The 278364-nt window shown below is 40.0% G+C and overlaps 2 protein-coding genes across 2 annotated transcripts in view; both read left to right on the top strand.

Moving 5' to 3' along the window:
* The window catches only part of LOC133540742 (glypican-5-like), a 130846-nt gene extending 37945 nt beyond the window's left edge, over positions 1–92901 (top strand). Inside the window, exons 3-11 of the mRNA XM_061883632.1 lie at positions 575–1125; positions 1623–1805; positions 13222–13400; positions 16717–16776; positions 16842–16964; positions 40491–40611; positions 59384–59525; positions 87211–87317; positions 90074–92901. Coding sequence (XP_061739616.1) covers positions 575–1125; positions 1623–1805; positions 13222–13400; positions 16717–16776; positions 16842–16964; positions 40491–40611; positions 59384–59525; positions 87211–87317; positions 90074–90172 — 1565 coding nt within the window. The 3' untranslated portion in view covers positions 90173–92901. The remainder of the gene's footprint in view (positions 1–574; positions 1126–1622; positions 1806–13221; positions 13401–16716; positions 16777–16841; positions 16965–40490; positions 40612–59383; positions 59526–87210; positions 87318–90073) is intronic.
* A 32639-nt stretch (positions 92902–125540) lies between these two features.
* On the top strand, positions 125541–225414 carry gpc1a (glypican 1a). Its single transcript, XM_061883633.1, has 10 exons — positions 125541–126043; positions 194590–194748; positions 196998–197215; positions 198300–198473; positions 211562–211727; positions 211781–211911; positions 213379–213519; positions 216775–216905; positions 218492–218667; positions 222640–225414. Exons 1-10 carry the CDS (start codon positions 125902–125904, stop codon positions 222819–222821), a joined length of 1620 nt encoding a protein of 539 aa, XP_061739617.1. The 5' UTR covers positions 125541–125901; the 3' UTR covers positions 222822–225414.
* The last annotated feature ends 52950 nt before the right edge of the window (positions 225415–278364 follow it).

Consider the following 278364-nt stretch of genomic DNA (forward strand, 5'->3'; position numbering starts at 1 on the left):
CAGACAAATTTTAGCCGCGAGTGGTGCAGCTGCTAATATTTCCTGACAGTCAGTGACGTCACGCGTACGCGTCATCATTCCACGATGTTTTCAACAAGAAACTCGCGGGAAATTTAAAATTGCAAATTCGTAAACTAAAAAGGCCGTATTGGCATGTGTTGCAATGTTAATATTCTATCATTGATATATAAACTATCAGACTGGGTGGTCGGTTGTAGTGGGTTTCAGTAGGCCTTTAACCAGTTACAAAATTTTTTTCTTTCGGAAATGTATAAGTGCCCCCATTATTAATATTTTCCCATGTGCTATGTCTAGGAATTTAACACCAGCAAATATAGGGGCTCTACTCTTCAGACTCGCATTTGTGACAAGGCCAATTATGTATTACATAGCCAATAATGCAATCCAAAATAAAATAAAAACGCATTTCATTTGTAACATTTTGCAGAACCTCAGGTCATCCTAATACAGTGATATACAATGAGTTATTCAGCTGAGTGTTAGAACAACTTGATAATGTATGCATGTTAACAGCATGTTTTTACCTTTTTTTCTGTCCTCTTTTTTTCTCTAGACACCTTTGATTCGCTTGTGTCCTTCACATCTAATTTGACCAACACCCTGTTTGACAGCGCCTACGCCAGCCTGGCATCAGACTGTCGTCCCCTTGTTCTTCAGCTTTTCAATGACATTAAACAGCATCTTTCAGGAGACGCTGATACCTCATTGGAACACGGAGTGCGGCGTTTCTATGATGACCTCTTCCCATTGGTCTACCGCCGACTTCTTAACCCTGGTATTGGCCATCTGTCAGCCCACTCTTTTCCCTCTTCCTCCTCACCCAATAATGAAGACTGCCTCAGGATGACGCAACAGGATGTCAGTCCATTTGGGCCCCATCCTCGACTTCTGGTCTCCAGCCTTTCCCGTGCGCTGGGAGTAGGTCGAGCACTGAGCCGATTGCTAAGACTGGCGCGGGACGTTGTGGATGCAACCGAAAAGGCAACGTTATCTAGAGAGTGTGGGCGGAGCTTAGTAAGGATGCAGTATTGCTCCCATTGCAGAGGTCTGACGCTGATCAGGCCCTGTACTGGACTTTGTGTTAACGTTATGAGAGGATGCCTGGTAAGTCTTTATATATTTACACATTTATCTTCATTACTTTGTTATGTTTCTGCATGTATTGCTGTGTATTGGGTTCCCTTCAGGCTTTGAAAAGTTGACACTCTCGCTCACTGTTGCGTACAAAACAAATCGTACGAAAACAGAAATATTAACACAAAATACATTATATACAGAATTATTGTAGTTTTAAGTGCAGAAAACAAGGCAAAAATAAAAATACATGACGCATGAAATGGATAAATCTTCAATAGAACTTTTACCTTTTCTAAAGACATGTTGGTAAAGACAGTGATGAGCGGAAAGGGGAGTGGAGAGCCACACAGACCTTCATACAGTGGAACCTCGATTTACCAACTTAATTGATCCTTGAATATGAAATACAAACATATGAACAATGTGGTTTTAATACCAGAAGCTCAACTTGTGTTGCGTGAGTAAGTGAGGTCTTCCAATCAGATGTATCCCAATTATGTCACTGTTGTCGTCCTTTATTTTAGGTGGGGATATCGGAGCTTGCTGCCCCTTGGAGGAATTTGGTGGTATTGCTCCAACAGTTAGCGGCGACATTAGGGACCAGCAGCAACCACAACAGCATGGAGCTAGCACTGTTGGCTACCAGGAACCACGTGAATGATGCCATCCTGCACGCACAACTGCATGGGCCAAGAATCACAGCAATTGTAAGGAGACCAAACACACTGCTAATGAGGACAAGGAGATCCAACCTCTGCGTCGGCTAAAACAGCTGTAAAATCATATTGGTACCTAAAATGTTTACTGAAAACTTTGATATGGCATATCAGCACAAAAAAATACGAGGCGATTCACAGAAATATATAAATGACCTTATTTTCCAGACAATAGAGCGCACTGTTATATAAACTGCACCTACCAAATTAAAAATATATATTTTTCCATATATTAGCTGCACCGAACTACGTTTTTATAAGCCACAGATATATACATGATGAAATTAGTTATTTACACAGAAAGATTCTGTAAATGTTGTAAATGTTAATGGTGTCTGTAACACAGCAGTAAAACAAAACAAGTCATCTTCATGGATCCACTAACTGCGGAAGCATTACAGAAGAGCAGCCAATCAGTGAGCAGGTTCCGCCACTAAACAGACTTAGTAACTCCACTGTGACCTTTTGGTGAATTTACAGAGGAATTTGTGAAACTGAAACGATACAAAAAAGAATGACATTCTAAATTAATAATAGTAACACAGACACTGACGCTAACGACTCAAGCTTCATTACGCTACGATAGCATGTACAAGTACGCATCAATCAATCAATCAATCAATAAATCAATCAATCAGAGTTTATTTATATTGCTCTAAATCACAAGTGTCTCAAAGGGTTGCACAAGCCACAACGACATCCTCGGCTCAGATACCACATCAGGGCAAGAAAAAACTCAACCCAACGGGATAACAAGGAAAAACCTTAGAGGGGGACGCGGAAGTAATTGTGATCTGGTAGTGCAAAGAGAAAGTAAAAACAATGACAGCAAACCAAACCAAATAACAGCCTAGTTCAGCACAGATCGATTTCCCCCGTCATTGGCCAAGTGGTTACTTCTGAAAGCTGACCCGCTATGAGTCCTATGCACATGCAAGATGCTTTCAGATTAGTATCATGTATGTACTGTTCTCTGCCGCACTGCTCAGGTGTGTTTCAAAGGCACAGGGGCCAGCTTCCCTTGTTGCCGACAACCCCATGCTAGGAATCTAATAAGAAAGCCTCGAAACGGACAGACCACCCACCGCCAACAGACTTTGACTCCGACTTAGGGAAAATAAACTGAACATCCTTGAAGTGAACAGCCGAGCATTCCGTACCAATATTGTGGACCTCTCCAACCTCTGCTCAGAGAAGAAGCCATCAATTCTCATATTGGTAGAGACTTTACTGTACTCCAACATTTTAGACCAGGCAGATGACATCCAGAGTCTTGGCTACTCACTCAGCCGTCACAGAGATTGCACTGAGATGGCCGGAGGCGGTATAGCAGTCTACTGTGTATCCATCTACCACAATCCTTACAAAGACCCTAAAGACTTCGAGCTTATGTGGTTCACTGTTGCTCTGAAGACCAGGTTACCGGTTTACCGGTTTGCCGCCCCCCTAAGTGCCTCCAATGAAGTCTTTAAGACTACCTCGACAGTAAAACCTTCTCTGTGATGGACGTGTTCGGAACCCAGTCTGTGATGCTCATTGGCGACGTCAATGTATACCACAAAGAGTGGCTGCGGGGCAATGTCGCGGATGCTGCTGGACGACGAACCCTGCAACTTGCCAACTGCCTGGGACTGGAGCAGATTGTTATTGAACCAACTACACACAGCAACATCCTGGATTTTGTTTTATCAGAAATTCCAGCAAATACAAAGACCCAGAGAAATGTTGGCTTCTTAGACCATAACCCTGTACATATACAGCTAAAACTCCCAGTTTTCAGAAATAAGGCATACAAGTGCAGAATCCGGAGATATGACAAAGCTCAGTTCTGGGAAATGACAGGATACCTAACTTCCTTCAAGAAAAAAGATCCTGAAACATTCTGTACCACTCTCACTAACTTATTGCAAGACGCCATGGCTGCATTCATACCCAGCAAGATCATAACCAGAAAGCCTAGCGATAAGGCTTGGTTTGACGAATATTGCAGAAGAGCAGCCAAGAAAAAGCTATGAATCTACTGCAAGATGCGGACATCCAACAACCTGATATAAAAGCAAAGGTTTCTGGAAGCAAGTGTTTAATCAAACTGAGAAACAAGCAAACAGACAATACAAAAACAAACTGAAAAAAGAACTATCGGACAAAGCACTTAACTGGAATAAATGGTGGGGCAATGTGAATTCACTCTCTGGGAGAAATGGCTCTACGGACATACCCGTCATTGAACATCAAGGTATCCCCCATCAGCAAGTAAAAAGGCCAACATTTTCTGTCAAACGTTTATGGACAAATGCACATTACCTGGAGCATCAGCACAACCTCAGCTCAAGAGTCCACCACCATCTTCTCACTTTGACCCTGTCCACTTCAAACCCAAATAGGTGAAGAACGTCCTGCGCAACATAAACCCAGGTAGGGCCTCAGTGCCGGATTAAATCCCTACGAGAGTCCTCAAAGAGTGCAACGCAGAACTGGCCAGTCCCTTCCGCCGTCTCTTTCAACTCCTTTTCTCTCGTGGCTTGTTCCCTACCAATGGAAAACTACAAGAGTGATCCGAATTCACAAAAGGGATTCTAAAGCAGATTCATCCAAGTACCGTCCCATATCCCTGCTCAGCATCATCAGTAATGTGATGGAATACTCTGTCCACAAACAGCTACAGAGATATCTCCTCTGCCATGACCTTCTCTCCAATAAATAACACAGCCGACCTCTCCACAGTTTTGTCACAGACATACAACAGCATCCTCGACAAAGGTGGCGAAGTGAATGCTGTTACACTGGACATTAAGGGTGCATTCGATCATGTTTGGCAGAATGACTTTTGTGCTAAGCTCACCTTAAAAGGCGTAACTGGAAGACTCTATGTCTGGCTACAGAACTACCTTCAAGGAAGAACCATCAAGGTTGTGTTCTCTGGTCAATCTTAATTTCCACTTCCCATCAACGTATCAGTACCCCAGGGATCAATTATTGGCCCATTACTAGTCTCCATCTTCATAGGAACAGTGTGAGAACACCATATTCATGTGTGCGGACGACTCCTATCTTCGCACCTACAACAACATTAAATGGACCAGAGGTAGCTGCATCGCTAAACGAAGACCTGGAAAGCATCCGAAAGTGGGCTGACACCTGGAAGGTCCCTTTCGAGGCCAACAAGCGCAAGGCTATAATCCTGTCCAGGAAGAAGAATCCATCCCGCCCAGATCTCTTCTTCGGGGCCACTAAAATTGGGCTCTATGAGCAAATAGAGATTCTGGGCCTTTGTATCGACTCCAAACGAAACGTTGACCAGCCACCTGTCGAATATCTGCAACGTGCTGGTCAACGTCTCCGAGCGCTACGTAAGCTGGCCAACAAGCTTGACGCTAAAAGCAGAGCCAACATCAGCAAGAGGAGTTTTTTTCAAACATACGTGAGAGAGACACTGTTGAGAACATCGTAAAATGTCAGTTAATAAATCAGGGTGCTTTATGTGAAGTTTGATAACAATCCTAATCGTCTTGTCAAACTTGCCTGTTACCAATAAATCTATAATGGGTGATTTCACAAGAACCTAATACAGTCCCCTACATTTAATTTATTGTTAATTTTGTTATTTAAAATTGACATTTTTTTAGATACATTTATATATATACCTGAATGCCTCCCAAAGGAGGTGTTTCGGGCACATCCGACCGGTAGGAGGCCATGGGGAAGACCCAGGACACGTTGAGAAGACTATGTCTCCTGGCTGGCCTGGGAACTCCTCGGGATTCCCGGGGAAGACCTGGACGAAGTGTCTGGGGAGAAGAAAGTCTGGGCTTCCCTGCTTAGGCTGCTGCTCCTGTGACCCGACCTCGGATAAGCGGAAGAAGATGGATGGATGGATGGATGGATGGATGGATGGATATATATATATATATATATATATATATATATATATATATATATGGATGGATGGATATATATATATATATATATATATATATATATATATATATATATATATATATATATCCATCAATTTTCTGCCGCTTATTCCCTTTGGGGTCGCTGGGGGCGCTGGGGCCTATCTCAGCTACAATCGGGCGTATATATATATATATATATATATATATATATATATATATGGATGGATGGATGGCATATATATATATATATATATATATATATATATATATATATATATATATATATATATATATATATATAATGTGTGTGTGTATACTTATATACATTTATTTATTTCATAAAATTATGTAAATGATAAAATAAAGTGTTCAACAATGTGTCACTACTCAGAACATGCATCTAAATATATATAGTAGTAAAATGGTTTTACACAAATTTAAGAATTGGTATCTTATGTACACTTGCTGGGATTGACAATCTTAATGCACATCCATCCATCCATTTTCTTTAAAAAGAAATACTACTACTACTGCTACTACTACTACTAATAATAATAATATTAATAATATGCTCAAATTTTAATCAGTGGTGCTATGTTTTAAGTATTTATTGATAGCTGCTGTTGGTAATGACGTTTATGTCCAAGTCCATTAATATGATAATACAAATATAATGGTTTTCTGGATCAAAAATGGAAAACTTGCTGTTTTATGTCCTGAAAAACCCTTCTTCTTTTTGTGGTGTAGATTACCTACATTATGTTAATATTAGGGATTAGGTTAAGGCAACATTGGCAACGCATTTCAGGCAGTTTGCCCAAGTATGACTGCTGCACATTTGCAAATGTGCAGTTGATCAACTAGTGACAGGCTGCAGAAGCAAAACAAGTCAGTATTGAAGGCACTAAACAGCACTTTAGCCCTCTCCATGGGAAATTTGTGTACAAAAAAATGACCAACTTAAAGTATTTTGCACACAAATAACATAAAAGATCAATGTTTTTTAGATAAACTTTTCAGCTAAATGTTAAAGGTGTTTGATAAACATGTTTATGTGCTTATATTTCTATCACTGTGTATCTTTGCTATTACAAAGAAAAATGATTTATAACACAACATCATTGTGATACATTTAAATTATTCCGCAGCAATGTGATCAATCTAATAAAATGTTTGGATATATATATATATATATATATATATATATATATATATATATATATATATATATATATATATATGAAATCCTTCGAAGAATACATGACCATTATGAAAAAAAATCCACAAAACGTACTCGGACAAAAAAAAACACATTTCCTTGACTGAGGTTAAAATAATTAATTGGAATTCATAACACTCTAGTGAATTGACGATCGTATTAAAAAGATCTTTGCATGGTCAAAGGTGTTTGATTGCGAATGGAAATTAACAAGATATTGCTTAATCACACTAACTTCCATGTATAAACCAGTCATTAGAATTTAGGACACAGTCACGAAGGCTGTGGGTTTCTTTCAGCTTGTCAGTGGACCTCCTCACAAAAGCCTCACACCTAGATGGGCTAAAAACAGATTCACTCTTTAGAGGATCTGGGCTTTCCCTCAGTCTTTTTGTCAATGTGCGTGTGAATACAAATCCAATGCCAGACAAAGGCTGTGGTTGGCAGGACAACCCCATACCCAGAATGCAGCTTGGTTCTGAGTGATGAGAATGTTTCTGTGGCTAATCTCTGGACAAACAGACGACACACAAACAGCACGCACACACTGTTGGAGAAAGAACTATCGTGGGCGGCCAGTTTTCTAGAGAACACTTTGGACTTAGTGGAGTAGATTCCTGGGAAGTAAACAAACACACACAAACCCAATTATGCTAATTAGACAATATCACTTAATTATATCTATCATTCAAAACACATCAAGCCAAAACTGACATTAAATCACTTAGCATCTAGTACGTTATAGTCGGTCTACTAAGATCCCAAATAATAAGTGCTAATTTTGTTCAAATAAAAAAAAAAAAACTGCACACACTGTTAGTATGTTGCAGGTGATCTACTAAGACTGCCCTCACAATTGATAACAACTGCAAAAGTGGCGTGGACTGCCCTCTTCAAAAAGCTGTATTATGATTTTAAAACACTTGTGGGCTACATACTGTAACATGCAATGGTGGTTCTTTGGCCAAAATTGTGCAACTATTATGTTTTACAGACCATCTTCAAATTGCCGATTTATGGGCGGTCTTATTTATGTGCCTCCACTTCGACCCTGTCATTCCTTTGTCAGCCATGTTGTAGTTTTCAGAGCTTCCATGTTCAGTTTACTGACAGACATATGTTAGAACTATGTGTTACTTTGTATTAAAAATGGCAACAACACAGGAAGCCTGTACATGTACGAGCCAGTCTGCCCCACAACGAATCCAACATTTTTGCACTACAATGGCAGACTCGAGCAAAGCTTTTTGACTAAATATCTACCTTGAATGGAGACATCCGATTACATCACCAATTGGAAAAAAACATCACAAGTTGGGAAAATTACAAACTGCCTATTTGGAGAAAGTATGAGAGAAGGCAAGACTGTTTCGTAAATATACCTGCCATGCTTTCATGATTATATTTACATTTTTGGGGACTTATGCAGATCCCAAATACTATATACAAAAACAGGTACCAATGAGTAAAAAAAGTTGGTTTTGCATAAAAGAGCCCCTTATATGAGGATTTCAGGGTTTCCCCTAGATTGCTAAAATAGCTGTGGTGGTGGGGGCGTGGTTAGGGGCATGGTTGGAGGCGTGGTTATTTTGATGTCATTACAATGTTTGCCTTGATGCATATATTTTCTTTAAAAAGGCAAAAAACATGTATAAATACATTTAAAATAAATGTGTTGTTAGCATATATTTTTATCTTAAATATCATTTTGCTCTATTTTTGAGAATAATAATTTTTTTCTTGAGCTTTCTCCAATTCTTTTTGTCACTCTTTATTATAACTGGCATCTATTTCTGGTGGTATTGCACACAGTGCTCATGTTTAGAGAGTTTTAATTTCTGTTGCTCGATGTCTGCAACAAAAAGCTAGCTGCAGCGAGCCTGATGTCACACTTGTTTCGCGCTCCTTAAAAGCTGCCAGTGTCCTCTTAAGTTTTTTAAATCGCTGTATGTGGGTATATCTAGGATTCATTAAAGTACATCAACATGCTGCCTTCAATCCAGACAACCCCGTGCGTATGGCTTACATCATCACAACATTCTGTTTGGACAGCGCTGTTCCGTTGATCAAAGTACATATTTTTTCGGCGAAATTTCCATTGCGCCGCTAGTCAATTGTGCTGGTGTTAATGTGTGTGTTATGATGTTCATTTTCCCATGGTCTGTGAACACACTTTGGAAGAATAGAATGAGAGAATGTTGTTCTGCGTCTTGGAGAACCATATAGATCCAGGTACAATTGGCATTGGTAGAATAATTGTTTTTATTGTACAGATGAACAACATAATTAAGTTAAAGTTAAAGTAGCAATGATTGTCACACACACACTAGGTGTGGTGAAATTTGTCCTCTGCATTTGACCTATCCCCTTGTTCACTCCCTGGGGGGTGAGGGGAGCAGTGGGCAGCAGCGGTGCCGCGCCTGGGTATCATTTTTCATGATTTAACCCCCAATTCCAACCATTGATGCTGAGTGCCAAGCAGGGAGGTAATGGGTCCCATTTTTATAGTCTTTGGTAAGACTCAGACGGGGTTTGAACTCACAGCCTACAGATCTCAGAGTGGACATGCTAACCACTAGGCCACTAAGTAGGTAACAGTAACAATAAATTTGACAACAATCTGTCAATCATTAATTTTAACATTAGAAGCAATTCAACGAACCCTTCAAAGTGAATCGATGCTAAAAAAAATGTATTTTGATTTTAAAGGGTAATCAATAGAACCAACGAGACCTGAGGAGGAGTAACTGTGTAACTGTGTACATGATGAAAAACCACAACAATAACAAAGTACACTTCATTCATTACCTGTGTTACAAAGAGGTCAGTCAGGACAGTGTTTCTTAATCATACGGGGCCAATTGTTGGGCCGCGAGAGTACCCTCGAAAGGGTCCAAAAATACATGTTTCTTAGCTGTGGTCTGTGTGGTTGCAATGGTACTTAGTTGTAATACACTTTCCCAACACTTGGGTCAGTAATGACAATATCAAACAAACAGAAGAAGTCCAAAGCTTAAGTCAAGTGGTTTAAGCACAAACGTCATTACAAAAGTGGTTAAGCTGTACTTTCATTTGGACATTAAATTTATTGACAGTTAATTTAAGAAACATATTTATTATTAATTTAGTTAGATTTCTAATTGTATTTATTATGTAAATAACATTTTCAGCTTTTATGAGCCCCTTCTTTCATAGTATATTTGATTGGCTTCACCATGGACTGGACTCACATCATGAACCATGTCCACTCGGCACTCCCCATATCCGCGGTCCCTTCCAGGGTTTCACATTGTTCCCATTGGGTTGAGTTTTTTTCTTGCCCTGATGTGGAATCTAAGCCAAAGATGTGGTTGTTGCTTGTGCAGCCCTTTGAGACATTTGTGCTAAAGGGCTATATAATCAAACTTAGATTAATGATTAGAATTTATTTTTGTAATCAGTCTGACCAAGGCCTAAGGTTTATGTGTTATAATTATACAAACCCCGTTTCCATATGAGTTGGGAAATTGTGTTAGATGTAAATATAAACGGAATACAATGTTTTGCAAATCCTTTTCAACCCATATTCAGTTGAATGCACTACAAAGACAAGATATGTGATGTTCAAACTCATAAACTTTGTTTTTTTTTTTGCAAATAATAATTAACTTAGAATTTCATGGCTGTGACACGTGCCAAAGTAGTTGGGAAAGGGCATGTTCACCACTGTGTTACATCACTTTTTCTTTTAACAACAATCAATAAAGGTTTGAGAACTGAAGAAAATAATTGTTGAAGCTGAAACTGGAATTCTTTCCCATTCTTGCTTTATGTAGAGCTTCAGTCGTTCAAGAGTCCGGGGTCTCCGCTGTCGTATTTTACGCTTTATAATGCACCACACATTTTCGATGGGAGACAGGTCTGGACTGCAGGCGGGCCATGAAAGTACCCGCACTCTTTTTTTACGAAGCCACGCTGTTGTAACACTAGTCTTGCTAAAATAAGCAGTGGCGTCCAGGATAACGTTGCTTGGATGACAACATATGTTGCTCCAAAACCTGCCTTGGGCACTAATGCACCCCCATACCATCACAGATGCTGACTTTTGAACTTTGCGCCTGTAACAATCCGAATGGTTATTTTCTTCTTTGTTCCGGAGGACACCACGTCCTCTGTTTCAAAATATAATTTGAAATGTGGACTCGTCAGACCACAGAACAACACCTTACACTTTGCATCAGTCAATCTTAGGTGAACTCGGCCCCAGCCAAGGCGGCGGCGTTTCAGGATATTGTTGATAAATGGCTTTGGCTTTGCATAGTAGAGTTTTAACTTGCACTTACAGATGTAGCGACCAACTGTAGTTACTGACAGTGGTTTTATGAAGTGTTCCTGAGCCCATGTGGTGATGATATCCTTTACACAATGATGTCATTTTTTTGATGCAGTACCGCCGAGGGGTCAAAAGTCTGTAATATCATCACTTACGTGTCTCCAGATTCTCTGAACTTTTTGATGATTTTACGGACCGTAGATGGTAAAATCCCTAAATTCCTTGCAATAGCTCGTTGAGAAATGTTGTTCTTAAACTGTTCGACAATTTGCTTACAAAGTGGTGACCCTCACCCCGTCCTTGTTTGTGAATTACTTAGCATATCATGGAAGCTGCTTTTATACCCAATCATGGCACCCAACTTTTCCCAATTAGCCTGCACACCTGTGGGATGTTCATATAAGTGTTTGATGAGCATTCCTCAACTTTATCAGTATTTATTTCCACCTTTCCCAACTTCTTTGTCACGTGTTGTTGGCATCAAATTTTAAAGTTAATGATTATTTGCAAAAAAAAATGTTTATCAGTTTGAACATCAAATATGTTGTCTTTGTAGCATATTCAACTGAATATGGGTTGAAAATGATTTGCAAATCATTGTATTCCGTTTATATTTACATCTAACACCATTTCCCAACTCATATGGAAACGGGGTTTGTAATAACGTTGATTAACACATGGTTTCATGTAATTTGACAAAGTTGCAAACTGCAAGTAAGTTAGATATAATTATTGAGTATGCTTATAATCAAGAGTAAGTTTACTAAATCAATACAGTGAAAAAGTACGGCCTGAGGTCAAAAGGTTTAGGAATCCCTGAGTTAGAATAACATGTGATGTTGGATGTACAAAACATTCAAACTCTTAATTTATTGAATGAAACGTTTTGAAAGTCATTGATTTGAAATTATGTACAAAGCAAACTAAAACCTGCTACCCAAGGATATACAACAATTCTCCTCAACAAAAGAAGAGAAATAAAACCTTTGAGAATAATCTATTTTAAAACATTTGCATGCATGCACACCCAACACTTAGACCTTAGCACCTCAGTATGTAAAATTAATGATTGCACAAAAAAGTCAATGTACTAATATGTTGCAGTTTAAAAAGTGTTAACAAAGAAAAAGAACCGTGATAAACATCTTGAACCTTATTAAAATGTGAGATAATCTTGCTCATCTCATTATGTGAACCAAATATTACTTAACTGTTTATTCATGAGAAATGTAGTTATTGTTTATTTAATACTTATTTACTTACCAATTTGTTTATGTATTTATTCACTGTTGTGTTACAAATTGAATAATAAACAAATGTGTTAGAAATGGCTATGATATGAAAAGGGGGTAGGACTAAAAATCTCTGATTCTTTTTCCTCCTTTTTGGACACGCTTTACTGAGAAACTGTAAATATGTGATGTATAATATTGTAATTGTAGCATGTTCAAAATGAATATAGCCCCATAACTGTAACCTTAACCAAGATGTGGATCAGGATAATAAAAGTTTACACCAGTAATACTCTTTTGTTGCGGTAATTCTTCTGAAATATTGACAATATTTTTTATGTTCCTGTATGTTCCTAGTAAACATTCAAATAGGAGGTGCCATGTCCCCTTACTTTGTATCACAAGAGCAATTTGAAGAAACAAAAAAGCCCACACACAAATAAGTAACAATACAGTATATAGATTTAAATAACAAGTATAAACACATCTATGATAAATGTCAGACACTGTATCTGTGTGTGCATAAAAATTTAACAATGACATTCAAAAGAGTGGATTTGTTTGTGAATGTCACATGCATGAAGACATGAATTGCGCCCGATATTTTGCTCATTTAAGACAAAAATATTAGATTAGCTTTGCGTGTGCTATCAACTTTGCACATGTTTTAGTATATCAGATCATGTGTGTTGTTAAAACTATAGTGTTAACCACTGGATTACTTTTTAAATATTGCTCTTCACAGGTCGAGAAGGTGTGTGGATCCCTGGAGGGTGGTCCTATGACGATAAGTGGACATTCTAACGTCTCACATGTTACAACATCCGCTGCGTCTATGGTGCAAACAACCTCAAAGAGGGCGTCAATGATGTCAACCTCAATGGGATCTGGTGGTCATCCAAATATGCTTCTTCAATCACAAAGGTGAGTTATATACAGTGCAGGTGCATGTTGGACTTGGAAATAAACTGTTGAGAGTTCAAATGACACTGCAATATTAAAAGGGAACTCAATAAAAAAAATGAAAATGCAAATCAACCTAATAAGCAGGGCCGTACCAAACTTTGGGCCCCTGTACACAAGACTCCTGGGGGCTCCCATCCCACCCTAAACCCAACGTCGTGCTCTAAAAAAATAATCGTTGTGTGGATTTGGTTCAAACCAGCTTTTAAAAACACATGTAAAAAGCTTAATTAGGTTTTCGACTTTTTAATGACCTGTCCAGAACACATCTCGATAACCCCCCTAAATAATTTAATGTTGTTTAAAAAAAAACACTTCCTTTTTTTCATTTGTATTATTGATTTATTTATTTTACAAAAATGGTACAACAAATTAAAGTGGCCAGAATATGATTTTAAGTACCGTATTTTTCGGATCATAAATTGTTTGGGAGTATACGTCACACCGGCCGAAAATGCATAATAAAGAAGGAAAAAAACATATATAAGTCGCATTTTTGGGGGAAATTTATTTGATAAAATCCAACACCAAGAAGAGACATTTGAAAGGCAATTTAAAAGAAATAAAGAATAGTGGGGTTTCACGGTGGCAGAGGGGTTAGTGCGTCTGCCTCACAATACGAAGGCTTGGTATCTTTCTGTGTGGAGTTTGCATGTTCTCCCCGTGACTGCGTGGGTTCCCTCCGGGTACTCCGGCTTTCTCCCACTTCCAAAGACATGCACCTGGGGATAGGTTGATTGGCAACACTAAATTGGCCCTAGTGTCTGAATGTGAGTGTGAATGTTGTCTATCTATCTGTGTTGGCCCTGCGATGAGGTAGCGACTTGTCCAGGGTGTACCTCGCCTTCCGCCCGATTGTAGCTGAGATAGGCGCCAGCGCCCCTCCGCGACCCCAAAAGGGAATAAGCGGTAAAAAATGGATGGATGGATAAAGAATAGTGAGCAACAGGCTGAATAAGTGTACGTTATATGACGCATAAATAACCAACAGAGAACGTGCCTGGTATGTTAACGTAACATATTATGGTAAGAGTCATTCAAATAACTACAACATATAGAACATGCTATACGTTTACCAAACAATCTGTCACTCCTAATCGATAAATCCGATTAAAATTTCATCCTCGATGTCGCTTCTAAACAACTCTGCCAACTGCAAAAGGTATGCGCCGCTTCCTCTTGTCGTTTTCTGCTGCATATTTCACTATGTCCAGCTTGTAATCTGCAGTACATGATTTCCTTTTTGGTCCAATTTTTGTTCAGGCCTTCTCAGTTTTTATAAGTTACCGCCAACGATGAAATGATCCATTTTAATAGCTATGGCAGTAGCATATAGCATATAGCAGTTAGCATTCCATGACCCACAATGCACTTCTGCCATGACCCTCCTCCGCCGAATTCTTTTTGGTTGACGTGTGTGTAACGATTGCTGACGTGTGTGTGACGATTGCTGACGTGTGTGTGACAATTGCTGACATTTTCTTTGTCTCTTCCGCGAATGAGATAAATAATATTATTTGATATTTTACGGTAATGTGTTAATAATTTCGCACATAAGTTCCTTTGGTGTATATGTTGCACCCCCGGCCAAACTATGAAAAAAAATGCGACTTATAGTCTGAAAAATACAGAAATCCGACAATATCTCATTATTCATATGATAAATAAATGTCAAGTTTCAATTCACTTCAGTGTGCAGATTAGTTGATACACAAAGGACTTTCATCAGTTAATAAAAAGAATCATACTACATCATTGTTAGTTGATTATATCATTATTAGTGCATCTCATTAGTGTGTTTTATGAGCCATTATGTGCACACGTAAAATTGTATCCTCTTTACTAAACTTGTTAATTCCTTATTTTTTGACAGAAAAAAAATGCATGTACTGCATACAATTGCATGTATTTTAAACTTTAAAAAAAACTCTTACTAACAAATATTCCAGAAAATATTTTTTCAAAAAAGAATGCTTGAATATCTGCTTGTCACACAGACCTATGATTTCAAAAGCAAGTTACCCATATGTGGTCCTCTCCAAGGTTCTCATAGTCATCATTGTCACCAACGTCCCACTCGGTGCGAGTTTTCCTTGTTGTGGTTTGTGCAGCCCTCTGAGACACTTGTGATTTAGGGCTATATAAATAAACATTGATTGATTGATTGATATACACACATATATATATATATATATATATATATATATATATATATATATATATATATATATATATATATATATATATATATATATATATATGTAGGTGTGGGAAAAATCCCAAGACTACTTCATCTCTACAGAACTGTTTCATGAGGGGTTCCCTCAATCATCAGAAATCTCCGGATGATTGAGCGAACCCCTCATGAAACAGTTCTGTAGAGATGAAGTAGTCTTGTGATTATTCCCACACCTACATATTGCGCTCCACCACGGTATCGAGCACTATTCTCTGGATAATCCAATCAAGATATATATATATATATATATATATATATATATATATATATATATATATATATATAATGTGTGTGTGAATGTGAGTGTGAATGTTGTCTGTCTATCTGTGTTGGCCCTGCGATGAGGTTGCGACTTGTCCAGGGTGTACACCGCCTTCCGCCCGATTGTAGCTGAGATAGTCGCCAGTGCCCCCAGTGACCCAAAATAGTGGAATAAGCGGTAGAAAATGGATGGATGGATATATAAATATATATATATATATATATATATATATATATATATATATATATATATATATATATATATATATATATATATATATATGTCTTGATTGGATTATCCGGAGAATAGTGCTCGATACCGTGGTAGAGCGCAATATGTAGGGGGTTCCCTCAATCATCAGGAGATTTCTCCTGATGATCGAGGGAACCCCTCATGAAACAGATCTGTAGAGATGAAGTAGTCTTGTGATTTTTTCCCACACCTATATATATATATATATATATATATATATATATATATATATATATATATATATATATATATATATATATATATATATATACACATATATATGTCTTACTACATTTTCCAAGTAGCTTGCCCGTCACCGGTGAGTAATTAGACGTTCTTTCAGGGCTATATTTATTTAATTTAACCATTTTGATGTTGTTTCTATAACTTATATATTTTAATACTATATTTTTTGTTTCAAACATTACAAAAGCCCAACCCCAGCTGTGTTTGGGGTCATGGTACAACAACCCCACTTACCCATCCAGTTGTACATAAATCTTGTGTCTTATGATTCTCTTCAGGTCCTTCCCTCTTAAAGGATCCAGGGGTGACAAGAGCCGCAGTTTGAAAAAACTATCAAGGTAAATTTATGAAATAATGAAAGAAGAAAATTGACATGAAATGAAGCAACCTGTTTCTGTTTCAGGGAGTTTGAAGGTTCTATTCAGCGGTACCAGTGGTTTTTCTCTGAGCTACCTGAGATGCTTTGCGAAAGTGAGATGGAGGTTGAGCAGCACACATGCTGGAGTGGTCAAGATGTTGTGGAGAGGTGAGCATTTTTTCTTAGTTGGGGTTCATTTAATTTCCAACATGCATCAAACAAAATGATTCCACTTTTCAAAAATCAACATATCAGAAAAGGAGTAGTCTAAATCAAAGCTTTAATTTTAAATAGAACTCCACTTGATGAGCTTCAAGCACACCTGTGAAGTGAAAACCATTTCAGGTGACTACCACTTGAAGCTCATCGAGAGAATGCCAAGAGTGTGCGGAAAAGTAATCAGAGCAAAGGTTGGTTATTTTGAAGAGACTACAATATAAAACATGTTTTTAGTTATTTCAACTTTTTTGTTGAGTACGTAACTCCACATGTGTTCATTCGAAATTTTCATGCTTTCAGTGACAATCTACAATGTAAATAGTCATGAAAATAAAGAAAACACATTGAATGAGGAGAAGGTGTGTCTAAACTTTTGGCCTGTACTGTACACACACACACACACACACATATATATATATATTTTTATATATATATATATATATATATATATATATATATATATATATATATATATATATATATATATATACACACACAAACACATATACACACACATATACTGTATAAACAAATGGATACATATACACATATACATATACACACACACATACATACATATGCACATTCATACACACACATATATATACACATACACACACACACACACAGATACACACACACACATATATATATATATATATATATATAATATATATATATATATATATATATATACGTATACACATTTACATAAACAACCACACATACATACATATACACTTACATCCACCAAATATATACATGTTCACACATAAATACACATTATTACATACTTGCATATATACATACACACACACACCCATATATACTGTATATACATATATACACATGCACATATACAGTATATGTACAAATATAAATACAGTGACGAAAACAAGTATTTGATAAACGGCCGACTTTGGAAGTTTTCCAACTTACAAAGCATGAAGAAGTCTGTAATCTTCATCGTAGGTATTTAGGAACGGGTGACAGAATATAAAAGAAAAATCCATAAAATTACATTTGATTATTTTTAAGACATTTAAAGGCCTACTGAAATTAGATTTTCTTATTTAAACGGGGATAGCATGTCCATTCTATGTGTCATACTTGATCATTTTGCGATATTGCCATATTTTTGCTGAAAGGATTTAGTAGAGAACATCGACGATAAAGTTTGCAACTTTCGGTGCTAAGACAAAAGCCCTGCCTCTACCGGAAGTTGCAGACGATGACGTCGCAAGTGTGGGGGCTCCTCACATATTCACATTGTTTATAATGGAAGCCTCCAACAAAAAGTGCTATTCGGACCGAGAAAACAACAATTTACCCATTAATTTGAGCGAGTATGAAAGATTCGTGTTTGAGGATATTGATAACGACGGACTAGAAAAAAAAATAATAATAAAAAGTTAAAAAAAAAAAACGCGATTGGGACAGATTCCGATGTTTTTAGACACATTTAAAAGGATAATTCGGGGAAATCCCTTATCTTTCTATTGTGTTGCTGGTGTTTTAGTGAGTTAAATTTTACCTGATAGTCGGAAGGGTGTGTCCACGGATGTGTTGACGCCCAGTGTCTCAGGGTAGTCGACGGCAGCTATGGACGACACAAGCTCAGCTTTTCCCCGATAAGAAGCGACTTTTTAACCACAATTTTCTCACCGAAATCTGCTGGTTGACATTCCGTCTTGATTCATGCTCGCTTGACCGCGCTGTGATCCATAGTAACGTTTCACCTCCAGGAATTTTAAACAAGGAATCACTGTGTGTTTGTGTGGCTAAAGGCTAAAGCTTCTCAACTCCATCTTTCTACTGTGACTTCTCCAATATTAATTGAACAAGTTGCAAAAGATTCAGCAACACAGATCTCTAAAATACTGTGTAATGATGCCGTTTAGGCAGACGACATTCAGCTGTGTGTGCGCAGCGCTCATACTTCCTAAAAACCCGTGACGTCTTGCGTACATATCATCATTACACGACGTTTCCAGGACGAAACTCCCGGGAAATTAAAAATTGTAATTTAGTTAAGTAAAAATGCCGTATTGGCATGTGTTGCAATGTTAATATTTCATCATTGATATATAAACTATCAGACTGCGTGGTGGGTAGTAGTGGGTTTCAGTAGGCCTTTAAACAGCATGTTGTTGCATGAAATAAGTATTTGGTACGTCAGAAAAACAGAACTTAATATTTGGTGCAGAAATATTTGTTTGAAATTACAGAGATTGGGGTGTTTTCTGTTATTGACCAGCTTTGTATACACTACAACTACAACACTCCATACAGATCTTTTCCAGATCCTTTAGGTTTTGGGGCTATCGTGGGGCAATACAAACTTTCAGCTCTCTCCAAAGATTTTCATTAGGGTTCAGGTCTGGAATCTGGCTAGGGCGCTCCAGGACCTTGAGATGTTTCTTATGGAGCCACTCCTTAGTTGCCCTGGCTGTTTGTTTTGGGCCGTGGTCATGCTGGAAGACGCAGCCATGACCCATCTTAAACGCTCTTACTGAGAAGAGATTGTTGTCCAAGATCTCGCGATAAATGTTCCCATCCATATTCTCCTCAAAACAATGCAATTGTCCTGTCCCCCTTTGCTGAAAAGCATTGCGAAAGAATGATATTGCCACCTCACTGTTTTACGGTTGGGATGGTATTGTACTCGTCCTTCTTCCGTCAAACATGGCGGGGGGAGCTCAGACCAGCTCTACTTTTGTCTCATCCGACCACATGACCTTCTCCCATTCTTAGACCCATAATAAATTATGGGTCCGAGAACCAAACTTCAAAAATGTTTTTCGTGACCAACAAGTATGTGCTTCAATCACTCTATCACAAAAAACTAAAATGTGTAGATCATTTTGAAAACTCAAGACAGCCATAACATTTTGTTCTTTACAAGTGTAGGTAAACTTTTGATCGCGACTGTATGTTTATTATTGCAAGTTTGTCCTTCAATAAACTAGTGAACATAGAAGACAACTTGTCTTTTATTAGTAAGTAAGAAAACAAAGGCTCCTAATTTGTCTGCTGACATATGCAGTAACATATTGTGTCATTTATCATTCTATTGTTTTGTCAACATTATTAAGGACAAGTGGTAGAAAATTAATTATCAATCAACTTTTTTATCCATCCATCCATTTCCTACCGCTTGTCCCTTTTGGGTCTTACGGGGGGTAATGGAGCCTATTTCAGCTGCATTCGGGCGGAAGTAAATAAAAACAAACAAATAACAAAAAGTGTAGGGAGTTCCTTGGCACACACATCTCTTATACAAGTGAATACAAATTTTAATAAAGAAATAGATTTCTGAAGTTTTGTATCCCTGAAATAATTTGTATTCCATAGTAACATCAACTGTGATTAAATATTCAAATTTCCCAAGTTTTGACATAAAAAAATAAAATAAATAAATAAAATAAGGCAGATGCCAAAATTTTAAAAATATCCAAATATTGGTATCGATAATCGGCCCGGCTGATATTGGGTCCGTCCCTAACATAAACATACATATTACAAGTTAGTCATCCTACCGTGTAACATGTTTGTGTAAAAGTTTGTAAACACAAACCAACAATCACTCTGGGGAGCAGTCAGCTAGTGTCTCTCTGACCTCTTTACATGGTCGCTCTTCCATCCCTCCATCCACCCATTCATCCAAGTGTTGAACCACCCATTCTTCACTTCATCCTTCTGTTCAGAAGCGCATTCATTTCCTGCGGCCTCTGACCTAATTCACTTACGAATGTCGGGGGTTCTCGCTGAGCACAGTGAGGATAAAATAACTTTGCCTTCGACAGGGTGTGAATGTTTTCAACTTACCAAATTAATGCAAATCTGGTTGTTATGGTTGTAGAGGAGCTCACACAGTACAGCATAGCTGTGATTAAAGTGTAATAGCAAATTTAGTCCACTAGAGGGAAACCTCTCATTTTGTTTTTGATTTGGTATTTTCAAATAATCCAACATCTCTTAATTACAGCACATGTAGTATGCAAATGTAAGTACAGCTATAAATAATACTTATAATAATTGTCACACTGCAGGGCTTTTGTCTGTCAGTGCACATTAACAACATGTCAGATGTTTGCTGCAAGGGATGAGATGAGAAGAATGGTTCTTTGTGTGTCGGTGTGTGTTTGTGTGTGTGGTATCTTTAGCAACCGTGCAGAGGCCAAGCAATTCCATTATATTGCAGGTGATACATTTATGTCATTCTTGAGATGTTATCAGGTATCATTCACAGTCAAACATTGTCTCTGCCGTATCATCAGCTGTCATCATACAAACAAAATGATCTGCTATTCTGTAATCTACTGCAGTTGCTCATTCACAGCACTGACACGGTTCCATAAGGACATATTTTACAGAAAGCACCATACACGAGGAACTATGTGTTTTTCTTTATTTTGTTTTAACAGGTCAATTAATAGTAATTATAGGATTTTCCTTTTTACATAGTTATTGATAACGTCAGCAGTACAAAGGCACATATAGTGAGCAACAGCAAAATCAAAAGCAAAAGATCCGGGGAATTTTTTAGCATGAGCAAAACAATTGTGTTCTTTTTTAAATGATATAGCAGCTCAACTTTCAGATTCTGCCTACCTTAAAGGGAATATGCACTTTTTTGGGAATTTTGCCTATCATTCAATCAGTCAATCATCCTTCCACCCATCCATTTTTTACTGCTTGTCCTTTTTGGGGTTCGCGATGAAGCGCTTTTCATGCATAAAAGAAATGCAAAGCAAATTGCTTTTTTTGCAAAGTTAAAAGCAAGACTCGGGTGACCCATATCCCCCATTATCACATACGTACACATGGACACAGATACCAAACACAAACAAAAACACAAGCACAAACACAAGCACAAACACCCTTTTGTTGTGGCTTGTGCAGCCCTTTGAGACACTTGTGATTAAGGGCTACACTGTAAAAAAAAATCCTATTTTTATGGTTAATTTACTCTAAATTTCTACTGTAATTTTTCAATTTTTTTTAAATAGGTCATAAAACTGTAGAATTGAAGACATTATCTGTAAATAAACAAACCGCCTGTTATTTTACGTAATATGCCAGTAATGACAAACTATGTATATTTCAATTTTTTTTACAGAAAAATACTAAATTAATAATACATATCATTTTCTGTTTTCTCAAATTACTTTCAAATTCATGTAAAATTACAGTAATTAACTTTCATTTAATATGTAGCTTGTTATATAAAAGTCCATGTCCATTTTAACAATCTAACAGTTTTATATGTAATTTTAAGGAAAAATTTATTTTTTTTAATATTTATGTGTATTTTTATATTCAAGTTGAAAAGTATTTGTAACCTGTTATATAAAGGTTTATACTTTTACTAACAATTTAACATTTTTCTCTGTAATATGACACACGTTGGCGAGTGCAAGACATACTTGATCACAGCCAATAGCCATATAAGTCACACTGACGGTGGCCATACAAACAAATTTAACACTGTTACAAATATGCGCCACACTGTGAACCCGCATCAAACAAGAATGATAAACACATTTCGGGAGAACACAAAATAAACACAAAAGAACAAATACCCAAAATGCCATGCAGCGCTACTCTTCCGGGCTACACCCCCGCAATCACCAAACCCCGCCTACTTCAACCGACGTATGAAGGGGGGCGGTGATGTGGCGCATTCTGGGTATTTGTTCTTTTGTGTTTATTTTGTGTTGCGGTGAATATGTTCTCCCAAAATGTGTTTGTCATTCTTGTTTGATGTGGGTTCAAAATATGTGGCGCATATTTGTAACAGTGTTACATTTTTTTGTACAGCCACCGTCAGTGTGATCTGTATGGCTGTTGATCAAGTACATCTTGTAGTCAACATTGTATGACCAATAATTCCCTGCACAACATGCGTGCGACTTATTCGGCCCGCTGTTGGTTTGCTGAATGAGCAAACACGACAAAAGGTTGTCGATGAAGTGGAAGGCAGTGCTGTCACGGCATCAGGAAGTGTCATGAATACAAAGGATTCTAGGTATTTGTTGTGTTGCGTTTATGTTGTGTTACTGTGAGGATGTTCTCCCAAAATGTGTTTGTGGTTCTTAATTGGTGTGGATTCACAGTGTGGCGCATAATACTAAGAGTGTTAAAATTGTTTATATCACAACCATTAGTGTACTTTGTGTCACCCAGTATGCCTTGCAGTCATGTGCGTGTTGCCACAGAAGCCACACACAACATGATGTTGGACTGACAAGCAGATCGTACATGTTGTAGAAGGCGACAAAGCCAATGGCTTCATAGCACGCCCTAACACTTATTATCTGGGTGACTGCCGGCAGTCATTCAAGAAAATAATAGCGTCTCCCATTGTCTTCTTCACTTTATGACACGGGTCTTAAATGGCTCTTTGAATGGCAAAGGATGCCGATCTCAGAACCATGTATATCAAATATTTCTGGATGGTTCGATCGCCACCCGCCTGAATCTAATTTTTTCGTCATGTCAACCGCCCGACCCGCGGTTTATCCGCGGACTCCGCAGGTGAGACCGCAAACCGCGCATCTCTAGCGGCGATGTTATCATTACCGTGTGTGCCAATGTTTACATCATCGAGTGGTCTGCTGCTTTCTTGCTTCCTGCTCCCTGTAAGTTTATCGTAGATCATAAATCATACCTTTCACCTGGGAAGTACACAGCTAAGGACGTGCTCCGAAAAGTTGGTCCACTGTGACATCCATTTAGGACCTGGAAATGGCGAGAATGACACCAAAACACGCTTGTGCTCCGCCCTCCTCGTTTCTTCGAATGGATGATGAGTCACTTTCCTAAATCAAAATTTATGAACATCTCAGCATTCGGTGTCTTAATGACAGCAGACTTTGTACAGTAAGTGATATTTTTATAATTATTATTGGCTCTCATAAAGTCTGCAGTGAGTAATAATCAGTGACGAAGAAAAAAAAAAATTGTGACGCATTTTTTAAATTAATGCGCCACGTTTGCTTACAATGAACAAAATACGTACATATTAATTGTTATTATAAATGTGCCTGTTACTACATTACATATATACTTACTTTGTGTATATAAAATGTGAATGCAGGTGTCTGGTTGTTGTTGTTTTCTAGGGCTTCATAAGCAGAATTGAGTGGGTCCCATAGTCTCCATTGTAAGCAGACTTTTGATCGCATTTATTTAATATTTAGAATTCACAAAAAAAACCCATCCATCTTCATGTCTTTCATAATGATTGTGAACGATAGGCAAAAATCCCCAAAAAGTGCAGTTCCGCTTTAAGTATACCACAGAACAATTTCAAAAACGCTTTAGGACATTCGCGTGTTTTTTCAACAACATCACTGATTATCACTCACTGCAAACTTCATGAGAGCCAATTTTTTTTAATAAAACATCACTTACTGTACGATGTTCGCCGTCATTAGGATGTCGACTGATAAAATCGTTTTATAGTCTTGTTTAGATGGAGAAAATCTCATGATCTCCGTGTAGAAAAAGGAGGGTGAAACTAAACGTCTTTTTGTGTTGTTCCCGCCATTTCTGGGTCTAAACTGACTGTCAAAGTGTACCAACTTGTCGGAATATGTCTTCATCCTTCTACTATCCAGGATGGCATGATTTATAATCTACAATAAACTTCCACAAAAATGAAGTGAGTAAGCAGCTTACAACTCAATGATATACACATAGGCACACAAGCTTGGGATCACGGTGCCGCTATAAATAGTTTGTCTGCGTTAGCGCTTATAATAACAATATCATTGATATCTGGTTAATATTCAAATCACAAAATGTAAATAGAGTATTGTTGGCGGTTTTTGGATGGTTATTGGCTTTTACGGGCGGAATAGAGGACCTCGTATTGGCTTTGCTGTAAACTGACTTTTATTTATGTTTATTTATGAGTTAGATTACATTTTTAAAAATATATGTGTTGTCATGTCTTTTATAATGATTGTGAACGATCGCCAACATTCCAAAAAAAGTGCAGTTCCCCTTTAAGGCAGACCATAATCACTGGATTACATTTATTTAAATTTGCTTTAGAGATGTAATTGTCATGACCCGTGAGTTTGAGTCTTGTCTTGCATTGTATTTATTACAGTGTGGAAGTCGCTTCCTATCAGTTCCACTGTAGACACGGCACAGGAGCCAAGCGTGCAGTTTTAACAAAGTTTTGATGTGCATATATTTTTGTGCAAGTCTTTATCCAGTAGAATGTGACTTTGCAGTCACGTCCGTATCCTCTCTCCCCTCCTGCTCCCAGCCGCTTGCTGTTAAAAACAACAGATGATTAGATTAACACGTACCACCTGTGAAATCTAATCATCTGCCAGCTGTGTCTCGACGTCAGCCCATGCCCTGCCCCTATCCGATGGTGCTCGTTCTCAGCACCATAGACAGAGGTGGTGACCTTTGCTCCTGCATTCTAGTTTTTGAGTGCTGATTAATCTCACCTACCTCTGATTAAAGTTCAGGAGGCTCACCTGCTTCTGATCGCTAATCAGAGAGTTTTATAGATAGCCTGCCTTCCTCGCAGGTCCATTGTTTGCTACTGCCAATAGTAACGATTGAAGCCACCCTGTCACGTTCGCGTTTCCTTTGCTTCCCTTCGGCACGCTACCTTAGTCTTTTTTGCTGTGAGTGCAAGGATTAAATAATAATTTTTACCTTGCACGCTGCTTCTGATGTTTTCTCACTTGCATCTTGGGAAACACGAAAATCACGACGATTCCACCAGATCGTTACAGTAACGATAAACGGTATTAATGATTGCCACCGTAAAAAATTTGGTTTTAAGGTTTTACATTTTAATTATTGAAAAATTGCGATTGATAAACTACACTTTCAAGGTGCATTCAAGGACCGCTGAACTTAGTAGGACGCCACAACGCCTGCCAGAACACTATCAGTAAAGCATATGAAACACAAAACATCCAAAATAGTTAGATGTATTTATTTATTTAAAATAAAGAAAAACTTGGTAAAAATATTTAATTGTGCGCCTTAGAACATTTTGTGCATATTCAACAATACCGCAATAATGATGATAGCCGTGATAATTTTGGACACAATAACATATGATGAGATTTTTTTTGTTTGTTTTTAAATATGCATTCCTAATATGCTTTAATGAAGCAAAACTATTACTATCAAGCTTGTTTGTATTCTTACCGTGTGGAGCATAGTCTTTTTTCAAAAGTGAAAGGAAAAGATTGTTAAGAATCAGGATGATTGTCATCGTGCATTTACAGTACAAACATGTACAGAACATTTCATTTTTACAATAAACAATAAAGTAAACTATTGTTTTTTTGTCCTCTTTTCCTCCGCCATTCTACTGCCAAGTCAAAGTTATTAACCGCTTCACCAAAAAAGTATAAAGCATCAAGGAAGTAAAATCTTGTATCGTCCAATGTTGATGGCGCTAAAGGGAAGGTAATCAGTTTGTTTTTTTTGGTTAAATTTCACACAAGGTTCCCTGTTATATACTAACGGACATTTTCAAAGCTTTTTTTGTTTCTCAAGTCTGTCTTAACTAAACTGCAGTGGCTTGATCCCGGGACTGGCGCAGGAACATTATAAACAACAGCAATGGTCGCCCATCAATCCATGGCCAGTCTACCTTTGCACTATCAGCACTTAAAGCGCATGTAAAATGTCAATTAATGAATGACAATTTAGCCCGAGGTAACCTAGGACCTTTGGTTTACAAAACAAAGTTTTGTTTGTCTAGCGAGCTGTCTGCTACAGCTAATCAAGTGTGTGGATGCTGGATCGATCTGTATGAGGTTCACAATGGCATTCGCTATGCCATCTACCGGCATACCTGTCAACATTTGCATTTATATGGGAGATTTCCCAGGAAAATAGGGAAAAACTAAGGGATTTTCATTTTCATCACAAATTGTAATTAAATAAAAAAAACTAAAATTCATGCCCTAAACAGGGATCAAACTCAGGTTTCTTGTCTTACAAGACAGTGTCATGAACTACTGAGCTAAAACAAGCCACACTGACACACACAAAGGGCAGTTAGCAGGCCTAATGCAATGTTTTCTAGTCAGTAACCCTGTCATATTTTATAAATGCAAATAAAAACACAATTCTGTGCTCCGTCATGGTGATTATGGTCAAGACAGTTTTGAAGTTGACTTACACATGCTTTCTCAGCAGCCTGCGCTTCTTTTTTTATATAGAGAAAAATGCATGAAAAAGACTTAAGGAAGAAGGACAAAACATTTTATTGCTGGGAAAAACTGGAAAGTTGACCGGTGTCTGAAGCTTGCTCGTAACTAAAATTTTTACTCACAACGCGTATAAATAAACGGTAAAACTCGGAGCGGTTACTATTACTGTTTAAATCGAAATTGTCATAAAACCGTGACTGATAAACAGACATTGATGAAATCACAGACTGGTGACACTGTTGGTTTAATGGAGAAGCAAGCTAGCACAAGCTCGCTAACTAGCGCAAATGCTAACATGAAAACAAGAGCCATTATTGTCTCTCCTCGTTAAGGAACGAAATAGTCCAATCTAAACTTGTACAAACACATTGTTGTCTAAGTAACTAAGATACAGTATATAAACATATTCAAACACTGAAATAAAATTATGGTCAGTAAAATATTTATAGCTTTTTTTGCCAGTAAAGTATATTGTGTCAATGTCTATGAAGGTTCTCATTCATCCAGATCATTGTCATCTCACAACCAAGCAGTCCGGTTGCGATCGATTGAATGCACTGAGGTATTGTGTCAATATATTGATTTGATTAGTTAAAAAAAAAGAATAAGATTTCAGTGTCTTGATATACCACAATTCTGATAACCCGTAAACATTTTGGTCACAATAACCGTGATATCAAATTTTTATATATGTTCATCCCTACTTGCAACTTTGAAAAAACTCAGCGAGAGGGCTTGTATCTCAAAAACTTCCTAAGGTTGGGCATTAGTAAGCCGAGGTACTGCTCAATATTTCAGTTCTATGGTCAGCAAAACAGTCTACCTGCCTCTGGGATTGACTCCCATTACCGTATTTTTCGGACTATAAGTCACAGTTTTTTTCATAGTTTGGCCAGGGGTGCGATTTATACTCAGGAACGACTTATGTATGAAATTATTAACACATTAGTGTAAAATATCAAATAATATTATTTAGCTCATTCACGTAAGAGACTAGACATATAAGATTTTATCGGATTTATCGATTAGGAGTGACAGATTGTTTGGTAAACGTATAGCATGTTCTATATGTTATAGTTATTTGAATGACTCTTACCATAATATGTTACGTTAACATACCAGGCACCTTCTCAGTTGGTTATTTATGCGTCATATAACATACACCTATTCAGTCTGTTGTTCACTATTCTTTATTTATTTTAAATTGCCTTTTAAATGTCTACGCTTGGTGTTGGGTTTTATCAAATCCATTTCCCCAAAAAATGCGACTTATACTCCACTGCGACTAATATATATTTTTTTCCTTCTTTATTATGGATTTTTGGCAGGTGCGACTTATACTCCGGAGCGTCTCATACTCCAAAAAATATGGTACTTATCTTATATATTGTACACAAAATGAACAAATGAAGCAAGTTGATTGTTTTGACCTCCGATGCTAACAGTTTACTGTCGCACACAACAGATGATTCGATGTAAGAATGAATTTCTGCAAGTTTTTTTCTTTTTCTGTCTGCACTAAGGCTTTGTCTACACTAAGCCGGATAACCCCTTAAACAAATAATTATTTAGCCTAAGCCTCGTTTCAGCCACACTAAATCAAAGTTCAAGGTTTCCCTCCTCGGACAATTTTTTACACAGGTAAGCGTACCATCTATCTCTTAAATCTCCGGCTTAGCTTTGTATGGACACAAGTTGTTTACAAACTGAGTTCAGAGAGGAAGTGATGCCAGAAAGGCCGCGCCCACACAGGAAGTAACATCAGAACGAACTTGGCAGCAACCACTAGAAAGATGGAGGCAAGTCATCCAGACATGCCTGTGTTTCTCCTTCTTGTACATTTATAGGCACTTTTGGAAATCACACATCAATACCTTAAGACAAGGAAACGGGCGATTGCAGCTATTTCGGATACAACACATCTCAGACGGCAACATAGCAATGTTGAGCGACAGTTTTGAATAAAGCCTTGCAGAACGGCAGCCTGGTGGGATATGTTTGTCACCGAATGTGTTGTTAGTCTGTCGAAGGAGATACGGCGAGAATGCGGGCTCCCATGGACTATGAAAAATAGCGAATGCACTTGCACTGGCAAAGCAGACTGTCAGTTATTGTCCGCCATGTATGTATGTCAACGTCCAGTTTTGTACTCTGTAACTATTGTGAAGCCATGAAGTGGTTGCGGCCGTCAAGTACGATCGCCAATTTAAGCCTACAAGCACCGTGTCTTGTTGTTGGTTGTTGTAAAATGTTTTTTATCGCATTGTTTACTTTCAAACATCTATTAAAGATATGATTCATATATGATGGCTCAGGCTGAACCAATGAACTCTACTCAACTTCCAGAAAACGTTTTCCTCACAAACCTGATTTGTTATTCAAACCAGCTTCACCGTTTTGCAGATCTCCTCAATTTCCTTCGGGCCGTACAGCAGCTGAGAAGTGAGGACAATTTAAATCTTTCTTTTTCCTTTAGGGGGTACCTAAATAATGTATCTTTTCAATGAATCCTTAGTGGAACCCATGAAAATTGATTGTAGTTCCTCAGCTTTAAAGTGTTGATTGCTGTGACCATAATAACTACCGTCCAATTTTCACTCCGCCTTACCTGTCACTTTCACTCAATTGCTAATCAATAATAGCTGAAGGCATTCTTTTTAAGGCTGTTGGATTTTTAGAGCCAATCTTTGCCCCAGCTTGACCACTGCCTTAGTCTTCTTTGGTTTGATTGTGTCATTAACAGTTAAGACAGTAAAAGTTGGGCCTCATGGATTAAAAGTCTATCATATAGACTTGTTTACAGTGTTGTTTTTCTGCTTTCTTCAGACAGGATGTCTACAAAAGCTCCCGAGCTATTTGTCCAACTGACAAGGTGTGACGGCTTTTGTAACTCATCAGGGTTTTTCCGGAGGAATCCACTTTGACTCTAAGATTTTGTTTAGTCAGCAGTCAGAGCAGAAACACTAATTAATACAGACAAAAGTAATACTCCAATGAATCAATTAAAAATTTATTAAACACAGAGAAATGATCGATTTGGTTTCGTCCATGTTTTAGATGTGAGACAAATCATTCATATCTATTTTTGTTGGCCATACTGCTGCACTGATCCACATGGTTTGGTTGGAAACGAACAAAGCTTGTTTATTAGACTTTATCCTAATTGATCAAAATGCTTCGTTTTTTTAAATTGTATTTACTTTAACAAATTGTGTTTTGTTTTCCATGTCAGAAAGTTGTTAATTTAAAAGCAGTTCGTGAGACAAAGCATTTTATGGGATAGTTCTGTACTGAATATTTACAGACTTGTCCAGTTTCCAATAGATTACTGGCCTAAACTACTAAGATCCAAATAACAAGCGCTAAACAGCGTGTGATAACTATGCCCATTGTGTGTGATTTACAAAGACTGTGCGTACAATTGAAAAGTGGCGCAGACCGCCATATTTAAATGAGGTTTTTGCGTGTACTACTGGCATTATGTGCTGTCCACATTCATGTTACATCATGCTCTCCATCTGCAATATAGAATCGCAATGTCAAGACAAACAGTATTAAGCATGCAGACACGATGCAGGGAAGCAGTGGACCATTACAACTGCAGCAAATTCATATAGTGATAAAGTGAACCGAATGTAAGACAATGCTTATTGAAAGACCTTTTTTCATATTGGAGATTTATTATCGTTATATATTTCCTAAATGACAAAACCAATGACATAAAGAAACAAACGCCAGCAGACACTAAAACGCATCGATTTAATTCATTTTAATCCGGCCTCTAATTAATCCAGTAGCTATAAAATTATAAAATGATATTGCTGAAAAAAAAAATACATCCATCCATCCATCCATCCATCTTCTTCTGCTTATCCAAGGTCGGGTCGCGGGGGCAGCAGTCTAAGCAGGAAAGCCCAAACTTCCCTCTCCCCAGCCACTTCATCCAGCTCTTCCCGGGGGATCCCGAGGCGTTCCAAGGCCAGCCGGGAGACATAGTCTTCCCAACATGTCCTGGGTCTTCCCCGTGGCCGTGCCCTAAACACCTCTCTCGGGAGGCGTTCAGGTGGCATCCTGACCAGATGCCCAAACCACCTCATCTGGCTCCTCTCAATGTGGAGGAGCAGCCGCTTTACTTTGAGTTCCTTCCTGAATCTAAGGGAGAGCCCCGCCACACGGCGGAGGAAACTCACCCGTGATCTTGTCCTTTCGGTCATGACCCAAAGCTCATGACCATAGGTGAGGATGGGAACGTAGATTGACCAGTGAATTGAGAGCTTTGCCTTCCGGCTCAGCTCCTTTTTCACCACAATGATCGGTACAACGTCCGCATTACTGATGACGCCGCACCGATCCGCCTGTCGATCTCACGATCCTCTCTTCCCCCACTCGCGAACAAGACTCCTAGGTACTTGAACTCCTCCACTTGGGGCAGGGTCTCTTCCCCAACCCGGAGATGGCACTCCACCCTTTTCCGGGAGAGAACCATGGCCTCGGACTTGGAGGTACTGATTCTCATTCCGGTCGCTTCACACTTGGCTGCGAACCGATCCAGTGAGAGCTGAAGATCCCGGCCAGATGAAGCCATCAGGACCACATCATCTGCCAAAAGCAGAGACCTGATCCTGTGGCCACCAAACCGGATCCCCTCAACGCCTTGACTGCGCCTAAAAATTTTGTCTATAAAAGTTATGAACAGAATCGGTGACAAAGGGCAGCCTTGGCGGAGTCCGAACCTCACTGGAAACGTGCCCGACTTACAGCGGGCAATGCGGACCAAGCTCTGAAACAGGGAGCGGACCGCCACAATAAGACAGTCCGATACCACATACTCTCTGAGCACTCCCCACACGACTTCCCCATCGACACGGTCGAATGCCTTCTCCAAGTCCACAAAGCACATGTAGACTGGTTCGGCAAACTCCCATGCATCCTCAAGAACCCTGCCGAAAGTATAAAGCTGGTCCACAGTTCCACGACCATGACGAAAACCACACTGTTCCTCCTGAATCCGAGGTTCGACTATCCGGCGTAGCCTTGGCTAAAAAATACATGTCTAATATTTTTTTTTCCCGACAGTCCATATACAGTATGTTCACTCTAGGGTTGTGTGGTGCGGTACAGTATGGCGGTACGAATGAATCAAAAACAGTACTATACTCTGTTTGAAAAGTACCGGTTCCAGGGCATGACGGTGCATCATGACATTGCTTGGTTTGCTAGCAGAGGAGCATATTCGACAGCGCACAATCAGACAGTGTGTAGACAGAAAAGGGAGAACGGACGCATTTTGGTCTAAAAACTAACGATAAAGGTGAAGTTATAACACTGAAATGCCCTCAGTGTTTTAAGACATGGCTAGCTAGTTAGCGGCAAACATTTTAGCTACGTCTAAATCACTAATGCTCGCCTCCATGGCGACAACTAAAGTAAGTTTCTTACAAGTATCATCCCTGCAGGACGAGGAATAGCTAAGCATGATTCACTACACACTGTGGGAGGATATAATAGCTAACCGATAATCACAAGCTCGCACCCTAAATGTAAACAAATGTCATTGGTGGGTCTACCCCTGACATATACTGTAATGATACCAAGTACCATAGCGTATCAAGTCGATATTTTACTTGGTATGATTACATTGATATTTTTTATCAGGACACATTTTTTTTTCCTTTTTAAAAAAATTATATTATGTTTATAAACTCAGGAAATATGTCCCTTGACACACAATGACTTTGAATATGACCAATGTATGATCCTGTAACTACTTGGCATCAGATCAATACTTGCATTTGTGGTATCATCCAAAAATAATGTAAAGTATCCAAACAACAGAAGAAAAAGTGATTATTACATTTTAACAGAAATGTAGATAGAACATGTCAAAAGAGAAAGTAACCAGATATTAACAGTAAAAGAACATGTGGATTAATCATCAATTTTTACAGCTTTTCCCTCATTATTTTGAAAAAATAAAATGAGAAATTACACAATATATTACTGCATACGTCAGCAGACAAATTACGAGCCTTTGCTTGTTTACTTACTACCAAAGACAAGTTGTTAGTATGTTTACTATTTTATTTAAGGACAGAATTGTTCTTTGATTGCAATAACAAAAACATGTTTAATGTACCCTGAGAATACATTTTAATACATTTAATAAATTTTAATACCGGTACCGGTACTAGAATATTTGTATCGAGACAACACTAGTTGTCACACACAGAAGGATTCTCTGTTCATATCTGTTTTTGTAGCGCCATCACCTCTTTTCTCACAGCCATGCACGCAACCGCCTGTTTACACATACTTTTCAGACGTAGTGAGTAGACGCAAAATAACGCCCACAGAACAGTGATCAGTCTTGATAGATCACTGCATATGCGGAATGATTTTATTTGCATCACCTCCTCCCAGCATTGTGAGTTTTGTGGTAATGTGCATATTTTCTGCCTATTCATGAAGACAATCTTCTGTGCAAATGTCAGGTGGATCATCTTTACGTGGTCTCAAGTTTGAACCTGTGTTATAGTCATAATCTAGAAGCAAACATTTTTAGCACACTCAGCGTGCAATCTGTGCACGAGGCTGTGGATCACGTCATCATTTGTGCATCTGGAATGACTCAAACGCAATATTTTTTTTTTCATAAAGTAGATATAACAATATATTTCCTAAATGAAAAAACAAAAAACAAAAAAAAAAAACTTAAAACAAAACGCCAACAGACACCAAGAAACCATCAATTTAATTTGTTTTAATGACCCCATTAAGTCACACAACTGTTGTCTACCGGGAAAGGGAAGAACTGCGGTTTACCAGGTTTTTTGAAACCTTTGATGAGTGTGTGGAGTGTGTATGCTACTTCAAGTGAATGAGAGCGGACAATGTGTATAATTAACCATGTAAGTGTTACCAGGGTTTGTTGTCTGTGTGTGTTGAATGAATCTTTCGCTGAATCAAGGGGGCAAGGCGAAGAGGCAGTCCGCAGGGAGGCAAGCAGTTGAGGGTTGGACAGAGGCAACGATGTCCGTGTCCAAGCAGGGGTCGAAGATCAAGGAAGGCAGTCAGAGATCTGGATGGAGGTCGTGAGGCAACACATGATCACAGACGACAGTGAAGACACTGTGGAAGACACAAGGGACATGAACTCGGGAACAAGGAAAAGCACAGAGAAGGCAAGCAAGGAACAAGGGAGGGGTGCCAGACGTGATGCTTACTCTGAAGTTTGGCTACATTCTGGCAAAGGTTTCTTCGGTCCGCTCGTCTTTTGGCCGCTCCCTCTCGTTAGACCCAGGTGCGCTGAGTCCCGATTGCCTGCGGCCTTGTCGCTGTGTGGGTGTGCTGCACCCAGGGCTAGCAGGGGCGTGTCTAGGCACACTGCCAGTGGAGGTGCTAGCAGGCCCACCTGTCGGGAAAAAGAGGGTTCAAGCCTACGCCGTGACAACAGCATGCAGTTATAAAATTATAAAATCATGTTGCTGGAGAGACGATTAATCTAATATTCTTTTATATGTCGGTCCAAATTTTCTGTCCATCGTCTGTCCTTGCAGCATGAGCTACTTTCTCACAGCCATGTGCAAAGCTATGTTGCCGTTAGCATGTACTTTTCAGACATAGTTAATAAAAAGCAAAATAACGCTTGCAAAACTGTGATCAGTGTTAATAAATCACAGTGCGTATGCTGTTTAATATATTTGCATCATCTGCTCCCAGTAATGTTGGCGTTTTGAAGATCAGCATGTTTTCTGCATAATAATGCAGACAGACTAAATGGATTGCACTCATTATTTTCACTTAACATATGCAATCCACTGTAGATCAGCTTTGTCAGTGCTATCAAGTTTGCACGTGTTTTAGTACACACAAATTTTAGTAGCTCAGGCCCTTACTAAGCAATTGGAAATTGCTCGCGCACATTTTGAAGCTAAAATTAGGTACTTCAAAATGTGCTAAAACTTGTTAGAAAGCAAGCCAAAAATCACTGCTGGGTCTCCTTTGGGGGCCAGGGCATCTTATGTTGAGGCTTATGTTTTAGGTCCAGAGCTATGAAATAAGTGCAAATGTTGTCAGCATTCGAGGAGCCCTTTAAAGGCCTACTGAAATGAGATTTTATTTTTTAAACGGGAATAGCAGGTCCATTCTATGTGTCATACTTCATCATTTCGCGATATTGCCATATTTTTGCTGAAAAGATTTAGTAGAGAAAATCGACGATAAAGTTTGCCACTTTTGGTACTTCCTGAAAAAGCCTCGCCTTTACCGGAAGTCGCAGACAATGACGTCGCAAGTGTGGGGGCTCCTCACATATTCACATTGATTTTAATGGGAGCCTCCAACAAAAACAGTCATTCGGACCGGGAAAACGACAATTTCCCCATTAAATTGAGCGAGGATGAAAGATCGTTTGAAGATATTGATAGCGACGGACTAGAAAAAAAAAGAAAAAAACGCGATAGCATTGGGACTTATTTCGATGTTTTTAAACACATTTAATAGGATAATTCGGGCTTCACGGTGGCAGAGGGGTTAGTGCGTCTGCCTCACAATACGATGTTCCTGCAGTCCTGGGTTCAAATCCAGGCTCGGGATCTGTCTGTGGTTGGTAGAGATGCCGTGTCAGCAACTTGAGGGTTGCAGGTTCGATTCCCGCTTCCGTCATCCTAGTCACTGCCGTTGTGTCCTTGGGCAAGACACTTTACCCACCTGCTCCCAGTGCCACCCACACTGGTTTAAATGTAACTTAGATATTGGGTTTCACTATGTAAAGCGCTTTGAGTCACTCGAGAAAAGCGCTATATAAATATAATTCACAGTTTGCATGTTCTCCCCGTGAATGCGTGGGTTCCCTCCGGGTACCCCGGCTTCCTCCCACTTCCAAAGACATGCACCTGGGGATAGGTTGATTGGCAACACTAAATTGGCCCTAGAGTGTGAATGTTGTCTGTCTATCTGTGTTGGCCCTGCGATTAGGTGGCGACTTGTCCAGGGTGTACCCCGCCTTCCGCCCGATTTTCTGAGATAGGCGCCAGCGCCCCCCGCGACCCCAAAAGGGAATAAGCGGTAGAAAATGGATGGATGGATGAATAATATGATAATTCTGGGAAATCCCTTATCCTTCTATTGTGTTGCTAGTGTTTTAGTGAGTTTAATATTACCAGATAGTCGGAGGTGTACGTCCACGGGTGTGTTAACGCCATGCCTCACGGGTGTCGACGGCAGCTGTACGGACGACACAAGCTCAGCTGATATCCGGTAAGTGGCGACTTTTTAACCACAATTTTCTCACCGGAACCTGCTGTTTGACATTCCGTCGTGTTTCACGTTCGCTTGACCGCGCTCTGATCCATTGTAAATTTTCACCTCCAGTCATTTTAGACAAGGAATCACCGTGTGTTTGTGTGGCCAATGCTTCCCAACTCTATCTTGCTACTTTGACTTCTCCAATATTAATTGAACAAATTGCAAAAGATTCAGCAACACAGTTCTCCAAAATACTGTGTAATTATGCCGTTAAAGCAGACGACATTTAGCTGTGTGTGTGCGTAGTGCTCATGCTTCCTAAAAACCTGTGACGTCTTGTGTACACGTCATCATTACATGACGTTTCCAAGACGAAACTCCCGGGAAATTTAAAATTGTAATTTAGTAAACTAAAAGAGCCGTATTGGCATGTGTTGCAGTGTTAATATTTCATCATTGATGTATAAACTATCAGACTGCGTGGTGGGTAGTAGTGGGTTTCAGTAGGCCTTTAAGAAGTCTCTTAAGAACCGAGCATTACAAAATGCTGTGGGCTAGAGGTGTTCTACCGCACCTATTTGAGTTAATAAGCCCATCTCCTATTTCAGTGTTTCAAGAGCCCACCGGTGGCTTTGTAGCTCCTTAATGTGCTCGCACCAATGACTCTTGTCTGCGCTTACCGGTCAGATTACTTCCCTGAGATTCCTTGAGACAGAACACTACGATATTAATAGACTGTTGTAAAATGGGCTGCTTTACACCAAAATGCATTGAGCAGACATTCTGTATGCATCAAATGTTACTGGATAGATCAAGTTTAATGTCTAATAACACAGCAATGAAATGTTCCAACTGGCTAAACATTGATTGAGATGATCGTGGTGTGAAAGTCCTTGAATATTTTGTGCTTCCCACTTTAAGCACAAGTGCATTGTGCTCATATTACAAAAGTCCTGATAATTTTTATATCAACTGCATACTTATGATGCAGATTTTTAGATACTGTTTTAACCATAATGATTTTATTATGTTCTTATGTCGCATCAGTTGTGTGCCAGCAAGGCCTTCTCTGCTGGCCTAACATAACCAGAAATCATGATCATAATTAAAGATAGAATTATTTTTTAAATTTACTTTCCTTAAATATCTAAAAGTATTCATATTCTCTTCATGTCATATTATGCATGTTCCAGTGCTTTTGTGTTTTATTTTAATTTGTAGCCAATTAGAATTCAGCGGCGTCAAATAGGTGCTATAAATTGTAAGTTAAAATATTAATTTTTTTCACTTTTGATGTTTTTTGCAATTTAAATTTTGAAAGGACCACATAAGATATGTTTTAATTGCTGATGCGTTTTAATTGATGTTTAAATGCGCCAGAAAATAACCTGTTTTGTATACTGTTGATGTGTGTCAATGCTCAATAAATGTGTTCCTGTATAGTATTTCTGTAGCAATGACCATGTGGTAATAATATCAAATATGGTATTTTGAGAGGTAATCATTGAAGTCGGACATCACTGAAGGCTTAGGTGGGAAACGCACGGCCCGCCACTCTGTTATATTATATGTAGAAAATGTACTGCAGAATCACAAGTGCACACACATTCTTTGAATTTGACTACTATACAGTACCGACTACGGTTGTACGATATACCGGTATTAGTATAGTACCGCTAAACTAATGAATCATATTCAGTACTGTACCACCTCTGAAAATTAACGGTCCATCACCAATATATATATATATATATATATATATATATATATATATATATATATAAATTGGTCATATTTAAAGTCCTCATATAACTACTTTGAAGAATCATCCAAAACTAATATAAAGCATGCAAACAACAAAAGAATAAGTGATTATTACATTTCAACAGAAGTGTAGATAGAACATGTTAAAAGACAAAATAACCAGATATTAACAGTAAATGAACAAGTATATTAATAACTCCTTTTCTACCACTTGTCCTTAATAATTTTGACAAAATAATAGTATGAAAAATGACACAATATGTTACTGCATATGTCAGCAGACTAATTGGGGCCTTTGTTTGCTTACTACTAAAAGACAAGTTGTCTAGTATGTTCATTATTTCATTTGCGGACAAACTAGCAATAAAAAACATATGTTTAATTTACCATAAGTTTTTTTGTTAAAATAATAATAATAATAAAAATAATGGATTTGATTTATATCGCGCTTTTCTATTGTTAGATACTCAAAGCGCTCACAAAAATGAGCCAATAATGCAATTTTTGTGGTTACCTTTATTTAGAAAATTATCGAAAAATACCAAAAAGTATCGAAATCATTTTGGTACCTACATATTGATATCGGGACAAAAACTAGTATCGACCAATGTGGGTCTTTTACCATCAATTTTGTGATTGTTATTTTGGGGTAATTCCTACTAACTAACCCACTTTGAGCACCGATGTTCATATAGTGAATGATTTAGGTCAGGGGTCACCAATGCAGTGCCCGCGGGCACCAGGTAGCCCGTAAGGACCAGATGACAAGCCCGCTGGCCTGTTCTAAAAACAGCTCAAATAGCAGCACCTACCAGTGAGCTGCCTCTATTTTTTAAATTTTACTTATTTACTAGCAAGCTGGTCTCTCTTTGCTCGACATTTTTAATTCTGAGACAAAACTCAAATGGAATTTGAAAATCCAAGAACATATTTTAAAGACTTGGTCTTCACTTCTTTAAATAAATTCATTTATTTTTTTACTTTGCTTCTATGACTTTCAGAAAGACAATTTTACAGAAAAAATACAACCTTAGAAATTATTTTAGGATTTTTAAGCATATCCTTTTACCTTTTGAATTCCTTTCTCTTCTTTCCTGACATTTTAAATGAATGTTCAAGTAAATTTATTTTTTTTATTGTAAAGAATAATGAACATATTTTACTTTAATTCTTCATTTTAGCTTCTGTTTTTTTGACAAAGAATATTTGTGAAAAATTTCTTCAAACTTATTATGATTGAAATTCAATTATTCTGACATATCTAGAAAATCTGTAAAATCAAATTTAAATCTTATTTCAAAGTTTTTAGAATTTCTTTTAACATTTCTGTTCTGGAAAATCTAGAAGAAATAACGATTTGTCTTTGTTAGAAATATAGCTTGGTCTAATTTGTTATATTTTCAAACAAAGTGCAGATTGGATTTTAAAACATCCATCCATCCATCCATCCATCTTCTTCCGCTTTTCCGAGGTTGGGTCGCGGGGGCAGCAGCCTAAGCAGGGAAGCCCAGACTTCCCTCTCCCCAGCCACTTCGTCTAGCACTTCCCGGGGGATCCCAAGGCGTTCCCAGGCCAGCCGGGAGACGTAGTCTTCCCAACGTGTCCTGGGTCTTCTCCTTGGCCTCCTACCGGTTGGACGTGCCCTAAACACCTCCCTCGGGAGGCGTTCGGGTGGCATCCTGACTAGATGCCTGAACCACCTCATCTGGCTCCTCTCTATTTAAAACATGTCATCAAAAATATATATTTATTGTGAGAAATCATTAAGATGATCAGTGTTTCCACAAAGATAAATATCATTAATTATTAATAATAACGTAGCGTTAAAGGTAAATTGAGCAAATTGGCTATTTCTGGCAATTTATTTAAGTGTGTATCAAACTGGGAGCCCTTCGCATTAATCAGTACGCAACAAGTAGCTCTTGGTTTCAAAATGGTTGGGGACATCTGATTTAGGTCCTCCTCCACCATCATACATTTTGGATATTAATTGTCAGCTCTAATACAAAATTTGTACCATACATGATCTATGATCTAAAGAGTATTGCCTTCTCAAATATGGTTTAGTAGATGTTTATGATAGTGATTATGTACATTTTTGTTGTGTGCTGAATTTATGACTTGATGAATGTTTGGACGAACATAATTACTAAATGTCTGCTCAACTGCTTTTTGTCCGTGTCATCTCATGTGTCAAGTTCGAATTTACTCGCTCTTGTTTTTCCACCATGTAATTTGATATAATTTGTCTTTCTAGTTATGCAGGTCGTGTGGTCGGAAGCGCTTTAAGAGCCCAAAGGGAGAACCCAGAGATGACGGTTCGTTTTACTGATCCTGTTCTAAAGGAGGCGAAGAAAAGGCTGGAGCGGCAAACACAGGTCAACACAAGATCTCTGCAACACAAGACAAGTTAACGACATAAATAAATATAGTTCCTCTCGTGTAAAAATTATATACTTCATAACAGCTCACTGAAATGTTTGTTAGGTAAGGTGTACTAATCAATATAGCAGCAACTTCAGTCTTTCAAGACTAAAAAAACATCTCTCCCAGTTTTTACTGTCCAGAAATTCCTCGTAGGTTATTATTTAATGGTTGGACATGTTTTATACATCTCATTAGCTAAAATTCTGGATTGATTGGGGAAATTATTTCCAACATGGAATACTTTATATTATTAGCTACTCACCTTTAAAAGTAATTTGGTTATGTTACAATTACTGATGTGCGATACCACTGATTTTCTTTCCCATCCGATACAAAGTAAAAATCAGGCTAGTATCAGCAATATCGATCCGCTACTGATATTTTATTCAAATGTACCTAACGTGTCCACTAAAATTTAAGAAGTTGTGTATTATCAAAAACAACAACAACAACAAATATGTAAGGAAAAGGGCAAAAATTGGAACTTAATGAGAAAATGTTGGTAATTTTAAAATAATAAGAATGTATTTAGTCATTTATGACTAAGTTTTGTCTTTAAATGTATATATGATCTGTTTTTAGCGTTTTCCTTGAAATAAAAACATTTCAGAATGGCCCCTCACACTGTACTTTTCATTATGCAACCTTGGTGGACATAGTTTAGACACCCCTGATCTAAAATGTTAGAAGCCCTCAAAATAAAAATAAAACATACTTAAAATGTAAACAACGTTTAGTTACCTGAAGTTACTTAAAAAATAAAATAATACTAACTTGTGAATTGTTTGTAAAAATTACAACAATCATAATAAACACTGTTGAAAGTGCAACTGAATGTTAATGTTTTTATACACACAAGGTTATGCAGTTACACAATCGTATTTTTAATAATTTCATTCTATTCTTACTACTGTGTGCGGTATAGCTTGGTTGATAGAGTGGCCGTGCCAGCAACATGAAGATTCCAGGTTCGATCCCCGCTTCCGCCATCTTAGTCACTGCCGTTGTGTCCTTGGGCAAGACACTTTACCCACCTGCTCTCAGTGCACCCACACTGGTTTAAATGTAACTTATATATTGGGTTTGACTATGTAAAGCGCATTGAGTCACTAGAGAAAAAGCGCTGTATAAAAATAATTTACTTCACTTCACATGGGGAAAACAAACAGGAAACATTTAAGAGAAAAAGAAGAGCAAAACAATGGGTATGTAAAGAGAAAAAGTGGAATTGATCCATCCGTCCATCCATCTTCTGCTTATCCAATGTCAGGTCGTGGGTAAGCAAGGAAGCCCAGGTTTTCCTCTCACCAACTCCTCCTTGGGGATCCGAAGGCATTCCCAGGCCAGCTGGGAGACAATATCTCCCCCAATGTGTTCTGGATCTTTCCCGTGCCCTCCTACCGACTGGAGGTGCCCTGAACACACGCCAATCGAGGCGTCCTGGGGCATCCTGACTAGATGCCCTAACCACCTCATCTGGCTCCTCTCAATGTGGAGGAGCTCCTTTCGAATGACATAGCTTCTCAGTCTATCTCTAAGGGAGAGCCCCACCACCAGACAGAAGAAACTAATTTCAGCCGCTTGTGATCTTGACCTTTCGGTCATAACCCAAAGCTCATGACCAAAGGTGAGGATAGGAATGTAAATCGACCGGCTCAGCGCCATTTTACCCACGACGGATCGATACACTCTTCCCTCACTAGTGACCACTTGGTGCAAGATCTCCTCCTCAACCCGGAGATGGCACTTCACCCCTTCCCAGGTGAGAACCATGAACTCAGACTTGGAAGTGCTGATTCTCATCCCAGTCGCTTCACACTTGGGTGCGAACCGATCCAGTAAGAGCTGAAGAACCTGGCTAGCAGGACCGCATTGTCTGCAAAAAGCAGAGACCTAATCCTGCAGCCACCAAACCGGATTCCCTTAACGCCCTGATTTCCCTGTGAGATTCCGTCTGTTTGCCTGACAGTACATCTGGAATCTCATGGCCCAAAAGACCCGGTTAGGACTCCTTCTTCAACTTGACAGCATACCTAATCGTTGGTGTCCAAAAGGGGGTTCTGGGATTATCGCCATGGGCGATAACATGAGCCAACCCACATTTCCAAAAAACATGATATGCATAAATCATATAGCCTACTACCATGTCAATACACAAAAGTAGAAAATCATTACATGTAATGCATTATATTGGTACATTAAATTGTGCCTTATCTGTACTGTAAAGTTCAAATTTCAATGACGATAAAAATAAATCTAAGTCTAAAAATGACCACCCTTTTAATGCCTGATGCACATACAGTACCAAAAACCGCAATTAGCCGTGCTATTGTTGGAACGCATTTCCTCAGCGTATCAGCATATTGAGACACTGACACTGACAATACCCACATCCACAGAGGTTGTATGTGTCGGAAATATATTTTGCCCTGTCAGTTGGATGATACATCAACATACAGGCTAACGGGCATATATTTCCCCTGTTAGCCTGTATATCGATGTGTCATTGACCGCGCTAGCATGCTAAGCATTTGTTGCACCAATATATTAGCTTTGTTGGACAAGATCATAGACCAGGCCTGGGCAATTATTTTGACTCGGAGCCAAATTTGGAGAAAAAAAATGTGTCTGGGAGCCGGTATATTTATTTTTAGGAACACTAATACAAAACCTCACAATAATGTCTGATTGAACTCTAAAAACGGTATAACAGACCGCCTTAAAAAACGGAACAAAATTAAAACAATTCTTTATTGAAGGAGACACCCATAATGTACGTGTAAATAAAGAATGTGGGATTTACAAAATTAACTATAATAAATGGGTTGTACTTGTATAGCGCTTTTCTACGTTCAAGGTACTCAAGGCGCTTCGACACTACTTCCACATTTACGCATTCACACACACATTCACACACTGATGGAGGGAGCTGGCATGCAAGGCGCTAATCAGCACCCATCAGGAGCAAGGGTGAAGTGTCTTGTTCAGGACACAACGGACGTGACGAGGTTGGTACTAGGCGGGGGTTGAACCAGGGACCCTCGGGTTGCGCACGGCACTCTCCCACTGCGCCACGCCGTCCTTATCAATCAATGTTTACTTATATAGCCCTAAATCACTAGTGTCTCAAAGGGCTGCACAAACCACAACACAAACCACTACGACATCCTCGGTAGGCCCACATAAGGGCAAGGAAAACTCACACCCAGTTGGACGTCGGTGACAATGATGACTATGAGAACCTTATAGAGGAGGAAAGCAATGGATGTCGAGCGGGTGTAGCATGATACTGTGAAAGTTCAATCCATAATGGATGCAACACAGTCGCGAGAGTCCAGTCCAAAGCGGATCCAACACAACAGCAAGAGACCCGTTCACAGCGGAGCCAGCAGGAAACCATCCCAAGCGGAGGCGGATCAGCAGCGCGGAGATGTCCCCAGCCGATACACAGGCAAGCAGTACATGGCCACCGGATCGGACCGGACCCCCTCCACAAGGGAGAGTGGGACATAAGAGAAAAAGAAAAGAAACGGCAGATCAACTGGTCTAAAAAGGGAGTCTTTTTAAAGGCTAGAGTATACAAATTAGTTTTAAGGGGAGACTTAAATGCTTCTACTGAGGTAGCATCTCGAACTGTTACCGGGAGGGCATTCCAGAGTACTGGAGCCTGAAATGAAAACACTATAGGCCGCAGACTTTTTTTAGGCTTTGGGAATCACTAATAAGCCGGAGTCCTTTGAAAGCAGATTTCTTGCCGGGACATATGGTACAATACAATCGGCAAGATAGGATGGAGCTAGACCGTGTAGTATTTTATACGTAAGTAGTAAAACCTTAAAGTCACATCTTAAGTGCACAGGAAGCCAGTGCAGGTGAACCAGTATAGGCGTAATGTGATCAAACTTTCTTGTTCTTGTCAAAAGTCTAGCAGCCGCATTTTGTACCAACTGTAATCTTTTAATGCTAGACGTGGGGAGACCCGAAAATAATACGTTACAGTAGTCGAGGCGAGACGTAACAAACGCATGGATAATGATCTCAGCGTCTTTAGTGGACAGAATGGAGCGAATTTTAGCGATATTACGGAGATGAAAGAAGGCCGTTTTAGTAACGCTTTTAATGTGTGACTCAAAGGAGAGAGTTGGGTCGAAGATGATACCCAGATTCTTTACCGTGTCGCCTTGTTTAATTGTTTGGTTGTCAAATGTTAGAGTTGTATTATTAAATAGAGGTTGGTGTCTAGCAGGACCGATAATCAGCATTTCCGTTTTTTTGGCGTTGAGTTGCAAAAAGTTAGCGGACATCCATTGTTTAATTTCATTAAGACACGCCTCCAGCTGACTACAATCCGGCGTGTTGGTCAGCTTTAGGGGCATGTAGAGTTGGGTGTTATCAGCATAACAGTGAAAGTTAACACCGTATTTGCGTATGATGTCACCAGGCGGCAGCATGTAGATGCTGAAGAGTGCAGGGCCAATGACCGAACCCTGGGGAACTCCACACGTTACCTTAACGTAGTCCGAGGTCACATTGTTATGGGAGACGCACTGCATCCTATCAGTAAGATAAGAGTTAAACCAAGACAGGCCTGAGTCTGACATACCAATTCGTGTTTTGATACGTTCTAATAAAATATTATGATCGACGGTGTCGAAAGCAGCGCTAAGATCGAGGAGCAGCAACAAAGATGACGCATCAGAATCCATCGTTAGCAATAGATCATTAGTTATTTTTGCGAGGGCTGTCTCAGTAGAGTGATTTGCCCTGAAACCGGATTGAAAGGTTTCAAATAGATTGTTAGACGCTAAGTGTTCATTTAACTGCTCCGCGACCATTTTTTCGAGGATTTTTGAAATAAAGGGAAGGTGAGACACCGGTCGGTAGTTTATTTACCATGAGGTCAGGATCGAGGTTAGGTCTTTTAAGAAGAGGATGAATAACCGCTTTTTTGAATGCTAGGGGAACAGTGCCCGAGGAAAGTGATAAGTTTATAATATTTAGCACTGATGGACCTAATAATACAAAGAGTGTTGGGATGTCGCATGGCTGCAGTTGTGTGACCTCAAGTATGCAAAAATCCAGGAGAGCAGAAAGCAGGTAAGATGATTTTAATTTCATCAAAGTAAAAGATATAAACAGAAAGCAGTCTTGCATGGAGATGTTCCCAACATAGGTTTAACTTCGAGCACTGAGGAGTGCTCGAGTGAAACATAAATAGACCTATGTTGATTGACCGCAGCTGAGGACCGCTGCCAATCAACGGCGAGTGTGACAAAAACAGTGCTCAGCGGAGTAAACAGGAAGTATGACAAAATAAGAGCACTGAACAGGAAACAAAGTACAAAACACGAAAAACTATCAGAAAGTAAGTGACAGATCGTTACAGAACCTCCCCCTCAAGGAACAGATACCAGATGTTCCCTGGAAAAGAAAAATGGAAAAAAAATGTCCACAAAGTAAGGGAGGATGGAAGGAGGATTTGGTGGAAGGTCGCCAAACCTCGTGTCCCCGCAGCCAGCGAGGGAAAGTCAGGTGGCGACGGCGCGTAGAGCGCCGCTGGAACTGGCGGGGCGGGCGGCCACGGAACAGCCACATCATTGGCCGAAAAAGAGACGAGTGCATCCCGCGAGGAGGACGCCCAGGGCACGGCCACATCCGCGGCTGACGTGGAGGCGGGCGCGCTGGAGCAGGCCCGGAGACAGCAGACAAAGCGGCGGGGGCTGCAGCCAAAACAGATACCTCTGCAGGAGGCGGCTGAGGAGCCGATGTTGGTGCCGGCGTGGAAGCGGCAGACGTCATCAACGGCGTGGAAGCGGCAGACGTCATCAACGGCGTGGAAGCGGCAGACGTCATCAACGGCGTGGAAGCGGCAGACGTCATCGGCGGCGTGGAAGCGGCAGACGTCATCGGCGGCGTGGAAGCGGCAGACGTAATCGGCGGCGTGAAAGCGGCAGACGTCATCGGCGGCGTGAAAGCGGCAGACGTCATCGGCGGCGTGAAAGCGGCAGACGTCATCGGCGGCGTGAAAGCGGCAGACGTCATCGGCGGCGTGAAAGCGGCAGACGTCATCGGCGGCGTGAAAGCGGCAGACGTCATCGGCGGCGTGAAAGCGGCAGACGTCATCGGCGGCGTGAAAGCGGCAGACGTCATCGGCGGCGTGGAAGCAACAGACGTCATCGGCGGTGTTGAAGCGGCAGGCGTCATCGGAGGCGTGATTGTTGCAGATGTCATCGGCGGCGTGAAAGCGGCAGATGACGCCGGGCGAGGAGCAGCAAATGCTGGCCGAGGAATAGCGGATGCCGGCGGTGACGAAGCCCGGCGTGGTGCTGCTCTTGGCGGCGTTGGGGCTCGGCGTGGAGCCGGCGTTGGGGCTCGGCGTGGAGCCGGCGTTGGGGCTCGGCGTGGAGCCGGCGTTGGGGCTCGGCGTGGAGCCGGCGTTGGGGCTCGGCGTGGAGCCGGCGTTGGGGCTAGGCGAAAGCCCGCCAGGGACGTAGATGTCTCCGTGGAAGGAGACGCTGGCGGGGATGACAGCGGTGTGTGCCTGGCTGCACCGCAGTGTATAGTGGGCCCCCCTCCACTAGGTGGCTGCCAGACACCGTTCACACATGCGGGAAAACGTGCCTGCTCGTCGGAGTCCCCCGGTGCGAAAACCAGGGACGGGCGGGAGGGGACCAGGAGGAGGGACGAAGACACGTCCCGTGCCGAGTCCCAGCAGGAGGACAAAAGCGACCTCACTGTGGGCTCCACTGGAGCTCTCGGCGAATCAAAAAAGAGAGCGGGAGCTGGCAAAAAGAGCAGCCGGGGAGCAGCCGCTGGAAGCTGCGTAGGAGCAGGGAGAAGCAGCTCAGCAGACGACGGGAAGGATGGCGGCGGCGGACGTGCCGGTCGGAGAGCCGCAGTCGGCGACGGAGCCGCAGGAGCCGCGAGACGTGAAGGAGGAGGCGGGCGCGCCGGTCGGTGAGCCGTAGCCGGCAGCGTTGCCGAGAGGAAGGATGGCGGCGGAGGACGCGCCGGTCGGAGAGCCGTAGCCGGTAGCGTTGCCGCGGGAGCCGCGAGGCATGCAGGAAGTGGCGGACGTGCTGGTCGGAGAGCCGTAGCCAGCCGTTGAGCCGAGAGGAAAGATGGCGGCGGGGGACGCGCCGGTCGGAGAGCCGAAGCCGGTGGCGTTGCCGCGGGGAGAGGGTCCGCGTCTGTAGGCTGGGACCGCACAAACCTGGCCTTCAAGTCCTCCAGGAATTGTGCGGTCCAGAACGTCGGCTGAGGATTGCCGACAGGGATTCTCGCGAGGTCACAATTTTCTGGCTCGAAGTTACTGTTGGGATGTCGCATGGCTGCAGTTGTGTGACCTCAAGTATGCAAAAATCCAGGAGAGCAGAAAGCAGGTAAGATGATTTTAATTTCATCAAAGTAAAAGATATAAACAGAAAGCAGTCTTGCATGGAGATGTTCCCAACATAGGTTTAACTTCGAGCACTGAGGAGTGCTCGAGTGAAACATAAATAGACCTATGTTGATTGACCGCAGCTGAGGACCGCTGCCAATCAACGGCGAGTGTGACAAAAACAGTGCTCAGCGGAGTAAACAGGAAGTATGACAAAATAAGAGCACTGAACAGGAAACAAAGTACAAAACACGAAAAACTATCAGAAAGTAAGTGACAGATCGTTACAAAGAGCTCCTTGATAAGTTTCCCAGGAAGAGAGTCAAGTAAACATGTTGTTTGTTTTATTCCATTTACACGTTGTAACGACGCCTTTTAGATTTACATAGGTCTGACATGTTTAGTAACTTTACCAGTGGCAGTAGCGAGACAAAAAGGGCGGCGCATAGCTGGCAACTTGGATGTGACACACTCACGGACTTTCTAATTGGTCAAATGGTGGAGGGCGGGGCATCAAAATGAAAACAATAACAATATTTTGGGTCTGTATATCTAATTTTGAAATGAGCATATCCCGGCTGAACTAGCGTTATTAGTTATACAGGTATTCAACAAGAACATTTTTCATCAATGCCTCTTGACATATGAGGGCCATTTAATTATGACTTTCCATGAAATTATTACATATGGCACGTTTAATGCGACACATTAAAATGTCCCCAGTGTATGTCGATAATAACGTTCAGTGTTACTGAACGTTATTTCAGCAATTACAACAGATTTATGCAGCACTCTCAAAGCTTTTGGCGGCTTGGTATTCTGCTCACAGGAATTGCAGTGATTATTCATAAATCATCCTTTCAGGTCCATTGCAACGATAACGGTTGTTGGCGTTCAAGAGCCTTACATGACAGTGAGCGACGCAGTTGTCAAACAGATGAACACAACATAAAACAGTAAGGACATGTAAACATTTTGTCTTCAGCTATTTGCAAAATTAATGAAGATAGATGAGTAGGTGCCTGCTGGCGTCGACAGGAGATCAATAGAAACTAGAATAATTGGTACCATATATACATACATATGTTTACTTTGTGCTCCATCTTCAAAGCAACCTTTTTAAATCTGTTAACATAAGTTCTATTATTGTAATGAAATATTAATGGGAAAATCATATTGTGACATGCTAAGTTCATTTTTCAAATTTGGCTGTTAATGGTCTTTGGTTTTGGCTGCATTAATTAGTCTGCATTTACATGCGCGACTTATGCAGAGTCAGCTTCTCCTCTCATGCAATACACACATACCCATCGAGATTATTTATGTATGAGATGAATTTTTTTGACCGACTAATTGCACGTAGCTTTTAATTTTTGTATGGGGAAAAAATAATGAGCGCTTTGTGGATTGTCTAAGCAAATTCCCCAAAGCAAAACCAACTCAAATGTCCTCAACATACAGCTGATAGTAAATACTAACAGGCTAAAGCTGCAAAGGCATTATGATTTGTTTTCGTTTTCTTTTGGAAACGAAAAATGGTTAGGTACAAATGTTGCATTGACTTTGTTTTACAGACCATCTTCAAACCGTTTTCTGACTCTGTTCAGAATGCGCTGTTCTTTGGGCGTTTTTATTTGTACTTGCCAAAGCCCTGTCCCAGGCCAATGGTGCATTCCATTAACCTCAGAAGTTGAAAGTCCTAACTTGGAATGCAGTCAAAGCCTAACTACATTTTCCAGTTATGAAGTTGAAAAAACATGATGGCCGCATCCACGAAAAGCCACTCTTGCAGTTGACTTATCTGAATATAAACAACTTACAAACCCCATTTCCATATGAGTTGAGAAATTGTGTTAGATGTAAATATAAACAGAATACAATGATTTGCAAATCATTTTAAACCCATATTCAGTTGAATGCACTACAAAGACAACATATGTGCTGTTTAAACTGATAAACATTTTTTTTGTTTGCAAATAATCATTAACTTTACAATTTGATGCCAGCAACACGTGACAAAGAAGTTGGGAAAGGAGGCAATAAATACTGATAAAGTTGAGGAATGCTCATCAAACACTTATTTGGAACATCCCACAGGTGTGCAGGCTAATCGGGAACAGGTGGGTGCTATGATTGGGTATAAAAGCAGCTTCCAAGAAATGCTAAGTAACTCACATTCACAAACAAGGATAGGGCGAGTGTCACCACTTTGTAAGCAAACAGTTTTAGAACAACATATCTCAACGAGCTATTGCAAGGAATTTAAGGATTTTACCATCTACGATCTGTAAAATCATCAAAAGGTTCAGAGAATCTGGAGAAATCACGGCACGTAAACGATGATATTACGGACCTTTGACCCCTCAGGTGGTACTGCATCAAAAACCAACCTCAGTGTGTAAAAGTTATTACCACATGGGCTCAGGAACACTTCATAAAACCACTGTCAGTAACTACAGTTGGTCGCTACATCTGTAAGTGCAAGTTAAAACTCTGCTATGCAAAGCGAAACCCATTTATCAACAACACCAAGGAACGCCGCCGGCTTCGCTGGGCCCGAGCTCATCTGAGATTGACTGATGCAAAGTGGAAAAGTGTTCTATGGTCTGACGAGTCCACATTTCAAATTATATTTGGAAACTGTGGCCGTGGTGTCCTCCAGAACAAAGAGGGAAATAACCATCCGGATTGTTATATGCGCAAAGTTCAAAAGCCAGTATCTGTGACGGTATAGGGGTGTATTAGTGCCCAAGGCATGGGTAACTTACACATCTGTGAAGGCCCCATTAATGCTGAAAGGTCCATACAGGTTTTGGAACAACATATGTTGTCATCCAAGCAATGTTATCATGTGACGCCCCTGCTTATTTCAGAAAGACAATGCCAAGCCACGTGTTACAACAGCATGGTTTCGTAGTAAACGAGTGCGGTTACTTTCCTTGCCCGCCTGCAGTCCAGACATGTCTCCCATCGACACTGTGTGGCGCATTATGAAGCGTAAAATACGACAGCGGAGACCCCGGACTGTTGAACGACTGAAGCTCTACATAAAACAAGAATGAGAAAGAATTCCACTTTCAAAGCTTCAACAATTAGTTTCCTCAGTTCCCAAACGTTTATTGAGTGTTGTTAAAAGAAAAGGTGATATAACACAGTGGTGAACATGCTCTTTCCCAACTACTTTGGCACGTGTAGCAGCCAAGAAATTCTAAGTTAATTATTATTTGCAAAAAAAAATAAAGTTTATGAGTTTGAACATCAATTATCTTGTCTTTGCAGTGCATTCAATTGAATATGGGTTGAAAGGGATTTGCAAATCATTGTATTCCGTTTATATTTACATCTAACACAATTCCCCAACTCATATGGAAACGGGGTTTGTACAATATGTAAAAATCTGCACTTCTTTTGCAACCTTCAAAAACGGTGGATGACAAGGAAAGAAGCGGATAGCGATGAAGAACGTGTAAAAACAAAGTAAAAAAAATATTATTTACACTACAGTATCATAACCTGATGTAAACGGCCAACAGGACACCATATAGAGATAATGTGTGAAAAAAAAAGTCTGAAGTTCTAATAACGGATGTTACAGAAGCTTCTGTTATTGTTTACAACCAGGGCAGCCATCTTTGGAAGCTAATCTGTGACTTTCTGATTAGAAAATCCAACCTTAGGGGATGTTCCTGTTAAAATTTACGACAAGGAACTCGGAAATTCAGACTTCCCAGTAAAAATGGAACGTACCAAAGCCCCTTGCAACTGATTCTCCAGTCCGTCAGCCATGTTATATTTTTTAGCAGCACACTTTTGTATCAACTCTTGTACCAAATATCATAGTGTACACACTCCAAAACCAGTGAAATTGGCACGTTATGTAAATCGTAAATAAAAACAAAACACAATGATTTGCAAATCCTTTTCAACCTATATTCAACTGAATATACTGCAAAGACAAGATACTTAATATTCAAACTGGAAAACATATTTTTTTTGCAAATATTACCTCACTTGGAATTTGATGCCTGCAACATGTTTCAAAAAAGCTGGAGCAAGTGGCAAAAAAGACTACAAAAGTTGAGGAATGCTCATCAAACACTTATTTGGAACATCCCACAGGTGAACATGCTAACTGGGAACTAGTGGGTGCCATAATTGGGTATAAAAGCAGCTTCAATGGAATGCTCAGTCAGTCACAAACAAGGATGGGGCGAGGGTCACCATTTTGTGAACAAATGCATGAGCAAATTGTCGAACATCTTGAGAACAACATTTCTCAATGAGCTATTGCAAGCAATTTAGGGATTTCACCATCTACGGTCCGTAATATCAACATGTTCCGAGAATCTGGAGAAATCACTGCACTAAAGCGATAATATTATGGACATTCGATCCCTCAGATGGTACTGCATCAAAAAATGACAGTGTATAAGGATATCACCACATGGGCTCAGGGACACTTCAGAAAACCACTGTCAGTAACTACAGTTATTCGCTACATCCGTAAGTGCAAGTTGAAACTCTCCTATGCAAAGCGAAAGCCATTTATCAACAACACCCAGAAACGCTGCCGGCTTCATTGGGCCCGAACTATACAGTATACTGGTATTAGTACAGTAACGCGATACTAATGAATAATATTCGCTACTACACCGCTTCTAAAAAGTACCGGTTCACTACCCTCCCGCCACCCCGTCGTCGTCACGTTGTGACAATGCTGGTTTACGAGCAGAGAGCATGTTCGGCAGCACACAATCACGGATTACTTACAAGCAGACACAGTGTGTAGACAGAAAAAGGAGAACAGACGCATTTTGGCTTAAAAACTAAAGATAAAGGGGAAGTTATAATACTGAAACGTCCTCAGGAAGAGGTGCTTTAAGACATGGCGAGCTAGCGAGCCACTACAGTACTTCTAAATCACTAATCCTTACCTCCTGGTCAACAAATAAAGTACGTTTTTTACAAGTATCATCCCTGCAGGATGGGGAATAGCTCACCAGCGTCAACATGTAAACAAACACCATGGGTGGATCTGCACCTGACATCCACTGTAATGATACAGAGTACAGGAGCGTATCTAGTCGATACTACTATGATTACATCAATATTTTTGGTATCACAAAATCTTTTTTTTGTTTAAAAAAAAATGATATTATGTTTATAAACTCAGGAAATATGTCCCTAGACACATGAGGATTTAAATTATGACCATTGTATGATGCTGTAACGACTTGGTGTCAGATTGATACCCAAATTTGTGGTATTATCCAAAACTAATGTAAAGTATCCAAACAACAAAGGTATAACTGATTATTACATTTGAACAGAAGTGTAGATATAAAATGTTAAAGAGAAAGTAAGCAGATATTAAAAGTAAATGAACAAATAGATTAATAATTAATTTTTTACCACTCATAATTTTGAGAAAATAATAGAATGGAAAATGACACAATATGTTACTGCATATGTCAGCAGCTAAATTAGGAGCCTTTGTTTTCTTACTTACTACTAGAAGACAAGTTGTCTCGTATGTTAACTATTTTGTTTAAGGACAAACTTGCAATAAAAAACACATGTGATTAATGTACCGTAAGTTTTTTTGTTAAAACAAGGCCAATAATGCAATTTTTGTGGTCCGCTTTATTTAGAAGTACAGAAAGTACCGAAAAGTATCGAAGATACATTTTTGTACCCATACCAAAATTCCAAACTGGTAATTTAGAACAAGGCAACATTGTTTTATGAATATCTCTGCCATGCTCCATGGTTTCATTTGTAATTTTGGGACGTATGGATCACACATACACAAAAACATGTACCAACAGAAAATATGTTTTTGCATAATAAGAGCCCTTTAACAGCACATTGCAGACACAAATTGGGCTCTTTCTCTTTTAAATAAATTGACAAGATTAAAGTGCCCACACTCCAGTTGAACAACTTTGAGGTCACTTTTGAAACTAAATCCTGCCAAAGTACTTTCTCATTGGAGAGACATTAACTAAAACCTTTAATTTATTATTATTCATCACTGTCGTTTCTGCTGTCCGCACACCCATATTACCGGGATGAGAGGAAGATCAAAATATGAAAAAGATACATCCTTGGAGTGGTAATTATCTTATGAGCTGTGCTTCTGAGGTGTGTGATGTTCTCTGTCTTTGCTTCCACTAGTCCTATTCTGTAGTCGCTGTTAATTAGACCTTCGGAATACTGTGCCATGTTTCATGCAAGCTTTGCCGTCTAAGGGGATTCAGTTAACTTAGTCACACGTTATCCTTGCAATTAAAATCCGTTTGTACATGCTCAACCAATCAGGACAGGTCTAATCAACCTTGTGAGAACCGGTCCTACATAGGAAAGGGCAGCGGCCTCACCACTCTGCATCCATCTTTTGACTGAAATGAGATCAGATGACAACATGGCCAGTTATAGCTTCATTAGAAGTCTGACTGCGTCTCCCTGCACATTAAATTTGTATTTGGTGCAAGGGTCTTTACACATGGGGGCTGCGACTGACAAATGGTGGGAATATGCTGAATACTGTTCTGCACATTTTTCATATCAAAGGTGCTCCTGCTGGCAGTCATGCTGAACCGTCTTCACACAGTTGCTTAACATAAATGTAGAGAGAGTCCCTCCAGGATTTCACTATTATAATTCAAGCAAATTCAACCAATCTCTGCGAAACATTTTGGCGAATCAGCTTCATGTTCGCCAATTAAATTTGTGTGGGAGCGGCGTTCAAACGCACACATCAACTGTCAAATCAAAATCAGAATCAGAAATACTTCATTAATCGTCGAGGGGAAATTAAGATTTACAGCACAATCCCATACAAGAGCAGACAAACATTACAGGGAGACAGAACAGGAAGGACATTAAAGACCTTAAAAGAGCAGAGCTTATGCAACCAGCCATTTCTACATACAGCTACAAAAGAAAAACAATAACAACAAAAAACAAACAAACAAAAAAAACAAAAAAAATATATAGACTGTGGTGGCCTCTGTGGTGTTCCACGCCATCGTCTGCTGGGGTGGCCAGAGACAGGAGCAGACCCAACAAAGCAACCAAGATAGCCAACGCTACCCTCTGCCACCCACTAACTCTTGGCCAGTGTCCAGTCTGCATGGCTGTCCAGTCTGCCTGGATAAATCCAAATTCAAAACGTATGTTTGTTTCTAACGTAGACAAAGCAGGAGCAGCTGCATGTAACTCTTAATTGCTCAAATGGCGCAATTTTCGTCTTCCCAAGTAGTCCACTTAAGGTCATTAGGTCTTTAAAGAATTATGCAATTTATATTCTTATAGCCAAATCTTTATGTTTATCTTTTTCTGTAACTGAAATTTTCTGCTACAACTGTAGCTGTCCTCAGAGATTGTCACGTGGCGTTGCTGTGACGTGTTTGGTTAGACCTACTTCTTGTTCCTGTCTACAGTGTGACGCTAAGCCTTCTGGGTAATGTAGTATATACAAATGTATGTTCTAGTCTACATGTATGTTTAGTCTTTATTAACCTATATTTACAAACCCCGTTTCCATATGAGTTGGGAAATTGTGTTAATGTAGATATAAACGGAATACAATGATTTGCAAATAATTTTCAACCCATATTCAGTTGAATATGCTACAAAGACAACATATTTAATTTTCAAACTGATAAAAATATATATATATTTTTTTTGCAAATAATCATTAACTTAGGCTTCACGGTGGCAGAGGGGTTAGTGCGTCTGCCTCACAATACGAAGGTCCTGCAGTCCTGGGTTCAATCCCAGGCTCGGGATCTTTCTTGTGGAGTTTGCATGTTCTCCCCATGAATGCGTGGGTTCCCTCCGGGTACTTCGGCTTCCTCCTACTTCCAAAAGACATACACCTGGGGTCCCCAGGTGTATCGACCTACCCCCAGGCTGGGGATAGGTTGATTGGCAACACTAAATTGGCCCTAGTGTGTGAATATGAGTGTGAATGTTGTCTGTATATCTGTGTTGGCCGTGTGATGAGGTGGCGACTTGTCCAGGGTGTACACTGCCTTCCGCAAGATTGTAGCTGAGATAGGCGCTAGCGCCCCCCGCTACCCCAAAAGGGAATAATCGGTAGAAAATGGATGGATGGATCATTAACTTTAGAATTTGATGCCAGCAACACGTGACAAAGAAGTTGGGAAAGGTGACAATAAATACTGATAAAGTTGAGGAATGCTCATTAAACACTTATATGGAACATCCCACAGGTGTGCAGGCTAATTGGAAACAGGTGGGTGCCATGATTGGATATAAAAGCAGCTTCCATAAAATGCTAATTAAATCACAAACAAGGATGGGGTGAGGGTCACCACTTTGTAAGCAAATTGTCGAACAGTTTTAGAACAACATTTCTCAATGAGCTATTGCAAGGAATTTAGGGATTTCACCATCTACGGTCCGTAAAATCATCAAAAAGTTGAGAGAATCTGGAGAAATCACTGCACGTAAGCTACATCTGCAAGTTAAAACTCTACTATGCAAAGCCAAAACCATTTATCAACAATATCCTGAAACGCCGGGCTGGGCCCGAGCTCACCTAAGATGGACTGATGCAAAGTGGAAAGGTGTTCTGTGGTCTGACGATTCCACATTTCAATTTATATTTGGAAACAGAGGATGTGGTGTCCTCCAGAACAAAGAGGAAAATAACCATTTGGATTGCTATAGGCAATCCAAATGGTGTCTTATTTTAAATTTGTGTGGCATATAACAAGTAGAATATCAAAAAAGCATTTGTTTTCCGATTCCTGTGTTTTTTGAAAGTTCCAAGAAACATTAAAATCATAGACAATAAATTTATAAAATCAAAGTGGATTTAATGTTATTTAAAAAAAACAAGCTTCGGAACATTGTAACTTTTTCCGCAACTTTATTAAAAAGTATCTGCAATTTTAGGCATTTTCAATTCAACAAAAAAAAAAAACCCACAAGATCCTGGAGGGGACTGAGAAGATACTAATTTCCGCCCATTTCACAATACATTGGTACCTTGACTTTCATTATTAATCTGTTCTAAATTAATGTTATTTAAAAAAAAACAGCTTTGGAACATTGTAATTTTTTCCGCAACTTTATGAAAAAGTATCCACAAATTTAGGCATTTTCAATTCAACAAAAAAAAGACCCCACAAAATCCTGGAGGGGACTGATAAGATACTGATTTCCGCCCATTTCACAATACATTGGTACCTTGACTTTCATTATTAATCTGTTCTAAATGGTCTGTCAAAGAGCGAATTGCACAAAAACCGAAGGAATTTTCCCTTTAAAATCAATCCAATTAATCTCTTCCGAGCGCCCAAAAATATGAAAAAACAACAACTATTTAATACAGACATGCATACCTGTTGCTAATTACCCATACATGAACATTTAGCATCACTTTTATGTTGTATGTAACACTTTTGTTGACAAAGACAACCATAAGCGGAAAGAAAGGAAGAGAGAACCTTTGTACTCATTTACGAGTTATGTCTTAAATCCAGTAGCGTTTCTCACCTTTTTTTATCAACCGCAACTTTTCATTGGTTTATTTTGCATCCATAAAGTTACATTATTAAAAATATTTTTGTTGGTAAGGACCATTCTGCTGAAATCTGCCATGCATACGCCACCTTCATACACTCAAATTTTTTCTTGTTTTTTTTTTCTTTATCTATGTGCTGGCTGGCACTGGCAGCTTTCTGTGGCCTCATGGTGGATTATTTTGAAACATGACGCAAAGGAGAAAAAAAAATCATGCAAAAATAGAATGTGTTATTTTAGTTTTGCTTGTCTGCTGGGGACAGTAGATGATCCAATTTTTATTTCATTATCAAGCATTATACACAGGCAAGTGGCAAACACAGTGCTTCACACAAAAAAATAAAAAAAAACTGCAGAAAACTCACACACATACGGCACTATTGGAAATAACAAAACAAAAGACACTAAGGATTGAGAAACCTTTGAGGCATCCACACTTGACAGTAACTAGAATGAACGCCCTCTAAAAAAATTGTATGAAATATATGATAAAATATATGTAAGAAGAAAATAAAAGTACTGGTAAATGGTCTGTATTTATGTAGTGCTTTACTATACCTGGAATGAAAGTGTTTGAAATTATACAACACATTCACCCGTTGACACACCCATTCACACACAAATGCCATGCAAGGCGCTAACTACAACCCATCCTATATCATTATTATAACACTATACAATTACGAATAATAATAGTAGTACTAATACAAATACATAAAATACAAATAAATAAAATAAGAAAATATATATATAAAAAAAAATCATAAGCGTTTAACATGATAAGTAAAAAGTCTTATGGTGTGGCTTTGTTTTTTTTAAATTAATTTTAACGGTGTTTGCGGTCCTGAGGCTCTAAAAAATGGTTTAAAAAACCCTCCCCCCAAAATTGCCATGGTGTATTTCTGTCCCTTTTGAACCCTCATTTGCAGTCCAATGACACGTTGATGAATCATCACGCACACTCTAGTTTGTATCCAATTCCCTCGGACATGCTGTCATAAAATGACCTTGCATCTGAGTGTCCGTGTCACAGTATGAGCGGGCCACATGTCTTCTTCTTCTGTTGCATCTTGCCTACGGATGCAGCAAGTTACCATTTTCACGATCAAAAGAACTCAATATAACTTTAGTCGAGCTGTTGTTGTCACCAAGAGGGCCGCCAACAATATCTGTTTCTCGGCTGTTGATCGTATGGGCTGAAGCGGTACTCAGTTGCAATACACTTACCCATCACTTGTGGCAATAATGACAATATAAAACAAACAAAAGTCTGGCGCTAAAGTCATGGTGACTTTGCGTAAAGCGCTAAAATTATGACTAATGTGGTGAAGATGTATTTTCCAATGCACTTAAAATTGTATTGACGGTTTATTTAATTAACATATTTATTATTATTATGTGTTATTAATTTAGTTGTTTTTTTAGCAATGTGTGATTGTACATCAATTATTTGTTTAACAGTTTTTATGAGTCTATTTTTTTGCAGTATATTAAGATTAGTATTTATTTTTGTTGTCAGTCTGAACTAAGCCTTAATAATAAGTGTTTAATACATGCTTTTTTATCATTCCATTAAACTGTAAGTTTAGTAAATACTGTAAGTGGCCGTAAAGATGAATAATTCAGTACTAATATTTCAGTGGGGCCCGTCCGGGTCCCTCTGTAGTGGAGAAGTTGGTCACCAAGGTCAAAAAGGTTTAGAACCCCTGATATATTCAACCAATTCACCTAATCTGACAATCTAAAAGTATTTTTGTAATGTGCCTATTTGTGTTTCCAATTAGGAACTTTTAGTGGAACTTGGCTGGGGAAGCAAAGCCAGAAGAAAGAGTGATGAAGAGGAGGGCGGCAGTGCAGAAACAGACACTGGGAGCGGAGACGCTTGTGACGACGAAGACGGCTGTGAGGCATCTGGTGAGGTCAATGGTGAGTCACAGGCACGGACGGCTTTTAACAAACAAATTACTTTCAGGAACTACATAGAGATTGTTGATGTTCAGACGTACAATCAGATACACACTTATGCATTTGGTATGACGCTCGCTCCAAAAAAATGAAGTAATGTGTTCTTGGGGAGCCTTGAAGCAATTTCTCATAAGGCACATATTATTTAAATTGTCGATAAGAAGATGCTGATATCTGGTTTTCTAATATTTGATTGGAAATATTAGCAACGTCATCATTTTAAAATTGTGTTGACATCTCAGAGTCATTTGTGTTGGGACTTTAAAACATGTCAAATGTGGATGATATCTCCTGCAGATAATGAAAGTTATTGCATGTGCAACAAAAGTGAAAATAATAACAATAACAATTCCTTTTGGCCAGTGACCAGTCCAGGATGTAGAAGGCTGGAGAAGGCACGGGCTTACCGTATTTGAGGGGCTGGCTTGGCGAAGTTGGTAGAGTGGCTGTGCCAGCAAGCTGAGGGTTACTGGTTCAATCCCCACCTTCTACCATCATAGTCACGTCCGCTGTGTCCTTGGGCAAGACACTTCATCCTTGCTCCTGATGGGTCCTGGTGAGCGCCTTGCATGGCAGCTCCCGCCGTCAGTGTGTGAATGTGTGTGTGGATGTGCCAATGTGGAAATACTGTTAAAGCGCTTTGGGCTCCTTAAAAAAGGGCTAGAAAAGCGCTATACAAGTACAACCCACTTACCATTTATTTTCCAGACTATAGGGCGCACCGGATTATAAGGTGCACTGCCGATGAGCGAGTCTAGTTAGGTCTATTTTCATACAAAAGACGCACCGGATTATAGGGCGCATTAAAGGGGTCATATCATTTTATTTTTTTTCTAAATTGAAAACACTTCCTTGTGGTCTACATAACATGTAATTATTTGGTCAAAATGTTGCATAGATTATGTTTTACAGATCATCTTCAAGCCGCTTTCGGACAGTCGCTTCAGGATGTGCCGTCGTATTTACGTGGCTTATCTTCGGCAGCGTCTTTTCTCTGTCATCATTGTTGTAGCGGTGTAGCCTGCAGGGACGGAAGTGGAAGATGTGTCAAAAGATAGCGCTCACTGTTTTATTTCATTCAGACTTTACTTAAATCAATAACGGAGCTGCATCTCCTCATCCGTGGCTCACTAGTGCAACAACAACGTCAAAAATGTGTCCTGTGAAAAACCGTCCGGCAAGAACTCTCTAATAACTAAAGTTCTTTGGGAGAATAATTTCTACTCATTACACCGGTATGTTTTAACGCTTTCATGGCGAATTTACTGACGGATATAAGTAAGAACTTTACACTACTTTATATTATAAATGGCAACAGCGGAGGAAGAATGTCCCATAACCATAAGATAAAAAAAAGAAACTTATCGACTACGATGTTGGCACCGACTACAAAGGCGGACAGAGGCAAATTTTCAGGACTTATGCAGATCCCAAATACAGATTAGCAAGTGCCAAAAGGTAAGAAAAGTTGCTTTTGCAAAATATTGCGAAACAAAACGCCACATAATATGTCTTACCTTATACACACACCATAGTAATACTCGTAAATTGAAGCACAGTACAATCCATCAAGCGGTGCGGCTTCATAGCTTACCAAAATCGTACTAAAACATTTTGATATAGTTTTGAGCGCCGTGTGTAATGTTCTATATTTTCAATAAAACATAACATTTTGGCGTTGTTTACTTGAGTCATATTGCAGTCTACATGTATCTCTTATGTGTGACTGCTATCTACTGGTCACACTTATCATTTCACCATGTACCAAATAAAATAGCTTTGAGTTCGGTGAAGACAACCAAAATTGTTCCTTACATTAGGCGCAGCGGGGTATAAGATGCACTGTCAAGGTTTGAGAAAATGAAATAATTTTTAAGTGAACCATACAGTCTGAAAAATACGGTACTTTATGGCAATAGAAAGAATAGGCAGAAAGGTAAATGGATGAATGCATGAAACATGGCGAACAATTAAGGCTGGGTTTTGGTAAATATTCAAGTGTAGTAGTTCAGGGATTCTCCTAAAGGGCCAAAATACCTGTGATGGTGTGGGCGTGGTTATGGGCGTGGTCACGATGATGCCATCGAGTAATTTGCATTACCGTATTTCCTTGAATTGCCGCCGGGGCGCTAATTAAATTGAAACCTCTTCTCACTCCTGCGCTTACCAAAGGCATGCGGTAAAGGTAAGCATGCACTAATTATTTTAAAACTTCTTCTCACTCCGGCACTTACCAAAGGCATGCAGTAAAAATGTGAGTGTGATGTAAGGATACCATCATGAAAAGCATATTTAATTAAAAAAAAAACGTTATCACGGTCCTACCTTCACTTATAAAGGAAGTCCATGCCAGCTCCTTCCGATCAAAGCATTGATAACTTGTTTATAGAAGTCTTCCTTATATTTATTCAGTTTTAAAAGTCTCTCTGTCTCGATGGAGATATCCTTTATTACCTTCTGCTTCGATTGAAAGTCCAGTTTAGAAAACTGCTATGACTTATCAGTTAACTCGGCTCCTCAAGTGCGGGCGACGACAGAATTACCCTCGGGCAACTCCCCCTCCCGTTTTGCTCCGTGGGTGATCTCTTTATGCCACCGCTGCCACCATGAAGTGTTATTGTATAAATAATACACTGAGTATTTAGGACTGGAACATGCTTTATTTCATCCCGGTTGTTTACATAGCCAGCATAGGAGTGTTACATCCTAAAAGGTTCGTCGTGCACCCCCCGTGTCATATACTTCCCAGCACATATCACGTCACTCATTGTCATTTCTTCTGCAGCCGAGTAGTCGCAAGAAGGATCACTAGTGCCCTCTACCACCAGGAGGCGGGAGTCATTTAATGACTCATATTCGACACATGCAGCTACGGTATATTAATAAAACATAGCTGCTTACTGTTGTTTTTAGCATACTGGTATTCAATAGCTTGGACCTTCAATCTTACTGAATAGCTCTTAATCTTCTTCCCTTTATTTGTCCGTTTTCTACCGCTTATTCCCTTTTTTGGGGTCGCGTGGGGCACTGGCTCCTATCTCAGCTACAATCGGGCAACAATATGATTTGACTGAGCGGCTAGGAGACACAACGGGTAACAACAGTAAAATAGATTAGAAAGGACAGATTTTAAAAAATAAAAATGAAAAATAAAATAAAATAATTACTTTTTATTTTAACTTGGGACTTCCCGCTGGCCGGATTTTGTACACTAACGGGCCGTAGTTTGGGGACCCCTGGTATATACAGTATGCATATAACACATGTATTCTGTCCACACATAAAAGCTTCTGTATGAGAGGACTTTGCAGTTAATGCGGCAGTGAGCGTCATGTGCTGAGGAGGGGCTGTTTTTTTTTCAAACACAGTAGCTTTATATTATCGCCTTGAGGGGAGCCCTGCCCTCTCCATCATATTTCTGAATGGGGCAGAAATGACACGTTCTACCTCTCATCTTATGTGTCTGATGCAAGGTTCGTACTTATCAAGGTCTGCTCTTTTTGTCGTCGTGATGACACCAGTGTGTCAAAGTTGGTATTAAACACAGTGCTGCAGTTCTATTCAAGAGGGGTGTCTTTCACTCACCCTTTCACTTCGTTTTGTCATATCTCATTTCTCTCACCTCAGGAATTCACAGAGATTAAAATGATTGATTTTTTTTTCTCTCCCCTCCTCAAACAGCACAAACCCTGCCTTCAATCCTCCTGCCTCCCTGGACGTTCTCTATAACGTCAATAATGTAAATGTAATCACATATTTTCCACTCCTCTCCTATTCTCTTGTGTGTAGCCACAAACCATTGTGTTGTAAGACATGCAACATGCACATCTCACAATCGCATTACGGACGTTAATGATGTGGTTTTTTGGAAAGTGATAATCATTCTGTCTTGTAAAAGAAAGAGCTGATTATCGTTTGTCGCACATTAACAACCCTGCTGTGTTTTTACCATACAAAAGATGTTTGGACACATTACAAGGTTTCTATGTTTTCACATGGGACACTCAATCACAGTAACCATGGTTACCAGGTGGTCTTCCCTCCCCCGGGTACCTATTTAGTGACAATGAAGTGTGGGATGGCAACAAAGAAAGGCAGATGTTCTTTCTTTCTGCAGAGTGATGTGATATATTTCTTATTTAAGCTTAAACTTAATGTGTGATTTAAAGCACACTACTGTGTTCATAACATTACTTGAGACGTACTGGTGAACCTTTTTTATTTATTTAATGCATTTTGCCTCTGTTATCAACCACTTCCCTCAGTACTTGCCCCTTGATTGGTCTGAGCTGTCCTTTTGAAGTTTAAACAAGAACAGAAATAGTAATAAAAGAGTATCTTCTTAAGCGACTATAAAGTTTCTAGAGCCAGTCTTTGGTTCAGCTTGATCAGTGCAATAAATAAAAAACTACCCTTTTTTCCAATCCAAAGTAGTAATTTTAAAAAATGCACAGAATGAATGAAATAAGTATGATCTAACACAGGGGTGTCAAACTTATTTTAGATCGGGGGCTACATGGAGAAAAAACTACTCCAAGTGGGCCGGACTGGTAAAATCACAGCACGATTACTTAAAAAAAAACAAAAAAAACAACTTCAGATTGTTTTCTTTGTTTGAAAATAAAAAAAGCACATTCTGGAAATGTACAAATTGGGGTTTTTTTTTACACTTGCATGTTGCGATTAATAATATTTTATCTTTCCTTGTCAGTATTTATACTTTCTGAATAAAGTATGTGATAATGTTTATCAGTCAACTTATTGGTGTTAACTTTCTGTCACGATGGGGGGGTCGCAGCTTGCTGCGGCGTCGTTCTCTCTGCAGCAAAAGAGCATGGAACGAACACAATGACACCAGATTGACTGACTGGAAATGACAAGCTTAAATAATGATGTGGTGATTGAAAACAGGTGCGTGAGTCGTGACGACAGGTGAACTGATTGGTAGTCATGGTGACAAAACAGGGAATGAAAAACAGGAACTGACAGAGTTCAAAAAACAAACAGAACATAGCCAGACTAAACATGATCACCAAACATGACACTTTCAATCTATCGACATAAAAAAATTATATCAAAATCAAATTACAGGATGCTATTTATTTAATTTGCTCATTTTTCTCGACTGGTGCAATAACATCATATGGCTTATTATTTTTTTCATAAGTAACGTAATCTACAAAGATACAAATAATTTCTATTGTGACATCTAGTGGTTACATTTAGAACAGCTGTTTCTTTCATTCGAAAAATTCGGCTCATTTTTATACTTATTTTTTTTACATATGTAGCATAATCTATAAAGTTACAACAAATTGCTATTGCGACATCCAGTGGACACATTTAGAAAACAGCAGTTTATTTTATTCAAAACATTTGGCTCATTTCTATACTTAGCAAACTCATCCTGCGGGCCGTGTAAAACCTGTTCGCGGGCCTGACCCGGCCCACGGGCCTTACTTTTGACACCCCTGATTTAACATATCCTAAGCGGTCTCTTCATAGATGGTTTTCTGTTTTACTCAGTCTCAAAGATTATGAGATACAAATTGTATAAGATCAAATAGGTTCTGCCCATAAATGTGTCATTAGTCAGTAATAAATTCACATTTTGTTTACTTTAAACGCTTTAAATATTTTAAAAACGTTTACCTATTTCTATACTGTACAATTGTTATTATTTTTTATGTTTTATGGCTTTTCCGTCAGTCACATCGCGGCATGGTAGCGGTAGTTGTGACCCAAGATCTGGAGACAGGATATGGCGTGCAGGTAAAACTCTATTTAATATGCAAAAATACGAAACCAGAGGAATAGGGCAACAAGGAAGTGCACAGGAAACAAGAAAAACTCAGCATGAACAAGCATTCGCAGACAAAAAAAATGTTCCAGCCCCGACAGGACGGCAAAGCTGGCATATAAAGCCTTTTGATTAGTGATCAGCAGAGGTGGGTAGAGTAGCCAGAAATTGTACTCAAGTAAGAGTATTGTTACTTTAGAGATTTATTGGGACGGCGTGGCGCAGTGGGAGAGTGGCCGTGCGCAACCCGAGGGTCCCTGGTTCAAATCCCACCTATTACCAACCTCGTCACGTCCGTTGTGTCCTGAGCAAGACACTTCACCCTTGCTCCTGATGGGTGCTGGTTGGCGCCTTGCATGGCAGCTCCCTCCATCAGTGTGTGAATGTGTGTGTGAATGGGTAAATGTGGAAGTAGTGTCAAAGCGCTTTGAGTACCTTGAAGGTAGAAAAGCGCTATACAAATACAACCCATTTATCATTTATTACTCAAGTAAAAGTAAGGAGTAGTCACCCAAATATTTACTTGAGTGAAAGTAAAATGTATGTTGTGAAAAAACTACTCAAGTACTGAGTAACTGATGAGTTACCTGATTACGGCAACAAATAATGGACAAAAACATAAAAATAGCAATGAGCAAATTCAAAGCCATGAATATCTCTTAAGCAACTAAAACAATAATATATTTTAAATAATAGTACATTGAAATAAAAAAAAATAAGGCACATTGAGCCACAATAACTTAACAGCACCATAGGCTCAATAGGCATTGATTGATTGATTGATTGATTGATTGATTGAAACTTTTATTAGTAGATTGCACAGTGCAGTACATATTCCATACAACTGACCACTAAATGGTAACACCCAAATAAGTTTTTCAACGTTAATCAATTACTTAATAAATGGCCAAGTCGAGGTGATCTACCTCATATACAGGTGTTCATATTATTAGAATATCATGAAAAAGTTTATTTATTTCAGTAATTATATTCAGAACGTGAAACTTACATATTATATCAATTCATTACACACATAGTGATATATTTGAAATGTTTATTTCTTTAAATTTTGATGATTAGTACTGACAATTACTGAAAATCCCAAATTAAGTATCTCAGAAAATTAGAATGTTAGTTACGACTAGTACCAAAACATTTTTTTTTAGAAATGTGGGCCAACTGAAAAGTATTAACATGGAAAGTTTCAGCATGTACGGCAATCAATACTTAGTTGCAGCTCCTTTTGCCTGAATTGCTGCAGCAATACGGCGTGGCATGGAGTCGACCAGTCTATTGCACTCCTCAGGTGTTATGAGAGCCCAGGTTGCTTTAATAGTGGCCTTCAGCTCTTCAGCATTGTTGGGTCTGGCATCTCGCATCTTCCGCTTCACAATACCCCATAAGTTTTCTATGGGGTTAAGGTCAGGTGAGTTTGCAGGCCAATCAAGAACTTGAACTTACTTGTGCTGTCCAGTTGTTATTTTGTTGTCTCACACATCAGTGCCTCATTTGCAAGTATATTAGCGGTCTAGCTCGGTTATTAGAGTGGCCGTGCCAGCAAATTAAGGGTTCCAGGTTCGATCCCCGCTTCTGCAAACCTCGTATCTACCGTTGTGTCCTTGGGCAAGACACTTTACCCACCTGCTCCCAGTGCCACCCACACTGTTTTAAAAATGTAACTTACATATTGGGTTTCACTACAGCGCTAAGTCCCTACAGAAAAGCGCTATATAAATTTAATTCACTTCACTTCACTTCACTTCAATGTACTGTATTGTATTACATTGTAGACTTTGTTTGCAGTTGAAATTCCAATATGTTAGAGGGTAGTAGTGTATAGACTGAGTGTGTTTTACATAGTCAGGAAGTAGTTTGCAAATTGGTTGAATGTGCCAATCTACTCTTATGAACAGAAGTAAATGAAGTGGTGGTAGACCAAAACAACTGTGCAGCAAACAGCATGCAAACTATCACACAGAAGGGGCTTCTTACGGTTAAAAATACTTATGAGCAAAAAATCTAACAATACAATCGAATTGATCCCTATACGTAATCAAAAAAAGGTACTGGTATATTTTGCACTGTGTGCAGGTGCCAAGTCATGTTGGAAAATGAAATCTTCACCTCCATAAAATTGGTCCGCGGCAGGCAGCATAAAGTGTTCTAAAACTTCCTGATAGACTGCTGCATTGACCCTAGACCTCAGGAAACACAGTGGACCAACACCAGCAGATGACATGGCACCCCAGACCATTACCGATTGTGGAAATTTGATACCGGACTTCAGGCAACGTGGATTCTGTGCCTCTCCTGTCTTCCTCCAGACTCTGGGACCTTGATTTCCAAAGGAGATACAAAATTTACTTTCATCTGAAAACATAACTTTGGACCACTCAGCAGCAGTCCAGTCCTTTTTGTCTTGAGCCCAGGCGAGACGCTTTTTACGTTGTCTCTTATTCAAGAGTGGCTTTACACAAGGAATGCGACAGCTAAAGCCCATATCTTGCATACGTCGGTGCGTGGTGGTTCTTGAAGCACTGACTCCAGCTGCAGTCCACTCTTTGTGGATCTCCCCCACATTTTTGAATCGGTTTTGTTTGACAATCCTCTCCAGGGGGCGGTTGTCCCTCTTGCTTGTACACTTTTTTCTACCACATCTTTGTCTTCCCTTCGTCTCTCTATTAATGTGCTTGGACACAGAACTCTGGGAAGATCCAACCTCTTTGGCAATGACCTTTTGTGTCTTGCCCTCCTTCTTTAAAGTATCAATGGTCATCTTTTGGACAGTTGTCAAGTTAGCAGTCTTCCCCTTGTGTGTCATACAGAATCAAAACAAGAGACCATTTAAAGGCTTTTCCAGGGGTTTTGAGTTAGTTAGCTAATTAGAGTGTGGCACCAGGTGTCTTCAAAATCTGACCTTTTCACCATATTCTAATTTTTTGAGATGTTGAATTTCGGGTTTTCATTGGTTGTCAGCTATAGTCATCTCCTTTTTGGCAAAAAAACACTTGAAATGTATCAGTCTGTTTGGAATGAATGTATACATTCTACAAGTTTGACTTTCTGAATGGAATTAATGAAATAAATCAACTTTTTCATGATATTCTAATAATATGACCAGCACCTGTATACATACAAACACATATCATATATATATATATATATATATATATATATGTATATATATATATATATATATATATATATATATATATATATATATATATATATATATATATATATATATATATATATATATATATATATATATATATACATACATTTATATATACAGTATATAATTTATATTTATTTATTTTGCTGTTTTTGTTGACATGTTAAAGGTGTTTTAATGAATATACATGCATGTTTAACACATAGATTCCTATCTTTCATGAAGACAAGAATATAAGTTGGTGTATTACCTGATTCTGATGACTTGCATTTTACTGCTGATAACGTCCACTTTTTCAAATGGAGGAGAAAAAAAGTTCCTCTTTTCTGTCTAATACCACATGAAAGTCGTTGGTTTTTGGCATCTTATTTGTCCAGCTTCCATATTCGTTTTTATACACTTTACAAGAAATAAATTGGCGGCAAACTCCGTATCTTGCTAGCTTGTTTGCTCTGGCTTTCGGGGACTCTTCTTTTGTTAGCGCAAGCGCGATGGAGCGGCACTTTTATTGTGAAGACAGGAACTGTGCGATCAGTCTTTAGGCTTTTGACGGGAAGTACGGTTGACATAAAAAGTGTCTTTTTTCCGTTACACTTTCGATTGATTGATTGATTGATACGTTTATTATTGGATTGCACAGTACAGTACATATTCCGTACAATTGACCACTAAATGGTAACACCCCAATACATTTTTCAATTTGTTTAAGTCAGGTCATGTGACCGCCAGGCTCTGTTTGATTGGTCCAACGTCACCAGTGACTGCATGTGATTGGTGAAACACAGGCATGCGTAAATCCTACTTTGAAGCTCTGTCATAAACCAAAACAAACATTAACAGATCGATAAAAAAAAGTAGCGAGTAGCGAGCTGAATGTAGATAAATGGAGCGGAGTAAAAGTAGCGTTTCTTCTCTATAAATATACTCAAGTAAAAGTAAAAGTATGTTGCATAAAAACTACTCGTAGAAGTACAATTTATCCCAAAAGTTACTCAAGCAAATGTAACGGAGTAAATGTAGCGCGTTACTACCCACCTCTGGTGATCAGCGACTGGTTAGGCACTCAAAACGTTAAGTTGTAGCGTGTGGATTGAGACTCAGAACTGTCATTTTCAATTCAATTGAACTGAATCAGTATGTAACGCAGCAAACAAACATGTGATTTTGATCTGTCATCAGGAAAATCACCAAAAGGTGTCCAAAGGCGACCCAGCCAGGCAGTAGGCACCCATTTACTGCTAACAACAAAGAAAAGCAAACAAAAAAACTTTCACATTTGAATAAACACCAATTACTAGTACCTCGGAATCACTACCGTTACTGAACTGTAAAATTTTTTGGTACTTTTGTGTGTTTTCAAAAGTATAAATAAGTATTAAATGTTGAATAAATAAAACATTTAATATATTTTACTTGTGCTGTCCAGTTGTTATTTTGTTGTCTCACACATCAGTGCCTCATTTGCAAGTATATTTGCGGTCTAGCTCGGTTATTAGAGTGGCCGTGCCAGCAAATTGAGGGTTCCAGGTTCGATCCCCGCTTCTGCAAACCTCGTATCTACCGTTGTGTCCTTGGGCAAGACACTTTACCCACCTGTTCCCAGTGCCACCCACACTGTTTTAAAAATGTAACTTACATATTGGGTTTCACAATGTAAAGCGCTACCGTCACTACAGCGCTAAGTCCCTACAGAAAAGCGCTATATAAATTTAATTCACTTCACTTCACTTCAATGTACTGTATTGTATTACATTGTAGACTTTGTTTGCAGTTGAAATTCCAAGATGTTAGAGGGTAGTAGTGTATAGACTGAGTGTGTTTTACATAGTCAGGAAATAGTTTGCAAATTGGTTGAATGTGCCAATCTACTCTTATGAACAGAAGTAAATGAAGTGGTGGTAGACCAAAACAACTGTGCAGCAAACAGCATGCAAACCATCACACAGAAGGGGCTTCTTACGGTTAAAAATACTTATGAGCAAAAAATCTAACAATACAATCGAATTGATCCCTATACGTAATCAAAAAAAAGACTTGTTGAGTCATCTCAAGGATTATCTGTCGCTCGCGTTTCCAGACATGTCACATTATCTGGTGCTCTTAACTAGGACCCATCCTGTAAACAAACTGCAAGTAGCACTTAAAAGCCTTCATTCACTATTTTCCCATAATGTAAACCACTCAGAGAGATAATCGGTGACACCACTGAAGACCTGGCCAATTGTGAAAGAAGACAGAGGAGTGATTTTCTTAGAGAAGGGCAAAATGCCGCTCAGAGCAGACGCTCACTTGACCATCACTTCAAGTCTCGCATATTTTTTGAGCCAAACGTAACGTCAGGCGAATACAACCTACAGAGTCTTAAAAAGTGTGTAATGTATAATAGTTATTGCACACCAGCCGTTTGAATGTTGCAGTGCATGCATCGTAGTTGTAGTTTTTATTAGCATATTTGGAGGTATTGAAATCACCACATACATGTCTAAGGCAAATCCAATTCAAAAATCAATATCAAGCTAGCGCATTTTGAAAAGTGGAGCCTTACTTTACTTTTGAGCGCATTTTTCTTGCTTTGTTAGCATGGAAATTGGTAACTTTACTTACAGGCAGTTCAGTTGCTCTGAGTGTTTGACTGCATTTTTCCTGGCCAAGTACTTGAGTTGCTACCAAGTCTGCAACCGGACTTGATATGGCGTGCAACAAAGGCATTGAAATATGGCACTGTTTTACTTTACGTGAATCGGTACCCTGTAATACCGACAGCCTTTGTAGAATAAGGGACCAATAGAAGTCCCTTATTCGCTACCCATCTCTACTGCTGAATATATAAATAATTTATTATTTGCTAAATATTTCATTCTGTAGGCACAAAATGTTAATTAGACCGGGTACCTGGGTTTTCGTTTAGCCCAAAGAGTTTGTTGGAAAACTGAATCGAATGAAAACTAAAATATCTTTTCCTTATGGAAAACAATATATAATCTAATCAATCCATTCCAAAATATGTTCAAACAAAACATTTTTTATTGAGTATAATTATAATTGTACGCACAGAAAATAATGCAAAATGCATATAAATGACGACTGAATGAATCACTTTGACCTTTATTAGTTACTTTTGTTGGCGATGGGCAGCGACAAGGGAAGGTAAGGAATTGTGCCATTTTACCCTTGATGTGATTGACCCGACTTACCGTAGTAGTGTGGTGCGTTCAGTGACAGTCCGAAGACACAGACTTTAGAGCTCTCAATGACTTTGAATAATAACTATGCTAAAAGGTTGTTTGGCATTATAGTTTTTTTTGTTCTGAATAAGAGGCACAATGTATTTAATCGTACTAAAACGAAGACAGAGACCTATTTTTAGTGAATCTTTTACCTAAAACGGAATCGTATTAAAACGGAGGCTTATGAAAACTGAGGTACCACTGTCTTTTGAACAAAAAAATGCACTACATTAATAAAATGTGTTGCATTATTCATCCAATCATCACAAATAGCATGTATGTGTGTGCATGTGTCTTGATGTAATAAGACATCCTGAGGAAACAAAATTCCCACAATCAAGCAAATAAGCCTATTCATCCTGCTCAATATACAATAAATAATGATGCTGCACATACAGTACCACACAATTAGGCTTCCTGCTGCTATAAATGCAAGCTATGCACATTATTTTAATGTTGTTCTCTGCTCCCTATTGTATCTGCCTGCTTTTCAAAACACCTAGGATAGTTTACTCATGCAGAGTTGGTTTTCTTAGAGGTTTCTTTCTGATATTCGTTCTGCCTTTAACCAGGATTCCACAAAAAAACATTTCCCGTATGTTCAAATGAGCATTTCCCCATTCAACTCACAACATCCCCACTGGTTTGTGTTGATGTACAACCTTCAAACAATCAGCCCACTCAGTGATTCCACTGGAGGCTGTGTTTAACCTTGTGTGTGACTGTCGTTGCTTTGGCGTTGTAACTCAAAACATTAGCAACAGTTATAGTCTCCTGAAGATAATCAGCTGCAATAAAGTGTGTTACCACTCCTTTGAATTGCTTCACTCAGAAAGGATAAAATGTTGTCTATAGATCATTTAAATCTAGATTGAAAACTAGAATATATTTGAATTGTATAATTGCACAGGAACTCACAAAAAATGGGGACAGTTTCAATGTCAGTAAAAAATGCAAATACAGTGACACTATAACTTTAGAGTGTTTCGATACAAAAGCTGTCTTTCGGCTAATTGTTATATTTTAAGCATCCCTGCCATTAGTTGGCGTAGAAAATGCCAGAGTGAGCCTTGTAATATCCAGCGAAAAAATCAGTATGGTAAAATGATTTCTAAATAGTGGACTTTTATCTTTTATATTATGGAAAAGCCGATAGAAGTCCACTCTCTGAGGTAAATACTGTAAATTATTAGTATATTACTTCATTAAAATCATAGTGATTAGTAGAATATTCTATCGTGTTGTTTTATACATTATTTTCTATGTAAAAGTTTTCCTTTTTAAAAGGCATGTCACATATTAGAATGATGCTGTTTTAAGGAGGCAAGTACCAATTAAATGGAATTCATTTCAATAGGCGATGTGGATTCGAGGTAAAGGTGCTTTGACTTAAGAGCTCAATAAACCCATTAAGCTTGTAAATGGAGGTACGACTGTAGATTTTATTTTTTTTCTAAACAAAACTTCTTATGTATATCTCCCTGAGAGCCAACACCATTTTTGGAGATTTGTTTTGCTCTCTTTCTTTTGTCAAGAGCAGAGGTCCCCAAACTTTTTGACCCGGGTGCCGCATTGGGTTGAAATAATTTGGCTTTAGGCCGGGCTGTTTAGCTGGATTAGAAATGAAAAAAAAAAAAAAAAAAAAGTAATTTATTTATTTCCATCCATCCATCCATCCATCATCTTCCGCTTATCCTAGGTCGGGTTGCGGGGGCAGCAGCCTAAGCAGGGAAGCCCAGACTTCCCTCTCTCCAGCCACTTCGTCTAGCTCTTCCCGGGGGATCCCGAGGCGTTCCCAGGCCAGCCGGGAGACATAGTCTTCCCAACGTGTCCTGGGTCTTCCCCGTGGCCTCCTACCAGCTGGACGTGCCCTAAACACCTCCCTAGGGAGGCGTTCGGGTGGCATCCTGACCAGATGCCCGAACCACCTCATCTGGCTCCTTTCGATGTGGAGGAGCAGCGGCTTTATGTTGAGCTCCTCCCGGATGGCAGAGCTTCTCACCCTATCTCTAAGGGAGAGCCCCGCCACCCGGCGGAGGAAACTCATTTCGGCCGCTTGTACCCGTGATCTTGTCCTTTCGGTCACGACCCAAAGCTCATGACCATAGGTGAGGATGGGAACGTAGATCGACCGGTAAATTGAGAGCTTTGCCTTCCGGCTCAGCTCCTTCTTCACCACAACGGATCGGTACAACGTCCGCATTACTGAAGACGCCGCACCGATTCCCCTGTCGATCTCACGATCCACTCTTCCCCCACTCGTGAACAAGACTCCTAGGTACTTGAACTCCTCCACTTGGGGCAGGGTCTCCTCCCCAACCCGGAGATGGCACTCCACCCTTTTCCGGGCGAGAACCATGGACTCGGACTTGGAGGTGCTGATTCTCATTCCGGTCGCTTCACACTCGGCTGCGAACCGATCCAGTGAGAGCTGAAGATCACGGCCAGATGAAGCCATCAGGACTACATCATCTGCAAAAAGCAGAGACCTAATCCCGTGGCCACCAAACCGGATCCCCTCAACGCTTTGGCTGCGCCTAGAAATTCTGTCCATAAAAGAACAGAATCGGTGACAAAGGACAGCCTTGGCGGAGTCCAACCCTCACTGGAAACGTGTCCGACTTACTGCCAGCAATGCGGACCAAGCTCTGACACTTATCATACAGGGAGCGGACCGCCACAATAAGACAGTCCGATACCCCATACTCTCTGAGCACTCCCCACAGGACTTCCCGAGGGACACGGTCGAATGCCTTCTCCAAGTCCACAAAGCACATGTAGACTGGTTGGGCAAACTCCCATGCACCCTCAAGAACCCTGCCAAGAGTATAGAGCTGGTCCACAGTTCCACGACCAGGACGAAAACCACACTGTTCCTCCTGAATCCGAGGTTCGACTATCCGGCGAAGCCTCCTCTCCAGTACACCTGAATAAACCTTGCCGGGAAGGCTGAGGAGTGTGATCCCACGATAGTTGGAACACACCCTCCGGTCCCCCTTCTTAAAGAGAGGGACCACCACCCCGGTCTGCCAATCCAGAGGTACCGCCCCCGATGTCCACGCGATGCTGCAGAGTCTTGTCAACCAAGACAGCCCCACAGCATCCAGAGTCTTAAGGAACTCCGGGCGTGTCTCATCCACCCCCGGGGCCTTTCCGCCGAGGAGCTTTTTAACTACCTCAGCGACCTCAGCCCCAGAAATAGGAGAGTCCACCACAGATTCCCCAGGCACCGCTTCCTCAAAGGAAGACGTGTTGGTGGGATTGAGGAGGTCTTCGAAGTATTCCCTCCACCGATCCACAACATCCGCAGTCGAAGTCAGCAGAACACCATCCGCACCATACACGGTGTTGATAGTGCACTGCTTCCCCTTCCTGAGGCGGCGTATGGTGGTCCAGAATCGCTTCAAAGCTGTCCAGAAGTCGTTTTCTATGGCTTCCCCGAACTCTTCCCATGTCCGAGTTTTTGCCTCCGCGACCGCTAAAGCTGCACACCGCTTGGCCCATCGGTATCCGTCCACTGCCGGAGTCCTATGAGCCAAAAAAACCCGATAGGACTCCTTCTTCAGCTTGATGGCATCCCTCACTGCTGGTGTCCACCAACGGGTTCTGGGATTACCGCCACGACAGGCACCAACAACCTTGCGGCCACAGCTCCAATCAGCCGCCTCGACAATAGAGGTTCGGAACATGGTCCACTCGGACTCAATGTCCCACACCTCCCTCGTGACATGTTCAAAGTTCTCCCGGAGGTGTGAATTGAAACTCTCTCTGACAGGAGACTCTGCCAGACGTTCCCAGCAGACCCTCACAATGCGCTTGGGCCTGCCAGGTCTGTCCGGCATCCTCCCCCACCATCGCAGCCAACTCACCACCAGGTGGTGATCGGTAGAAAGCTCCGCCCCTCTCTTCACCCGAGTGTCCAGAACATGAGGCCGCAAATCCGATGACACAACTACAAAGTCGATCATGGAACTGCGGCCTAAGGTGTCCTGGTGCCAAGTGCACATATGGACACCCTTATGTTTGAACATGGTGTTTGTTATGGACAATCCGTGACGAGCACAAAAGTCCAATAACAAAACACCACTCGGGTTTAGATCCGGGCGACCATTCTTCCCAATCACGCCTCTCCAGGTTTCACTGTCGTTGCCAACATGAGCGTTGAAGTCCCCCAGTAGGACAAGGGAATCACCCGGGGGAGCACTTTCCAGTACTCCCTCGAGTGTACCCAAAAAGGGTGGGTATTCTGAACTGCTGTTTGGTGCGTAAGCAAAAACAACAGTCAGGACCTGCCCCCCACCCGAAGGCGAAGGGAAGCTACCCTCTCATCCACTGGGTTGAACTCAAACGTGCAGGCTTTGAGCCGAAGGGAAACGAGAATTGCCACCCCAGCCCGTCGCCTCTCACTGCCGGCAACGCCAGAGTGGAAGAGGGTCCAGTCCCTCTCGAGAGAACTGGTTCCAGAGCCCTTGCTGTGCGTCGAGGTGAGTCCGACTATATCCAGCCGGAACTTTTCTACCTCGCGGACTAGCTCAGGCTCCTTCCCCCCCAGTGAGGTGACGTTCCACATCCCAAGAGCTAGCTTCTGTAGCCGAGGATCGGACCGCCAAGTGTCCTGCCTTCGGCTGCCGCCCAGCTCACAATGCACCCGACCTCTATGGCCCCTCCTATGAGTGGTGAGCCCATTGGAGGGATGACCCACGTTGCCTCTTCGGGCTGAGCCCGGCCGGGCCCCATGGGGACAGGCCCGGCCACCAGGCGCTCGCCATCGTGCCCCAACTCCGGGCCTGGCTCCAGAGGGGGGCCCCGGTGACCCGCGTCCGGGCGAGGGAAATCTGAGTTCATCCGGATGTGAATTCTCCCTGCTCACTGGGTGTGAGTTTTCCTTGCCCTTTTGTGGGTTCTTCCGAGGATGTTGTAGTCGTAATGATTTGTGCAGTCCTTTGAGACATTTGTGATTTGGGGCTATATAAATAAACATTGATTGATTGATTTTGTTGTAATTCCATTGAAGTCTTTGAGCTGCTCTTTGTCTGATCACTCACCTAGGACCTGTTTGTCTTGGGAGACCCTACCAGGGGGCATGAAATCCCCCAGACAACATAGCTCCTAGGATCATTGGGACACGCAATCTCCTCTACCACGGTATGGTAGCAGCTTAGAGAGGAGTATTTATTTATTTATTTTTTTTAATTTGGGACTTCCCGCGGGGGCCAGATCTCGAACCCTAGCGGGCTGGATCTGGTCCGCGGGCCGCAGTTTGGGGACCAATGGTCAAGAGTGACAACAATTGCATTGCATTGCACAATGGCGTCATTAAGGCCATACACAATCCTTCCAGAGACGCTGCTCCTCTTAGGTAAATTAGAGACACTGTAAAGTCATCGACCGTATTCTCCGGACTATAAGGCGCACCTAAAATCATTTTTTTCCCCTCAAAACTCGACAGTGCGCCTTATAACCAGGTGCGCCTAATGTAATAAATAAGTTTGGTTGAGCTTACTCACCTTGAAACTATTTTATTTGGTACATTGGTGTGACCAGTAGCTGGCAGTCAAACATAAGAGGTAAGTGTAGACAGCACTATGATGGCAATATATCTCAAGTCAACAACACCAACATTTTAAATGTTCCATTGAAAATATAGAACATTACACACGGCCCTCAAAAATATATCAAAATGTTTTAGTATGACTTTGGTAAGCTATGAAGCCGCACCGCTTGAAGGATTGTCGGCGCATTAAACATACAAATATTATTATGGTGTGTGTATAAGTTAAGTTAAAGTTAAGTTACCAATGATTGTCACACACACACTAGGTGTGGTGAAATTTGTCCTCTGCATTTGACACATCCCCCTTGTTCACCCCCTGGGAGGTGAAGGGAGCAGTGGGCAGCAGCCCGGGAATCATTTGTGCTGATTTAACCCCCAATTCCAACCCTTACCCATAAGGTAAGACATATTATCTGGCAATTTGTTTTGTAATATTATTCAAGAAACTTTTCGTACTTTCTGGTACCTGCTGATCTGTATTTGGGATTGGTAGAAGTTCTGAGAAATTGCACGTGTCCGCGAGTCTATAATCTTCTTCTTTTTCTCTATCTTCTTGTTATGTGACATTCATCCTCCGTTGCTTTCATTTCTAATATAAAGTAGTGTAAAGTTCTTACTTATATATGTCAATAAACTCGGCATGAAAGCGCTAAAACATACCGGTGTAGTGAGTTTACATTATTCACCCAAGGAACTTTAGTTAGTAGAGTTCCGGTCGGATGGTTTTTCACAGGACACATTTCTGGTGTTGTTGTTGTTTCTGGATGAAGAGATGCTGCTCTGTTATTGATTCAAGTAAAGTCTCAATCTCATTAAAACATATAGCTCCATCTTTTGACACTTCTTCCACTCCCGTCCTTGCACGTTACACCGCTACAACAAAGATGACGGGGGAGAAGACGCTGCCGAAGGTGAGCCACATAAATAAGACAGCCCACAAAACGGCGCATCCAATAGAGACTGTCAGAAAGCGGCTTGAAGATGATCTGTAAAACATTTTGCAACATTTTGACCAAAGAACCACCATTACATGTTATGTAGACCACAAGGAAGTGTTTTCAATTTAGAAAATAATAATAATGATATGACCCCTTTAATGCGCCCTATAATCAGGTGCGCCTAATATATGAAAAAAGATTAAAAATAGACCATTCATCGGCGGTACGCTTTATAATACGGTGTGCCCTATGGGCCGTAAAATATGGTACCTCTATAACTCTTCTTGGCAGTGTTCTGTTTTTATTTGTGTGGTAGACATTTGGTTTGGTTGGCAACCTGAGAGTGCCAACTGCAGTGGTACAGTACAGATACTTATGTTTGCTAGACACACTCCAGTGTAATGATTGGTTGACAGAAAATTGGCTCAACTGGAACATGTTCTTATTTTTAATAAACGGCCTTGGATGAAGTCTCCCAAATCTCCTCTGATATTTATTTTTAGATTAGCTCTGCCTAACTTACAAAAAATGTGAAACCATTAATGTAAAATAATTACAAACAAAGTGATATTAGTCATAGTAGATCTACATCACACTCCTGCATTACAATAGTCTTCTTCGTTCTTTATTTCTTTTGATTGTTCCTTTATCGTTCTTTTGTTGCCGTCTTAAATCATTTGATGATGTTTGCATTACTCAAGTTCATAAGCCGAGTTATCGTGTGTGTGTGTGTGTGTGTGTTTCCTCCCTGGGGAACTGAGGCTGAAGTAATGAAATGCTCATTACTGATTCAGCTGAAAATGCTAGGGATACATTTACACATCAACACACACACACACACACACGCACACACACACACACGCACACACACACACACACACGCAACACACACACACACGCACACACACACACACGCACACACACACGCTGGCACACACACTCACAAACCCATATGCCATCCCACCCAGAAACCTTTCAAGGTCACCTTTTGTATGTGTGTAGCTGAGAAACAATGCCGCGGACACACATACAGATTGGACATATTTAGGCCTCAATTTACAATTCTGAACAAAAACACCACATTCATTTGATATTAAACATTAATCGACTCTTACAGATATTTTGCCTTTAAATCACCAACATGTACACATACCTCTATGGTACTTCAGCTATTAGTTTCCATTTGATTTTTCTTTCCTCTGATGATTTTTATCTGACAGCCATTGATCAATGCATCAACTAAAATGGCACTCAGTTTAGCTCAGACCTCTGCCAATTTGGATCAGTATCAAATTGTAAATCTCCATACTCTATGAACCCAGCTTTTCTCATAACACCCAGAATGTTCTGTTTCAGGGGTCGGGAACCTTTTTGGCCGAGAAAGCCATGAAAGCCAAATATTTCAAAATGTATTTCGGTGAGAGCCATATAATATTTTTTAACACTGAATACAACTAAATACGTGCATTTTTAAGTAAGACCAACATTTTTAGTTTATAAGTCTCTTGTTCTTTTTAATACAAAGTTATTCTAAAGTTAACCAATAATAAATATAATACTTCTTACCATTAATACGACATCTTGGAGAGGTGCGATAGAAAACGGATGGTTGGATTAAAATGCATGAGAATGTTTTATAATTTGAACTCTATTTTTAACACTGTGATTACCAGCGGAATTATTAATTACTTATTGTGTTAAGCAATGTCATCAAAAGAGCCGCATCTGGCTCTAGAGCCATAGGTTCCCTACCTCTGTTCTGTTTGGATCACTAAAGATGTGATTTATAACATTCCTTAACATCACTTTACTCAAACCTTGCCTTCTTAATTCCCATTTTGTATTATATTATCCATATGTCCTCTTCAACCAGAACGGAGTACTACTGTCCTTCATTGTCTATTAAAACATAATAAATCGTACATTTCATCGTTAATTACGTTGCATGTACTGTATAACATGTATATTAAATGACAAAATACACTGATATTGCCCTATTTATTCAAAAGATGATACTGGCAGGAAAGATGCACAGATGCAGAGGTGTCATAATGCCACGGCCCTTGGCTTTTTGTGGCCCTAAACAAGATTGTGTGTGTGGTTCCATTTCGGACTTTAATAACACTTGTGAAACAATAGAGCAGCCTGCAGCCTAGTGAGTCTTGTAATTCAGTCGTATACATCACGCTTCTAAGTTTGCGGCTTTTAATGCTGACTCTGTGGATGCTGTTTCATGTCTAGAGGGCTTTCTAAGTGTTAAAAAAAAACATCTGTGGAAAGTCATAAACAGTTTTTTTATATGCTCAACTGTGAAAGTATTGAATTATATTGAACAATTCCTACTTTTTTTTCATTTACCACGACCGGGCCCGAATACCAATTAACATCAATAAACGAAGGTTTACTTATTACTCTTGGCGAGTAGAAGTAGATTTGGCTGTGGGAACATGAGTGTGTGTATAAAAGACACAACCAAAATACCACAAAAATCTAGTTCAAGAATGTTTTTAATTAGATATTAAGAAATGTATCAATATTTTACAAGTTATGTAACGATTTTTCAATCAATCAATCAATCAATCAATTCATCCATCCATCCATCCATCCATATTTTACCGCTTGTAACTTTCGGGGTTGTTTGGGATGCTGGAGCCTATTTCAGCTGCATTCGGGAGGGTTACACCCTGGACAAGTCACCACCTCATCACCGGGCCAACACAGATGGACAGACAACATTCACACTCACATTCACACACTAGGGCCGATTTAGTGTTGCCAATCAACCTATCCCCAGCTGCATGTCTTTGGAAGTGGGAGGAAGCCGGAGTACCCGGAGGGAACCCACGCATTCACGGGAAGGACATGCAAACTCCACGCAGAAAGACCCAGGATCTTTGTATTATGAGGCAGACGCACTAACCCCTCTTCACCGTGCTGCCCAATCAATCAACCATTTAAAGTTTATTTATATAGCCCCAAATCACAAGTGTCTCAAAGGGCTACACAAGCCACAAAAACAACCTCTGCTCATTTGTATTGTTTTTAGTATAAATATGTTCAGTGTCGGGCAGCACGGTGGTAGAGTGGTTAGTGCGTCTGCCTCACAATAAGAAGGTCCTGAGTAGTCCTGGGTTCAATCCTGGGCTCGGGATCTTTCTGTGTGGAGTTTGCATGTTCTCCCTGTGACTGCGTGGGTTCCCTCCTCCCACCTTCAAAAACATGCACCTGGGGATAGGTTGATTGGCAACACTAAATTGGCCCTAGTGTGTGAATGTGAATGTTGTCTGTCTATTTGTGTTTGCCCTGCGATGAGGTGTCGACTTGTCCAGAGTGTACCCTGCCTTCTGACCGATTGTAGCTGAGATAGGCACCAGTGCCCCCCGTGACCCCAAAAGGGAATAAGCAGTAGAAATTGGATGGATGGATGTTCAGTGTCTATGTTCAATAAATTCAGTCCAGACCAGACTCAAAACCAGAGGAGGTAGAAACTTCTCAGTGGCAGGCCGCAGAATATGGAACAACGTTCCACTATCTATTAAATCCTCCAAGTCTCTAAGCCAATTTAAGTCTAGGTTAAAAACTTACTTTTACTACATGGCGTTCAACTCCAGTCAGGCAGGATGTCTTGGTTGTTTTTATTTCATGTTTTATACTTTAAAAACATTTTAGTCATTTAGGTAATATATTCTGCACTTCTTTTAAGGTATATGTTACTATTGTATTTTATTTATCCTTCTGTGTTACAATGTACATTTGTTTTGTTTCAAATTGTTTGTACAGCTTTTTGGCTAACTGAGGTTGTATTTCAATGTGACATATAAATGAATATACTGAACTGAACTGAATAGGAATGTGTTTATATTCCAGATAATGTCCAACGTTTATATAGAAATGTAAAAAAAAAAAAAATAAAGTTGATCAATCCAAGAGGAACATCAGGTGTTTGATACCTATTAATGTAGTGAAGCCAATTCAAAACTGGTATGCGGTTTCGGCATTAATTGAAAAAAGTAAACAAAACGCGATAATTGGGAAAAAAATACAAAAAAACTAAAGTTCCTAAGACTCTATATTTTTAGGGAAGATGTTTGGTTTAAAAAAAAAACAAAAGTACTTTGAATGTTTTCGAAATGTGTCCGTAAATCTGTCTCGATTATGGTGATTGAACCAATGCTACTTTAGCATCGTTCGCTGTGGGACTTTAAATAGACGCTGCTGAACTGAATTGAAATGATAACATGTGACAACTTGACTCACGGCTGAATAAAAAGTTTATCAGAGACAAAATATAATTGTACAGAGCAGGGGTCTCAAACACGAGAAGCTATTTTGCGGCCCGCACTTTGTTCTGAAAATGTAATGTTGGTGCGGCCCGCAAGTTTTATATGAACGTTGCTTTACAGCGTATTTTTCCGGGAGACTCCTTATTTTCAGTACCCCTCCAGGGGTAATCAATTTTCAGGATTTCACCCTAACATCAATTTGATGAATAATAAAATATTAGTTACTTTTAAACCATAACTTTCAAATGTTTTTTGACAGCACAAACAATCACAATGGTAGCACAATTGTTAAAAAAATATTTTGGAGCGATTTGGACAAGGTGGGGTGTGACATCCATCGTCAGAAAATACATTTTAGAATAACTTAACACCTTTACGGCACAAATACAAATGTTCAGGGCACAAACCAGCAAAAACATAGCACAATCGAATGGCACTGTTAATTTTAGTATTTACAATAATAGAGTGGGTCAAATTCACACAGATTCCAAGGTGACATTCAGTAACCAGCTGGATTATTACAGCTGGGCAAAGCTTATATAAAGTCCAAATAGTGAGCCTTAAATTGACTGTAAAGCCAAGGCATTAGGTGTGGAAGGTGGATGAACACACTGCAACCCAGCTGTTGTATGTCGGGAGTCATTGGCGAGCTGAGCCAAGTAACTCTTTTGTCCTGTTTTTGAACAATTTGCCCGCCGGTGAAATACATAAACGGAGTGGTTAAGACAAAAGCAGTTTGCTGGCATTGTTCAGTACAAATCAAGAACAGCCCGTCAAGCTGGAACTAGCAATGCTGGACTTCAGACAATAGGGATGTCACTGCACGACATGGTGGCTTGTGCATGACCCCAGGATGCAAAGACAGAAGACACTATTCATTTTAATTATGAAAACAGGTGACCAAATAACTGATAGCAAAAAAAATAGGGCTGTCAAAACTAACGTGATGAATCACAAAATATGATCGCATTAATCATGTATGTATGCAGATTAATAATTTATTTTAACTGTTTATGTTCCTTCACCTTAACCGCTGTCTATTACCTGAGCGGTGGCAAGGGTTGTTTTATAGTTAGTGATCAGGTCAATGCAGGCAAAGGTGAGTGCAGAAACTCCGACTGCTGGTAAATTTCACTTCAAAATGACTGGACTTTAGATAAAACTGTTACCAAGTTTTGACAATTCAAGTTATACATTTTAAAAATGTTTTTGAATAACATTCTGACAATAAATCTGTGATTGTGCGCAAATATTGGGGTATTTTTTTTTTTTTTACAATAATTTCAATTATGCAAGTTTGGGATTAATCATGATTAATCCAAATTCTAAAGGGCGAAGATTCGGCTTCAAAAAATTTGCAAGGCATATTTGATCAACAGCCATACAGGTCACACAGAGGGTGGCCGTATAAAAGACTTTAACACTGTTACAAACATGCGCCACACTGTGAACCCACACCAAACAAGAATGACATACACATTTTTGGAGAACATCCGCACTGTAACACAACATAAACACAACAGAACAAATACCCAGAATCTCTTGCAGCCCTAACTATTCCGGGACACTACAATATACAACCCGACATTTTTATTAGAGTAAGCCAGCGTTTGTGGGTGTTATTGCTGCTTCAGGTATAAATATAGAAAGGTAAGATACACTCACAATACTTAATTTATTTTGTTAAAACAAAATAGGACCAAAAATTATTTAATAACAAATTTGTCAAATACTTTTTGGACCAATTTGTCAAACCGTAATATAATTATGATAACGTTTTTATGAAAGCAAATGACTCCCTTCGTTTTCCTGTTATTCTAATGTGCAACCTAAATCAACAATGGTTAGAACTGCTCCAAAAGTGTCTATGCCTCACCTGGTGTATACAGTGGTTCACCGCACGTCACTGGCGTGTATCATCATCAAGGATATAGCGACTTACTTGATGGACAATCGTTTGTTTGGTCAAGCTGGTCATGGACGTTTTTTACAGCTGATTTTGGGTAAACACTCCATTCATGTTGGCATAGCTTAGATGAAATTTCCACATTTACACCACCAAGTCACGCCGACATTCTGTCGGCTCCAATGTTTAATTCTCTCTTGATGTTCGCCTAGCTTCTATAATCAACAGCTCAACCTCTGTATATTAAAAAAAAATGGGTTATAAACCCCTTATTCATTCAAAAATAGTCATTTTGGTCATCTGTTACCAAGTCTGCCATAATTAGAACAAACACTCATTTGTTTCTAGAAGTTGGAAGTGTGCTGCTACGGAAACAAAAATAAATACGCTGAGGAGTTAAGTTCCAGAAACGCATAAAATTACCAGATACTACATATTGTTGTGAGCGTAATACGACACTATATGTATACTTGAAGTGTATAAACCAGACCTGGGCAAAGTAAAGCCCGGGGCCCACATGCGGCCCGTTAAGTTTTTCAATCTGGCCCGCAGGACATTCACAAATAATATTTTTATCGTTAAGATGAAAAACTGTAGCTGCCATTAATGATGTGCAGTGATGTTTTCTAATAACCGTAAGTATTGAACTATCCTAAGTATTTCAATGCCTAAAAACTTTGCTTTTGTATGATATTTTAGTGACTAGTATTGTCCCAATATCAATATTATTTCGAAACTTTTCGGTACTTTTCGATACTTTTATAATTAAAGGGGACCAGAAAAAAAATTGCATTATTGGCTTTATTTTAATAAAAAAATCTTACGGTGCGGCGGACCAGTACTTGTCAGTACTTTTCGGTATTGAATATGATTAATTAGTAATGCGGTACTATACCAATACCCGTATACCGTACAACCCTACGAGTTACTATGGTAATGTACGTCACAGCCGGTCAGACGAGGCACCAAGCAGTGTGGGTTGGGAGCGTTTCCACAGAGTGTTTCCAGAGAGGCCAGCCTGAAATGCGGATGTCAGGGACAGATCCGAAAGGGATTTTTACAAGTTCTAAAGCTTAGTGATGTATCACATATATCTGACTGTGGGTGGGTTTATGTTTTACCCTTTGTGTTCATATATTGCTGTGTATGTTGCATTTTGCACTTGGCTTGATTATAAAATATGTTGACTGAGAAGGAGGTGTGACGTTCATATGTTGTCAATATTCAGGGTTTTATTGTTCATAGAAAACATTTAACTTTCATTCAGTTTTTAAGACGGTTCGTCAAAACGTTTTTAGGATTGAATTAGACTTTATTGTGAGGTTTTGTAGTAGTTTTCCTAAAAATAGAACTAATTGCCCAGGCCGGTTGTAAACAGTGATTGATGTTTCTGAAATATACAATGTTGACTCCAATTTGCCACATCTTGTAAGTGTTTTGTTAAATATTTTTTTTAATCCTAAAATAAAAAAAGACATGTGTTCTTGTCTCTCATATTTATTGTGAACAATAGGCAAAATTTTTAAAAAAAAGTGCATTTTCTCTTTAATTGACCTTGGGCTAGCTAAGTGACAGGCGACTACATTTATATTATGTCTACTCAGCGCTTTGTCACCACACTACTGTCAGTTAATAGATTTTGTATGATGGTAATAATGATGTCTAGTCAATGTATTTTGCTATTAGCATTTGCAAACCCCCTCAGTTGTTGATTCAACAAGCCAGTCCCTTCAGGATTTCACTGGGGGTTTTATTTTCTTTGCGATTACCGCAGCCTATTATGCCAAAATTTGATGTCCATCCATCCATCAATTTTCTACCACTTATTCCCTTTGGGGTCGCGGGGGCGCTGGTGCCTATTTCAGCTACAATCGGGCGGAAGGCGGTGTACACCCTGGACAAGTCGCATCTCATCACAGGGCCAACACAGATGGACAGACAACATTCACACTCACATTCACACACTAGGGCCAATTTAGTGTTGCCAATCAACCTATCTCCAGGTGCATGTCTTTGGAAGTGGGAGGAAGCCGGAGTACCCGGAGGGAACCCACGCATTCACGGGGAGAACATGCAAACTCCACACAGAAAGATCCCGGATTGAACCCAGGACTACTCAGGACCTTCGTATTGTGAGGCAGACGCACTAACCCCTTTCCACCGTGAAGCCCCTGAATTGGATGTGTTGTTGTTTTTTTTTATTGTCATGGGACAAGTTTGTTATTCTAAATGTTATTTATAATTGAAGTGTTTGTGACACTAACCACAAAATGTCTTAACAACTCTAACAAAATATGCTTTATTTGCAAAAAAATGTGGGAATAGTTCACAATAATTAGTCATTTTACACCTTGCTGACACCTTATCTGACAAGGTTTTTTTTTGAGAAATTCTTGAATCACCTGCCAAAAACTATGACAATAATATTATTTATGAATAATTTTTGCAATGGGTCCCCTTTTTTCTGCCTGGAGTATCAAATGTATGTGTGCCTTCACTTGTCATCAAACTATTTATTATTTTAGAAAAAAAAACACAAATATTCAAAATCAGTGCAAAAGTCAAACATGCAGTTAACATCCGTAAGAGCAATATGTCATGTATTTGCGCAAAATAAAAATAACATAACGACTCACAATAAGGCTGAAATTAGTCCACCAGTCAGAGAAATTGAATTAACATGACCGCTGCAGGGATGTACTTGCTTAATTAGATTATACCAATAATTAAAAGTTGCCTCTCCTTTGTTGTTTTTGTGTTCAGGTGCTGACACAGATGATTTGTCCAGTGGACATAGTCCAGTCAGAGATGACAAGGCTCCTCCTCCTCCTCACCACCGCAATTCTCCTCATCCCAGCTCTCCTTCACTGGTAGGTCATCCCTCACAACACCATCATTACAGGTAATATCGAACCATACCAGCTCGGACCTCAAAAACATCTGGTTATTGCAAGCCTGGTTCCAATTTTTGAGAATGACTAAAACAATATGAAATATACAAAACATGTTTTAAAATGATAAATGTCCAATGCTGAAATTTGCATTTGTAATAGTTTTTTTGATCGACTGATGAGCTTCAGAATCCGTAACTGTGTCCCAGTGTTGCATGAATTCTAGCAGACTGAGTGTCTTGCCAGAACACCGGCTCCAATTTCTGAGCAAGCTGTACTACAATGTCACTTCTCAGATTCTAATCCTCACCACCATGGCAAGAATTAAACTAAGTGTTTTACAAGTAACATTATCACCGGAGGTCTAGAGGAAAAGGAATGGCTAAGCATGTTACACACAGGCACCGAGCCGGACGATATAAGAAGCTAATAACTAAAGCTTCAATGTAAAGTAGGGGTGATCGATACAGATTTTAATACGATTGATACCTAGTGTGGTAAAAGTATATAAACGATACTAAAGTGATTAGATTGACATTTGTCTTTTTCTTGTTCCTATTATTACCAAATATGTTTGGGGTCATGTTTGTTATTGTTTAAAAACTCAGGAGTATGTCTGGATACAGAAAGGCTTTGAGGGCAAAATCCAAATAATTTAAATAGGAGAAATCAATCAATCAATCAATCAATCAATCAATCAATCAATCAATCAATCAATCAATCAATCAATCAATCAATCAATCAATGTTTATTTATATAGCCATAAAACACAAGTGTCTCAAAGGGCTGCACAAGCCACAACGACATCCTCGGTTCAGAACCCTCATCAGGGCAAGGAAAAACTCAACCCAGTGGGATGACAATGAAAAACCTCGGAGAGGACCGCAGATGTGGGTGCTCCCCCCGCTACTTCTCTAGGGAGACCATTGCAATGGACGTCGAGTGGGTCCAGCATAATATTGTGAAAGTCCCGTCCATAGTGGATCTAACATAATAGTGAGAGTCCAGTCCATGGTGGGGCCAGCAGCAGACCATCCCGAGCGGAGACAGGTCAGCAGCGCAGAGATGTCCCCGACCGATGCACAGGCGCGCGGTCCACCCCGGGTCCAGACTCTGGACAGCCAGCACTTTATCCACGGCCACCGGACATGTGCCCCCCCCCCCTCCCCCTCCACAAGGGCGAGGGGGACGGAGCAGGAAAGAAAAGAAAGGGGAAATCAACTGGTCTAAAAGTGTGGTCTATTTAAAGGCTAGAGTATACACATGAGTTTTAAGATGGGACTTAAAATCTTCTACTGAGGTAGCATTCCTAACTGTTACCGGGAGGGCATTCCAGAGTACTGGAGCCCGAATAGAAAACGCTCTATAGCCCCCAGACTTTTTTTTGTGCTTTGGGAATCACTAATAAACCGGAGTTCTTGGAACGCAGATTTAAATAAATAGTAGGTTTTACTTCTGTTTAGTTATTGTGCACGAGCCAATTTATTTTGTTAAAAAACGAAATGTAAAATTGAATAACACAAATGTAATGCATCATCTGATTTATGACAGTACGAGAAAATTTAAAATTCAAAAATATAAGCAGATTAGCTTTAAAAACTGTCTAGTTGAGTTTACTTGCTGTTAGTGTTACATGCTATCAAACATTTCACTTCCACAAATTATTGTCATAGTATAGGATAGTTAAAGTTAAAGTACCACTAGGTGTGGTGAAATTACCCTCTGCATTTGACCCATCCCCTTGTTCTACCCCAGGTGGCAGTGCTCGGGAATAATTTTGGATAGGGACTCGAAAATCGTACCAGATCAGAGGCCAAAAATTCGGATTGGGATCAGATGCAATAAATGTTGACCTAGACGTCCCTGATTAGTTAGTCGTGTTTGTATATGATGCTTATTAGGGGTGTGGGAAAAAATACATTCAAATACGAATCGCGATTCTCACGTTGTGCGATTCAGAATCGATTCTCTTTTTTTTTTAATCGTTTTTTTTTGTTTTTTTTATCAATCCAACAAACCAATACACAGCAATACCATTACAATGCAATCCAATTCCAAAACCAAACCTGACCCAGCAACACTCAGAACTGCAATAAACAGAGCAATTGAGAGAAGACACAAACACGACACAGAACAAACCAAAAGTAGTGAAACAAAAATAAATATTATCAACAACAGTATCAATATTAGTTATAATTTCAGCATAGCAGTGATTAAAAATCCCTCACTGACATTATCATTAGACATTTATAAATATTTTTAAAAACGAACAATAGTGTCACAGTGGCTTACACTTGCATCGCATCTCATAAACTTGACAACACACTGTGTCCAATGTTTTCACAAAGATAAAATAACTCATATTTTTGGTTCGTTTAATAGTTAAAACAAATTTACATTATTGCAATCAGTTGATAAAACATTGTCCTTAACAATTATAAAAGCTTTTTTTAAAAATCTACTACTCTGCTAGCATGTCAGCAGACTGGTGTAGATCCTGCTGAAATCCTATGTATTGAATGATTATGGAATCGTTTTGAATCGGAAAAATACCGTTTTTTAATCGAGAATCGCGTTGAATCGGAAAAATCGATATATAATCGAATCGCGACCCCAAGAATCGATATTGTATCGAATCGTGGGACACCCAAAGATTCGCAGCCCTAATGCTTATAATTCAAACCCATAGACATCTCATGGTGTTCATCCAGTGTCGTGTACATGTACTCCATCAGGTGCCTGTTAAAGGTTCAGCCAACATGCCAACTGTTGAACTGCTCCAGTTGACCCTGCTGACCATGCTCTTGTTGCTGTCATCGTGGGAACCCCGCTGACTCTTGGGTGACCCATCCAGAGACTGAGAAACAGCCATGTTCTCTCCATGGATGTTGCTGTTGTTTGGCATTTAAAAAGTTTTAAAGCACAGTTTGGCCGCTCTGCTACTTTGTGGACGGTGATGATGAGGATGCTGACGATGAACTGTTGGTCCATTTTTATACATCACCTGTACTGACCTGTGTATGCTCACTTGTATTTAACTTCCATAGCATAGCTTGCACAACACTACTACTTTTTTCAAGAGGTGTAAATACAAATCTTTGTATTATATATTTATATCACGACTTTATGTAGATCGCTTGTTGTGTAAAATAGAGTTCAAAATACCATCTCTTAGCACCCAATGACATGATGCATGACAGCGGAGGTCAGTGGTAACACCACTGCCATGATTTCTTCATTTAAGAGGACCCAATGACTGCTGTTCCAAGTAATATTTACTGTATGTAACAGAGTACTTGCATACGCACCTGGTCTGCCAGAGATTAAGACAGAGCTGGAGGGATCAGTGTTTCCAACTTAACGAAATATTTAGCAAATACCAGACAGCTTAAGGACATTTTTGGCAAAACGACAAATCTATTTTCCATTTTATTGTCTTATTGGATGCTTTTGGAGACCTTTACATTTAAGCACATATCACTCTAATCAACGAGCAGTGGGTCCAGCGCTCACAAAATGTTAGTGACTCAACATATGTGCTTTTTTATTGAATATGGCTGTAAAATAACCCACTATAGTGTTTAATAAAATTGTACGAACAGTTATAGTCCATTCAAAATCAACGAGAGCATTAGGCCTTGCTCACACTGCAGGTCAATTCTGACTTTTTTGCTCATATGTGACCTTCATCCGATTTTTTCATGTCAATGAAAACTGCAATTCCGAAGTTATTTAAATCCGACCCAGGCCTCTTTTGTATATCATCAAATAGTGATAAGCATCATAATTATTTGCCAAAACAGACATAGTTGACAAATGAGCAGAAAACAGGCAAAAGTAATGTGTTTTAGAATCTCACGCCAATATTCCACCACACCCGACTGCGACTGATTGGCCACAAATTCTTCTGAGTAGACATCGAAGCAAATCCACGAGCAAGAGCAAAAATGTTTAACCTCTTCCTTCTTAATCTTCTACGCGGAATAATTTGGTTCAGAAAATGCAGACTTCGATTGCACAAAATTATTGAAATTGCCCCAAATGTGCCAAGCCTGAGACCTAGAATTGAAGCCATGTTTACTTCTGTAAACACTGCATCACGTGTGACGTCATGACGTCATGTCTGCACGTGGGTCAGATTGTGTTCACATTATACATGGCATTTTTTGAACGACTACATAAAAAGATCCGATTTGACCAAAACAAATCTGAATTGGATATCCTACCTTGCAGTGCGAACGTAGCCTTAGAGTCTATATTTCACTGCACCAATGAATGCACCAAACCGCTACCGGGTCTAGCCAAATATCCATACATCTTATCCGAAGTCGGTTCATGGGGGCAGGAGCCTATGCAGAGAAGTCCAGACTTCCCTTTTCCCAGCTACTACGTCCAGCTCTTCCCGGGGGGATCCCGAGGAGTTCCCAGGCCAGCCGGGAGACATAGTCTCTCCGGCTATTCCTGGGTCTTCCTTGTGGTTGGATGTGCCCTAAACCCTTCCCCAGGGAGGGTTCGGGGGCATCCTGACTAGATGTCCCGAATGACAGAGCTTTGCACCCTATCTGAAAGAGAGAGCCCTGCCACCTGACGGAGGAAATTCATTTTGTCCGCTTGTACTCGAGATCTTGTCTTTTCAATCATAACCCAAACCTCATGACCATAGGTGAAGATAGAGACATAGCTCGACCGGTATATTGAGAGCATTGACCTACGGCTTGGCTTCTTTTTCGCCACATTGGACTGATGCAGGTTCCACATCACTGCAGACGCTGTGCCGATCCGCCTGTCAATCTCACAATCCACTCCTCCCCCACATGTGAACAAGACCCTGAGGTACTTGGAGGTACTTGAACTCCTTTCCTTGGGGCAGGATCTCCTCTCCAACCCGGAAATGGCACTCCATCCCTTCACCGGCAAGAACCATGGACTTGGACTTGGAATTGCTGATTCTGGTCCAATACTCCATACACGCTGAGCCCTTTCCTCAGGACTTCCCGAGGGACACGGTCGAATATCTTAAGTCCACAAAACACATGTAGAATGGTAAGGAAAGACCCTCGTGGAACATGCCGAGAGTATGAAGTTGGTCCACAGTTGTATTGTTCACCCACTAATAGGGAACGTGAGCTGGGATTAGGCTGTCGTGAGACAGGTTAGTTTTACCCTACTAATGATGTGTTGTTGCAATATATATATCTAACAAAACAATCAAGGGTAGTATGGCACTCTTTTGTAGTTTTATAGAGAACCTACTGTAGTCTTGTACTGTCACCTTGATAGCAGAAATGCAATTTACTTGCGCTAAAAGCTACAAGAGCTGCTTACGATAATTTACTTTAGTGTGCCTAGATTATCTCACGCACGTGTGTGATTGCATCAGTTGAGCACACAGCCGTTGTCCATCTGATCTTGGCTATAACAAGGGTGCCCGCACTTCGATGAAATAAACACTTTGAATTCAAGAAAGAACTCATAGCAGAGTAGGGATGTGCTGTTCCTGGAGGTGGCGTTCGTTTTTCGCCACTCATCGCCATCAAGAGTCTTCAATAAAATTTAAGAGTGATGTGTTTGTCCATTTATCCATATCATTTGTCAATTTTATGCGTTCCACACATATCAGTTACCAAATTTCACTGTGAAAGTTACAATAGATTTTTTTTTTATACTGACTTAATGTAAATTGAAAAATGGTACGACTGGTATTTACCTGTTTTTGATGCAAAATTTACAATTGTTTTTACAGTGGATTACTGTAAATAGAAAATTGGTACCACGTTTATTTTTACTGAAAAAGCTGATCTGCCAGGTTTTCACAGTAAAATCTATTGCTAATTTTTTTTTTTTTGCAATATATATCTGTTAGGGCTTCTGAAAATAATCAGAATTGTTATTTTCACTTATTCTGTTTCAAAGCCTTAAAATAATTCAAATTCATAATTTTTCTAATGTATATATCAGAGCTGTCAACATTAACGCGTTATTGCATGTGATTAATAAAAATGTTTTATCGCGTTATCAAATATGAATTGAGATTAATCACGCCCTGCGGGTCAAGGCTTAACCCGGAGGTCGTGCGCATTTGTTACACAGTCTGTGATTGCCAGGAGAGGCAGCCCATTCAGTTTCGAAAGGGTTGCGACCTCGAGGAGCTCCTGCTAAATATGGAACATTTGGCAGAAATATCGGACAATTCTACAAACTTTATGGCTGGCTCACATCGTGGTCACTCCGTGATCACGTACGACCGCCAGACACTTCTGGATGTGGACATATCGGGCCGTTTTGGACTGATAGACGCGTGCTTGCTAGACCTGCTAACTAGCACGGGAATACTTCGACGGCTACATCCAGCGGCCTGTGAAGCAGGGGAGTATAGTAGCAGCGGGGGCCGTCTACGGAGCAGACGCCAGCGGTGTGATCGGAAACGCGAATGCCGAGCGGGGCTAAAAACAAAGCAGAAGGCTAATCCCCACAGAACACCACTTCCCTCCATCCTGAAGCCGGATTTAAATGGAAGATGCGAGACTACTGGTCTGGGTAAGGAGTCAGTTAAATTAGAACAAGTTTTTTCTGCTTTGAGTGTTTCAGAGTTGGACATGTGTTTTACTGAGGTGGCTAACTATGATGCGGCAAGTTTATCAAAGCAACAAACGAACAATCGGAAAATTCCCATCGTATCAATTCCTAGATATGGTCGTAATTATACTAAATGCACTGGGCATAATAAAAACAACATTATTAATATTGCTACTATGGAGAATTTGATCAAAAATTCCCTAAAACAGCCCACTATATAATATAGGTTTTTTAAACATAAGATCATTGTCTCCCAAAACGTTGTTAGTTAATGATATGATCAGAGACAACAATCTTAACGTCATCAGTCTCAGCGAAACCTGGCTTAAACCAAACAACTTTTTTGCGCTAAACGAGGCATGTCCTCCTAACTTTACACATGCGCATATTGCCCGTCCTCTTAAAAGGGGTGGGGGGGTTGCACTAATATACAACGAAAACTTTAACCTTAGTCCTAACATAAATAATAAATATAAATTGTGTGAGGTGCTTACTATGAGGTCTGTCACACCGCTGCCTCTACACCTGGCTGTTATCTACCGCCCCCCAGGGCCCTAGTCAGACTTTATCAATGAATTCTCAGAGTTCGTTGCTGATCTAGTGACAAACGCCGATAATATAATCATAATGGGGGACTTTATTATCCATATGAATACCCCATCGGACCCACAGTGCGTAGCGCTCCAGACTATAATTGATAGCTGTAGTCTCACACAAATAATAAATGAACCCACGCATCGCAACGGTAATACGATAGACCTAGTGCTTGTCAGGGGTATCACCGTTTCCAAAGTTACGATACTCCCGTATACTAAAGTATTGTCCGATCATTACCTTATAAAATTCGAGGTTCAGACGCATGTTCGTCAAACTAATAATAATAATAACTGCTATAGCAGCCGCAACATTAATACGGCCACAACGACAACTCTTGCTGACCTACTGCCCTCGGTAATGGCACCATTCCCAAAGTATGTGGGCTCTATTGATAACCTCACTAACAACTTTAACGACGCCCTGCGCGAAACCATTGATAACATAGCACCGCTAAAGTTAAAAAAGGCTCCAAAAAAGCGTACCCCTGTGGTTTACAGAAGAAACTAGAGCTCAGAAATTATTATGTAGAAAGCTGGAACGCAATGGCGCACGACTAAACTTGAGGTGCACCATCAAGCATGGAGTGATGGTTTAATAACTTATAAACGCATGCTTACCTTAGCTAAAGCTAAATATTACTCAAATCTCATCCACCGTAATAAAAACGATCCTAAATTTTTGTTTAGAACGGTAGCATCGCTAACCCAACAAGGGACTCCTTCCAGTAGCTCCACCCACTCAGCTGATGACTTTATGCAATTCTTTAGTAAGAACATTGAAGTCATTAGAAAGGAGATTAAAGACAATGCGTCCCAGCTACAACTGGGTTCTATTAACACTGACACGATTGTAGATACGGCGGATACTGCCCTCCAAAATAGTTTCTCTTGTTTTGAGGAAATAACATTAGAGGAATTGTTACAACGTGTAAATGGAATAGAACAAACAACATGTTTACTTGACCCACTTCCTGGGAAACAGATCAAGGAGCTCTTTGTATTATTAGGTCCATCAGTGCTAAATATTATAAACTTATCACTTTCCTCGGGCACTGTTCCCCTAGCATTCAAAAAAGCGGTTATTCATCCTCTTCTTAAAAGACCTAACCTCGATCCTGACCTCATGGTAAACTACCGACCGGTGTCTCACCTTCCCTTTATTTCAAAAAATCCTCGAAAAAATTGTTGCGGAGCAGTTAAATGAACACTTAGCGTCTAACAATCTATGTGAAACCTTTCAATCCGGTTTCAGGGCAAATAACTCCACGGAGACAGCCCTCGCAAAAATGACTAATGATCTATTGCTAACGATGGATTCTGATGCGTCATCTATGTTGCTGCTCCTCGATCTTAGCGCTGCTTTCGATACCGTCGATCATAATATTTTATTAGAACGTATCAAAACACGAATTGGTATGTCAGACTTTGCCCTGTCTTGGTTTAACTCTTATCTTACTGATAGGATGCAGTGCGTCTCCCATAACAATGTGACCTCGGACTACGTTAAGGTAACGTGTGGAGTTCCCCAGGGTTCGGTCCTTGGCCCTGCACTCTTCAGCATCTACATGCTGCCGCTAGGTGACATCATACGCAAATACGGTATTAGCTTTCACTGTTATGCTGATGACACCCAACTCTACATGCCCCTAAAGCTGACCAACACGACGGATTGTAGTCAGCTGGAGGCATGTCTTAATGAAATTAAACAATGGATGTCCGCTAACTTTTTGCAACTCAACGCCAAAAAAACGGAAATGCTGATTATCGGTCCTTCTAGACACCGACCTCTATTTAATGATACAACTCTAAAATTTGACAACTAAACAATTAAACAAGGCGACACGGTAAAGAATCTGGGTATTATCTTCGACCCAACTCTCTCCTTTGAGGCACACATTAAAAGCGTTACTAAAACGGCCTTCTTTCATCCCCGTAATATCGCTAAAATTTGCTCCATTCTGTCCACTAAAGACGCTGAGATCATTATCCATGCGTTTGTTACGTCTCGTCTCGATTACTGTAACGTATTATTTTCGGGTCTCCCCATGTCTAGCATTAAAAGATTACAGTTGGTACAAAATGCGGCTGTAAGATTTTTGACAAGAACAAGAAAGTTTGATCACATTACGCCTGTACTGGCTCATCTGCACTGGCTTCCTGTGCACTTAAGATGTGACTTTAAGGTTTTACTACTTACGTATAAAATACTACACGGTCTAGCTCCATCCTATCTTGCCGATTGTATTGTACCATATGTCCCGGTAAGAAATCTGCGTTCAAAGGACTCCGGCTTATTAGTGATTCCCAAAGCCCAAAAAAAGTCTGTGGGCTATAGAGCGTTTTCATTTCGGGCTCCAGTACTCTGGAATGCCCTCCCGGTAAAAGTTCGAGATGCCACCTCAGTAGAAGCATTTAAGTCTCACCTTAAAACTCATTTGTATACTCTAGCCTTTAAATAGACTCCCTTTTTAGACCAGTTGATCTGCCGTTTCTTTTCTTTTTCTCCAATGTCCCACTCTCCCTTGTGGAAGGGGTCCGGTCCGATCCGATCCGGTGGCCATGTACTGCTCACCTGTGTATCGGCTGGGGACATCTCTGCGCTGCTGATCCGCCTCCGCTTGGGATGTTTTCCTGCTGGCTCCGCTGTGAACGGGACTCTCGCTGCTGTGTTGGATCCGCTTTGGACTGGACTCTTGCGACTGTGTTGGATCCATTATGGATTGAACTTTCACAGTATCATGTTAGACCCACTCGACATCCATTGCTTTCCTCCTCTCCAAGGTTCTCATAGTCATCATTGTCACCGACGTCCCACTGGGTGTGAGTTTTCCTTGCCCTTATGTGGGCCTACTGAGGATGTCGTAGTGGTTTGTGCAGCCCTTTGAGACACTAGTGATTTAGTGCTATATAAGTAAACATTGATTGATTGATTGACTTTGGATAAAACTAAGGTAACTTGCTGATATTGCAGCAACAAACATTTTTCTCATTGGCACACATCAAATTTGAAATATCGTCTTCAAGCAAAACATGTATTTGAGGATGTTGCCAATCCTCTTGGCAACTTTTTTTGTAAACAGCTATTGGTGACAATTCTAATGACTATTTCCGGGGACATTGGAGAATATTTTCGTGTCTTGGAGACTCTGATATGAAAGCAAGCAATAGTCACCATTCTCAGTGAACAGTGACACATGCTTGCGGTCAGCTTGAGCTACAACTCTGCTCATGCTGTTAGCTACATGCTCGCATGAATGCTGGCTATGTGGAAAAGAAGCAGAGGAGATTGCTATGCTGGCAATATTTACTGATTCAATGTTTTCAACAAAAGTAGCACAAACATATGCCTTTGCTGAATGGACAGCCACCACATGTAGGACATCTAACACCTGTGAAAACCAAGAATATGTCATTCATATCACCACAGTTGATTTGGAAAACGTTGGACATCTGTAAATAAGCACAACAAGCTGGGATCAAATTGAAGTGAATTAATTAACTCATTTTATGTTTGGTGAATGTTCAAATATTCATCTGGGAGAAAGCAAACCACCAGTTTAAATTGCAGGTATATCAGTTTGGGCACATAATAAAATAGGGCCCTTTAGTAATAACTTTTGTGTGTGGATTGGATTAGTTTTTGTGGAAGAAAAGGCAATACAATTGGACCTTGATATGCAAAGGTGATTTTTCAGTCGCTTACACACGAACATCTCCTTGTACGGTCAGGGTGTGCTGTCTTAAATATAAACGGAATACAATGATTTGAAAATCATTTCCAACCCATATTCAGTTGAATATGCTACAAAGACAACATATTTGATGTTCAAACTGATAAAAAAATTTTTTTGCAAATAATCATTAACTTTAGAATTTGATGCCAGCAACACGTGACAAAGAAGTTGGGAAAGGTCGCAATAAATACTGGTAGAGTTGGGGAATGCTCATCAAACACTTATTTTGAACATACCACAGGTGTGCTGGCTAATTGGGAACAGGTGGGTGCCATGATTGGGTATAAAAACAGCTTCACAAAAATTGCTTAGTCTTTTACAAGAAAGGATGGGGTGAGGTACACCCCTTTGTCCACAACTGCATGAGCAAATAGTTAAACAGTTTAAGAACAACGTTTCTCAAAGTGCAATTGCAAGAAATTTAGGGATTTCAACATCTACGGTCCATAATATCATCAAAAGGTTCAGACAATCTGAAGAAATCACTCCACGTAAGCGGCATGGCCGGACAACAACATTGAATGACCGTGGCCTTCGATCCCTCAGACTGCACTGTATCAAAAACCGACATCAATCTCTAAAGGATATCACCACATGGGCTCAGGAACACTTCAGAAAACCACTTTCACTAAATACAGTGTGTCGCTACATCTGTAAGTGCAAGTTAAAGCTCTACTATGCAAAGCGAAAGCCATTTATTAACAACATCCAGAAACGGCGCCGGCTTCTCTGGGCCTGAAATCTTCTAAGATGGACTGATGCAAAGTGGAAAACTGTTCTGTGGTCCACATTTCAAATTGTTTTTGGAAATATTCGACATCATGTCATCCGGACCAAAGGGGAAGTGAACCATCTAGACTGTCATCGACGCAAAGTTCAAAAGCCAGCATCTGTGATGGTATGGGGGTGCATTAGTGCCTAAGGCATGGGTAACTTACACATCTCTGAAGGCACGATTAATGCTGAAAGGTACATACAAGTTTTGGAACAACATATGCTGCCATCTAAGCGCCGTTTTTTTAATGGATGCTCCTGCCTTTTTCAGCAAGACAATGCCAAGCAACATTCAGCACGTGTTACAACAGAGTGGCTTCGTGAAAAAAGAGTGCAGGTACTTTCCTGGCCCGCCTGCAGTCCAGACCTGTCTCCCATCGAAAATGTGTGGCGCATTATGAAGCGTAAAATACGACACCGGAGACCCCGGACTGTTGAACGACTGAAGCTCTACATAAAACAAGAATGGGAAAGAAGTCCACTTTCAAAGCTTCAACAATTAATTTCCTCAGTTCCCAAATGTTTATTGAGTCTTGTTAAAAGAAAAGGTGATGTAACACAGTGGTGAACATGCCCTTTCCCAACTACTTTGGCACGTGTTGCAGCCATGAAATTCAAAGTTAATTATTATTTGCAAAAAAAAATAAAGTTTATGAGTTTGAACATCAAATATCTTGTCTTTGTAGTGCATTCAATTGAATATGGGTTGAAAAGGATTCGCAAATCATTGTCTTCTGTTTATATTTACATCCAACATAATTTCCCAACTCATATGGAAACGGGGTTTGTATGTGTATATATATATATACATATATATATACACGGAATAAGCGGTAGGAAATGGATGGATGGATGGATGGATATATATATATATATATATATATATATATATATATATATATATATATATATACATATATATATATATATATATATATATATATACTCATGCATATAATCACGTTTCATCAAACATATATTAACAACAACTGTTAAAGCTTAACCTGTTGTTATTACTATAACAATCTACAAGGTTAATACATTTCGCTTCTCTTTATTCCCCTCCATTTATCTGCGTTCTTTTGGAATTGTAGTTATAATTACTTTCATGTATTGTTGCATTTGAAACAATGGCATTGTTTATTTTTATTATTCATTATCAATAGTGATATTTATATTGGTATTTTTATTGCTCCATTTGTAGGGCAATAATGTTCATTGACATCTCTGTGTTATTATCATTTACGTCGCTAACTGCTTCTTTGCTATCACTTTTAACATCATATTTGCACATATCGTATTTGCTGATGTTGTTCTGTTATTGTTGTTGTTGTTGTTGTCCCTCTATCTTATCCCCCTCTTGTCCCCACAATTTCCCCCTCCGTTTTCCTTTTTTTCCTTCAATCTATCCCTTCGACTGCACCCAAAATTAATAAAAATCCATTTAATAAAGTCAGATACAAATAAGGCAACAAGAGAAGTATCCTACACTTCTCTTTGGTAAAGTAAATCTTTACAGCAAATATGGACATTTATATCAACAATAGGATTTGCCTGAGTGGCTGGACAGGAAAAAAAAAAGCCAGCATGTTTGCCAGTTCAGAAAATTCCCTGATTACTCGCAATTACCAGGAATTTTCCCCCATTGAAAATGAATGGACAATATACAAACCTCTCCATATTCCACCTTACTCAACCGTTTCGAACTGTTCCAACATCCAAATGGAATTGCAAATTCAGTTTGGTTCACTTTGTTTCCTATAGGATTAGGTAACGAATTACAAACGAAAACTGATGTACCAGCGTATTTAAAATGGGTATAGTGATATAAACAAAGCAGCCTGTAGAAAACAAACAAAAAACAGACATTTTTCTGATTTGCCAGACTTAATTGTGATCAATTTCCATACCTGCATTCTGTTCTCCAAAAATGAATCAATAACACCAGTGACAAATATTTGACATCAGTAAGACTTTTTCCTAAAATTGTATTCACTTTATCTTCGTCCAGAATACAATAGACAATGATTGAAGCAACACTGGAAACACATTTGATCACCTCATGGATCATCCCATTTTGCTGCCACTCCCTAAACTATGCACGGCAACAAGGTAGACAATTGATGAGTAAATTCAAAAGGGTGCAAATGAACCAGCTGAAAGACACTTTGCATATCTGTCTGTGGGTGACTGACTTTCTTCTTAAATGCATCGCACTGTTCTGCATGGATTAACTGCCATGGATATATCAACATGAATGTAAGAGAAAGACAACATGCTTTGATCGGGCATGCATTTATTTAAACAAGTAGAATAAAACGCCTTCCTTTTGAGTTCTTTTGTGTCAGAAAATCTATTTTGGAATATTAACGATAGAATCATCAGAATTATGACAGGAAGTGAGACAAAATAAAAATAAAAACATGAATTTTGACACATTGCAGATTGTTACAAGAAGTAGGATGAATTTTTAAAGACATCATTACGATTCATGATTTTTACAAAAAAAAAATCAAATCATCCCTCTACTTTCGGCACACATCTGCAATTTTGAGAATGTTTAAATTTTTGGGAAAATGTCTCAAAATCAGTTCAATAGTCTTTATTAATGAACTGCTTTTTAAAATATATATATATATATAGTTGTGCTATATACATATGTAGTTGATACTTGAAGTATCGTTGACACACAAAAACGTGTGCGTCGTTTATTCATCCAGAACCAGCGAGAATGAACACTTACACACTCAAAAATGGCGGGAACAACAACCCCCCACCTTTGGGAGAATCTCCTGACGGCCACCTAAAGGGGCTGCACCGAATTACCCGCTCTTAACTGCATATATATATGCTCAACAGAACAACATTGTCATGTGCATAATCGAACAGTACAGTGAATAATGATAACAAAGTCAAGTAACAGGGGAGGTGAATTATGTCCGTAAATCAACCGCTGCAATATATATATATATATATATATATATATATATATATATATATATATATATATATATATATATATATATATATATGTATATATATATATATATATATATATATATATATACATATATATATATATATATATATAAACTGCGATGAATTGGCGACTTGTCCAGGGTATACACCGCCTTCCACCCATTTGTAGCTGAGTTGGCGCCAGCGCCCCCCGGGACCCCGGAAGGGAATAAGCAGTAGAAAATGGATGGATGGATGGATATATATATATATATATATATATATATATATTAGGGGTGGGAAAATTAATGCGTTAATTATAAGTTAACTTATCAATCTATTAACGCCGACAATTATTTTATCGCACATTTGCGTATGTTGTTTACATGCTTTTATTTTGTTAACGTCTTTTCTTAACAAGATGGCGTCGCCCGGCGTCGAGGGGCTCTTGGTAAATACCGGACAATTCTGCAAATTTCATGGCTGGCTTACAGCGTGGTCACTCCGGGATCACTTACGACCGCCAGACAATTCTGGATGTGGATAGATCGGGCCGTTTTAGACTGAATGACGCGTGCTTGCTATACCGGCTAGCTAGCATGGGAATACTTTGCCGGCTACATCCAGCGGCCTGTGAAGCAGCGGAGTACATGTGTTGTCTGTCTATTTATGAATAATGCAGACGAGGAGTTTTGGCTGAGTTCTTAACGTTTGCTTTCAGAGCGTGCATATCACAACATACAAGATGCCGTCATGGCGACACAACCTATACCGGGCTACCGCGCATGCTCGTCACTCCTGTTGCATGCTGGGTAGGGTAGTTCTTTTATTCCCTAGCTCATAACATCAAACAATCAGAAAATTCCCATCATATCAATTCCTAGATATGGTCATAATTATTTTAAGTGCACTACGCAGAATAAACACAACATTATTAATATTGCTACTACGGATAATTTGATCAAATATTCCCTAAAACAGCCCACTGCCTATAATATAGGTTTTTTAAACATAAGATCCCTGATAAAAAAATGTTTCTGCTGTTACCTCAGAAATAGCCTGTTGAGATGTTATGATTGTGGCTCAGAGATTTGTATGTAGATTATATTTATTTTCCATAACAAACAGGATAACTTAAATACCCTGGCAGTGGTAGTAATAAGCTTAAATGTTTGTATTTACATTTTTGGAGTTGATTTTCATAAAATATGCTATTTAACTGCTACTGTTTAACAAGGACTGATTTAAATTGTGTTTGCACAACAAATGTTTTGGCGCTTTTGTTCATGTGGGGGAATATTCCAATAAAGGTGCATTACACACTACTTTTGAATTCATTATTGGGCTTTGCGTATACAATGCAGTTAATCGCGATTAATCTGAGAAATAGTGTGATTAACTTCGATTAAAATGTTTAATCGTTGCCCAGCCCTAATATATATATATTTTTTTGTATATATACACGTGTGTGTGTGTGTGTGTGTGTGTGTGTGTGTGTATGTTCCTCCATTTCCTGGCTTCGAGCTGAGTGTCTCGTCTCTCTAAATTCACTCTGGTTCCCTGGCTGCCTTCCTGGATCTCGACCTCTCGCCTGGACACGGATCTTGACGCATTGCTCCTGCCTTGGACCTCTCCCCTGCCCAAGCACATCTGAGCTCGCCTTGCCATCCCTGGACTTTCGCATCTCGCTCAACAAGCACCTTCAACAACTCCTGGTAGCACTCAGTTAAACACAACACATAGTCACACCATGCGTATTTTGATTAGACACACACTTCATTTATATATTTGAATAAATACGCCTCAAGCTAAACGATGTCCCTGCCTCCGTGCCATCTTATTCTTTCACTGTATCGTAACAAAATCTACGCAACTCCTATTACACGAGCCCCCTGAACCGCATGTGTGAGGTATTAGCGAGCGGCAACACTCCACAATCTCATCAAGATAAGCAGATAAAAATATGGTTCATAAAACGACTGATAAGAAAATCTTCTGAATTTGTCTTAAATTAATTCACGATAAGCGTTCAGTAAGTTGTAGTGCAACTAAATGTTTGATCTGAACTCACAATTATACCTACTCAGTGGCCATGTGGTTAGAGTTTCCGGCCTGAGATCGGTAGGTGAGTTCAGGCCCCGGCCGAGTCATACCAAAACCTATAATGTACACATCCTTGTGTTGACACCTCTCTCACATTTTACAATAATTTACTACAGTACCCATTTGCATTAAGTTGACTTTTTTCAGGTCGAGGCCAGTTTGTGTTGGTTTGGAGACCAGCCAGTAATTCACTCCCATGCCATCATGTCAGAGTTTATCGGCAGCGGCTCAGTGATTTTATCATGAGTGGCAGGTAAAGCTATGAAAGGAGACACAGTTAAACCATTTCTGTGATTTATTGTTTATCGGTGTGCAGCATTTTCCAGCCAATGCTGATCAGCAGCAATATTTTGCTGATGTTTACCATCTTTTTTTTTCCGCCTGTGTCAGACGCTTCCAAAAGAGCTTGAGTACAGTGAAATAAATATTTTTCAATTTGATAAGCGACTGTCAAGAACCTGCAGCTCCACACCACTTACACAGAAGCCTACAGATCAACACATGCAAGTTCTAGCAGGTTTTGTGTCTGATTATTCTTTTTTTCAATCTTCACGCTCTGGTGCTGAACAAGCATGAACGTGAAAAAATCCACAGCACTTCACATGTCTGCGTTTTAATTGTGTCAACTGTGATACACTGAAAATCTTTTAGAACAGGGGTTCTTAAACTTTATTCACAAAGTGCCACCTCAGAAAACACTTGGTTCTCCATGTAATATATTAAAATACAGTAGTGTAGAAAGCCTATTCATTAAAAACAAGGCAGTGGTTTTATTTAAGTCATATTTAAAGTTTTGGCACATAATATTACACATAGTTTGAACATTAACACTGTGCTTTAATATTTAATTATGAGTTGGGAAATTGTGTTAGATGTAAATATAAACGGAATACAATGATTTGCAAATCCTTTTCAACCCATATTCAGTTGAATATACAACAAAGACAACATGTTTGATGTTCAAACTCATAGACTTAACTTAGAAATTTACTGTATGGCTGCAACATGTGCCAAAGTAGTTGGGAAAGGGCATGTTCACCACTGTGTTACATCACATTTTCTTTTAACAACATTCAATAAACGTTTGGGAACTGAGGAAACCAATTGTTGAAGCTTTGAAAGTGGAATTCTTTACCATTCTTGCTTGATGTACAGCTTAAGTTGTTCAACAGTCCCCGGCGGGGTCTTGTTGTCATATTTTACGCTTCATAATGTGCCACACATTTTCGATGGGAGACATGTCTGGACTGCAGGCGGGCCAGGAAAGTACCCGCACTCTTTTACTACGAAGCCACACTGTTGTAACACGTGGCTTGGCATTGTTTTGCTGAAATAATCAGGGGCATCCATGATAACGTTGCTTGGATGACGACATATGTTTCTCCAAAACCTGTATGGACAATTCAGCATTAATGGTGCCTTTGCAGATGTGTAAGTTACCCATGCCTTGGGCACTAATACACCCCCATACCATCACAGATGCTAGGTTTTGAACTTTGCGCCTATAACAAACCGGATGGTTCTTTTCCTCTTTGATCCAGAGGACACCTCGTCCACAGTTTCGAAATATAATTTGAAATGTGGACTCGTCAGACCACAGAACACTTTTCCACTTTGCATCAGTCCATCTTAGATGACCTCGGGCCCAGCGAAGCCGGCGGCGTTCCTGAGTGTTGTTAATAAATGGCTTTCGCTTTGCATAGCAGAGTTTTAACTTGCACTTACAGATGTAGCGACCAACTGTGGTAACTGACAGTGGTTTTGTGAAGTGTTCCTGAGCCCATGTGGTGATATCCTTTACACACTGATGTCGGTTTTTGATGCGGTACCGCCTGAGGGATCAAAGGTCCGTAATATCATCGCTTACGTGCAGTGATTTCTCCAGATTCTCTGAACCTTTCGATGATTTTATGGACCGTAGATGGTAAAATCCCAAAATTCCTTGCAATAGCTCGTTGAGAAATGTTGTTCTAAAACTTTTTGACAATTTGCTTACAAATTGGTGAGCCTCGCCCCATCCTTGTTTGTGAATTACTTAGCATTTCATGGAAGCTGCTTTTATACCCAATCATGGCACCCACCTGTTCCCAATTAGCCTGCACACCAGCGGGATGTTCCAAATAAGCGTTTGATGAGCATTCCTCAACTTTATCAGTATTTATTGCCACCTTCCCCAACTTCTTTGTCACATGTTGCTGGCATAAAATTCTAAAGTTAATGATTATTTGCACACAAAAAATATTGATCAGTTTTAACATCAAATATGTTGTCTTTGTAGTGCATTCAATTGAATATGGGTTGAAAATTATTTGCAAATCATTGCATTCTGTTTATATTTACATCCAACACAATTTCCCAACTGATAGGAAACAGGGTTTGTATATATTCCTGACTTTCACTTTCACTTCTCTGCATTTTTATATAATGACTAACTGTTTTTTTCATTTAATTTCCGTGGAGGTTTTATCCTGATGTTAGATGTGACTCATTTTGCGTTTCTGTTGATGAGCAACACGGCCAACTCATCCTGAGGTTGACGGATTAAATTACTTTTTTTGTTATTTTCCTCCAAGGAAATCTGGAGTAATGTCTCATTCAAACACTGGCAGCATTGTGAAGGTTTTTAAGTGTACATGGTGACCTTTGGATAAGGCTAAGCTCACATTTAAAGAGTTATTTAAAAAACAAAAAACACAACATTGTGTTTGATGAGGCGTTTAGAACGACTGAGTCATGTTTACTCCCAGTTCCTCTGATGACAAGCCAGAAAAGTCATATTTCGATGTTACGGTACAGTTAATGAAATGGGTTACAATCATTGTCAAATTCAAATTGACCTATTGTTTGTGAAAGATGGAAGCTGTAAGCATGAGCTTAATTATCGATTAATTGAAACAATTGAAATTGCATGTTCTCCCAATGTGTGTGTGTGTGTGTGTGTGGCTCTGTGTGTGAGTTTTCCTGCAACTTTCCAAAAATGGGAACTTTAGGTTAACACGGCTGTTTGCAACATTTACACAGACGCCTAGAGGGCGCTAGCTTTCCAATGTTTTTTAATCGTTACATCCCGCCCTTTTACGGCTTCTATGACATGTTGACGTACAGTAACTACGTACGTATACGTACTGTACGTAACATTAGCTTTGGGTGTAGTTTGGTATTGATACCGATTTGGATAGTTAGCATTAGCTGTCATTGAATGTCAATGGCGGGCCGTGCCTTTCCCACCTAGGCCTTCAGTGACGCCCGACTTCAATGATTACCTCTCAAAATAACATAATTTATGTCCCCACATCACAGTTGCTGGAGAAATACTATACAGGAACACATTTAGACACTACTGAGCATTGAATCACCACATCAAGATTGTACAAAACGGGTTATTTTCTGGCGCATTTAAAAATCACTAAACGCACATCAGAAATTAAAACATATCTTATGGGGTACTGTCAAAATTAAAATTGCAAAAACATTTTAAATGTGATAAAAATAATTAAATACAATATCTGAACTCACAATTAGTAGAACCCATTCGAGCTTTAGAGGTTGGCCGACATCGTCCCACAAGATGTAGTTTCTCTTTAAATATACTTCTTGAAAATGGCGTTGCAAATATACTGTACGTGGTGTTCTGTCCAATCATAAAAGATGCGGGCGAGGCGTGTTGGCTGAATTTTTTAAGTTTACTCCACAGCGTGCTCATCAAAAACAGCCCGCTGCTGGAATGTCTACATTCAACCTAAACGGGATTACTGCGCATGCACTTCAGTACTGTGGCATGCTGGGTAATGGAGTTCTTATGTCACCTAGCTCATAACATCACAATATACATCTATTTTAGGCCAGCTAGAAGGCTTTACTGACAACTTGTGATCTGATTGGCTATCGCAACTGTCTGTCAAATGTTTGTGGCTGTTCACTTAGAGTGCACAGACGCCCGCATTGTTGATTCTGAAGGCCCGGGCAGATTTCGTACAGCATGGCAACATCAGCCAGCTGAGTTCTGATTGGATAAAAACTCTGAAACCTAAAGCACTGCCATGAAGAGAATATAAATACTTCTAGATATTTAGGGAAAGAAAATAAAAAAATAATTTTATCTTTAATCATGATCATGATTTCTGGTTATGTTAGGCCAGCAGAGAAAGCCCTGGCGGCACACCACTGTTGAAGTTATATTCTCTCATAATACCATGACTGAAAATTGTTTATTACTTCTCTTAGGCTGCTTTTGTATGAGTTGATGAGACATGAGTCAGCGCCATAAACACTTTTTCAGGCCGGCAAAAAAAAAAACACATTTCATAAACTTACTCATTGTGGAAAAATATAGACAGTTTTAAAACATGTTTTTTCTGTAAAAACACACATTTGAACATAAAGTAGCCAAAGGTGTTCTTGTTATATTATTTTGGTTTGAAAAATAAAAGTGTGAGCAAATTGCAAACAACCAGATTAATTGGAGACTATATATGGTTAATAGGTGTGTCTTTCTCTTTGTCTTTGAATGTGTCTTTGTTATTGTGTGCCTTGCAGTACACCTGTGGCCCAAATAAGGCCAAGCGGCATACAATGGATGGAAATTCTGGGTTGTTCCTTTTCAGGATAGTGAGGAAGCTGTAAACTAGCCCAGCTAACTTCACTTATGTGATGGTGATTAGTGACCATTACACCCTGTATTGGTCGACACTTAATAAAATGGCACACATTATTATTCACGCCTTAAATTTTTGAATCTTAATTCTTTAATAAGATATGTTAAAACTAGGGATGTACCATATTGAAATCAAGGATCGGATTACATCAACTTGCATCTAAACTGTCCGATATATAAGCGCTTCAATACAATCAGTCCTGCAGCATGTTTACCTGTACAAAACTGGACAGCCAGTTAACATTTAAATGTCCTCCAATTAGCACACAAGTTGGGCCTTTTCTGTATTTCAGTGAAGTCGGTTAAAAATGATAAACATGGTATGCTTTAAGTTACTGGGAGCATACTTGCCAACCTTCCCGATTTTCCCGGGAGACTCCTGAATTTCAGTGCCCCTCATGAAAATCTCCCGGGACAACCATTCTCCCGAATTTCCACCCGGACAACAATATTGGGGGTGTGCCTTAAAGACACTGCGTTTAGCGCCCTCTCTGACCTGAAACCTTCACCCCTTAACAGCCGCATGCTGTCCAGTTTTTCCTCCATATAAACAGCATGCCGTACCATACATAATAATGTGGCCTTGGACGGGTTTAACAGGTCTTTACTCGAAGATGTCAAGAAATGCTGACATGCCATATGAACTTTTAAACTGGTTTAATAACAACTTTGTATTCAAGTATACACAACCACCAGTGAATGCAATGCATACTTGCTCAACAGCCATACATGTCACATTGAGGGTGGCTGTATAAACAACTTTGAAGGCCTACAGAAATGAGATTTTCTTATTTAAACAGGAATAGCAGGTCCATTCTGTGTCATACTTGATCATTTCACGATATTGCCATATTTTTGCTGAAAGGATTTAGTAGAGAACATTCACGATATAGTTCGCAACTTTTGGTCGCTAACAGAAAAGCCTTTACCGGAAGTCGCAGACGATGACGTCACCCATTGATGGCTCCTCACATCCTCACATTGTTTTAATCGGAGCCTCCAACAAAAAGAGGTATTCGGACCGAGAAAACGACAATTTCCCCATTAATTTGAGCGAGGATGAAAGATTCGTGTTTGAGGATATTAATAGCGAAGGACTAGAAAAAAAAAAATTTAGTAAAAAAAAAAAAAACACGATTGCATCGGGATGGATTCAGACACATTTACAAGGATAATTCTGGGAAATACCTTATCTTTCTATTATGTTGCTAGTGTTTTAGTGAGTTTAATAGTACATGATAGTCGGAAGGGTGTATCCACGGGTGTGTTGACGCCAGTGTCTGATGGAAGTCGACGGCAGCTGTACAGACGGCACAAACACAGCTGATCTCCGGGAAGTGGCGACTTTTTACGACAATTTTCTCACCGAAAACTGCTGGTTGACATTTGGTCGGGATCCATGTTCGCCTGACCGCTCTGATCCATAGTAAAGCTTCACCTCTTGGAATTTTAAAAAAGGAATCACCGAGTGTTTGTGTGGCTAAAGGCTAAAGCTTCCAACTCCATCTTTCTACTTTGACTTCTCCATTATTAATTGAACAAATTGCAAAAGATTCAGCAACACAGATGTCCAAAATACTGAATAATTATGCGGTTAAAGCAGACGACTTTTAGCTGTGTGTGTGCGCAGCGCTAATATTTCCTAACAGTCCGTGACGTCACGCGTACACGTCATCATTCCGCGACGTTTTCAAGAGGACACTTCGCGGGAAATTTAAAATTGCAATTTAGTAAACTAAAAAAGGCCATATTGGCATGTGTTGCAATGTTAATATTTCATCATTGATATATAAACTATAAGACTGCGTGATCGGTAATAGTGGGTTTCCGTAGGCCTTTAAAACTGTTACTAATATGCGAGGCCATACTGTCAACCCACACCAAACAAGAATGACAAACACATTTGGGGAGACCATCCGCACTGTAACACAACATAAATGCAACAGAACAAATACCCAGGAACCCCTTGCAGCAATAACTCTTCTGGGACGCTACAATAACATCTACGGCTTTTGGAGCTCAGTACACAATTGCACACACAACAAGAAGGAGACAAAACAGAAGAACGAAGAAGAGGCATGGCGACGACGAGTAAGAAGAAGAAATACGCTTGAAAGTTCCAAAATGATTGGAAAAAATAATTTAATTTCATCCAGGAAAGCTCGAAGGGGAAGGGGTATTCTGCATGCACCTCAAATCTGCTCCCCTCCAACATCCCCCCCCCCCCTCCCCGTCCCCCAAATTCGTAGATCTCAATGTTGGCAAGTAGGACTAAGATGTAGCAGCTACACAACAGCTAAGGAAAAAATAGCACACAAGCTTGACATACGTAATAAGTGTGCTTTTCGAACAATATTGGTGTGACACAGCACATTTGTCATGATAAAAAAGTATCGGATCTGTATAGTTGCATTTTACTTACACATACAAAGGTAAAAGCGTATTATAATGTATCCTGTAACAAGCGTATCCGCATTGTTCAACTCACTGCTTGATTTCGAGTTAAAGAATCATGTGGCCACTGTGTGTTGTTAAAAACAAAACCATTTCCTACAACTTAAAAGCAGAATATATCTATTTCAAGCGGTTGATTATAAATTGATTAGTGTTTTTTAAATGCCTATACTATTGTTCTCTATAGGAGTAATTTCACTTGATCCAACCTTCTACAGAATAATATAAGTGTGTATGATGTGTGATGGTATCAGAATAATATTGATATTACCCAACACTCAAAGCTTCGATATCGGTATTTTTGTCATGATCTCGTATGACAATTTGGACTTTATTATTCATTTTCCTACTTTCCGTGTTATTTCATGTCCAGTGCTCCTAATTTTTGGTTTGCCTCCACCTGCACTTCACTAGTCTAAGCGCTGGCTTCCTCGCTTGTCCCAGATTGGCTATCAGGACACACCTGTTCCCGGTTGCCAATCAGGATGCTTCTTATGTCCAGAAGACAGGGCTGGATCATTGTGCTTTTTCCTTCAACGTGACAAAATTAAATAAAAATTAAAATAGAGGATTTGGGAAAAAAAAAACAGATTGGGCTTAGGGCGTCCTTTTGGAGGTTTAACATTCTAAAAATGCTTTGGAAGGCATTCATTACATTTAAATTTAATTTAAAGAAAATAGCTCTAAGGCTAGTGTATGAAAAGCTCAATTTAAAGTTCCAAATACATTTGTGAATGACATAATTATGATAACAAATATTGTAATTGTAAAAACTCAAATATTTTGTTGAACTTGTGAGTCACTTCGTAATGTTCACATGGATGTAGTGTTGTCCCGATACCAATATTTTAATACCGGTACCAGTACCAAAATTATTTTAATACTTCTCGGTAGTTGTCGATACTTTTCGAAATAAAAGGGACCACAAAAATGTGCATTATTGGCTTTATTTTAACAAAAAAATCTTACGGTACATTAAACTTTTCGGGACTTTTCTAAATAAAGGGTACCACAAAATATTGCGTTATTGGTTTAATTCTAACAAAAAAATCTTACGGTACATTAAACATATGTTTCTTATTGCAAGTTTGTCCTTAAATAAAATAGTGAACATACAAGACAACCTGTCTTTTATTAGTAAGTAAGCAAAAAAAGGCTTCTAATTTGTCTGCTGACATATGCAATAACATATTGTGTCATTTCCCATTCTATTATTTCGTCAAAATTATTAAGGACAAGCAGTAGAAAATTAATTATCAATCTACTTGTTCATTTTCAGTTAATATCTGCTTACTTTCTCTTTTAACTATCTACACTTCTGTTAAAATGTAATAATCACCTGTTCTTCTCTTGTTTAATACTTTACATTAGTTTTGGATGACACTACAAATTTGGGTATCAATCCGATACCAAGGAGTTACAGGATCATACATTGATCATATTCAAAGTCCTCATGAGTTGATAAACATGATATAAACTTAAAAAACATAAAAAAAGATGTTGAGATGCCAAAAACTTTTAATGTACGGTAATCATGGTAGTATCGACTAGACACGCTCCTCTACTTGGTATCATTACAGTGGATGTTAGGTGAAAATCCACCAATGGCATTTGTTTACATTGTGATGCCAGCGAGCTACGGTGTGTAGTGAAGCATGTCCAGCTATTCCTCATCCTGATACTTGTAAGAAACTTCCTTTATTTGTCACCATGGAGGCGAGGATTAGTGATTTAGAATGAACTAAAGCACTGCCGGACTGGACTTTAGCCGCTAGCTAGCTAGCCTTGTCTTAAAGAACCTCTTCCGGTGGGAGTTTCAGTGTTATAGCTTCACTTTTATCGTTAATTTTAAACTCAAAATGCGTCCGTTCTCCCTTTTCTGTCAACACACATTGTCTGTGTGTAAGTACTCCGTGATTGTGCGCTACCGAACATGCTCGTCTGCTCATAAACCAGCAAGGGGGCTGCTACTTCAGAGGCGGTATAGTACCGAATATGATTCATTAGTATCGCGGTACTATACTAATACCAGTATACCATACAACCCTACATGGATGTAAGATTGCATTCATGCTATCTGCTACAAGTATATTTTGGTTTTTCAATTGTATCATGAAGCTTTTTAATTACATGTTAATATATTCAGGATTTCATATTTTGTGCTATTTAGGCAACATTGGCCATACAGCACTAGACCAAGTACAAGTTAGTGGGTTTAGTGTTGTAAATCATAATTAAAATCATGACATAATATCTCCTGGTCAACAGCAATTTGCCATATTATTACTTACAAAGACTTATAAAAAAAAGACTGACCAGGCAGTTTGTAGGTTTCTCTTCTCAAATGTTTTCTTGTCTGCATTTTTGCTTCCCTCGCCATGCTGTTTCAATGCCAGGCAACAGTTGCCACCACAGTTGATTACTTTCCCATCACAAAGACTGCAGATTGTTTCGCGTGAAAATCAATTCAGTTTTTCTAACTGCGACCAATTCCAAGAATACTTTTTCCCCAGACCTAACCAAGACACTGTTCAAATATCTCTCTTATGGAGGATATCCTTCTTCCACGACATGTTGAAAAAAATGTGAGCTCGCCAGGGACAGCAATTACGAAACACGTACTTTATTATTTCAAAACAAAATCACTGCACGATATTAACCAATCCTATACCAGGATATTAATGCGGGTAAAGACAGAAGTATCTTAAAATGCGAAGATATTAAGGGCTACGTTTGCTTGCAAAAATGCAGCAAAGCCGCTAACATTTATGTTTTCTCATTTTGTAGTGCAGTCTCGCGGTATGTCACTTCTGAGCACTCCTGAATGTTAGCGGAAGCAACTGACACAGACCAAAACATACGAACGCAACCTCACTCGATTAATACGCATTGTTTTAGTGCTTTTTTTTAATGGACATCGAAAAAAACTACTGCTTTGGCTTGAAAAATAGCGAAATTTCAATGGGATCCCTGGATGCTGCATAATTATTCCTATTCCCTCCAGGCCTAATTGCTTTTTTGTGCACTTCCCTGCTGCACTAAATTTGCGTATTAAAATGATTTGCTGTATCATTTTTGTCATATACTTCTTGATTATCTTTGTTGAAATTGTTTGGGATTTTAAATTGTGCTTTTTCTTTTCTTTTTTAGAATCCTGTTAAATATGCTCCATTTACCTTTTGTGATGTCTTTTTTTGTCCAACAATTGACTATGGTATTGCTATTTCTGTTTTCTCATAATCCATATCAATTTAAAAATATATATTTTTTATACTTCTCTGCCGAGTCTTTTGTCCTAAATGAAAAAAACAAACAGTTTAGACACGTGATTTTTTTTTTCAATCACTTTTTATTTTATTTTATTTTATTTTTGTAACTCAAAGATGTAGATCCTGGGTTTCACTATGTACAGCGCTTTGAGTCACTCGAGAAAAGCGCTATATAAGTATAATTCACCTCACTTCACTTATAGTGTGTACCACTAGATGGCACCTACGTACCGCTTGTGGTACACTTACCGCAGTTTGAGAATCCCTGTTGTAAATACTTTGTGCCCGGTAGTACACCATAGAAATACTTCCTGTAGAACAGGGGTCAGCAACCCGCGGCTCTCGAGCTGAATGCGGCTCCCTAGTGACTCCCTGGATCATTTTTAAAAAAGGAGTGAAAATGGAAAAAGATGGGGGAAAAATATTTTTTTGGGTTTAGTATGTTTTTTGTTTGATGACCATCATGACACAAACCTTCCCAATTGTTAGAAACCCACTGTTTAATATGTTTGTGTGTATGCTTCACTGATGACAGTATTTGGTGAACATCGTTTTTTTCCCTACATGTAAAACCTGCCAGTCCTTTGTCTCGTTTTGTCCACCAAAAATTTCATGCTGTGTGTGAATGCACAAAGGTGAGCTTTTTTGATGTTATTAACTTGTTGGAGGGCTAATCAGGCCTATTTGGTCAGTGTAGGACTGCAAGCCAATCCGTGCTAACATACTATTTAGGCTAGCTGTATGTAAATATTGCATCATTATGCCTTTAGGTATATTTGAGCTCATTTAATATAATTTACTTTAATGCTCTTTATATATAATTTAGTTTTGCATGTTTCACGACACATTTCCCGTGTTTGTGTGCCATGTTGTTCCACGCCACAGCAAACATTACCTAGCTTGCCGAAGATTGTAATAAATCTATAAAAAGAAGACAGCCTGCCGTTTCCTTTAACTTCCTGCTGGCTCCGCAGTGAACGGGACTCTCGCTGCTGTGTTGGATCCGCTTTGGACTGGACTCTCTCGACTGTGTTGGATCCATTATGGATTGATCTTTCACATGTTCTCATAGTCATCAGTATCATCAGTATCACAGTATCATGTTCTCATAGTCATCATTGTCACCGACGTCCCACTGGGTCATCATTGTCACCGATGTCCCACTGGGTGTGAGTTTTCCTTGCCCTTATGTGGGCCTACCGAGGATGTCGTAGTGGTTTGTGCAGCCCTTTGAGACACTAATGATTTAGGGCTATATAAGTAAACATTGATTGATTGATTGAACTTGGACACACACATCTATACCATTGGACATTAAAAGTCAGTAATTTCCAGGAGTTATCTCACCTGATAAGTAGCCTGTGATTTACTAATGGTTTCTAATTTTGCAAAAATGTGTAGAATAAATATTAAATTTCAACATTTATGTCAACTAAGATTTGCTTCAGCCTGTAATTTTGATAGTAGGCGATCATAGCTAATATAGACACTTACGTCATGCGTTGCCTTCATTATAAGACTTATATACAGCTTTTAATTTTAGCGGCTCCAGCCAGATTACTTTTTTGTATTTCTGGTCCAATATGGCTCTTTCAACATTTTGGGTTGCCAACCCCTGCTGGACAAAGACACCTTGATAATTTAAAGGCCTACTGAAATGAGATGTTCTTATTTAAACGGGGATAGCAGGTCCATTCTATGTGTCATACTTGATCCTTTTGCGATATTGCCATATTTTTGCTGAAAGGATTTAGTAGAGAACATCGACAATAAAGTTTGCAACTTTTGGTCGCTAACGGAAAAGCCCTGCCTTTACCGGAAGTCGCAGACGATGATGTCACCCGTTGATGGGTCCTCACATATTCACATTGTTTTTAATGGGAGCCTCCAACAAAAAGAGCTATTCGGACAGAGAAAACAACAATTTCCCCATTAATTTGAGCGAGGATGAAAGATTTGTGTTTGAGGATATTGATATAAAACAATAAAATAAAAAAAATCAAGTTAAAAAAAAATGTGATTTGATTGGGACGGATTCAGATGTTTTTAGACACATTTACTAGGATAGTTCTGGGAAATCCCTTATCTTTCTATTTTGTTGCTATTGTTTTAGTGAGTTTAATAGTACCTGATACTCGGAAGGGTGTGTCCACGGGTGTCTTGAGGCCAGTGTCTGTTGGAAGTCCACGGCAGCTGTATGGACGGCACAAGCTCAGCTGATCTCCGGTAAGTAGCAACCTTTTACCACAATTTTCTCACCGAAAACTCCTGGTTGACATTTGGTCGGGATTCATGTTCGCTTGACCGCTCTGATCCATAGGAAAGCTTCACCTCTGGGAATTTTAAACAAGGAATCACCGTGTGTTTGTGGTGCTAAAGGCTAAAGTTTCCCAACTCCATCTTTCTACTTTGACTTCTCCATTATTAATTGAACAAATTGCAAAAGATTCAGCAACACAGATGTACAAAATACTGTATAATCATGCGGTTAAAGCAGACAACGTTTAGCTGTGTGTGTGCGCAGCGCTAATATTTTCTTACAGTCCGTGACGTCACGCGTACACGTCATCATTCCGCGACGTTTTCAACAAGAAACTCCCAGGAAATTTAAAATTGCAATTTAGTAAACTAAAAAGGCCATATTGGCAATGTTAATATTTCATCAGTGATATATACTATCAGACTGTGTGGTCGGTAGTTGTGGGTTTCAGTAGGCATTTAAAGGCATAAAAATACTATTCATCTATCAAATATTTATCCGAGCCTCTTATAAAACATACCCAAACTACAATCTGCTTCAATGCTCTCCGTAGATTGCATTTGATTTCTGCTTCATTTCTCAGGTGTCAGTCAGACTTCAGGTATGTCGGTGACCTTTCCCGGCTGTGCCGCTGGAAGGATGTAGGATGCGTAGAGCGACTGCTGGGTGTCAGGCAGCTCATCCATCACGTGCACCAACGCTGCCAGAGAGAGCCGGAGCAGGAATTGAATCCCTACCAGTTAGTGCTCCCACTTGCTGAGATGCACACTGGGATGAGAGTGTGGTTCATTTTGTTGTACACAGCATGAAAAATCCCTCAGTACTCCCACTGGTGACTCTAATCGGTACACCGTCACAATCTATTGAGACCCAGTATAAAATGTGTGTCTAAATTGTCCACTACTTGCTGTACATACCCTACAAAGTCAGACCTACACTGTTTCAAAGTGCATTTCTCAGCTGATGCAATTGTTGACGACTGAAGTGCTGATATCAACCAAACCTAAACCCCCCCCTGCACAACCCACCCCTCGGATTGTAAATAATGTAAATAATTCAATGTATATACTCTGATGATTAATTTGTGTGATGACTGTATTATGCTGATAGTATATATTTGTACCATGTACCATTATGCGAACCCTGGCTTCAACAGGTTGAAAAACTTATTCGGGTGTGTCGAAGTTTCCTGCGTCTCGCCCGGCTTCTTCTGACCACAGTATCACACAGCTCAGGATACAGGTTTGACACAGTATTTAATACATCTTTTACTTTACACAATTGTCCGTCTTTCAAGCTTTTCAGCTGTCTTTGTTCGTCTCGGTGCGTCTCTCCCGCGTCCTCATGCGTCTGTCTCGCTTCATGGTCTCCAGCGCTGCTAATAAAGGGAACAGGTGATTAGATAACTCGTTCCAGCTGAGGTATCCACTCACCTGTTGGCTGCTTCATGGCCGGCCCCTGCGCATACCCCGCCCGCAGGGGACGCGTGGAATACGCCCCTCTCCACATGCCTCCACCGCCAGACACAGGCCGGGCACCCGTCCGGCCGCGCCCACTCCCCCTCACATACCCCCGGGTGATCCGCGCATTGGCTTCCTTCATACGGTGGAGCCACTGGAGAGGTTTGTGATCTGAGCAGAGACTGAAGGCCCGCCTCAGCAGGTAGTAGCGGAGGGCCCCAACCGCCCACCGGATGGCGAGGCACTCCCTCTCCACCGTACTGTACCTCGCCTCCCGGTCCGACAATTTCCGGCTGATGTACAATATGGGGGCGATCGATGCCCTCCACCCGCTGAGTCAAAACGGCCCCCAGTCCCCTGCCCGACGCGTCTGCCTGCAGACAGAAAGGAATGTTAAAATTTGGCATGCGCAGTACCGGCTCCTCATAGAGTGCTTTCTTTACCTCCTCAAACACCTGCTGGCACCGCTCCGTCCACTGGACCAGGTCTGGAGCACCCTTCCGGGTGAGGTCCGTCAGTGGGCTGGTCAGGTCTGCAAACCGGGGAATAAATCTACGGTAGTAGCCCACCAGTCCCAAAAACTGCCTCACCTCTTTTTTAGTCTTGGGTGGTGGACAGGTCGCAATTGCCGCCGTCTTGTCAACCTGTGGCTGCAGCCTTCCCCCCCCAAGTGGTACCCCAGATACTGTACCTCCCTCCGGCCAACCGCGCACTTCGCAGGGTTGGCGGTGAGCCCCGCCCGCCTCAAGGACTCGAGCACCGCCCCCACCCGCCGCAGGTGATCTTCCCAGCTGCTACTCTGGATGATAACATCATCCAGGTAGGCAGCCGCGTATGCGGCGTGGGGTCGCAGCACCCGGTCCATGAGGCGCTGGAACGTGGCAGGCGCACCGAACAACCCGAACGGGAGCATCACGAACTGGTATAAACCTTCCGAAGTGGAGAAGGCCGATTTTTCCCGGGACTCTGGTGATAAGGGAATCTGCCAGTAGCCCTTGGTTAAATCCAGTGTCGTGAAAAAACGAGCAGTGCCCAGCCGATCCAGAAGCTCGTCGACCCGAGGCATTGGGTACGCGTCAAAACATGACACCTCATTCACCTTGCGGTAATCCACACAGAACCGCACAGACCCATCCTTCTTCCCTACAAGAACAATAGGGCTGCACCACGCGCTGTGGGATTCTTCTATTACTCCTAACTCCAGCATGGTTTTTAATTCGTCCTGTACTATTTTGCGTTTGTGCTCGGGAAGCCTGTATGGCCGAGACCGCACCGTAATCCCCGGGCTGGTCTCAATATGATGTTGGATGAGATCCATGCGCCCGGGCCGCGAGGAGAACACATCTGCATAGCGCCGCTGTAACTCAGCAACCTCTGCTCTTTGAGCCAATGTGAGCTGGTCATCACAGGGAAGAGGAGAAGAAGAAGCAGAGTGCGGGATCTCTGGCCCCAACTCCTCCTCCTCTCTCACTACCGTCACCATGGAGACAGGCTCGGCCTCCCTCCATGCTTTCAGTATGTTTACATGGTAAATTTGTAAGCCTCCACCTCGGTCCGAGCGCCGAACCTCGTAGTCCACATCATTTACCTGCCGTGTGACCTCAAAGGGTCCTTGCCACTTTGCTAGTAATTTTGAGCTGGAAGTTGGGAGTAGTACGAGTATTTTTTCTCCCGGTGAAAATTTTCTCATCTGGGTTCCCTTGTTGTACGTACGCTGTTGCCGTTGCTGGGCGCGGAGCAAATTTTCGCGTGACAAGTGCCCCACCTGGTGGAGTTTTGCTCGCAGGTCCATAACGTATTGTATTTCGTTTTTACTGCGGCTTGAACCGTCCTCCCAGCTTTCTTTAATTAGGTCCAATACGCCACGCGGCTTCCTGCCGTATAATAACTCGAACGGTGCAAAACCGGTAGAGGTCTGGGGTGCCTCCCGCATCGCAAACATTAGGGGATCCAGCCATTTATCCCAATTAGGTTTGTCCTCGTGCGTGAACTTACGGATCATGGTTTTCAGCGTTTTATTAAACCGTTCCACCAGCCCGTCAGTTTGTGGGTGGTATACACTGGTGCGGATCGCTTTAATCCCCAATAACCCGTACAGTTCCTTTATCGTGCGTGACATAAAGGACGTGCCTTGGTCCGTCAAAATCTCTTTCGGGATTCCGACGCGGAAAATGACCGTGAAGAGTGCTTGCGCCACACTCTTGGCAGAGATGGAGCGCAGCGGCACTGCTTCAGGATACCGCGTTGCGTAATCCACCAGAACTAACACAAAGCGATATCCCCGTGTGCTTGGGTTAAATGGTCCGATGAGGTCCATCCCAATTCTTTCGAACGGGACCTCCATGAGTGGTAATGGGCGCAAAGGGGCCTTCGGGACGGCCGCCGGGTTTACCAGCTGGCAATCCGGACAGGCAGCACACCAGCGGCGTATGTCTGCCCGGATGCCTGGCCAATAGAAACGGACCATGACCCGATTGAGTGTTTTCTCGTACCCCAAGTGGCCAGCGAGGGGATTGCAGTGCCCCGCCTGGAAAACCATTTCCCGGCGGGGTTTTGGCACCAACAACTGGGTGGACTCCTCACCTGTTTGAGTGTCACGGCTCACTCTATATAACCTATCCCTAATAATCACAAAGTGGGGGAATACCTGCGTTTTCCCCGGGCGCACCAGCTGACCGTCTATGCAAACCACCTGGTCCCAGGCCGCGCGCAAAGTTTCATCGCGGGACTGCTCAAGGGGAAAATCCTCCGTGGACTGCCAGCGGAGGGCCGGTGGGGCCTCCCGCGAAGCCTCTGCAGGTTCCCGCCTGTCAGTCCCGGATGAATTCGCGTCGCCAGCGAGTACTGCGCGGATATTCCCCTGTCCTACAGTCCGTGAACACATCCCCACACATTGTGTCACTAACTGGTCAAACCCCGGCCAATTTGTTCCTAAAATTATGGGATGCGTAAGGTGCGCGCTTGCGGCAACTTTAACATTATGCTTTTGACCTTCATACCAAATTTCCACTGGCACAATCGGGTACTCGTGCACATCCCCATGAATACACCTAATTCTTCCCAGTGTCGCCTGCCTCAACACCCCGGGTCGAACCAGGTTTTGGTGCATCATGGACTGTTTACAGCCCGAATCCACCATTGTACCATATGTACTCCCTTGTATTCTTACTGGGACACAGTACGTCTCCCCCGGATCGGGGACGGGTGCTGGGATCCCGACAACCCGCATCACATGCCCCACCTCCATTAAGGAGGACTTCCGGCGAACATGACCGGGTTGACCGCAACCCCAGCACACCGGCCCGGGCGTCTGAGGCGCCCTCTGTGAGGGAAACCCTACCTGGACAGCGCTGGTACCCTGAAACAGACAAGGAGACAGTGGATTATATCCCCGGTTCCCCGCCCCTTGTTGGATGTGTATGTGTGTGTGACTGGGTGCGTGTGTGCGTGTGTGCGTGTGTGCGTGTGTGCGTGTGTGCTTGTTGATCATTTGAGGAAGGGACCTGCTCCATGTTTCCAAGTCCTCCCACCAGGTGAGGGCGCTGCTCCAGTGTCATCCCGTCTGGTGGCGTGAGTCGTCGGCGAGGTGCAGGGATGGGCCTTTCGGTCGCTTTTGTCGTCACTTTCCTGTGGACCGCTAGGTGGTTCTCGGCCATTGTTACTGCAGCTTTTACATCAACGGGGCGGTGGTACCTCAGCCACGCGACGGTCCTGGGTGGGAGGGCGTCCGTGAACTGCTCCAGCAGGATTCTTTCCACCACTTCGGGATCCTGCCCGTTCGGCTGGAGCCACCGGGTTGCCGCGTCTCGCAAATGCTGCGCCAGGACGAAGGGGCGGTCTTCTCGTCCCAACTTCATCGCCCGGAACTTTGTCCGATGCTCCTCCGGGCTGCTGCCGGGAGACTCAACGCCGCCCGCTGCGCCTCCCCCACCAGCAGCGGCAGTAGCTTCACTCCCCACTCTTCCTCCGGCCATTTGCATGAGGTTGCGGTGGCCTCAAAGATGTCCAAAAACGTGTGGGGGTCTTCTGCCTCCCCCATTCGCTGCATGGATGTCGCTGCTCCCCCTCCTACCGTGGATTTGTCCATCAGCTGCTGGATTAGCTGCGTCTGTTGCCGGCTTGCTGCCGATACCTCGGCCAGCACTTGCCTGAGCGCCTCCAGGGGTGATGTGGTGGACATCGTCATGGTTCGCTTAAGTTGGGTGCCAGTTGTCGAAGTTTCCTGCGTCTCGCCCGGCTTCTTCTGACCACAGTATCACACAGCTCAGGATACAGGTTTGACACAGTATTTAATACATCTTTTACTTTACACAATTGTCCTTCTATCAAGCTTTTCAGCTGTCTTTGTTCGTCTCGGTGCGTCTCTCCCGCGTCCTCATGCGTCTGTCTCGCTTCATGGTCTCCAGCGCTGCTAATAAAGGGAACAGGTGATTAGATAACTCGTTCCAGCTGAGGTATCCACTCACCTGTTGGCTGCTTCATGGCCGGCCCCTGCACAGGGGGACGCGTGGAACACGCCCCTCTCCACAGGGTGTTACCATTTAGTGGTCAATTGTACGAAAAATGTACTGTACTGTGCAATCTACTACTAATAAAAGTTTTAATCAATCAATCAATTAATCAATCAATCAAAAACTTAGAATGAAACAGTGACATATTTCGATACATTTGTTGCATGTTTTTCTCGAATAAAATAACCATTAAAAGGAACTACTTTGCGTAGGCTTACCTCGTGACACTCACAATACTAGAAAATAATTGTTTTAAGTTACATTCATTTCATTGTGTTGAGGAAGTTCACATTGACGCAAATAATGGCAGCATACATTTTCATTTTTATCACCGTTGTTTAAACAGAAATAGCAAAACTACAACCAAGATGCACAATAAAATCAAACATCTGGTATGTAATATGTAAAATACTTGCAGTATAAACACTGTGTAGGGTGAAAAAAAAGACTAGATTCAGCTTAATGGCAAAAACGACTACTGACTAGGCAACACACTGCAGTCTATACTGTCACCTAATGTCTTGGAATTGTAACTATATGCAAGTCTATATAACACTTGCAAATGAGACTCAGAATTGTAAGAAAACAATGTACAAAAACTGAACTGCACAGTTATCATAATCCGCTCACTGTTAAATGACGAATACAAAAAATGTGATTTCATTATCATATGATATAATTCATTATGTTAGGAATTTCCACTATAGTCCCACTGCCTCTTGTGGCACACAGCAAGAGTGCTAGTCCTTAAAATGTAATGTCTGTGGGATTTAATACCAGTCTGCATTGAATTCAGAAAGTTTATACAATTATTGTTTTGATGATTATCAGATTGTTTTTCTGTACCAAAAAATACATATTAAACCATTTCTGTCATGGTCTGGTGTTTGTCTGGACCCCGGGATTCAGAGAAAGCAGCCAAAGGGCAGGATTTACTCAGGATGGTGCAGGAAGAACAATAACAAAGGTGTGCAGCAGGCATGTACAACAGGCAAATGGGCTCATATGAAGCAGCCCTAGTCAGAGGAAAGGTGCGTCCTGATTGCCAATTAGATAAAGGCGTTTAATATCAGCCCCTTGTATAGAGTATGGAAAACAAAGGAGAAAAAGAGCACTATCCATCCATTCATTTTCTACCGCTTATTCCCTTTCAAGCAGAATAAAAAAACCTGAGAACACTTCTTTTTTTTTTTCCCAAGATGGCGCCGCTGTAGTGGCTGCTGTAGGCAGGAGCTCTGTGCTCTTGTATCATCCTTTTGTGTTCCTGATGTTTCCCTCTTGTTTTCATTTGGGTTTTTTTTTTTTGTCTTTTGGTTCGGGACCCTTTGGGACTGTGCGACAAGGGGTGGCAATTTCATGACTTCTGCGCTGCTTTTTTGTGAACTTCTGCATCTGCTTCCCGGCAGCCTTTAGGCAATGGAGACCAGCTGCTGGGTCCATTTGGAGAGACTGGAGGAGATGCAGATGAAGAGACAGGGCTGCGGAGCTCGCGCTGAGCGACAGGACGGACTAGCTTCACAGTGTCTTGGCTAAATGAGCAGGTATCGGACACCTCGGTCTCCTTATACGCATCCTCACTCATCCTTGCAGACTGGATGGACACTGGCCGAGAGTTAGTGGGCAGCCGAGTGTGGAGTTGGGTCTCTTGGTTGCTTTTTTGGGTCAGTTCCTGTCTCTGGCCAGCATGCTCCCCCTCACCCCAGCAGACGATGGCGTAGAACACCGCAGAGGCCACCGCAATGTACAAACTTGTATATGTTTTTTGATTTTACATGTTTTGGTTGTTGTTTTACTTTTGTAGCTGTATGTAGAAATGGCTGGTTGCATTAGCTCTGCTCTTCTAATTTGATTGATATTTTTGATGTTTAATATTTCTCTCTTACACACATGCTTATGTGTGCTATGGCTATGAGATGTTTTTCCCCCAGGCCTCAGTCTGGACCCCCTCACCAGGGACCCAGGCTCAGACTGATTTTTTTTTCTCACCCCCCTCTGTCTGCTCTTGAATAGGATTGTGATGACAATCTTAATTTGCCCTCGGGGATTAATAAAGTATTTCTGATTCTGAGAACAAAACTGCCAGGAGGGATGATGACGATTTCACCCAATGAAATCCTTTTAGTACAAAACCAGTATAAAACATCCATCCATCCATTTTCTACCGCTTATTCCCTTTGGGGTTGCGGAGTTTGCTGGTGCCTATCTCAGCTACAATCGGGCGGAAGGCGGTGTACACCCTGGACAAGTTGCCACCTCATCGCAGAGCCAACACAGATAGACAGACAACATTCACACTCACTTTCACACGCTAGGGTCAATTTAGTGTTGCCAATCAACCTATCCCCAGGTGCATGTCTTTAGAGGTGGGAGGAAGCCGGAGTCCCCGGAGGGAACCCACGCATTCACAGGGAGAACATGCAAACTCCACACAGAAAGAATCCGAGCCCGGGATTGAACCCTGACTACTCAGGACCTTCGTAGTGTGAGGCAGACGCACTAACCTCTCTGCCACCGTGAAGCCCAGTATAAAACATGTTTACATTAATTAAAAAAAAAAAAGACTAATGTTAGCATAGAGAGGGTAAACAAAATACAATTCAAGGGGTGAAATTTAGCCTGGGGCAGCCCTGGTCGAGTACACTTTTTATTGTTACAGTATAAAAATAACAAAGCATTGCTGTGCATGAGAGAGAGAAAGACAGAGCGAGAGAGAGCGAGAGAGAGCGAGAGCGAGAGAGAGCGAGAGCGAGAGAGAGAGAGAGGTAGAGAGAGAGCGAGAGAGCGAGAGAGCGAGAGAGAGAGCAATACGGAGAAAGTGAGAGTGAAAGCATAAAAACATGTTTACACCCTCACAACACACTCGCTTTGCTTGAATCGTACATGTTTTCATTTTTTTCAACCTTATTTGAAATATATTTATTTTAATATAAAACCCGGCATTTTTTTGTATTGGAGCACCACCTGCTACCCCGCCCTCTTTCTTTGTCTTTCTATCTCAGCGCGGAAGAAGAAGAGGAGGAGAAGGAGGAAGAGAGGGGTGTACCTGACACCTCCAGCCGCACATCGCTCGTCCTTTCCCGCAGACACGCTCCGGGCTTGTCCCCCTGCAGTAGTTACACCTTGTTGATTGGACGGCCGAACAGCACCTAAAGGAGTGCTTTTTAGCGAAGACGTTTTATTTTCTCACGGAATCCATCGGACTACACTTGAGATAATGTTTGTTCTTGGGCTTTCTCTCCTGGTGGCCATGACCGGAGCAGCGGGCCCGGCAACGGACAAGAGTTGCTCCGACCTGCGCCAGTTCTATACCGGGAAGGGCTTCACGCTGGCCGGCGTTCCTCAGACAGAGACCTCTGGTAAGTTAAATTATTCGTGTTTGTACAACTCACGAGATTGATGCCAATTACATCATGCAGAAATATATTTTTTAACTGTCGATGACCACAAAAGACTGGTATAAAAGACTGGTGAAAAACTCAAATTTACCTCAGTGTGGCTTTTTATTTAACAATAATTGTTTGCATTATTAGCTGGAGGCAGTTTTGCAGGTGGATGTAACCATGTATGTCTACGTGTGATGTCAGTGTCTGTCGGTACAATCGTTAAAAAATACAGTAAGAAATGAACATATTTGCTTCATTTCCATATTTCTACAGTATACTTTTCTGTATATTTGATCTTTATGAATATAGCTGACACTAAAATAACTGTTTACATAGATCAGGGGTCTTCAACCTTTTTGAAACCAAGAGCTACTTCTTGGGTACTGATTAATGCGAAGGGCTACCAGTTTGATACACACTTAAAAAAATTGCCAGAAATAGCCAATTTGCTCAATTTACCTTTAATAAATAAATCTATATACACATTAAAAAAATGGGTATTTCTGTCTGTCATTCCGTCGTACATTTTTTTCCTTTTACGGAAGATTTTTTGTACATAATAAATGATGAAAAAAACACTTAATTGAACGGTTTAAAAGAAGAGAAAAACAGGAAAAAAATGAAAATACAATTTTGAAACACAGTTTATCTTCAATTTCGACTCTTTAAAATTCAAAATTCAACCGAAAAAAGAAGAGAAAAACTAGCTAATTTGAATCCATCCATCCATCCATCATCTTCCGCTTATCCGAGGTCGGGTCGCGGGGGCAACAGCCTAAGCAGGGAAACCCAGACTTCCCTCTCCCCAGCCACTTCGTCTAGCTCTTCCCGGGGGATCCCGAGGCGTTCTCAGGCCAGCCGGGAGACATAGTCTTCCGAACGTGTCCTGGGTCTTCCCCGTGGCCTCCTACCGGTTGGACGTGCCCTAAACACCTCCCTAAGGAGGCGTTCGGGTGGCATCCTGAACAGATGCCCGAACCACCTCATCTGGCTCCTCTCGATGTGGAGGAGCAGCGGCTTTACTTTGAGTCCCTCCCGGATGGCAGAGCTTCTCACCCTATCTCTAAGGGAGAGCCCCGCCACACGGCGGAGGAAACTCATTTCGGCCGCTTGTACCCGTGATCTTATCCTTTCGGTCATGACCCAAAGTTCATGACCATAGGTGAGGATGGGAACGTAGATCGACCGGTAAATTGAGAGCTTTGCCTTCCGGCTCAGCTCCTTCTTCACCACAACGGATCGGTACAACGTCCGCATTACTGAAGACGCCGCACCGATCCGCCTGTCGATCTCACGATCCACTCTTCCTTCACTCGTGAACAAGACTCCTAGGTACTTGAACTCCTCCACTTGGGGCAGGGTCTCCTCCCCAACCCGGAGATGGCACTCCACCCTTTTCCGGGCGAGAACCATGGACTCGGACTTGGAGGTGCTGATTCTCATTCCGGTTGCTTCACACTCGGCTGCGAACCGATCCAGCGAGAGCTGAAGATCCCGGTCAGATGAAGCCATCAGGACCACATCATCTGCAAAAAGCAGAGACCTAATCCTGCGGTTACCAAACCGGAACCCCTCAACGCCTTGACTGCGCCTAGAAATTCTGTCCATAAAAGTTATGAACAGAATTTAATTTGAATTTTAATATGAATCTTTTTGAAAAAATTAAAAAAAATAATTTATGGAACATTATTAGTAATTTTTCCTGATTAAGATTAATTGTAAAATTTTGATGACATGTTTTAAATATCCTGCACTTTGTTAGAATATATAACAAATTGGACCAAGCTATATTTCTAACAAAGACAAATCATTATTTCTTCTAGATTTTCCAGAACAAAACATTTTAAATACATTCAAAAGACTTTGAAATAAGATTTCAATTTGATTCTAAAGATTTTCTAGAATAATTTTTGGGAATTTTAATCATAATAAGTTTGAAGAAATATTTCACAAATATTCTTTGTCGAAAAAACAGAAGCTAAAATGAAGAATTAAATTAAAATGAATTTATTATTCTTTACAATAATAAAATTAAATTTACTTGAACATTGATTTAAATTGTCAGGAAAGAAGAGGAAGGAATTTAAAAAGTAAAAAGGTATATGTGTTTGAAAATCCTAAAATCATTTTTAAGGTTGTATTTTTTCTCTAAAATTGTCTTTCTGAAAGTTATAAGAAGCAAAGTAAAACAATTTATGAATTTATTTAAACAAGTGAAGCCCAAGTCTTTAAAAAATGTTCTTGGATTTTCAAATTCTATTTGAGTTTTGTCTCTCTTAAATTAAAAATGTTGAGCAAAGCGAGACCATCTTGCTATTAAATAAATACAATTTAAAAAATAGAGGCAGCTCTCTGGTAAGTGCTTCTATTTGAGTTATTTTTAGAACAGGCCAGCAGGCTACTCATTTGATCCTTACGGGCTACCTGGTGCCCGCGGGCACCGCGTTGGTGACCCCTGACATAGACCATAGGTGTCAAATTCATTTTAAATAGAGGGCCACATGGAGGAAGGAAAATCTACTCCTAAATCCGGACTGGTAAAATCGCGGCACGATAACTTTAAAATAAAGACAACTTCAAATTGTTTTCTTGGTTTAAAAATAGAACAAGCACATCCTGAAATTGTACAAATTATAATTGTTCTTGTTGTTGTTTTTTACACTTACATGTTACTGTTAATACTATTTTATCTTTATTTGTGGTTATTTATATTTTCTGAATAAATGATGTGATAATGTTCATCAGTCAACTCAATTGTGTTAATTTTCAATTTATCAAGATAAAAAAATACATCAAAATCAAATTACAGTATGTTATTCATGTAATTTGATAATTTTCCTCGACTGATGTACCAACATCATGTGGTTTATTTTGTACATACCTAGCATCCTCTACAACAGGCCTGGGCAATTATTTTGACTGGGCGGCCAAATTTAGAGAAAGAAATGTGTCTGAGGGCCGGTATATCTATTTTTAGGAACACTAATACAAAACCTCACAATAATGTCTGATTATTCTATGAACGATAAAACACTGAATATTGACAACATATGAACGTCACACCCCTTCTCGATCGACATTTTACAATCCAGCAAAATGCGACAAACAGCGAAATATGAACGCAAAGGGTAAAAATACAATACACGATCTGATATATAACTAAGCTTTAAAACTTTGTTGTGAAAATCTCCTTCCACGTCTGTCCCTGACACCCACATTTCAGGCTGACACTGTGGAAACTGTATAGTTCAAGACTTACGGTCATTTGAAAACATCACTGCACATCATAATGGCAGCTACAGTTTCCATCTTAAAGATCTAAAATAATTATTTGGGAATGTCCGGCGGGCCAGATAAAATTCTTAACATGTGGCCCCCGGGCCTTATTTTGCCCAGGTCTGCTCTACAAATATACAAATAATGGCTATTGCGACATCCAGTGGACACATTTCAAACAGCTGTTTTTTTCATTAAAAAATTTCAGGTTAATTTTTATACTTCGCAAACTCATCCCGCAAGCCGGATAAAACCTGTTCGCGGGCCTGATCCGACTCTCTGGCAGTACGTTTGACACCCCTGATGTAACCCATGTATCTATGTGTAATGTCAGTGTCTGTAGATACAATCGTAAAAAATATAGTAAGAAATCAACATATTTGCTTTATTTCCATATTTCTACAGTATAATTTTATCTATTTTGATCTTTATGAATATAGCTGACACTAAATTAACTGTTTACATAGACTGTCATCTTACAAAGTTGTGCTGACTAAGATGGGGGGGGGGGGAGATTGTAGAGTTGTGCTGTCAATTGATTTAAAAAAAATCAGATTTATCACACTTTTTGAATTTGGTAAATCATGATTAATCCCAGGTTGTTACTTGCTTCTGTACTTTGAATTAACTTTAAAAAAGGAGGCCAATATTGACAGAAAAATGTTTTTTGTCACAATGTCATCCAGGAACATTTTTAAAATTTATTTATTTGCTTAAAACTTGGTAACAGTTTTATCTAAAGTCCAGTCAGGGTTTATTTTGATGTAAAATAATATGAAACAGTCGTAGTCCCCGCAATCATCTTTGCACTGACATATGTATCACTGACCGTATGACAACCCATTCCATCTTTCGAGTAACCAGCCACGGTTAAGGTAAAGGAGCATTTACAGTCAAAATATATTGTGTGATTAATCTGCATGTATACATGATTAATGCGATAATGTTTTGTGATGAATCACATGAGTTGCCTTGTTATTTTTCACAGCCATACTTTCATTCCATAGCAGGTAAGATAATCAATCATGCTGAGAACTGGCTGGTTAACCTGTCATTCATTCAGACACTACACATCAGAAGTCACTGATATAGCTGGAGTTCACACATTTTGACTAAACCGTGAGACTACAACACATAAGGTGTTTTTTCTTTTCGACAATCATTCGTCTCCCATCACTTTAAGATGGACAGAAGCAGCAGCCTGCGGGCAAAACGTAGACAAAAGACTTCGTTGTGCTATGCGCACACTGTGCATGATCCCGAAGGTCATTCCAGCTACAGTATGTCTTGCTTGCATAGGGCAGTGGTTCTCAACCTTTTTTCAGTGATGTACCCCCTGTGAACATTTTTTTAATTCAAGTACCTCCTAAAGCATTTTTGGTTGAAAAAAATAGATAAAGAAGTAAAATACAGCACTATGTCATGCGTTTCTGATTTATCAAATTGTGTAATAGTGCAAAATATTTCTCATTTGTAGTGGTCTTTCTTGAACTATTTGGAAAACAAGATATAAAAATAACTAGTGATTCAATTCTAAATAAAGATTTCTACACATAGAAATAATCATCAACTTAAAGTGCCCTTTTCGGGGATTGTAATAGAGATCCATCTGGATTCATCAACTTAATTCTAAACATTTCTTCACAAAAAAGAAATCTTTAACATCAATATTTATGGAACATGTCCACAAAAAAATCTAGCTGTCAACACTGAATATTGCCTTGTTGCATTTCTTTTTACAGTTTATGAACTTACATTCATATTTTGTTGAAGTATTATTCAATAAGTTTTTGAATTGTTGTTATTTTTAGAATATTTTTGAAAAATCTCAAGTACCCCTTGGCATACCTTCAAGTACTCCCAGGGGTACTCGTACCCCCATTTGAGAACCATAGGCGTACGGGAGCATGGATGGGTGATATTGCTTAAAATCTATATCACGATAAATATTGCAGCCTCCCGCAATAACGGTAAATATCACTATATATTATTTGTCATATAAATTATGAAATGTCTTCCAACATGAGGCATGATGAAAATACAGGTAGCTGTTCCATTAAGGTGCAATGGAAATACAAAACAAACAATATAAAACAGTTCATTATACGCCAAGAAATATGAAATCAGTCTACTAGCCAACTAGATATTTTACGAGTAGATTGTGGAGTAGATTTTATTGCACATTACATCAGATTATTTTACGCTAAATAAATCCATGAATGTACCAGAAAAGCAACAGTGAAAAAGCAGTGATAACATTTTAAACTATCAGTATTTAGATTATTTCCTCATTCCTTCATATTACATATAATATTTTGACCAAAATAAATTCAATAATGTAAAATAACTAAACTTAAGCTAAGACTGACTCTAGTTATTTATTTATTTTTTTTGCCCAATATGCCTTCCTATGTCCAGGGAGACACGGTATTTCCTGAGTCTGTTAATAATAACAAAGACAACAAAAATGACCTGATATTGTGATAATAAAAAATATTGATCAAATTATTGTGGTATCGACCATTGGGGATGGGTACCGTCCACATTTGAACCAATACGGTATCAATTCTCAATACCGATACAAAATGGTACTAATTTTCAGTACTTTTGTGTGTTAATAAAGAGCAATTGGTTTTGATAGTAAGACAACATTTTTTATTGCAGCCTTTAAAATGAGCTGATTATTGTAACTGCTGTCCAGTCGTTATATCTTGTTTTAATATAACATTTTTTAATCTACATTCCAAGAAAAACAGTAAGTTGCATTTACAGTTGCAAGTCCAAGACATTAGCTGGCAGTAGTGTATAGTGATCGTGTGTTGGTTAGTCAGTTAAAAAGTGTTAATAATGTAAGTATTATACCAGCTGTTTGATTGTGACATACAGACGTACATCTTAGTTGTAGTTCTTATTAACAACATTGCAGGTGTTTAAATCACCATGTAGCGGTATAGCTCGGTTGGTAGAGTGGCCGTGCCAGCAACTTGAGGGTTTCAGGTTTGATCCCCGATTCCACCATCCTAGTCACTGCCGTTGTGTCCTTGGGCAAGACACTTTACCCACCTGCTCCCAGTGCCACCCAAACTGGTTTAAATGCAACTAAGATATTGGGTTTCTCTATGTAAAAGCGCTTTGAGTCACTAGAGAAAAGTGCTATGTAAATATAATTCCCTTCACTTCACATGTAAAATCTGTAATGCTATTCAGTAGCATTTCAATAGCAAAGCCAATGTATATTAGCCAAGTGGAGCCTTACTTAACTACATTGGGGCATTTTTTAAGTCAATTTCTTTGTTGGCATTGGATGCAACATTACCTTGAGGTTGTTTGTCTGAGTGCTCACAGTGCTGCTAGAGTGTAACGCCAAGTGCTAAGTCGACAACTAGGCAGGACGCCCACACCAGGTACCGTAACATGGCACCTTTGGATTTTACGTGAATCGGTGACCTGTAGAACTGGCGGGATTCGGTCAGTACCAAAAAAAGTACTGGATTAGGTGCTGGATTCAGTAGTCATTCCGTTCGACCATATACTGTTACTATACCTGGTATCGTTGATGTTGATATTTGTATCAATCCGCCCAACACTGTTTACATTCAAGATAGCGTGGCTTAATGGGTGTCATATTATAACTAATGTGTATATATATTTAAAAACAAATATTGTATTATTTGTATTAACTTATATATTTTACATTGTATCATTTTGCTCTATTTTTGAATTGTTGCTGTTCATGTACAATGAAATTGATTTTTAACGTGTCTACACTCTCGAGACTTTTAGTGAATTTTCTTTTTTTTTAAAAGACCAGAAACAAATCTTAACCTCTGTTCTGGTGTTGCTGAAGACTGTACTCATGTTTAGAAACTCTTTACTTCTGTCGCTCCATTTACACGACAAATAGCGAGCAGCAGCAAGCCTCTACTGCCCCAAAACACTCACTGACGTCACGTGCTGCGAGACTTCTCTCCTTTAAAGCCGACGCCATCCTCTTAATATTTGCACATTGGACCATTGTAGATTGCTGTTCGTAGGTATATCTCTGATGTATTAAGTACGTCCACATCGCAGACATGCCGCCTCTGCTCCATACAATCCTGTAAATCTTGCATCACATCATTGGGTTTCGGCAGTGTTCAAAGTTGATCAAAGTTTTTCTTCAGCGGCAGAATTTTTGGTGCATCACGGGCCAATAGTGCGCAAATAATAGACAATATATATCCATTAATACTGTAACAACCCGCTGGTGTTAAATGTTTATGTTTGTGTTCGGGTTGTACGGTATATTAGTATGCTACTGCGATACTAAAGAATCATATTCGGTACTATATCGCCTCTGAAAAGTACATCCACTGTAATGATACCAAGTACAGTAGCGAATCTAGTCCATACTACTATGGTTATGTCGATATTTTTTGCCATCACATCTTCTTTTGTTTTTTTAAAATGTATATTATGTTTGTAAATTCAGGGAATATGTCCTTGGACACATGAGGACTTTGAATATGACCAATGTATGATCCTGTAACGACTTGGTATCAGATTGATTGCCAAATTTGTGGTATCATCCAAAACTAATGTAAAGTATCAAACAACAGAAGAATAAGTGATTGTTACATTTTAGCAGAAGTGTAGATAAAACATGTTGAAACAGAAAATGAGTAGATATTAACAGTAAATGAACAAGCAGATCAATAATTAATTTTATACCGCTTGTTGTTAATAATTTTGATAAAATAATAGAATGGAAAATCACACAATATGTTACTGCATATGTCAGCAGACTAAATTAGGGGCATTTGTTTGTTTACTTACTAATAGAAAACAAGTTGTTTTTTATGTTCACTATTTTATTTAAGGACAAACTTGCAATAAGAAACATATGTTTAATGTACCGTAAGATTTTTTTGTTAGAATTAAACCAATAACGCAATATTTTGTGGTACCCTTTATTTAGAAAAGTCCCGAAAAGTATCGAAATAATTTTGGTACCTATACCAAAATATTAGTATCGGGACAACACTAGTTTGTGTGTGATTGATGTGAAGTGAAAGGGGATCGGCAGAACATGAGTGTCTGCTTGTAGGAAGAAGTGTGTGCATGGGAGGGAATATGAGTGGACCTGGGCCAGCTGTAGATTGGCATAAGATTGGCAATAATAGTTAAAAGAGCATTGGACTTTGTGTGACTTCTTCTGAAGGCTACAATACATTATATTACTTTTATTTGTTTTCATGTAAAAAAACAACCTCATTTTAAGGTGTGGCGGCTTTCATTTGGCTGTAGCAGTGCACCATGAGGAGGCAAACCCTGCATTTATAAGGTCTATACCGCAAACCTAGTGGGGCGTTGATACAGAAAGATGGCAAAACAAAGACAAGAAGCAGGTGAACAGACTGTTGTTAGGAAGTCACAGGCAGGAATGAAAGAGAGTGGTTGACAGAGCGAGGGAGGGAGAAGGTGAGTCACTCAAGGTCTCTGCTAGTGCTTTGGGGATGGTTGAGGAGCGCAGGCACGACTCGCTCTCTGCCTCTCTATTAGCGGCTCATCTTTTATTGACGGATGAACAACACTATGCCTCAGTTTCTTGGACCTTGGTCTGTTTTAATTATTTGAGCAAGTTCTGTTTCCTCAGAAAAGATGAACTGACAACCAGATAGGTCCAGACTGATAGCAGCACAATGTAGAATTTTCCAGAAAGAGGCCTCTTCCTTTATGTGAAGTGTTTTTTCGGTCAGAGAGCAACACACACTCATTTGGTGATGGTGGAATCAAACACGATACAGGACCCTACTGTACTGCAGTCAATGTTCCCTCTAAGGTGCACGTGTGCGCAATTGCGCACTGCTTTTACGTCTAACATGCGTAGTAAACTACGCCTACAAATAAAGTAAACATGAAACTATAAACAAATAAACACATACATAAACTATGTATCACATAGCAATCCAAATTAAAGGGGAACTGCACTTTTTTTGTATTATTTTGCCTATCGTTCACAATCATTATGAAAGACATGACAATGGATGTATATTTTTTCAATGCATTAATTAGAAATAAATGTAAATAAAAGTCTGCTAAATGAATAGAGGACCTCCTGTCCTCTATTCAGCCCATAAAACCCAATTAAATGATGACGAGAACTTACAGCAGCGAGGCTGACCAGCGCAGTTTACGACACGTTTACTTACGCAGCTAATCGATGCCACATGCATTTTTACTGAAGATGTACATATGTACGTACTTCATGTGCTGCACATGTTGATTTGTTTTGTAGGTTTGAATGTTGTCTTGGACTTATTAAAATTGAATTGCAACAGCGCCAGCTAATTTATCAGCTGATGGCAGAAATACCAGGGAGATCACTCTTTTTATCTGTGTTCTCTGTGATCACTGTGATGCTTGTTTTACAGTGGATGAATTGAAAGAATGGTCTGCAATTGACATTGAAGCACTGACTTGAGAGCGGAGACATTCATTTTTATTATGGCTCCACATACAGTACATACTGGCGAATGAAGTATGGGGCCATTGTCCACCACCCACATATAGAGGACATTAATAGGGAAGTACATTATGAAACAAAAACTTAAAAAAGGAAGAAACCCAAAACCTTCCGAAAGGGACACATTTGGACCAGCTGATGCGCATTAAATCAGAACAAATAGCAGAAAAGTTAATCAACTGGGCTAAGTCTATAATCACTGAAGAAGTGAATAGGACAGACGACAAAAATAGACAACAGGTATCTTCCTGATCAGATTTGTGCTAATGACGTTTAATAGGAATTGTCATTTGGTATGAATTAATCTGTTAATTAACTGTTAAGAATAATTAATCTACAAGTGACCCCTTTAGGTCCTCTCTTTCTTGGCAGTTACCTTTTTTTTGTAATGTGATTTACGTATGTAACTAAGGTGTTGCTGTAGCTTGTTTAATTCTAATGCAGTCAGTATTCATTTGTTCATCCTCCAGTTATACTAGTGGTGTTCCTCAAGGTTCCATTTTAAGTCCTCTCATTTTCATCATTGAGCTATTCAATTACCGAGTTCGGTTTATAAAACTTGTGAGAAACTCCCATTTTTGCAGCAGATTCTTAAAAAGACCAGAGTACTGTCATAGAGATGATCTTTGGCTAGCTTTTTTTGCAGAAGGTCCTTAAAACAGACTCAAAAGAGACCAAAAATCCAATGTCTACTGCAGAGGACAACTAAAGACTAATACTGAAGGGAAAAATCTGGCTTCTGGTCCTTAGCTTTCTGGAAATGTGGCTCCTGAAATAATTTAGTTGAATATCTTTGTACTGCAAAGTTCATGTTATTTTTGTTGTATTTGGGCCAAATAGTGCATATTTAAATTAATCTAAAATAAGTTATTGCTGTAGTTTGATTATTTTTTCAAGCCATGTAATTTGTTACAATGTTATGGTTTGGAAAATTGCATTGCGTCATGTTGCTCACATCGGTCCACCGTATGCTCAGGGGGTTTGTGAGTTTGCCCAGACCCCCAAAAAATTGAGGGAACATTGACTAGAATCTTATTTTTCTCCACTTTTTGATATTATGTTGGTCAGTGGTTATCATTCATCTGTACAAATAACAAACCTTTTCAATACTTAAATCAGAATTGTTTGTTCAAATTGATGCACACTCTGCACCAAGTCTGCATTTACAGTAGTTATGCTATAAAACTGGAAAGCCTGTTGTACGATCTGTGCTCACCTACATAGTCTTTTCTAGAGGAAGACAGTTAAAATTGAGTTTAGAGGTCTTTGTGTGTGTTTCATTTCAAATGATAAACATTCAGCTCCTCAATATTTGTCGTTGAGGCTTTTACACAATGGCTTTATAACAAAACAATTGTTAAAGCTGAAAAGTGGGAAGGGAAAGTTCATGTTGTCATTTATATTGTAATAAGCTTCCTAACTTATTCTCTTTTGGGTTTGTTGTCACATGTACCCTGAAGATGTGTTTCCTGTTCATGTTTTTTGCTCATTTTGTATTTAGATTGCATTAAGTTAGTTATTTATCAACCTACATCCATCCATCTATTTTTCTACCGCTTATACCTCTTTAGGGTGCAGGGGTGGTTTGGGTGAATGAAATTTAAATAGAAAATTTTTTGGTAAAAAACAAAAAATCCCTATTAAAATAACATTGTGACAACCAACCCCGTAATGTTTGGCATTTACAAAGGGATTGTAGTCGATAAGGTACCAAATCCTGGTACTTGTACCTATTTTCAATACTTTTGTACGGTTTGTGTTAATACATTTATTTTTTTTAATAACACAATCTCATCTTTTATTTAACAGATAACTGCTGTCCAGTTGTTATGTATGTTGTACATGCGGTTGCAATTCCATGGCATTCGATAGCAGTAGTTTATATGTTATATTGTGTTCCCTAGTCAGGAAGTAGTCTTTGTCGTTTAGCTGAATGTGCCAATAGCATCTTTTGTTTGTTCTCTAAGAATAGTACTTATTACATACTTGATGTTTGATTATAAAGTGTTTCTTAGTTGTAATTTTGATTACCACAACTGCAAGTGTTGAAATCGCCATGGGGCAGCATGGCGGTACATGGGTTAGTGCTGTTGCCTGGGTTCAATCCCTAGGCTCATGGTCTTTCTGTGTGGAGTTTGCATATTCTCCCGATGACTGTGTGGGTTCCCTGCGGACATTTTGGCTTCCTCGAGCCTCCAAAGACATCCACCTGGGACTAGGTTGATTGGCAACACTAAATTGTGCCTCACGTGTGAATGTGAGTGTGAATGTTGTCTGTCTATCTGTGTTGGCCCTGCAATGAGGTGGCGACTTGTCCAGGGTGTACCCCGCCTTTCGCTCGAATGCAGCTAGGATAGGCTCCAGCCAACCCTGCGATCCCGAGAGGGACAAGCGGTAGAAAATGTATGGGTAGGTGGAAATTGCCATGTAAAATAATATTTATTGGTTACTTTGTGGGGCTTCACAGTGGCAGAGGGGTTAGTGCGTCTGCCTCACAATACGAAGTTCCTGCAGCCCTGGGTTCAAATCCAGGCTTGGGATCTTTCTGTGTGGAGTTTGCATGTTCTCCCTGTGAATGCGTGGGTTCCCTCCGGGTACTCCGGCTTCCTCCCACTTCCAAAAACATGCACCTGGGGATAGGTTGATTGGCAACACTAAATTGGCCCTAGTGTTTGAATGTGAGTGTGAATGTTGTCTGTCTATCTGTGTTGGCCCTGCGATGAGGTGGCGACTTGTCCAGGGTGTACCCCGCCTTCCGCCCGATTGTAGCTGAGATAGGCGCCAGCGCCCCCCGCGACCCCAAAAGGGAATAAGCGGTAGAAAATGGATGGATGTTTACTTTGTACAAAGAGCACAGTCTACCAAGTAAAATACCTTCTGTGTTAAACATACCTGGCCAATAAAGCTGATTCATATATTTAGCTGATACCTTAAACTTCAAATTTATGTAGGAATGACTGTTGCAAAATGTTTTAATGTTAACCAGTTTACAAAATGTTTGAGTAGAAAGTGTATTACTATCTACAATTCATTATAGACTACATTTACACTGCAGGCTAAAGTGGCCCAAAACAGATTTGTTTTAAAGCTGATTTTCCCCTGCTGACTATTTACACTGCAAGTAAAATGTGATATTTATCAGACTCCAGTGTAAATGCAATGTGGCGCTAATGTGGCCTCAAGATTTTTAGATGCGATTGTTCAAAGGAAGGAAATGAACAAAGAAGTCGCTACTACTACTACAAAATAAATGCCGCCACCATAGATATGGTTGCCACACCTTAAAAATGTGTGTATTTTTACATGAAAATGAATTGAAGTAATAAATTTTATGAATGGACATATATATGGTGTAATATAGTGGGAGGGTGCTAATCTTCTTAAATCTGTTAGTAGAGGAGGCACGGACATCAACATGGATCAACGGTTGCTTTACTTTTCAACTCCATCCATCCATCCATCCATCATCTTCCGCTTATCCGAGGTCGGGTCGCGGGGGCAGCAGCCTAAGCAGGGAAGCCCAGACTTCCCTATCTCCAGCCACTTCGTCTAGCTCTTCCCGGGGGATCCCGAGGCGTTCCCAGGCCAGCCGGGAGACATAGTCTTTCCAACGTGTCCTGGGTCTTCCCCGTGGCCTCCTACCAGCTGGACGTGCCCTAAACACATCCCTAGGGAGGCGTTCGGGTGGCATCCTGACCAGATGCCCGAACCACCTCATCTGGCTCCTCTCGATGTGGAGGAGCAGCGGCTTTACGTTGAGCTCCTCCCGGATGGCAGAGCTTCTCACCCTATCTCTAAGGGAGAGCCCCGCCACCCGGCGGAGGAAACTCATTTCGGCCGCTTGTACCCGTGATCTTATCCTTTCGGTCATGACCCAAAGCTCATGACCATAGGTGAGGATGGGAACGTAGATCGACCGGTAAATTGAGAGCTTTGCCTTCCGGCTCAGCTCCTTCTTCACCACAACGGATCGATACAACGTCCGCATTACTGAAGACGCCGCACTGATCCGCCTGTCGATCTCACGATCCACTCTTCCCCCACTCGTGAACAAGACTCCTAGGTACTTGAACTCCTCCACTTGGGGCAGGGTCTCCTCCCCAACCCGGAGATGGCACTCCACCCTTTTCCGGGCGAGAACCATGGACTCGGACTTGGAGGTGCTGATTCTCATTCCGGTCGCTTCACACTCGGCTGCGAACCGATCCAGTGAGAGCTGAAGATCCCGGCCAGATGAAGCCATCAGGACTACATCATCTGCAAAAAGCAGAGACCTAATCCCGTGGCCACCAAACCGGAACCCCTCAACGCCTTGACTGCGCCTAGAAATTCTGTCCATAAAAGTTATGAACAGAATCGGTGACAAAGGACAGCCTTGGCGGAATCCAACCTTCACTGGAAACGTGTCCGACTTACTGCCAGCAATGCGAACCAAGCTCTGACACTGATCATACAGGGAGCGGACTGCCACAATAAGACATTCCGATACCCCATACTCTCTGAGCACTCCCCACAGGACTTCCCGAGGGACACGGTCGAATGCCTTCTCCAAGTCCACAAAGCACATGTAGACTGGTTGGGCAAACTCCCATGCACCCTCAAGAACCCTGCCGAGAGTATAGAGCTGTTCCACAGTTCCACGACCAGGACGAAAACCACACTGTTCCTCCTGAATCCGAGGTTCGACTATCCGGCGAAGCCTCCTCTCCAGTACACCTGAATAAACCTTACCGGGAAGGCTGAGGAGTGGCGACTCACGTAAGCAAATACACCACAGCGTCAATTCACAATCGCTATTTATTCGGAATCAAAACACATATTCATGTATTACAAATCGCTTATTATTTGCGCACTATTGACTCGTGATGCACCAAAACTTTGGCTGTCGAAAATAGACTTTGCTCACCGAAACCGGATGTTATGATGAAGTATCCCCTTCCGCTGGCAGGCTTTGTCTTTCCCCGCGCACAGGAATGACCTAGCTCACCCAAGTCACATACGGGTCACATTAAGGTTGCATTGTGTTTATCTATCAATCAATCAATCAAAGTTTATTTATATATCCCTCAATCACATGTGTCTCAAAAGGCTGCACAACCCACAATTATATCCTCGGCTCAGATCCCACATCAGGGCTTGAAAAAAATCAACCCAATGGCATACACTGAAAAACCTTTAGACTGAAGTCACATTTGAAAAGATCAGATTCCAATCGGATTGTGTACTACCTCCTGATGTGGCCTGAATCTGATGCAAAAAGGTCAGATTTGAAGCACTTTGCAGCGATTAAGCTGGCAATTTTTTTTTAATCTGTGTCACTTGAGAGAAAAAAGTCTGATTTGGTGTACATATAAACAGGGCCATAGAAATGAATTTGTAGCTCAACAGACACATTGAAGCATTTTTTTTGCAGGCCATTACACACTTTTGCCCAGTCACTTGTTACCAGGCAGAATTCTTAAGACCTAGTTAAGACTGCCATATAATGAAGTCACGCCCACTAGACTGTTTAAATGAAGAAGCGGTTGGCAGTGCCCTGTCCTCGGGCATAAATATACACAGGCAGTTTACAGTTTGAATACATTTGGTAGGGGTTGCTGTTCAAAAGTCACCCTTTTCTATTATTTTACTTGGCTCTTGCGACCACTTTTGTGTATGTGCCTTCTAAACTGTCTAAGCATTCAAAGCAGTAAACACATGCACAGATGTTGCGACCTTCTAGTGCATAGTACACTATCTTACATGTTTATAGACACAAACAGCCTCTTAATGATTTGGGACAGGCTCCAGCTGTTGCCAGGCATGCTGCTCTCTGAAACCCAGAAGGCTTTAGGTGCTATTAAGAAGTGTAGAGACTTAGCATACAGTCTCTTTGTAAGTTTTTCAAACATCAATTGCACCATTGGGCAAACTCAACTTTTACAGATATTTCAAACAATCGTACACAAAGGTGCATTCAAAATAGCTGTAAAAAAAACTATTAATCCTGAATGCATTAATTTCACAGGTGATTTACATTATAGTCAGATTTACAAATGAGTTTTGACATCTAGAACTTAGAGTGCATATTTGTGTGAATTGAAATCAGCGTCACGGTGGCAGATGGGTTAGTGCGTATGCCTCACAATACGAAGCTCCTGCAGTCCTGGGTTCAAATCCAGGCTCGGGATCTTTCTGTGTGGAGTTTGCATGTTCTCCCCGTGAATGCGTGGGTTCCCTCCGGGTACTCCGGCTTCCTCCCACTTCCAAAGACATGCACCTGGGGGATAGGTTGATTGGCAACACTAAAAATGGGCCCTAGTGTGTGAATGTGAGTGTGAATGTTGTCTGTCTATCTGTGTTGGCCCTGCGATGAGGTGGCGACTTGTCCAGGGTGTACCCCGCCTTCCGCCCGATTGTAGCTGAGATAGGCGCCAGCGCCCCCCGCGACCCCGAAAGGGAATAAGCGGTAGAAAATGGATGGATGGATGGATGAAATTAGATTTTTTTTTTAAGTATTGCACATTGTGGTTTTCAGGTACAAACAAGGTGTGGGACCTGTATCGTTGTTCATTGTACAAGAAAGTATGAAGAGTGTAATATGACAAGCAGACCCTCTAAATTCCAATGCTCGGAGTTAAAAGGACCTCCATTCTTCTCATCCCCAGCTCAAATAGCCATTGTCACACAGATTTGATGCCGTATGAATGGAAGTCGTCTTTCCTGCTGTTTGTCTTTATGCCTGCAAGCGATTGTAGCTCCTTCAGCCTTGACCTCTCACATAGTATTGTGGAGCTCATCTTTTAGTGTGTGTGTGTTTAAAAGTCAGTGAAAGCCAACACCTCCTAAGTAGACGTTTCATTCACAAATGCATTATCTCGCAGAGACGCACACACCCAAATGATCAAATGACACTTAGAAACAAGATCAGACCATTTTGTCTGTTACTTAAGCAATTTTAACCACAGGATTGTGTTTGTTTATTGGATGCTGTTGTATTGAAGACCACAAACATGATGTAAATAGACTTTAAAACGATACCAAGGCTTGTAAATCTCCATTATCGAATCCTGTAGAGTGTGCTTAGAGGGGCTGTTTGCCATCTTTATTAAGTACTTACAGGATAACTATTAACCATCCCAATGTTCATACATAACATTTTCAGGATCATTAAATGATAAAATTTTTGTTTACAACTGTGATCTCACACAAACACAGAATTGCAGTGTAACACTAGGGCTGGGTGATTTGGCTGAAAAGTGTACAGTGATATAAGTGTTTTATATCAGTCGATATCGATATTTATTTATATTTTTATGAGCTATCTAAAATAACGATTAAGAAGAAAATATATTACATGTAAGTATTTGTATTTAAAATGTAACCTTCCTCTGATTTTAATCCCCTCAGCGATTAAGGCAGAAAGGAAAGGAAACGTCAACACAATCATGAAAAACACTCAATCAATAAAAACATAGTTGTAAAATTACAGTAAACAATAACTTCTTAAAATTGAAGTGCAAAAATAATGAATCGGAAAGAAATGCTTTCAGTGTAACAACATACTGCAAAATGTAAGCATAGAGAAACCTGAGAGGAACTATTTTCTGCAAGTTCAGTGCTAGCAAGCTACGGTTGTGTAACCTTTAATTTGGTCTCTTATTCCTATTTAAGTAGGGCAAGGAATTTATGTTATGCAATAATTGTCATTCAAATACTATTGAACCAAATTACTATTTTAAAGTAGCACATTGGCAGAGGTGGGAAGAGTAGCCAGATATTGTACTCAAGTAAAAGAACTGTTACTTTAGAGATGAATTACTCAAGTAAAAGTAAGGAGTAGTCACACAAATATTTACTTGAGTAAAAGTAAAAAGTATGTTGTGAAAAAACTACTCAAGTACTGAGTAACTGATGAGTAACCTAATTGTAATTTAATTCTCTCTGCCCACTGGGTGTGAGTTTTCCTTGCCCTTTTGTGGGTTCTTCCGAGGATGTTGTAGTCGTAATGATTTGTGCAGTCCTTTGAGACATTTGTGATTTGGGGCTATATAAATAAACATTGATTGATTGATTGATAACCTGTTCGTTTAATGATGACGGCAACAAGTAATGCACAAAAACATAAAAATAGCAATGAACAAATTCAGAGCCAGGAATATCTCTTAAGCAACTATAACAATAATATACATTAAATAATATATATTTGGTTTTACACTGTATTGAAAAAAACATTGAAAATGAATTTTACCTTTGCAACCTCAATATACTATTGGTTAAGTTTTAAATTCATAAATGTACGTTTTCCAATACCCGACCGTTTTTTTGTGCCTTTAAAAATGATTTTGAACTCTACATTAAAACAGTCTACCTCTAACAACCAAAAAGCTGTGAAAACGATGATGCTGTGTTACTTTGAATTTACAACCCCCTGGCGCTGTTTTTTAACGTTTTTTATACTGTTTTGTACTGTTTTTGTACTTACTTTGATTATTATTTTCAACTGTTTGTAAATGTTGAAATTTATAAATAAAGGTTTATAAAAAAAAAAGTGTGCAGTTGACCGCCTGGCTCTGTTTGATTGGTGAAACGGAGTCAAACGTCACCAGTGACTGCATTTGATTGGTGAAAAGCAGGCATGTGATAGATCCTACTTTGAAGGTATGTCTGACAAAACAAAACAAACAAAGTGTGCATTAACAGATCGATAAAAATCAGTAGCGAGTAGCGAGCTGAATGTAGATAAATGGAGCGGAGTAAAAGTAGCGTTTCTTCTCTATAAATATACTCAAGTAAAAGTAAAAGTATGTTGCATTAAAACTACTTTTAGAAGTACAATTTATCCCAAAAGTTACTCAAGTAGATGTAACGGAGTAAATGTAGCGCGTTACTACACACCTCTGCACATTGGTTATATTTTGTAATTTATTTTATTTATATAGTCCTGCACTTAAGTTCCTATATATTGTTTACGTGTACCCAAATAGGGAACAGATGAGGGTTGAAAAGGAAATAAATGAGTGTGGCGAAGGACTGCGGGTAGTTTGAGAAAATATCCAAAAAAGTGACATACTGTCGAGGTGACTTTTCCTGCTTTACGACTTCTTCGCTCCCCGCAGCACTCATTTTTAGTTTCTCTTCTCACTCCATGCAGAGAATCAACAGTGAGACAGCAAGATGGCACAACTGTTATGGGATTGGCTTTCCAGCATGTCCCTCCCATTGCTCAATGATTCATTCCTGGGTTGCTCCATTATCAGAGCACGAGTGTCCTTGCTCATTCAACCAACTTTGCTTTATAACTTCCGTTTTTTTCCGACCAAATATTATATATTGAACGTTTTATCGAACACATTTTTCATAGATTTTGATTACGTGTCTATCACGATACATATTGATATCGTTTTTTCACCCCAGCTCTATGTCAGACTATGAATTAAATATTGTAACTGTTTTTTAATTCCCTTTTATTACCTACAAAATGTGTAATAAAGTCAAAAAACTAAAACTTACACAGCTTATACAGTAGTTCCTGAGTTTTTAACTAAAACGATGAAAATGTATTTCATGACAATAAAAATATTGATCTGATCACTGTAGTATTTACAAATATACTGTTACTGTACTTTTCTTACTATCTTTATTTGTATAGATCCACCCACCACTATTAACATTCAAAAGCTCCAGCTTAGCGGTTAGGTATGCTTTTTTGTATCCTCCTACAATGTGTAGTGCAGAGGTGGCCAACAAGTCAGAGACTAAAAGCCACTATTTTTTTTACTGCGTAACTGCAAAAGCCACATCTACACATGGGCACACATGAACATCACACCATCCCTTCCTCTCTCTCTCACACACACACACACACACACACACACACACACACACACACACACACACACACACACACACACACACACACACACACACACACACACACACACACACACACACACACACACACTGTGTGTATACTAAGACCACAGGCCAGTTATTTTTAACAATTAACATTGTGTGCACTGTCTCACACACACAAACTCTCAGTTCAACCAAGTTCACAAACAAAAATAAAATATTTTTTCTGTTACTATGCATGTTGCTTAGTGGGACTTCTGGCATTCCTTGTTACGCTGGAGATTTGAAGTTTCTATTATTGTATCGTTTATCGCTTTCCGCCAGTGTTTTCTTTTGTTGATATTTGCCGGGTCAAATTTCTCTCCCCGTTTATTGCGTTTTTATTGGTCATAAATTTTGATTTGTTGAAAGTTTTATCAATGACGAATACTGCCTCAGTTTGCACTCAGACAAGTTTACCGGGACGGGCTGTCAAAATAAAGACTTCATGGTAAACACTAAGGGACTAATCGAGTTGTTACACCTTTCCAGACCATAGTCGAGGAGCGCAGGGGAGACGTTACTCCAGGGCCGATGTACATTCAGGGGTAACACCGTTTAGTGGGTCTTTACATCTCCGGACTCGAGGGTGAATGACGAGGTTTGTTGCAACTTTCTGACTTTATTGATGTCTTGCAAGCAGCCATCCACCAATCTACTAGCACCTGCATGCACTCACTGCTACCGCTCTCTCACCTCTCTCGCCCACCCACTCACTGACGTCACTCACCTCACATGCTGTCATATCTTAAAGGGCCACACACACACATACGCTACTCTCATAACAGAGTTAAGAGCCGCAAGCTTGCGAGCCGCAGATTGGCCAGGTCTGGTGCAGTGTATCATGTTTAACTATTCCTCGTTGTTGAGTCCTCCTGTGATGATGTAACTTGTAAGAAACATAGTTTTGCCCATTCTTCTTTGCCCATTCGTCCTTGTGGCACCTCTTAAGCTCCATCAGGTTGGATGGGAACCGCCATTTTCAGATCTTTTCATATATGTTCAATCTGATCAGAGTTGTCCTGAAGCCATTCCTTTGATATCTTGGCAGTGTACTTAAGGTCGGTGTCCCTCTGAAAGATGAACCAACCATCGCCCCAATCTGAGTTCAAGAGCAGGTTTTCATACAGGATGTCCGTATTCATCTTTACCTCTATCTTGACGAGCTTTCCAGTTGCTGATGCTGAAAAACATCCACAGCATGATGCTTTTGATTGATTGATTGATTGATTGATTGATACGTTTATTAGTAGATTGCACAGTTCAGTACATATTCCGTACAATTGACCACTAAATGGTAACACCCGAATAAGTTTTTCAACTTGTTTAAGTCAGCGTCCACGTTAATCAATTCATGGTATGCTGCCACAAACATGCATCACTTTGGGGATGGTATTGGCCTTGTGATGAGCGGTGCCTGGTTTTCTCCAAACATGACGCCTGGCATTCAATCCAAAAAGTTCAATCTTTTTCATCAGACCAGAACATTTTGTTTCTCATGGTGTGAGAGTCTTTCAAAGGCTTGAATGGTGGATTTCTGCAGGGACGGTTGTCATTCTGTAAGGTTCTCCTAGCTCCACAAAGGACTGCTGTAGCTCTGAGAAAGTGTCTATGGGGTTCTTCATCACCTTTCTGACTGGGGCCCTTCTCCCCTGATTGCTCAGTTTAGAAGGACTGCCAGCTCTTGGAAGAGTCCTGGTGGTTCCAAACGTCTTACATTTACAGATCATAGAGGCCACTTTGCTCACTGGGACCGTTGAGGTCACAGATATTTTTCTGATTCTTGCCCAGATTTTTGCCTCGAGACAATTCTATCTCGAATGTCTACAGACAATGGTGTGTGCTCAATGATCCATTATCAGAGCACGAGTGTCTTTGCTCATTCAACCAACTTTGCTTGGGACCTTTATATTTAGACAAGTGTGTGCCTCTCCAAATCATGTTCAATCAACTGAATTTACCAAAAGTGGACTATAAGAATATATCAAGGATGATCATTTTAAAACAGGATACCTCTGATCTCACTTTTAAGCTTCATGGCAAAGGCTGTGAATATTTATGGACATGTGATTTCTTAGTTTTTTATTTAAAACATTTTTGCTAAAAATTCTAACAATAAATTTTTCAAATTGTCATTATTGGGTATAATGTGTAGAATTTGAGGACAAAAATTGATTAATTCCATTTTGAAATAAGGCTGTAACTAGGGCTGGGCGATAGGGCTATTTATTCACATCTCCATATTTTTAGGCCATGTCACGATACACGATATATATCTCGATATTTTGCCTTAGCCTTGAATTAACACTTGATGCATATAGTCACACCAGTATGATGATGCTATGTGTCTACATTAAAACATTGTTGTTCATACTGCCTTAACATATGCACATTTTAAACTTAAATTTACCAAAACTGTATTTATTAAACAGTTATGAAGCAGTGGCACAAACGTTCAGGTAATTTCAAAACAGAAAGTGAAAGATTTGTCAGAGACATTTTAAAACAAGCTATAAGTGCACTTTTGTGCATGATGTCACTAAGATGACATATCAAAACAACACTAAATTAAAGTCCACTTTTTGTACAGAACGTCACTACAACATTTTAAAACAAATACAATGCACTTTTGTGCATGATGTCACACAAGATTTTTCAAAAACTGTAAAACAATAATTACCTGCATAAAAGGAAATCAAATAGTGTATGTCCTTCGCTATGTGGTAGGTTACTGCGGAAGTTATCTCCTGTTTTTGACTATTTTTTTCATACGGTGTTGATCTGGAAATGAAAGATGCCAGGATCAAATGGATCAGTGCTGGTTGCTATGGCATTTTGTTGGGTGTGGCATCGGTGTTGACAGGCGGAGTCTCAAGCACTCCTTATTCTCTAGCGTGTGACTTTTCGAATGATGAAATAAATTAGTAGTGCTGCTACTTTTTGTAACAACGCTTTTGCCGCATACTTGACATATTATGGTTGTCTGTTCAACATCTTCCCGCTTGAAGCCAAACCACCGCCAGACGATGGACCCCGTGCTGTTTTTCTTGGGAATGGATTTTTCCACCATTTGGTACCAGATTCGCACCTTCTCTCTCGTATTACCACTTACACCGCTCCGCTTGCATCACCTGCCACAGCTAATGTTACCCATGCCACTACCTCTTTGTTCCGCGAGGGCGTATGACGTTGCACGCGTGACAGTATGTGACGTATTTAACAAGGTGCGATTATTTTATCCCTCAGTGAGAAGGAGAGACAAGAAAGAGTGAGAAAAGCCTGTAGTGTAATGCTCGCAGCTAAAAGCATCTGTGTCAGAACGTATACTCAAATACTCACTAGACAAACCCACAATATATGGAGTATACTCGATATACCGCCCAGCCCTAGCTGTAACATAAATTGTGTAAAAAGTGAAGCGCTATGAATAATTTCCGGATGCACTGTACCCAGCTACCTACCTCAAACGTATTTATGATTGTCAGTGGACAGATTAAGTATGTGATATTGTCATCTGATTGCATGCCACAACAAACACAATAATAAAACATAATGTTCTCCACATGTGTTTTTTTTCTCACATTAAAAAAATCTGTTTAGAGTTAAAAAATCTTTTTGTATCAGTTTTAAAGACTTGACTACATCAACATGGAACATTGTATTAGGTAGAGATGATTTTTCTCATGGAAATTGAATGTTGGTTTTGCGCCAGTGTGAACAAGTTTCTAATCAAATAAATCCAAATCTAGCACTATGGCACCCTTTTTAAATTATTCAAGCAATATTTTCTTGTAAAGTAATTGAATGATGCACAGTCTTGGTATCATATACAGTCTCAGGATAATAATTCCTTTCATTTGTATGTTGACAATAGCAATGACGTGTTTGAGAGATAAAAAAGAAAACATTTTGAGGCGCAGCTCCTATTAACATAATTGTCACATTGCCACCGATTTTTACACATGTATAATTGGAGAGTGTCATTCATAATCACAGACTTCGAGTTGTTATTTGGGGTGTTGATTTTGTTAACACATTTTAATAAAAGTTTAAAATCATTATTTTTGCTTTTGGGCGGTTGTTCTTTTTCCAATACAATTCGTACAACCGGAAGAACAGAGGTAATTGTCACACTTTTTACTCTAGTGTGAAATTCTCATTAATCCTTCATTAATCCTTACTATACAATAATTTGTAGTTGTCTATTGTCCAAAAAACAATTCACACACTTAATTTCCTTCATACAGCGTTCTACACCACTGCTATTCCTGCACTGCTGAATACTGGGAGATGTACTTGTATGGTTTATTGTTAGACCCGGTTTACGCTAAAGTGCCAGAAACAAATAAAAATACACAAATCAAGTTTTCTTTTGATACCGTCACACACGTAACAGCATTATTTTGAAGACTTTGAAACCACAATACCGCGGTATCTACAATACCATTAGATCCCGAGTTAAGATATTAGTAAGCTAAAAAAATTGCGAGGTAAATGTAATTGGGCAAACATGGCGAATATATTATGTTCATTACAGTACACGGTTTTTAACCTTCCACCTCAGCAAGTCGGTCTGTCTGCAAAACTTGCTCCACTGTCATTTCCGTTGTGTCTTTTGCGTCTATTGTGGCTTAAAGTTGTGTTGGAGCTTTAAATTATTGCGCTGGAGCGTATGTATTTGTTTTGACTTTTGCAAAATGCTGTAGCTGAAAGTTTTTGTGTTGTTGCATTAATACCGTATTTCCTTGAATAGCCGGCGGGCATGTAATATGCGCCTGCCTTGAATTACTGCCGGGTCAAACTCGCTCCCCAAAGTTATTAGCGCATGCTTCCTTTTACCGCCGGGTCAAATTCGTGACGTCACACGTGACGCTTGCCCTGTCGTCTTTTTCAAAATGGCAGAAGAGTTTTTTTTTGCTTTTACTATGTGTAAACCAGGGGTCTTTTTCCACAGCCATACAAATCACAATGATGGTTGTGATATAAAACAACTTGTCTATAACACTCTTACCAATATGCGCCACACTCTGTGAACCCACACCAAACACATTTCTGGAGAACATTGACTCTGTAACACATTATAAATGCAACATAAGAATTACCCAGAATTCCAATGCATCCATGACTCTTGGCCGTATTATACACCAAACCCCCCCCTCTCTCCGTGCGCCGTTTGAGGTGGGCGGGGTAGGGGGCGCGTGTATAATATAGCCAAGAGTCATGGATGCATTGGAATTCTGGGTAATTCTTATGTTGCGTTTATAATGTGTTACAGAGCCAATGTTCTCCAGAAATATGTTTGGTGTGGGTTCATAGAGTGTGGCACATATTAGTAAGAGTGTTAAAGTTGTTTATATCACATCCATCAGTGTAAAAGGTATGGCGGTTGACCAAGTATGCATTGCAATCTCATATGAGAAGCAGGGATATGCATACGTCCGGCCGGCACACAGACAGCATGGTGTAAAGGTGGGCGCGATGACATGTTGTAGAGCAGTGGTCCCCAACCACCGGGCTGCGGCCGCAGAATAATTTTTAATTTTTAATTTTTTTGTTTTTATATCACACTCAATTTTTTACTGCATGCCATTGGTAAGCGCAGGGGTGTGAAGAGGTTTTAAAATTATTAGTGCCTGCTTACTTTTACCGCATGCCTTGAATAAGCGCAGGAGTGAGAAGAGGTTTTAAATTAATTAGCGCCCCGGCGGCTATTCAAGGAAATACGGTATATTGTTTTGTGGCGTTTGCATTTGTTGTGACCTTTCTCGGTCACCATGAGGGGCGGCATTGCGTAGTGGGTAGAAACCTGAGGGTTGCAGGTTCGCTTCCCACCTATTGACATCCAAAAAATCGCTGCCGTTGTGTCCTTGGGCAGGACACTTCACCCTTTGCCCCCGGTGCCGCTCACACTAGTGAATTAATGATTAATGTATGACAGGTGGTGGTCGAAGGGTAGGCGCAAACTGGCAGCCACGCTTCCGTCAGTCTACCCCAGGGCAGCTGTGGCTACTGATGTAGCTTACCACCACCAGGTGTGAATGAATGATGAGTCCCACTTCTCTGTGACCGCTTTGAGTTTCGAGAAAAGCGCAATATAAATTTAAGTTATAAGTATCCGCTATTCTTGTTTTGAAGACTGATGGCATTGACGCCACATACTTGAATTACATTGAACGTCCTGATTAAAAGTGCTATGGCAAAGAGAAAGGTTTTGAACTCATTCTAAACAAATGACGGACATGGCAAAAGTTAACTAAAAGTCAGATGTTCCGAAAATTGATGCGGGAATTACAAATCCTTGGTGCAAGTCGTGGCTGGAAAAAACCCGATTAAGTTTTGTGTTTGACAAGATTGATTAACCCGGTTTTGCAGAATGCAAGATTTGCCGTAAGGAAATTATGGAAAATGTGGCCGTGTCGCACTCGAAAACCATGTTTCTGGATGGAAACACAAGGAACTGCTTAACATTCAGAAGAATAACTATGCATCACCAGGTAAAGTGATTATAATTTCATGAAATCACCTAAGCATGTTAGTGTATTATTTATAACAGATGTAAATTGAAACTTGAACTGCAAAATTAAGATAAACAGTAAATGTTTTTTTCTGTTCGATATTTCAAATGTATCTGCTATCATGAAATATTTTAAATATGAAAAAGACAAACTAAAATATATAATAAGCGTACACTTTTTGACTTAAATAATTGTTAGGATATAATTAAAATGCATGTTTTAAAAATATTTTGTTCACTTTTCAGTGATGTATGTTAATTACTTTAGGTGAATATGTCATCTCTGTAACTTTTTATTTTCATTGACATATATTTATACATTTTATACATCCATATTATTGATGGTAATTTTGTGTAAATTTATTGATATTGGTGGATTTTGTCTTTATTTTGTCAATAAATAGGACATGAAAGTGTCAAAAAACAGCCACAAGAGAATCGGAAGATGAGAATAAATCTAAAGGATAATAATAATTTCTTTCTGGGTTTACATGGTGGCAGTTTCCTCTTTTTTTCCCCTCAGAGGTTGCTCACATCCCTGAAAATTTGATTGTGTTGACAAGTTGACAAATGCATCTTAACACCAAATGAACAAGGAGCATGAACAGGAAACAGGCCAACCTACTGTATATACATCTTATGCAGTGTTTCCCCCAGAAAATGTGTTAGTTAAGTTGGTGTCTCTCTGGTGGACAGACCGGGCAAGGGGGGTTGGTGTGTGTAAGGATCGGTTTAACTCGACCTGTTGCTATCACGTCTCCACCTCGTCGCTGCCACCACAGCCTGGAGGGCAATAGACTACAGCCTGCGGTGAAGTAGGCCGCTTTCGTCGCGTGAATAAGCCTACAATTTTTGGTTGTGTTTTCCGCTCCATTTGCTGAACGGCGATGTACGATGGCTCTTTTTTTTTTCGTACAGTAAAAACAAAACAGTCCTAGTTAACTGAGATACCGTACTAAGTATGCCATTATTATGACTTAGTAAGTCAATATTTTGACTTAGTAATTTACTAAGTCAAAATAACGACAAAATAATGACTTACTTAGTCAATATAATGACAAAATAATGGCTTACTAAGTCAAATTAACTATTTGCTGTAAGTAAGCGTTTGCAATAAGCGTTTGAAAAAAGAGTTAAAAGTGGGGCCACATGCTGACATATGTTCAACTCATCACGCTTAATTTATTACAGCATTCGGGAAGGCTGTAGTTGATTTTTATTATGTGAATGTTATATTTTTATCAACATGTGATAGCAGGGACCCAGCCATTCAAAACCAGGCTGCTACATTACTAATGATTAATGTAACTATTTCTGAAAAAAATAGTATAATAGCAATAGGAGAGACTATTATTCCCTGAACACCATGGAGTTCATCTAGGCTTTATGATGCAGTTACTGTACATTATTATATCAACTATCAGAGACAGTTTCAGGAAACTCTTCATTTAACATTTTTTGCTGCTTCAACACAGCTCAATCAACACAGAAAAATATAAAGTGAAAAAACTTAGTTGTTAACTGTAGGTCAATAAATGGGTTGTACTTGTATAGCGCTTTTCTACCTTCAAAGTACTCAAAGCGCTTTGACACTACTTCCACATTCACACACACATTCACACACTGATGGAGGGAGCTGCCATGCAAGGCGCCAACCAGCACCCATCAGGAGCAAGGGTGAACTGTCTTGCTCAGGACACAACGGACGTGACGAGGTTGGTACTAGGTGGGATTTGAACCAGGGACCCTCGGGTTGCGCACGGCAACTCTCCCACTGCGCCACGCCGTCAATAATGCTTGTCTTTCTCTCAGACAGACAGGGCTTTGCTCTCCGTAACACACACACACGCACGCACACACACTGCAAAACAAGCTAACGTTACGCTAAAAGCTAATTAGCCTTCACTTTTATTAGTAGATTGCACAGTTCAGCATATATTCTGTACAATTGACCACTAAATGGTAACACCCAAATACGTTTTTAAACTTGTTTAATCAATTCATGGTACAAATGTATACTATCAGCATAATACAGTCATCACACAGGTTGATCATCATAGCATATACATTGAATTATTTACATTATTTACAATCCGGGGGGGTGGGATGAGGAGCTTTGGTTGATATCAGTACTTCAGTCATCAACAGTTGCATCAACAGAGAAATTGACATTGAAACAGTGTAGGTCTTACAGTAGGATATGTGCAACCAGCAGAGAACATAGTGAGTTCAGATAGCATGAGAGCAAGTAAATACATTAGAAGTACATTTGATAATTTACATTAGGCGATGGGATGTAAATGGAGGAGGGTATTAGTAAAGGGTTGAAGTTGCCTGGAGGTGTTGTTTTAGAGCGGTTTTGAAGGAATATAGAGATTAGGGATGTCCCGATCCCGGTTTTTGCACTTCCGATCCGATACCGACATTGTTTTTGCACTTCCGATCCGATACCGATACTGGCCGATACTGGCCTATCCGAGCATGTATTAAAGTTTAAAGTTATTTAGCCTACTTAGTTGTCAGATTAATGCTGAAAAGGATTTTAGTACTCTTGATAACAACTAGCCAGCTGAATTAGATGAGTTTGAATAATACACAATAGTTGGTATTCAAAAATAAACACAAAATATCAAAAATTATACATGACAAACAGAAATGGCATCATTAAACACTAAAAAAGTGAACAGTATGAAGTGCAAATAATGCTGTAAACATTATTTAAAAAAGCAAAACACACAAACAACCTAAATGGGATAAAATGTCTATAACTCAGCATCAATACTTGCTCTTGAACAAGTGTAAACTAAAAAAAAACAAAAACATATATATATAATATACATATATATATATATATATATATATATATATATATATATATATATATATATATATATATATATATATATATATATATATATATATATATATTGTTCGCCCCAGTCAGGGGGGGGGGCAAACAATTGAAGTCCAAGCATAATGGGGAGATTCTTTCTAACAAAGACGAGAACTTCAAGATGCTCAGGTGTCAGCCTGCTCCTGTATTCATCTATGATGAGTGCTAATAAGCCTCTCACTCGCAAGTCATTAAAATGTCTGAATAACTTTACCCCCACGCTTGACTTTATTGTGGCATGTTTTGCACTCCACCTCTTCATCTTTTTCGTTTTGTAGGATAGAATAATCCCACACAGCTGACATTTTTACCGTAACTTTTAATTCACACGGCCGTCTGAACGGTTAGAACGCAGACCTTTGGATGTTTTGAACGTGTTCTGGAAAATGCGGAACGGAGTTTAGGGAGCAGCAGAAGAGTGGAATGTATTATTTAAATCGGTGTGTTGCGAAACACGGACCGGAGTTTTTTTAAAGACTGTATCTGGATCGGCATTTTCCCATGCCTTGCCGATAAGCATTTTTTGGCAAATATCGTCGGCCGATCCGATCCAAATATTGGATCGGGACAACCCTAATAGAGATGCACTTACTTTTACACCTGTTGGGAGTGCATTCCACATTGATGTGGCATAGAAAGAGAATGAGTTAAGACCTTTGTTAGATCGGAATCTGGGTTTAACGTGGTTTGTGGAGCTCCCCCTGGTGTTGTGGTTATGGCGGTCATTTGCGTTAAGGAAGTAGTTTGACATGTACATCGGTATCAGGGAGGTCTAGCGGATTTTATAGACTAGGCTCAGTGCAAGTTGTTTTACTCTGTCCTCCACCCTGAGCCAGCCCACTTTGGAGAAGTGGGTTGGAGTGAAGTGTGATCTGGGGTGAAGTTCTAAAAGTGTTTTGGAGGTGCTGGGGTACCAGGAGGTGCAAGCGTAATCAAAAAAGGGTTGAATGAGAGTTCCCGCTAGAATCTTCAAGGTGCTTTTGTTGACCAGAGGGGAGATTCTGTAGAGGAATATCGTTCTTTGGTTGACCTTTTTGATTACCTTGGTTGCCATTTTATCACAGGAAAGATTAACCTCTAGAATGGAACCTAGGTAGGTGATCTCATCTTTCCTGGTGATAACAATGTCACCCACTTTTATAGTGAGGTCACTGACTTTCTTAAGGTTGATATGGGACCCAAATAGGATGGATTCCGTTTTACCTAAGTGTATGGAAAGCTTGTTGTCAGCAAGCCAGGTGCAAATATTAAGGAGTTCAGCACTGAGAATTTGTTCCACCTGTGACTTGTCCTTGCCGGATACCAGCAGGGCCGAGTCATCCGCAAACAGGAACAATTCACAGTGGCATGCTGATGGAATGTCATTTACGTATATTAGGAACAGTAAAGGTCCTAGTATACTGCCTTGGGGGACTCCACAGCTTACTGAGAGGGGAGGGGACAAGGTGCCGTTCACCTCTACCACCTGTTTCCTCCCCTCCAAGTAAGATTGCATGCAGCTCGATGAGGTTTCATCGAATCCGATTGCTCTGAGCTTATCCAACAGTATAGCGTGGTTAACGGTGTCAAAAGCCTTTTGAATGTCCAACATGACCATGCTGCAGTATTTGCCTACGTCCACCTCATGTTTGATGTGATTGGTCAGACAGAGAAGGCATGTGTCAGTGGAGTGGTTAGTTCTGAAGCCGGATTGGAATTTGTACATTAGTTTATTAGTAGCAAGGTATCTATCAACCTGTTCATAAACTATTTTTTTCTATTACTTTCGAAATGGAACTGAGAATAGAAACAGGTCGGTACTTTCCAGGTTCTAATTTGCTTCCTTTTTTATAAAGGGGGGTTACTCTTGCTATCTTGAAATCCCTGGGTACTTGGCCTTGTTTGATTGAGAGGTTTATTATATGTGTGATCATTAAGGCAATGGTGGTGGCAGAGTCCATGAGGAATCTGGAGGGGATATTGTCAAAGCCGGTGGCCTTGTTTGGGTGGAGCGCGCTCAATTTATTAAGCACCTCGTTAGCTGAGACCATTTCTAATTTGAAATTGTTGTTGACTACTCCTAGCTTTCTGTAGAAGGCTTTAATGTGTTCTACACCAAAGCGACCAGAGTGATGGGACAGCTTGTTAACGAGAGTTGTGGATATGCTGGTGAAAAAGGTGTTAAGTCTGCTTGCTACCTCCATTTTGTCTGTAATGAGGGCGTCACCCTCCTTGATTTTGATGTTGGTGAGTCTGGTTTTAAGTTTCTGGCTATATCCAGGAAGCTGGTTGCTGAGAATTTTCCAGAGCTCACGTGGCTTATTTGTGTTTTCCTCTATTTTGTCGGTGATATGATTTTTTTTTTAAGATTTAGTCAGGTTGTTTTTCTTATTTCTTAATTTATTGCATTGCTTTTTGAGCGTTGAAAGGAGTGATTTGAGGTTATTATTATTGGGTGTTTATTTACTCCGGTTTTACACTTTTGGTATTCGAAGTATTTTCTGTCTCTGTCTTTTATGGCAGCTAATAGGTCTGGATTGATTCATGGTTCAGAGCGGGCTTTGATCCTGACTGTTCTCACGGGAGCCATATCATTTGGTATCGCTAAGAACGCTGTTTTTAATCGATCCCGAGCATCTTCAACTAGGTTGCTCGTGAGCACAGGGGACCAGTCCCACTCACCTAATTTGAGGTTGAAATTATCACTGGACTGCGAGCGAGCTCAGCTGCCGCTTATGTTTCTAGAACTTCAACGGGCTCATAGTGATCTTACTAGTAGTTGACTGCCAGTTGTTTATTATAATTTGGGGAGAGTACGCTCCCCAATGCTCACCTGCTAAACACCTTTCTGCTTAACCCAACGCTGGAGTACTGACTCCATGCACTCTGAATCAAGCTAATTAGCTGTTACATGTGCTCTGAATACATACTGCTGATTGACTGTTACATGCGCTCTGAATACGCACTGCTGATTTACTGTTTCCGCTCTGCAAATAACCAACTAGATGATTCTGTGGGTGGAACAATGCTGGGTGCTGCAGAGACGTACTGACAGAGGCAGAGGCAGTGGCTCTTTGTTGTTAAGGACGGCCGCCCTGATATGCATTAGAACTTGGGTTCAACACCTTAAATAATGTGAGGACCATCCCCAATTGGGATTTCTTGATAGCATCAAGGCTAACAACAATGTCAAACTACGGTAGTTAATTAGCTGACAATCTAAACCACAGTTTTCCCTTCAGACGTTTTTAAAGTGTAAACATTGTTATGTTATAAAGCCCTTGTGTAAAAGTTTAGAAGTAAAATACTGAGGAGCTGAATAGTTATGATTTTACATTAAAAACACAACATATACTCCAGGTTCACTTTAAGGCAGGGTCACTATATGATTGTAAACAATGATTGTTATTAATTTAAGTTTCATCACGGTGATCAGCTGTCAGCATATATTACCTCGATCTGTTAGAAGTTACGGCAGTAGCAGGGAACAGTAAAGAAGCAACGATGCTCAGTATAATCCTGCATGGAACATCCATCCATCCATTTTCTACCGCTTATTCCCTTTCGGGGTCGCGGGGGGCGCTGGCGCCTATCTCAGCTACAATCGGGCGGAAGGCGGCCAGGTGCATGTCTTTGGAAGTGGGAGGAAGCCGGAGTACCCGGAGGGAACCCACGCATTCACGGGGAGGACATGCAAACTCCACACAGACAATCCGCCTTTATTGACAGTGATCTTGTGTGTGTCTGTGAATGTGTGTGTTTGTGTACGTGTGTGTACGCAACCATTCCGTTCCACCTGTTACAACCATTCCATTCCACCGTCGCGAAAGTCAGACTCATCACAACGTAATTAATGTTCAATCAGCGCTGTGCCTCTTTCCCCATTAAACAGTTGAAAGTGCAGGCCCGAAGAATAAAATAAAGTCTAACTCTAGCACGGAAGTTAAAAACACAACATTGACAAGGAGCAGCAACTTTAAAACAACCCTCTTTAGTCTCACTGCAGCTCACCAGTAATCCTTCCCTGGATGTGGACTCGCAGGCAGGAACATAATGTCTTTGTGACTGAACTACTGTGAACTACTGTATTAGTCCCGTCTGGGAGATTAAACGTACCTAGAAATGTATTTAGAGAAATACATTTTTACGTCTAAACACTTTTTAATCAGACTTTTTGTATATGTGTTTGTTCTGATTCAACTCCTCTTATTTAACAGACTATGTTAAAATTAGTTTTGCGTTTGTGATTAAAAACATTTTGTTTTTGAAATAATCATGAAACGTGTTGTATTTGTTGGTGCACATTATTTTACAGTACCTCAAATTCAAACTGGACTTTGATGTCCATCCATCCATTTTCTACGGCTTGTCCCTTTTGGGGTCGCGTGGGGTCCTGGAGCCTATTTCAGCTGCATTCGGAGGGAATTTTTATTAAATATAAGCTACAGTAATTTTTTTTTTTTTTTGAAAACTCCACAATCTAGGCCATTGCTTTTTGTTTGCCAAACCACTGCTGAGAAGCACTGATGTATATAAGTAATCAAAGGATACAAATAATAATTTAAGTTGTTTAGTAAATGTTAACTCGAAATACAAGTATTATAGTATTCAGTACAACCCTGATATACTGTGTTTACTGCAGAATTAAGTTTGTAATAACAAGCAACATAACAAAAGAACTTTGAGAAGAAGAAAAAAAGTATTTTAACCCCAGCAAAATATACCGAAAAGGAAGCCCTGATATCAAGGTACGGACCGTAGGTGGGTTCTATCTATAAACACAATCATAGATATGAACAAAATGACAGTTGTCAACTCTTAACATACATTACTTTGATCAAATATGGAGGACATGTCTGTTAGACGATACTGCAATAGTAAACAGTAGGGATGCAACGGTAATCAGCATAATCCTGCATGCGACAAGCTACCTTTAATTAAACAAAAAAATCGCAATATTAATCAAGATTGGATAATATAAAAAAATTAATCATCTTTTTTTTTTGCCACACTGCCAAACCTTAGTTCAGCTGTCTTATTCCAGCGAAAACTATGTCGGTGATCTTTGAATTAATACATTTCCATACCACGGTATTAGAAATACCACCCTCTATTGGTGAGATATAACAAGTATGACAACTAACCCTGTTCTTTCTCCCTTACTGCTTCGTCTATCATTCAACATCAAATGTTCACTTCTTGTAGGTGCAATGATCATTTGTTCAAATACTTGTATCTATGTAGTTGAGGACTCTGCAATTAAGTTTGGCTTTGGGCCAGAAATTTTTTACTATTACGTGGTGAGTTGAAATAAAACGTAAGCGAATGCAATGTCGCCAACAGACCACCTTATAAGACATGCATTTGATTTGCAGGCGATTAAGGAGTATTTTATTGTTAAAAATAAATGACCTTGTATAAATAGTGCACATTGGATGTAGTGGAAAGTACAAATGAGTGCAACTACTTGTTTATTTTCTTGGAACACAGCTATCATAATGCTGTGACTTGAAAAAAAAAGACTTGCTAACTGTTTGGGAGCAATAACTTTGTGTGTCAGCCTGGTTAGCTAGTTGTAATTTCACTCTGTGGTAGTTTTTTGAGTGTCTGGTTAAATCCATCACCCATGATTTTTTTGCAGAATGTTTCTGTAAAGTTAGAATAAAATAATGCTTTTATATAGCAATCAGCTTTTTACTATAATCACAAATTGGTTGGCAACACATACTGTAGATGCTGTGAAACCGTTCTAAGATTTAGCTGCTCAGCGAATGCGGGATTTGGACCTCAAAAATGCAGTGGCTTTTTCGAAAACACTTACATGTGAACAGAGGCTAAGTTGTTAGCTAGACACACTTTGCTACCTGCTGCTAGAGCAAGAAGTAGAGTGTGTGTTTTTACTGGCCAATCAATGTCATTGTAAACTCTCCATGTTGTTACTGCTTTGTCAAGATTCAGAGACACTTGACAGTTAGATATTATTCACTGAAGGCTAAATAACCCCCGCGGTCTCTTTTGCCAGCCACAGATATGGATGTATGTGTGCAAAAATAAAATGATACCAATACCAATATGTCATCCGTTCCTCATCAGATACTTGTTCAAGCACTAACAACACACAACCGATGCATGAATACACACTTTCTACCGAGCTCTGTCTGTTTTCCTGAACTGCACTTTATTTTCCAGACAGACACAGGTCCTCCGAGTGCATGGTTCAGTCAGTCTGTTTCTGTATGTATGGGTTTGGTTAAAAAAATCTGTTTAAAGCGCAACAGCGAATCTTTTATGATGTCTGATATAGTCAGATAGAGAGAGGGAGAAAATTAGCAAACACAAGAGCAGAAAGGCAGTGGTTCAGTTGAGATCAGGTTCAAAATTTGCACAAATCATGTGATTTTTGGAGGTACTCGATAACTCATTCATGACAAGAATTTGACCATTTAGAGTAGTAAGCAGTGGCATAACCGAGTGTGTGTTTGGAACATAAGCCTCACAATCTGGGTTTTGCACACCCATGACCCTGAACACATTGAATGAATTATTATTATTATTTTTGCAAATCTCTTAGTACTTGAACATTAGCTGTTTTGTTGCCTAAAGAGAAATAGCACATTTTAGAAGAGAACAAAAAGGCAGTATGTCTTAACATACAATACAAGCGAACAAATCATTGATACAGATTAATTAACACATTCTTTGCCAGAAAGTACTCTATTTGCCCTTGTGTTGTCCAGGTCTCAATGTAGTTGCCAACGTGAGTGTTGCAGTCCCCCAGTAGAACAAGGGACTCACCAGAGGGAGCACTCTCCAGTACTCCCTCTAGGGACTCCAAAAAGGGTGGGTGCTGTTAACTGCTGTTTGGTGCATAAGCACAAACAACGGTCAGGACCCGTCCCTCCACCCGTCTACCGGGTTAAAATCCATCGTGCAGAAAGATTATGTAATTGCCATGAGTTGTCCGTCTGTTTCTTAGGTAGGCAGCAATTTAACTCAATAGTTTTTTTGCGGATTTTGATCACACTTTCGGGAAATGCCAGAAACAAGATAAATAACAACTGATTACATTTTCTGGGGGAATCTGGATTATTTCTACTACGTTACCTTATAGATACATTACGGGGCATAATTTATTGGTGTGTATATGCTACCCTTCTCACCTCCACCCACAGACACAAAGAGAGTGGTTATTCCACTATACAACAGGTGTTGACACCAATGCAAAGAGTGAACCCTTTTGCAGCCTGTTAGGAAGCGACATAGGAAGAAAACAATCATGCTCGCACATGTTAGCAACAACGATCAAAGAATTATTGGCAGATTTTGATTAAACTCTCAGGAAATGTCAGAAATTCTCTATAAGATTTTGGGCCTGATCAGGATTTGCATCTTCTTCATCTCTGTATGTTGACTAGTTCAGCTACCTTTAAGTCTGCCCAAATAACTGCAGCAACATAACAATATACAACAAAGAAAATAGCACAAGCCCCAATTCCTATAACAACTTACACAGCATTCCTGGTACACAACAACAGGAGTTCAAACATTTTGAATATTTCTGACTGTGAATAACATGGACAGGAATTGGGAGAGATGGATTGTAGGTAAAGTGCACTCACCATGCACTTCAAGTCCATGTTATATCAAATGTCATACACTGTGGTCTGAAATTTCAAAGCAAAGTCTCCTAACTGGTTGCACTTGAATTACAGAATGTACATAGAGACCTCACTCTGTCCCACTTTCCGTTTCACTAACCTTTGCACGCCCTCTTCCGCAGGCCAGTGAAGAGCTGCTTGCACTGTTCACTGTTAAGTGTGCATTATTTACACTACTGTGAAACCTCCAAATCCCATATCCAGTTTGCTACCATTTGGGCTTGCCTTAAAAATACACAACTCTGCTGAATTCCTCTGAAAATAGTATATTATTTAACAGTCTGTTTACAGCTATAAACTACTAAAATTGTAAATCAAAAGGCTCACATAACGAATGAGCTAAAGTTTGGTACTTAAGAGTTATCAGTATCTGAGTGTGATTGTAAGGCTTGATATGGAGGTTTATAATTAGAGCTATGCTGTGGTAATACACTCTTTAAATATGATGATGTTTGTGAACGCCATACAGCTGCTATATACAGTAAAGAAGGGATTATAATGGCCCCATTCCGTGAGATGAAAAGGGACTGGGGGTAATCATTTTGCAATGCAGTCTGCTAAAAATGATGGAAAGCGGCACTGATGCTGTGGTCAAAGTTGCAATTGCCACAGAACACATTTTAAGATATTCAACACTCCACTGCCATCCATAGTGGCTGTTTTATGTTTTATCGTTATACAACTGTATGTGACAAGTAAATTACGATGAATGGTGCCTTATCAATCCTCTTCCTACTATAGTTTCTCAATTTAACCCTTTCGGATGTGATATTTTAGTTTTCTTTATTACTGTATGTTATGGTATGTTTAGGAAATTAGGAAATAGCTTGTCTTTTCGTGAGAGGCATATTTGGTGGCAATTAAGTATCCTATGATTATAAGCATCTATAGCATAGCCTGGTGTCTAAAACATCTACCTCATTTAATAAATAAATAAATAAGTAGTCATAATGTACATGAAATGTTGATGTAAGTCAAATTTATTTTACTGCTACTTCCGTTTTTTTTTATACAATGTTCACCATGGTTACTATTTAAATGCATTTTGGAAAACGTCACTGGGTTGGTATTTTTTTCCTCACACAATTCCAGAATAATAACAAAATGAAACAAAATAAATGTTGGTGATTGTATGACATCTTTACATGGTTTTAATTCTACAAAAAAATGGCATTTCCATGCAGTACACTATAGTAATACTAGTCGAATCTGACTAGTTAGATTTGAAAAAAACCCAACAACAAATGGTGATACGTAGAACTGTAAAGTAATTGGACACTAAACACTAGAAAAAAGGTTAAACCACAGGTTGTGAGGTTCTCTCGGCTTTGGCACGCAGTGCCAAGTATACAGCAAACTTGACTAATTAGAAGATGTAAATATAGCAATGTTTCTGTATGTGAACTTCCAGAAGGATCATTGCTTTTGCAAAGGGAGGACTACACCCTTGGGACTCATCAATCAGTCGGTTAATCTCCAAGCACCTGATTTACTAAAGGTTTGAGTGCACTAAAACAGGTGCAAACATCAATGCACATGCAATGCTGATCTACTAAACGTATGCAAAGTGGATTCCGTCCGTTAAGTAAGCAGAAAAAGGCGTGGAATCCATTTTGCGTCTCGGTCCTTATCAATATACAAAATAGACGCTGATCATCAAAACGCCCACAATATTGGGAAAAGCAGATGCAAATCAAATAATTTAGCACACACAATGTGACAACACTCATCACCGTTTTGCGAGCAGTATTTTGCGTTTTATTTAGCACGTGTCAGAAGGACGTGTAAACTGACACTTCCACATACGGCTGCAGGATTGACGCTCGCACTGCACAGACAGACGATGGACAGAAGAGAATCCTCCATCCTACGTGTCTGTGTCAACATTTTGGACGGTCAGAAATAAAAAATATTACACATCGTCTATTCAGCAACATAATTTCATAATTTTAAAGCTGCTCGAGTACTTAAGGGGACTGATTAATGCTAATAAATGTGTTACTTTCTTGTGTCCTTTAGTGTTTTCACATAGAATTTATATTATTAAAAATGTCTCATATGAACTAAAATTGATTTAAGTATGAATTTTTTGGATACTGAGCAGAGTATAAACAATACTTTCTAAGTGTAGCCTTTCTCCATTAAGGACACTTTCAGCTGTAAATACACGGGAGGAGCATGCATTAAATGAGAGTGTCTGTGGTGATGCCCTATATGCGCGCAAAATGCTCATTAAAAACGTCTGTCTGCACCACATTACAATTTCACACACGGTGTTAGTAGATCACACGCAACACGCCCTGTAATAGTACACACTATTTTACAGATTGCACACGCTGATTACCGCGTGGTGCCTGGGTCTTAGTAAATCAGGCCCAAAATGTCGAGTTATGTCGCCTCCGTCGAAAACCATTAATCCAAGTGATCAGGAAGTTTCTTCTATTTTCACCGCGTTTCTCTTAAGTGAAGTTGAAGACTTGACCTGGAAATAACCTAACTCAGGCTGTGACCTAATATAGCACCCATCCAAAGCGATTTGAAGCCCCCCTGCTGTGAAATAAATGCAATGAGCAATCTCCTTCCAATGTGTCCTTATTTAATGTTCCCACTTCACATACATAATCCAACACTTGACCACTGACAGATATGGTTGTGGATTGTTCAGTGACACAATCAAGCACAAACGCAAACCAACACCCTGTGCCTACCTTTATTTGCCACCTTCTCATCACCAGACCCATCACAGTGCTGTTGGATTAAGGGCTGATGTCTAATCTCTGCTAATCCTGATCAGTTAATCTATGCGTGAGCACGTCTTGCATCCAACACATGCTAAACTTGCAACACAACATACAATACATGCTCGCAGCTCACTAGTTTCTTTCTGTTCTGTGCATGCTGTTGAATGCATGTATATAAACATGCATATGCTTGAGAATATGGCTATCAAAAGAAACTCATTAAGATGCCGGGTATCTAGTCTTCTGTTCATACATGCTAAAAATAACTGCCGTGACCTCTGCCATGTTCCAATTTATCCACCGACTTCAGCACAAATTTGCACAGTCAGACACTTTTCATGTGGCCCATGCTGTTGCAGCTGGCGCTTGTTGTGCTGTTTTACAGTGGAATTAAGTAAAAGTAACAGTGTGTGTGTGTGTGTTTAACCACTGCCAGAAATGAGCTAGAATTATAGTATTATAAGTGAACACACACACACTTTCACACACACAGGCTTGGTGAGTTGCAGACTGGGCTGGTCTGTGATAGTATTTTTAGTCTGGTAATACTTAACACAAACCTAGCACTGTCTGTCCCACTGTGTGTTATACTATATGACTTACTATTCACACACACACACACACACACACAAACACACTTACACACACACACACACACACACGTATATATGCGTATATACTGTATATATATATATATATATATATATATATATATATATATATATATATATATATATATATATATATATATATATATATATATATATATATATATATATGTATATGTATATGTATATATACATATATATATATATATATATATATATATATATATATATATATATATATATATATTCTGCCACCTTCACGGTGGGAGAGGGGTTAGTGCGTCTGCCTCACAATACGAAGGTCCTGCAGTCCTGGGTTCAAATCCAGGCTCGGGATCTTTCTGTGTGGAGTTTGCATGTTCTCCCCGTGAATGCGTGGGTTCCCTCCGGGTACTCCGGCTTCCTCCCACTTCCAAAGACATGCACCTGGGGATAGGTTGATTGGCAACACTAAGTTGGCCCTAGTGTGTGAATGTGAGTGTGAATGTTGTCTGTCTATCTGTGTTGGCCCTGCGATGAGGTGGCGACTTGTCCAGGGTGTACGCCGCCTTCCGCCCGATTGTAGCTGAGATAGGCGCCAGCGCCCCCCGCGACCCCGAAAGGGAATAAGCGGTAGAAAATGGATGGATGGATGGATATATATATATATATATATATATATATATATATATATATATATATATATATATATATATATATATATATATATATATATATATATATATATATATTACATACTAAATTTTAGAATCCAACTTTTTATTGCTCTGATTCAACTGCTCTGATATAACTAACATGTAATAAAAAATTCTGCACACTTTTTGTTCAAATAATTTTGTGGATGAACACTATTTGTCATCATTAAACATGTTTTATGTGTTGCTACACATTATTTTTACAGTACGTCAAACTGCAATTTTATGTATTTTCATTAATTAAAAGATATGCAATTTGAGTTTTTAAAAATTCCAAAATCTGAGTGACCTTTTGCCCTTTGCCAAACCCCTGGTGAGAAGCAATGATCTATACAAATAATTAAAGATTACAAAATAATAATTTATCATTTGTAAATGTTACCTTAAAAAGTCTTACATTACTTTGTTCACCACTTGCTTACTGAAGAATGAAGTTTGTGATGACAGGTAAAATAAAAACAACAACTTTAAGAGGAAAAAAGTTTATTTACAATTAGGCTCCCTCTGCATTGGCCTAGGTAAGGTCATTAAGTAAACACCCCAGTGCAACCATTGCAGCAAAAACCTCGTGCCCCATTTTTCAAAGACACTTGGGATGTTGACTCTCTTCTGTTACGCTGAATGGAGCGACTTCCAGGCTTATGGACAAACCATGCACCCATGGACTACTACCATACCCCTGCAGTATGATGGACTATGAAGCAGTGCCGGATCACAGCCCCCTAAATCCCCCCCAAAATCTCAGGATTTTGTGTGTCGTAAATAAATGCTTAGGTTTTTTTTCTGGTCTCATTCTGAGCCAAATCTGACAATTCTTATATGATCAAATGGTTGTGAATAGGAATTTATTTTTGTTATTAAAAAAACCAAGCATTAAAAACAGTGGGAAAACTGAATCACAAAATAAAGGCTGCCATAGATTTATTAGACACTTAGGGAGATAACAGTTTCATATTATACGCCTTTTCACCATTTTCTGCCTCTGCCTCTGCTTCTGCCCAGCACTAATGATCTTCCTCACCTCTTGTGCTCACCCTACTTCATTTCCCTTTTATTGCCTTGTCATCCTTCCATCTCTCCCTTCCTTTTTCATCATTACTTTCCCCTGCTTCCTTCTTTGGTGCCTAGTAAAGGTTTGGATGAAGGTCGTGCGAGACGTTAAATCACATACAGTTGCCTATAAAGGGTGCAGAAAGCATGCGATGGAGAGACGGGTAGAGGCTTACCAGCAGTCTCTCATTTAGGTCGTAGTAATTTGCCCTTTTAAGTGACAGGGTTATTGTAAGACGCTCATTATGGAAGGGAAGCTTTTGACTGAAGGGACTAAATTCAAACCCCGGTGCCACTTTTACTGCTCAGCAATAAGCTGCTTTGATGTGGTGTGTGATACCTGAGCCAGTCCAAACCCAGGCTGTCACAATGAAAGTGTTAACGTGATTCTTATACTTTCTGTGTGCTGCTGTTTATCACTGATTTTACATTCTATTTGTCATACACTCACTATACACTGATTTTTTTTTTGCTCTTTTCCCCATAACTCTGAGGTGTTGTAGGTGACAAATCAAATGAGTATAATATGTCTCATTAACAATTAATTATTTTGAGTTTTACAATATGCCAAGGGCCAATAAAAATTTAATTGTTGAGTACCCACCTGACAATGTTGATGTTCTGTCTTAGTGGGGGTCAGTGTTTGGTTACAATTAAACAGAGTGGTAACCAGTTACTTCACATATGAAACGCTTTCATCTCAGCAGGAACAGGAACCCCTGTCAAAAGCTTCTTCTAGCTTATTTGGGGGACCCTTTCACGTACCAACATCTTTAACTGATGATATTCACCACTATTGTAAATGTTATGTGGTATTGTGAATAAACTTGTGACTAACTAACTAACTAACTAACATGTGCCCTAAATTGTGATTGTTCAAAGCATGTAAATAACTTTATGGATGCAGTACAATTTCCTTATCATGTTTTTTTCTTTGCAAGATAACATTTTAGGACATAATCCTTAGGGGTGTCCCATATAACTTTTTTACTTCCGATGCGATGCCGATAATGGAGCCTTAAGTATTGGCCGCAGTGACGTGCAGTTAGGGGAGGCAGGTTCTTTATTTTTTTTATTTTCATTTTTTTGTCCTGTCCAGTTTCTCAGGCAAATCATATAGTTGATGTAGATGCCCATATCGGCTGTTCAGATTTACTTTACAGAAGAGATATGTAGGATACTTCTCTTGTTGCCTTATTTGAATTTGACTTTATCAAATGTATTTATACTATCGTTTGGTGCAGCCGGGCCGGAGCAGGAAGGGACAGAAATAGAACAAAAGGAAGACAGAGGGGGAAACCGTGGGGACAAGAGGGGGATCAGACAGAGAGACAAAAACAACAACAGCAAACACAACAAAAACAACAACAACAATAGAACAACACCAGCACATACAATATGCACAAATATGATCGCAAAAGTGATGGCAAAGAAGCAGTTAGTGAAATAAATAATAATATAGAAAAGGCAGGTTCAGTGACGTGCAGTCAGGGGGGGCAGGTGAGGCAGTGCCTCATGTGCCATCATGGAAATAAAAAAATGTAAAAAGAAAAAAAATATATTAAATTGTTACATGTATCCAATTATTATACTTTATAAAGTTATTTTCCATTTAACTTCACCATTTTTGGATTATTTTTTGTCAAAATCGCATAATTTTCACATTTGCTGTTTAAATACTGAGAAGAGAATTGCGGTGAGTCAGCAGCCAGTGGAGCCTCACCATGAATTGCGCAATGACTCGGCTAACTGCTGGCCGCTGTGCAGTGAGACCGTATTGCTATATGATTTATATTATACATTTCCATAGTTTAGTTAGCTGAGGTATATAATGTACAGTGTATTTTGTCAACAACTGTATGTGTGTAACGTATTTCTTGTGCTGAGCAATCAGAAAACGGCTGCGAAAACGCACTGTGTGAGGCACCTATTTTCCCGCCTCATGGTGGTAGAGGGCGCTAGTGATCCTAGGGATCATTCTTGCTGTTACTTGCCTGCAGAATAAGTGACAACAAGCTACAGTTAGCAAGTCAAGTGCAGCGGCAGTGATCGTTTATTTTTTTCCTCTCCCCTGGACTTTTAAAATGGAGGATTACATTTTTTAATTAAAACAGTTTTCCAAACTGGACTTTCAATCGAAGCAGGAGGTAATAAATAAAGGAAGACCAACGCCGGAGCTAAAAGGTTTGCTTCAGACAGTGATCTCCATCGAGACAGAGATACTTTTAAAACTGAAGAAAGATAAGGAAGACTTCTATAAACAAGTTATTGATGCTATTGTTCAGAAGGAGCGGCACATGAACTTCATTTATAAGTAAAAGTAAGACCATAATAACGTTTTTTTTTATTAAATGTGCTTTTTTGTGTGCTACAGTTTGTATGTGTAAAGAATGCTGGTATGAGCTTTTAAACATAACCCGTTAACTGCTGCCAATCAAATGGTGAATAAGATACTCTTTAGGGTTCATATGTTTATAAATCTGACTGTGATGAAGTCAGTGCCTCACCAGCCATGAACCTCACCGTACGTCACTGATTGGCCGATACCAAATTCATCCAATATGATATCAGCACAAATCTTTTTACATACGTTTAATATTGTGTCGCGTGAAATGTTAGGAAAGGTGTGATCAATTGAAATACTGAACAGAAGGTATGAAAAACAGTAACCAACTTATTATTTATAACTGTCTGGAATGGATGTATGCTTTCTTTAATTTGAAGTGGAGTTATTTATTTTTGGCATCATCTAATGGCCACAATAATTCATTAAGTTTAGCTCATGACACAGTAAATTGAATGATGCGGACTCGTTTGTTACTGGATACTTCCTTATTCACTTCTGTCTTCTAGACTTTGTATGTGTAAGTGACATGCAAATATAATGTTGTGTGTGTGTGTGTGTGTGTGTGTGTGTGTGTGTGTGTGTGTGTGTGTGTGTGTGGGTGTGTGTGTGCGTGTGTGCGCGTGTGTCTGCGTGTGTGTGTGTGCGTGTGTGTGTGTTCTTGTATTTCTACCCATTTTGAGACATCAACGAGGAAAAGTACCTACCATATGAGGACCGGTGAGCAAATTACAACCGAAATCATGGTCCCAATACGGAAACCCATTGCATCTAATAGAGCAGGGGTCGGCAACCTTTACCACTCAAAGAGCCATTTTGACCCGTTTCACAAAATAAAGAAGACAATGGGAGCTGCAACCATTCTCGCGAATATCTACTGGTGGTCACCCATATTACAGTAATAAGGGCGTGCCATGAAGCCATTGCCTTTAACGCCTTCTATAACATGTAGAGACAGCTTGCCAGTCCAGTAACATGTTGTATGTGGCTTCCGCAGATACACGTACACGACTGCAAGGCATACTGGGTGATACGGGTTACACTGAAGGTTGTGATATAAATGACTTTAACACTCTTACTAATATGCACCACACTGTGAACCAACACCAAACAAGAATGACAAACACATTTCTGGAGAACATCCTCACAGTAACACATTATAAACGCAACATAACAATTGCCCAAAATTCCATGCATCCATGACTCTTTCAGGCTATATTATACACCCCGCTAGCAGCAAACCCCGCTTCCCCCACCCTCCCCCCTTCCGTGCGTCGGTTGAGGTGGGCGGGGTTGGGGGCGCATGGGTCTGAAAGAGTCATGGATGCATGGCATTCTGGGTAATTGTTATGTTGCGTTTATAATGTGTTACTGTGAGGATGTTCTTCCGAAATGTGTTTGTCATTCTTGTTTGGTGTGGGTTCACAGTGTGGTGCATATTAGTAAGAGTGTTAAAGTTGTTTATATCACAACCTTCGGTGTACTCCGTATCACCCAGTATGCCTTGCAATCTTTTACGTATGACGATAGAAGTAGCGAAATGCATGTGTCCGGCGAGCACGCAGATAGCATGGGGTAAAGGCGGCCGCGATGATATGTTGTAGAGCAGTGGTCCCCAACCACCGGGACGCGGTCCGGTACCGGGCCGTGGCCCGATTGGTACCGGGCCGCAGAAGAATTTTTCATTAATTTTTATTTTAAAAAAAATAAAATAAATAAATAATGTATTTATTTTATTTTTTTATTTTATTAAATCAACATAAAAAACACAATATACACTTACAATTAGTGCACCAACCACAAAAACCTCCCTTTTTCATGACAAAAACGTCCCTTTTTCATGACAAAGAAAAAAAAAAAAAAAGAAAGGATATCGTAGAAGTAGACGAACTGATCAGCGATTTCATTGCAAAGTGTGACGAACCGGGATGTGCTCAGTGCTTATATTGCAGGGACATTGTGAACTATGGATCTCGGGGAAAGGTGGCACTCTTTGACCACGCGAAATCGGCAAGGCATCTAAGTAAACTGAGAAGAATTCAAGTTAATCCATTTGTAGGCCTATTTTGGTCTATAATCCAAAAGTGTGCAAGAATTTGATTTATGTGTAAACTTGTATGGATAAATTTCATCACATGATCCATTTTTATGAAAATATTTGCTAATAAATGTGAAATTTTGGTCAGGAGGATATTGTTAGATTTTGACTCAAAATAGCAGGAAATGCATCCTAAACTAACATAGATTTCAACATTTTTCTGGGGGGGGGCGTGCCCCCAGACCCCCCTAGCAGGCGAGTGCACTAAGTGCACTCAGGTGCGGCCGCTGTGCAGCCTTCCGCAAAGCGGTGTTTTTAGGATTAAAACATTTTCAGCTGATTTTGTAAATCTTCATTCCCATCCTTGTATTGTGTGACCTTTAAGAAAAGTTTAGGTGTGTGACGATGAACTTCTACTGTTGCAAGAAATGTAATTGGATTTACATATTTCGTTGAACCTGCTTGATGCCTCAACAATCTCTGGTACTGGTAATATTTTTTGTGTAAGTAAAATTAAACATTTATTATATATTTTGTCTGACAAAGTTTATCTCTAATTAATCAGTGTCAAAAAATAAGGACTAAACCGAAAACCAGTGAAGTTAATACGTTGTGTAATTCGTAAATAAAAACAGAATAGTATGATTTGCAAATCCGTCTCAACTTATATTCAATTGAATACGCTGCAAAGACAAGATATTTAATGTTCAAACTGAGAAACTTATTTTTTTTGCAAATAATCATTTACTTAGATTTTAATGGCAGCAACTCATTGCAAAAAAGTTGGCACAGCGGCAGTTTTACCCCTGCGTTACATGATCTTTCCTTTTAACAGCATTCAGTAAACGTTTGGGAGCTGAAGAGACCAATTTGTTGAGGTTTTTTAGATGGAATTCTTTCCCATTTTTGCTTGATGTACAGCTTAAGTTGTTTAACAGCCCGCGGTCTCCGCTGTGGTATTTTAGGCTTTATATTGCGCCACATATTTTCAATGGAAGACAGGTCTGGACTACAGGCAGGCCAGTCTAGTACCCGCACTCTTTTGCTATGAAGCCACACTGTTGTAACACGTGGCTTGGGATTGTCTTGCTGAAATAAGCAGGGGCGTCCATGATAACGTTGCTCGGATGGCAACATATGTTGCTCCAAAACCTGTATATACCTTTCAGCATTATGGTGTCTTCACAAATGTGTATGTTACCCATGCCTTGAGCTCTAATACACCCCCAAACCGTCACAGAGGCTGGCTTTTGAACTTTGTGCCTATAACAATCCAGATGGTTATTTTTCTCTTTGGTATGGAGGACACAATGTCCACAGTTTCCAAAACCAAATTTGAAATGTGGACTCGTCAGAACACGGAAGACTTTTACACATTGCATTAGTCCATCTTAGATGAGCTCGGGCCAAGCGAAGCCAGCGGCGTTTTTGGATGTTGTTGATAAATGGCTTTCGCTTCGCATGGTAGAGTTTTGTTTTTCACTTACGGATGTAACGGCAAACTACAATTACTGACAGTGGTTTTCTGAAGTGTTCCTGAGCCCATGGCATGATATCCTTAACTCACTGATTTCGCTTATTGATGCAGTACGGCCTGAGGGATCGAAGGTCCGTAATGTTATCGCTTACGTGCAGTGCTTTCTCCAGATTCTCTAAACCTTTTAATGATATTACGGACGGTAGATGGTGAAATCCCTAAATTCCTTGCAATAGCTCGTTGAGAAATGTTGTTCTTAAACTGTTCGACAATTTGCTCAAGCATTTGTTTACAAAGTCGTGACCCTCGCCCCTGTTCACCTGTGGGATGTTCCTTTTTTGCCACTACTGCCATATTTTTTGATACATGTTGCAGGCATAAATTCCAAATGAGCTAATATTTGCAAAAAATAAAAAAAATTTCCGATTCCGACGTTAACTATCTTGTCTTTGCGGTCAATTCAATTGAATATAGGTTGAAAAGGATTTGCAAATCATTGTATTTAGTTTTTATTTATGATTTACACAACGTGCCAACTTCACTGGTTGTTGTGTTTGTACAATAGAGATTTAATGAGCTGAACAACCAGTCCATTGGTTTTATTAGGATTAATAATATATTTATCAAACATGTACTTCAACTGTAGTAGCTTTACATCATATTTCAACTAATGCATTCATTTAATTTAGCTTAACCCACTGTACAGCTTTGTCAGGGTATTAAATACGAGATGTCTTCAGGCCTTTTTTGGTGTGAGTGTATAGGCGGATTAAAATTTTCATACAATTTTCCCAACCCTTATTCATGTGTGTTATGAATAGCAGTGACCTGATATTTTAAATTATATGTCTGGTGACCCTGATCCATCTAATCAAGGCCATAAAGGGAAGGGTGGGTTTGGATAAATTGTAAAACCGTTTTGTGTTTCACAGTAGTGTGCTTTATCACAGTGATTACAAATGTATAACAGACTAGCACTAGGGCTGGGCGATATATCGAGTTTGTAAGATATACTGTATTGATATATTTTTTAGGGATGTCCCGATACAACTTTTTCACTTCCGATACGATACCGATATTGTAGCCTTGAGTATTTGCCGATACCGATATCAATACGATACGATATAGGCACGAATCATACATATATTTATTCCTTATTTTGTTTTGTAGAATGTTAGAAAAGGCTTGAAAAATTGATGTTACTGTTACTGATGTTGTAGTGTTAAAACAGAAAACAATAGTCAGCAAGAGTCGGTATAGGAAAAACTGACCCATTTATTATTAACCAATAGGTTACATACATTTTAACCTTCAACATAAGAGTATTACCTCAACAAATCCAATAAAAACAAAATGTTATATTTAAAGTGCAAAATAACCACTAATACCAACATAATTATACAATTGAAAAGAATAAATTAAAAATAAATTAGAAGACCCTGAAAAATAACCTAAATAAATCCAATAAAAAAAACAAAAAACGTTTTAAAGTGCAAACAATTCAAGTTCACTTCAGTTATTTTTTTACTGTCAGCATATGTTGGAAACAACTGTGGACAGGGACAAAAAACACAAAAACAACACAATATTGTTCACTGTCCAACTGCTCTAAATTAAGAGTTCACAGCTCCAGTTTCACTGACTGACTATGCCCAAAACAATGTAGTAATTACTCTTAGTCTTCACTGAAGAATAGTGTAAACACAATAAACATATCACTCTAATAACAAGAGCATAAAACAAATGATAATCAGTCAGTGCTGACTACCCTTGCTACTCCTCCTCCTCCTTCTCCACTTTCTGCAGTCCGAGCATAATGTGGATTTTTTTTTTTAAGAAGATAAGCATTTCGGCATGCTGTGAGTTAAAATACTTCCACACAGCCGACATCAGTACACTTTGCTGAGCACACGCGTTGTCGTTGTTGTGATCACGTGGGCTGTGCATGCTGGATCAGAGACGCTCTTCTTCCGCGGCCGCCACCAATGTTAATTAAGGGGCATTGCCGCCACCTTCTGTTTTGGAGTGTGATCAAACCAGTCACCTATTATAGAAGTGCTGCAGCGGCAAATGGACAGCTTATATCGGAGCGCTTATATCGGAGTTTTTAGATTCAGTCCGATAAAATCCGATATTCACTTTTTTGGCTAATATCGGACCGATTTCCGATATCAATATCGGATCGGGACATCCCTAATATTTTTAAACAAGATATGAATCAAGAAAAAATCATAATATCGATATCATTTATTTCACGTTAAAATGATCAAACACTGCTTATTTGTTATGTTCTTTGTTACCCCAGCTTCCCATTCCTTCGCAAAATTCCATGGGCTATTAAACCCCTCCCCTTCGTCCTTCCAAGAAAAGCTTGCACGTATGAGAACATCCATGATTGGTTGGTTGTTTACTATGCTGAGTCACGATTGGTTGACATTAGGGCAATCAGAGACAAGATAGGGCGATTTCGTGTTTCGCTGTACGATGGTATTTTAAACTTTTGTCGCGGCAATACCAATAAATTACCTCAGTTTTATTCAAAGTTTTGTTTTGAAGCACAAACAGGCCGCCTCTTATCGCAATCGTGTAACCGTGTAACAATGCACACCCACTCCAGGTGATTAATCTTCACTCATATATATATATATATATATATATATATATATATATATATATATGCATATAAATATATATATACACACACACACATATATATATATGTATATATATATATATATATATATATATATATATATATATATATATATATATATATATATATATATATATATATAATACATGCTATTGTAATGTTGTTGTTTTTTCAAACAATAGTTCTTATATAAAACTTTATTTTTATTTGTGAAAGGAATGTTGTATATTAAAATTGCAGTTTTTAAGGAATGCCAAGCACAGATTAAATTGATTTTCATTTCAGTGGGCATTTCTGATATTTTTTGTGTTTTGAGTTTAGTCGTTCAACAAATTAAGATACCACTGTACCTCGAATCAATGTTCAACAAGAAAATCAATTTATTATCAAGTAGTATTAACAATCATTATTCCATTATATTGCACCCAAAAACACCAAGTAATGTAATAATTATGTAGAGCATATATATACCTTGGAAAGCGGATTTCTACCGCAGTAGTCCCCAACCTTTTTGTACTGTAGCTGCGGACCGGTCAACGCTTGAAAATTTGTCCCACGGACCGGGGGGTTTTCATAAAGAAATACAATCATGTGAGCTTACGGTGTCAGGGTTATTTGTTGACGAACCCCATGATGCAGAGAAGGAGGCAGGCATTGAATGGGAAAACATGATTTAATTTAAATAATAGAACAAAAACAAACAAAAAGCACGCACGTGGGCGGAATAACAAACTAAGGGAGCTAGCACTGGAAGCTAGAAAACAAAAAGGAACTTTAGCATGGAATCTAGTTGATAGCGAACAGAAAAACTGGAAATAACTAATGGCTAACAAGAACAGCTTACCGCTACGACGACCAGGACAAGATGTAGCACGACAGGTAATAGCTGAAATGAATCACAGACACGACAAGAGCAACATATGGCAACGACAAGTCCGAATGACATTACAATGATCCAGCAACTGACACAAGACAAAGGAGGTACAAATAGGAGCCGGCTGATTGGCAACAGGTGTGGCCAGATGCCAATCAGCCGCAGCTAAGGGGGAACACAGCACTCAGGGAACAAGACAGGAAGCTGACAAAATAAGAGCACTAGACAGGAACTAAGGACAGGAAATACTAAACACACTGAGGAGGAACACAGCACTCAGGGAACAAGACAGGAAGCTGACAAATTAAGAGCACTTGACAAGAACTAAAAGACAGGAAATACTAAACACAGGAAACAGACAAATGCAGATGAAAAAACTAAAACATAGACAAACTGTTAGGGGCAAGCCTGACATACGGACTGTATCCCTGAAGACTGTATTGATCTATATTGATACATAATGTATGTATTGTGTTTTTTATGTTGATTTAATAATTAAAAAATAAAAATAATGATAATTTCTTGTGCGCCCCTGTACCAATCGGTCCGGGACCACTGTTCTACGGTGTCTCCTGTGAGTTGCTTCTCCGTTAAAGACACCATCAGTAGCTTCCCTATGTTTTCATCATTGACGTGCGGTCAGGGGAGACAGAGGAGGCAGTGCCTCATCTGTGATCATGCAAAGAAATAAAATATATAATGATAAAATAATTGTAATTGTTAGTTTTAAATTTTCATTTAGCTTCACCAATTTGGATTATTTTTTTCTTCAAAATCGCTGAATTTTCGCAATCCCTCGTCAACCTCTGTCTGCCGTGCGGTCAGAGCGCGTTCTTGTCTGGTGTGTTGCTGAGCGTTCAAAACGGCAGAGAAAAAAGTCTGAGGTGAGGCAAACAGTTCTCGTGTCTCACGATAAGGGTGCTCATGATCAGAGGCATACGGTGGCGTAAGTGGGTCAAGTGCTGCAGCGAGTAACATGGTTTGTATCTTGGTGAGCCATCATAACGGCAGAGAAAAAAGTCTGAGGTGAGGCAAACAGTTCTCGTGCCTCACGATAGGGGCGGGGCGCTCATGATCCCAGACATACTTATTTGGAACATCCCACAGGTGTGCAGGCTAATTGGGAACAGGTGGGTGCCATGATTGGGTATAAAAACAGCTTCCCAAAAAATGCTCAGTCTTTCACAAGAAAGGATGGGGCGAGGTACACTCCTTTGTCCACAACTGCGTGAGCAAATAGTCAAACAGTTTAAGAACAACGTTTCTCAAAGTGCAATAGCAAGAAGTTTAGGGATTTCAAAATCTACGGTCCATAATATCATCAAAAGGTTCAGAGAATCTGGAGAAAGCTCCTTACGTAAGCGGCACGGCCGGAAACCAACATTGAATGACCGTGACCTTCGACAGACATCATTCCCGAAAGTATGTCACCACATGGGCTCAAGAACACTTCAGAAAACCACTGTCACTAAATACAATTCGTCGCTACACCTGTAAGTGCAAGTTAAAGCTCTACTATGCAAAGCGAAAGCCATTTATTAACAACATCCAGAAACGCCACCGGCTTCTCTGGGCCCAAGATAATCTAAGATGGACTGATGCAAAGTCTAAAAGTGTGCTGTGGTCTAATGAGTCCACATTTCAAATTGTTTTTGGAAATATTCGACATCGTGTCATCCGGACCAAAGGGGAAGCGAACCATCCAGACTGTATCGGCGCAAAGTTCAAAAGCTAGCATCTGTGATGGTATGGGGGTGCATTAGTGCCCAAGGCATGGGTAACTTACACATCTGTGAAGGATCCATTAATGCTAAAAGGTACATACAGGTTTTGGAACAACATGTGGTGCCACCAAAGCACCGTCTTTTTCATGGACGCCCCTGCTTATTTCAGCAAGACAATGCCAAGCCACATTCAGCACGTGTTACAACAGCGTGGCTTCGTAAAAAAAAGAGTGCTGTACTCTCTTGGCCCGCCTGCAGTCCAGACCTGTCTCCCATCGAATATGTGTGGTGCATTATGAAGCGTAAAATACGACAGCGGAGACCCCGGACTGTTGAACGACTGAAGCTCTTCATTAAACAAGAATGGGAAAGAATTCCACTTTCAAAGCTTCAAGAATTAGTTTCCTCAGTTCCCAAATGTTTATTGAGTGTTGTTAAAAGAAAAGGTGATGTAACACAGTGGTGAACATGCCCTTTCCCAACTACTTTGGCACGTGTTGCAGCCATGAAATTCTAAGTGGATTATTATTTGCAAAAAAAAAAAATTAAGTTTATGAGTTTGAACATCAAATATCTGTCTTTGTAGTGCATTCAATTGAATATGGGTTGAAAAGGATTTGCAAATCATTGTATTCCATTTATATTTACATCGAACACAATTGCCCAACTCATATGGAAATGGGGTTTTTGTATATATATATATATATATATGTATATATATATATATATATATATATATATATATATATATATATATATATATATATATATATATATATATATAACGTGCGTGTGTGCATGTCTGTGTGTGTGTCTTTAAACTAGTTTTAGGGTTTGTATCTATATATATATATATATAAATATACATATATATAAATATATATATATATATATATATATATATATATATATGTATATATATATATATATATATATATATATATATATATATATATATATGTGTGTGTGTGTGTTTAAACTAGTTGTCTATTTTAGTTTATTAAATACTCTTTTTTAATTGAAAAAGACAACTGTGTACAACAACTAAACAAAAGCAACATCTACTGAATAAACTACTCACTTGAATCCTTAGGTTTTGCCTGGAAAATCTTCCGAGGTCGATGGAATATTTCCCTGAATTTGTAAACATTAACAAAAACAAAAAAAAGATTTATCTAAAAATGTAAAAAAGATTGTTTTAATCACTCCACTATCAATCATATAATCGTACTGTTACCACTCTTGATATTGACACTTCCTCTGGTTTACTGACAGTGACGATGCTGATCAACCATCATTTGTTTCCTGGAGAAACATGGTTCCATCAACGCCACTTAAACTTTACCAAGCACTTATTTATTGGTGTTGTTTTACGCTACCTTAAGGTGACACATAATTAGCTGCTAGCTAGTTGTCAGCCAGGAGACTAAAACGTTTGTGATCGGTATTAAAGTTTTGGCATTTGTCGATCATATACATGTTCAAGAAAATAGGCCGATACTGATCAGTGGCTGATCAATCGGCTCATCCCTGCACATTACTCTATGATAAAGGTGTATTCAGTAATGCCTGTTTCAGAGGGGCTCTGGTTCAGATATTTTTTATAATGGCAGGTGCAGCATATACTTGTTCTCCTGTCTGTCACATGTGCATTGAATATCCACTTATCGAGACGGGCTATGATACGCTCATGCCTTAATGTAGATGGAAAAGTAAGACATAGCGGTAGGGATGGGACATATTAAGACGAGCAAGAGCCTGATCCTTTTGATGGGAAAAGGAAATAAAACGTGAGGCAATGGCAGGTGGACTGTGGATGTGGTCTTCATGGTTCGCGATTTAATTATGCTACATCTTACAGAAGCCAAAAAACACTTTTTGGCTGAAACAGTGTTCCTAAATACTAAACATTTATTACATTTATATTACACATACAAATTGCAGTATATTTTTACAATACAACACCCTCCTCGTCAACATTCATTAATTGCAATTTTAAGAGGCAAATAAGCCACCTTCATGAATCCATTTATTGTTTTTTTACCTAGACCTTTGATTGAAAGGTTTAAAGGCCTACTGAAATGAGATTTTCTTATTTAAACGGGGATATCAGGTCCATTCTATGTGTCATACTTGATCATTTCGCAACATTGCCATATTTTTGCTGAAAGGATTTAGTAGAGAAATCCACGATAAAGTTCGCAACTGGAGAAAAGCCCTGCCTCTACCGGAAGTCGCAGAAGATGACGTCACATGTTGATGGCTCCTCATATATTCACATTGATTTTAATGGGAGCCTCCAACAAAAACAGCTATTCGGACCGAGAAAACGACAATTTCCCCATTAATTTGGGCGAGGATGAAAGATTCGTGTTTGATGATATGGATAGCGACGGACTACAAAAAAAAAAAATTGAGACGGATTCATATGTTTTTAGAGACATTTACTAGGATAATTCTGGGAAATCCCATATCTTTCTATTGTGTTGCTAGTGTTTTAGTGAGTTTAACAGTACCTGATAGTCGGAAGTGTACGTCCACGGCCGGGTGTTAACGCGCAGTGTCTCGGGGAAGTCGACGTCACCTGTACGGGAGGCGCAAGCTCAGCTGATATCCGGTAAGTGGGGACTTTTTAACCACAATTTTCTCACCGAAACCTGCTGGTTGACAAGTGGTCAGGATCCATGTCCGCTGTGATCCATAGTAAAGTTTCAACTCTGTGAATTCTAAACAAGGAATCACCGTGTGTTTGTGTGGCTAAAGGCTAAAGCTTCCCAACTCCATTGTTCTACTTTAACTTCTCCAATATTAATTGAACAAATTACAAAAGATTCAACAACACAGATCTCCAAAATACTGTGTAATTATGCCGTTAAAGCAGACGACTTTTAGCTGTGTGTGTGCGCAGCGCTCATATTCATAACAGCCCGTGACGTCATGCGTAATCATTACGCGACGTTTTCAAGAAAAAAGTCAGGGGAAATTTAAAATGGCAATTTAGTAAACTAAAAAGGCCGTATTGACATGTGTTGCGATGTTAATATTTCATCATTGATATATAAACTGCGTGGTGGGTAGTAGTGGGTTTCAGTAGGCCTTTAAAAGTCTGATTGAAGCCATACACTTATTATTTTAAACCCCTGAGGAGCTCAAGCAATATAAGATTGTACATCTGTGCCAAAAATAGAGGGCTCAAGCTGATTGTAATGATGATTGTACTTTGTGTTGCATGATTTGAATGGGTGAAGCAAGGACTTTAAAAAGACCTTTACTAGATGCAGACATACTTAAATATTATTTTCTCCATTAGCTCTAATTTTTACAAACATAAATCAGAATTGGAGCAATAGTCAGGATTTAATGAGGCAATTAGGGAAAGGCATGAATGTTTTTTTTTAATTAAATGGTAAATGGGTTATACTTGTATAGCGCTTTTCTACCTTCAAGGTACTCAAAGCGCTTTGACACTATTTCCACATTCACCCATTTACACACACATTCACACACTAATGTCGGGAGCTGCCATGCAAGGCTCTAACCACGACCCATCAGGAGCAAGGGTGAAGTGTCTTGCCCAAAGTCACAACAAACATGACAAGGTTGGTAGAGGGTGGGGATGGAACCAGGAACCCTCAGGTTGCGGGCACAGCCACTCTCCCAACCGCGCCACATCGCCCCCCCAAGAAAAACATGTGTTCTTATCTTATGCAAGGATTGTGAATGACTGAATAAAATGGAAGACAATTAAAAAAGTGCAGTTCCCCTTTAGATCATTATTAAAAGGTTTATTTCTACTACTAATAAATCTCTATGGAATTCAAATAACTGCAGATGCTAATATTTGTGTACATTCATTCGTTACTTAACTATACAAGTATGGCTTGTTTTTAAATGAAAATTGCACATTCTGTGGGGAATTTTGCCCATCAGCCACAATCCTTGTGTGACATAAGAACACACATCTCTTCCTTTTCTGTGCATTCTAAACTTTGTAATGGAGATATGATCTATTTTGCCTATATAATCCTAAAAAAACAACAACTGTAATGTACATGCTGCAAGTATGGATGTAATGCAGTAAAATGCACATTCGTGATAACATTTACTGCTACCACTATCATAGTCACTACCGTTGTGTCCTTGGGCAAGACACTTTACCCACCTGCTCCCATTGTCACCCACACTGGTGTAAATGTCGCTTAGATATTGGGTTTCACTATGTAAAGCGCTTTAAGTCAATAGAGAAATGTGCGATACAAACATAATTCACTATAAATATAATTTACTATTCTAGTCATTTTTTGTCAGCATTACCGTAATAGCATTGATTATACACAGTGCATAGCAATGAAAACAGTCCTTCCACAACAACAGGGAAAAGAGCATTTTCTGTCTTTTCCCACTAATAACAGATTTTGTGAGAACCTTAGAGCTGTCATGTCTTGTGATCATGTCTTGTTTAGTTATATTCTGTTTGCCGGCCTGGCGTCATTGTTCTTTTCACACTCCGTTCATGCTTGATTCATGCTGTTCTTGTCTTGCCACGTAATTTTTCTTTGTTATTATATATTATATATTATTTGTGGGGCGGCATAGCTCGGTTGGTAGAGTGGCCGTGCCAGCAACTTGAGGGTTGCAGGTTCGTTTCCCGCTTGTGCTATCCTAGTTACTGCCGTTGTGTCCTTGGGCAAGACACTTTACCCACCTGCTCCCAGTGCCACCCACACTGGTTTAAATGTAACTTAGATATTGGGTCTCACTATGTAAAGTGCTTTGAGTCACTTGAGAAAAAGCGCTATATAAATATATAATTCACTATTCAAGCCACAGTTTTTTGCCTTGTTTAGTTCATGTTTGATGTCCCAAGTTGTTTTTGCCTCCGCCTTGTGCCCGCCTTTTGTTTGTACCTTTTTTAGTCAAGATTAAATCATGATTTTACCTACACGCCATGTCCCGAGTAGTCCGTCTGCCTTCCTGGGAGAACGACCTTGCAGTGTACAGGGTTACAGAACAAGAACGCTGATGGGTCGCCAGAACGCTGATGGGTCGCCAATGAGTTGTGAAGGAAACTAAAACAAACCAGGATGCGGAAAAACAGGAACTAATGTAGTCAAAAACAAACAGAATATAACTAAACAAAACATGATCACAAGACATGACAAGAGCGTTAATATGTAGCACTGTTGCTGAATGATTTACATGCTAAACAGTGACTTACAATGTCCGTGCTCACTGGAATGCTGAATGAAGGGTTGGTTGCAACTTTCAGCACTTTAAGATAAAAAATATGTTTAGGTATGTTGCGATGCTCTTATGCTGTGTTCCACTTGATGAGAGCTATAGTGTGTCAAGTTGTCAGCGTGTGACTTTTCATAATTGACCAACTTCTCAGCTTGGTGCCATAACCTTCTAGTATACAGGTGAGATGCATTATTTATAATCTAGCATTTTTTTTTTTTGTAACTCTGGTGAAGCTCCTTCTTCTTTATGTTATGTCATGTCATGTTGCAACCAACGGTAGTAACAGCTTCAGATAGAGAGTAGCTGGTTAGTGGCAAAGTGGTCGGAGGAGCAGTGAGAGGAAAGTCAGTCAGCAAAGTAGGTCCACGGTGTTAGCTCTTACAAAAACAATGTCCCTATAGCTTCGTTAATATGCTGGCCTCAGAATGTAAATGGAGCGTAGTTGGCAGTTTTTGGAATTATTTAGAGTGTTTTTTAGCCAAAATAAAAGAATCTCAATTACCTGCGTTATTAGCCGCCACTCACAACATTTTTTTCACTATTTGAACCAAGGAAACAGGAAAGACGTGTATTCTTGTTTCACATAGGGATTGTGAATGATGAGCAAAATTCCAAAACAAGTGCAGTTTTTCTTAATTCCAGCAAAAAAGGTCACACATGTTTAACCCTGTTATTTTTTCCTAAAATTACAATCATGTATTCCTCCATTTTGAGGACTTAGATGGGGTGGAAAAACTTGTGACAAGTGACAAGGAAATATGTTTTTTTTTTTTAATTTCCACTCATATCCCTTTTCTTTGTCTCTGAGGAACACAACAAATTTTCATTGGGTCTGAGCAATGCCTGAGGCACGAGGGAAGGAATCATGCAAATGTGAGTCCCTGCAAGTGTATTCATGCCCCTTGGGCTGTGGACCTAATTGAATATGTTCTGATGCTTGAGGGCAAAAAAAAAAACTATGAGCGACGGAATGAACATATTTAGTTTGACCGAACTCATGTTTCACTTTCATTTTCCTTGGCTCTGTTTTCACATTCTAATCTTTAGATGATCAAAATTTTTACGTTTTGACGCGGATCTTTCATTTCTAGGTTTAGTCCTCACTCCTTCAATGTTCCAGCAAACCAAGCATAAATATGCATCTGTGGGAGACACTCTAGAAGCAAAACACAACTACTAAATGTTGTCATTAGCATATGAGCAACCGGCAATGGTGTGTCTGATCCGTGAGTATTGCCAATGGTGGAGTTTATTAACCTTTGACGAGGATTGTCTCCTTCACTGTGCCAAATATTACCCAGACACTAACATGTTTTTGGACTGAAATCTGGAATACTTTGGGAAAGACCTTTGCAAACACAGGGCAAACATGAGGTTTGCGTGTATTAAAACTAGGGATTTTCCAATCTGGATTTTATGCTGATGATTCTGATACAGATCATCCATGAGTAAGATCGGCCGATACGAGTTACATGTATTAACTGCCATTTTTTTTTTAAATGTATTTAATGTAAGTGATACTGACTGTTTAACAATATTAACAAACCATAATTTCCAGACTATGGAACGCACCGGAATATAAACCGCACCCAATAAAATTTAGAAGAAAACATATTTTCCCATATATTAGCCACACCGGACTGCTGGCCCAGATACGCACAAATGTTTGTGAAAAAGGAGGCGATCGTGCTGCAAAGACAGACGACTAAAAGAGAGAATATTCCGCCTGTGTGTGTCAAAATATTTGTAAGAAATAATAATATTAGACATATTGTCTGTTCTGCAATGACACTTCGTATTGTTGTATAGCTGCTGGATGACCTAAGAGGTTAAAACAAGTTATATTAATTGTGTTTTGTTGTCTGGTGGCGTTTTTTAATAGTGTTTGTTGTTTTATACAAGAGATATGTTGTTATGATATAAAAACATCTTAATATATGCATTTTCTGAGCACCATCACAACACAGCAATCCTCCAAGAGCGCACCTTCAACGTACACACTGTATAGTAGGTTATGTTTTTGCTTCATTATTATTAATATTATTATTTATTTACTTATTTCAGGCAATGACATTAAAAAAAGTACAAGGTAGACAACACATAATAATATACATTAATATAATGCAAAAGGTAATGTGCAGTATGTAAGCATGATGATCCAGTTTTGCCTGAAAGGGAGTGGAAAGAAGATAATTTATTTAATCCCACGGATTATAGCCTATAAAAGGTGGTACATTCTGCATAATGTTTGTCTGCACCACTTTTGCACTTGTTATCAATTGTACACCCAATTTTAATTTAACATTCATAAATCGCCTACTATAAGTACACGTTATAGTTTTTACACACTATTTAACAAGTGTTCAATTGTTCTTAGTAAATCAGGTCCAAGCGCCTAAATGTTCCACGTTTCTTTTTGTAAAACACTCCAAATATTGCATTGTGAATATGTGATAATGTGACTGCTGAGCTCGGTAGCCAGGGATGTTTACAAAATACCGGTGTTTTTTTGGTACGGGTTTATAATTGGGTCAGTCTGGGAGAAGATTCAGGACAAATGATACGACTACCAGTATTATTCACTTCAGATGCAATACCCCATAAAGGTTTGTAACACAACAATATTTCTTCCTCAAAAATCCCTCAAAGTCACGCACGCTAATAAGAGTTGGCGTCAGTTTGAAGTGAACACGTTTTACTCACGACCGTCGCCACCGCACTTCATCAATCGTAGTCCTAGCGATCCAGTAATGCACAACACAATATTAATCCACTCGAAAAAAAGGAAACATTCATGTAATATAACAATCCATATAGTTGCTTTGAAGCAAGACAGCATCCACTGACAGACCTATAGTCACCGTCTGACACCACTCTACTGCGCCGCGTTTATGTGGCATCAAAACACACTTTGCTAAAATGTGTTGCGCCCCCCGCGACCCCAAAAGGGAATAAGCGGTAGAAATGGATGGATGGATGGATGGTGTTTGTTTTCATTCTGTATGTTGATTCCACAAACTGGACGATTGATTACATTTGCTCTTTTGGTATTTTTGTTACACACTACACTTACACTGTCAACACTTAATATAGCCTCCGATCACTCAAATACGTCCGTGTACACCATAAAAACAAAAAACACTTCCCATTGATATAATATGCACACCCACCTATCATGCTGATTGATTGTATTTATTTGTATTATATATTTCACATAATATATCAAGGAAAAGTTGTTGCTTTGCACGTGAATGCCGTATCAGAATTAGAATCAGCAATACTTTATTGATCCCCGAGGGAAAAAGAGATGTTCAGCACAATCGAATTCAAGAGCAGAAAAACATTACAGGGAAAAAAACTGGATCGCTGACAGGTCTACCAACTTCTGGCACCTCTTAACAAAAAAGGTGAGAAACAGGTAAACATTTGGGGGGGGGTTTCAGTCTAAGCCTGGGCCCCTGGAGAGGCGGGTCCAGACTGAGGCCGAGGGGGGAAAAAACCAAATAGCCATAGCACACGTGTGTGTAGGAGGGGAACATCAAAGAAAACAAAAGGACATTAAAGACATTAAAAGAGGAAAGCTGATGCAACCAGTCATTTCTACATACAGCTACAAAAAAAAAACATATGCACTGGGGTGGCCTCTGTGGTGTTCCACGCCATCGTCTGCTGGGGTGGGTTGTACTTGTACTTGTACTTGTATGGGCTGTACTTGTATAGCGCTTTTCTACCTTCAAGGTACTCAAAGCGCTTTGACACTACTTCCACATTTATCCATTCACACAAACATTCACACACTGATGGAGGGAGCTGCCATGCAAGGCGCTAACCAGCACCCATCAGGAGCAAGGGTTAAGCATGGCCAGAGACAGGAGCAGACCCAACAAAGCAACCAAGAGAGCTCAACTCTCGGCCGCTCACTAACTCTCGGCCAGTGTCCAGTCTACATGAATGAGCGAGGATGCGTCTAAGGAGACTGAGGTGTCCAATACCTGCTCATTCAAAATATAATAATAATAATAGTTTAATTGTAATGAATAAAAACGCAGGGATTGATCCTTGTGTTCTTTACAAAATGATGACATAATTGAATTGCACCTTGCACTGCAAACATAGTTGACTCATTCAAAACCTAAAAACTGGTGTTGATAAAAGACTTCCCTGCTGAGAGATGTTTTGTGATGACCGTGTTGTACAACCTCTTGAGCTAATAAAATAAAATATTTTTTTCACATCTTTATTTACACTAATTGCATATGGTACAGATGAAGGGAATAAGCGGTAGGAAATGGATGGATGGATTGAATCCTGGTATCGGTAAGGAATCTTGATATTGGTATCAGTAAAATCCTAACGATATACATCCTCATTAGCAGAGGTGGGTAGTAACGCGCTACATTTACTCCGTTACATTTACTTGAGTAACTTTTGGGATAAATTCTACTTCTACGAGTAGTTTTTATGCAACATACTTTTACAAGAGTATATTTATAGAGAAGAAACGCTACTTTTATTCCGCTACATTTATCTAGATTCAGCTCGCTACTCGCTTTTTTTTTTTTTTATCGATCTGTTAATGTTTGTTTTAGTTTATGACGGAGCTTCAAAGTAGGATATGCGCATGCCTGCGTTTCACCAATCACATGCAGTCACTGGGGACGTTGGACCAATCAAACAGAGCCAAGCGGTCACATGACCCGACTTAAACAACTTGAAAAACGTATTCGGGTGTTACCAATTAGTGGTCAATTGTACGGAATATGTACTGTACTGTGCAATCTACTAATAAAAGTATGACTCAAGCAATCAATCAAAAGTGTAAAGGAAAAAAGACACTTTTTATTTCAACCGTACTTCCCGTCAAAAGCCTAAAGACTGATGATCGCACAGTTCCTGTCAACACAATAAAAGTGCCGCTCCATCGCACCTGCGCTAACAAAATAAGAGTCTCCCGAAAACCAGCGCAAACAAGCTAGCAAGATACAGAGTTTGCCGCCAATTTATTTATTGTAAAGTGTATAAAAACAAATATGGAAGCTGGACAAATAAGATGCCAAAAAACAACGACTTTCATGTGGTATTAGACAGAAAAGAGGAACTTTTTTTCTCCTCCATTTGAAAAAGTGGACGTTATCAGCACTAAAACGTAAGTCATCAGAATCAGGTAATACACCAACTTATATTCTTGTCTTCATGAAAGATAGGAATCTATATGTTAAACATGCATGTATATTCATTAAAACACCTTTAACATGTCAACAAAAACGGCAAAACAAATAAATATAAATTATATACTGTATGTATAAATGTATATATATATATATATATATATATATATATGTATATATATATATATACATATATATATATATATATATATATATATATATATATATATATATATATATATATATATATGATATGTGTGTGTATGTATATATGAGGTAAATCACCTCGACTTGGTCATTTATTAAGTAATTGATTAACGTTGAAAAACTTTTGGGGTGTTACCATTTAGTGGTCATTTGTACGGAATATGTACTGTACTGTGCAATCTACTAATACAAGTTTCAATCAATCAATCAATGAATGCCTATTGAGCCTATGGTATGTGGCTCAATGTGCCTTAATTTTTTTATTTTAATGTACTATTATTTAATATATATTATTGTTTTAGTTGCTTAAGAGATATTCCTGCCTCTGAATTTGCTCATTGCTATTTTTATATTTTTGTGCATTATTTGTTGCCGTAATCAGGTTACTCATCAGTTACTCAGTACTTGAGTAGTTTTTTTACAACATACTTTTTACTTTTACTCAAGTAAATATTTGGGTTACTACTCCTTACTTTTACTTGAGTAATAAATCTCTAAAGTAACAGTACTCTTACTTGAGTACAATTTCTGGCTACTCTACCCACCTCTGCTTATTAGTGGCCATACCGTTTGAAATGTGCACACAATAATGTTTGGCAATGATGATACCAACAAAACACAATGCACTTACCAAAATATTATTTTTTTAATTAGCATATATCTCTCCAATTGAACCCAAGGTAACGTGACAACACCATACCATGGTGTTGCCTGGCTTCATGAGTTGTTGCTGGGGACAGTCTAGAACTCCAGGTGGTTATTTATGTCTTTGGGCGAGGTGTATGTTTCATGGCTGCTCAATGTGCTGGTGATGCGCTCTGAACATGAAATCCATTCCTTCGTGTCTTGTGGTACACAGCACTGTTATTAGCAAGAATATCCCAATTCTCTGTGCAATTACTCACGTTCAAGCTGACTCTGGGAGTCTGTGTCAAACCTTTTATTAAAAACTGATGGAGCAATAATGATGAGAAGCCTACTGAAACCCACTACTACCGACCACGCAGTCAAATAGTTTATATATCAATGATGAAATCTTAACATTGCAACACATGCCAATACGGCCAATTTAGTTTACTAAATTACAATTTTAAATTTCCCGGGGAGTTTCTGGTTGAAAACGTCGCGGAATGATGACGCGTATGATGACATGTGTTTGTGACGTTCTTGGTTGGAGGGGACATATTAGCTCAGCACCACTTACGGCTAAAATTCGTCTCTGTTCCTGGCATAATTACACAGTAATTTGGACATCTGTGTTGCTGAGTCTTTTGCAATTTGTTCAATCAAAAATGGGTACTATAAAGAACAATGCTGTTGGTGGAAAGCGGTGTATTGCAGCTGTCTTTAGCACCAAGACACAGCCGGTGTTTCTTTGTTTGTTGTGAAGCTTTAACACAGAGCAGTCAAGCGAACATGTTTCTCTACGTCAATCAGCATGTTTTTGGATGGGAAAATTGTGATATATATCTTACCGGAGACATCAGTGGATTATGCGTCCTCCTGCTGTAGCTGTCAAAAAAGGCAACTGTGAGCTTGGCTCCTCGGCTTCTTTCTGAGACACTGGCGTGTTCACCGCAGCCATCCGACTTTGAGGTATGTCGTTAGAATCTCACTAAAACACTATTAAAACAATAAGCAGATAAGGGATCTTCCAGAAGTATCCTAGTAAATGTGTCTAATTCCATCTGAAACGCTCACACTGCCGCCGCCTGGAGCCGTCGCTTTTTATTTTATTTTTATTTAAAAAAAAATTCTAGTCCTTCACTATCAATATCCTCATCCACGAATCTTTCATCCTCGCTCAAATTAATGGAGAAATTGTCGCTTTCTCGGTCCGAATTGCTCTTACTGCTGGTGGCTCACATTATAAACACAGGATGTGAGGAGCCCTCACACCGGTGACGTCACGCGCACATTCTTCCGGTAAAGGCAGGGCTTTTTTATTAGCGACCAAAAGTTGCAAACTCTATCGTCGATGTTCTCTACTAAATCCTTTTAGCAAAAATATGGCATTATCGCAAACTGATCAAGTATGACACATAGAATGGACCTGCTATCCCCGTTTAAATAAGAACATTTCATTTCAGTAGGCCTTGAAGGCATCCCTTTATTTCGCTCTACTTATCCGGTGGTACATTTTTCCTCACCCCACCTACTCAAATTCATATCCAAAGAAAGTTGCACATACTGACCTAAGTAAGATATGTCGGATGAAAGCACCTGATGATTCACACAGCTTTATAGGCGTCTTTAAAACAAAGGAGCACATCCTGATGCAAAATCTTTAGAATGGAAGAGTCCGATGATGCACAAAGCTGTAGGCTTCTATTTCACCCTTAACCTCCACAGACGTGGCCACACTTACACACATGAAACACACCAACCCAGAGGCTTCTACCTTTCAAGACACTGGTGCTCTAGACAGCGTTCTTGACTGTCTGGCAGAACTGGTGTTATGTTAGTAGGTTTATTGCAACCTTCATGCTGCCATTTATCCCAAAGACTACAACATATATTTATTTATGATCAGGAGTCAACACTAAATTGGCCCTAGTGTGTGAATGTGAGTGTGAATGTTGTCTGTAGTGTGAATGTTGTCTGTCTATCTGTGTTGGCCCTGCGATGAGGTGGCGACTTGTCCGGGGTGTACGCTGCCTTCCGTCCAATTGTAGCTGAGATAGGCGCCAGCACCCTCCGTGACCCCAAAAGGGAATCATCGGTATAAAATGGATGGATGTTCATGAGTTTTTAGGTTATGATCTGTTTTTACCACTACTGTTAACAACATGTTTTATGTGTAAATCTGATTCTAAACTGACAAGTACAAATTGGTCCAAAATGTGTTTTTTGGAGTTTTTGTTGACCACATCGAAAAATGCAATACTTTAGATAGGGGTGTCAAACTAATGTTTTATTGAGGGCCACGTCCCATTTACATGGCTGCCCTAAGAGGGCAACATTAAATGATGTGGTGGACCACATTGATTGATTGATTGATTGATTGATTAATTGATTGATTGATTGAAACTTTTATTAGTAGATTGCACAGTTCAGTACATATTCCGTACAATTGACCACTAAATGGTAACACCCGAATACGTTTTTCAACTTGTTTAACCACGTTAATCAATTCATGCTAAGAATCATGACAACATGGAATGACGTTGCAGACCACATTAAATGTTATGGTAGACAACATTAAATGACCCAGAAGACCATATTAAATGACATTATAGACCACATTAAAATGTGTGGAGGACCACATTGAATGACTTGGAAGACCACAATAAATTACATGGCGACCACGTTAAAAAGTATGTGACGGACCACATAAAAAAATGTGGCAGACCATTTAAATTGTGTGGAACACCACATTGAATGATGTTGCAAGTCACATTGAAGGATGTAGAGGGCCATATCAAAGGGTGTGATGGGCCAGCTCTGGCCCCCGAGCCTTGAGTTTGAGACCTGTGCTTCATATAATTAGGAACGATTAAAAAAAAACAATTATTTATTCTCTAGACACACCAAGCAAGTTGGAACAAACAAATCACTTAATTGTTATTATTTGAACATACATTAGGAAACCTTTTATGTGTAGTTTTGCACCCGCCAGCCGTGCAACAAATGAAAGTCTAAACTGATGTTATGCCACAGTGTACAAAGCAGGTGAGGAATAAAGTATTGTTACTGTAAAACATATCCGTCTATGCTGTAACAATAAAATAATAATAAAAACTAAGAATAAAAGACTTGTAACTATGGGTGACCTGATCCGATCTTGATATCAGATATTGGTCCGATATCAGCAAAAATCTAAAATCGTGGATATACAGTAAGCGCCGATATGAGCAGTCCTGCATTTAGAAGCTAAATGTCCTTCAAAAAGCACACAATGTTGGTCTTTTCCTGTATTTTACTGAAGACATTTGCAACAGGGAAACATGACAAGCTATATTCTACTACGAGCGAGCAGCTACACAACAGGTAAACATACAATAGCACACAAGCTAGAAATACCAAGTAAGTATCCTTATTGAACAATATTATTCTCAAAACACCACATTTATTAATATAAGAAGTATCAAATAATCATAGTTGCATATTAGGTTCTCATAGTTATCATTGTCACCGACGTCCCACTGGGTGTGAGTTTTCCTTGCCCTTATGTGGGCCTACCAAGGATGTTGTAGTGGTTTGTGTTGTGGTTTGTACAGCCCTTTGAAACACTAGTGATTTAGGGCTATATAAGTAAACATTGATTGATTGATTGATATCGCTTTCAATGCAAAGTCTTCAAAGCGGAAGTGTATACAAAAGTATGTGGTAACAAACTATCACTGCATCATTCAACTTACTGCGTCCTGAGCTTATCTTAATGAATGATTGTGACCACTAGATGATGCCCCAAAAAATATACCAATCAACTTTAACTTAAAGAAAGAATAGGGTTCGTTAAAAATCAATAGTTTTGAGTTGTTCATACAGTACATATCATTGTTCTTTGTTTCGGTAATTTCACTTGATCAAAAGTTTTCTAACTTTCCATTCCACACTACAAATTATTTAAAATATGTATAATTCATGCTGATACCGTATCGGTAATATCGGTATCGGCAAATACTCAAATATCTGTATTGTATCAGATGTTAAACGGTATCGGGAGACCCCTAAATCTAATTAATATGAGCATGTTTCTGAGCCTTACGGGACACAAAAAAATACAAGTTGTTGTAGCTGCCAAAAATTTAATTTATTATATTAAGTGACAAAAGTATGGCACAGTAGTAATTGTGTTAAATTATGTATTTATGTTTGACACAATGGGCTGTATCTGCAGACTAATCAGCTTAACCATTATCTTTTCTACTGTTTTGAGGAACAGGACATTCTTTACAATGTGAGGCACTTCATAGTTCTATTAGTTATATTACATTTTTACACCACCATATTAACATTTGTGAATCTGGATGATTATGATTTTCTCTGTTGCTCTAGGTGAACACCTGAGGACGTGTCCACAGGGTCCGACTTGTTGCACCGACACCATGGAGGAAAACATGGAGGGTCTTAGTGGACGAGAGACAGAAGCACTGATCAGGGAGGCCGGCAGATCGTTGCAGGCATCCTTCAACACTCTCTATAGAAGCTTTGACAGTAAGTAAGCTCTGACTCTCATTACTGTCCGTTTGCTACAAGTTCTGACTCTGCTCTGCACCCAAGCGCAACTTCAGTAGTGATGGTGCGTGTACGATGGGGGGATGTGTATGTCAAGTGCATCAAGGGGACCCCTGACTGGGTGTTTTAATGAGGGCAGAGTCAGGCAGACACAATGAAACATGATAAGCTGATCCCCTGATCTGAAAGGGCACACACACACACAAACAGACGGATGTCCCCTGGGGCAGTTGCTGGTTCAGCTAATGAGCAGTTGACCCACTGAGGAGGCGAGAGTGTAAATTAAAAAAAATAAAGGAATAGACGGAAGAAAAAAAGCATGGTAACAACAGAAACATGCATCAATGCTGCAGGTGAGAAATGTGAAATTAGGGGCTGTGCGAGTCAAGATGAAACAAAAATAACAAAAACAGGAAATGAAGAGACAATAAAGGCCAGAAAAAAGGCCACACGCCACATATTATATGGCTTAGTAGTCATCCCAAAATGTGAGGTTAGTACAGCACACAAGGAAACAGTGCTGCTAAAGCAGGTAGAGCTCACCTGTTATTTCGGCCTCTTTTACAGTATCTCCTTATAAATGTGCATCCATTTTGCTAAGTTCCAAATATGTGATGCAGTTGTGACATAGTGGAAGTAATGTGGCATTCAATGAGAAGATTTTTTTATAGTCATAAAAAAAATTATATATTTTCTCACAAATTATTGCTGATAAACAATATTATTATCAGCATCATTTTGAGACCAAATTAGACCCTATTGTAATCACAATGTATAATGATAAATAACACAAGTATTCCATACAAGTCAATAAAGTTTCATTTCTCATTGAGTTTCATTTTAATTGGAAGGTCTATTTATCTGTGTTGGCACTGCAATGAGGTTGCGACTTGTCCAGGGTGTACTCTGCCTTCCGCTCGAGTGTAGCTGGTATTGGTTCTGATCCATCCATCCGTTCATTTTTCTACCGTTTGTCCCTCTCAGGGTCGTGGGGTGCTGGACCTATCCCAGCTACACTCGGGCAGAAGGCGGGGTACACCCTGGAGAAGTCATGACCTCATCACAGGGCCAACACAGATAGACAGACAACATTCACACTCACGTTCACACACTAGGGACAATTTAGTGTTGCCAATCAACCTATCTCCAGCTAGAGTACCCAGGACCTTCGCATTGTGAGGCACACGCACTACCCCTATTCCACTGTGCTGCCCTCATTGATGGATATGCTAAATGTTTTTAGTGTTGTTCGTTTGGTTTGGTTGTAGATTGCTTTGTGCATAATTTTAGCTGTTTGCAATTTCACTGTATCGCGGAATTTCAATATTTTCGATTTAATATAGAAAGGGTTTGTATGTTCTCTATACCCAACATTATGTATTATTCTAACTGATCTTTTTTAACATGGTTAATGAATGAAGTGCACTTTTGTAGTTAGTTATCTATATATCTACACAATAACTCAGATATGATAACACTAGCGAGTAGTAAAGAATATGAAAGGATTTTGGTCCAGAACATATTTAGCTTTATTCATTATTGATGTGTTTCATGCTACATTATGTTGTATATTTTTTATATGAGATTTCCATTTGATTGTATTATCAATTATTACACCAAGAAATTGTATTTAATTTACTCTTTTAATTTCTAATCTGTCTATTTGTATTTGTGTTTGACTTTCCCTTATACTGGTACCGAATAGGATCATTTTAGTTTCACTGAGGTTTAAGGATAGTCTGTTTTTGTCAAACCAATTTTTTTGTTTGTTCATTTCTTCTTGTTATTATTTGTATTGATTACAGTGTGTTCTCTCCCGAACAAAACACACTTGTATCATCTGCAAATAATACTAACATTAAGTCTTTACTAATTTTATTTATATCAAGACTGAAACATTTTTGGTCACAGCAATGGCCTGAGGTAGGCCAAAATATATATTTAGCATTGTATATGTGTGTTCACCAAGCTTCATCTTTTGCTTCCTGTTGATTAAGCAGCTTCTAATCCAGTTTAAGACCAACCCCCTAATTTTTTGATTAAAATATTGTGTTCTGTGTTGGGCCTGCGATGAGGTGGCGACTTGAATCAGACTCCTTCGAATTGAATCTTTGAACCATTTAAGTCAGACAATAACTGTTTTTTTTAATCAAATGAAAGTTGTGTTTGTATTTTTTAAGTTATATCTACAATTAATGCGTTTTTTGTATCTCTTGTCCCACAACCAGCGTATTTTACGGAACTTCACAGCCGCTCGGAACGCTCACTTCAGGAGGCTCTATCTCCCCTTGGCCCTCTGTACTCTCAGAATACAAGACTCTATGGGGATTTGTACTCTGACTTGAGGCAGTACTACCGGGGATCTGCTCTCAACTTAGATGAGACGTTGACCGAATTTTGGTCACACCTTCTGGAGCGCACCTTCAAAAGCTCCACCCCCAGAGACGTGAGTAAGGACTCCAGTTACATAAGCCATGAAAGACAGTCAAAACTCCCTTAAAATGATAGTTTACTAATAAAATAGTAATGTTAGATCAAACAGCGTAATTTTTTGGGGCAAAATGGGACGTTTGGATGTTAAGTTATGCTTTTAACAAGAATTGTACAATGGAATATATATGGATGAGAATCAGCACCTCCAAATCCGAGTCCGTGGTTCTCGCCCGGAAAAGGGTGGAGTGCTATCTCCGGGTTGGGGAGGAGACCCTGCCTCGAGTGGAGGAGATCAAGTACCTCGGAGTCTTGTTCAAGAGTGAGGGAAGAGTGGATCGTGAGATCGACAGGCGGAACGGTGCGGCGTCTTCAGTAATGCGGACGCTATATCGATCCATTGTAGTGAAGAAGGAGCTGAGCCGGAAGGCAAAGCTCTGAATTCACCGGTCAATCTACATTCTCATCCTCACCTATGGTCATGAGTTTTGGGTTATGACCGAAAGGAGAAGATCATGTGTACAAGCGGCCGAAATGAGTTTCCTCCGTGGGGTGGCGGGGCTCTCCCTTAGAGATAGGGTGAGAAGCTCTACCATCCGGGAGGAGCTAAAAGTAAAGCCGCTACTCCTCCACATCGAGAGAAGCCAGATGAGGTGGTTCGGGCATCTGGTGAGGATGCCACTCGAATGTCTCCCTAGGGAGGTGTTTAGGGCATATCCAACCGGTAGGAGGCCACGGGGAAGACCCAGGACACGTTGGGAAGACTATATCTCCTGGCTGGCCTGGGAACGCCTCGGGGTCCCCCAGGAAGAGTTGGACAAAGTATATATATTAATTATTATTATTTTATTTTATTTTTTTATTTTTTTTATTTTTTTTCTGACCGCGGCCTTACTTTAGTGGCAACATCCAGTAAATGTTTGAGCAAATGAGAAATGATTCAAACAAATATAAAAAAATATTTAGAAAATGCCATTTTTGAAACAAACAATTTGTACCTACTGTAATTATAAATTACAGTAAAATGTATTATATTTGTTCAACAAAATGCAAATATAGAGTATTGTATTTTCCACTCTGCAGTATAATTGCTTTCGCAGGTCACCCTGTCAGAAGACTACCTTGAGTGTGTTGCTAAGCAACATGAGACTCTGCGGCCATTTGGAGATGTCCCACGGGACATGAAAGCAAAGCTTACACAGGCTTTTGTCACAGCCAGGTCATTTGTCCAGGGGCTGATCATCAGTGGGGAAGTCGTCAGAAAGGTCTCACAGGTGAGTGTGTGCGTGCATGTAGTGACACATTGGCACGAAGACTTGGCTTTAGATATGAAGTGTCCAGACTTCTTGTTGATTATCGTGATTTACAGTAGGTTGTAAAATATGTCGTTACCCCTAAAATAACAAATATAGGGCCTGATCTTCTGAAGGTTTGCATGTATTAGAACACATCAAATTTGGATAATGAACGCAAAGATGATATACTAAGACATTTTGTGTCTCTTAAATGGGCAAAATACAGAGTGCAATCAATTTAGCGTGTCTGCCTTAATGTGTTTGCAGAATATAGGCTGATTCTTTGAATGCCCGTAATACTGGGAAGATGAGATGCAAATATAATCATTTAGTGCTCGCAATGTGATTTATCAAGACTGAAACTGTTTTGCAACTGTATTTAGCATGTGTGAATTCTATAGATTGCACACGCTATTTAGCGCATTTTATTTTGATCATAGTACAAAACCCAAAACCAGTGAAGTTGGCACATTGTGTAATTCATAAATAAAAACAGAATACAACAATTTGCAAATCCTTTTCAACTTATATTCAATTGAATACACTGTAAAGACAATATATTTTATGTTGGAACTGAGAAACTTAATTTTTTTTTGCAAATAATCATTAACTTAGAATTTAATGGCAGCAACACATTGCAAACAAGTTGGCACAGAGCCATTTTTACCTCTGTGTTTTATTGCCTTTCTTTTGAACAACACTCAGTAAACGTTTGGGAACTGAGGAGACCAATTTTTGAAGTGGAATTCTTTCCCATTCTTGCTTGATGTACAGCTAAAGTTGTTCAACAGTCCGGGGTCTCCGTTGTCATATTTTAGGTTTTATATTGCGCCACACATTTTCAATGAGAGACATGTCTGGACTACAGGCAGGCCAGACCACTACCCGCATTCTTTTACTATGAAGCCACACTGTTGTAACATGTGGCTTGGCATGGTCTTGCTGAAATAAGCAAGGGCTCCATGATAATGTTGCTTGGATGGCAACATATGTTGCTCCAAAACCTGTATGTACCTTTCAGCATTATTGGTGCCCACGCCTTAGGCACTAATACACTACCATACCATCACAGATGCTGGCTTTTAAACTTTGCGCCTATAACAATCCAAATGGTTTGTTTCCTCTTTGTTACGGAGGACACAACGTCCACAGTTTCCAAAAACCAATTTGAAATGTGGACTCGTCAGACCACAGAACACGAGATGAGCATGGGCCAAGCCAGCGGCGTTTCTGGGTGTTGTTGATAAATGGCTTTCGCTTTGTATAGTAGAGTTTTAACTTGTACTTACAGATGTAGCAACCAACTGTAGTTACCGATAATGGTTTTCTGAAGTGTTCCTGAGCTCATAAGGTGATATCCTTTACACACTGATGTCGCTTTTTGATGCAGTATTGCCTGAGGGATCCAAGGTCAAGGGCATTCAATGTTACGTGCAGTAATTTCTCCAGATCCTCCAAACCTTTTGATGATATTACAGACCGTAGATGGTGAAGTCCCTAAATTCTTTGCAATAGCTTGTTGAGAAACGTTGATCTTAAACTGTGCGACAATTTTTTCACGCATTTGTTCACAAAGTGGTGACCCTTGCCCCATCTTTGTTTGTGAATGACTGAGCAGTTCATGGAAGATGTTTTTATAGCCAATCATGGCACCCACCTGTTCCCAATTAGCCTGTTCACCTGTAGGGAGTTCCAAATAAGTGTTTGAAGAGCATTCCTTAACTTACTCTTTTTTTTCACCTGTGCCAGCTTTTTTGAAACATGTTGCAGGCTTCGAATTCCAAATGAGCTAATATTCGCAAAAAAAAACAACGTTTTTCAGTTTGAACGTTAAATATCTTGTCTTTGTAGTCTATTCAATTGAATATAGGTTGAAAAGGACTTACAAGTCATTGTATTTTGTTTTTATTTACGATTTACATAACGTGCCATCTTCACTGGTTATGGGGTTTGTAGATCAGGCCCTTATTGTTTTACACCTTGGAGTATGCAGGTTTAAATGTATAACTTACAAATGAATAATACAAAATTAACCCAAAGAGGCATAGAAATATAGCAATTATCAATGGGTTTTGTTAAGACACAGCCATTATTATTATATCTAAAGCGCTTTGAAAAAATTAAAAGGGAACTGACATTTTTTGAGAATTTTGTCCATCATTCACAATCCGTATGTAAGACAAGAACGTACACACCCTGTTTCCATATGAGTTGAGAAATTGGGTTAGATGTAAATATAAACGGAATACAATGATTTGCAAATCCTTTTCAACCCATATTCAGTTGAATGCACTACAACTACAAAGACAAGATATTTGATGTTCAAACTCATAAACTTTATTATTTTTTGCAAATAATAATCAACTTAGAATTTCATGGCTGCAACACGTGCCAAAGTAGTTAGGAAAGGGCATGTTCACCACTGTGTTACATCACCTTTTCTTTTAACAACAGTCAATAAACCTTTGGGAACTGAGGAGACACATTTTTGAAGCTTTTCAGGTGGAATTCTTTCCCATTCTTGTTTTATGTACAGCTTAAGTTGTTCAACAGTCCGGGGTCTCCGTTGTGGTATTTTAGGCTTCATAATGTGCCACACATTTTCAATGAGAGACAGGTCTGGACTACAGGCAAGCCACTCTAGTACCCGCACTCTTTTACTATGAAGCCACGCTGTTGTAACAAGTGACTTGGCATTGTCTTGCTGAAATAAGCAAGGGCGTCCATGATAACGTTGCTTGGATGGCAACATATGTTGTTCCAAAACCTGTATGTACCTTTCAGCATTAATGGTGCCTTCACAGATGTGTAAGTTACCCAAGCCTTGGGCACTAATACACCCCCATACCATCACAAATGCTGGCTTTTCAACTTTGCACCTACAACAGTCCTGAATAGTTTTCTTCAGTCTGCCTCTTTCTGATCATGGAAATGTATAAGAAACAAAAAAACAATGAAATTGTCAATTGTATGTGGCTTGTATATATGCATTTTCATTAAAAGAATAAAATAAAATAAACAATGATGGTTCTTTTCCTCTTTGACGTTCAGCTTTTCCAAAAAACAATTTGAAATGTGGACTCGTCAGACCACAGAACACTTTCCCACATTGCAGCAGTCCATCTTAGCCGGGCTTGGGCCCAGCGAAGCCGGCGGCGTTTCTGGGTGTCGTTGATAAATGGCTTTGGCTTTGCATAGTAGTTTTAACTTGCACTTACAGATGTTGCGACAAACTGTAGTTACTGACAGTAGTTTTCCGAAGTGTTGCTGAACCCATGTGGTGATATCCTTTACACACTGATGTCACTTTTTGATGCTGTACCGCCTGAGAGATTGAAAGTCTGCTATATCATCGCTTCTGGAGTGATTTCTCCAGATTCTGTGAAACTTTTGATGGTATTACGGACCGTAGATGGTGAAATTCCTAAATTCCTTGCAATAGCTCATTGAGAAATGTTGTTGTTAAACTGTTTGACAATTTGCTCACACATTTGTTCACAAAGTGGTGACCGTTTCCCAAGCCTTGTTTCTGAATGACTGAGCATTTCACGAAAGCTACGTGGGCGGCATGGCGTAGTGGGTAGAGTGGCCAGCCAGAGACCTGAGGGTTGCAGGTTCGCTTCCCACCTATTGACATCCAAAAAATCGCTGTCTTTGTGTCCTCTGGCAGGACACTTCACCCTTTGCCCCCGGTGCCGCTCACACTGGTGAATGAATGATGAATGAATGATATGTGGTGGTCGGACGGGCCGTAGGCGCAAACTGGCAGCCACGCTTCCGTCAGTTTACCCCAGGGCAGCTGTGGCTACTGATGTAGCTTACCGCCACCAGGTGTGAATGAATGTTGAGTTCCACTTCTCTGTGAGCGCTTTGAGTGTTTAGAAAAGCGCGATATAAATTTAATTTATTATTATTATTATTTTATAGCGAATCATGGCACCCACCTGTTCCCAATTAGCCTGCACACCTGTGGGATGTTCCAAATAAGTATTTGATGAAAATTCCTCAACTTTATCAGTATTTATTGCCACCTTTCCCAACTTCTTTGTCATGTGTTGCTGGCATCAAATTCTAATGTTAATGATTATTTGCAAAAAAAAAGAAGTGTTTATCAGTTTGAACATCAAATATGTTGTCTTTGTAGCATATTCAACTAAATATGGGTTGGAAATGATTTGGAAATCATTCTGTTCCGTTTATATTGACGTCCAACACAGTTTCCCAACTCATATGGAAACAGGGTTTGTATTTTATTTTTTATTTTTGTGTGCATTCTAGCTCGTAAATGAACGCTGACAAAGGTCAGCTAACAATGGAGCCTTTGAAAGTTGCTCTATTTCACCTATAAACACATCCAAACACCTCCATCAAGGTTTTATGTGCACCCTGTAAGTATGTATGTAATGTAATAACAAACATATTCACATGTATTACTTACATGTGTTGTTCATTTTAGTGCGTACCGTGGTGCATTCATTTCATAGACGCATCACGTGTTTTCCTTCAACAACACTGATTACTACTCATCTTGAGATACAACAAACATAATGAAACATTACTTACTGTAAAATGTCTGCTTTCACTGAGATCCCAACTGATGTAGTGTTCATAACGTCCCGTTTAGATGAACAATTAATAGGTCATCTCCACTCAAGATGATCTCCTGCCGGCCCCACTATGGACTTGTCTCTCGCACTCTTATGCTAGATCCACTATGGACTGGACTCTCACACTATTATGGTAGATCCACTCGACGTCCATCGACCTGTAGCTTGTGCAGCCCTTTGAGACATTCGTGATTTAGGGCTATATAAGTAAACTTTGATTGATTGATTGATAATCCTTGTGAAGGGTTAAAACAAAAAGGTGGGTGCAAAACTAGCGTCTTTTTGTGTTTTTCTTGCCATCTCCGGTTCAAGTCAAATTTACTATCTTCTCTGTTTATGGCCACATGATTTATAATCTAGAAGCAACTGTTACTAGCTCATAAGCGAGAAAGCCTCTCATTGGCTGATGGCGTCAATATAGCATCATAAGTTAGTTACCTCTGTGTGATCAATGCGCCGCTAAAAGTAGGTCCTTACCGTTAGCGTTTATTAGGGATGTAAAAAAAAAAGATTTTCAAATTAAACATGATTCTTTTTTGTTACAATGAGTATTCAATCCATCCATCCATCCATTTTCTACAGCTTATTCCCTTTTTGGCGCCTATCTCAGCTACAATCGGGCGGAAGGCGAGGTACACCCTGGACAAGTCGCCACCTCATCGCAGGGCCAACACAGATGGACAGACAACATTCACACTCACATTCACACACTAGGGCCAATTTAGTGTTGCCAATCAACCTATCCCCAGGTGCATGTCTTTGGAGGTGGGAGGAAGCCGGAGTACCCGGAGGGAACCCACACATTCACGGGGAGAACGTGCAAACTCCACACAGAAAGATCCAGAGCCTGGGATTGAAACCAGGACTGCAGGACCTTCGTATTGTGAGGCAGACGCACTAACCCCTCTGCCACCGTGAAGCCTGTATTCCATTCAAACAAATCAAAAATGTTTTTTTTTTTTTTTAAGGATTTTAAATTATATCCAAAATACCCCCCAAACTGTGCAGTTCAGCTCTAAAGTTTTTAAGGAGGAACTATTATTAACCCCTTGAGAGCTATCAAAAGTATCCTAAGACAAAATAGTAAACTTCCAGTTGCTCAGGATACTGTGTCATATAAACATTATGTTCTAACTGACATTCGTAATGTCTTTATTGTTTACCAGTAAGGGGTAATCTAGTTAATGACTATTTTAAGACAGAACAACATTACCCTTGTGTCTTCCTGACAGGGACACACAAAGTCTCTCGCACAACTTTAATCTGACCTTACTGCGTCGACAGTATCTCCAGTGTAATACCTGCTTCTTCACCATGAACACTCATGCCAGGTGTGTTTATGGACATCCAGTTACAGTTCCTCTGGAAAGTATTTAATGGTGCTTCACTTTTTTCCACATTTTGTTATGTTACAGCAGGGAATATCTTTGAAATTTGACACACAATACCACTTAATGAAAATGCAAGAGGTTTTTTTGTTTTTTTTAATTTGTTTTTTTAAATTAACCAGGTGTGGTGAAATTACCCTATGCATTTGAACCATCCCCTTGTTCCACCCCCTGGGAGGTGAAGGGAGCAGTGAGCAGAAGCGGTGACCTCGCTTGGGAATCATCTTGGTGATATAACAATAGAGGAAAAGATGAATGCAACAATGTACAGAGACATCCTGGATGAAAACCAACACTTTACATCCACCATGATGGCGCTAACGAAGTGATGCATACAGGAATGGGCGAAACTTCCTAAAGTGTGCTAAGCTTTTGGCATTGTATTCAAAAACACGTGAGGCTGCAATTGTAAACAAAGTATTGAGCAAAAGCTGTGAGTATTTATGTACATGCGATTTTTTATGTAATTTAAAAAAAGTAGCAAATGATGAAAAAAAAAATGTTTACATTTTAATAATGGGGTATATTGTGTGTCAAATTTTAAGGATGTATTCCTTTTTGGAGGAAAGCTGTAATATAACAAGTGAAGCGCTGGGAATACTTTCCAGATGCATTGTAAAACTGGCTTTTTCAGGATTGTGAATAACTTTAATCCTCATAAAACATCGCTCAATGACACACACTCATACTTGCCAACCCTGTCGATTGCCAACCATTCTCCCGAATTTCTTCCGATTTCCACCCGGACAACAATATTGGGGGCATGCCTTCAAGGCAATGCCTTTAGCAGCCCTTACAACCTCTCGTGACATCCGCTTCTCCTCCATACAAACAGCGTGCCGGCCCCATCACATGATATATGCAGCTTCTACACACACACTTAAGTGAATACAACGCATACTTGATCAACAACCATACTGGTCACACTGAGGGTGGCCGTATAAAGAACTTTAACACTGTTACAAATATGCGCCACACCGTGTAACCACACCAAACAAGAATAACAAACACATGTCAGGAGAACATCCGCACTGTAACACAACATAAACACAACAGAACAAATACCCGAATCCCTTGCAGCACTAACTCTTCCGGGACAGTACAATACACACACCAGCTACCACCAACACCCTCCCACCCCCCCATCCCCCCCCCACCCCATCTCCCGAATTTGGAGGTCTCAAGGTTGGCAGTGTATGCACACACCAGAATTTGAAGGTTTTTAAAAAACAAATTAACTCTTTAATTACTGTACATGATAATAATTACATTTATGAAAAAAACAATTGCATCACTGATTTAATTACCCATCCATTTTCTACCGCTCATTCCCTTCAGGGTCGCGGGGGGAGTTGGAACCTTTCTCAGCTACAATCGGGCGAAAGGCGGGGTACACCTTGGACAAGTTCCCACCTCATTGCAGGGCCAACGCAGATAAACAGACAACATTCACATTCACATTCACATTCACACACTAGGGACCATTTAGTGTTGCCAATCAACCTATCCCCAGGTGCCTCTCTTTGGAGGTGGGAGGAAGCCGTATTACCATCCATCCATCCATCCATCTTCTTCCGCTTATCCGAGGTCGGGTCGCGGGGGCAGCAGCCTAAGCAGGGAAGCCCAGACTTTCCTCTCCCCAGCCACTTCGTCCAGCTCTTCCCGGGGGATCCCGAGGCGTTCCCAGGCCAGCCGGGAGATATAGTCTTCCCAACGTGTCCTGGGTCTTCCCCGTGGCCTCCTACCGGTCGGACGTGCCCTAAACACCTCCCTAGGGAGACGTTTGGGTGGCATCCTGACCAGATGCCCGAACCACCTCATCTGGCTCCTCTCGATGTGGAGGAGCAGCGGCTTTACTGTGAGCTCCTCCCGGACGGCAGAGCTTCTCACCCTATCTCTAAGGGAGAGCCCAGCCACTCGGTGGAGGAAACTTATTTCGGCCGCTTGTATCCGTGATCTTGTCCTTTCGGTCATGACCCAAAGCTCATGACCATAGGTGAGGATGGGAACGTAGATCGATCGGTAAATTGAGAGCTTTGCCTTCCGGCTCAGCTCCTTCTTCACCACAATGGATACAACGTCCGCATTACTGAAGACACTGCACCGATTTCCTTTTCGATCTCACGATCCACTCTTCCCTCAGCTGTATTACCTTTTTAACTAATTACTTTTTCAGAGTAATTTACCCACCACAGTATATTATTACTTTGTATTGTAACCTATTTTTTTCTCACCCTTTTACTGTGGAATCAGAGCTGTGTGTAGAAAGAGTATGGCACTCCCGGTTTTAGACCATCTCCTACATCCATCCATCCATCCATCATCTTCCGCTTATCCGAGGTCGGGTCGCGGGGGCAGCAGCCTAAGCAGGGAAGCCCAGACTTCCCTATCTCCAGCCACTTCGTCTAGCTCTTCCCGGGGGATCCCGAGGCGTTCCCAGGCCAGCCGGGAGACATAGTCTTTCCAACGTGTCCTGGGTCTTCCCCGTGGCCTCCTACCAGCTGGACGTGCCCTAAACACATCCCTAGGGAGGCGTTCGGGTGGCATCCTGACCAGATGCCCGAACCACCTCATCTGGCTCCTCTCGATGTGGAGGAGCAGCGGCTTTACGTTGAGCTCCTCCCGGATGGCAGAGCTTCTCACCCTATCTCTAAGGGAGAGCCCCGCCACCCGGCGGAGGAAACTCATTTCGGCCGCTTGTACCCGTGATCTTATCCTTTCGGTCATGACCCAAAGCTCATGACCATAGGTGAGGATGGGAACGTAGATCGACCGGTAAATTGAGAGCTTTGCCTTCCGGCTCAGCTCCTTCTTCACCACAACGGATCGATACAACGTCCGCATTACTGAAGACGCCGCACCGATCCGCCTGTCGATCTCACTATCCACTCTTCCCCCACTCGTGAACAAGACTCCTAGGTACTTGAACTCCTCCACTTGGGGCAGGGTCTCCTCCCCAACCCGGAGATGGCACTCCACCGTTTTCCGGGCGAGAACCATGGACTCGGACTTGGAGGTGCTGATTCTCATTCCGGTCGCTTCACACTCGGCTGCGAACCGATCCAGTGAGAGCTGAAGATCCCGGCCAGATGAAGCCATCAGGACTACATCATCTGCAAAAAGCAGAGACCTAATCCCGTGGCCACCAAACCGGAACCCCTCAACGCCTTGACTGCGCCTAGAAATTCTGTCCATAAAAGTTATGAACAGAATCGGTGACAAAGGACAGCCTTGGCGGAGTCCAACCTTCACTGGAAACGTGTCCGACTTACTGCCAGCAATGCGGACCAAGCTCTGACACTGATCATACAGGGAGCGGACTGCCACAATAAGACATTCCGATACCCCATACTCTCTGAGCACTCCCCACAGGACTTCCCGAGGGACACGGTCGAATGCCTTCTCCAAGTCCACAAAGCACATGTAGACTGGTTGGGCAAACTCCCATGCACCCTCAAGAACCCTGCCGAGAGTATAGAGCTGGTCCACAGTTCCACGACCAGGACGAAAACCACACTGTTCCTCCTGAATCCGAGGTTCGACTATCCGGCGAAGCCTCCTCTCCAGTACACCTGAATAAACCTTACCGGGAAGGCTGAGGAGTGTGATCCCACGATAGTTGGAACACACCCTCCGGTCCCCCTTCTTAAAGAGAGGGACCACCACCCCGGTCTGCCAATCCAGAGGTACCGCCCCCGATGTCCACGCGATGCTGCAGAGTCTTGTCAACCAAGACAGCCCCACAGCATCCAGAGCCTTAAGGAACTCCGGGCGGATCTCATCCACCCCCGGGGCCTTGCCGCCGAGGAGCTTTTTAACTACCTCAGCGACCTCAGCCCCAGTAATAGGAGAGTCCACTACAGATTCCCCAGGCACCGCTTCCTCAAAGAAAGACGTGTTGGTGGGATTGAGGAGGTCTTCGAAGTATTCCCTCCACCGATCCACAACATCCGCAGTCGAAGTCAGCAGAACACCATCCGCACCATACACGGTGTTGATAGTGCACTGCTTCCCCTTCCTGAGGCGCCGTATGGTGGTCCAGAATCGCTTCGAAGCCGTCCGGAAGTCGTTTTCCATGGCTTCCCCGAACTCCTCCCATGTCCGAGTTTTTGCCTCCGCGACCGCTAAAGCTGCACACCGCTTGGCCCGTCGGTACCCGTCCACTGCCTCCGGAGTCCTATGAGCCAAAAGAACCCGATAGGACTCCTTCTTCAGCTTGACGGCATCCCTCACTGCTGGTGTCCACCAACGGGTTCTGGGATTACCGCCACGACAGGCACCAACAACTTTGCGGCCACAGCTCCAATCAGCCGCCTCGACAATAGAGGTTCGGAACATGGTCCACTCGGACTCAATGTCCCGCACCTCCCTCGTGACATGTTCAAAGTTCTCCCGGAGGTGTGAATTGAAACTCTCTCTGACAGGAGACTCTGCCAGACGTTCCCAGCAGACCCTCACAATGCGCTTGGGCCTGCCAGGTCTGTCCGGCATCCTCCCCCACCATCGCAGCCAACTCACCACAAGGTGGTGATCGGTAGAAAGCTCCGCCCCTCTCTTCACCCGAGTGTCCAAAACATAAGGCCGCAAATCCGATGACACAACTACAAAGTCGATCATGGAACTGCGGCCTAGGGTGTCCTGGTGCCAAGTGCACATATGGACACCCTTATGTTTGAACATGGTGTTTGTTATCGACAAACTGTGACGAGCACAAAAGTCCAATAACAAAACACCACTCGGGTTTAGATCCGGGCGACCATTCTTCCCAATCACGCCTCTCCAGGTTTCACTGTCGTTGCCAACATGAGCGTTGAAGTCTCCCAGTAGGACAAGGGAATCACCCGGAGGAGCACTTTCCAGTACTCCCTCGAGTGTACCCAAAAAGGGTGGGTATTCTGAACTGCTGTTTGGTGCGTAAGCACAAACAACAGTCAGGACCCGTCCCCCCACCCGAAGGCGAAGGGAAGCTACCCTCTTGTCCACTGGGTTGAACTCAAACGTACAGGCTTTGAGCCGGGGGGCAACCAGAATTGCCACCCCAGCCCGTCGCCTCTCACTGCCGGCAACGCCAGAGTGGAAGAGGGTCCAGTCCCTCTCGAGAGAACTGGTTCCAGAGCCCTTGCTGTGCGTCGAGGTGAGTCCGACTATATCCAGCCGGAACTTCTCTACCTCGCGCACTAGCTCAGGCTCCTTCCCCCCCAGTGAGGTGACGTTCCACGTCCCAAGAGCTAGATTCTGTAGCCGAGGATCGGACCGCCAAGTGCCCTGCCTTCGGCTGCCGCCCAGCTCACAATGCACCCAGCCTCTACGGCCCCTCCTATGAGTGGTGAGCCCATTGGAGGGATGACCCACGTTGCCTCTTCGGGCTGTGCCCGGCCGGGCCCCATGGGAACAGGCCCGACCACCAGGCGCTCGCCATCGTGCCCCAACTCCGGGCCTGGCTCCAGAGCGGGGCCCCGGTGACCCACGTCCGGGTGAGGGAAATCTGGGTTCATTTCGTTGTAATTCCATAGAAGTCTTTGAGCTGCTCTTTGTCTGATCACTCACCTAGGACCTGTTTGTCTTGGGAGACCCTACCAGGGGGCATGAAAACCCCCAGACAACATAGCTCCTAGGATCATTGGGACACGCAAACTCCTCTACCACGGTAAGGTAGCAGCTCAGAGAGGAGCCATCTCCTACATGATTGTTCAACCATCTCCTACATGATTGTTCAAAAGGCACTACCGGGCGCCATGACTGCTACCAAGGTTGAGCTGAAGCTCTGTGTTTGCAGCGTTTCCGTGTTAGTTTTTCCATCCATTTTTACTGCTTCTTTCAATGTGTAAAATCGCCCTGTTGTCCAGCCTGAGCCTGCTCTACCCTCGAAAAGTGTGATTTTTTTAATTTTTTTTTTGTACATCGCTTTCTTCGCAACCCGAAAAGGAGACACCTATGGGAAGTGAAGGTTGGTCATCAACAATCAAGAGCCACCTATTACAGCATTTTGTGCCATGTAAACAACACATCACAACATCTGTGTTTTGTTCAGGAGAGAACACACAGAAGCTAATACAAATGATAACAGAATAAATGGACAAATTAAAAAGATGGTTTGACAAAAACAGACAATCCTTGAATCTCAGTAAAAGTACAGTAATGCAATTTGGTAGCAGCAGAAGAGAAAGTCAAACATGAATACAAATAGACAGACATCCATCCATCCATTTTCTACCGTTTATTCCCTTTGGGGTAACGGGGGGCGCTGGTGTCTATCTCAGCTATAATCGGGCGGAAGGCGGCGTACACTCTGGACAAGTAGCCAGCTCATTGCAGGGCCCAAATAGACAGACATCAAATGACTAAAAGAAAGAAAATTTTGGGTGTAATAATAGATGATAGATTTAACAAGGAAACTCATATAAAAACATACAACATAAAGTGGCAAAAAACACTTCAATAATATAAAAAGCAAATATGTCGGTGTACCATATCTAAGTTATTAAGGAGAAATATGTGGAGAAGTCATAGTTTCTCCGTAATTGTTGGTCCAAAGCTAATGAAGACTGCAAAATTATACATTGACAAAATAAAAGCATGTTTTAATGTGGGTGGATGTTTATAACAATTTATATACACATTATTTTGGTTTAATTTTTCAGGAAATGTCCTTGGTAGCAAATATGTTACTTTTGTTTAGTTGACCAACTCTCTATTCAAGGTGCTCTGGGTAAATGTTGCCGTGTACTGGGTGGCATAGCTCGGTTGGTAGAGTGGCCGTGCCAGCAAGTTGAGGATTGCAGGTTCGATTCCCGCTTCCGCCATCCTAGTCACTGTCGTTGTGTCCTTGGGCAAGGCACTTTACCCACCAGCTCCCAGTGCCACCCACACTGGTTTAAATGTAACTTAGATATTGGGTTTCACTATGTAAAGCGCTTTGAGTCTCTAGAGAAAAGCGCTATATAAATATAATTCACTTCACTAATTCACTACTGGTGAACCTGTGCTTATGTTGACATGCTATATCATGTATAATGTTATTAAGTGATATTGATCTCCCCTTTGTACTAACTTTGCCCTCCTTCTCCCACAGGTTTCTCTGAGTCCAGAATGTGTGAAGGCCTTGATGAAACTGGTTTACTGTCCCCATTGCCGCGGCCTTGCCTCTGTCAAACCATGTGCCAACTACTGCTCCAACGTCATGAAGGGCTGCCTGGCTAACCAAGCTGATCTGCATCCTGAATGGCAAAATCTTATTGGTAAACAACCGAAAAAATGGAAACCCATTTGTTAAATACTCTCCTCTGCTTAGATACCATGATCCGGGTGGCGTCCAGTTTCAGCACAGAGCCCAGCCTCGATGTGGTTCTCTCTGCCGTTCCTGCTCAAATCTTTGAGGCTGTCCACACACTACAGGAAAACTTTGACACATACACAGCCAAAGTAAGAATACTTTCTCAGTATCTGAAACTATATCAGCCAAAAATTATTTGTTCTTGCAGAAATGCCAAGACTTCTAAGTCTTTATTTTGGCGCGGTCAACATGGATTAGGGATTAGACTTGACTTTAAATTTTGGCCATGTTTTGTGTCACAGAATGTTACACAGAATAATTTGGAGGATGATGTCACTTGATGAATACATTGCATTTGGACCAAGTATCACATTCACATAGTTCCAGTTTTATGCAGAGTACCTGTACCTTGTCTTTCAAGGAGTTTCCAATCTGATTAGTCAATTACAATAATTATAAATAATAACAGTGTGGTTGTAAATATATATATCTATATATCTATATATATAGATATATATATATATATATATATATATATATATATATATATATATATATAGATATATATATATATATATATATATATATATCTATCTATATATACAGATATAGATGTATAGATATATATATATATATATATATATATATATATATATATATATATATATAAAACAATATATATATATGTCACTTGATGAATACATTGCATTTGGACCAAGTATCACATTCACATAGTTCCAGTTTTATGCAGAGTACCTGTACCTTGTCTTTCAAGGAGTTTCCAATCTGATTAGTCAATTACAATAATTATAAATAATAACAGTGTGGTTGTAAATATATATATCTATATATCTATATATATAGATATATATATATATATATATATATATATTATATATATATATCTATATATATATATATATATATATATATATATATATATATATATATATATATATATATATATATATATATATATATATATATAGTATATATATATAGATATAGATGTATATATATATATATATATATATATATATATATATATATCTATATATATATATATATATATATATATAAAACAATATATATATATATATATATATATATATTGTTTTGCTGTCTTCACTTTTGTCTCCAGTAAGGGAAAGTATGTGCCTGATTTGGCCTTAGCAGAATATAACATTTCATAAGCCTCCATATACAAGCCCTTAAAACTTTAGTAATCGCGCATAAAATGTATGTCTTTTCCTGTTTAACCACTTTAAAAAAAAACGAAAGTCTAAACATTGCTTGATTTCAAATGCAAAATTAGAAAACAGTCTCACCACTGTCTAAATACTTTCAATCTTACGTTTGGTTCTAATGTAAAATATCATTAAGAGTTATAAATAAAACAAAACAATACAAAAAAAACTATATTGTGATTGTATGCTAGAAGAGGATTTTAAAAATAAAAGCACAATAAACAACAACGAATGACTAGATGGTGACATCTAGTGGCTAATCTTATATACTGCATGTTGTTGCCCATGAAAATTGTATATTCTTGCTGAAACACCAAGATCACATATAGTTCTAAGTTCTAATTAATTCATGTCATTTGAAATGTGTAGGTGTACCAAACATGTGGAACTCCAGGCGAACCCGGCACAGGGAGTCCTCCGCTTCACCAGCCAAAGAAAAAGAAGAGCGGCTCTCTGACCGCCTCAGAATACAAACCCTCTCCCACTGCAGGTCTCAGACTGGAGATGCAGGTGTGTGAATATAATGAATTTATTACTGAGCAAAGATAGCAACACTTGTTACCATGTTGTTAGCATCTGGTTTGCTGGGCGCCTTTTGGGTGGTTATGAGTAGCTGAGATAGGCTCCAGCACCCCCCGCAAACACAAACGGAACAAGCGGTAGGAAATGGATGGATGGATGGATAGAGTTTGAATCTGGGCATCATGGTGAAACAGGGGTTAGTGCATGTGCCTCACAATCTGACTTCAGATTCAGAAGTACTTTATTAATTCCCGGGGGGAAATTAGATTTTCAGCACAATCCCATTCAAGATCAGACAAACATTACTGGGAGACAGAAAAAGGATCGCTGACGGGTCAGCGAACTTCCGGCGCCCCTTACAAAATAAAAAAAGGTGAGAAACAGGTCAACGTTGGCGACCGGGGGAGGAGAGTAAAAAAATATTCAATCAAAGACTGGACTCCAGGGAGGGGTCCAGACTCAGGTCAAGGGAAAAAAAAACCTCATAGCCATAGCACACATAATCAAGTTACATATAATCAACACAAATTGCAACAGAGGGAAGGGAGTGGGAGCTACGGGGGCCGGCTGCTGCTGTATAAGCGCTCGTCAGCCATCCATCACCCCAAAGGGATTCAAGTGTCGAGAGCGTTGGATGGGGGTGTGTGTGTGTGTGTGTGGCGTATATTTTTCGTGGATGCATGTGTGTGTGTGTCAGCCTACAGCGTGTCTTTGTTCCACGGCCTTTGTGTGATTACAGCCGCCAGTCAGTCCAAAGTCAACAACAACAGATGTGTGTCCAAGAGAGACAAGAAGGCAGTTTGTTGTGTCTTTGCCCCACTGTCTTTCGGGAGAGTCTCGAAGCCAGGGAAACAATCCAAGTTAGAATGTTCTGTTTGCGAGTGAAAATAAAATTAGCTTTTCACTCTAGATTGTCTATTACTGGTCCTCAAATTCATCCTGCAGGGCAGACAGTCCAATTTTGTACAAATCACAAAATGCCTGCATCCTCCAATCATTTGTGGCATCTTTGGGGAACTTTGAAGACTGCCAACAACTTCCAATTTGTTGACAAACCACAGCAACACTTACTCCAATCAACAGATGTTCTGTTGTCATAATTCCGAATAGGTGGATTTTTTCACGTCCTTGACTGAGAGGGTCGCCAAGCACGCGTCACTCCTTCTTCTCCCAAGAGTCTGTCGTGTGTCCAGCAACATCTGCTCCGTCAAAACAAGCAGGCTCCTCCAAACCCAAAATATCGTCAATTTCGTTGAGAGGCAAGTTAATTAGTTCCAATGTTTAGATTTGGAGAGCAGTGCAAAAAGAGGCAACACTGAAGTTAAGACCAGACAAGACAAAGAAGCAAGAAGGAAAGATAAGTGAGAGGAAATGGGAGCCTCCGCCCTCGATGAGTGCCACTAAGAGAGAGCCTTCCACACAGAAAAAGACCTTTCTGGTGTAACTATCATTTTGTGCTTGTTTTTTCGCCTCCCACAGTCTATACACATGTCTGTCAAAATTTCAAATATTTGATGTACACTTAAAAAACATGTAAACATATCAATGATTTGGATTAAATTGAATGCATTTTAATAGATAAAGCTTGATTTACATTAACTCTTTCAGGGCAATTTTGTTGTGGGTACAGGACCGTGGCCATCGGATGATTTGCATAATTGACTATGATGCATGTATTTTTTTTAAAGCTACAATATTAAAACATATTTAAAGAGACAGCTGATAGTTATTAGTATCCACATATCTTGGTCTTGTTACATAATGTGGTTTTGCTCTATTTTGTAATTATTGCTATTAAGGTTGTGTGATGTAGACAATATACGATATAAATGATTTTAAATATGGCTGATGATAGAGCTTCAAATACTGTTGTCCTATCGTGATCATTCAGGTTGATGACACATTCTCACTGTGTTCTGCAATTTGACAACAACAAGCTGCAACGAACGCATCCTCAACGCAGTCCAAGCTAACAACTAACATCCCTTCACGGTGCCATCTCGCGACCATGGATGAAATTAAACTGTCTTTCTTAAAGTAACAGTATCACTGGAGGACGAGGACACTAGACACACAGTAGGAGAAGACAATAAGCCATTGTAACCGCTAAGCTAGAGCTCTTGCACGTAAACAGGTGGGCGAGCTGTTAAAAATAACGACAGTAATTATTCCAGGTATAGTGTCAGTATACGGTTGATGCTCCAGGGATTACATCGATATTTTTCATTACTGCATTTTTGTCGTTTTTGTTATTATTTACATACTCAATAAATATATTCCTGGGCATACAGGAGCAGGACTGTAAGGTCCAAATCCAACAGATTTAAATCTGAGCAATTATTAGCATTTATTTGTTTTTCTTTTTACAGTAGTTATTTTGCACTGACTTTATTTTACTCCAAATATCGTATGAAAAAGTGAAATATTAAACAATTGTATTATTTGATTGATATTGTTTGACGCTATCTTGTGTTTTTGTCTGGTCAAAACATAAATGTTCTTGAGTATTTGAAGTACCAGTGTAAGCATTATTATGAACAATACTGCCTCTGTAAGTACTCGGTATTGGATCCCACATTTGTTATTCGCAAAACTAATAAAAAGCAGCCAAACATACTTATTACATTTTTACAGGAGTGTAGATGGAACCGTGTAAGAACAGATATTAACAGTAAATTAACAAGTCAATGAACAATTGTTTTGAGATAATAATACAACTGGAAATTACGCAATATGTTATCTGCATGTGCCAGCAACCAAATTAGAAGCTTTTATTGCCCGTTTTGAAATTGTTCTATGAAAATTCATATGGCAAATAATATTTTGTGAATTATATCGTGATAGCAGGAGGCATGGAGCCATTAAACCAAACAAGATAAAGGCTGGCTCTTACGTTGCTAGTTTCGTGCTAACATATCCTCGACGATCCTATTGACAGGAAACAGAAATTAGCATTAAAGTCTGTGGAAACGCTAACCTTGTACTACTAAGCCAGTCTGCTACTCAGTACTACGTGCTGCCTAACTGCAGAAGCCTAAACATTTTTTTTTTTATACAAATAACGTAAACAATGTTATGTCGATCATGACTGCCAGAAGATGGTAGCACATATATACCTTCCTGTATCAGTTCCCCCCTCCATTTTTGGGGGGTGATGATGAATATATGTATGGTATTCTTTACATGTATGGTTATATCGCTCATACTATAAATGTATGCATTTCCTTATGGTGTCATTCTCAGGTGTCAGATCTCTCCAGTAAATTAAGGGAGATGAGGCAGTACTGGCTGCAACTTCCTGCAGCACTTTGCAGTAAATTGGCAGCAGGCGGCGCCAATCAAGACAAATGCTGGAATGGAATGACCAAGGCAAGGTGAGAAAGGGACATGTTCTTAGAATACTGTTTGTTCAACTTTATTTTGGCATATCTTTTTCCAGCATAAAATCATGTTCTGCTAAAACACTTTTGCATGTATTTCAGCCCACACACACACACACACACACACGTACGAACGCACAAACACACACACATTCTTGTGTTTCTTACTTTCTTGAGACCTCTGAAAATTGCCTACCTCTTCAGGACCACCCTTTCTAGATATATAAAGATTTGTATTTACAACATTAACAATATATACATACTATGCAAACATGAAAATGCTTGATGGCTTGTACTGTGCGTCAACATACGAGTATTATTATGATGTGTGTATGAGGTAAGACATATTATCTGGTGTTTTGTTTCGCAATATTATGCAAAAGCAAGTTTCTTACCTTCTGATACCTGTTGATCTGTATTTGGGATCTGCGTAAGTCCTGAAAAATTGCGCTCGTTCGCCTTTGTAGTCCATGGCGATTCGTAGTTGATAAGCTTCTTCTTTTTCTCTATCTTCTTGTTATGGGACATTTATCCTCCGCTGTTGCCATTTCTAATATAAAGTAGTGTAAAGTTCTTAATTATATCTGTCATTAAAGCGCTAAAACATACCGATGTGGTGAGTTTACATTATTCACCCAAGGAACTTTATTTGTTAAGATAGTTCCGGTCGAACGTTTTTTCACGGCACACATTTCCGGTGTCGTTGTTTCCGGATGAGGAGATGCTGCTCCGTTTTTGATTTGAGTAAAGTCTCAATGTAATTAAAACAGCTAGCTCCATCTTTTCACACTTCTTCCACTCCCGTCCTTGCACGCTACACCGCTACAACAGAGATGACAGGGAGAAGACACTGCCGAAGGTGAGCCACGTAAATAAGACGTCCAAAAAACGGCAATTCCTGAAGCGACTGTCAGAAAGCGGCTTGAATTTGATCTGTAAAACATCATCTATGCAACATTTTGACCAAAGAACCACAATTACATGCTATGTAGACCACAAGGAAGTGGTTCCAATTTAGAAAACAAATAATATGACTCCTTTAATGTGCCCTAAAATCCGGTGCTCCATATATTTGACAAAAGCTCCAAAATAGATCATTCATTGGCAGTGTGATTTATAATTTGCTGCGCCCTATGGTCCGGAAAATATGGTACATTAAAATTTGCTGTCAAAACGAATACTGCTGCACACAGATCTACACCACCCCAATGTATGTGATCATTATTTACAAAGCAGAAACTGAGAATGTTACAGATTTCAATACAAGGAATTCCAAAACAGTAGAAAAAACAGAACAAATTCAAATCATGGAAGTTGAAGTCTGGAAATTAAATCAACAGCTGAAATAGAAAAACAATTGATTTCACACAAATAATATGACACATTTTTAGAGTAGACACAGCACTAATATCTAGTCTAATTGCATCCTCGCAAAACAAATAGTAAACAAAATAAAACTAAGCTGGTGTGTTGGAATGGTGTGACAGTCAAAATTAAAGAAACTATCAGAAATTGTGTCCGGTCTGTTTCTCATTTCCCACACTCTTTTAAGTCCCATTCCTCTGTGCTCCTTCATAAAGGTACCTTCCTGAAGTGATGGGTGATGGCTTAGCCAGCCAGATCAACAATCCAGAGGTAGAACTTGACATCACCAAGCCAGATATGACAATCCGTCAACAGATCATGCAACTCAAAATTATGAGCAACAGACTAAAAAATGCTTTGGAAGGCAACGATGTGGATTTCCAGGATGCAAGTGAGTCATTTGTTTTTCTTCTCCAAAGAAGCTAATCTTTCTATTGCTTTCACTGCGGAGGGATTGTGAAACATTTACATATTCTGTAGTCCAACATAAAGCTGCTATGCTTGTTTACACAGAACTTTTCCACACTTGCAAATTGATACCAAAGAATGTTTTTACTTCTTCACTGATCTGCCGTTCCTACCTGCTTATATGACGCTCCATCATTACAGAGGTCCTAATTAAACAGACATACAATAATGTATCAAACTATCATGAAGAGAGCTAATTCATTGGTTCAACGGTCTGAACTTTAGGAAAACACCATGTCTTGAACCTTTCCAATCAGGGTTTTATGCTGCCGATTACGATTACGATCATTCATGAGTGAAAATGACAGATACCATTACCGATAAGATGGATTATTTGTTCTTTTTTTTAATTTTTATAATGAGTCCTATTGACAGTTTAACAATATCAATACATTTAAACAAGTTACTTCTTCTATTTTATTACATATTGTTTGAGCAAAACAAAGATAATAGTCCTTAATTACTAAACTCAATAAAAAAGACTCCCCAATCGTCTATAAAGTAATGTACTATACCTGGATCGGTACCCAAAACATTACATTCACCCATTCAGACACTGCTTTCAGAAGCTGCCATGCAAGGCGCTAACACGGCTAATCAGGAACAAGGATGAAGTGTCTTGCCCAAGGACCCAACAGCCATGACTCGGATGGCAGAAGCTGGAATCGAACCTGGAACCCTTAAGTTGCTGGCGCAGACGCTCGACCATGTGCACCAATCCGACCCCGCTACCTGTTTAAATCCTTTAGTTATTGCCTTTGAGGAAGTAAAAATATTGACTTGATCACTGTAGTATTGATCATATACTGATATTTATAGGTATCAACACCAACAAAAGTTGTATTATCCTCTCTCTAGACTCTTATTAATCCATGTATTAATTTCATTTTAATATCTGCTTATTTTCTGCTGTAACAGGTGGGGGTGTAACGGTACACAAAAAATTTGGTTTGGTACGTACCTCGGTTTAGAGGTCACGGTTCATTTCATTTTCGGTACAGTAAGAAAACAACAAAATAAAAATGTTTTGGTTATTTATTTACCAAATTTGTAAACAATCGCTTTATCCTTTTAACATTGGGAACACTATAATAATTCTGCCAACGTTAATCAACATTAAACTGCCTCAAATTTTTGCTCGGATTAATTAAAATGACAAACCTTTACTTTTACAGAAAAAGTGCAACATTAAACAGTTTCAAGTGAACTCATCATGCTTAATTCATCGCAGCATTTGGGAAGTCTGTATTTGATTGTTATTATGTAAATGTTATATTTTTATCAACATGTGATAGCAGGGAACCTGTCATTCAAAACTTTTCTGTCCGTAAAACAAACAAACAAACACACACACATACACACACACACATACACACACACACACACACACACACACACACACACACACACACACACTGCAAAATGAGCTAACGTTACACTAAAAGATAATTAGCCTTCACCTCAAGCCAGAACTGCGAGCGAGCCGAGCTGCAGTTTAAGTTTCTAGAAGGTCAACGGGCTCATATTGATGTTAGTAGTAATTGACTGGGAGGTGTTTATTATCATTTGGGGAGAATACGCTGCTTTTTGCTCACCTGCTAAACACCTATCTGCTCGAAGCTGAAGCATTTACTACATGCGCTCTGAATACGCACTGCTGATTGGCTGTTACCGCTATACTATATATGTAACCAATCAGATGGTTTTGTGGGTGGGACAAGGCTGGGGCTGAGACAGAGGCAGAAGAAGCAAAGCAGCTTGTTAAGACTTTAGCTTAGAAACTCATTCGGTACACCCCCGTACCGAAACGGTTCAATACAAATACACGTACCGTTACAGCCCCAGTAATAGGGTTCCATCTACACTTTTCAAACTTTACGAAGCACTTATTTATTGGTTAGAGAAATACGTGTTTAACTGTGAGCATGCCTGCTCTGGGTATATAACATGTTAAGCCACATCCTCCAGTGATAACGTTACATGATCAAGATACTAAGAAATGCAGTTTATTTTCTGTAATGTGATTAATATTAACTGAGGGGAATGTCTTCACACTGTGTATGGAGATACAGTACATAATTAGCTGTTAGCCACTTGTCAACTGGTGGTCTAAAAATAAATACAGTGTTAGCCAGAGAGGATCAGCGTTTGTGATCTTCATTAAAAAGCATTAATGGGCAAAGCAGATCACCTACGAAAATCAGACGGTACGATTGGTTGGCACATTCCTAATTATATTGAGGAACTTGGACGACCGTAAATACATTTGCAGAATCTTGCATTGACATTTTAGCCTTGCAAGCACACTGGGATCAAACTTGTGATTTACATAACTGAGGCGTTCTCCTCGGCAACCCATCAAGTCCTCTCCTTTTTGGCAGTTACACATTTTTTTCTGTAACGTGATTGATGTTACTAAAGTGTTTCTGCAGCTTGTTTACTTCTGATGCAGTCAGTAGTCATTGGTTCAACTTTGTTACTCATACTATTAGTGTTCCTCAAGGTTCTATTGTAGGTTCTCTCTTTTTCCCCAGTTAAGATAATCAACCGGTGGCCTGCGAGTTCAGTTCAAAAAACTTGTAAGAGAACCGAATTTTTGCAGCAGATTCCTAAAAACACCAGAGCGCTAGGAGTGTAACGGTACGTGTATTTGTATTGAACTGTTTCGGTACGGGGGTTTCGGTTCGGTTCGGAGTTGTACCGAACGAGTACACATGCTAGCAGCAACCGGGCTAGGACAACATGTAAAAGCCAGAGCTGGAAGACCCTCCTGCCTCGTTAAGATCTCCCATTTGGGAACACTTTGGCTGCACGATACAACAATGGAGGACGGAGGTTTGCCAATATTGTTCAGCAGCTGCTTCTGACATCACGTCAAACATGTGTTGCACCTTTCCTGCGCAGAGGAGACACTCTCTGGGGCAACACCCTTCACTCTACCCGGCAGTGGGTCTCCACTGCTCCGGGCTCCAGGGTAAATGAAGAGTCCGGCGATTAGTTTCAAATCGTGGCTTTATTGAGGTCTTGCACACAGCCAATCCAACAAAACACCAGCCACTCCCGCACTCGCGCTAAGCGCCCTCACCTCGCTCGCCCACACACTCATTAACGTCACATGCTGTCACATATTTAAGGGCCACACATACGCAATTCTCATAAGACATGCTAACCCATTCGAAGCGTCACCACTGTATTCAAGCAGCCTCTCCTCTGCGAGTCAGGCAGGGTTAAAGCAATAACAAATGTTTTTGTAGCAAAACTAGATTTTGACCCACTTCTATGGTGGAAGAACAATGAGCCCATATATCCCCTTACTGTCAAGTTAGCCAGGCTAATAAAAGTCTCAAACAATCAATCAATCAAAAAAAAGCGCTTTATATGTAGAAAGGTTTTCTTAAGACACCATTCTGAGCCTTATCTTTTTTATTTTTTATTTTATACATGTTGACCACATTAACCCTGGCAATGGAGCCTGTGTGTATATGTATGTTATGCCATTGTTTACAAATTTGGTAAATAAATAACCAAAAAAATTTAGTTTTCTTACTGTACCGAAAATGAACCAAACCGTGACCTGTAAACCGAGGTATGTACTGAACCGAAATGTTTGTGTACCGTTACACCCCTATAGAGCTCTGTCATAAAAAGGATCTTTGACTAGCTTATTTGCAGAAGTTCTAAAAACAGCATAGTGCTCCTGAAACTCTGACAAAATAAATAGACCAAAATCAAATGTGTACTGCAGTTCTTCGGAATATCCAAAATAAGACTGACTGTGAAGGGAACAGTTCTGAGCTTTCTGGAAATGTGGCCCATAAAACAACTTAGTTGAATAACCATGGTGTACAAAAAAGATCTATATGAATATAATGTACTGTATAACTATTCCGCTTAGGTGATGACATCAGCGGTTCAGGAAGTGGTATGTGCCTCAGTGGTCAGTGTCCTCGGAGCAGACCAGGCCTGTACGCCTACCCCCCAGACAACAACCAAGTCATTGGTGCAGCCGGGTGCCAAAGCCTCCTGTGTAACCGCCTACCGCTGCTCCCGTTGGCTGTCCTGCTCCTTTGTCGATGACGCGCTATCTATCGCACCGTCTGCCCGACCCTGAAGTCCAGAGAATGACTGGACCGTGGGATGGGTGAATTGTGTTCAGTGGAATGAAGTTGGATTTCCCGAAAAAGCAAAAACTGGCTCCTGATTTTTCCCTGTTTGACTACAGTTTGATGGCCTCTTTTTTGTTGAGCTGCTTTCAAGGAATTTCCCGGAAGCAACTCATGAGGAGAACAAGACAAAACGGAGACAGGGAAGAGAGACAGCGGAAGGATGAAGAATGGAATGTGGGTGATGACTTATTGACTTCTTACAAGGTCCACTGTGCTCCTGTCAGTAGTGACTGAGCTCAATGCTGAGTTGGCCCTTTGCTGTACGTGATGCGTCCATCAAGGCTTTTTCATTTCAGTGTATTTTTTTTTAATCTGGTGTCAAGGGTGTGTACCTGAACACAATTGTGTAAGATGTAAATGTGTGTGTGTCTTACCGCCACTGTATAGTGTGTTTGCATACATTGACTATATCAGACTGGCAACATAACGAGCCATGGATGTACATAGAGTTTTCATCATATTACCTCCCCACATAACTTGTGACGTAACTGTCGAGATTTTGTGGCTGAACAACAGGTTTATTTGTATTGCTGCAGAAAAATAATCACTCTTCGTAAATGTATGCCATGTGTGGACGGCGATATTTACAGTTCATCCAAGGATTTCAGCTTTTAACACACTTATAAACAGAGCACAGACTAGTGTCTTTGCATCCATGAGTTTTATCTTATTATGGTGGCATGCCAAACTTTAGATGATTAGTCTTCTGATTGACCCACTGAGACCGTATCACGACACGCTCAATATAAACTCAAAGGGATTCATTTGTGTATGACCTCTTACTTTTTCAACAACTCTTGACAAAATATGATACCCTATTGTGAAGATTTGTCGCAGCAAATACACCTAATCAGAGCCTCCTAGTTTCATAAATAAATTCCAATTAACATTTGGAGGTACACTATATTGCCAAATGTATTTGGGCACCCTCCTTGACTCACATATGAACTTGAAGTGGCATCCCATTCCTAACACATAGGGTTCAATATGATGTTGGTCCACCTTTTGCAGCTATTACAGCTTCAACTCTTCTGGGAAGGGTGTCCACAAGGTTGCGGTTTATGGGAATTGTTGACCATTCTCCCAAAAGCACATTGGTGAGATCTGAGGGCCAGGCTCTCAGTCTCCGTTCTAATTCATCCCAAAGGTGTTCTATCGGGTTCAGGTCAGGACTCTGTGCAGGCCAGTCAAGTTCATCCACACCAGACTTTGTCATCCATTTCTTTATGAACCTTGATTTGTGCACAGTCATGTTGGAAGAGGAAGGGGCCCGCTCCAAATTGTTCCTACAATGTTGGGAGCATGAAGTAGTCCAAAATGTTTTAATATCCTAGAGCATTCAAAGTTAAAGTTGGAGCCCAACTCCTGAAAAACAACCCCAAACCATAATTTCTCCCCCACCAAATTTCACACTCTGTACAATGCAATCCGAAATGTACCGTTCTCCTGGCAACCTCCAAACCCAGACTCATCCATCAGATTGCCAGATGGAAAAGCATGATTCATTACTTCAGAGAACAAATACTTTTGGCAATATAGTGTATGTTTGCCATGACTCAGCAAGCAAGAATTGACAAAGTGTAAGTTGTACTGTACATGATCAAGTAAAAACAAACCAATAAGAGCATGCAAACTCCACTTAAAGAAGCCTCAGCCTAGATTTGAACCCAGGACCTGCTGGGTGTTATGCAGACTTGTTAACCATGTGCTTCTATTTGGTTTTAAATACGACAATACAATGGTATCTCAATGTAAATGTTTTGAGTAAGAAGTATGCTTAAGTTGCAAGCAAAAAGTTTGAGTTTCAAGCATTCCCTGCATTAATTAGTGCACAGTGCCGAGAAGAAGTGGAAGATACTTATTGAATTAAATATAGAAAATCATTAAAAACATGACCAAGCTTGAAGCCAATTTGGCAAAGCCATTCGAGTGTAGCACTGCTGGTCTGCACCATGCTGAAGCAGGAATGAGTCCATCACCAGCCATGATTTTTAAAATGATATCTAAATGACATATTTAGATATGCCATTTTTTCATATCCATTATATGTGAAAAAAACTGCTGATGGTGTGTTCGACAAGGAAGAAGTACACACAAGTGTGCTGTTTTGGGACAGCCAATCACCAATCAAATTGATTTAAATCATTTTAAATGGGAGATTCTTATTTAAGATCTACTGTAAGTGTTTTCGGTTAAGCGCTCTGTCACAGAATCAATTAGACTCTTAAGCTGAGATACTAGTGTACACAGAAAATAGAACTGTAAAAAAAAATAGCTGGACTTCCTTTATTCTGCAGAATGTTGACTTTTTAAAGGCACATAATACAGTATCACCTGTACTTGGCTTGCCTTTATTTGGATCTGTAACAGTCAATACTGCAGATCCCCCCCATCCATCGTACACATAAAGTTAAAGTGACTTGTGTATGCAATTGTTATTTTATTGTTTTTCTGTGTTCCAAATGACAAATCCAACACATTAAACTCCGATTGTATAATGTTGACTAAGTTTTGAATATTTCTGTCTGTTTGTATGGATGTCCTTAGTCCAGGCACTGGCTTAAACATTTGACCGGGAAACTAACAATCAAGGACTCAGAGTGTACTCAGCTGGACTGCCTCTAGGTGATGTTACAATTGTCCAAGACACAAAGCAAGAAGAAGGTGCTCAAAAGTACAGTGAGGCTTTTCAGAATGTGCTTGCCAGATACTAATGTAGATTGGATTTGTCTTAGACATGCTACTGGTTAGCATTAGCGATTTTACATGGCGATTTCAACACCTCCAAATGTGGTAATCAAATCTACAACTAAGATGCACATTACAATCCAACAGCTGATATGTTATAAACGCAATACTTACAGTAAAAACACCAGTGGCACAACTTAAAGGGGAAGCTTATCACAATTTCAGAAGGGTTAAAACCAATAAAAATAATTTCCCAGTGGTTTATTTTATTTTTTGAAGTTTTTTTCAAAATTTTACCCATCCCGGAATATCCCTAAAAAAAGCTTTAAAGTGCCTGATTTTCGCTATCTGTGAAGCCATCGTCCATTTTCCTGTGACGTCATCCAGTGATGCCAATATGGATAGCACAGCAAGTTATAGCGACATTAGCTCGGATTCAGACTTGGATTTCAGTGGCCTAAGCGATTCAACAGATTACGCATGTATTGAAACGGATGGTTGGAGTATGGAGGCAGATAGCGAAAACGAAATTGAAGAAGAAACTGGTGCTATTGAGCGAATAGCTATTGACGCTATTCGGGCATGTCTACCTTAGCATCACCGGTAAAATGTGCAGACCAACGATCGTAAGTTTCGCATCTTGTGACACTGGATCAACTTAAATCAATCGATTGGTAAGTGTTTGTTTGGCACTAAATGTGGGTGGAGGGAAACGCTGGATGTAAATATAGTTTCAAATGTCATACAGCTAGCCTAAATAGCATTTTAGCAATAATTAGCTGGCAGTCATGCCGCGACCAAATATGTCTGATTAGCACATAAGTCAACAACATCAACAAAACTCACCTTTGTGATTTAGTTGACATTGTCGTTGGAAATGCATCTGCAGGATATCCATACATCTCTGTGCCATGTCTGCCTTAGCATCGCCGGTAAAATGTGCAAACACTCCGGCACATTCAATGGGGATCTGGCGGAAGATTTCTTTGACTTAATTGGAAATGCATCTGCTTTGAGTGTCGCAGGATATCCACACAATCTTGCCATCTCTGTAGTAGCATAGCTTTCGTCGGTAAAGTGTGCGGAACAAACGACTGACCATTTCGTCGGCTTCCCCCACACCCTCGTATTTTGAACACGTTTCGTCCAATTTCTTGCCACTTTCGCATCTTTGGGCCAGTGGTGCAACTTGAATCCCTCCCTGTTAGTGTTGTTACACTCTCCGACAACACACCGACGAGGCATGATGTCTCCAAGTTTCCAGAAAATAGTCGAAAAAACCGAAAATAACAGAGCTGAGATGGTGGCTTTATTACCTAGGTGACGTCACGTTCTGACGTCATTGCTCCGAGAGCGATAAATAAAAAAGGCATTTAATTCGCCCAAATTCACCCATTTCGAGTTCGTAAATCGGTTAAAATCATATATGGTCTTTTTTCTGCAACATCAAGGTATATAATGACGCTTACATAGGTCTGGTGATAATGTTCCCCTTTAATGGCAAAGGTAACACACCCCAGTCTACTGCCATCTAATGCCTTTGCATTGCAACTGCATGCAAATGTTATTATATGATACAGTGCAGTGCATTACTTGTAAATCAGACACAGACGTGTAAGAAAAGAAGATAATTGGGTAGCACAGCTCAGTGTTAGGTTATATAACAAAATAGGAATTTTTTATGAAGCAATTAACATTTAGTAACACATTTGAACACACATACAAGTAACAAAAATTGGTATTGAATATTTGTATCGATGCCCAAGTACCCTCTCCATTTTCTACCGCTTATTCCCTTTTGGGGTTGCGGGGGGCGCTGGTGCATATCTCAGCTACAATCGGGCGGAAGGCGGGGTACACTCTGGACAAGTCGTCACCTCATCGCAGGGCCAACACAGATAGACAAACAACATTCACACGCACATTCACACACTAGGGCCAATTTAGTACTGTATCGATTAAAATGTGAAAGGTACCCATCCCTTATTGCCAAGTGGCCAATTAACGCAGCGACACGGATGAGTTCATGTATTCCATTATTTGTTGTGCATAAAGTAAATTGGCACATTTTTAATTATTGATGTATAAATACATGAACATATTTAATGGAAACATTGAAATTATTTTGAAGATATGAATACATATTGCAATAATTTGTATGTATATAATAATTAAAACTAAAATTTCACTGTTTAACTCAAGTGTTAAGCGAACAGGTTTTATCCGGCCCGCGTGATGAGTTTGTTATGTATAAAAATTAACCTGACATTTTTTAATGAAAGAAACAGCTGTTCTAAATGTAGATATAGAAAGTCTTTGTATCTTTGTAGATGATGCAACATATGTACAAAATAAACCACATGATGTTGGTCCATCAGGCGAGGAAAATGTTCAAACTACATAAATAACATACTGGATTTCGATATTATTTTTTTAAATCTTGATTAATTGAAAATTAACACCAATGAGATGACTGAGGAATGTTATCACATAATCAGAAAATATAAAAAACAACAAATAACGTATATATACTATTAACCGCAACAGGTAATTTAAAAAAACCCAAAACAACAACATTAAGATTTGAGTATGATTTTTCCCGATGTGGACCTCAATCTAAAATGAGCTTGACACCCCTGGTTTAAGTGTTCACACTTTTACAACACACAAATCTATATGTTGTAACAAATAACTCCACAGTCATGCGGGTGAGGTAAAAACAGGGATCAAAAAGATTAATGTACAAACCCTGTTTCCATATGAGTTGGGAAATTGTGTTAGATGTAAATATAAACGGAATACAATGATTTGCAAATCAGTTTCAACCCATATTCAATTGAATATGCTACAAAGACAACATATTTGATGTTCAAACTGAATAAACTTTTTTTTTTTTTTGCAATTAATCATTAAGTTTAGAATTTGGTGTCAGCAACATGTGACAAAGAAGTTGGGAAAGGTGCCAATAAATACTGATAAAGTTGAGGAATGCTCATCAAACACTTATTTGGAACATCCCACAGGTGTGCAGACTAATTGGGAACAGGTGGATGCCATGATTGGATACAAAAACAGTGTCCCAAAAATGCTCAGTCTTTTACAAGAAAGGATGGGGCGATGTATACCCCTATGTCCACAACTGCGTGAGCAAATAGTCAAACAGTTTAAGAACAACGTTTCTCAAAGTGCAATTGCAAGAAATTTAGGGATTTCAACATCTACGGTCCATAATATCATCAAAAGGTTCAGAGAATCTGGAGAAATCACTCCACGTAAGCGGCATGGCCGGAAACCAACATTGAATGACCGTGACCTTCGATCCCTCAGACGGAAATGTATCAAAAACCGACATCCATCTCTAAAGGATATCACCACATGGGCTCAGGAACACTTCAGAAAACCACTGTCACTAAATACAGTTTGTCGCTACATCTGTAAGTGCAAGTTTAAGCTCTACTATGCAAAGCGAAAGCCATTTATCAACAACATCCAGAAACGCCGCCGGCTTCTCTGGGTTCGAGATCATCTAAGATGGACTTATGCAAAGTGGAAAAGTGTTCTGTGGTCTGACGAGTCCACATTTCAAAATGTTTTTGGACATATCCGGACCAAAGCAGAAGCGAACCATCCAGACGCAAAGTTTAAACAATCAATCAATCAATCAATGTTTGTTAGATAGCTCTATATCACAAGTGCCTCAAAGGGCTGCACAAACCACAACGACATCCTCGAGTCACGGAGCCCACATAAGGGCAAGGAAAAACTCACCCCAGTGGGACGTCGGTGACAGTGACAATGATGAGAAACCTTGGAGAGGCCCGCATATTACCATTACCTCCCTGCTTGGCACTCAGCATCAAGGGTTGGAATTGGGGGTTAAATCACCAAAAATGATTCCCGGGCGCGGCACCGCTGCTGCCCACTGCTCCCCTCACCTCCCAGGGGGTGAACAAGGGGATGGGTCAAATGCAGAGGACAAATTTCACCACACCTAGTGTGTGTGTGACAATCATTGGTACTTTAACTTTAATAAAACTCCTCATAGAAAGTTGCCATTTGTTATAACTTTGTCAGTTGATGCTATGCACATTAATGAACATATCAGATAGAAAAGTGACAGTTTGTAGCCAAAGGCTGATTTCCATCTGCATTTCATTGCAAATAAACACACCCAGGGCTCCTACTAATTCAGCGTTATATTGAGTTGTTATTTTCATGCACTTATTCTTGCTGTATTTATCTGGCACAAGTGGGAAGCCGGTCCCTGAAAATAAGGCCTACTGAAAAGTTTTTTCTTATTCAAACGGGGATAGCAGGTCCATTCTATGTGTCATACTTTCGCGATATTGCCATATTTTTTGCTGAAAGGATTTAGTAGAGAACATCGATGATAAAGTTCGCAACTTTTGGTCGCTAATAAAAAAGCCTTGCCTTTACCGGAAGTAGCAGACGATGTGCGCGTGACGTCACGGGTTGTAGGGCTCCTCACATCCTCACATTGTTTATAATGTGAGCCTCCAGCAGCAAGAGTTATTCGGACCGAGAAAGGGATAATATCCCCATTAATTTGAGCGAGGATGAAAGATTTGTGGATAAGGAAAGTTAGATTGAAGCACTAAAAAAATAAAATAAAAAAGAAAAAGCGACGGCTCCGGGCGGCGGCAGTGGTAGCGTTTCAGATGTAATTAGACAAATTTACTAGGATAATTCTGGAAAATCCCTTATCTGCTTATTGTTTTAATAGTGTTTTAGTGAGATTCTAAAGTCATACCTGAAAGCCGGATGGCTGCAGTGAACGCCAGTGTCTCAGAGAGAAGCCAATGGAGGAGCCAAGATCACAGTTGCCTTTTTGACAGCTACAGGAGGAGGTCCCATAATCCACTGATGTCTCCAGTAAGAGCTGACTTAAAATCACAATTTTCCCATCCAAAAACTTGCTGGTTGACGTAGAGAAACATGTTCGCTTGACCGCTCTGTGTTAAAGTTTCACAACAAAGAAACAAAGCTGCAATCCACCGCTTTCCACCAACAGCATTCTTATTTATAATCTCCATTATTAATTGAACAAATTGCAAAAGATTCAGCAACACTGATGTCCAGAATACTGTGTAATAATGCGATAAAAAGAGACTACTTTTAGCCGTGTGTGGTGCTGGGCTAATATGTCCGCTACAACCCGAGACGTCACGCGCACGCGTCATCATTCCGCGACGTTTTCAACAAGAAACTCTGTGGGAAATTTAAAATTGTAATTTAGTAAACTAAACCGGCCGTCTTGGCATGTGTTGCAATGTTAAGATTTCATCATTGATATATAAACTATCAGACTGCGTGGTCGGTAGTAGTGGGTCTCAGTAGGCCTTTAAACCTGTCCGTGGTGAAAAAAAGGTTGGGGACCATTGGTTGAGAGCATGTTTTTTTTTATGGATAACTAATCTGCCAGCGCCCCCCGCGACCCCGAAAGGGAATAAGCGGTAGAAAATGGATGGATGGATGGAGAATCTGGATTTTATGGCAATGTATTTATACAAACAACACACTGGATGGCAGTCATGGGTCGTTATTACATTGCCAGTTAACAGGCGCCATATCTTTTGTTGCTGTTCTAAAATTTGGCCACCAGATGTCGCCCTCCCAAAAGACACTATACGCAGCCAACCTGTCCGTTGGGCATTGAATGAGCGTGAGGTGTCAGGTGATTGGTTAATGATCCGCGAGCCTCTCTTCCAATTGGTCAGAAAGGCGCGGAGAGGCGGTAATTAGAGGAGAGGGAGAAGCGAGGGTCCAGCACGAGTGTGTTTGTTTCAGAGGCCGGTCTGCTTGCTGCTGGCTGTCGCGCTCACAAGAAGGATGTGAGCGTTCGACGTTGGAATCTTGACTTAAGTGGATTTTGGTTCATGTCAGCCGGATAATGGGTGCGCAAAATCGGGCGCTCAGTGTGACCATGCTGACCACTTTAACTGTTCTTTTGTACGCGACCACTTTGGTGTGTGCGGTGGAAGGTAAGTGCACGAATATTACTCTGTCCCTTGTTAAAAGAAAATATTAATAAGATAGAAAAATACTTTAGGGCCATTTGCTTCGTTCAACCAATTGTTGGTGAGGAATGATTGTATAGTTAGTGTGGACATGTTAAGAAGTGCCTCTCAGTGCACTCAATTGATCCCAAGTACGAATAAATGGTGTACCACAAGGGTGTTAAAGTCATTTTAGACTGGGGGCCACATGGGGAAAAATCTACTCCCAAGTGGGCCGGACTGGTAAGATCACAGCATGATAACTTAAAAATAAAGACAACTTCAGATTGTTTGGTTGGTTTGAAAATAGAATAAGCACATTCTAAAAATGTATTTGTAATAGTAATAATAACATTCTACATGTATTTGTCGTTATTTATACTTTCTGATCAGTCGTTGGTGTTAATTTTCAATCTATCAAGATAAAAAACAATTGTATGCACGTACAACACTTAAAACCTTTAGCATATCAGTATGTGGAATTAAATTATGGAATGGATTAAGTAGAGAAGTTAAACATTGTACTGATATGATCCAGTTTAAGAGGCTGTTTAAATTAATCCATCTTAATCCATCCATCCATACATTTTCTACCGCTTATTCCCTTTCGGGGTCACGGGGGGCGCTGGCGCCTATCTCAGCTACAATCGGGCGGAAGGCGGGGTACACCCTGGACAAGTCGCCACCTCATCGCAGGGCCAACACAGATAGACACAGGTTTAAATTAATATTGCTTACAAAGTACAAAGAAAAATAATTTTGAGAAACTCTTTCAACCTTATTGAAAAAAAGATATTCTTCATCTCAGTATGTTAATAATGACTGAATTAATTAAGTACATATTACAAAACTGTTGTGTTACTCATTCTCGGATGTCATTTTGCTATTTTGACATTTTGCTGTAAAGAAGGTCAGTGAATGAATATATATATTTGTGGGTGCTCTGGCGTGGGAAAGGGGTAGGATTAAATAAGCTTTGCTTCTTCCTACTCCTTTTCGGACATGACGTATTGTGTATTGTGAAATATTGAAATTGCCTGATGTATAATGTTGTAGGTATGTCATGTTCGAAATAAACTAAGAAAAGAAAGAAAAAGAAAAAATAATATCAAAATCAAATTACAGGATACTATTTATGTTGTTTGCTCATTTTCCTCGACTGGTGCTCTGGTTTCTTTGTTTACATATGTAGCAAAATCTACAAATATACTAATAATTGTTATTGCAACATCTAGTGGATTAATTTAGAACAGCAGTTTTTTTCATTCAAAAATGTTGGCTCATTGTTATACTTAGCAAACTCCTCCCACGGGCTGTACGTTCGACACCCCTGGTGTACAATATTTCCATTCATTTTGTTATTGAATCCAGAGGTATGTCTAATGCTCATTTGTGCATTTTGTTCATTATATCAAGATTTCCTTTTACTCTGATATGAATTGGCAAATACACCCTCCATCCATCCATAGAAGTCAAAATATAAGAAACACAAGTACACCCCAATGAGCTGTATTGGAGCTTTAATGGCGCCCAATGCGAAACCCCCTGATCACCATCATAGAATTTTTAATGTTTATTATTATTTTTTGTATATTTTACTAATTTACTGATCTAAAATGTGAGAAATACTTCTTATTATGTATATCAGGGTTGTAAAACTAATGTTTTGCTCAGGGGCCGCATAGAAGAAAATCTATTCCCAAGTTGGCTTTAATGGTAAAATCATGGCATGATAAGTTAAAAATAAAGAAAACTTCAAGTTTTTTTCTTTGATTTACTTTGGCCAAAAATAGAGCTAGCACATTCCGAAAAAGTGCAAATCACAAATAATCCTCTGGACAAAACATTTAAAGTTTGTTGAAAATTCTAAGGAAAGTGGTGCAGTTTTAAAAACACAATGAGCTTAGACTTTGTCTCAGTGTATCTACAAAGCCAGGATTAAACTTTATGTCACTGTCTTTCTGGGATTGAACAAAAACACAATATGTAAACTCTTCTAGGTATCAAATAATAACTTAGATTTATATCGTGCGTTTCTAAACACTCAAAGCGCTCACGGAAAAGTGGGACTCAACATTCATTCACACCTGGTGGTGGTGAGCTACATCAGTAGCCACATGCCCTACCTACTTTCCACGTATCAATCCAGACCTAACTCAACAAACGGAGGTAAAAACTATTCAAAAGGCTTAAGTTCACTTTACTCGAGGGTGCAAAATAACGATGTGTTCTAAGCAGAAGACATAAAACGGCAGGTTTTACATTTCATGTGGGTTGAGGAGGAGGAGCCACAGTCCCCCTTTACTGTGTACCTCTTGCTTGGCCCAAGTATAAACCATTTCCTTGCCTAATTGAATTGCTATTGTGACATCCAGTGGACCTCTTTAAAACAGCAGTTTATTTCGTTCCAAAAAAAAGTAGCTAATTTTTATACTTTATACTCGGCTGTATGTTTGACACCCCGGGTGCATATCCTGTACGTGTGTAACCCATTGTAGCATGTCCGAGTAATGCATTGAAACAAGAATGTAATGCATATGACTACATTTAGTAAGCACATATTACTGAAAACATACTTTTTTAATTGCTCATATACACATTTTGGTCACTGGAGTATATTTTTTCAGCTTTTTTCCAAACCATGTACTTCTTTAATAAGTGCATGGACACTGAAAAATAGGGCAACATGCATATGCCGCCAGTACCAGGAAGTTCCACTCAAAGTGCCCCAAATGGTGAGTGGGGATGGAGCCTAACCCATACTTAATCATTGCCATATTGGCTAGATAACAGAAGGGGAGGGACTAACTTGAGCAGATGCAGTACACAATTAAAAAGGATAATATTGCAATCATCATTACCAGTAAGTGAATTGGGATATCACCGTACTGTCATTTTGTGCACCCCCGATTTTTGCATCCATTCATTTTCTACCGTTTATTCCCTTTGGGGTTGCGGGGGGCGCTGGTGCCTATCTCAGCTACAATCAGGCGGAAGGCGGTGTACACCCTGGACAACTCGCCATCTCATCGCAGGGCCAACACAGATAGACAGACAACATTCACATTCACACTCACACACTAGGGCCAATTTAGTGTTGCCAATCAACCTATCCCCAGGTGCATGTCTTTGGAAGTGGGAGGAAGCTGGAGTACCCGGAGGTAACCCACGCATTCATGGGGAGGACATGCAATCACCACACAGAAAGAACTCGAGCCCGGGATTGAACCCAGGACTCAGGACCTTCGTATTGTGAGGCAGACACACTAACCCCTTTTCCACTGTGAAGCCTCAATTTTTGCAATTTTTTATAATAATAATAACAATAATAGATTTTATTTGTATTGCACTTAACATTTATTTACGAACCACAGATCGAATAAAAGTATGATTTGTTGTACGAACCTTGTCTCAATGTACTAACGTTTCGTCCACCCACTGAGTGCCTCGCAGTGCAGCCATTCTGTGCCCTGCAGCACATCCAGTGTTGAAGCATTTTTTGGCCTTTTAACAGCATTTTTGAGTTTCTATGCCTCAAAATGAGTCCAAAAAAAGCAATTGACAACAATTGGTTTGAAACATCCAGGAAGTATCCATAGCGTTGTCAACACTGACCACTCCCCCTTTCTACAGCTGTGCGCCATTGAGATTAGCCAAAAAGAATAGCCAACAAGAATAAGTGTATTTTGTTTTTTAGTCCAATCATTGTAGCAACCTGGCTAGGTAGTTTTGTGATTTCAAACTGTGAATGCACCACAAGGAGCAAATGACAGTGTATTTGCGTGTCGGCAGGTTGGTTGAAAATGAAGACAAATCAGCTGATTGTTGTTGTTTTGACTTTGTTCTTAAATATGAAATTGGTCCATTACCCCCCTATTATGTTTGATATGCTGTACTATAACACTTGATATTGTGTTGAAAGTGTATGAACTTTTGTTAAGGCTGCAACCTATTATTCATATATACATTATTTGAAATGGAGAATTTAATATATAGACTTTTATGTTTATCAACCCTGTTCAGGAACAAATTAAATGTGTAAATGGAAGTTTTACTGTACATTAAGTAGAAGTTGCACTGTTTTTTGTTTGCTCAAGATTCTGACCTAGGCTTGGAGAATAAACTACATTTCGGTACCCAGTCTACTAAAGGAGCAGTGTCCTTGGTTTATGACGTTACAACTTTCCATGGTTACGCACCCTCAATGTGCTCAGAGTTGGCCAGGTGCACTGAGAAAGAGCTTTTTAGTACCCTTTTTACACGTCATCATGTTTTCCCTAAGTGGCAAAGCACCAAAGAAAAATCTTGTTATCACCATGGATGAATGATGGATGAACGTCATAAAAAGCTCAGAGAGAGTATAAACAACCACCAATAACAGAGGAGAAGAGGTTGATATCCTTTTATCCTAGCCTGGGACACTATTTCAAGAAAGTAGAAACACCTGTAAAGCAATGAGAGGAGTAAACGTACAATTGGGTGTATAGCTGCCTTTTTTTAAATGATCGGTGATCCGGTGAGGAACTGCAGTGCCCAGCCGATCTTCATCACAGCTGTGTCCCAGTGTTTACATTGCTAAAGATTGTACCATATTTTCCGGACTATAAGGCGCACTTAAAATATATATTTTTTCACCTCAAAACTCGACAGTGCGCCTTATCACCCGGTGCTCCTTATGTACGGAATAATTCTAAGTTTGCTTACCGACCTCGAAGCAATTTTATTTCGTACATGTTGTACTGATAAGTGTGACCAGTAGATGGCAGTCAAACATAAGAGATACGTGTAGCCTGCTACATGGTGTACTGATAAATGTGACCAGTAGATGGCAGTCAAACATAAGAGATTTGTGTAGCCTGCACTATGATGGCAATATGAGTCAAACAAACAACACCAACCTTTTATATGTTCCATTGAAAATATAGTACATTACACACGGCGCTCAAAAATCAATCAGAATGTTTTCGTACGGCTTTGGTATGCTAGGACGCCGCATCGCTTAATGTGCTTCAACATATGAGTATAATTATAGTGTGTGTATAAGGTAAGACATAATATCTGCCGTTTTGTTTCACAATATTTTGCAAAAGAAACTTTACTTACCTCCTGGTACCTGCTGATCTGTATTTGGGATGTCCATAAATCCGAGTTTGTAGTCGGTGCCGAACCCGTAGTCGATAAGCTTGTTCTTTTTCTCTATCTTCATGTTATGGGGCATGTATCCTCTGCTGTTGCCATTTCTAATATAAAGTAATATAAAGTTCTTACTTATATTTGTCAGTAAACGCGCCATTAAAGCACTAAACCATACCAGTTTAGTGAGTTTACATTGTTCACCCAAGGAACTTTAGATATTAGAGTTCCGGTCAAACAGTTTTTCACGGGACACATTTTTGGTGTTGTTGTTTCTGGATGAGGAGATGCCGCTACGTTATTGATTTGAGTAAAGTCTCAATGTCATTAAAACAGTTAGCTCCATCTTTTGACACTTCTTCCACTCCCGTCCTTTTACACTTCACCGGTACAACAAAGATGACGCGGTGAAGACGCTGCCGAAGGTGAGCCACGTTAATAAGATAGCCCAGAAAATGGCGTATACAACAGTGACTGTCAGAAAGCAGCTAGAAGATGATCCGTAAAACATCATCCATGCAACATTTTGACCAAATAACCCCCATTATAAGGAAGTGTTTTCAATTTAGAAAAAATGCACCCTATAATCAAGTGCTCCTTATACATGAAAAAAGATCAAAAATAGACCATTCATCAGCACAAATTAAAGTTGTCTATTCGACATATTCCCGCTTGAAGCTGAACCAGCGCCAGACGATAGACCCCGTGCTGTTTTTCAACGGAATAAGTCTTCCTTCATTTGTTACGGGATTCGCACCTTCTTTCTCCGCAACAACCCGCTAGCATCACAGCAACCCTTAGCCACCCCACGACCTCTCCGCTGGGCGAGAGCGTGTACGTATGACGTGACAGTAAGTGACGTATGAATGTGCGCCTGCTTGTCTGTGAGGACACAGGAAAGAGGAGGAGAGTGTAATGCCCACAGCTGCGTGAGAATGTCTACTCAAATATTACGATATAGTAATTTTCTATATCGCACAAAGACAAACTTGTGATATATATCGTGTATCGATATATCCTCCAGCCCTACAATGAACCATCACAACATGTTATGTAGACCACAAGAAATTGTTTTGAATGTAGAAAAATATCGAAATATAGAAAATGAACCTATCTATGTAAGGTAATTTTTTTTCTCTAAACTTGGGATGTACACCGAGTACCAGTATTTTAAGTTAAAGTTAAAGTTAAAGTACCAATGATTGTCATACACACCCTAGGTGTGGTGAAATTTGTCCTCTGCATTTGACCCATCCCCTCGTTCACCCCCTGGAAGGTGAGGGGAGCAGTGGGCACCATTGGTGCCACGCCCGGGAATCATTTTTGGTGATATAACACCCAATTCCAACCCTTATTTCTGAGTACCAAGACGGAAAATAATTGGTCCCAATTTTATAGTCTTCGGTACGACTTGGCCGGGGTTTGAACTCACAACCTACCGATCTCAGGGAAGACACTCTAACCACTAGGCCACTGAGTTGGTGGCCTTGTGGTTTTTTATTACCGGTTTAAAATTGAGTCGTTCCTCCTAGACCGCGAAGATTCTGGACTAACGGTACTGCTATTGGTATTTTTTTTTTTATTCCATCTTTATCCGTCGTATTTATGACATATTGTCACATTCGGTTCAGCTGCCGCTGCATACGCAAACCAAATCAGCTAGTTATAATTACAAATAGGAAGCAACACCACAAAAAAGTTTGCAACACCACAATTAGTCTTCCAAAGTCTGAGTTATACAGTTTAAAGTAAACGCTACTTAACTTATGACCGCCGCTACCGCACTTCATCTACCGTCTTCATAACGATCAATTAATCCACAGGCTAATAATAATCCACAAGAAGAAGTGAAACATTGAAGTAGGGCTGAACGATATGGACCAAAACTGATAACACAGTATTTTTAGTACCTTGAAAAAACGTGCAAAGTACTTAAAGTAGCCCAAGTGTTTTATGGCTAGATAACCAGTCTTGAGAGTACTCAGATTATTTTTGTTTTAAGGAGTAACATAATGTTTTGTTTATTTTTAAAGAGTAATTAGTTAGCCGTTATTATGTCAAAGCAGTTTTCATTAATTTTGTTAGGTTAGGTTGGCTGGGTTATAGCCTCACACTAGTGCACGGGGATAGACACTCGCTCTCTGTGGTGAAAACCGCTGCCTGTTAGGTTTAAAACAACTTTTCAGCCACCCAGCTGCTATACTACATTAGCTTAGTTTACACAGACTATGAGGAGAGGCACCTTCAAGCCAAGGAGTAGTTTAACATTTGACGCAGAGAGGACTTATCGCTAGCTGCTGTGCTAAGCCGCTAACAAGAAGTGAACAACATAAACAGATACGATTAGTGATAAAGTCCCTAAAGAAGGTGAGGTATAGGTTCTCAAACAAATAGGTGTATGTTTCAATCGAGCTGTAGGCACTCACCAATAGCCAAATGTAGTCGCTGACCGAACCACTTTTGACGTGTGTTTGGGGTCATTGTCCTGTTGGAACATCCAACTGCGCCCAAGGCCCAACCTCCAGCCTGATGGTTTTAGGTTGTCCTGAATAATGTGGTGGTAATCCTCCTTTTTCATTGTCCCGTTTACTCTTTGTAAAGCAACAGTTCCATTGGCAGCAAAGTAAGTAATACAATAATCTATAAAGTTGCTTTGACACAAGATAAAATCTGCCGACAGGTCGGTAGTCGCCATCTGACGTCACTCAATTGCGTAGTATTAATAGTCACCTTGCTTAAATGTGTTTCAGTTAGTTCGGTCTCTTGACTCTACAACTGTACGATTGAGCGTTACACTTGATCAATTAGTCTTTTTACTTTGGTTGTTCACAAAACACAGACACATACCATGGTCGGTTGCTGTCAACCTCCGGTCCGTCACTCAAACACGTCCCTGTGCAACATAAACACAAAACTATTTATATTGTTACCAAATGCACACCCACATAACATGCTAATTGATTGTATTGATTTATATGATATCTTTGTTATGATATATCATTTAAAAGGTGTGCGTTCTGCACATGAATACATGAACGTTATTTACAGCTGAGTTTAATCCTGAAGGAAGTCTCTTGAAGGAAACAATAAAGTACTATCTAATTGTAATGAATAGAAGCAGTGATGGATCGGTGTGCTCCTTACAAGATGATGACATAATTGCATTAGCAAACAAAGTTGACTTGTTTAAGACTTATAAAGCAGATGTTGATGAAAGACTTCCCTGCTGTGAGATGTTACATCATGTTGTGACGGTGTACAATCTCTTGTGCTAATAAAATACAGTAATGAAAAACATTTTTTTTTCCGCATCTTTATATATATATATGCATATATATATATATATATATATATATATATATATATATATATATATATATATATATATATATATATACAGATATATATATATATATATATATATATATATATATATATATATATATATATATGTATCTGCGATGAGGTGGCGACTTGTCCAGGTTGTACCCCGCCTTCCGCCCGATTGTAGCTGAGATAGGCGCCAGCGCCCCCCGTGACCCCAAAAGGGAATAGGCGGTAGAAAATGGATGGATATATACATATATATATATATATATATATATATATATATATATATATATATATATATATATATATATGTATATATATATGTATGTATGTAGGTGTGGGAAAAATCACAAGACTACTTAATCTCTACAGAACTGTTTCATGAGGGGTTCCCTCAATCATCAGGAGATTATATATATATATATATATATATATATATATATATATATATGGACACCAATTACATATAGTACCGATAAATACCCGTGTCAATAACAAATATTGATAAGAGTATAATATCGATACAATCTTAATGATATACATCTCTGCTCTAAACTAAATAAAATTGATGCTCACCAAATGTTAATTTTTTCTCAACTAAGAATCGATAAAGAACCAAATCGCTAAGAAGAATCGAATGTGGAATTCTTACAAAAAATATCTTACCAATTACAATTCCCTACGCAAACCCCACACAGAGATGCAACTTAGACTTAGACAAACTTTATTGATCCACAAGGGAAATTGTTCAAAGAATGGAAAGAGTAAGGATGGAAAGGATGATGCAGGTATAAAGTAGACTTAAAATGGACCATAGTAACAATATAAAATATAACATATATGTAATATTTACATATTATATATACAGTATATAATATATACTGCTATATTATATTATATTTTTATATAATATATACTACATACAGTATAACAAATCCCAATTACAATGTACAATGTTACAGTATATGTAATGGCTGTTGCAAAAAAAAAAAAAAGGTCAGCATAAAGTAGAGAGTAGATCCAGCTTAAAATAAACATTATAAACAAAGAGAGGTAGCTAACATAGAAGCGGTCAGGTAATAGACAGATATCATCTAATGCTAAATGGCGAGTGATTACACAGCTGGATGGAATGCGGAACGAAGGAGTTCTTGAATCGATAACCTGCAACTTATAACTTTATCCATCCATCCATCCATCATCTTGCATTTATCTGAGGTCGCGTCACGGGGCAGCAGTGATTGATTCTTAGTCCTTGTCAAAGCCCAACATTTGCCACCATTCGCCGTCAAACCCGTAGCCTCTACCCCTTTACCTTCCTGCAAATCCTGCTTCTCCTGATCTCCGCAGTCCCAGATACTCTACCTTCCCACCCTTTAGGCATATCCCAATTATTTTACATTGGACCTGACTGTGCAGCCTCCCCCAGTTTTCGCCGCCTCCTCCTGCTGCTTATATAGACGAGTTTGCAGCGTTCTAATGGCGTGTGTAATGACAGACTCCACAGCAGGACTCCGCCATTAGTAGAGATGTAAATGCGTTGCAGGGCAGGTCTATTTTGGTTAAGCCGAACACTGGGCATACAGTATGTGTAGGAGAGACATCTACAGATGGATAGGTGCTGTGTAGGCTGCAGCTTGTTAAGTCTGTGCCTAATAAACCGAGTTTGTATGAAATAAATTCACTGATGAGACAGTCACTTGATTTTCATACCTGTACTGAGACTCTACTTCTGAATTTTTAATAAAGAAGGATAAATGTTAGGATGTGCACCCACATGCCTCAAAATATGTCATTCTAACAAAAAGATGAATTATTACATGCTGTAAGGCACAAAGGGTATGTCTGCAAGTTGTTAGGCTTACTGTACAATGTATTATTTCATTCCCTTTTTAACAAGGCAACGTTTTGAGATGTATGATCTTCTCCAGGGCCTTGTTAAAAATGATTTATCTACTGTGGGACATTTTGTGAAAGACTATGCACCATCAGGAGTTTTGGGGCCAGTCACTGATAAGTGAGGTAAAATTACAGTGGTGGACTCCAATGGGGGTTATTTGTGTCTTTATTACAAAAGCTTTTTTTTTTTTTGACACTGAATTTATGTGATTAGATTTTTTGCATTTAAATTTTGTGAATTTTGGTGACAATTTCACTGAAAAAAAAGTGTCAGCAAAATGTCGTTTTTTTTAAATTCAGGGTTTTAAAATTCAGTGTTTTGAAATTCAGTGTATGAAAATTATGTGTTTTAAAAATCAGTCTATAAAAATTCAGTGCTGTAAACTTAAGTGTAGAACAATTCACCGCTTCAAAAAGCAAGACTCACTTCCGATAAATTAAGATTGAAGTAGTGTTGTCCCGATACTAATATTTTGGTACCAAAATTATTTTGATAATTTCAGTACTTTTCTACAGGGACCACAAAAAAATTGCATTATTGGCTTTATTTTAACAAAAAATGTTACGGTATATAGGGGTGTAACGGTACACAAAAATTTCGGTTTGGTACCTACCTCGGTTCAGAGGTCACGGTTCGGTTCATTTTCGGTACAGTAAGAAAACAACAAAGTATGCATTTTTTGGTTATTTAGTTACCAAATTTGCAAAATCTTCCACCAAAAATATTTTTCTTAGTGTAATGTTTGATGTGAAGTTATCAGAACCTTGGATAGGTCAATAATTCATAAAAACATTGACTTTGATTCAATATTTTGTTTTGATTTTGAGCAATGACAGTTTGAAAGAAAAAAAAACTGCTTTGTTTTATTAGTCAACGTTGCAACTTTTTTTAAATTACATTCAGCTTTTTTATTTCACTTTTGTTTATGTTTTTGTTTATTTTAATAGTATTTTTAGAATGTGCCGTGGGCCTTTAAAAGACTAGCTGTGGGCCGCAAAAGGCTTCCGGGGCACACTTTTAAAGTACCAATGATTGTCACACACACTAGGTGTGGCAAAATTTGTCCTCTGCATTTGACCCCTCCCCTTGTTCACCCCCTGGGAGGTGAGGGGAGCTGTGGGCAGCAGCGGTACTGCGCCCGTTTTGACACCCTTTGCTATAGATAATAAAAAATTTAATCTGATAAATCTATGGGTAAAAAGCACAGCCTGGCAATGTGCGCGTTTATCATAACTCTTTCTCGCTCTTTCTGTCTCTGCTCCCCTCCCCCTAAGGAATGCTGCTGCGCACACAATTTGTTTTGTTTTCAACCCCTTCTTAACCCTGAACATACATTGAAAATACACGCAACCCTAACTTAAGATGCCGGTCATTTGAGGCGTTAAGAAACTCCACCCGGACATCCCCGCAAAAGAGGAGTTATGGTCAGTCTATCTTAACCCGGTCGCTGCTAGCATGCTGTGTGTTGTGCCTTGGTGTACATTGTTTACACAACGTGCAGTACGCTACTTAATATGTCCGTGTGGAAACTTGTACGGTACACCTCGGAACTGAACCAAAACCCCTGTACCGAAACGGTTCAATACAAATACATGTACCGTAACAACCCTAACGATATATTAAATATGTGTTTTTTATTGCAAGTTTGTCCTTACATAAAAGAGTGAACATACAAAAGAACTTGTATTTTATTAGTAAGTAAGCAAACAAAGGCTCCTCTTTTAGTCTGCTGACGTATGCAGTCATTTTCCATTCAATTATATTGTCAAAATGATTAAGGACAAGTGGTTGAAAATGAATTGTTAATCTACTTGTTTATTTACTGTTAATATCTGCTTACTTTCACTTTTAACTTGTTCTAACTACACTTCTGTTAACATATAATAATCACTTATTATTCTGTTGTTCCATACTTTATATTAGTTTTGGATGATACCACAGATTTGGGTATCAATCCAATACTAAGTCGTTACAGGATCATACATCGGTCATATTCAAATACCCTGGTGTCCAGGGACATACTGTATTTCCTGAGTTTATAAACATAATATACATTAAAAAAAATATATATATATATATATGTTGTGATGGCAAAAAATATCAACGTAATCGGAGTGGTATCGACTTGATACGCTCCTGTACTTGGTATCATTACAGTGGATGTTAGGTGTAGATCCACCAATGGTGTTTGTTTACATTTTGACGCCGGTGAATACGGTGTGTATTGAAGCATGTTTAGCTATTCCTCGTCCTGCAGGGATGATACTTGTAACAAACTCACTTTATTTGTCGCCTTGGAGGCGAGGATTAGTGATTTAGAAGTAGCTAAAACACTGCTGACTGGGGCTGGACTTTAACCGCTAACTAGCTAGCCATGTCTTAAAGCACCTCTTTCTGAGGGTGTTTCAGTGTTATAACTTCACCTTTATTGTTAGTTTTTAAGCCAAAATGCGTCCGTTCTCCCTTTTCTGTCTACACACCGTCTATTTGTGAGTAGTCCGTGATTGTGCACTACCGAACATGTTTTTCTGCTCGTAAACCAGCAGTGACACGATGTGACGACAACGGGGGCGCTAGTACTTTTCAGAGGCGGTATAGTACCGAATACATTTCATTAGTATCGCGGTACAAAACTAATCCAGGTATACCGTACTACCTTAGACTGAAGCAATCAGTCCTTTCTCAGAACCAGCAAATGAAATGTCAAGTTTGGAGTCACTGACACAGGTCTTGCAAAACAGCATAAAAAAGGCCGTTAACTTGGTGGCTTGGGTGTTATAGAACATAATAAACATTTCAATGCGGCCCGCTGGATATTTTCAAACTACAGAAATGACTCCAATCTGGGGCAACACGGTGTGAGAGGGGTTAGTACATCTGCCTCACAATACGAAGGTCCTGAGTAGTCCTGGGTTCAATCCCAGGCTCGGGATCTTTCTGTGTGGAGTTTGCATGTTCTCCCTGTGACTGCGTAGGTTCCCCCCGGGTACTCCAGCTTCCTCCCACCTCCAAAGACATAAGTTGATTGGCAACACTAAATTGGCCCTAGTGTGTGAATGTGAGTGTGAATGTTGTCCGTCTATCTGTGTTGGCCCTGTGATGAGGTGGCGACTTGTGGTGGTCTTGTGCACACTGCAACAAGTCTAATATGCGAGTGTCAGACGTAGGCAGATTTCTACAGAAAAGTTCTACAGAACAGTGATATTGTATTAAGTGGATGTATTTGACCCATTATTTATGTTTCGCCGTGATTGTTGCATCTTTGTTGCTTACTCAATTGTAAAAGACATCACAGGTCTGCAGTAGAGGAGCATCATTCATGTATTCTCAATATTCAATGTTTTATTGTTCATAGTTAATATTTTAAATCCCACTTTATTTATTTGTATGTACATTCTTATTCATGTCTTATTTAGTCAAAAACTAAAATTTAATTCCATTCTTGAGATGGTCTGTTACAACGTTTTTAGTAGCAGTAATTTGTGTGTGTGTTTGCACCATCGTGGGATCAGGTTTTTTCCTTTTTTTTGTGAAATCTTGAGGTTTTATTTACTAATGTACACTAAAGTGTTCATAAAAAGAGATTTGAGCACATTGATCAGATTACATGGCTGTAGCGTGTAGTGCTGCACAAACTGGCTCCCGTACACTGGGGAGCACTATTTCCTTTTAGCGCGGATAAATTAATTCCTTTTCCGGTTGACACTGGCCATTTGAACTGATGTCTGCTGTAATATTGGTACCAATTACAAATAGTACGTTTCTAATGGCTATATTGATGTTAAATAGCAGACAGCATCAACAAATGATCTTGGATTGCCCTACAAACATGATGCCAATAATGTGCTGGGTCAGATTCATTGAAAGACCGGCAGAAGAGTTTTTTTAAAGAAATTTTCCGATAAAATTCATGGCAACAAAACTTTTGAATGTCTCAAAGATAATTTATAAAAGGCTCTGTGGATTGATGGAAGGAGTTTTAAATCCGAGGAAAAAGACTGTTCATGCCCTGACTGATATCCTGAGCAAGGTTACTATTGTTCCTGATTATTTTGTTTGTTTTGCGTGAAGTTAATCATTTGGCTTGCACTAATGCAGCGCAAAGAGGTTTGTGTACACTTTATTATCGCCTCTAATATACATGGTTCATTATCTTTCATCTCATTTGTATTTCGTTTGGGATTATAAATTAAGCCGGCATTCTCCATTTCTTTAGCTACATTCTTAAACAAATATAAGTTAATTTTTTCTACCATTGATGCATTTCAAAATGTTTTGTTCTGTTAATTTGTGAAGCAAATTAATAGACAATAGTTTTTGATTTTGTTTAGTTATTCAGTGTTGGCACTAGTAGGGCTGGGCGATATGGCCTTATTTTTGATATCTCTATATTTTTAGGCCATGTCACGATACACGACATATATCTCGAGATTTTGCCTTAGCCTTGAATTAACACTTGATGCATATGATCACAGCAGTATGATGATTCAATGTGTCTACATTAAAATGTTCTTGTTCATACTGCATTAATATATGCTAGATTTAAATGTTCATGCAGAGAGGGAAATCACAATTAAGTCATTTGACCAAAACTGTATTTATTAAACACTTATTAAGCAGTGGCACAAACATTCATCCATCCATCCATCCATCCATCCATCCATCCAACTTCTTCCGCTTATCTGAGGTCGGGTCGCGGGGGCAGCAGCCTAAGCAGGGAAGCCCAGACTTCCCTCTCCCCAGCCACTTCGTCTAGCTCCTCCCGGGGGATCCCGAGGCCTTCCCAGGCCATCCGGGAGACATAGGCTTCCCAACGTGTCCTGGGTCTTCCCCTTGGCCTCCTACCGGTTGGACGTGCCCTAAACACCTCCCTAGGGAGGTGTTCGGGTAGCATCCTGACCAGATGCCCGAACCACCTCATCTGGCTCCTCTCGATGTGGAGGAGCAGCGGGTTTACTTGGAGTTCCTCCCGGATGACAGAGCTTCTCACCCTATCTCTAAGGGAGAGCCCCGCCACCCGGCGGAGGAAACTCATTTCGGCCGCTTGTACCCGTGATCTTATCATTTCGGTCATTACCCAAAGCTCATGACCATAGGTGAGGATGGGAACGTAGATCAACTGGTAAATTGAGAGCTTTGCCTTCCGGCTCAGTTCCTTCTTCACCACAACAGATCGGTACAACGTCCGCATTACTGAAGACGCCGCACCGATCCGCCTGTCGATCTAACGATCCACTCTTCCCTCACTCGTGAACAAGACTCCTAGGTACTTGAACTCCTCCACTTGGGGCAGAGTCTCATCCCCAACCCGGAGATGGTACTCCACCCTTTTCCGGGAGAGAACCATGGACTCGGACTTGGAGGTGCTGATTCTCATTCCGGTCGCTTCACACTCGGCTGTGAACCGATCCAGTGAGAGCTGAAGATCCCGGCCAGATGAAGCCTCTAGGACCACATCATCTGCAAAAAGCAGAGACCTGATCCCACGGCCACCAAACCTGAACTCCTCAACGCCTTGACTGCGCCTAGAAATTCTCTAGCAGGGTGACTTTTCAAATGATGCTACAAATTAGCAGTGCTGCTACTTTTTGTAGAAACGCTTATTCCGCATAAATGTTCAACATATTCCCGCTTGAAGCCAAACCCCCGCCAGGTGATGCACCCCGTGCTGTTTTTCTTGGGAATTAATTCTACTTACATTTGTTACCAGATTCACACCTTCTCTCTCTCGTATTACCACTCGCAACACACCGTTGGCATTACAGCTAATGTTACCCATGTAGCTACCTGTCTGCTCGGGGAGGGCGTGTGACATTTCAGGTGTGACAGTATGTGAGGTATGTAAGAAGGTGCGCTTGTTTTAAGTCTCTGTGAGAAGGAGATACAAGAAAGAGTGGGAAACACATGCAGTGTAATGCCCGCAGATAAAAGCAACTGCGTGAGAATGTATACCCCAATATCACAATACAGCCATTTTCTATATCGCACTGTATATCACCCAGCCCTAGTATGCATTATCCTATTATATCTCACAATGTATATTGTGTTTTTGGAAAAAACTTGTCATAAACGTTACTTCATTCATTAACAAAAATAACACAAAAGAAAACAAATGCAGTTGTTTATTCGGCCACCCTTAGTGTGACATGCATGGCTGTTGAGTAAGAATGCCCTTCATTCACTTGCACATGGGTTGTTTAGAAGCAACATGGTCTATAACAGTGGTTTTTAACTTGGGTTTGATCGAACCCTAGGGGTTCGGTGATTCGGCCTCAGGTGTTCGGCGGAGGTCAAAACACACCCGACTCATCGTGTAATTAAAAACTTCTCCTTATTGGCGTATTATGGATACCCCCAAACAATGTTCCCTCTAAATTTCCATCTGATTTGCAGATGTGTAATTTGTGGTGAGTTCGTGTGTTGGTTTTGTTCTTTGAACAAGGGGATGTTCATGCACGGTTCATTTTGTGCACCAGTAAAAAAAACATATAACTTTGTCTTAATAAATAAATTCTTAATTTATTTATTTTTTCACTAAAGGGTTCGGTGAACGCTCATAAGAAATTGGTGGGGTTTGGTACATCCAATAATTTTAAGAACCACTGGTCTATAATCATAGGCTATAATCATACAGAATGACAACTTTTATTGACATCTTTGATTCAAGACCATTATCACCCCTTCCAACACCTATAAAGCATTGAGGTGGATGAGCTCAACATTATAGTCCAGAAAATGCACCAAAACAAAACGCCGGTCAAAAAAAAAAAGACAGCGTAAAAAGACACAAAAAGTGCGTTATTGCCAACACTGTCATTGTGTAATATTGACTTTTTGGCCCTCTCGATAAGCCCATAAGATTTATTAACGATGCCGCAGATCTGTGTAAAGTCTATTGTGTGGACCCCTTTCTTATTTCGAGTTTTAAAATTTTTATTTCTTCACGTTTGCCAACCTTTGTTGTCTTCCTCAAGCCAGTTCACTTAACTATTATACTCTCCTGAGTGGATTTTAGCCCTTCTTTCACTATATTTGGCAGTGGATAAAATTGGGACTTTTCTCCTTGGCTTTAAGATTCATTTATTACAAGTTATGTTTATCGTGTTGGAAGTAACACTGGCAGCAATACAGTGAAACCAGGTTGGTAGTTCTAGTCCAAAAAGGAGAACATGTGTCCTCTCAGATCTCATAAGACTACTGTCAAGTCCTATAAGCATAGTTATTTTCTCTAATTTGAAAATGTGTTGCTTTTTTTGTGACAAATGGGGGTGTCTGTGAGGCTGTTGCTTTGGGAACTTGAGGGTCGAAGGTTTAAGATTTGCTCCTGGTTACTAACAAGTCTGTTACTGGAGAGATGCCAGTGTGTTCCATGAACAACCCCCATCTGCTCTGCGCTTGTCACAGCCCCCTCACTGTGACATCTCTGAGTATAAAATTCATTTCCCCTTAGGGATTAGTGATGTATAATTAAAAACTATGTGAAAGACATGTTGTTGGTTAGTGATATTTACTGAGTCCATTGGGGAAATAATTGAGCTCATGTGACTAATTAGAAAGCAAAGAAACCTTAATTTACCTTAAGGGGCTGCGTGCAATGTCATACTGAAAGATGCTATATATATATATGTATATATATATATATATATATATATATATATATATATATATATATATATATATATATATGTATATATGTATATATATACTGAAAGATGTTATATATATATATATATATATATATATATATATATATATATATATGTATATATATATATATATATAAAACATCTTTCAGTATGACATATATATATATATATATATATAATTTTTTTTTCTACGTGTATATATTTATGTATGTATGTATTTGTCTATATGTATATAGTAGTGGTGGGAATCTTTGGGCACCTCACAATTCCATTACGATAACGATTCTGGAGCTACGATTAAATGATTAAATGATAAATAATTACAAATCGATTATTGATGCATCTGTTATTAATGTATATTGCTGCAATTTTATATTTATTTTTGTTTCACTAAATAGATGTTTATCACTTGCAACTTAAAAAAAACTGCATTTTTAATTAGTTAATCAGTTTGATTAGTTCCCACATTTATTCAATTAATGTCAATGTGTGCAAAACTGAAATATAAGTGCCCTATACTAAAGGAACTGGTCAAATTTCTCTGGGAGGGGGCTCGCTGCAGTTCGCCGAATTTTAGAACTGTCTGCAATACTTTATTTACAATAAAGACATTGATTATCGATTATTGGTGTTTGTTAATAGATTCTTTAATCTTCCATGTCTGATTTGCGATATATCTAAAAATCTATTAATTTTCCCACCCCTAGTGCAGTGGTTCTCAATCGGGGGTACGCATACCCCTGGGGGTACGTAAAAGGTATGCCAAGGGGTACGTGTGATCTTTTTCAAAAATATTCTAAAAATAGCAACAATTCAGAAATCCTTTATAAATATATTTATTGAGTAATATTTCAACCAAATATGAATGTATGTTCATAAACTGTGAAAAGAAATGCAACAATGTTGCATTTCTTTTCACAGTGTTCAGTGTTGACGGCTCGATTTTTTGTGGACATGTTCCATAAATATTGATGTTAAAGATGTATTTTTTTGTGAAGAAATGTTTAGAATGATGTTGATGAATCCAGATGGATCTCTATTACAATCCCCAAAGAGGGCACTTTAAGTTGTTGATTACTTCTATGTGTAGAAATCTTTATTTAGAATTGAATCACTAGTTATTTTTATGTGTTCTTTTCCAAGACCACTACAAATGAGCAATATTTTGCACTGTTATAGAATTTAATAAATCAGAAATTGATGATATAGTGCTGTATTTTACTTCTTTATCTCTTTTTTTCAACCAAAAATGCTTTGCTCTGATTAGGGGGTACTTGAATTAAAAAACATTTTTCACAGGGGGTACATAACTGAAAACAGGTTGAGAACCACTGCCCTAGTATATAAGTGTATATGTATATATTTGTGTATATATATATATATATATATATATATATATATATATATATACACACATCCATCCATCCATCTTCTTCCGCTTATCCGAGGTCGGATCGCGGAGGCAGCAGCCTAAGCAGGGAAGCCCAGCCTTCCCTCCCCCCAGCCACTTTGTCCAGCTCCTCCCACGGGATCCCGAGGCGTTCCCAGGCCAGCCGGTAGACAAAGTCTTCCCAACGTGTCCTGGGTCTTCCCCGTGGCCTCCTACCGGTCGGACGTGCCCGAAACACCTCCTGGGGAGGCGTTAGGGTGGCATTCTGACCAGATGCCCGAACCACCTCATTTGGCTCCTCTCGATGTGGAGGAGCAGCAGCTTTACTTTGAGCTCCTCCCGTATGGCAGAGCGTCTCACCCTATCTCTAAGGGAGGAAACTAATTTCGGCCGCTTGTACAGTATATCTCGATATATTTTTTTACTTAAACTCGATATTTAATATATTTCTCGATATATTTTCCGGTGAAAGTATACTTATAAAGATATACATTTTTGAGCGAGATTCACTGAAATTGAACTGTAATGCAAACAGTCAGTGGCACTTTTATTAACGTAGTTAGTCAAGATGGATATTAACAGCACAGAAAATAAACTGTTTGAATAGCACAGAGTTACATAACATAAATACAATACAAAAACATTATTTTCTAAAGTAAAATAAATAACATAGCTGTGCAAATAATACAAAATGTACAAACCCCGTTTCCATATGAGTTGGAAAATTTTGTTAGATGTAAATATAAACGGAATACAATGATTTGCAAATCCTTTTCAACCCATATTCAATTGAATGCACTACAAAGACAAGATATTTGATGTTCAAACTCATAACTTTGTGTGAATGTGAGTGTGAATGTTGTCTGTCTATCTGTGTTGGCCCTGCGATGAGGTGGGTACTTGTCCAGGGTGTACACCGCCTTCCGCCCGATTGTAGCTGAGATAGGCGCCAGCGCCCCCCGCGACCCCGAAAGGGAATAAGCGGTAGGAAATGGATGGATGGATGGATGGATGGATGGAATTAACTTAGAATTTCATGGCTGAAACATGTGCCAAAGTAGTTGGGAAAGGGCATGTTCACCATTTTGTTACATCACCTTTCAACAACACCCAATAAACGTTTGGGAACTGAGGAAACCAATTGTTGAAGCTTTGAAAGTGGAATTCTTTCCCATTCTTGTTTTATGTAGAGCTTAAGTTGTTCAACATTCCGGTGTTTCCGCTGTCGTATTTTATGCTTCATAAGGCGCCACACATTTTCGATGGGAGACAGGTCTGGACTGCAGGCGGGCCAGGAAAGTACCCGCGCTCTTTTTTTACGAAGCCAAGCTGTTGTAACACATGCTGAATGTGGCTTGGCATTGTCTTGCTGAAATAAGCAGGGGCGTCCATGAAAAAGATGGCGCTTAGATGGCAGCATATGTTGTTCCAAAACCTGTATGTACCTTTCAGCATTAATGGTGCCTTCACAGATGTGTAAGTTATCCATGCCTTGGGCATTATTGCACCCCCATACCATCGCAGATGCTGGCTTTTGAACTTTGTGTCGATAACAGTCTGGATGGTGGTGCTTCCCCTTTGGTCCAGATGACACGTTGTCGAATATTTCCAAAAACAATTTGAAATGTGGACTCGTCAGACCACAGGACACTTTTCCGCTTTGCATCAGTCCATCTTACATGATCTCGGGCCCAGAGAAGACGGCAGCGTTTCTGGATCCATCCATCCATTCCATTTGAAGTCGCGGGGGGCGCTGGTGCCTATCTCAGCTACAATCGGGCAGAAGGGGTGTACACCCTGGACAAGTCGCCAGGGCCAACACAGATAGACAGACAACATTCGCACTCACATTCACACACTGGGGCCAATTTAGTATTGCCAATCAACCTATCCCCAGGTGCATGTCTTTGGAAGTGGGAGGAAGCCGGAGTACCCGGAGGGAACCCACGCATTCACGGGAGGATATGCAAACTCTACACAGAAAGATCCCGAGCTCGGCATTGAACCCTGACTACTCAGGACCTTCGTATTGTGAGGCAGACACACTAACCCCACTGCCACGGTGAAGCCGCGTTTCTGGATGTTGTTGATAAATGGTTTTCGCTTTCCATAGTAGAGCTTTAACTTGCACTTACAAATGTAGCAATGAACTGTATTTAGTGACAGTGGTTTTCTGAAGTGTTCCTGAGCCCATGTGGTGATATCCTTTAGAGATTGATGTCGGTTTTTGATACAGTGCCGTCTGAGGGATCCAAGGTCACGGTCATTCAATGTTGGTTTCCGGCCATGCCGCTTATGTGGAGTGATTTCTCCAGATTCTCTGAACCTTTTGATGACATTATGGACCGTAGATGTTGAAATCCCAAAGTTTCTTGCAATAGCACTTTGAAAAAACGTTGTTCTTAAACTGTTTGACTATTTGCTCACGCAGGTGTGGACAAAGGGGTGTACCTCGCCCTGTCCTTTCTTGTGAAAGACTGAGCATTTTTTGGGAAACTGTTTTTGTACCCAATCACGGCACCCACCTGTTCCCAATTAGCCCGCACAACTGTGGGATGTTCCAAATAAGTGTTTGATGAGCATTCCTCAACTTTATCAGTATTTATTGCCACTTACCCGACTTCTTTGTCCCGTGTTGCTGGCATCAAATTCTAAAGTTAAGGATTATTTGCCCCCAAAAAATGTTTATCAGTTTGACATCAAATATGTTGTCTTTGTAGCATATTCAACTGAATATGGGTTGAAAAGGATTTTCAAATCATTGTATTCCGTTTATATTTACATCTAACACAATTTTAAAACTCATATGGAAACAGGCTTTTTATCAAACTCAGATAAAAAATACATTTGCAGGCTGGCACTTTTTAATTCCCAGTCGACGATGTAACGGACTATCACACATGTACGGTTCTGCTCAGTCAAGTCAGTGACTTTGATTTTAATCGTGTGGCTCTGATCCTTCTCAATTAGGCATACATTTTTGGCAGCATTTCTTGTGCGAAATATGCCCGGCATGGCAACTCGAAAACAGTTTTGATTTGGGCTTACATTGTAAACAACTCAAATGAATGTTTTATCCAGACGCATACATTTGTCCAAATGTGGCCAAGTAGACGCTTTGCGGGTTTCCTGGACGTTGTGTACATCAATAAAAGAAAAATATAAAGAAGAGAATCCCTCTGCCATCTTCCACTAGTTTTTTAATGCATAAATCGCCTGTTTGAATATTCCTTCTTCTCTTCTACAACTCTCTCGCCGTCATTTGGGATGTCTGTTGTGATTTCCCTTTCTGGTTCGATGACCCGCCCTATCTTGGCTCTGATTGGCCTGTCCCTAATGTTTCGCCTTTATCTCAACCAATCTAGAAACATCATTGTAAACAACCAACCAATCATGGATGTTCTTAAACATGCATACACTTCTTGGAAGGAGGAAGGGGAGGGGTTTAGTAGCCCATGAGAGGGAGTGAGGAGTGGGAGAGAATCAAGGAACACAACAAATAAGCAATGTTTGGTCATTTTAACATGAAATAAATTATATCGAGATTACGATATTTTCTTAATTCATTCCTTGTTAATGAATTAAGAAAACGGTCTGTCTATCTGTGTTGGCCCTGATGAGTTGGCGACTTGTCCAGGGTGTACCCTGCCTTCCGCCCGATTGTAGCTGAGATAGGCGCCAGCGCCCCCCGCGACCCCGAAAGGGAATAAGCGGTAGAAAATGGATGGATGGCATTCCTTGTTAATGAATTAAGAAAACGGTCTGTCTATCTGTGTTGGCCCTGATGAGTTGGCGACTTGTCCAGGGTGTACGCCACCTTCAGCCCGATTGTAGCTGAGATAGGCTCCAGCGCCCCCCGTGACCTCGAAGGGAATAAGAGTTAGAAAATGGATGGATGGCATACCTTGTTTAAAAATATATTGATATATTTTACAAACTTGATATCGAACTGTATGTATGTAAAACAACTGCTTTGACCAAATTTCTACTTAGCAATCAATTTTTATATTGTCATTTGTGTCTGTGTTGGGTTTTGAGAGGTGGATTATTTACTTTTCTTTGGATTTTGTAGTGATGAGGATGCTAGATCTGTTCCAAAAACAGTATTTATTATGCATGTCTATTGAACAGCTTTAGTGTTCTAAGCTGTTTTGGACATTTTCCTTAAGGTCCTTTGTTGTTTTAGTTTTTTTAAGGAAAGTGAAGGTTAAATGCCGCATGACAAGCTATAATGTGCGACTCAGCACATTACAAGTATGTTTGTGGGTGTAATAAACACTGTAATACAGATATGATGTCCTGAGGGGGAAACAGAGCGCCACTTTATGAGTAGATTTGCAGTCGCACGGCACATGCATGCTGCTCCTATACATACTGCATACTCTGCAGCTCGCTCTGCCAGCTTATGTTTTAAAGATGCCGTTTTTATATTCACGTGGTGACACATTATCAATGTGACGGACAGATAGTTGAACTGGGAAAAAGTGGTAGCTTGAAAGAGCCTTCACATGAGCCCTGAGACTTTTATTCCACCGAGTCCAGCTCCCAGTCCTGTGTTTTCTGTGGCCAAATCGTCATTCTTAAATATTTATTCACACCCAATATATGTTTGTCGTTTACCATCAGGTACTTAATGGAGTGTGAGATGGGAGCCAATGTTTGTCAACTCCTGACTTGGGTTCTTTTTCTAGTTGTATGACTTGTTTCCAATAAGACATATCCAATGTTAACTATGAGAGGATTCATGAGTTCCTGTTGTGTGAAAATATTTTCTTAACAATGAATCTTCACATCTTAGCTGCGAGTTTTCACACAAGTCAACAACTTTTTCATGGAACTGTACGACAGATGATTCATAACAATTACCGCACGTTTAAATTTCCAGAAATATTTGAAAATATAACAAATAATCACAGCACTGAATTTTACCCCCGTATTTACTTAAATATGCAACATTTTCTGAGAGTTTTGATAATTATATCGTGTTCCAAAACTACTGAAGTCAGTTGTGTGACTCGTTTGTGACTGCAGTCAGATTTTTTTTTTTTTTTTTTAAACAAATAATTAGTCCATTCAAAGAAGCGTTAGTGTCACTTTTACATACAAACATGCCTCGGCCACAAAATAAAATATTCAAAGTCTGCATGACAATGTTTTATTATTTTTTATTGGTGCATGACTTTATAGTTGATGCCATCATAGTGTGGTCATCTTTGGCAACTTTTGTTGTTTGTGCTCCAACATTGCACAATAGGAATGGGTACAGAATTCTGTACTTTCATAGGCACTGACAGAATTCCGTTAGTATGAACAAGTACCGATTCACATAAAATCCAAAAGTACCGATTTTCGATGGGTTTTCGTCGCATCCGGTTGCAGACTCGGCACCAGCTTAAACCACTTGGTGGGCAAACAGGCGTTTTAATAGCGGTCTGCCTCCTGCTAATGCTGGAATTTTCCATGCCAACAAAGCAAACATGCCTCATATGAAGTGCTTAAAAGTGAAGCTCAACTTTTCAAGCTCGCTCCATGCTAATATACATTAGAAGTGCCATATATATGTTACTGATATAACATGGACATTTCAACACTTCCAATTTTGGCAATCAAAACTGCAACTAACTGACTAAGTTACAATTAATTTATTAAGCCATTAATTAATAAAAAAAAACAACAACTAACTGACTGAGTTACAATTAATTTATTAAGCCATTAATTAATAAAAAAAAGTTATATATTTTTTTATTCATTTGATAGGAAAACCATGATACAGTTTTGAAAAAACAGACCCCCCCCAAAATAAAATAAAATAAATAAATACAATGAATTAAAAAAAAGAAAAAAACAAAATTAAATTAAAAAAAAAAGAAAAACCCCCATCCTCCTTTTCAGTCACAGTGGGTAACAATGTACTGCCATTCTCTTCACCACAAGCAGATAGAGAATCACATGAACTGACTAAAAGAAAAAGAAAAAGAAAAAAAAAGTACCAAAAAATAAATATATAACATACAGAGAAGTGACACACTCCTACAAATTATTTCTGATGAACAATATGACCATAATTTTTTGGGGACAACATTGACCACATAATAACAATGTATGTATAATCCAGTCAAATGCAATAAAGCAATGCAATATTTTTCGTACATTTTATTTCATTTTAGTTTTTTCCAGCTACTCAGGCAAATCATATTGTTAATGTAGATTTCCATATCTGCTGTGCGGATTTACTTTACAAAAGAGAATGTTGGGATACTTCTCTTGTTGCCCTATTTTTAGAGGTAGGAATCTTTGGCCACCTCACGATTCCATTACGATTACAAATCAGGAGCTACGATTCGGTTAAAATTTGATTATCGATGCATCTTTAATTAATGTGTATTGATGCAGTTTTACATTTCTTTTCGTTTTACTAATTAAGCATTTATCACTTGCAACTTAAAGAAACAGTGCATTTGTAATAAGAAACAGTTAAAATAATTCCCACATGTCTTTAATTAATGAAAATGTTAGCAAAACTGGAACATAAGTGCCCCATAGTAGAGGAGCTCGTCAAATTTCTTGTTGAGGTGGCTCGTCGCAGTCAGCCAATCTTACAACTGTCTGCATAGCTTTATTTACAATAAGTAAATCGATTATTGACATTTACTAATTGATTCTTTAACTGTCCATGTCTGAATTGCGATGAATGTAAACATGTATTATTTCCCCCACCTGTACGTATTTGTATTTGACTTTATAGCTTTGGATGTATATAATGTTTGGCGCAGCCTGACCAGAGCAGGAGGTGATGGAAAGACAAAAAAAAATACATAGGGGGAAATTGCTTACATTGTAATTAAAATGTAAACTTTTAAAATCTCCGTGTTAAACAAAACAAACAAATAATAACAATAAAATATAATTTGGTAGGAAAATGTTACACTTGAATCAAAATCACAACCATAAGTAATAAAATATGTTAGGGAGTGGGTTGGGGCCCTTTAAATATACACAACAAAAACCGTAAATATAATTGCTAAATAAATAAAGTATTGACAAACAAAGTTGTACTTTAATATTAAACACGTAGGCAGAGGTAGACAATCAAGTTAAAATATTTTTAAACAAAAGTGCAGAGTATCAACATAAACACTACATTATAAGCGGATGTCCTAACAGGTCATATGAAACAACAAACATTAGTCAGGCAGATTTTGAGTGTGGAACTCTGACATGACAACATGACAAATGTCAGGCTTGCCCCTGACAGTTTGCTTGTGTTTTAGTTTTTTCCTCTGTGTGTGTAGTATTTCCTGTCAGCGCTCTTATTTTGTCTGTTTCCTGTCTTTCTCCCTGAGCGCTGTTTCCCCTCAGCTGCGGCTGATTGGCACTTGGCCACACCTGGTGTAAATCAGCCCGCTCCTATTGAGACCTGTTTTCCCCTCCAGTCAGTGCTGGATTATTGTCATGTCATGTCGGTCTTGTCGTTGCTACACGTCATGTATTGTCGCTCCTGTCGTGTCGTGTCGTATCTTTGCAGCGTAGCGGTAAGCTATTTTTTGTTAGATGTTTGTAGCTTACTGTTTTTTGTTCCCTGCTTCCAATTTGTCTTTACACAACACGTAACGACTTCTGTTCCCAGTTCTGTTTATGCTAGCCTCCATACTAAGCCCTATTTGTTTTTGCTAGCTTCCATGCTAAGCTCCTTTTATTTTCTAGCTCCTTTAGTTTGTTATCCGCCTCGTGCGCGCTTTTGGTTGTACCCCTTTGGTTTGTTCTTGTTCTAATATTTTAATTAAACCATGTTTTCCTGTTCAATGCCTGCCTCCGTCACTGCATCTTGGGGTTCGTCACAAACTAACTCTGACAACAAATGTTTGTCAAATGTTTGCAGCATTTTTATAAATGCTAGTTTTCCAGCAGTATTGAATCAGCAGCAAGTATTTGGAGATGTATTCAACCACACTTTCTTTGAGCGCACACTATTTTGCACTGTTTTGTTTGCTCTCTCTTTGTACACCGAACGTGAAGTGACTGTGGACAGGTGGTTGTATTTCAAGTGGGTGTGCAGGTTTGTCATATACGCACACATTCAGCCAACTATAGTTTCTCTGTATTGATAGACTCATCTTGTTCCACACTGGTGCGGTGGCATTTGGATTTATGATAATTTTGTCCTTGTTTGGTCAAAAGCTAACTTGTTGAACTGTTTGATGCTAGCGAGCCAGCAGCCTCACCTCGTCAAAGATGCTTAAAGGCCTACTGAAACCCACAACTACCGACCACGCAGTCTGATAGTTTATATATCAAAAATGAAATATTAACATTGCAGCACATGCCAAAACGGCCGGTTTAGTTTACTAAATTACAATTTTAAATTTCCCGCGGAGTTTCCTGTTAAAAACGTCGCGGAATGATGACGCATGTTTGTAACGTTATTGATTGGAGGGGACGTATCAGCCCAGCACACCTTACGGCTAAAAGTCATCTCTTTTCATCGCGCAATTACACAGTATTTTGGACATCTGTGTTGCTGAATGTTTTGCAATTTTTTCAATTAATGGAGAAATCCAAGTAGAAAGATGGAGGTGGGAAGCTTTTAGCCTTTAGCCACACAAACACATGGTGTTTCCTTGTTTAAAATTCCCGGGGGTGAAGCTTTACTATGGATCAGAGCGATCAAGCGAACATTGATCCCGACTACATGTCAACCGGCAGTTTTTGGTGAGAAAATGGTGGTAATAAGTCGCCTCTTACCGGAGATCAGCGGAGGGTCTGTCCTGCTGCAGCTTTGTGACTTCCCTCAACACAGCCGTCAACACACCCGTGGCCACACCCCTGCGACTATCAGGTACTATTAAATTCACTAAAACACTAGCAACACCATAGGCAGATAAGGGATTTCCCAGAATTATCCTAGTAAATGTGTCTAAAAACATCTGAATCGCTCTCACTGCAATCACCTTTTTTTAAAAACTTTTTTTCTAGTCCTTCACTCAAAGTTTCCTCATCCAAGAATATTTCATCCTCGCTCAAATTAATGGGGAAATTGTCGCTTTCTCGGTCCGAATAGCTCTCGCATTATAAACAATGTGAGGAACTCTACAACCAGTGACGCCACGCGCACATTGTCTGCTTCTTCCGGTACAGGCAAGGCTTTTTTATTAGCGACCAAAAGTTGCAAACTTTATCGTGGATGTTCTCTACTTAATCCTTTCAGCAAAAATATGGCCATATCGCGAAATGATCAAGTATGACACATAGAATGGACCTGCTATCCCCGTTTAAATAAGAAAATCTCATTTCAGTAGGGCTTTAATGAAGGACAAGAGAATTCTTAATTGTTATTTATCTTCAGTTAATTGACAACTGGTGTGTAATAAGTTCAATAGTTACAGTATATATATATATATATATATATATATATATATATATATATATATATATATATATATATATATATATATATATATATATATATATATATATATATATATATATATATAGGCTCAACAACAGGACAGGACTGGCCCATTCAACTCAATAGCAAAGACTGCTTCCTGACTACGACAATGCACTGAGGACAGACTGAAAGTTTGTTCCAAAGAAAATAACAGTTTTGTCAGCGGTTCGGCTTTGCGGCAACAGCCATAGAACAAGTGACTGAATGCTGCAAAGTCTGCATAAAAAAGGCATCAGCTCAAGAAATTTATTCTAGCATCTGAAACGGAGGCATCCAGCCGAGTAGGGGAAATGGAACACTTTTTAAGGCGAACAAGCACGCAACAACGACTGCAACAGCAGCTTACTAATAGTTTTTTCAAGGCACAGTAACATGTATGATAAGAAAGGAGTACGGTGGAGAGCAATTACTAAAGCAGTCGCTCTGCACAAAGCTAAAGCTGTAGTGCCAAATGACCATAACTTCAGCTGAAAAGCCTGCGTTTATCCACTCACTAAAACGACAGACCCCTGTCAATGTTGGAGTTTATTATTTATTTGCATGAAATGTGCAATGCTACATCTTTGTTTACAGAAGTCAGGGTTTCTCCTTGATGTAATTGAATGTGGCGTGCCGCCACAGAATTTCATGACCGCTCACCTTAAAAATAATTGTTAAGTTTTTTTTTTACCTGGGAAAAAAAAAAAAAGGTAATATAATGTAAAAGAATGGAGTGCCATCTCCGTGTGGGGAGGGGACCCTGGCCAATGTGGAGGAGTTCAAGTACCTCAGAGTCTTCACGAGTGAGGGAAGAGTGGATCGTGAGTTCGATATGCGGATCGGTGCGGCGTCTTCAGTAATGTGGACACTGTATCGATCCGTTATGGTGAAGAAGAAGCTGAGCCCGAAGGCAAAGCTCCCAATTTACTGGTCTATATACGTTCCCATCCTCACCGATGGTCACGAGCTTTGGGTTATGACAGAAAAGACAAGATCACGGGTACAAGCGGCCGAAATGAGTTTCCTCCACTGGGTGGCGAGTCTCTACCTTAGAGATCAGTTTCAGAGTCATAATTAGAAATAATGTATTAATCCCCGAGGGGAAATTAATAAGATCAGACAAACAATACAGGGAGACAGAACTGGATCCCTGACGGGTCTGCCAAATTCCGGCGCCCCTTACAAAAAAGGTGAGATGCAGGTAAAAAATGGGGATTGGGGGTTGAGATAAAAAAATAAAAAAATACAAATTAAATCGGTCTAGGCCTAGGCCCCTGGAAAGGGGGTCCAGACTGAGGCCAAAGGAAAAAACAACTCATAGCCGTGTGTAAAAGGGAACATCAAACATCAAAAAACACAAAGGACATTAATGATAAAATATTAACATTGCAACACATGCCAAAACAGCCTTTTTAGTTTACTAAATTACAATTTTAAATTTCCCGGGAGTTTCGTCTTGAAAACGTTGTGTAATGATGACGTGTACGCAAGACGTCACAGGTTTTAAGGAATCGGTACTCACTAAAACACTAGCAACACAATAGAAAGATAAGGGATTTCCCAAAATCATCCTAGTAAATGACTCTAAAAACATCGGAATCCGCCCCAATGCAATCGCGTTTTTTTTTTAACTTATGTTTTTTAATCATTTTTTTTTTCTAGTCCATTGCTATCAATATCCTCAAACAGGAATCTTTCATCCTCGCTCAAATTAATGGGGAAATTGTTTTTCTGTCCAAATAGCACTTTTTGTTGGAGGCTCCCTTTAAAAATAATGTGAATATGTGAGGAGCCATCACACGTGTGACGTCATCGTCTGCGACTTCCGGTAGAGGCAGGGCTTTTGTCTTAACACCGAAAGTTGCAAACTTTATCATGGATGTTCTCTACTAAATCCTTTAAGCAAAAATATGGCAATATCGCGAAATGATCAAGTATGACACATAGAATGGACCTGCTATCCCCGTTTAAATAAGAAAATCTCATTTCAGTAGGCCTTTAAAGACATTAAAAGAGCAGAGCTGATGCAACCAGCCACTTCTATATTCAGCTATGAATAAAAAGAAAAAGAAACATACACATACAGTGTATATGTTCCACGCCATCATCTGCCGGGGTGGAGGGAGCATGGCCAGTGACAGGAGTGGACCCAACAAAGCAACCAAGAGAGACGAGTCCACTCTCGGCCGCCCATTAACTCGGCCAGTGTCCAGTCTGCATGGATGAGCGAGGATGCATCAAAGGAGACTGAAGTGTCCGATACCGACTCATTTAGCCAAGACACTGTGAAGCTTGTCTGTCCCGGCGCTCAGCGCTAGCTCTGCAGCCCTGTCTCTTCATCCACATCTCATCAAGTCCCTCCAAATGGACTCTGGTGTGGCAGAGACCCAGCAGCTGGTCTCCATGGCCAAAAGGCTCCCGGGAGGCAGATCCAGAGTCCACAAAAAACTACCGCAGAAGTCACGAAAGTGCCACTCCTTGTCACACAGTCCCAAAGGGTTCCGAACCAAAAGGCAAAAAAATAAATAAATTAATTAATTAATTAAATAAATAAAAAAATATATATATAGAAAAAAAAAAAAAAAAAAAAAAATATATATATATATATATATATATATATATATAAAATAACACATGAATAGAGGAGGGAAACACAAAAGGATGACACAAGAGCACAGACCTCATGCCAACAGCAGCTACTACAGCGGCGCCATCTTGGAAAAAAAAAAACATAGAGTGAGAATCTCTGCCATCCGGGAGGAGCTCAAAATAAAGCTGCTACTCCTTCACATCGAGAGGAGCCAGATGAGGTGGTTCGTGCATCTGGTCAGGATGCCACGCGTACGCCTCCCTCGGGAGATGTTTGGGACACTTCCGACCGGTAGGAGGCCACGGGGAAGACCCAGGACACACCTGGGAACGACTCGGGATCCCCTGGCAGAAGCTGGACAAAGTGGCTGGGGAGAGGGAAGTCTGGTCTACCTTGCTTAGGCTGCTGCCCCCGTGACCAGACCTTGGATAAGCGGAAGAAGATGGATGAATGGATAATATAATATATTGTACACCTCAGAAGAAATCACACAGACAGGCGCTATTTTTTACTTTTTTTTAAACCAATTTTATGATAACAAACGGCACAATTCCAACAGGTTTTACCTCCTGTGCAAACACTTTTGTCTCCACGCTTCCCCGAACACACAACAACACTTCCATATTCTCCGCCAATCACTTTTCAGAGTCACACGATCGGAACCGGATAAAACAAAACGCACGCCATTGTCTGGAGCGTTGTCAGCATGTCTGCGATGTGGATGTAATTTTTATATGTACTGCAGATATACCCGCCAACAGCCATCCACAAAATGTGCAAATATTAAGAGGAGTGCGGCAAAGTCCAAGTACAGCAACAGCACCAACCAAGTGGGACGTCATGCTTGCTGCAGCTCACTTCTTTCGTCAAGGGCATCGTGGAACAGAAGTAGTCTCTAAACACGTGTACATTTTATAATAACACCAGAAAAAGATGCTACATTTGTTGCTAGTTTAAAAAATAAAATTATCGTGACAAAATATGGCAAAACGAAAATGTTACAACTTATTAATAATAACAGATTCGTTTTTAGATGTATGTATTTTGAAAGAAACAAATATCCTAGAAAATACTTCAAATTACTCACCAAAGTCATGGTGACTGAGCCCCAGACCACGCGCCGGACCACCCACCCACCAACACAGGTATCTTACATTTGGATTGACTGGTTTCTTTGGGCACATGCATACGCATGCAAAAAACATTTTCAGAGCCATGTGGTTTTGTTTTAAATAAATCACACTCTGTTTTCTTCTTATTGTTCTTGTCATGTTTATTCAGACTGCTCATTGTCTTGTTTTGCTTTAAGGCTTCTCCTACACTAAAGTTATCCATGGTAAACCCCACCTAACTTTATCCTTGTCCACACACAAACACAATGGTCATTTAAGACCCCTCCCATCCTCTGTCCGCCGGTGCAACGCAATTTAGTACGCATGCGCAGAAAATGCACACATCATAGTCACCTCCAGTGTTGCTTTGTGTGCAAATTCTTAGATTAAGTTTAACTTCTCTGAACAATATCCAATATTGCGGTATTTGAATTAACGGAATCCAGTGTGCTGTGGGGCCTAATTGTAGTGAATCACTCCTAAGCCATTATACATTAATCACATTTTTAATGGACATGTGAAAGTAAACAATGTGATAAAGAACATTTTACAACAAGTACTCTAGGGATCTAGATATCTGGTCTTGACTCTCCTCACTCTTTGGCCTCGACCATTGTCCATTAGTTTTTGGTGACTTTATATACTCTGGACCTAGACGTTGAGTCCGTGACAAATATGGCGGACAATAACTGATAATCTGCTTTGCCAGTCCAAATGCATTCGCTGTTTTCTGTAGTCTTCACTCGTCGGCCAGGTAAAACCAAGTACACGCTACCTTTTTTATCTAATCCACACTTTCTGGTTGTCTCTCCTTCGACAAATGGACTAAGTTTTGTGGTAGAATCCTAGCTGACCTGGACTTTTGAAAGTTCTCTTGCCGTATTCGAAATAGCTGCAATCGCGAGTTTCCTTCTCTTAGGGTATTTATGTTTGATTTCCACGAGCGTCTGTCCATGTAGAAGAATCAGAAACACGGGCATTGCCTCCATCTTTCTAGTGGTTAGCTCCGGTTGTTATAAAGCTGGCTGTGTAGTGTTCTTTCTGACGTCACTTCATGTGTGGGGCGTGGTCTTTCTGACTTCACTTCCTCTCCAAACTCAGTTTGTAAAAGATCAGTGAGTCCAGACATAGCTAAGAGCCGGAGATTCAAGAAATAGACGGCGCATTTACCCGTGTAAAAATTTGTCTCGAGTCCTTAAACGCTGGTTTAGTGTGGCTGAAACGGGGGCTTAGGCTAAATAATTATTCAATTAAGGGGTTATCCAGCTTAATGTAAACTTTCAACAGCTTCGGAAGAACAACTGGCAGTAGGGCTTGACTACGAGATATGAATAAAAAAGACAAAATGTAACAATCCATTCAGACAAACAAAAAATGTTGGTATTTAAAAATGTAATTCAATTTCTGTTATAAGCCGCTGCCCGGATCATATATTGTTTTGGTTTTTTGAGTCCTTTTGTGTTTCCTGTTTGTTTTTGGACTCTTCCAATCCCTGGTTTGGCTCTTCCTTGTTTTATCTTGTTACCATGGTTTCACATTTGTTCCACCTGCTCTTGTTTTGAAGGCGCACCTGTGTTTTGATTATTGCTTTAGTCTTTAAGCCTGCCTTCGACCTCAGTTCGGTCTTGATCCGTTGTTTGCCGTATGCAACACTCACGTGGAACTTTCTCTTATGTCTTTACTTGTGCTAAGTCTCGCCTTAGCTTCTCGTGCGCTCGGCACGTCATTTTGGACTTTGACTCAGTGCTGAGTGTTAGCCTAGCTCCCCGTGCGTTCTGCACGCTTTTCTTTTGTCTGTTTTGTATCAGTGTTATTTTATTTTTGTATATTAAATCCATTTCTTACCTGCAATTCCTGCCTGTCTGGTCCTCGTGCATCTTGGGGTGAAACAACACGCACCAACATGCGCGCACCGCGTGACAATTTCAGTCCGAATCAAGGTCCACATTTTTTCCCCCGATTTGTTTTCATACAGTGCAGGGTTGGTGACACTCACAAATGGAACCATAGCCCCCTTAAGTTCCATCTGCAAAATAATCAGAGTTTTTGAGTAAGCCAACATAATTTAGTAACCACAGCCTGCATTAATTTTACCTTCATACATTGCTGCAATCAGTAACCCCCCCCACACACACACACACGCACTCACACACACAGCGGTCAGTGCTGGCATGTAAAATTGACTTCAGCTGCAGAGAAACAGGAGGTTTACACATTATAAAACACTTCCCTCATCTAAACTCCTAACATTATTTGCATAACAAACCAGCACAAATAGATTATATTTCCTTGATATGAAACTAAAATTGATACCAGAACAAAGCCATGCTGGGCATGAAAAGGAATGAAAGAAGCCTTTGTTTTTGTCGAAAATTCTTCCTTTGTTAAATTCTTGCCCATTATACTGTCACTTTAACTAATTTGCAGCTCAAAGAATCACATCAATACACCACTAGGACAGAAAGCAATGGCTACCTACTTGTCCTTTTCAGTGATCCACATTGATTCGTTTTTGTTTTTTTTTACATGCAAGGTAAGCGATTGTTTAGGTTGCCCTTTGTTCCTGGCAACGACAAAATAATTGCCATGCGTTCCCCACAAAAAGTAACCTACAAATGTGTTGACCTCAAGTCAAATAGCGAAGGCAGAATGATTCTCGCGATGCATTTCACTTTTGCAGTATATGCTAATTTTGGTCGATCACTTTCACTCTTGATTGAGCGGCGTGGCTCGGTTGGTAGAGCGGCCGTGCCAGCAACTTATGGGTTCCAGGCTTGAAAAATGTATTTGCATACATTTAAGCAGTGCTAAAATAAGTACATTAGAGCACAATTTTTTATGATAATAATGTTTCTTAGATAAACTGTCAATAGAATTAAAATGCAAATGAAAATACAGTGTCACCACTTGTGCTAGACTATGACTTTAGCTGCAGAATTATTTCTTTGTTTGATAAAGTGTTGTGTATGGCCAACTAAATAACAGGCGTCATGATTGCTATCAAGGGCTTGTGCGGCTGTGCCCGGATGCTTGCAATTGTTGTAATTTTGACGTTAGACAAAAATAATACTTCTACAAACCCCATTTCCATATGAGTTGGGAAATTGTGTTAGATGTACACATAAACGGAATCCATCCATCCATCCATCTTCTTCCGCTTATCCGAGGTCGGGTCGCGGGGGCAACAGCCTAAGCAGAGAAAACCAGACTTCCCTCTCCTCAGCCACTTCGTCTAGCTCTTCCCGGGGCATCCCGAGGTGTTCCCAGGCCAGCCGGGAGACATAGTCTTCCCAACATGTCCTGGGTCTTCCCCGTGGCCTCCTACCGGTTGGACGTGCCCTAAACACCTCCCTAGGGAGGCGTTTGTGTGGCATCCTGACCAGATGCCCGAACCACCTCATCTGGCTCCTCTCGATGTGAAGGAGCAGCGGCTTTACTTTGAGTTCCTCCCGGATGACAGATCTTCTCACCCTATCTCTAAGTGAGAGCCCCGCCACACGGCGGAGGAAACTCATTTCGGCCGCTTGTACCCGTGATCTTATCCTTTCGGTCATGACCCAAAGTTCATGACCATAGGTGAGGATGGGAACGTAGATCGACCGGTAAATTGAGAGCTTTGCCTTCCGGCTCAGCTCCTTCTTCACCACAACGGATCGGTACAACGTCCGCATTACTGAAGACGCCGCACCGATCTGCCTGTCGATCTCACGATCCACTCTTCCCTCACTCCTGAACAAGACTCCTAGGTACTTGAACTCCTCCACTTGGGGCAGGGTCTCCTCCCCAACCTGGAGATGGCATTCCACCCTTTTCCGGGCGAGAACCATGGACTCGGACTTGGAGGTGCTGATTCTCAGTCCGGTCGCTTCACACTCGGCTGCAAACCGATCCAGTGAGAGCTGAATATCCCGGTCAGATGAAGCCATCAGGACCACATCATCTGCAAAAAGCAGAGACCTAATCCTGCGGTCACCAAACCGGAACCCCTCAACGCCTTGGCTGCGCCTAGAAATTCTGTCCATGAAAGTTATGAACAGAATCGGTGACAAAGGACAGCCTTGGCGGAGTCCAACCCTCACTGGAAATGTGTTCGACTTACTGCCGGCAATGCGGACCAAGCTCTGGCACTGATCGTACAGGGAGCGGACCGCCACAATAAGACAGTCCGATACCCCATACTCTGAGCACTCCCCACAGGACTTCCAGAGGGACACGGTCGAATGCCTTCTCCAAGTCCACAAAGCACATGTAGACTGGTTGGGGAAACTCCCATGCACCCTCAAGAACCCTGCCAAGAGTATAGAGCGAGTCCACAGTTCCACGACCAGGACGAAAACCACACTGTTCCTCCTGAATCCGGGGTTCGACTATCCGGCGTAGCCTCCTCTCCAGTACACCTGAATAAACCTTACCGGGAAGGCTGAGGAGTGTGATCCCACGATAGTTGGAACACACCCTCTGGTCCCCCTTCTTAAAGAGAGGAACCACCACCCCGGTCTGCCAATCTAGAGGCACCGCCCCCGATGTCCACGCGATGCTGCAGTCTTGTCAACCAAGACAGCCCCACAGCATCCATAGCCTTAAGGAACTCCGGGTGGATCTCGTCCACCCCCGGGGCCTTGCCACCGAGGAGCTTTTTAACTACCTCAGCGACCTCAGCCCCAGAAATAGGAGAGTCCATCACAGATTCCCCAGGCACTGCTTCCTCATAGGAAGACGTGTTGGTGGGATTGAGGAGCTCTTCGAAGTATTCCTTCCACCCATCCACAACATCCACATTTGAGGTCAGCAGCACACCATCCGCACCATACACGGTGTTGATAGTGCACTGCTTCCCCTTGCTGAGGCGGCGGACGGTGGTCCAGAATCGCTTCGAAGCCGTCCGGAAGTCGTTTTTCATGGCTTCCCCGAACTCCTCCCATGTCCGAGTTTTTGCCTCTGCGACCGCTGAAGCCGCACACCGCTTGGCCTGTCGGTACCTGTCCACTGCCTCCGGAGTCCTATGAGCCAAAAGGACCCGATAGGACTCCTTCTTCAGCTTGACGGCATCCCTCACCGCTGTTGTCCACCAAGGGGTTTTAGGATTGTCGCCCCGACAGGCACCAACTACCTTGCGGCCACAGCTTCGATCAGCCGCCTCGACAATAGAGGTGCGGAACATGGTCCACTCGGACTCAATGTCCAGCACCTCCCTCGTGACATGTTCAAAGTTCTTCCGGAAGTGGGAATTAAAACTTTCTCTAATAGGAGACTCTGCCAGACTTTCCCAGCAGACCCCCACAATGCGTTTGGGCCTCCCAGGTCTGTCCGGCATCCTCCCCCACCATCGCAGCCAACTCACCACAAGGTGGTGATCGGTAGAAAGCTCCGCCCCTCTCTTCACCCGAGTGTCCAAAACATAAGGCCGCAAATCCGATGACACAACTACAAAGTCGATCATGGAACTGCGGCCTAGGGTGTCCTGGTTCCAAGTGCACATATGGACACCCTTATGTTTGAACATAGTGTTTGTAATGGAAAAACTGTGACGAGCACAAAAGTCCAATAACAAAACACCACTCGGGTTCAGATCCGGGCGGCCATTCTTCCCAATCACGCCTCTCCAGGTTTCAATGTCGTTGCCAACATGAGCGTTGAAGTCCCCCAGTAGGACAAGGGAATCACCCGGGGAGCACTTTCCAGTACTCCCTCGAGTGTACCCAAAAAGGGTGGGTACGCTGAACTGCGGTTTGGTGCGTAAGCACAAACAACAGTCAGGACCCGTACCCCCACCCGAAGGCGGAGGGAGGCTACCCTTTCATCCACCGGGTTGAACTCCAACGTGCAGGCTTTAAGCCCGGGGGCAACCAGAATTGCCACCCCAGCCCGTCGCCTCTCACTGCCGGCAACGCCAGAGTGGAAGAGTGTCCAGTCTCTCTCCAGAGAAGTGGTTCCAGAGCCCTTGCTGTGCGTCGAAGTGAGTCCGACTATATCCACCCGGAACTTCTCCACTTCGCGCACTAGCTCAGGCTCTTTACCCCCAGTGACCGGACCGCCAAGTGCCCTGCCTTCGGCTGCCGCCCAGCTCACATTGCACCCGACCTCTATGGCCCCTGCTCTGGGAGGTGAGCCCATTGGAGGGGTGACCCACGTTGCCTCTTCGGGCTGTGCCCGGCCGGGCCCCATGGGAACAGGCCCCGCCACCAGGCACTCGCCATCGTGCCCCACCTCCGGAAATGGAATCCAATGATTTGCAAATCCTTTTCAGCCCGTATTCAATTGAATTCACTACAAAGACAAGATATTTGATGTTAAAACTCATAAACCTTATTTTTTTTCCTAATAATAATTAACTTCGAATTTCAGGGCTGCAGCACGTGCCAAAGTAGTTGGGAAAGGGCATGTTCACCACTGTGTCACATCACCTTTTCTTTTAACAACACTCAATAATTGTTTGGAAACTTATGAAATTAATTGTTGAAGCTTTGAAAGTGGAATTATTTCCCATTCTTGTTTTATGTAGAGCTTCAGTCGTTCAACAGTCTGGGGTCTCCGCTTCATAATGCACCACATATTTTGGATGGGAGACAGGTCTGGACTGCAGGCGGGCCAGGAAAGAACCCGCACTCTTTTTTTATGAAGACACGCTGATGTAACACGTGCTGAAGGTGTCTTGGCTTTGTCTTGCTGAAATAAGCATGGGCGTCCATTAAAAAGACGGCGCTTAGATGGCAGCATATGTTGTTCCAAAACCTGTATGTACCTTTCAGCATTAATGGGGCCTTCACAGATGTGTAAGTTACCCAAGCCTTGGGCACTAATGCACCCCCATACCATCACCGATGCTGACTTTTGAACTTTGCGTCGATAACAGTCTGGATGGTTTGCTTCCCCTTTGGTCCGGATGACACAATGTCGAATATTTCCAAAAACAATTGGAAATGTGGACTCGTCAGACCACAGAACACTTTTCCGACTTGCATCAGTCCATCTTAGATGATCTCGGGCCCAGAGAAGCCGGCGGCGTTTCTGGATGTTGTTGATAAATGGCTTTTGCTTTGCATAGTAGAACTTTAACTTGCATTTACAGATGTAGCGACGAACCGTATTTAGTGACAGTGGTTTTCTTAAGTGTTCCTGAGCCCATGTGGTGATATCCTTTAGAGATTGATGACGGTTTATGATACAGTGCTGTCTGAGGGTTTGAAGGTCACGGTCATTCATTGTTGGTATCCGGCAATGCCGCTTACGTGGAATGATTTATCCAGATTCTCTGAACCTTTTGATAATATTATAGACCGTAGATGTTGGGATCGCTAAATTTCTTGCAATTGCACTTTGAGAAACGTTGTTCTTAAATTGTTTGACTATTGGCTCACGCAGTCGTGGACAAAGGGGTGTACCTCGCCCCATCCTTTCTTGTGAAAGACTGACCATTTTTTGGGAAGCTGTTTATATAACCAATCATGGCACCCACCTGTTCCCAATTAGCTTGCACACCTGTGGGATGTTCCAAATAAGTGTTTGATGAGCCTCCCTCAACTTCCGCCGTATTTGACGCACTGTGTCACTTCATTCCTGCAGTGTTTCGTGACAAGCAGACACTTTAACATGCACCAAACGGCGCAATAAATGTAAAAAAAAATATACACAGAGCAACCAAAAAAATGACTTATTACCGTCGTTTTGGAAAAAATCTTTATTAGCTTTGGACCAGCAATCTCAAAAAAGTTATGAATTTTGTGTGAAGTATCTCAACTGGGATGGCTGTCTCAAATGTATTTGTAATCACTGTATGTGTCGCTCATTATGTATTATTTGAACTGATCTTTCTTTTTTGTAATATGGCAAGTCAGTAAGTGTACTTTTGTAATTAATTATCCATATTTTGCGTAACACGCTAAGTGAATAAGTGTACTTTTGTGGTTATTTCTGTAACGGTACAGCAGAGAAGGAGATGGCACGGAGAAAGGGACATCACTTAGCTTGCACCATATTTATTAGTACAATAAAATGAAGTGAACCAATTGTATGTTGAGTGTTGAAGGTGCGTGTTGAGGAAGATGCGGAAGTCCAGAAAGGGCAAGGCAGGCTCGGAGGTCCGGTGACAGGCAAGTGGCCAGGGGCTGGAGCGAGGCGTCGTAGTCCGGGGACAGGCGAGAGGTCGAGGTCCGGGGAGGCAGCAGGAACTCCAGAGGAAATCCAGGAAGACGAGACACACAGGTTGAAACCAGGGATTGACGTGTAGCCGCAGGATTACAACACAGGACAAGACATGATGAGCACAGAAGAGGGGAAACAAAGTGAGCGAGGAAGCACATAGGCGAGGAAAGCTAGACGGATAAGGCTTACTGTACCGGTACAAGTAGCTACGTTCTGGCACTGGAACGCAGGACACGCTGGCTTAAGAAGGGAGTGGAGTCTTCATCATCGTCAGGTGTGCTGATCACAGCGAGAGTGCAGCTGCGCGGGGACGAGGAACGAGTGTGTGGCGGCAGGTGTTTGAGCCGTCACAATTTCCCCATATTTCTGCACAATGACTCATATATTGTAACATAAGCGGGCATTTATTGGTCCAGAACATATTTTGCTTTATTCATCGAAAAATGTCTTGCTACCTTATGTTGTATATTTTTTATATGACATTTCCAGTTTGTAATCTATCATTACACCCAGAATGTGGTTTATTTTATTTTTTCAATGTCCGTCTTTTTGTATTTGTGTTTGACTTTTTTTTTTACTGTTATTTTAATTTGACAGAGATTCAAATATGGTCAGATTTTGTTAAACCATCTCTTTAATTTGTTGATTTCTTCGGTCATTATTTGCGTTAGCCTTAGTGTGTTCTTTTCTGAACAAAACACAGACGTTGTGTCGTGTGTTTACCTGGCACAAGAGACTGTAATGTGTGGCTCTGCAGTGTTGAGTGGCGAACCTTCACTTCCCATACTTGTCTTCTTTCCAGGTGTTACTTTAAAAGCATACTAAACTTGAAGATACAACATTTTTAATTTTCCTAAAGGAACTCTTTTGAAAGAATCAATAAAGTACTATCTTCCTGAGGGAACTCTCCTGAAGGAATCAATAATGTACTATATCTATGGTCTCAGAAACGCGTGTTGCTGTGTGAGCCAAAAAAAAAACACCCAGTAAGCCAACTGAGGATTAATTAGAAGCAAATGTGAGCTAACCGTTGAAACATGGAGCAGTTCAAGCCACCATCGCCTCTGTTGCTCACCGGTAATCGAGCGGAGACATGGCACAGATGGGAACCGAGGTTTTGGCTGTACATGGCCACTACCGGTGCGTTGGAGAAAAATTAGGATGTTAATAAAGCCATTGTTCTTGACAACATCGGCAAGGAAGTACGAGAAGTGTACAACACACTGACCATAACACCAGCCAAGGGAGCTGGCACAGCTACGATTAAGGACCTACTAAAAGCGTTCAAGGCCTACTGCAGCCTATAAAAGATTGTAGTTGTTTTTTAAGTGCCATCAGTTTTGGTCACACACAATGTCTACAGGAGTTACTCTGGAAAGGTTCATCACGGAGCCATGCCAAAATAGCGCGGACTGTGAGTTTGGTCGAAATGTGGATAACGTAATAAGGGATAAAATATTTTTCAGCATAAATTACAAACATCTGAAAGAAAACATGTTAAGAGAAAGTGAGCTCACTCTGCGTAAGGCCGTATAAATATGTAGATCTGCACAGCTCGCTTAAAGGTGCTATATGTGATAATTTAATGTCAAACCATCATTAAATGGCCTTGATATGTTCTCATGTTCTTTTGGATTACCTTTATAACTGATAACGGTAGTTCAGCCGGGGTATACTAATTTCAAAATTAGATTTACAGCCTCGAAATATTGTTATTGATTTAATTTCGATGCCCCGTCCTCCACCGTTTGACCAATTAGAAAGTCAGTGAGTGTGTCACATCCGGGTTGCCAGTAACGTACCACCCTCTTCGTTGAGGTACTGCCACAGGTAAAGTTACGAAACATGTCAGACCTTAGTAAATCTGAAAGGCGTCGTTACTTTTCTCAACTTATTCATGACAAAGCCAGGAACAAAACAAGGATTTGTATCGGGGATGCCTTTTGAAATACGGAGACGATTGAAGGTGGGGAAGATTTTTTAATCCGACGCCAAACTTGCTAATTTCCTACCTTGATAGCTAAGTCAAGCATTTACGTTTACTTACTACTTGTATTAAATAGAAAAGTCCATTTAGTATGTAAACTATATTGTCCAATACAGTTTATGATCTTCTTTAAATAAGCTTGTATGTTCGAGCAACGAATGCTTAGGAGCAAAGCACCATCACACTAGTGGAATGCTTACTAAGAATTCTAGTCCAGTCAATGACACATCGACATACAGGCTAACAGGGGAAATATATGCCCGTTAGCCTTTATGTCGATGTGTCGTCCAACTGACAGGACAACAAATATTTTGGACAAATAAAAGCTATGTGGATATGGGTATTGTCAGTGCTTATTTTGTTCTCAATATGCTGATACGCTGAGGAAATGCGTTCCAAGACCGAGGAAGAGAAGACCGAGGAAGAGAAGCACCTTGCCGCGGGGGGCGACGGGTCCTTGCAGGCCGGACTGGAGGCAGCAAGATCCGCTGCTTCAACTGGAGTTACAGATGACAACTCCCTGGACGTGAAACAGGACGATGAAGAAACTGAAACTTGTATTGCTATTGATGCGCGTTTGCGGTTTCATCTGCGGAGTCCGCGGGTAAACCGCGGGTCGGGTGGTTGACATGACGAAAAAATAGATTTTAATTAGATTCGGGCAGGTGGCGGTTGAACCATCCGGAGATATTTGATATACATGGTTCTGGGATCGGTATCCTTTGCCATTCAAAGTGCCATTTAAGACCCGTGAAATAAAGCGAAAAAGTCAATAGGAGACGCGATTATTCTCTTGAATGACTGCCGGCAGCAACCCAGATATTAAATATTAGTGCGTGCTAGGAAGCGATTGGCTTTGTCGCCTTCTATATCATGCACGATCTGCTTGTCAGTCCAGCATCATGTTGTGTGTGGCTTCCGTGGCATCATGCACACGACTGCAAGGCATACTGGGTGACACAGAGTACACTAATGGTTGTGATATAAACAATTTTAACACTCTTAGTAATATGTGCCACGCTTTGAAACCACACCAATTAAGAACGACAAACACATTTCGGGAGAACATCCTCACAGTAACACAACATAAACGCAACACAACAAATACCCATAATCCTTTGTATTCATGACACACCCTGAATATATTTTACACCCCCCCCCCGTGCGTCGGTAAGGTGGGCGGGGTTGGAGGCTCGGGGGTGTAAAATATATTCAGGAAGTGTCATGAATACAAAGTATTATGGGTATTTGTTGTGTTGCGTTTATGTTGTGTTACTGTGAGGATGTTCTCCCGAAATGTGTTTGTCAATCTTGTATTGTGTGGCTTCACAGCATGGCGCATATTAGTAAGTGTTAAAGTTGTTTATATCACAACCATCAGTGTACTCTGTATCACCCAGTATGCCTTTCAATCTTATACGTGTGATTGTGGAAGCTGCACAAAACATGTTGCTGGACCAACAATTGGTTCGTACATGTTGTTAAAGGTGTCAAAGGTAATGGTTTCACAGCACATCAATATTCTTGTCATCAGGATGAACTTTATTGAATCGTCACGAGAATGTTAGCTGCTCCAATTGAATTCATTACTCTGTGAAACAGGTTTAATTAGCTCTGTGAGTGGTAAAGGTGGCCAACCTCTGATGTACATCAGCGGGCGGTTGGCGGGCGGGTACGGTCCTGATAAAATGTTGGTTCGGGTGGTCGGCGGGTGGATGACGATTTTGCGGATGCGGATGCGGATGATATAATTGCCAATCCGCGCATCTCTATTATATATATACATTAGTTTAAGCTCCTGATATGATAATTTGTCATCTGCCATATTTCACCACCGAGCAGAATGCTGAGCAGGCAATCTATACCACAGTATCATCCTTCAACCTGCAAAACACACTATTGTATTCAGTGTTCGAGTGTTCTTACCCAATACATTCTCCAGTTATACACATTCATATTAGACAATATTGAAACATCTGATCTTTTTAGAATTAATTATCTTAAGTTAATAGGGATCATCATTTTTTAAATTAATTATTGCGCTATATACTGTACCAAGCATGTACTTTTTAAATAGATGAAAGGACAGAATGTCCTGAAAAAAATCTAGTAAGATAATAACCTGTCAGTGAGGATAATGGAATCTAATTTGAAGCCCTGCGTGCATTAAAATTGTTAAAACATTATCTTCCACTGCAAAACTGTTGTTCATTATGAAACATAATTGATTAGTCAAAGCACAGAGAGTGGCGTCTAAACAGGCACACGTTCGATGAGCTTATGGTATTTTGATGACTGTTTTAATCATTTTGAGCCCAATGAAAACTAAAAAAACATTAGTTTCCATGTTTTTATATTCACACATATTCAGCAGAAGTGGTAGAATCTAAGTAAGAAAAGAGAAACAACCATCTTAAATTAATATAAGTGCATCTTTAGAAACCATATTTAAGTATATTGTTGGTGCCATTGACTCCATTGACAACATCAACCTTTTTTTTTAAATTTAATTTATTTTGTATTTTATTTTATATAACGCTTTTTCTCTAGTGACTCAAAGCGCTTGACCTAGCGAAAGGCATTATCTACATCTTTAAGCTACATTTGAACCAGTGTGGGTGGCACTGGGAGCAGGTGGGTAAAGGGTCTTGCCCAGAGACACAGCGACTGTGATTAGAACAACGAAAGCGGGAATCGAACCTGGAACCCTCAAGTTGCTGCTGACACGGCCGCTCTACCAATCGAGCCACGCCGTTCTTTGAGTAAAATATATTGAGTCACACGCTATGTTGCACTTTTTTATAACCTAATAACAGATTTACAGGAATGGCCTGTTATTTATTTGCTTGTGATTGGGCTCATTGCCAGCCTCTTTAGAACTTCTGTTTTGGGCATATGGTCTCACAGAGAGCCATGCTGCATCATCACGGCTGTGTCGACAAAATAACTGAAATTATGACAAAATTGCTGCCAAAGTGCACATTAAATATTAACAATGTATGTAATAAGCATGCATACGGGGCATGATGTAATGACAAGACACTGGAATCAAACCTCAACAAAATGGTTGTTTTAGGAAATGCTACCTTTTTGTCAGGCAATACTTTACAGAATAGCTGTTCCCTTCTCTTGTTTGTACAAAGCAAAAGAAAATCAGGGCAGCGCAGACAGTCGCGGGAGTCAGAATGGAACATTTGACTTTGACAGTTCCTCTCATGAAAAAGTTAGAATGGAAAATTTTAATCACAGGCAGCAGAAGAAAATAGGTTAGGAAAGAAGTGACAGTCAACATTTAATGTCTCACATTGACTCCAATATAAGAGAGGATTAATATCTCTGTGTCTCTTATCCTGTCTTGTATTCAAAGTCTAAAGATTTATGCTAGGAGTCCCCAAACTTTTTGACTCGGAGGCCGCATTGGGTTAAAACAATTTGGTCGGGTACCAGGCTGTGTGTATGTATGTACATATATGTATGCATGTATGTGTGTGTGTGTATATATATATATATATATATATATATATATATATATATATATATATATATATATATATATATATATATATATATCAATCAATCAATGTTTACTTATATAGCCCTACATCACTAGTGTCTCAAAGGGCTGCACAAACCACTACAACATCCTCGGTAGACCCACATAAGGGCAAGGAAAACTCACACCCAGTGTATATATATATATATATATATATATATATATATATAAATATATATTAGAATTGGATTGCATTGTTATTGTTGTGTATTGTTTAGTTGGATCGATTAAAAAAAATAAATAAATAAAAAATGTTAGAAAAATGTTTGGAAAAAGAAATTGATTTTTTAGAAATGAGAATCGATTCTGAAAATATATATATGTATAAATATATATATATATATACGTATGTATATATATATATATATATATATATATATATATATATATATATATATATATATAAATATATATATATATATACCACTATATATATATATATATATATAGTGGTAAAAAATCGATTAGAATTTGAATCGCGATCCTCCCGTTGTGCCATTCAAAATCGATTCTCATTTCTAAAAAAAATCGATTTAATT

Source organism: Nerophis ophidion, linkage group LG22, assembly GCF_033978795.1.
Source record: "Nerophis ophidion isolate RoL-2023_Sa linkage group LG22, RoL_Noph_v1.0, whole genome shotgun sequence".
NCBI lineage: Eukaryota > Metazoa > Chordata > Actinopteri > Syngnathiformes > Syngnathidae > Nerophis > Nerophis ophidion.

Excerpts from the sequence above, each read along its gene's own strand:
- gpc1a (XM_061883633.1), top strand. The coding sequence starts at position 125,902 with ATGTTTGTTCTTGGGCTTTCTCTCCTGGTGGCCATGACCGGAGCAGCG. Across the intron at positions 211,728-211,780 it reads TGAATGGCAAAATCTTATTG|ATACCATGATCCGGGTGGCG; the intron begins GTAAACAACCGA and ends TCCTCTGCTTAG. Across the intron at positions 218,668-222,639 it reads TGTGGATTTCCAGGATGCAA|GTGATGACATCAGCGGTTCA; the intron begins GTGAGTCATTTG and ends TATTCCGCTTAG.